Here is a 288,358-nt window from a genome sequence, read left to right on the forward strand (position 1 = left end):
CAATTGTAATTTAAAATGGGAACTAGAAGAGGTATTTGGCTATTAGAAAAAGTGCCTATTGGACATTTTTTAGGAGCTCGTCTCCCTTCAAAAGAACAAGTACTTTTAGTGTTTATTTATCATCACAAGGACAACAACGAAACACTTTCAGAAGCAGCTAAATCCACCAGTGCTAAACTACGCGAAGTGTGGAGGAAAGCAAATATTCCAATTAAACAGGAAGAGAATATCCGATCTGGTATAAAAAAATTGTATCAAGAGTATCAAAATTTAGGCAAGGAGAAGTCAAGAAATTTAGACACCGCAAATATGAAACGAAATATGTGGAAAGACGACCTCGTCGAATTGTTTGATATTTCTCGGCCAGATGTGATGGATCTTCCAGATGTCTACCAAGAAGATAAAATGTTTCTTATGTCGCAAAGAGAAGACCGTACAAGCTCGTCAATGAGTGGAGTAGATCAGATTTTGGAAAAAAGAACAAAAACTAGGATTGCGAAAGAACAGCAAAAACAGTCTTATAAAAATAAACACTATAAAGATATTGCCAAAACAAATATGACTGGTAAACTGGAAAACTCATCTCCATCATCATCTGAACCACCTACTGATGATAGTGATGATGAAGTCTTACCTTTGCCCTTACCAAAGAAGCCACGTTACCTTCGCCCTAAAATAATAAAACCCATTGATCAATCACTCACATCTACATGGGATCGAGAAAATCTCTCAGTTCGACAAGCAAGCACATCATTTATAGCGACGGCAAAGAGCCTTGGTCATGACGTTTCACAAATTTCTGTGTCTCCATCTACAATTCACCGTGCTCGGGCCGAAAACAGAAGCCAAATGGCTAAGAAAATTGAAGATTCAATCAACAAAAACGCTCAATTTTTAGTATTACACTGGGATAGTAAGCTGTTGCCTTCCATTGCCCAAGGAAATGTTAAGACTTTGGAAGATAGAGTTGCGATCATAGTAACCGGAAAAGATTTTGAAAACTTACTTGGGGTACCTGTTGCCCTTAAAGGTACAGGTGAAAAAATGTCTGAAGCAGTTATCAAAGAAGTTGACCGGATCGGACTGCGAAATAAAATCATCGGAATATCATTTGACACTACAGCGTCAAACACAGGTTTAATTCAGGGAGCTTGCATAAGAATCGAAAAAGAGTTTAACCGAACACTGTTGTGGTTGGCTTGTCGCCATCACACCCACGAACTAATATTGAAAGGAGTGTTTGAAGAGTGTTGTAAATCACCATCAAGTGGTCCTGACATTCAGATTTTCCGTAAGTTCCAAAGCGTGTGGAATATACTGGACAAGAAGGTGTATACTACAATGCTAGATGAAGAGACTCCCGTGGATGGGTTTCAAGAACAACAACGAGTGACAGTAGTTACCTACATCCAAAATGTCCTAAAACAAGGAAGCCACCCACGAGAAGATTACAAAGAATTACTACAACTCTCACTCCTTTATCTAGGAGGTTGGAATGAAAACGACTTCAGATTCAGGATCCCAGGTGCCTTACATCAAGCAAGATGGATGGCAAAAGCAATATATGCACTGAAAATGGCTCTTTTCACAAGTCAATTAAATGTGCCTCAAATACCTCAACGAGATTTGAAGGGAATTCAACGAGTTGCACGTTTTGTCAGTCTCATATACGTTCGCTTTTGGCATGAAGCAACTGTTAGTCGATGGGCTCCTAAGAATGATTTGGATATGCTTCAGCTTTTAAACATTTACCTTGATGCCAACGTCAAAAGAGTGCCCTTGCAGTTGCCAAAAGGCACCTTTGGTATTTGTCAGAAACAAATGTAGGATTGGCATTTTTGGATGAACGTATTACTCAGGATGTTAAGGACAATATGTTCAAAAACTTGGAGACTAAACCTGCACATAAAAAGGATCTGAAACGATTAGAGGGTAAAAATCTAACTTTTGAAGGAAAAGACCTGAGTGATTTCGTTACTATCAAAACAAAGACGTTTTTGAATTGTTTGGGGTTTACGATGCGACTGAATACTGTAGTGAATCTCTGAAAAGCTATGTAGACGCTGTTAAGGTAGTCAATGATACAGCTGAAAGAGGTATCGCGTTGATTAAAAAGTTTAATGAATCAGTTAGAGATGAAAAACAAAATGAAACACCCTAGGGACTATGGTATTAATATTATTGATAGATACATAGATACACCGTGTTTCACTTAACACTAAAAACCTGAAAACAGTTTGTTCAGAATCGAGAGTAGAATCGATTGAGCTATATCTTGATGGGGGTAATATTTTTATTTAAATTTGTATTATTAGTTATTTTTTAAGTGCCTATTCTATTGTACTCGTAAGACAACATTGTGTATATCGAATTGCTAGAGGTTGTTTACCTTTTTCAGTATTTAGGGGTATTAATACTGGCTGGTTACTTGAACGATTATTTTTTCCGCTACGAGTTTGATGTTGTTTGTCAGTTTAAACTTAATGTTTATCATAAGTCATAACAAATTGAACTCGTACCTAATTACAACCTTGTCATTTTGAATATTGGGTTTAAATTTGCTTACCTGTCCAATTTGAAGTTTACTGTGACAAAGCTTTAAAGTGTTTTACAATGACATCTTAGCTGTCTATTGGTAAACCTTATGTCGTTGCAGTAACGTACACAAATAAATAGTTTTATGGTTTATGGTGGAAGTTAGCAATTATTTTATTGAGTGTAGAGCTAAAAGTCAAGTAGAGCTGTACAGAAAATTAAAAATTCAATTTAAAAAAAAGTAACCATCAGATTAAAAGATGAATACTCTAGATGAGTTTAAAAAAATAAAAATCTGTTGGGGTGTCTGAGGTTTTGAGTGTTACCGGAAACACGGTGTATAAGTTATCTAATTCTTAGTTTACATCGTCATCGCTGGTTCGATTAGTCATATCATATTAAAATAGTATAGTGGATTAATTGTTATTAGGAAATATTAATTAAAAATAGATTAAAACTAAATACTTCCATTGTGTTATTAGGTAAGTCACGTATATTCTTTTTGTAATATTACCTAATCCACATTTCGGAATAGTTGCTTATTGTACATAATTATAATTATGTAGTTAGAAGAATCTTTGATGTGATTTTGTGTAAGAAATTGTTTTGATTTCGATTTGTAAATACTAGAGTTTGGAGATTTTATACATTATTATGAATTCGAAATAAATGCAGTTTCATTTGTCAATATTTTTAGCCCACTAATTTTACCCGGCCTGTGTAATACCCATATACAAATCGTCACTACTTTAAAAAAATCTCGCATCTCACGCTGCTCCTCAAAGTTAAAACGCAGTAAGTCTATATGCATTCCATACATACTTACTACAATTTTCTTTTCATTGACAGACAAGTATACAAGTTTTTTTAAAGTAGTGACGAAATGTACCTACCTAATAAATATCTAAGCATGCATGACTAAACCTTTAGCATGCTTAATAGTTCTATTAAGCTTTGGTCTGAAATGAAATGAAATGAATTTTTTTATTCGTAATAATTATACAGTTATAAGTCAGGAAAACATAAGGGTTGATTGTATAAGTGAAAAACAAAATTATTTAATAACTTATTATTTATTCACTTTATTTCGATGCGATATAAAATACTAACATAACTTACATAGGTAACTTAAACCTAGGTGATGTCTAGATACAGCTAAGTATAATACATTTCTTTAGTCCAGTCCTTACAAACTAATAGTCTTCATTCACTTGTCCTTTAATTTATTTGTCTGTGGTTTTCCTGTAAGAAATAAAAGACAAATTAAGAACATATCCACTTTTTAACCCCCGACGCAAAAACGACGGGGTGTTATAAGTTTGACGTGTCTGTCTGTCTGTGTGTGTGATCGTAGCTCCCGAACGGATGAATCGATTTAGATTTAGTTTCTTTTGTTTGAGAGCTGAATTAGTCGGGAGTGATCTTAGCCATGTTTCATGAAAATCGGTCCACTATGTTGTTTTTTTTTTCTATTTTAATGTTGTGGTTAGGTAATTTGCAGAAAATATGTTTTTGCTAAACTATTAAATTTAAAGATTCTGACTCGCGATAGACCGGGCCGGGGCCGGCCGGGTTCTGAAACTTTCATGTTTTTTACAATATATACAACTAGTTTTTGCCCGCGGCTTCGCTTCGCACACAAAATGTAGCCTATGTCACTTTCCATCCCTTCAACTATCTCCAGTATCTCCACTTAAAAAATCACGTCAATTCGTCGCTCCGTTTTGCCGTGAAAGGCGGACTAACAAACAGACACACACACTTTCTCATTTATAATATTAGTATGGGTGCATTTGAAATAAACTTACCGAAATATATCCTATAAACTTTGTTGAAGGGCATCTCAATAGCTACCGTGGCGATTATAGATACCACAAGTACCGCCAGCATCTCAGGCACGTGGACCTGAAAAATATAAACCACTTTGTAATTTGTACATCCGAAAAACTGCAGGTCACAACTGGATGAGACTAGCCCAGGTTCGAGAGAAGTGGCGTACTGGAAGAGAGGCCTATGCTCAGCAGTGGGCGATAAAGGGCTGATATGATGATGATGATGATGATGTCCCTCTCAAACTTTTGTACCGACGGTTACAAAGGTAAAGACGCAGGAACATCTCAAGTTCAAAACAATTTTCCTAGCCATTACATATTTTTTAAAAATTTTGTTAGGAGATTAGGTCCAAAAATATATCAAGGCGCAATCGCATTCTGCTTTCGAAAAATGTCCCTCTCAAACTTTTGTACCGACGGTTAAAAAAAAAATCGGGAAGTAAAGTATACACTAACAGCACAGACTACTATAATAAGTTACTAACGTAACAGATCCTTCACTTGCCCGCAAAACGACAAATACCTACGCTTTATTTAACTAATATTAATGAGTTACCACGTAAAACTCAGAAGAATAGTAGTTACGTACCACGCGACTACACAGGCGGGCGCTTGGCGCCCCTCGACCACTTGTTCATTCGAATGAACGGCTAGCGTGTAGGTACTTAACGCGCGACCGCGAGCGTGTGACGTAGCCCTGCTGACGGACGGAGGAAATACTAATAACGGAACCAAATAGGTACTGAACACGGTCGAAGGTGCTGGTTCAAACCTAGGCTGGGTAAATGACATGTGTTTAGTTTAAATAATAAGTTTTAATAAAAAAAAATTAAACTAAGAAACATTCAACCCATGCCAGCACAGAGCTCCTAAGTGAGCCAAATAACAAATGTTAGCCATTTCGCTACGGCCGCTGACGTCACATCTCGACCTTTTAAGTTCAAGGTCAGTCCTCTCACCCTACCCGTCAAATATTTGTGAAAAATGTTTGCAGATTACTTATTTTTGGAAGCGACACACAGCTTACTTCCGATTTTAACATACGTCAAATATTCAGAAAAACGCCCGTCGCTTACAAATCATAACCATAATTTTGGCCCGCCTAGCATTTTAGGGCATAAGTACCTACTTAAAATGTTAACAGGAACAGGGTCAAAACTTTATCATGGCGGGCGCTTTTCGGACTTTGGTAATTTGTTGGTATGGAAAGGTGAAATTCGGCCAAGGTTGCTGCGTAGGTACATCTTAACCACAGTTTAATAAAGAGTACTATCGTACGGTATGGCCACTCCCGCTCCCCGCTGAAAGTGCCGCCCACCCCTCTTGGTTACCTCACAGTTACCGCCTGTCAAAAATGCGAACAGTCGACATGTCATATTTTACTCATACGTATAGCATACAAAAAGTTAAAAAAAAAATTACGCGTTCACCCACACGAGCTTAGACTGGTGTGCAATTAGAAATAAAAAAACGCGCCTGCAACGTCATACTTCGCTGCCAATTTTAACATATACCATGTTTGAGAAAAAGTATATTTGATCGCCAGTGTCCGAGGTGTGTCTTAACCTTTGTTTACAATATTTGAGATTCAAAGTCTTACCAGTAATAAAGGAGTGTAGTGCTCCGAATGCCTCTGGATGCCAACGTTGTAAAAGAATATCGGGAACTGCGTCAAGTAGACGCCGTACGCGATCTTATTGAAGAACTTAAACACTCGCCATTCGACGAATGCGGTTCCTATGCCTGGAACAGAAATACATAGTAGTAAATTTATTAGACTCATTTTCAAGGAACGTGAGCAGCTTTGTGTGGAGCCTGGTCCAAACACCAACATAGACGACAGTAAGGTCCTTATAATAGGATAGGTAATATCTACTTCATTTTGTTACATTTATTTAGCGTATGGCTTACAGGTTGTTCTCTACTTAAATTTTTAAAATACTTAGATTTCGTCTGTCAATGAAAAGAAAATTTGTAGAAAGTATGGAATCATATAGATCAGCCATTTTTCCGTTTAAACTTGGTGATGGAGGAACATCCCCGTGAGAGACGAGAGTTTCCGATGCCTGTCCTGATCCGGGTACTGTACATGGGTACTAAAGACATATGTAACTCCGTATAGAAAGCTACAGTCTAACAAAAAAACGTACCTCAGAACCATATAGGAAAAGGTACGGTGGCCTAGATGGCGTTATACCTTTGGGGGACGCTCATCTAGATGGCGCTAATATTAATATTTGACATTTTAACACATATCAAGCTAAGAATATGGGCCAAATTGTCAAAACTGAGGTTTAAAAGTTTTAAGCTTGTGACGAGAGATGGCAGTCTATACACTGATAGTAGATACACTGTGATTACATATTTTACTTTGACAGTAACTCTCTATAATACTTGATCCTCTTTGATGGGTACTAAGTGGAATCCCTTTGAAAAACTGAGATATTGGCATCCTTATTACTTTTACAATAGAACACAAGTAAACGAATCGCTTTAGAGTAAGGGACTCTCCTGTGTTACTTACCTACCTACATTTGATTAGTGCACTGGGTAATTATAATTAACTCTGCTGATTTGAATACAGATTGTTAGAAAGAGAGGTGAACGGATAACCTTTAACTTGTAACGAAATTCAGGGTTCTTAAGTTATGATAACCTTACATAATAATGTACAGGGTTATCCTAATACAAGTCACCTGAGGCCCATTTCTCGAAAGGTATTACTCGTGGACTAATATTATTAAGCCGCCTGTCAAGTCTTATCGGTTACCATGGCACACACTAATTATATTCGACTAATACTGTTCGAGAAATGGGTCCCTGGCCAGCAGGCCAGCAGGCTGGCAGGCTGCTAGCCGAATGGCATTTCTGCAACGCCAGACGCCGTTAGAAATGCAGTCTAGCTCTGTCGCGCGGGTGGCGCCAATACGCAACAGCGATAGAGATACATAGGCAGTTACTAAAGAGGTCTTATCGTGAGCGTTTGTGTATTCGGCTACGCACCCTGATCGTTTCTATCCAATTTAAGATTTGATTTCTCTCAAATATATTGAGAATGGGTGAATCAACTTTTTCTTGTTTGTTATTGCCATGGTTACGGTTTCCTGCCATGGTTTTGTGCAAAATTATGCTACTTAAACTATGCAAGCATGCATTTTTCTGGTGTTAACAAGCCCTTTCCTTAATTTTCCACCTACAAACATGGACCATGCATGCTTGCATAATTTCAGTAGCATAATTTTGCACAAAACCAGCGTGACTCAGGGGACCGTAACCATGGCAATAACAGACAAGAAAAAGTTGATTCATCCAAATACATATAGAGAATAACATTTAAAACTAACCTGCATAGTCATTACAGATCGCCCAATGCATGATACACATGAAGATCCCCCAAAGTATCGGAGAGAAGGCCGCGAAGACTGCAGCAGGGGCATGTTCGTACTCGTACCCCTCCATACCCATCCGGTATGGGCTGACGATGGTCGCCGCGGCCAGCGCGAAGCAGGACAGCCAGAGCAGACGGACTTGCGTCTGAAAACAATATGCTTAAATTCGAAAATTGCGAAATGCTTCACACAAACTTTCACCCCCCCATTTTAGTGAAGTGGAGGGTTAGAAAGAGACAAAAAGTAGCCTATGTCACACTCGATCTCTTCAACTATATCCACCTAAAAATCACGTCAATACGTCGCTCCGTTTTACCGTGAAAGATGGACAAACAATCAGACACACACTCTTTCCCATTTATAATACTAGTATAGATTACTCAATTTAAACTGCACAGGGTCCGGGTCGCAGCATCTGGTACTTCCATTTCCATGGCGGGCTGGTCTTCTATATAGAAAATCAGGCGCTACAAAAGCGCGCGAATCAGTCTTAGCACGATGGTGGTAGATTAGAATAGGCTTCATCTATTTAAAGGAATGTTCCTCATATTATCAGAAACAGTGCATTCTATACTTTGAGATTGCTACGAATATAGTGGCTTACACCTGCAGGGCTACGACGGCTGTCTATCATTTGTCACAATTTCTGTCACGTTATAACAAGTACGTAAGTGGGAAAGTGACGCATGATATGAAAAGTGACACAAACACGACCATGGACATGCTTGATACGGCTATATGTAAGAAGCGGACACATTGAATGTTTAAAAAGCTAGGTATAGAACATTTTACAAGTCAGTTCTTACTGTGTTTCTGCTTTTCTATAAGTAGAACAGTTGAATCGGTCAAATGAATGTTCTACTGCCGCCGCGAACAACCGACCCACATCCAAAACACTTGGATTTGTTTTCTTCCCACCATGACAGCTAATAAATAATGCGAGTGAAACGGACGCAGAAAGCTAGTTCCCAGTAGGTATTATTAAGGATTTGTTTCGCCTTCTCGTCTTACTTGCGTATCTAATTATTTATTAAAAGGGTTTTCGTTGGGTTCACTGAACGCTGTCCTTCAGAAACGGCTTTAGGCTATGTATTATGTTTCCCTTTTGTAAAAGTATGCCATCGTGGAGAAAACAATTTTTATTTTTTTATTTTTTTATTGTAAACATACAGAGACGCGAGCGAACAAACAGAGAAATTTCTTAAAAACACGATAACAAGACCCGGCTGGCCGGATGCCAACGCTCTATGGAACGAATTCCACTCCTACTGCATAAAAACGGCTAAGAAATGTTTAGGCACTACTAAAGGGAAGCTGATGAAGATCGAGAAAGATCCTACATGGTGGAATGAGGAAGTAAAAGCCACGCTGAGAAACAAAAAAGTAACATTTAAAAAGTGGCAAGCTTCGGGACTGGACGCTGACAGAGATGACTATAAGTTCGCCTTTGTACACCATAACTATACTGTATTTCTATGTCCTAACTTGTCTTATGTACAATAAAGTGTTTACATACATACATACATACTATAAGCGAGCAAAAAAAGTGGCTAAGTCCTGTGTGGCGGTGGCAAGAGCTCAAAGTAGAGACACTTTCTATAAGAACTTAGAGGCAGCTCAATCGGAACATGAAGTATTTAAACTTGCTCAAGTGCGCCAAAATCAGACAAAAGACATAAAACGCAATAAATACATTAAAGATGTATCGGGAAAACTTTTAACCCGAAACAACGAGATAAATAAGCGATGGCAGGAGTACTATCAAAATTTACTAAACGAAGAGTATCCGCACGAACCGTTAAACGCGATACCACCAGCACAAGGCCCAATTGAAGATATCACAATCTCGGAAGTAAGAACAGCCCTAAGTAAAATGAAAAACGGGAAAGGAATAGGACCCGATGAGATACCAGCTGAAGTGTGGAAAGAAGCTGGACATACAGGAGTGGCTTGGCTGCATAACCTCTTCACCGAAATTGTGGTAACCGACAAGATACCAGACATGTGGAGAACTAGCAAATTAGTACCTTTTTATAAAAATAAAGGGGACATGGCAAACTGCAGTAACTACCGAGGCATTAAATTAACCTCCCATGCATTGACAATTTGGGAAATTGTTCTTGCCAATCGCTTAAACAAGATTGTCAAACTCACGCCAAATCAATGTGGTTTCACTAGCGGAATAGGCACGATAGATGCAATAATGTGAAGCAATAATAGTGTGAAGATTCTTATGGAAAAATACAAATTGCTAAAAAAAGATCTGCACCTTGTATTTATTGATCTTGAAAAAGCTTTTGACCGCGTTCCAAGAGCTCTGATTTGGCAAGCTTTGAGATCACAACTCGTCCCTGAGCAATACATCTCATTGATAAAAGACCTATATCAGGGGATAACTACACGAGTTAGCGGTCCCTCGGGGCAATCCGACGAGTTCGAGGTAAAAGTCGGAGTCCACCAGGGTTCCACTATAAGCCCGCTATTATTTAATCTAGTGATGAACTATATAACGGAACACCTGCAGCGCCCGCCACCTTGGACATTACTCTACGCTGACGACATAGTTCTTATCTCAGAAACCTTAACGGATATGCAGGAACAGCTCAACGTATGGCAACAGGCTTTGGAAAGACATGGGCTTCGAGTGAACAGGGACAAAACCGAATACATGAGATGCAATCTGTCTGGAGGCGACACCAATAGTGACGGATCGGTAATGATTGAAGATTTTTGTTTAAAACAAGTACAACAATTTAAATATCTCGGCTCAATCGTTGCCCCGAACCAAGCAACTGAAAAAGATATCCAGCATAGAATAACAACCGCCTGGCTCAAATGGAGGTCACTATCGGGCGTGCTATGTGACACCAGAATGCCCATCAAGCTTAAGGGTCAAATTTATAAACAGGCAGTCCGACCAGCGCTGATTTACGGATCGGAATGTTGGCCTATGAGAAAGGAAGATGAGCAACGGATGCACGTTACTGAAATGAAAATGTTGCGATGGGCCGGCGGAGTTACGACACTGGACAGAATAAGAAACGAATATGTAAGAGGAACGTTCAAAGTCACAAAAATTGAGCACAAACTGCGAGAGCAACGCTTGCGTTGGTATGGGCATGTCATGAGACGAGACCCGGGTCATATGACTAGAGCAGTGATGCAAATTGAGGAAGTAAAGCGAGGCAGGGGCCGGCCACCATCCACCTGGAAGAGCACCATTGAAAAAGACCTTAAAGCCAATAACGTAGACGAAGTGACAACACAAAATAGACTGTTGTGGCGAAAACGTACGAGGAGGGCTGACCCCAAGTGATATGGGAATATAGCCAGGAGAAAGAAGAAAGATTGTAAACATAATTTACAACATTACAGTCGAAACCAAAGCACTGTACAATTCAGTTTAGATATTATTAGGTGATTAACAAAAGAAACAAACATATATAAAATACGATCACCTTTCGTCCATCACCTCACAATACCGCAGACACATTTGATACACAATCATCCATCTGCTTGCAAACACATCACATTCTGGTGCCCATGACAGAAACAATGCGTACTCGTACTCGTAGTCATACTGTCATTGTTACATAACATTTTTCTCAAAACATACAGATGTAGTGCGAAAAGGGTTTCCTTCAGAAAAGTTAGTATTTGTCATGCTAGTTCATTCAATAGTTGTACTGACACTAACTGAAATAGCATGACACGTTCGTACGTTTCCGTAACAATTCGAAGGCAAATCTCAAACCTATACTGAGGTCCCAATCCGACTGACGGCAGATTAATGGATCGGGTCGAATAAAGGCAACGATATTGTTGCCGGTGACTTACACACAACTGTCAATGTCAAAATTTGTGGATGATGGAATCACATTTTTGTCTTATTAAATTTTCAATCTGTAATTTTCACCCATGGTTTAAATCGTTTCTAAGCAGAAAGTCTCACCTTGTCGCGAGCCACAATGTTCTTATAAAACAAAATTCGATTTTTGATTAGACATGTCGAACGGAGATAGTTTTTAATCCATTTACAAATATTTCTTAAATACAAAGGTTATCGACCTCATTTTCGTGAAACTCAAATTTAGCTTTTTCATGTAAATTACGCAGATATTTCAGTATGTTTGATATTCGCCGGTTACTTGTTGCAGCAGGAAGAATTAATTAATTTAAGATTGTAGGCATGTACTACTAACTGCAGTCGGATTGTATGTTTTAAACAGAAAAACCGGCCAAGCGCGAGTTGGACTCGCCCACCGAGGGTTCCGTACAAACTTTCAATGGTTAAAATAATCATACTACTTATACTCATATTCATTTATTCATATTTGTAACGCCATTTTACACGTCAAGATTTGATTTAAAAAGTAATATTTATACAGCAATAATACTTAGAGAATAAATAGACAGAAGATTGAAATTACAAAAAGTTAGGCAATATTCACATAAAAAATGCACAAAAATATTTTTCTAATTAGGTAATAAAAAAATTGTCATTAGTGTAGAACGGGTGCTCGACCAGCCAATTTTTTAAGCGATAGGTACTTAAAGTTCGACACACTAGGCGCTTCAACCACATATTGCGGCAATTTATTATAGACGGCAGGGTCCATCACATGTGTTAATTTGACCGTAAATTGGATTTCGCCAATTTACGGTCGATACCTACTAACTTTCCGGCATTTCGAATGTTGTACTTGGAACACATGTTGTTAGTTTTGTCACAGAATATATTATGTATAATAGTACAAGTACAGAAGGCTCCTTTGATGTTCACAAAATGACGCCATTCTAAATTCTTACCTACATTAACAAACGGACCGCACGCGAGCAGCCAACATTGAATTTTTCCCCTCACTAGCTCGGAAACACGTGTTTTGTCCTTTAATACCAGCGGGTAAAAACGCATTTTACCCACTAGTGAGTGGGTAAAGTAATTTGACCTTGAATAAATTCAAATGAACTGCTTTAAAATTGATAAAAGTAGGTGAATCTAGTAATAAAGATCATTTACCACCTGTGGAACTACTGGAAGCAGTGATAAACGCATTTCTTGCGTTGTAGTTTCCTCGCTACAGTGAGGGGAAAAGTTTTGTGTTACACTCGGGTGCAAATGTATTTTACTTCTCGTGTGTTAAAAAACTCGCAAGTTCAGGATTCTATTATAATTCGCAAGTTCATGATTCTTCAAATAACTATTATACAAATAACTATTATTGCGCCGCGCGAAGGTCGTCGCCAATGAATGGGCCGCGAACTCGCGGCCGCTGACATGTACTTGTAGCGCGGCGATAGAATCGCGGAGTGAGCCGCCCCTGGTTTTGTATGCTGCCAAGTTCTCTCTTACATAAATGGCTACCTGCATGATAACTTTTGCAGGCAGTGTAATGAGTGTAAAGCTAGGAACATACTACGCGGACGTCCGTCGTAAATCGACCGCGACCGCGACCGCGACCGAACAGTGTGCACGGAACAAAACATCCAGCGAGCCAGATTTCGAACGGACGTCCATGCGCTCAAGGCCACGTCCACGTCCGTCGACCGATAGTTTGCACGGTTAAGTGTATATTCATTGTCCAGATCCCCGTCCGCGGTCGATTTACGACGGACGTCCGCGTAGTGTGTTCCTAGCTTAAGGATTCTTATTTTTTAAAGAGTTCTTTGGCCGGAGTGTCTACTGTCTACAGGTACCTGAGCAACGATCCTGACAGCTCGTTTCTGAAAGCGAAAGACCCTCTCCCATTCAGGACAACATCCCCAGACCAGACCTCCGCAACGTACTGTATTAATGAATGGACAGTGGCGAAATAGCATGTCCGGGCTAGTTCTGGAGCCACAGACTTTGCAACTCGACCTAAGGCAAAGCACGCACTGCCCCGACTACCACACGGTTTATCTACTTGCTGGTCCCATTTTAAGCCCTGATCAATCTTTAAACCTAGGAAAGTAGTCGTGGATGCCTGTTCAAGTATTTTCCCATTAATTATGAACTATCAACGGCGTGGTCATGCGGCCCGAAAGATTAAAATGCACAAAGTGTAATTAAAATGTTGGCAGCCTGTATCGCAACTGGAGGACCTACGGAAGTAATTAGGACAATAGATCCTTCCTCCTTCCTCCTTCCTTCCTTCCTCCTCCTTCCTTCGGTCCTTTGAGTCGTCGGCACCCAGGCCCCTTCTAAGTACAGGTTTGTACAAGTTTCTAATGAGTCGACTCGGCAACGCACATGTGCCACTCCTTGAGTGGCAGGCGTCCATATGTAACAGTGACCGCTTTCCATCAGGCGGACCGTATGCATGTTTGCCACCTACGTGGTACAAAAAAAAATCTCGACGAATTCACCTTAAACATTAAAAACTAAATCAAAATCGATTGATTCGTTCGGGAGCTATGATGCCAGACAGACATGTCAAGCGTCAAACCTATTATTATTATAACACTCCTTCGTTTTTGCGTTGGTGGTTAAAAACAAGAAACCTCCTTCAAAACTATAATAAAACACAACTTTCTATGAAAATCGGTAGTGCGAGTCGGATTTCGACATTTCCATACAAAAAGGTCATGAGCCCCTGACGACATGTGATAGCAACGTACACTAGATTTGTACTTTAAAGATTTTGCGTATATTTTGGAAACTATAAGAGATAGAGCAAATAGACTTCAGATTTTGGTTGTCGGTGGCACAATTTTTTTGTTTTCGTATATATACACCATTTTTTGGACCTATTAGGGCAATATTATGGTCAGTGCAGTTCTAAACAGTCTTAAGCGCCTCTTTTTTAGTAGGAACTTAAGTCATTTTGGCAAATGATTAAAATTTTTAACAATTTCTAAACAGAAATGAATTTCTTTCTACCTGTCCATGGCGCTCACAAAATTTCAAAACATTTAGTAAGTACTTGCAGCGGCAGTGAGTGAAAATCTCAATTTGAGTTTTTTCTCTTAAGTCCGACTTACGCTTGACTGTAGATTTCTAATAGGTTTTCCTGTAATCTACAGGTAGAGGGCTACCTCGTGTATTTTTTTGAAAATTTTACGCTAAGTAGTTTCGGAGATAAGGGGGGGGGAATGGTCATTTTTCTTAAATAACTTCTAAATTACCAAAATAAAAACTATAAAAAAATATATATTTGAAATGCTTATAAAATGCTCTTTCATTTGATATGTATCACAATATAGTTCTAATAACTTTGATTTTTAATTTTCTATTTTACCCCCCAAAAGTGCCCCTTATGATTAAATTTCGTTTAATTTAATTTAATTATACTACATGTCCGTCTTTGGGCCACAGGTTTACATACGTGTGCCAAATTTCAAGTAAATCGGTCCAGTAGTTTCGGAGAAATCGGCTGTGACAGAGGGACAGACAGACACGCGAGTGATCCTATAAGGGTTCCGTTTTTCCTCTTTGAGGTACGGAACCCTAATAAAAGAACTTAAGACATCTTATTGACATCTTAAAAGCATTGTCCGAATACGGCAGTAAAAGCAATCGCTGTGAAATACCGAACATACTTTTAAACTTACTTCAGCTGAATCATTCGAAATGAATGAATTCATTTAAAGTTTCACTTGAAAAGGTAAAATTAAACTAGTTGAGAACTGAGTGCATGATACGAAGTGTAAAGTCTGGAACTGAAAACTTACATTTGAAAGGTTAAAGTTGAACTTCTTTGTTCTCAAGCAGTATGCCATACACACTCCGATGAGGTAGATAGTGGCCCGGTGCGTGGGCAGGATGTAGGAGTACCGGGCCGCGTCTAGTAACTTCTGGACCCTGAAAATAAACCCGCAAAATTAAATATTGCTAGAGCCGATTTGTATGGAACGCAAACTCGAATGCGATTTTACATTGCGGACTGTTTATTTTACATCTAATCTAGCCGGTTGATCAAATACAGCATTGTAATGAAACTCGCTTGCGAGTTGCGAGTTCTCGTACCGCCTAAATCGGCTATTAGCAGTATTAGCAAATTTGAATTTTGGGGTCGGTAGTAAGTAACTAATACCAAAGAGAATAGAGACTTATACATATTATCAATGTTTTTGTATATTTATTGTTACCATTTTTCAACACAGGACAAAAACTTAGAATTTCGATTAGCAATTTGACCTAAAGCCGTCATATCATCATTTGAGCTAAGTGTTGCCATCTAACTGAGAAGTTTTTTTAATGCCTATTCTTTATTTTAGCATTTTAGTCAATAGGTAGATATTTGTTTATTATTAGCCTGCGTTGCGGATTTGAGAATATGGTCTCTGAATAAATTATTTATTTAGTTATTAGGCAATAACTTAATATGTATGTTGGACATATAGATTAGCTATGGTATTAAAAAGTAAAGCGAGACATTTCTCTTTCTCTGTAGCTCGCACGCCAAGCAGCATGTAACATTTTTTGTGTCGTCCCCGTATATTTTATTTTAATTATTATTTTACAACTTATACAAACCTTTTCTATTAATTTTATAATTATGTATAGTGTGTCCATTTAACTGCGGTAAATAGACCCTATATCACAAATGTGGAGTATCATTTAATCATCCCGTAATCTCAGTGTCAGTGCCTAGCTTCCCTGTGTGCCCTGTACCTCTGCTGATTTCTAACAATGTACCATATATTCAAGGGTTACATTAAGATGTATATTAAGTACATTACACATTGTACAAACACTGCACGGTTGACCGGGCCCGCGTTTCAGACGTCGTCCTTAATCCCAGTCAAGGTCGCACGCACAAGCATAATTTTATTTGCTCAAACTTTGTAACAACTTACAGTAGTATTTAATAGAGCCAGATTACCTCTTACACTGTTCAAGTTTGCCGAGAAAATGAAATGTAAATTTGTATTGCCCTACGGCTTAAATAAATATAATTTTGTTTTATCTTCGGAGCTACAGAAGTCTAAGATTGGATGTTGACCGCTGCTCTCAGGATTTTTGTAGGATTTAAGTAAAGGAAAAATATTGAATGATATTCATTAAAAACATGAGTAAATTTGCATGCTAGGTTTCAATATATGCGCTGTATGATGCATCTGTCAAATGAACATAATATTTAGAGGGAGTTACTTAGAGATCCATACATTTTGACAATTTGCAAGTTTTAGATTTGATGGGGTTACACATATTTGATAGCACTAGCGATCGAGGAAGTAGGGAGTCATCATGATAATGTTGATTCGTTTTTGACTTTAAAAAATGTGCTCTATTTATAAATCTACAGATATCAAGCTGAATGTATGTGGTAACAATAGATAGCGAGCCAGTGGAGCGTTTGACTGATCCGCAAGTTTTGAGCAATTCCCGAAAAGTTGGTACATTTGGATCACGCCTTTGATTTTGATAAAAATTGGCAGGCTGACAGAGTCCATGATGCTGAGCAAGATCCACTTAGGTTTCCCAAAATGTCCTAGGTAGTTTGTATGAAACTTTCCTTTTTTGTTATCGAAAATGTATAAAAATCTGATAACAAAAAAGGAAGGTTTCATACAAACTAGGTACCTACCTGATCATCGACGGTCGACGTGATCCAAATGTACAAACTTTTCGGGAATTGCTGTTTTAGAATTTTTACCCTATTTTTAACATCTATTGAATAAAAATATGAATGAAACTTACGAGATCCCAAAGTACACGAACATGCTGATGTCGTACCAGTAGATGGCGAGCCAGCGGAGCGCTGTGGAGGCGACGGCGACGGCGGCGATGAGCGTCCAGCCCAGCCGGCGGTGTCGCCATAGCAACAGCAGGAGCGGCAGCGTGGCCACGTATAACTGCATGTCCATGCCGATTTGGTGCGTGTGTGTTAAACACTGTAAATAATATTCGATTGTATAACAGGTACCGATTTAGAAGACTTATATTGACCGGGATATAAACCGTGATTACCTTTTTGATTTTTATTAACGTCCCGATATTTCGTCGCAGTTGCATGCATCATGATTATGGGTAACTGAAGAACTGGGTGGGCTGGCGCGCAGTCTACGCAACTTTGACATCCACCCGCTGTCTTCAGTTTCCCGTGATCATGATGCATGCAACTGCGTCGAAGTATACGGACCTCAATAATAATCAAAAAGGTAATCACAGTTTATATCCCGGTCAATATAAGTCTTATGAAACTAACCGTGAATCATTTAATACTCTTATTGTAAACAGGTACCGATTTATATAAGTCGCAGCATGACGACTGCGTATGATCGAATGTCAAGTATGGCAATGCTTGAGTGTTTGACTGCGATACAGCGTCTGTTATTTATATGACACGAATAGCTGTTAAATGGATTGGTTCCTGGCTGGTTATGACGACATTGATGACAGTCGAGGTGTTGGCATCCTGAGAGGAACCGTCAGTCAGATTCGAATTGGAAAGTATCGCAGTCAACTGCACTGCATTCCTTTAAATATTTTAAATGAATGAGGCTCCAGTCTGAGCCTCCAACATATATATAGGCGGAGCAATCTGTACTGGAGTAATATGAATTAATTTCAGGGAATATTTTAGAGTAAAGCGGGCGGGTCCGTGCGGACTACAATTTCAGTGTCATACAAATTGGTCGTGCGGATCGCTCTGCGTATCTGCATGACAATGACACTAAACAGATTTAAACTAAGGGGCAAACGATTAATCTGTAGTATATTTTCATTAAATGTCAACAAATGTGAATGCAGTGCACACCGAATGCAGTCCAAATTGTTTAGCAGAAGTTTGTACATTTTAAAAAACGTCGAGATTTTTTTTTACATAAAGTACATATCTATACGGATGTTCAGGTTTCATGTATTACTATGGAGGTGCATCGATAATTTAATTATAGACTTCTTAAGAATTTTATTCATTTATCAAAATTCGGCACGACTATTCCTAAAAGAACTTTTAATTTCTCTCGATTCTTTGAGTTTTTTTGGCAAGTCTGAGTGGCAAAACTAGGTTCTTCAATTAACACCTAAATATAGGTGACACGGTAATAGAGATATTATGTAATACCCGTGAGAACTGGGGGAGTGCATTTCATTGTGCCTGGCATCCAGCAGATCGGCACGAGTCTTATAGTTCAAGATATTCCTCTGTGATTGAAATCTAAGGTGGCCCGGTTCTTAAGCTTTCCCAGTTAAAATGTCATACTTTTGTAAATGTGAATGTGCTTACATCGAGTGTCCACTTTAGAGTTCGTTTTAATTCAATTTGTAAATAAGCAAAGTAACCTACCAGGCTCCTAAAAAAAATTCAAACATTTCTGCTTTTCTTGTGTTTTATGACAGATAAGTATTATATTTTAATATAAAATTAGGCGTTAGTTTTAGCGTAGGATTTTGATCAATTTTTTAAACTGATACTAGTCTAAAAAGCGTATATACATTTTTTCTGTAAAAAATGTCAAATACTTCATTTAAGCCTAGTATCGCTCGATTGTTTTACAACACAATATTAGTCTATAAAAACGAATACGTGTTATACGTTCTTCTTATTTTGTATGGGTGTCATATTAAACGTAAAAAAACTTTTAAAATGGGTGAAAGTGCTGCAAACTAGCCTATAAAACAGTATATGCTCCAACCTTTGTCAATCCACCCGCCAGCCGAAAGATACTTTATGCTATAGAAAAGCCATCAGTGACGAGCTGCGAGCACCGGCGCAGCTTGTGGCTGACAGTACAAGAGCGCAGCGGGCTTTTTTCGCGCGAAATATTGATCGAAACCAAACGAAGTTAGGAAAAATACTGAATGATTGCATTTTTGATACGTTTTAACCATAATAACTATTGTTTACATTTCCTACATCATTTCTATTGTCATTTTTATTCAAGATACAAACATTTAACTCGATTTTCAGATATTATTGCTCGAAAGCAAATACGTCTTTTTAGCGTAGTTTGCGGTGGGAAAGTTGTTCGTATGTAGTTTTTTTTGCAGCAAACACTATATGAGGTATATTAATATTCCACGGTTTAAGTAGAGTCTGGCTAGCCAAATATTGTTGACAGATATTTCCTTGTGGTATCACCAATTGTCTATGGTTTAAAAAAAAGGCTAAAAGTCGGCTGTCAATTTATGTCACTTATTCAAATTGTTCGCGGGTTATTAAGGGTAAATCTTAAATATTATAACAATGACGATACCAACCGAGGTCCGCAATTTGCTGTTTAAGCTAATAAATAATTACAACCAAGAGCGAAGTCGACGTGAAGCGGCATATAATGAAAAACTGCAATGTTTACAAGTCGTAAACAATATAGTAGGTTGGTGCTCTATTAATATTTTGATACTTTATGTACTAGTTCTAACATTTGCCTATAACTTTGATTAAGTATGTGAATATAATATAAGAAATCAGTGAAGTGACTGGTCAGTAGTAATTTGATATAAAAATATAAAAAATAAAATAAATAATATAATTTAGCCTATATACGTTCCATTGCTGAGCACAGGCCTCCTCTCAAGTCTGAGAGGGCTCGGGCTATATAGTCTCCACGCTAGCCCAATGCGGGTTGGAGACTTCACATAAATCTTTGAATTTCTTCGCTGATGTATGCAGGTTTCCTCACGAGGTTTTCCTTCACCGTAAAGCTAGTGGTACATATTAAATGATATTTCGTACGTAAGTTCCGAAAAACTCATTGGTACGAGCCAGGATTTGAACCCGCGACCTCCGGATTGAAAGTCGGGCGTCATATACACTCGGCCACCACTGCTTATATGGCAATAAAAATATAAAATATATAAAAATATCTTGGTGAAACATGTCTACGAGTATATATGAGCGGCAAAAATGTCGATAGTGCATTTTCTTTACCTACCTACTTAACATATTAAACAGACATTTGAAATAAAACTCTTTTAAACGGATTAATCGCGTATATTAACATCATGACCTACGTTTCGAGCCCTTTACAGCAGTCGTCTTCACAGGGTCTACCCCTAAGACAGACATTTGAACCATAAAAAATGTCAATTACCACCATTAATTGGAAATTTGTGAAACTACTTTTTTTTATACATTACTACTACTTGTAATACACGTTAATTATTAATATTTAAATGCCAATAACCATCGTAAAACTTTTAGGTTAATACGTCAAATGCTAACAGATTTTGTCAAATTTCTGTACATATATTAGCAATTTCTATTGATTTTCAATATAAGTGTGCACAGAAAACAAAAATATTTTCTAGTATCAAAACTATATCTCGTACTATACCAAATGTGACCAGCCCTAGATTTTTTGAATTTCCCGCCAAAAGTTGGGGCAATATTTCATTAGCCACACTCTATTTAACGTTATCCTTTTTGGTTTAATTTACAGTAAAACAAGTAAATAATTTGCAATTAATGAATGAGAACGTTAGAGATGAATGTTGATATAGAGAGGGAGGGGTAAATCCAAACAACGATGAATGGATTATGTGAAATAGGATATTAGAGAGAAAGATATGAGTGTTGAGATGACGAAAGAGGAGAATGAAAGAGGAAGACCTGTTCTACCTACCCCACATAAAATGAGATAAGGGTATGAGGAATAAGAAGGAGAAGTATTGGCAGTAGTCTACATTTTCAACTATGTTTTATTTTACAAACATGGAATATTAATATGAATATAATAGGCAATTGAATATGAAAATAACCATATTTTTGATAACCAGTATCAAAAAGCATAGGAATGTGCGTGTGAAAGTTAGGCCTATATAATAAACTTACGGGGTCATCTGCCACTGTTTCCAGAAAATCCATTAAATGACTATTTTGTTGTAGTCGAATTCAATTTATAACTAATTATTTTGAGTGACTTTGATTTTGATACTCTCTATAAACTTTTGGATCGCAATTTTTGTATTGTAACATTGTTGAAGATTTTTATGGTTACTAATCCAGTCATTTCTGAATTGCTCGATGTTATCTGTTTCTTAGCTTAATTCATTTCAGGGTAGTTCGACGGATTTAATGTTTTCGCAACAAACTCGACATCATTCTCTTGATACCAGACCGGTACTTGGCGAGCGTAGTGAAAAGAATATTTGATGAATACCGGAAGAATATGACCAGAAGAATATTTGATCCCTGTACTTTCATATACTTAAGCAGAACCTGCTTATGAAGGCATTCCTTCTTGTAAATCTAGGAATGTAAGTTTCCTTAAAAAACCGGCCAAGTGCGAGTCGGGCTCGCGCACAAAGGGTTCCGTAGCAGCAAATATAATAAACTTATTATGTCAATTTATACACCTGCCAAAATTACAGTTAAATCAACCTATCATAAAAAAACCAGTCGCTGTACAAACACACAAATAATGTCTAAAATAAGTAAACACTTATACCTACTATATACAAAAAGAAATAATGAAAAAAGTTAATCCGTTTTGTAGATATTCAAAAAAGAAGGTTTTTTGCGATTATCTCAAAACTAGCTTTTGTCGAATAGCTGCCTTTTACCTTAGGACGGCAGTATTGACCCCTACCGTATCGTCTTAAAAAATACCGTACTGCGGTTAAGTTAAATATAAGTCCTTGAAAACCATAATATTAGCAGCGCAGCATTTGTTTTTAATATAAAAGCAGCAGCAAAAATCGTCTTGTCCCCAAAACGAGGCAAAGAATTTTTAATTTAATAATTATAATTTTAAATTACAATTTGAATTGCAAGTGCCATACTCGTTTCTTGGAAATTAAAGAGAATATTCGTTTAATTTCGGGATGGCCGGAGTTTAGCGAGGTTCTCGAAATGGGGAATCTGGGGAATTCTGGAAATGGGGATGGGGCATCCACATGCATTATGGGCTTACGGTTAAAGCTTTATGACGCGATTCCCTATTTATTACTACAGGGTGTTTCAATGAGCTTAATACAATATATTAATAAATACATTATATTCCGGCTCTATTAACGACGAAAAATATAATGCACGTATTGAGGTCTTAAAATTCTACGTAAGTAATTCAATTTTGATAATTTTCTAACAAAATAAGTAAATGAAATTCTCGAAGTGTGGTCACTCATTGAGAAGTCATGGCATGTCTTGCTATACGTCAGTAACGTCAGTTGGGTTGTGACAAGTAACACGTCAGAACGCATTTTATTCATAAAATATCAACCTAAGATAAACAAAAAGGTGAGTTTATACTAAACTAGGTTCGAACTATTTTCTCTTAACAACCTAGATAGGGTAACCATGCTGTGACCAAAATAACAGGATTTAGGAGAACAATGATACTAATGATTATTAACTAGTTTAACAACACGCGACCTAACATAGTGTGTTAGCAATAGGAAGACGATTTTGAAAAACATATTTTGTATTACGTTCATTGAAACACCCTGTAGTGTGGAATAGCAAACATGAAGATTCCCTGGAATATTAGTAAAGTTGATTATCCCTAGTAAATCCGGTAATGCGAAGTTTCCGGCAATTTGAAGTGACCTGGAAAAGTTTCTAGCAATTTTCATTAAGTAACTACTTAACATGAACATATCTTATCGAATTAAATATTTCAATCAATTTTATATTCTAATAATCATGATTAGTCAAAAATAATGGGATATCAAAATGTTTACGGATTGGTGACCACTTTTATAATAAAGAAGCGTTAGATGGATGACATTTAAAATGGCCTATGCTCAGCAGTGAGCAAGTGAAGGCTATAATGATGATAAATGTGATTTAATCGATGGAATCATGCGTTACTTTTGCGGAAGGAAATACTTGTTAATCAAAAACCAGAAGATGTCTTTGCTAATTCGTGAATAGATAACGTGCTCGTTAATCATCATTCATTATCCTCAGAAACAGGGCTCGGATACCGGTAAAATCTTACTTTACTTGCGGCAAAACCTTTAAATTTAGTTTTCGCTCCAAAAAACGCTATTTTTAACCCGGTTGTTAGGGGAACGCTTTCATAAAGGTTTCGTTAGATTAACCGGTTTAGAACAAAGTAAACCAAACAAAAAAATCGCTGCGTGAACGTAGGTATTTGTGTCTCGCCGCTCGTCGAATACACCGGTTTATTTCAAGTTCTCATAACGTTCGCGTTCTTTACAAAGTTCGGAGTAAAATCGAAATAAACCGGTTTTAACCGGTAAAAAATAAACCGGTTCCGAGACTTGCTCAGAAACATGTATCGAGTTTAGTATTTTTGATGGTGGTATTTGCGTATTTATTTTTACGGAAAAGGGGAACTTTAACTCCACGTATAAATACCTGGTTAACACTGATTGACACGTTATCTATTCGCGGATTAGCAAAGTAATCTTCTAGATTTTGAATGTGATTTGTTATATTCAACACACACAAGTAGGTAAGGTAGAGGTATAGTGTAAAGCTCGCGGCAAGAGCACTACTTGCAGGGGTGTACAGACTAGGCCAACACGCGAAAAATAACTTATTAAACATCAAAATACATACCATTTCCTCAAATCCAAAGTAATTGTGTATGAACAGGAAGCTCTTCCACATATTCTTCTCGCAGATTCGGCTGTGCTCTTCCACGACTAAGTTCCACTGTGGGCCGTTGTTAACATCGGGCAACACGTAGGTGCAGAATAGCATTAGCGACAGGAACAGGGGGAATAATCTGGAAATAGTTATTTGTTTTCCGCTCGTGCCAATATTGATACCCGAGCAAGCGTAAGGCAGCGTTCCCACTTAAGCGTCGCGTGTCTCGGGGCGCGCAACGGACGTCTGCGCCACGCCGCCTGAATGTAATTCAAAAAACGTCTCCTCAGTACATTTTGTATAGGAAGGACGTAAGACGCGCCCCCAGGCGGCGCGGCGCGCGCCACGCCACCGCCACGCCGCCTGGGGCGCGTCTTACGTCCTTCCTATACAAACTGTACTGAGGAGACGTTTTTTGAATTACATTCAGGCGGCGTGGCGCGGACGTCCGTTCCGCACCTCAGGACATGCGTCTCTTAGATGTGGCTGGTCCCTAAGATTCCAATATTCCGCGAGCGTAGCGAGTTAGCCTGTTGGTCTACAGAGTAGTCTATTGGTCTACATTGTAAACCTTGTGAAATGGACATGAATGAAATATCCATGGTAATATACAATATAATATACAGGCCCAAAAAATATTTTCGGTAACTTCGATAATTATTTTGGTTTATTTCAACATTTCCCTGTTCTTCGTCAACGTAATTTTTAATTCCATCCTGGCCATGTATTTTGGCCAGGCTTTATCTACCTAAATGAAATTACTAAATACTAATGATAATTGATTATGCACGTGCACGTGTGACCCGAAACGAGAGGCCAATAATATCTATATTAGTAATAGATTTTTAATTGATATATCCGATCCGTTTAACGATCATAACCGCTTTAAAATTCTTAGGTATTCTCAAATACTATACGATGTTACGGTAAACGCGTACCTACTGTGATTTGTATTATAGAATTTATCACCACACCGATTGGTAAAGTTCTTTTTGATTTTTCACACACTGATTAGAAAATTCCTTTTTATTTAAATGTGTGGCAAACTAATTTGATGCAAATTTAAAGTTAAGCCCGCTAAGCTGACTGGTATCCCTGTTGATTTTTCATTGATGAGTTTTGTTTGCGACTCAATTAAAAACTATTTGGTAAAATATATTCTGACCTAGTCCTTGTCGGTTTCGACAAGGTTTAAAAATTTAAAATGAACTGACACATAAATAAGTCAAAGTCTATTAAAAACTGATCAAGTACATATGGAGAAGAGTATAATTCAATCAAAATCAAATAAGTTAAACCAAACTTGCAAAGACACTCTGTCAGGGAGGGAACCAGTGCACCTTATTCGGTAAGTTATTCCGCATCCTAAATTTTAAATGAGAAATATTTTACAACTCTCGTTTGAACTTGGTTTGATTATTATACCAACAATTTAATACATATTTATTTTCCACGGGTCGGTGTGGATATGTGGTGAACATTTTTGTCTTTTACAAGGGGACTTAGTTTTTGTTTAACCGCTCTTATACCCAAGCAAGCGAACGATTTACTCGAGAAGCGAGTACATAGTTCGAAAGGTGGATATTGAGCAATGCGAGGGTTTTAACTGATTCCAAGTCACGAAGGTTAAACACATTTTGGCCTGGATTGAAAGACTATTTGGATTTGTTTATTCTTTGGCTTCTGATTTATCTGATGATATTATCAAATATTAATTGGTAATTAAATAAGCCACGCAACATACCTGAACCATCTTGAAATAAGTCTGTTTTTGATATCAATGGTCCCTTTCCTCTCCAATTCAGACAACAGGTTGTTGGCGTTCAAGAAGCCGCTAATGTATAAGAAGCTATCCGTGTAGACTATGGCCGAGCGTCCTATTACTGCCCACGGCATCCCAAATACCTGAAAAAAAGAAGTTTTATAAACATATTTCTTAAAGGATGACTCACGTAAAACCGAGAATCTGCCTGTGGAGCATTGTGCATTTATGGAAATTGGACAGTGTTATGGAATAAGCGATCAAGCGACAGTTAGTTGAAATCGAGAAAATGAGCTAGAAAGATTTGAAATTTGAATCAGTTGTTGTAAGTTCATTTATAAAGCAAAAAAGTTAATTTTGACATTGAACCTATAAAAGTGTTCATAATTTAAATAGAAAAAAAAAATAACACCATACCTATTCTAGTTTCGAAGTTATTAACGTTTTTCCGCTTGATTCTTTATTGAACTAATACTGTGATGAGGTTAATTTATTTCGCCGTAGCGTACTATGAGACATATTTTGTCGCTTGATTCTTTAATGCAAATTGTTAGAGGTAAAGTGAATACTGGAATAAAATAAAACTCCATATATTTGAGTAAATAGTGCTATTATAAATAAATCAACAACAATGTTTTCCTCCACAATGATTAGGACTAATCCGTCTAAGAATTTAGTTTTGTTGTGCAATCAACTTTTTTTAATAAATGTCAAAAAAATCAGCATATATGGCAAAATTGCCATTGTAACTAATAATAATTCATTAGTACTAGCCAGGATTACACACATAAGCTATTATGATATAACAAAACCGCTTGATACTTAGTTCTCATTAAGCGAAATATCCTGCAATTTCAAATATGTAACAACGAATTAAACGACACCATTAGGGCGGTTAAATCGATATTGCGTTTATAAATCATCAAAACTTTAAACCAAAACGAATTAATAACATCTTTATGGCGTTTAACTCGATTTTGCGATTTAGAATATACGCTTATTATAATTTGTAAAAGTAAATTTGGCGTTCAATTCGTTTTTACGTAACGACTTAGTACACAGGGCCATACAAATTTTAACGTGTCGCTTGATTCTACCCCTTAAAATAAGGCTGTAAGCATGATTTTTCAACAAAGAAAGAGTCAATACTATAGATTATCACATTTATATCCGAACTGCATTCATAACTTTTTTTTCGGATTTTGGCGCTTAGTTCGCTATTCCATAACACCGTCCAATTATCACGTGACCATCAGTGATCGGGGATTTGGATGCCACACTGCGGGATGTCAAGTAGATACAATCATATGGATATGCCGTCCAGCCCGTGATAATTTTTCTTTTATCATAGTAAACAAATGATCAGACGGATTGCCCGATGGTTGCTTACCGTAGCTCATAAACAATGAGGTTAATATAAGTAACTGGTCGAAAAATAAGCGGAATTCCCGTGTAGGTAATACACATATTTATATCGGTCCGACATCCAATATCGGATCGGATAATGTGAAAACGCATTAAGCCTATAGCGCCCTGGTACGCCCATTCCAATCTACATACTAATGGTGGCCGAGCCGGGAAAAGAACAAATCGAAAAATATTCAATAAAATAATTTGATTTGTTCCCTAGTTGTTAAATAAAGTAAGTTTAGATAATATTCTTAGTAAGTATTTAATGCGTTTCAGAACACCATTTTTTAATTGTACATTTGTATTCGCGTACACTCCATTTACTTAATCCCAGTTTCTCCCCTTTACCCCACGCCCTTCTCGTTTAATAATTAATTTATCGGTACTGATTACAATTCCAAAGAGAGTGTTAATGAATGAGTCAGTCAAGGTACTTGCGCCCTAGATAGTAAAGAAACAAGTATAACAATGAACTCTCAAATCGATTGTTAACTAGGTAGATCACGCCATTTACGATGGCGGGCGAATTTGGGAAATCTAACCTTTAAACGTATGATAATACGAACCCACGGCACGCGTCATCTCGAATGGCACTGCCTGTAGGTATTCCTACAATATCCACGCCGAAAGTAAACACATTTATCTTAATTGCTTTATAGGTTTTTAATTCAATAGGGATCGGCTTTTCAATTAAGTTTTAAAAAGATATCGATTAATTTAATTTACTGCGCCTTAATTCTAGGTAACGTTATTATTGAACTCTTTTTGAGGTAGACTCATGCCATTACGCATTTATTTCTTCCCTGAATAGTAGTAAAGTACCTACTTATTGGCTTACCAGTTACATGATTAGGTATTTATTTAATTGCCCTAGATCATTGCAATTTTGTTGAACTCGCACTTTGTGAAGTGCACAAATATGACAAAAAACTAGCCATGTACAGTCAACCAATTGGAACCCTAGGCCACTCTACAACCATGTCAAAATGACGAGCAGTAAGAGATTTCTTACAATCTGATTTATAACGTCACTATGACATAGTTCTACACTGGAGTTCCAATTGGTTGACTGTATAAGTTGCAGAAAAAATTCCCATGCAAGATGCCATTTGAGAACATTATCTTAAAGATTTGGATTTATTACAAAATCAGTTGACGATCGCTTCATTTGATGTTTTAGTTACAATAGTTACACACTGAACTTTATTATCAACTCAACACGTGTCATAGAAATCGACTCAAAAACTAAAAAGTCAATAAATGAGCGAAGAATAATACCGATTTGAAATTCAGTGCATTGCTATACAAAACACGAAATAAACTCACCGCTGAAAACTGCGTCTTGTTGACATAGGGGTTATGCGCCATCGCCATAGACTTATGAGCCATAAGAAGTGCCAACGCGTTGACCCCTCTAAACGCGTCGACCCCTTTCACCCTCGTCTCGTCCGACACTTCGAACACCTTCCTCAGATTGCGTCTCAGTGAAAACGCATTCAGGAGTTTTTCGAAGTTCGTAGCGCCCTCTGTACCGTCGTCGAGGATCGTCCCCAGACTTAGCAGTAATAAGATCGCCAGGAAAAATGTTCTGAAACAATAACTTTGATTTAAGTACATTCCGTAATAAATATCAAGTAGACTAATTTAAGCGTTACCAATAAATCTTACAAAATAATTTTCAATGTAAATTTAACTAGGATTAATTAGGATTATTGAGATAATATTTCACAGCTAAATAGAGTATTAGGCTTGCAGCAATGGTTATGACTGTATTTCGTGTTAATTTCGAAAATTATGGTCACGCAGGTAAGCACGGTCGCAAAATAAACAATATAACGTCGAGCCGTCCTTTTCGCACTATTTGTAAGTGCGATAGGGACTAGCTTTTGCCTGCGACTTCGCTCGCGTTAGAAAGAGACAAAAAGCAGCCATTCAACTATCTCCACTTAAAAAAACACGTCATTCGACACTCCGTTTTGCCGTGAAAGACGGACAAACAAACAAACACACACACTTTCTCATTTATAATATTACCTATAGTACGGATAAACAAGTTTTCTACCATGTTAAATACCTATCTAATTTCAACTTCTTACCTATTTTTAGGTAAGTGTAAAGTTTAAACTTGATACTTTTGGCGTTAAACTTATCTAAGTTAAAACTACCCCCTAAACCAAAAAATATTAAGGACTTTTTTCTTGCCTTCTTACTGCGGAATAAGGCACATAATCTAAATTATCTTTCGACGACTACAGTACCTTATAATGCGGTGTAATGTAATGTTGTAGACGTCTTGATCGTATTCTTTATGTGCATGTTTTAGTTCTTTATAAGGGGATCTAACGCTGTTATGGGAGTTCTATTGTTTTAACAGGCATAGAATACTTTGATGAATCTACAGTTGCTAAATTAGATACTCAATAGGTCTAGAACATACCAGACATACTGTTTTACAAGTTGACAATAGTACAGATCATATAAGTAATACCAGCGTAAAATGCGGTTATTATTTTGATTACTTACATTTAAATTTTGTAATATTTCGGTGACAAACTTAAGGTAAATGTTCATATCCACACCCCAGCTGCAGTACCTCCAAAAGTTTAAAATTGTAGGCAGCAGCATGAACTGTGACATTTGCGTGATTTGTTAGGTATATCTTTTTTCAGCAGCAATGTCGCACTGCGATACCGCGGCAGTAGTGTTTCAGTGATCGAGAATCCGAACGTTACGGTTAAGTAAGTCAGTATCAGCACTTACATCGAAAGAGTCTTCCCAAATGAATAAGGTCGTTTGAAATCCTTGACAGTGCACATAGTGTTCTGAACTCTGACTGAGATGCCGAGGCCTGAGAGCCGGTGGGACAGCTCCTCCTCAAGGTCGAAGCTGCTGCAGGAGCTGGGGATACAGACGCCCCAGAGGATGCTGGAGTAACGAGGCACACGGTGACCCATCTGCAATATGAACACACTTTAGTTTGTTATCAGTGAGGTTATAGACAGATTAAAGTGGGCTGGTCACATAGCAGGATAAAATATTTCGTGGAGTACATGACTCGAGTAGAGGTGACCATGGGGAGAAGAGTGTCCTCAAAGAAGACTCCGGATGCTCTGGGACGACATCATAAAGATTGCTGGATGAAGTGGCTCCAGGTAGCTCAGAACTGTGGCGAGTGGCGTACAAGATATATTACTGTATAAACCGAGTTTTATGATCTACGACTATGTTCAAAGTCTTGGACGAAGTAGTAGTAGTAGCTCCCTGGTCTCGAAGCAGAAGAACGTACTGTTAGATGGCTTAGATACCGTTGAAGTGCAAAGTCCAAGTCAATTATTGGCGAGAAGTACCTCAGGATCGAGAAAAGTCGGCCTGTAGGTCGGAGGCCAAGTCTCATTTTGGGTCACTGAGCCAACGGAGTAGGCAAGTAAGTAAATACCTAAGTTTTATTACGTGCTTAATAGATATCTGAGCTATAGACTCAGCTGAGGCAGTGATACAGGGTTCAACTAGGCGATGGTAAACTTTAACCAAGTAAAGGAACGTGGTCTGAATTTTCTGCACGGGTTCGTAGCATGCGGTCAAGGGCCGCTCTTGCACAAGACAATTGTGATTCAAAATCCGATCGGCGACCAAATATGTTCACAAAGTAGCCAAAGGTGCTGCTCGAATATTAAATACAGCCTTGGTCTCTGTGTACGCATGATGTTTACAATGAAACGGTGATTTAATTCAGCATGCGTAGACTACGGCTAACGTTGACGAAGAAAAATGTGTCCACAAAAGTCTAGATTGTATGCATAGTGTAACTTTGTAGGCAACTAATAAAGTGGAGATATACTACCCATGATAAACCTCAGCGTTAATATATAGTGAATTCTATCAAAGGAAATGTTTATTTCCTCGGATAGAATTCATTTTCCCTTTGAGGAGACCGCGTAGGGTGCCTAGCCAACGTCACGATCGCTTATGCTTCTTAGCGAACGTTACGCATTTGTCACTGTTCCGCTATAAAGAAGAGAGATAAAAGGAAAAACAAAGTGTGTAGAAACATTGTCTAGGCACCTAGGGCAGCATGCAGCAACACAGTCAAGCAAGAGGGCAAATAACTACCTGACCGAATTAAGAACCAACTCCTTTCGAATGTTGGAATGTTTTGAATCAATACATTAAAAAAAACCGCATCAAAATCAGTTGCGTATTTCACTCAAACCAGAGTTTCCAGGTTTCAAGTAGGTGTAATATCCCTCATTATAATTGTATTAATAGCATATCAGCGTTGTATAAATATTGGTATAATTTGTATAATTGTTTCGCAAATTTAATTGCGTTATGATAGGCAACGCGATTTTAAATAATCAAGTCCGAAATAAATAAATTTTATTTATTTTTGCTGTCGACCACTTCGAGGTAAGTACTTGAGGGTCAAAAACTCATCATCCTCCTTGCGTTATTCCGGCATTTGCCACGGCTTATGAGAGCCTGGGGTCCGCTTTGACAACTAATCCCAAGATTTGGCGTAGGCTGTAGTCTTTACGAAAGCGACTTTTGTGATTTTTTTCACATTTTTTGAACATATGGTTCAAAAGTTAGGGGGGACGCATTGGAATTTTTTCCTTCAGGAGCGATTATTTCCGAAAATACTAATATTATCAAAAAACGATCTTTGTAAACCCTTATTCATTTTTAAAGACCTATCCAACAATATATCACACGTTGGGGTTGGAATAAAAAAAAAATCAGCCCCCACTTTACGTGTAGGGGGGGGGGGGTACCCTAATAAAACATCCATTTTTTATTTTTGCACTTTGTTCCATATTGGTACTAAAAACTCATTGGTACGACGGACCGGGGGTTCGACGGACTTGAAGGTCGAAAATAACTAGTGACTACGGAAAAAAAAGACTAATGTAGAAAATTGCATGCGCCATGCCAGCAATCTGATGACTTAATAATTTAAGAATATTTTTATTGCAATGACGCATGCTTAATAGCGAATAAATCAAAATTTTATGGTGTTGTGATCTCACATAAAACGTGTGTGGCATAGCAATAGATATACAACACTACATGAAATGACTATGTGTATGGTCTGTACGAATGTTTTATGTTATGTTTGCTTGCATTTTCCGTGACTCTCTCGTTATTTGAATAAGTACCTATCATATTAAAATCTCGCTAACTACTCCAACTATGAGTTGTCTTAGCCGTGAGATCATGACTGCCGAGGAAATCCGCGAAATATAAAATTTCCTTATCTGCTTCTCTTTCGATCAAGAAGAAGACAACCCCGGGCCGGGGTGAGGTAACCGTCACGGCGGATTTTCCCTGAGCTGAGCGAGCGCTTTCCATTAAGTTCGCCTTTTGTACATTTTTTTACTGTGCAATAAAGTTTAAATAAATAAATAAGATGGAAGCTCCGGGCACCGACTCGGCCATCTTTGATTTCTTTCTAGGTACTTACATCAGAAATATTGCTCCTGAGATAATGTCCGCTGTGTATCATCTTGTCGAGGTGCAAATATCCTGGTCGCGCCAAACTGACTTCCAACGAGGCAAGGCAGTACTTCCCCCGGACTGGCCCGTCGATGGCGAGGCATTCGTCGAAGTCGCCATATTGGTTCACGTTCCCACTCAAAATCCCAGAAGGAGGTTTTGCTGTGGCGTCGAACACTGGAACAAACATTTTAATTTATATTCCTTGGGAAGAACGCGAACTGTACCCTACAGTCACCAAAAATGGTACTAGCACAGATGTGCTGACTTTGCGAGCAAAGCGTGCAGTGTAGCGTTCCACCAAGGTACAGTCAACCAATTGGAACCCTAGGCCACTGTAGAACTATGTCACAGTGACGTTATAAATCAGATTGTAGAGAAATTTCTTACTGCTTGTCATTTTGACATGGTTGTAGCGTGGCCCAGTGTTCCAATTGGTTGACTGTACATCAAACAAGAATGTGTGAATTGCCTTATCCTTACTTATGAAATCTTTTGGAACAAACTATTTTTAAACGACTGATTTGTGTCCTGTCATCATTTAATTTTGATTTATTTGGGCTATGTAAATAATTGCATACATGAGTGTGATAATTAAATCTTAATCACATTGTTGTAAAATGTGAGAAGGTTATTTGTCTAAGATATACGATTAGGTTAGTACCGATGGTAATTTACGTCATTACTCATTAGGAATCGTGTAACAAGATTAAAGAAAAATGAGTAAACAGTAGACAGTCACCCGTTGTTATTAAGCAAGAAATAAAACACCCGAAGAACGAGTTACAACAATAACAATGAGCTTGAAATATAAGGAAAACTCAATTAGTCTTATCAATTATCTAACAGAGAGGGGTAATTAAATTAGTATTAGATTACATAAAAAATAAAAATTGTACCTACACATTAAAGAAGATAATATTATTTTGGGCATTGGACATAGTAAATATATTTAGATTCGTGTTTCAATAGTTTAGTTTATTTATTTAATAATGATTAATTACAGTATAAATTATTCTATGTTAACTTATACGAATTTACATTATGATCGTCAATAAATTGCGTTATTTGATTGGCTGAATTTGTGTCACCAAGCAATGTATCTACTTAAAATCGTGTGCGAGCGCGCCGTCTCGTCTAAATGAGCCTTTAGGTAGACGATTTACGTTACGAATAAAACTGGGCGTAGCAAATTGCTCTTTATACTCAAAAGCCGATCTTTAACTAAACGCCAATCTGTTAAGTAACGTGTTCACCCTTAGGTACATTATAAGTACTAAATTAATTTGTGGGTTCTAGTAATTAGTTGGGTTCAGATTCCAGGGCTTCGATTCATCAGTTGGACAATTCCTGCCCGCCTAGCCGACTGGTAATCGTTAACGCCGGACGCCGACAGAAATACAGTCTGGCTCTTTTGCGCCAATACGCAAGAGCGATAGAGATAGATAGCTACGAAACAGATATTATTGTAAGCGTTTGTGCATTTGGCTAGGCATCCTGGTTGTTAACACGTATTTGAGGACAAATACCTACTTAATCTTTCTGGTTTAGCCCATTGGTTACTAGTAGAGAATGCCTTGAGGCATTAAGTCCGCCATTTGTACCTTATTTTGTTGTGCAATAAAGATTAAATAAATAAATTCATGCGTAGACATGACACTTTGGAAAGTGAACCGACAATACATTCGAAGGAAAGCAATTATGGATGACGGTCGTGTGGTCATCCAAGTTTTTGATCTGAGGAACACTTATATACCCACCCTGTATTCGGATCTTTAGGGTGCCCTTTCCACCAGAGATGCGCTACGTGGATGTGTTTGATATCCACTAATCAGCTTAGTTGAACCGCTTTGCTTAGCACTGGTTAGAACGGGTTCGACTAATTTTTAATTTCAATATCTGGGCAACCGAGCTTCGCTCGGTTCTGTTTCGTATCCTTGACATGTGTCGCCATCTAGTTCAAAAATGAATAGTACCTACATCGAGCGAAAGAATTCTCAGCCTTAACAACACAACTACTCTACACGAGATGGCGCGCATTTCGCCACAAAAACTCAAATAGTGTATTTTCTATTCGTTTTAGCCTTGACCTGTGTCGCCATCTAGTGTTTGCAATAAATAGTACTTACATCGACCGAAAGAATTCTGTCTTAACAGTACAACTACTGCACACGAGATGGCGCGCGAAGAAAAACGCATGAAAACTCGAAAATTCGCGTTTTCCGGGACCTAAGGATAAGTTAGACCGATTTTTCACCCCCAAAAACCCCCACATAACAAATTTCTGCGAAATCGTTAGAGCGGTTTCCGAGATCGTCAGTGTAAATAAATATATATATAAATAAATAAATAAATAAATATAAAAGAATTGCTCGTTTAAAAGTATAAGAAAGATTTATTTAGGATTACCAACAGATAACACATCTTACATGCTCTTAAATCTAGTTACAATAGTCTTAACTGATGCTTATCAAATTATAGGTAACCACAACTTACATAGGTGTCTCTTACCAGTGAACTACAAACATGCAATAAACTTATTATTACCTAAGTACATAAGTTAATACCGGACTAAGCTTATTGGTGGATACCAGACGCATCCATAGCAACGTAGCGTAGCACATAACTCTGGTGGAAAGGCACCTTTTCCCCTCACTAGCTCGGAAACACGTGTTTTGTCCTTTAATACCAGCGGGTAAAAACGCATTTTATCCACTAGTGGGTAAAGTAATTTGACCTTGAATAAAGTCAAATTAACTGCTTTAAAATTGATAAAAGTAGGTGAATCTAGTAATAAAGATGATTTACCACCTGTGGAACTACTGGAAGCAGTGATAAACGCATTTTTTGCGTTGTAGTTTCCTTGCTAAATATAGTAAGGGCAAAAGTTTTGTGTTACACTCGGGTGCAAATGTATTTTACTTCTCGTGTGTTAAAAAACTCGCAAGTTCAAGATTCTATTCTCGAACCACTCGCTTCACTCGTGGTTCAACTATAGAATCCTTTCACTTGCTCGTTTCAATTCCACACTCGGTGTTAAAATACAACTTTGCCCCCTTTTATAAGAAATAACTATTAAGGCGCTATGTCGCTAGTGTGTGTCCGTCAGGATCGCGTGAACGATGTCTGAATCGTCACAAAATTTGCACCAAATAACTGTACCTAAACTGTACTAAACTGTACCTATAGCGAAAAAAACTGTACCTCAAGCAATCACGCATTAAATAGATAGCTACATGGACACGCCATTCTGACGTCAGGTTGGCGCGCATAGCCGTGTATCGCCCCAACGTGTGGGAACTATGTTCTGGATCATATATCAATAAACTGTACCTAAACTGTACCTCATAAAACTGCCAAAAATAATATTTAAATCACACGTGATATCGGTCAAAACAACGACAAAAATTTTTACTGCTCATTATGTTATTATGTATGTTTTGCCTATCAATTTGCAACAGGCGCTTGTTTTCTCGTAATACATGTTTAAAATGTTTTATGGGGACCTAGGTTTCTTTAGACATATGAACATGAAACTTCGTGTTTAGGGTAATAAATTAAAATGGAAGAAAAATAATTTCAACGTTGGGGTGTGGGCGATGGGCTGGCTACTTGTCACATCAATATCACAGTAACGTTTTCTTTCATGTCATTAATGGCTAAGAAGAATGGCACTTACCCTTGAGCAGTTTCATGTGCTCTGCCTACCACGTTTGGGAATACACGCACAAAAAGATGCATAAATTAAGAATTACAGTATTTTTCTGCACGTGCGAAGCCGCGGGCAAAAGCTTGTAATATTATACATATGTATTGCCACAGAATATTATAATTATGTATACCTACCAAGTGTATTACTTACGAGATAACAAGCACCTGGTGCAAATTGATCGGCAAACATGCAATACATGACATGTCATTCATGTTAATAAATGTGCAGTAAAAAATGTGGTGATTTGACCGATGTCACGTGTGATTTATATAATTTTATTTTGACAATGACCCAAAAAAAAAACAAATACTGCTTAACGATGTCTTCTGTGACCTTCTATGACTGATTGAACCTCCGAGTTCAAATCCTACCTGGGTTGTCCACCTGGGACGCTGCGCCGTCCTACTGGCCATCATAAATATCTTTGGGCATATAGTGTGGATGCAAACCTCCGTGAACTCGGCGTCAGCAAGAACTGGCGAGATGTCGCTCTGGACCGCGTAAACAGGCGTGCTCTTGTATTGGAGGCCAAGACTCACTTTGGATCGTCGCGCCAACAAAGTAAGTATAGGTAAGTTCAAATCCTAACATATAATCCGAGAATTAATTTTTATTAAGCAGAAACGTCTGCTAACGATTCTAAACATTTTTATATTAAAGGAAAAAATGGAAAAAATTTACGCTTCCGGCGGGACTTGAACCCGCACCATTTTTGCAATCCGTGCAATGCTCTTACCAATTGAGCTACGGAAGCCACGCCGGACTTCGCAAATCTTTCCATGCCTTTCCTTTTGTACACACGTCTTGGGGTGACGTCTAGCGCCATCTACCGACAGACTATTACATCTTGTAACGGCACTGGAGTCTCAAGTTATATTGAGAATTCACCAGTAACAATGTGCTAACCCATACTAAATTAATTTTTATTAAGCAGAAACGTCTGCTAACGATTCTAAACATTTTTATATTAAAGGAAAAAATGGAAAAAATTTACGCTTCCGGCGGGACTTGAACCCGCACCATTTTTGCAATCCGTGCAATGCTCTTATCAATTGAGCTACGGAAGCCACGCCGGACTTCGCAAATCTTTCCATGCCTTTCCTTTTGTACACACGTCTTGGGGTGACGTCTAGCGCCATCTACCGACAGACTATTACATCTTGTAACGGCACTGGAGTCTCAAGTTATATTGAGAATTCACCAGTAACAATGTGCTAACCCATACTAAATTAATTTTTATTAAGCAGAAACGTCTGCTAACGATTCTAAACATTTTTATATTAAAGGAAAAAATGGAAAAAATTTACGCTTCCGGCGGGACTTGAACCCGCACCATTTTTGCAATCCGTGCAATGCTCTTACCAATTGAGCTACGGAAGCCACGCCGGACTTCGCAAATCTTTCCATGCCTTTCCTTTTGTACACATGTCTTGGGGTGACGTCTAGCGCCATCTACCGACAGACTATTACATCTTGTAACGACCTTAATTGATTTGTTTATAATTTGGATGTTTAGATTATTGCAATACGATAAGAAATCTGAATTCAAAGGTTTATTATTTTTTGCTTTTTAGTTTCTCCGTGTTTTGTAACGCGCTTATTTTTGAAGGCGGTTTTATTTTATGTTCATGTTTGGAGAGAGTTAGCTAATTACACACAAATGTGATGTTTGATAAGAATTTAACTATTACCGCCAAATGCTTTTACTCTGCTCAAAAAATAAATAAATAAATATGTATTGTGGACACCGTACACAGATCAACTTAGCCCCAAACGCAGCAAAGCTTGTACTATGGGTGCTAAGCGACGATATACATACTTACATATGTACAGAAATAGTGATTTATAGCTGAAAAACCGTTTATAATTAGCTATTAATAATGGAGGTCACTGTCCTATTTCCCAAGGCTTCGATTTGGACACCTATTTTGAATAGAAGGCTGGGTAAGCAAAGTTGCAGCATTTGACGATACTTATTATTTTTAATGCGTAGGTAAGTGCGTTTTCACATTATCCGATCCGATATCGGATGTCGGAAGGATTTCAATAGAAAAAATCCAATATGATGCCTGTAATGTATGGGATAACGGTCCGACATCCGATATCGGATCGGATAATGTGAAAACGCACTAAGGCAGAAGTAATGAATAATTTATGTGCATTTATTACGTCATGTATTACGAGAAAACAAGCGCCTGTTGCAAATTGATAGGCAAAACATACATAATAACATAATGAGCAGTAAAATTTTTTGTCGTTGATTTGACCGATATCACGTGTGATTTAAATATTATTTTTGGCAGTTTTATGAGGTACAGTTTAGGTACAGTTTATTGATATATGATCCAGAACATAGTTCCCACACGTTCGGGCGATACACGGCTATGCGCGCCAACCTGACGTCAGAATGGCGTGTCCATGTAGCTATCTATTTAATGCGTGATTGCTTGAGGTACAGTTTTTTTCGCTATAGGTACAGTTTAGTACAGTTTAGGTACAGTTATTTGGTGCAAATTTTGTGACGATTCAGACATCGTTCACGCGATCCTGACGGACACGCTAGTGTGTATGCCACTAGGTAATTGCCTTTTTCATTAAATACTATGATGTGTACTTTCGCTGCACAACTGCACATTATTAGATATAATTGCACCATTTAAAGTAACAATTTATATTTTTCCATGGACGTCAATCTTTTTCAGTGGCGTATTTACGCCCTATCTTCATAGGTCTTTACTGACATGACAAAGTGAAAAGTGACAGTCTGTAAATCGACTCAAATGAAGATCAGATTCTGTGGCTTCTCACAGCAATTTAAAAATAAGAAGATATGCCTACATTTCTGCATAACCAGTATGTTGTCAATTAAAAAAAAAAGAACATAATGTCATTGATGCTCTATATTTCTTTAAAGGTTTTTAAAAATAACAGGCGAAAAAAGTTACTATTGATCGGAAAGTCTTAGTTCGACGGAAATTCCTTACAAATCGAGCTAAATAGGTTTTCCATTAACACAAATAGTTTATGTCATTTATGAATTGCGATTAATACTCATACAAAGATACAAAATTAATGAAATGAAATGAAATGACACACTGACTCGGTGCGTTTTCATATACAGATATTTTATTTAGGGATTCTTACTAAATTTATAAATAGTTAATTACTTATAATAAGTACCATACAATTATAAAATTAAAAAACAATTATTACTACATATATATAAAAAAAGGTAGGATACCTAAAGGAACCCGTTCTGTGCCATGCCGGGTCCAAAGGTCCCCATCACGCTAGCAGCGTTACCCCGCTGTATGGCGATGGAGACCTGTTGGACAAGCCATGACTCAGAAATTATCTTTTGTTTTCTCCCTGAGGTGCTTTCCGATCTCTCGGAAGAGTTCACGCGCATATTATGGGATCTGATATCGGATGTAGGACCGTAATCTTATAAATAATTATAGTTATTAAAGACATCATCTTAGATTTTTGACTTTTGCTTTTGACATCATCCTACATCCGATATGGGATGGTATCGGATGGGATGTCTATGTCTTTGTCTATGTAACGTAGACAATGTCTATGCAGCCTAGATAACAATTAAATGGTTTATTCTGTGAATTACTCGTTTAAATATAGCCGTATTCATTGTACGGCAAACAACTTTACAAGGCAATTTGATAGAAATATAAGTATTAGGTACATGTAAAGTCAGCATCAGTAGTAGCAAAAGAAACAATGCGCTTATAGTATTTGACATCATGAATAACTTTTCTAAATAAATCTGTACAGTTTCTCGGTGAGAAATGTCTTGTCACTTTAAAAACTTGTCACCGAAGTGAAAATGTCGCTCCGTAAAAATCAACATAGGTACAATTTTATTGTCTTACAATTAATTTTCTGCAGTAGCGCAATGGCGGCATCCGACAGCGGAGCAGCCAGGACGCTATCGCAGTCCCCAACGTCAAACATAAACATAGTATAATTTGAAAATGTCATAGTTGAAGTAGGTATGCAGGCCGGCATCTCTTTTTGTTTAGCGGTTACAGAATGATTATTACTTCTGGAGCGATGTTTGATCCGCTACTTTTGATGCAGACTGAGACGTTTGTCTCTATGAAAATGACAATAAGGTGTTATATACGTCTTTGGAATATTGTTCTGTTAAAAATATTTGGATGCTGATAAGCAACAATGTGTCAACCCACACGCCAACCATTTTGAGAAAATGGCGTCTAAAGATTTTTTCTCATTTTTTTGTGTTTCTCTTAAAAAAAAATGTTTTTATATAGATTGTTTTGTTTTTCAGCTATAATACGTTCAGTAGTAGTGATTATTGTAGCTTAATTTCAAAACAAACTTCAATTTGACGAAATAATGCCCTTTTCTTTTATTGCGAATTGTTCGACGACGTCAAACTTTTTCAAGACTGTGTTATGATACTTAACCCACTTTTGCTAATTGTTTAAAAATATCTATGAGTCTTAAATAAACATGTTAAAGCACATAAATTGTTGTTGTAAAATACTCTACCTGTGCATATTTTTAACTTTATAAGTGTTAAGTAACATATCAGTCATGGTCACTTATGTTATTAGGTATGTAGGAATCAATACATTATTTATTAATCAAACCTTTTAATGATTTTTCTACTCCCGAACTGTTATTCGTCATTTACAGGATTGTGCGTATCGAAAAAACTGAAAACGCATTGTTTGGTTCTGTAATCATGGCAACGCATTGCATTAACGATACTCGTGTGTGCGCGGGAAGGCTTTGGGCAGCTGAGCTGACAGTGCAAACCTTTGCAATACAGGAAACAGTGTGAATTTCGCGAGAATTATTAAAAAAAACTATTAAAAACTAAATGCATGGTCGTTGTAAAAGTATTGTATGCAATGGTGTTTAACTGACTCCAAAATACTCGTGGAAAGTACGCCACTGATATTTCTTGACCTCCTTTAAACGCCTGTTGAATAAAATACTATAAATTAACTATTAGAGTAATGATCATTTCTAGACACATATTTAAATTATCTGTGCTTTTTCAACAAAAAATCGTTACAAAAACCAAATAATCATCTTTAAAAAAAATAAACTACTTATCTAAAATATACAACAAAATATTTTTTTACGCTAAGAAATAGACTAAGTCATTTAAATTATGAATAACTCATGACTTGTACAAGAACAAAACATAAAATATCTTTAACAAAATAATAAACTACCATTCAGTAAGTATTCAAAAATCAAACAATATTTTTATGCATACATTAACACGTCTTAATGTAATTAGTAATTATAAAAAAATAGTAGCTTATATTAGATTTTTATATAAAAACATACTTGTAAAAAATGTTTGCAAATTATAATAACGAATATGTATATTCATGACTTAAAATGTTCAATTTCGTACTGAATTTACCATTCATGTGCAAAAATATACTAATGGACTAAGTCATAACTTATTCAAACATAAATTAATATGAACAGTTATATTTTACAATATAGTGTCATGGTACTTACACCAAAAACGAACAATTTATGACCCGAATATAATTTAACAATAATGACTTATGTTTTATAACACGGGTCGTAGCATAAAACAACGAATAAAATATCATTTTGCAATAATCATTCAAGTCTCATAGTGGGTAACTATGTCATTTTTTGCGTTTTGCAAGAATGAGTCAAGTGTAAAAAAATCGTTGAGTCAACCCTCTTAACACATTATTGTAATTTAAATATGTCTTCTGCCAATTACTATAATAAGTTAAGGTTCTTGACACATTAATGCAAAACAGGCAACACACGATAAAGGATTTGTGTTAACCTATTTTTTTACTTTTGGGATAGTGAAAATTTTCAAAATGAAAAGGTCATTTTTGCAAATAGAAGTTTAAAAATCCAGCTATAACATGGCATTAAAATCTCATTTTTTTAGTTTTTGTGGGTTGACACATTATTGCTTATCAGCATCCATTTGTGAACTCGACAGTACCAAGATAAAGATTTGATTATAAGCTACATTATTGTTTAAGATTACATTTGCTCGCGTTTTCAGGGACGTAACCCATGCATGCGCTCTCATTTTCTCCTTCTAAGCATTTAAAATTGTTACATTTTATTGATGTAATCAAAATGTTGCAGATATACCCAACCCAGGTATAAAATTGCCTACCTACCTATAGATTACACAGAGGAATAGATATTTGGATTATCTTGAAATCTGCCTTATATTAATCGTGAGGAAATCGGACTACTTAATGACAAATTCACAACCAATCAAATAATAATCCGGACTAGGTCTAGTTACCCTTTGGGTTGGAAGGTCAGATCGTGGTCATTTTCATTAAACTAGTGACTACGCTAAATCTTGAGATTAGTTGTCAAAGCAGATCCCATGTTCCCATGAGCCGTTACGAAAGCCATAAGTATGTACCTAAATCAGTAATGGGGATAAATTAGTTATATAGGTAGGAAGGAAATCTTTACCTACAATTAGAGTTATTGGTAGACATCCAGAAAGAATTTACATTTACGCCAAAGGAGCCACCTCGTTTAATATTTAAGAATAAGAAATACATTGTTACATATATTTAATTAAAATATGCTTATGCTGTAAAAGTTAGAAGATTTTTAGATACACTGGCAACCTACCTAAGGTTTTCAAGAATTTAAAACGAAGGCAAGTTGAATTTTGTGTAAGGCTGTTTATTTATTTAAATTCTCGTCCTAATTATTACAATTGTTACAAAATCCTCATCTCAGGCCCTGTTATCGTGCTTGTTAGGCCGAGTTTTATCCAAAAAGCGGCGTAATTCGGGAAAAGCCCTTCCGACCTTATTTGATTAAACATTTGCATCCACGTCAGATTCCGCCGAGAATATATCTTATTAAAGTAGGCAAACAGCCCTTCGCCGGGAGATAATGTGTTTGACCTATTTAACGGTATTGCTCTTGGTTGTACGTAATTGACAGTATTTTTGGGTGCAGTATTAGTGGGATGAGAAGAGGAAATTGACATAGATATTCTGTTGTTGGTTTTTCACGAGATTAAATAGAATATAATAGAATAAACATTTATTCGTGAACACAGGCAAGACAAAATACACATAATAACAACAAGACAGAAAATAATGAAGTGCCACGAAATGGCCTCATCTCAGCGTGTTGCTGGTGACTTCCAGCGCTGATCTTCCGATGAGACCATCAAGTGAGAAAGATTCACGGAGAAATTAGAGGATTAATGAGAGAGCAGTAAACTTTTTTCATTTTAGAGGTCAAGTTCAATCAAGTTAGTCAATTAGTAAGGCATAGGATTATTCGTTTACTATTTTGACTGCATGCTTGATTATTATTACGTATTCAATACATACAGCACGTAATAATAGAACGAGATATGGACTGTGTCTACTAGTACCAATTACCTATATATCTTTGCATATAATTTGAAAATTAGCTCGATTCGATTTTATATACGCCTGTAAAATGATCTCCAGATACGGTCGGATACGTAAACGTCAAAGTGCGATTTTGGTATATTTGAAGAAACGTCATTTTGACTCTTGACACATTCGATCCATACCGTATCTGCACATTTTTGACGTATTGGCAGCGTGCGTGCAAGTGCGTGAGTGAAGGAGTAGGAGCAGCATGCGTAGCCGAATGGCACAAACGCTCACGAAACGAAACCCTCGTAGATATCTATCTCTATCGCTCTTGCGTATTGGCGCGACAGAGCCAGACTACCTTTCGCGGCGTTTCGTTTTCGTTTCGCGTCGCAGAAATGCCATTCGGCTACGGCACCTGAGTGTCACAAATAAGAGTAATCTTATGGACATATCTAACTTCCATGCTAGCGGCGGCCGTAGGAAGTAATTCAATTTGACTCCATAAGATTTTAAGCCGGATCGACCATACTAATATTATAAATGGGAAAGTGTGTATCTGTTTGTCTGTCCGTCTTTCACGGCAAAACGGAGCGACGAATTGACGTGATTTTTTAAGTGGAGATAGTTGAAGGGATAGAGAGTGACATAGGCTACTTTTTGTCTCTTTCTAACGCGAGCGCAGCCGCGGGCAAAATCTAGTAACCTATAGATTGAGGGCAGCACAAATCGTACACAAAGAGAATATTAATAAGTAACGTTCAAAATTATGACAAGCTTTGTCGTTCGTTAATGTTAATGAGATTTTGATTGAACATCAAGTGTCAAATCATTGTTTACGAAAGCGAATATTGCGCGTATCAGCACGAGCGTTGTAATGGTACAATGCTAATAATTATTACTTACTCAAACAGTTTTTAATTGATTATTTGCAGTTTTGCACTAAACACATGCAGTATATAACCGCAAATTGATATTTATTATTTACACCAATTGCAGTCGTTGACACATGCGTGATAATGATAATAGGCTCAATTGAAACTTTAAGATAATCCAAAAATTTACTCTAGATACGATAGTGACCGGATTTGTCAGTGTAAAATGTTTTTTTTTATTCGAATAACGTTAGTCCGTATCGTATTTAGAGCTTATTTTTGACGAGTCAAACTTTAAACCACTTATTGGCGTGGTGGATGACAATAGTCTACGATAGCTGCTTATACATATATACTGTATGTAATAAATAAATAAATATTATAGGACATTTTTTTTACACAGATTGACTGAACCCCACGGTAAGCTTGTAAGGCTTGTATTGTGGGTACTCAGACAACGATATATATACAAATACATAATATATACATAGAAAACATCCATGACCCAGGAATAATTATCTGTGCTCATCACACAAATAAATGCCCTTACCGGGATTCGAACCCGGGACCGCGGCTTAGCAGGCAGGGTCACTACCCGCTAGGCCAGACCGGTCGTCTATATACAGAGAGACGAGCATGTGGTTATTTAAGCTATTTTTATAAAGGCTTGTGTATTTAAATCGCAATTTCTTGTCGAACGGCATCGTGAACCCCCAAAAGTATGTTTTTTAAAACATGTGTGTAAAGTGTGTGCCTAGACAGAATATATTAGCGACGTAAAATCCAGTGCACGTTGATACAGAAAGTCCCGACGTCAATGACCTTTGAATAACATTATGTCAAATGTCATTCAAAAAGTGATAAGTAGAATGCCTGGCGCGTACGCTCTTCGGAGGCGTGTTTTGAATACTGAGACTGGATCCCTGGCCCTATAGCTGAAGGCGTTTCTGCGACACCAAACGCCGCTGAACTGCAGTCAACAGTCTGGCTCTGTCGCGCCAATATGCAAGAGCGATAGAGATAGATAGCTACGAAAGAGATATTATCGTGAGCGTTTGTGCATTCGGCTACGCACACCAGCGGTAACGGTAAGGGCTGTTTAGACTGTGAGAACTTGTACGTGGTTTTCCTTTTTGCTTCAATTCTATATTTTGTAGACCTAGCCGTAAGAATAAATATATGTAAGTAGGGACATAAATATATTAAGAAAAAATTAAAGTAATTGCTTACGAAATTAAAAGTAATAGTCTAAGGAACCCGAAAATAATATAAGGAACCCGAAAGATTTTGACCACGAGTTTCTGAGGACAAAACAAGTAAAAAGTGTTATATGTTTTAAAAAAAAGGGGTTGATAAAAAAATTCTTAAATTATGATATTTTTCTAATTACACATTGTAGTTGGAATTTAATGAACTAATGTGAAAGTAAATAATAAACAAATTTGAAAGCCTATCATCCCTATAAATGGGCAATATTATGTGTTCTAAATAAATACAATAAAATAAAAATAAATAATAATTGGGTGAATCAACTTTTTCTTGTTTGTTATTGACATGGTTACGGTCCCCTGAGTCACGCTGGTTTTATGCAAAATTATGCTACTTAAACTATGCATTTTTCTAGTGTTACCAAGCCCTTTCCTTACAAACATGGACTAAATATATAAACATGGATAAAACCAGCGTGATTCAGGGGACCGTAACCATGGGAATAACAGACAAGAAAAAGTTGATTCACCCATATGAAGGATGCTGAAATCGATAGCTGGAAAAATATTGAAAATAATCATATTACTTTCCTTATGCTTATAACTAAAGAGTTTAGGGGGGCTGAAATTTTGAAAAATTCTTAATTACAAATTATGGTGCCACATCTATTCATAAAAAAAAACCGGCCGGCGTGTCGGGTCACGCTCAGTGTAGGGTTCCGTAGTTTTCTGTATTTTTCTCAAAAACTATTGAACCTACCAAGTTCAAAACAATTTTCCTAGAAAGTCTTTATAAAGTTCTACTTTTGTGATTTTTTTCATATTTTTAAAGATATGTTTCAAAAGTTAGAGGGGGGGGGACACACTTTTTTTTCCTTTCGGAGCGATTATTTCTGAAAATATTAATATTATCAAAAAACGATTTTAGTAAACCCTTATTCATTTTGAAATACCTATCCAACAATATATCACACATTGGGGTTGGAATGAAAAAAAATATCAGTCCCCACTTTACATCCCCCTACATGTAAAGTGGGGACTGATATTTTTTTTCATAAAACCCTAACAAAACATTTTTTTATTTTTGCACTTTATCGGCGTAATTGATATACATATCTGTACCAAATTTCAGCTTTCTAGTGCTAACGGTTACTGAGATTATCCGCGGACGGACGGACGGACGGACAGACAGACATGGCGAAACTATAAGGGTTCCTAGTTGACTACGGAACCCTAAAAGTTGAAGTCGAAACTCGCTGCTTATCAGGCACGGCTTTATAAACTTTACCATACTATGTTAGTCCTGATAAGTAGGAAAAAACTACAATTTTATTGAGCACTTAAAGTACTTAAGTGTAATTAATTACATCTTAATAATAGACCTGATCAGGAGCAACATTGCACGCTCATATCAATTACGTGGAAAAAACTTCATTAATGTTGAATCAGAACCTTGTCCTTGTTTTGTTTTTATTTGGAGTAAAGTGAACTAGACTACTTTTGCAGCCACAATACTGGTTCAGCCTGGAGGTAGGTATTGACTAATTACTAGATGCCTAATGCCTACGAGTGACATACGGAACTGAGGGGGAGGCACCTTGATAAGACTGGCGGCTGAGCTCCATCGTAGGCCTCAGTGGCGGCTGGTGAAAATTTCTGCTAGGCAACACTGAGCAAAAAGAAACCTACCTTAACATTAGGTACTTTACTAGTAATCAATTTTAGGCAAGCCGGTGGGAATCGGCTTGTATGGACCAGCCGCTGCTGGTAGGCCTTCGCTTCAGTAAGTCTGTGGCCATGAGCCAGGTACACATAGATCGTTTGTCAAAAAAAAAGATTGACATCTGTATGGAATAAACATTTTTTGGGTGCGTATCGATCGATATAACTTTTTTTGATATATTTTTAGTCGTTATAACGATCATTTGATATAATTATTGAATCATATAACAACAAATAATATACTAACAAATTGTATAATTCTTATTTAATATAATGATCATTTTTTCGAATAACATTTATTATAACATACTTTGAGTATAATGCTTATTTCCGATAATAAATAAATTGTATAATACAAATTCTTTCTAAAGCACAGTTAGAATAAAAAACAATTGTACAATAAATTAGATCCATCACCATTTACCGGAAAAGTAGATAAGTTAGAACTGTGACCCCTACACACAACGCGCTGCTACCAGAAAAATAGGTTAGGTTAGGTTAGAACTGTGACCCTTAAACATATGTACTGCTATCAGAAAAGTAGGTTAGGTTAGGTTAGAACTGTGATCCCTTCAAAAAAGAATAAAATTAATTCATGAAATGTTTTATACTGTTTGCTAGTTATATTATACTAGTCGTATATCAATAGATAGTTATACCATATAACGGTTATTATAAATAATTATTATACGAAATAATGATTATACAAAATAAAAGTAGATATTTTGTGGTTATACCAAATGTTAATTATGTCAAATGAGTGATTAAATCCGTTAAATATATACGAAATGTTGTAATATCAAATGTTATTATAACAAAAAAAGTTATACCAATCATTACACACCCACATTTTTTTAGGTAATATTTTCATACTAAAAGTTGCTCTGTATGGTATTTATAGGTACCTATTCACCCTGTAAATTATTGCAGCCATAGCCAAAGGCACAAACGCTTACGATAATATCGTTATCGTAGCTATCTATCTCTATCGCTCTTCCGTATTGGCGCGACAGAGTCAGACTGCGTTTCGGTCAGCGTCACAGAATACATATTAGTACAGTCGACTACAAAGAGATGTATCCACTTTTTCACCTTATTGCATTGTAATAAGGTGAAAACGTGGATACATCTCTTTGTAGTCCTGTACAAGTCGGCGTCTAGCGTCAACGATTTTCATTTCAGCTAGGCCAGCTAATGACTAAATCAAACAGTTTCTATTATGGAGATTAGAAATATAAGGAGCGAAAGCTTTAAGTATCAGATGTGCATATATAAAATCATAAATAGGTGGCGCTGCAATCGCTGCTGCATAAGGGTTTGACAATCTCTTAGCCTTCTCGGTAGTGACCCCGCCTACGGAGCAAGAGGTCCCGGGTTCAAATCCTGATGGACCTTTTTTATTTTTTTCTACTAATATTTTCTTGAATTTTTTTTTGTCCAATAATATTTTGTTTCTCCCTGGTTTCTATAATGAAAAAGTCACAAGACTAACAAGTATTTAAAAAAAAAAAAGAAAAAGAATTCAAAATAAGTATGTAGGTAAATACAGGGTATTCTAAAGAAGCTTGTACCTACTGATTGCAATCCAGATTCATTTTGTTTACATCCTTGTATTCATGAAACGTGCGTGCTTGTAATGTTAGATTTGAATGATTTCATTAAAAACAAAAATTTGTATGCAATGCGCACACAATCATAATATTTTTTTGCTGCACCAAGGGAATTCCTTAATGTGTTATATTAGGACACTACTCACACTACACATTTCCTTAAGAAGTACATACATTTTTGGGAATTAAAATAGTGTTATGTAACTAACTACCTACTCGTATACTAATAAATAAAACCGGCCAAGAGCGTGTCGGGCCACGCTCAGTGTAGGGTTCCGTAGTTTTCCGTATTTTTCTCAAAAAGTACTGAACCTATCAAGTTCAAAACAATTTTCCTAGAAAGTCTTTATAAAGTTCTACTTTTGTGATTTTTTTCATATTTTTTAAACTTATGGTTCAAAAGTTAGAGGGGGGGGGACGCACTTTATTTTCTTTTAGGAGCGATTATTTCCGAGAATATTAATATTATCAAAAAACGATCTTAGTAAACCCTTACTCATTTTTAAATACCTATCCAACAATATATCACACGTTGGGGTTGGAATGAAAAAAAATATCAGCCCCCACTTTACATGTAGGGGGTACCCTAATAAAACATTTTTTTCCATTTTTTATTTTTGCACTTTGTTGGCGTGATTGATATACATATTGGTACCAAATTTCAGCTTTCTAGTGCTAACGGTTACTGAGATTATCCGCGGACGGACGGACGGACGGACGGACGGACGGACGGACAGACAGACATGGCGAAACTATAAGGGTTCCTAGTTGACTACGGAACCCTAAAAATTAGTAAATAAATCCAACAACTTTTTTCAAATGATCTGTAAAATAAAATGCTAATCTACGTAAGTAGTATGTTTAAAGAATATCAATGCATTTAATAGGTAGTCTTCTTGGCCGAATTGGGGCGGCGGCTCAGGAAGAGACCCTCGTACCAGGTTTTCTGATGCAGAGGTTGTCTGTCCCAATTCAGCGTGGGAACGCTTCGAGCGTGTTGGGCACCTTTGCATCTGGAACGGCCTGGGACGAGTTTTTTGAATAGATTTCAGTTAGTTTTAGTAAGTTAAGTAATTAGTAAAATTTTAATTAAAATGATTTTACTACATTTAAATGTTTTTTATTTATTTTAGATGTAGTTTTAGGTGTCGAAGTTAATTTATTTATTTATGTACAATATACTTGTATTTTTTGTCTCAATTTTTAACATACCAAAATAACCGCAGCCAAATAACACATCCTAATTAGTGTATTCGTGCATTTATGTTGTACCTTGATCAATAGAAATGAAGGGAAAAGTAAATAAAATATTGTAAAACAGGATTATTTTTTAGAGAAAGCTGTCACAAATATGCAAACTAATTTACTAATCACGCGGTATAGGTGCTAAATTCAATTTGGTTCAATTAAAATGAATAATACGTCACACTGCTACTTGAATAAGATGATTAAATTAATCTTAAAAGCTTTGCAAAAATTCTGTAATTGAAAATTGAAAAAAAAGTCAGCCGAAATAGCCAATTATGAAACAGATAATTTTAATCGTGATTTTCGAGCCTGATCCTATATTGTAAGTTGCTCTGTAAGATTTATAAATTAACTTATTTGTTTATTGAATTATTTCAGATGACGATATAAACATGGTGACGACCGGACTGGCGCAGTCGGTAGTGACCCTACCTGAATCCCGGTAAGGGCATTTATTTGTGTGATGAGCACAGATATTTGTTCCTGAGTCATGGATGTTTTCTATGTATATATATATATATTTATATATTATATATATCGTTGTCCGAGTACCCACAATACAAGCCTTCTTGAGCTTACCGTGACCCTCAGTCAATCTGTGTAAGAATGTCCTATAATATTTATTAATTATTTGTAAGAATGTCCGGACCCTATAATATTTATTGAAATGTAAGGGGTACACCGAGCGGAACTGGTAAAACCAATGGGCGATTCACATTATTATTTATTTATTATTAAAACATTGATGGAACTAGGCTAAAATTAATTTAAAAGTGGCAAATGGCCTTGGGTGAGACCAACTCACGGCCTCTGAATCGGTACTCCAGCGCTCTGCCAACTGAGCTACCAAGACTTCAACCAAGCCAGCGAAATTTTCCACCACTTTGGTCAAATTGTACAAAAGACAAATTTAAGTCATGTGTGAATATCAGTCTGGCATGCCAGAAGATATTCTATACCAGTACCTCTAAATATTAGAGGAAAAAGCAGAGGTGAAAAGGAATATAATTTATTTTACAGAAAATAACACGACCACATCGTTCTGGTTTAGGAAGAGAAGTGAAGGAAGATAATATGACAGATATAAAAAACATGTTAGAGTGTTCGAAATACAAATAGTATAAAATAGTAAAAAGGTTTAACAGTACCTAGGTAGTAGCAAATCTTTAGGCCAAACAGAGAGATCAAGAAGAGAATAATTAAGAGTTTTGAATGATTCACGGTTATTTTCATTAGACTTAACGACGACCGGTCTGGCTCAATCGGTAGTGACCCTGACTGCTAAGACGCGGTCTTGGGTTCGAATCCCGGTAAGGGCATTTACTTGTGTGATGAGCACAGATATTTTGTTCCCGAGTCATGGATGTTGTCTATATAAGTACTATATTTTTCCCGCGGCTTCGCCTGCGTACTAATCTAATCTTGTTTTCCCATACAAACTTTGGACCCCCATTTTACCCCTTTAGGAGGTGAATTTTGACAAATCCCTTCTTAGTACTCCTCTACACCTTCTAAGGAACCTACGTGCCAAATTTGGAATCTGTAGGACCAGCGGTTTCGGTTGTGCGTTGATGTCAGTCAGTCAGTCAGTCAGTTTTTTCTTTTATAAAAAAAATGCTACAATTACGCGCAAGCGTTCTGCATAGATATTGTATGGGCATTATTTACGTATGCATTAATTTTGCAATTAGGTAACATAATGTCATTCAACCTATTGCATACATTTACAACTCATCAGCATATTAACACGGGTAGCCTATCATCTATGTGTATTATTATTTAATACATAGGTAAAATTAAATAACTGAATAAGGTGTTCACAGTGTGTAAAATTTTAACGGGCGATAAATTAAACCATACGTATATAATTCATTGGTGTTGTTATTAATTAAGAGGTGTTTTTGACTTAATTTTCATCCCATTATTATTTTTTGAAAAATTTCTCAGCAGCAATGTACTGTAAACATGGTTGCGATGACAGTCAATGATAATTGTCAACGTACGTTTAACGTACAGTCAACCAATTAGAACCCCAGGCCACTGTAGAACTATGTCATAGTGACGTTACAAATCAGATTGTAAGAAATCTCTTACGTCATGGTTCTAAGAGTAGCCTAGGGTTCCAATTGGTTGACTGTACCTGGTCTAAGTATGTTTGCATTACATTGCGGTCCGATTTTTTTTTATAGGTAAAATTATTTCAATTTTAAGGAAACGTTATCTAATTCTTATGTCCTATACTCACCACCGTTAAGAGATTTGCCCGTATTAGACTTTACACGCTGTAGGACCGTGTACAAACATGAACGTTTTGTTCGTCTACATTGTATGAGTAGGCCAATGTTAAAAGGCCAGCATGACTTTGAAATAAATATCGTTGGAACACAATACTTTAACCGTATTTTTGGGATAACGGCGTTGATATTAATTATGCTTGTCGCCAGTATTGATCTGTTTAGAATCAGCAGTTAGCCATATTAACCCTTAATATAATCCACGTTTCGTAGTGTATCTCTCTCTATCGCTCTTTGGTATTGGACAGAGCCAGTTGAGTTTTGTTACCGAGTGTGAAGTGTGAACGATTGTCACTTTGGCTAGGCTGGGTTTACACTTTTACACACAACATGCCAACAGTAGCGCCAAAATGACGGCCGGTCTGTCGTAGTTGTTAGTGACCCTGCCTGCTAAGCCGCGGACCCGGGTTCGAATCCCGATAAGGGCATTTATTTGTGTGATGAGCACAGATATTTGTTCCCGAGTCATTGATGTTTTCTATGTACCTATATAAGTATATATTTATCAATATAAGTATGTATATCGTCGCCTAGCACCCATAGTACAAACTTTGCTTTGCTTAGTTTGGGGCTAGGCTGTGTAAGGTAAGTTAAAAAAAAACCTTAGTCTTCAGAGTTCTCAGAAGGCTTGTTTCCCTTCCGCCAATAGTACATTACATCAGAGGCCGGGAAAATGAGGATTTCCGGCCGGGAAAGTGGGATATACGGCCGAGTGAGCGTGCGATATACGGATAGGGATATGAGGCCGGGAATCCGTTTTCACGCCGAGGCATGTATAGTGCTTTTCTCAAACATACAATGAAATAAAAAAAAATGCTCTAAAGGACAATATTTTATAAAAAAAAGTTACTTTGCAGGCCTAGGCCTGAAAAATAATATGAAATCCCTTTACAGTCCTCTCGAGTTGTTGCGCCCAAAAACCGATATTTCCCAGCCCATTTTAAGGAACGTAAAGACAATATTTCATTGCATGTTTGAGAAAAGTTTTATTTCATTCACAAGTAGTTTTAAAATTAGAACGACACGGGTAAAAAAAAACCTAAAGGGATATTTTCTATTTTGAATACTTTAAGACGCTACAGGAGCGAAAATGCTAAAATGGAAAGGAGCCCCCTTTCATTTTCGGAATCCTAGTTTAATATACTAGTGTTATTAACTAGATTAATAAAAAAAAAATTACCATTCAGAACAACTCAGTTAAAAGATACTGCGAATCATTAAAATCGAGGTTCCGCTCTCGACTGTTTCCTCCTTCAAAACTTAATCAATCGTAACGAAATTTGAGAATCAGAATAACAATGACATTATCTGTGTCGGACCGTTTAGTTTTTTTGGCCAATTGTTATCAAATTTGAATAACACACCTTTTTTTGCGCCATAATCAATAAGGCCCTTTTTGGAAATTTTTGATAGGCTCTAGTGTCTTAAAAATAAGAATATAAAAAAAAAGCAAAACGGTCCGACACAGATAAAAATAATAATAATGTGTGTTGAAAAATCAGTGCTCTGTCTTCAAAATCCAGGGAGGAAATAGTCGAGAGCGTTTGTATGGAGAATTAACCCCTCCTGTATCGTCTTAAGTCTGCTCTAAGGCATTATAATTAAAATAATTGTTTGGTCTGTGTATTATTTGTGTCTCTCGCAGTTGGGACTCATTCAGATATGTATTAGGGTAAAAACACTTTTGTCGTCGTACCTTTCTGTCACAACTCCATCTATGCTGTCTCATGAATCTCATGATGTTTCAGCTTTTAAATCGCATCTTTAGCCTCGGAAAGCATTTTGTTTGAAGATGATTATGTTCATAATGATCTATAAAATACTGACAAAGAAATTCAACTTTTATATAAAAATGTTTTTTACTAGTATGTACAATAAACAAATTATTGATACAAATTATTAAAAGAAACTACCAAAAATTTGCGATAAAACTAAATTAAAAATATAAACTAATCAAAAAGTATTTCCGCGGGCTGTTTTGGTGAATGTGCCCATGAATACTTATCAATTTTTGGTTCCGATTCTTGAACCCTATAGTTTCGCAATGTTTTGTCCGTCCGTTTCCGTCCGTCCGTCCGTCCGTCCGTCCGTCCGCGGATAATCTCAGTAACGTTAGCACTAGAAAGCTGATATTTGGTACCAATTTATAAATCACGCCAACAAGTTGCAAAAATTTTTAGGTTTGTAAAAGATGTTTTCAAAATTTCAACCTAAAGCGGAGGCTGATATGTTGATTCCAAAACGTGTGATAATTTTTGGATAGGTATTAAAATATGAATAAGGGTTTACTAAGATCGTTTTTTGATAATATTAATGTTTTGAAATAATTCCTAAAGGTAAAAAAAGTGCGTCCCCCCTAATTTTGAACCATATGCTACCCTTTTTTGTCGTCGTACCTTTCTATCACGACTCCATCTATGCTGTCTCATGAATCTCATGATGTTCACATGGCTGGTTTCCGCACTTAGCCTCGGAAAGAGAGGCCGTTGTGAAGATGATTATGTTCATAATGATTATAAAATACTGACAAAGAAATTTATTCAATAAATAAAAAGTTACTAGTATGTACAATCTTAAACATATAAAATATATAAATTAAAACTAAAGTACCTTAAAAAAATTAAATAAAACTAAATTAAAATATATAAACTAATCAAAAAGACCTCCGCGGGCTGTACCGGGTGCAAAGGTGCCCATCAAAATACTTATCATGATTTTTTATACATAGGTATTTATTGTCTTCACCTGGTTTCAACCTGACTCCGTCCCTACTACATTGTCATATAAATCGGTTCATCAATTTTACCTCCTCAATCTCCCCCTCACTCAATTTTTTGTACATCATCATCATCCTCCTTGCGATATCCCGGCATTTGCCACGTCTCATGGGAGCCTGGGTCCGCTTTGACAACTAATTTTTTGTACATATGTATTCCAATAAATTTGAACTTTTATTGAGTAACCAAAAGTACTATATTCAATAACAAAACAATTTAATATCAAGTTGTTGTTCCATTTATTTTAATTTTAACATTGTTGATTTGATATTAAATAAAGCCTTTCTATGTCTACCTATGTCTAATGTCTAAATGCTTACAGGACTCAGGAGGTTGCGTGTAGACGAAATAGACAGAGAGACACACAGGCAGACAAGGTCCTATTAATTAATTAAAAATACATTAAATGTATTGCATAAATTGCAGATGTAATTGCAAATGCAGGAAATACCTATTGTTTACTACCATTGTGTTTTTTTAGGACTTATTATTTAATTAACTATGTTAGATTTATCATGGCCAATTAGATACACCATAGACCATACCTATAATACAAGAAAATACCTCCACTCTCATTACTTAAGTAGCCAAGTACAAAGGCTGTAATTAATATCCTATGATCTAATGACATGTAAATTTTCGTACTTAAAGATCCGGGGAGAAACGAAGATCAAACATATCGTTTGTTACACCCACTTCTGTACAATGTTGTCAGATTTATGTTAAAATAATGCGATTACCTATTATTTATATGGTTCGAAAAGTTTTAGGAAACATAATAGCTCATATAATGATGCAAGTAGGTATGTACTACGTATATCTGCACCAGAAATTAAATAACAAAAACTACCCTTATTATCTTGAATTGTTGTTATACCTACTAAAGAAAAATAAATTAATGGGGTAGTTTAGAAGTAAAGTTGACAACTAGTGTTATCAATGAATGGAATACCCAACATTATGAGAATGTAAATTGATATAGAGATTATCACTGCTAATTTGTCAACAATGCGGATTCCATCAATGTATCAATTAGTTTGGTACTCTTTTAATTTCACAAGAGGTTTTATGTTAGATACCTTGGCCCATTTGACTGAAGCATGAAATTATCTTTTAGATGCATTGTTTAAGATTATTCTCACAATCAGCATTTTTAACTTCACTCAAAAAATAATAAAAATTGACGTACTTTTCAAAGCCCATAATTCCAGGCGCTCCAAGCCCTCTAGGTACAGTTGGCTGTCCCTGCGGCAGAATTCGCTTGTTCCATTGGTGGGCACCACAACCCTCGGGAACCGATCCCACAGATCCAGTACCCCCACACTATCAACTTGTCGCTTGACATTGAAAAACGTCCTGTTCAGAATACTGTCGTTAAACTCGGGTAGGGTAAGTTCTATGCAGTCGCGCGCGCAGGTTATAGTTACGATTAAAATTAGTGCTACAAGCACGCTCCCGCGAGCGGCCATGGCGATGTCGGTATCAACAGTGATCGCAGCGGCGGTGCGCGCGAGTTTAACTAATGAACCATTTATTTTGATGCGACAATGACATCTATAGCCCTTATTCACTAACGACGCAACCGACTATAGTATCCTTCTATTGATTGGCCTTTTATAAGATAGTGTAACATTGTTGTGTAATTAAATAGTTAGCTCGCAAGTCACGGCTGGGGTGGTATGGTAATGGCTATTATAATTTTGGTAATAAACGATTGTTTTTAAGTTTCGGTCAAGATCGCGCGCAAGGCACGGGCTGTAATGTAAGATGTTTATAAATAGTTTGCCTTTATTAAAAAAAATAATTTTTAAGAAAAAAAACCGCCTTTCTTTGGGGTTTTGGTGATAAATACTTTCAAATGTTGGATTATGTTATGGCATATAATTAACCGGGCAACTAAAATATTAAACGGGAAGTTAAGTCGGGCAAACAATAATATAATTTGGCTGTGTTTTAATATTGTGGCGACAAAAAAAAAAATATGAGCCTCAAATATTAAGCATCATTATTATTGAAAAAACGGCAGCAAATTTCAAGCGACAAAAATATTTCCGAGGAACATTAAACAATACTTTGGCGACTAAAATAATAATTGGCACCTAGTATTGTAAAGCGTAAGATTTTTAATATTTGTAGTCATATAGATGTTAGCACCTAAATAATTATACTTAGCTCATCGTTTAAAGTAGTATTTAAATTGCGGAGGCAACTAAAAAAATTAATGGGAAGTATGTTTTTTTAAAAACACATATAAAATCGTTTTTTTTATGAAAACGGGTTGATGGTAGCTACCTAGCTACTAGCTACGTACCGATGGTCTCATCGGACGATCAGCGCTGGAAGTCACCAGCAACACGCTGAGGTGAGGCCATTTCGTGGCACTTCATTCCTTTCTGTCTTGTTGTAATTATGTGTATTTTGTCTTGCCTGTGTTCACGAATATATGTTTAATCTATTCTATTCAAACATCGTATTTGCGACCCGTAAACCACGAGTAGTGTTTAAATATCTCTATAAGGGAACGCGTAACATATCATTTTATAATAAGTACACAGCAACAAGGAGTGTATAACCTTCTAATGGGTCGGTAACGCGCATATGATACCCCTTGAGTTGCAAGCGTCCATAGGTTACGGTGACCACTTTCCATCAGGCCGATCGTATGCTTGTTTACCACCGACATGGTATTTAAAAAAAAATACCGTCATAATCGTATAGTATAAATATTAGAGATACAAGAGCAGAATTATTTTCTGCTAGCAGAAAAGTGGGTTAGGGTTAGATTATTTTTTTAGTAGAATATATTATAAGTCCTACCAAATTTGCTATGGCATAATTCTTAGGTACTTTGTATGAACAAAACAACGATAGCAAAAAGGAAATGAAATACAGTCCAAGAGGCACCGTTAGGTACGACGACGAGCGAAGCGAGGAGGAGTGTTAGGTATCTTGCATCCCCAACACACAAGACTCATTATCAAAACAGAAATAGGAAGAAGATGGACAACTTTTTACTGCCTAAATATTATGCAAACAAAAATCTACGGAAATACTCTTAATTTAGAAGATTATTTTGCTCATTTAACATTGTGCCAGCATAAGATTCGATATTATAAAATTTGCGGAACGATTTATGGAAAGGCATATTCTGAATAAGGTTTTCCTGCCAAAAAAATGAATCTTTCAGAGTGATGTTAAGACTGCGTAAGACCGGCCTTAGATTTGATACAGTAAACGTCATGAAAAGTTAAAAAAATCATTGTATAGAGTCGAAGTTAGCCGCCAGCACTCCCAAACACCTAATTTCTTACCCATAAGTATAATATTTTGTCGACCGTTATATTTTATAAGAATTCTTTTTTTTTTATTAAAATGACAGCTCAGGTGATGAGTGCCGATGTATAAATTTTAAATGTACTTTTTATGTTAATTTGCTATACAAATATTTTAAAAGAACTGTATATTTTATATTAATAGATAGCCGTTTTCCAATTAAACTGTATCTCTTAAATTGTTTCCAATATAATAATTCAGTTGCCAAATAAATAGTTGGTACTCGCGTCTGAATAAACCGTAGCCGTAATGACATTAAAATGCTACCTCATATTGAAATAATTTGAGGCCCCATTTTAGTCGCCAAACTATTATTTTTGGATACCCATTTCTATGGTTATTTAGTCGCCCGGTTAAATACGTGCCTTATGTTATCAATTCGTCTGTATATTTTTTAATGTTTGTTATTCGATATCTACGTCATTTCTGAAGATTTTTGAAGATTTGAGGAGTTCCATTCTGACCATCATCAGGAGTACCACTGCACCAAATGTCACTGTTCCGTACGTAAATGCATGCTGTTCCTTTAAAAACACAAAAATCACCATACTTTCAGATTTGAGGAGTTCCCTCGATTTCTCCAGGATCCCATCATCAGAACTGGGTTCTGAGAAAAATGGGAAAAGATGATAGGACTAATCAATCTGTATGTAAAAAATAAAAAAATATATACATTCAATCAAAAAAAAAAAATTCAAAATCGGTCCAGTAACGACGGAGATATCGAGGAACAAACATTAAAAAAAAAACAAAAAAAAATACAGACGAATTGAGAACCCCTTCCTTTGAGATTTGGAAGGCGGTTAAAAATACCCATTTAAATAAAATATTTTTTTATTCAACAATTCATATACGTACTCGTAGAATAATAATGTAATGTACAAGATTTATTAAGCATGTCTAAGCGGGGATAGTCAGGGGTGATTTTGGTTTGCTAATAAATTAATTTAATTCGTGAATTAACCTGCACAATAATAATAATGAATATGTTTAAACTAGATCATCAACCAACGGTATAATTCTACATTTCGGCCAATAAATCAATTAAAATAGTCATTTGTTTTTGATTTGTCCCAGATAATGAAACACAGACATTTTAATGGCAAAACCCATTTGTAGGACTATTGTATTTTAAATATGATATAAGTAGAAGGTTAAGATGTAGTTGTTGACAGATCGCCTGATGGTAAGCAATCACTGTCGCCCATGGCTACAGGTACAGGCTACAGCTTGGCAATTGGGTTGCCGGCCCTTTAGATGGCGCAACAGTTCATTCCAGAATTTAGCCTACAATATATTTTTTTATACTACGTCGGTGGCAAACAAGCATACAGCCCGCCTGATGGAAAGCGGTCATCGTAGCCTATGGACACCTGCAACTCAAGGAGTGTCACATGCGCGTTGCCAACCCATTACTACACTCCCTTTCACTGTGTTAAGTACATAGCAAAAAGGAGTGTACAAGTTCCAAGGAGGGTTCGGGTTGCCGACAACCCAGAGGACAATAGACGGAACAAATTATTTCCTTAGGTCCTTCCGTCATCAGCACACCGCACCCTCGTTGAGCTCTGGAAGCCTTCCTCACCGGCAGAAACACAATACCACGAGTAGGAATGTTTGATATTGTTACAAATAGCTAAAATGATATCATCTCGTTTATCATAATAATAACGTTACGGGTAAGTCATAGGCAAGTAATACCTAATATATATTGAATTTGTGACATTCTCAAGCAAAAGGTACGACATTGTCTATAAACTAGAGGTCGAAATTGGTTGTACGAATATCCTGGTGGTATAATTTGCTTGAGATCGTCGCATGTTTTCGAATTTTCTGTATTATGTCAATTCTTACTTTGATAAACTACCATAATATTTAACCACAAAATTAAAATTTTGAAAAAACTCCAGACCGCGACATTGTAGACCGATTTTCATGAAACGTGGTTAAGAACACTCCCGATTAACTCAGCTTTCAGACAAAAAAAACGTAATCTAAATCGGTTCATCGGTTCGGAAGCTACGATGCCACACACAGACACACACACAGACAGACAGACAAACAGACAGACAGACACACGCACAGTAAAACTTATAACACCCCATCGTTTTTGCGTCCGGGGTTAAAAATAGTAACAAAAAATTGTATGTGTTGCATTAATGGCATAAATTATAAATAAAATTCATAAATTCATAATCAAGTAAGTATACTAATTTCATTATTAGCTCGTTCTAAATTATTTTTAATTTAAATACATATTTAAATTAAAAATAATAACGTTAACGTTAACGTTATCGTTAAAATCTCATACTGGCTTTATAATCTTGTGCACCAAACTAACTATCTCTGTTTTGCCCAATGGTTGACTGGTAGAGAATGCCTTAAGGCGTTAAGTTCGCCATTTGTACTTTTTATTGATAATTTGTGCAATAAAGTTTAAATAAATAAATAAATATTTATACCCCTTCGTTTATAAATGAATAACGCCGTGTCTTGCGTGGGCGACGGTCGCGCGACAGCCGCGCGACCGTCGCCGTCGCGTCTCATACTTCCATATCGATAAGGTTTGATTTCGTATGCGTCGCATCGCCGTCGCGCGACCATCGCGCGACCGTCGCCCACGCAAACCACGGCGTAAGTTTATTTGTGCAGTCAGCTTGTATGTATTAAATTAAAAACAAATAATAATTAAGTTATTTGAGATTATACTATCACATCTTTCACAGCGATAATATTTTATAGCGATAATATTGTATTCAATGGGTCAAACATTTTTTTTTCCTTATTTGCTTTTAATATGTTACTTAATTACTTTTTCTTTAACGACAGCCAAAGTCCATTTTGTCAAATGTCTAGTCAGTATGACTGTTAAAAGTAATTAGGTAACCTTTGGTATTGTGCTTACTGGTTTTTGAAGACGAGAGGGGCACTTAATAAACCGAAAAAGGTCGAGTTCACAAACATCTTTAGGTACTTTACTCAACCAATCTGAATCCTAGGCCACTGTACAACCCTTTTACATTAAAAGTCAAACTGACTTCTATAGCAAGTAAAGCTCGGTGTCAATACGATAGTCTAGGATTCTAATTGGTTGACTGTACAAGCCATTCATCATCATCATCATCCTCCTTGCGTTCCTAGGAGCCTGGGCTCCGCTTTGACAACTAATCCCAAGATTTGGCGTTGGCACTAGTTTTACGAAAGCGGCTGCCATCTGACCTTGCAACCCGAAGGGTAACTAGGCCTGATTGGAATTAGTCGGTTTCGTCACGATGTTTTCCTTCACCGAAAAGCAACTGGCAAATATCAAATGACATTTCGCACATAAGTTCCGAAAAACTCATTGGTACAAGCCGGGGTTCGAACCCGCGACCTTCGGATCGAAAGTCGCACGCTCTTACCGCTAGGCCACCAGTGCTTTTAGGTACAAGCCTTCATGGCAAAAATATAATATTAACATGTACAGTCAACCAATTGGAACCCTAGGCCACTGTAGAACTGTGTCATGTCATAGTGACGTTATAAATCAGATTGTAAGAAATCTCTTACTGTTTGTTATTTTGACATGGTTGTAGAGCGAAATAAATATTAGCAAGTGTGAATACAAAAATAGCGTATATAAATAGAGGAATAGAAAGAGAAGTAGCCTATTATTATGACCGGTTCTGCAACCGACCCTTAGGATGGACTCCCGCGGCCTTCAAACGGTCAATCCACCCAGTAACTACATAGAACCTAGTAAAAGAGAAACCAATAAAGGTAGGTGGTTCCTTATCACTAATACCTCTTTTTCTGTTGCTTAAGCTTAAGTTAGTATCAGCACTTTATCTGTAAGCAAAGAGGATCAAGTATTAAATAAATAAATAAATAAATATTATAGGACATTCTTACACAGATTGACTAAGGCCCACGGTAAGCTCAAGAAGGCTTGTGTTGTGGGTACTCAGACAATGATATATATAATATATAAATACTTATATACATAGAAAACATCCATGAATCAGGAACAAATATCTGTGCTCATCACACAAATAAATGCCCTTACCAGGATTCGAACCCGGGACCGCGGCGCAGTATTAAAGAGAGTTATTGCCAAAGTAAAATATGTAATCACAGTGCATAGACAGCCATCTCTACACAGGTTTAACCCTTCGTCTGTGTTTGATAAGGATCCTAACATAAGGCGTTGGACTTTAAGTAAGTAAGTAATCATTTAAAAATTTATATCAAAGTTAGTTATTTTATGACAGACGGGGGGTTAAAAACAGACAACGGCGGTTCAGAAAAACTTTTAGGAACGTTTTCAACCGGTATTTTAGTGACAGTGAGACTCTCGGCCCCCACGATTTTTAATCTCGCATTACGGGATTTTCTCACTAAAATACCGGTTGAAAACGGTGACTTGCCTATTATTTTCAGTGCTAATTTTCTGAATTCGAACGCGTGAGACTCAAAAATCGTCGCGCAGTTTTGACAATTTGGCCCATATTCTTAGCTTGATACCTATGTATTCAAATGTCAGATATTATTAATATTAGCGCCGTCTAGCTGAGTGTACCCCAAAGGTGTAACGCCATCTAGGGGTACGTTTTTTTCTTAGACTGTAGCTGTCTATACGGAGTTACATATGTCTTTGCTGTAAGTAAATAAAATAAAATTACAGAGAGCGAGACACCCATTCGTTGCTTCGATTATCGAGACAAACCTTATTGGTTTAACGATACTATGTAAATTAATTAGAGATTTATGTTTGTAATTACCTAAAATAAATAAAAATAAAATAAAAATTCGCTCAGGCCATTATGCATATTAGCCGACTTGTACTTACTAGCTTGTTTCTATGATATTGGTAGCAAACGAGCAGACAAGCCTTCTGGTGGAAGGCAGTCATCGCATTCGCATCGCATCGCATTGAAGTATAGTTCAAACGTGGTGTCAGTTCGCCATCAGAACCATAAAAAGTATATTGAATAGTATGGTATAGAGTTATACATACATATATACATACAATCACGCCTGTATCCCACAAAGGGGCAAGCAGAACATATGAAACTACTAAAGCTTCAGTGCCACTCTTGGCTCGCTTGGCTTGGTATAGAGTTATCAGTCAAGATTTTCGAATGCAGCTCCATCTATTATTCAGTTATGCTTTAATTTTATAAAGATACAATTATTTTATTATTATTAATAATAATATAAAATTTATTTAGTTAAGCTTTTCATGTGACTTTCCATGCCTAAAGGTTCCTAACAGCACATAACACATTTTGGACCCTTTAGACATGGACCGCCACATGTTTATGGCGGGATTTTTAAATAGGTTTGATGTTTTCATTCTGAATCTGAGCTAAAATAACGAACTTATTTGCCAAATTACAAAAACAATTGTAAAATTTACAATTTAATTACATAAAATTAACTACATAGAATGTCGTTCGCTAATTTGCAGGTGGTACAGCGTCATCTAGCGAAAAATTTGGATATCAAAAAATACTTATATATTTTACGACGCCAAGTCGTTAGCCAGTTTGCAGTGGTAATAGTGACATCTAGTGACTACTTACACTACGGTATATTTGTACGCGTCAGTTTGCGTTAAATTGTTTTTCACGCCCTCTATCTTTCACTTTCCTAAACATATCCTAAGTAGTATCAACTGCAAAAGTGCATGGTGAATTTATCAATGAATTCATTTATAATTTCTCCATGCACTTCTGCAGCTGATAGTACATAGGATTTACTATTTCCTTTAATTGAAGACACCGTCTTCAGAACGATGTGTGAAAGATGTCATTCATTGATCACTCAACTCGACAACGCTAACACAGCTCAGGCTTAATGGTATACTATACTAGTAGTACTTATGTCCCAATGATGGTAAAACATCAATTGCATATTTTTTATCGAAGGTACTGGCAGAATATCAGTGAGTGATGTGGCATCACAATGCTAAGCCAGTATTTTTTTTGTGCCACGACATATAGCTTTATAATGTACTCTAGTTATTACTTCTTTTGTAAATAAGTAAGTCATGAATGTTGTGGGTGAGAATAAAGATTGGCTTGTTATTCAAGTTATAGAGTGAATAGATGCATGCTCGTTAGTCTACAGATTATCTAGGAAATCCCTAGATTATTAGGTAAATTAATGTACAAACTGAAAACCGATCCATTTAGTGTGCTCTTCATTAGTAGGTAGAATTAGATACAGTAGTACTAACTGTACATGGTTCTTAATAACTATGCACATTAGTTAACTAGGTTATGTGAATAATCTGTAAGTTAATGTAGTTAGTGTTATATTTAACTGGGCCCGTCCGTCCGTGAACTTCATCACGCCCTTTCTTTCACCTGGGTGTCGTAGAAATCGACTTTGAGATTTGTGTTAAATTGTGGTGTATGCGAGAGGCTGGCTACCTGACACGTCACCTTTTTCGTTTTCTTTCAACTCGCCATATAATAACTTTTTACCAAGCGCGTCAGTTAAACGGTAGAACTTAGCTGAACAATACCAAGAATGAATAAGCAGAAACAATGATACAACGTATTTCTAGACTGTACTTTAAGTTCTAAATGATAACATACTTTTATGACAGCTTCGTTGTGTGTTATAATTTATTATAGCAATGCTGACGGAGGATTAAAGAATACGATTTTATAAATGATCAAAAATACGGTCTGATTAAGACGATACAAACGCTCTCGACTATTTTCTCCCTGGTTTTTGAAGATAGAGCAACGATTTTTTCAACACAGATTATTATTATTTTTATCTGTGTCGGACCGTTTTGATTTTTTTGATATTTTTATTTTTAAATATGCTAGAGCCCATCAAAAATTTTCAAAAACGGCCTTTTCATGATGCCACAAAAAAAGGTGTGATACTCAAGATTGGTAACAACCGACACAGATTATTTCATTGTTAATCAGATTCTCAAATTTCGTTGTGATTGATTAAGTTTTGAAGGAGGAAACAGTCGAGAGCGGAACCTCGATTTTAAAGATTTTTTCGCAATGTCTTTTAACTGAGTTGTTCTTAATGGACAATTTTTTTTCGATAAATTTAGTTAATAATACTAGTATATTTAACTGAAATTCCCAAATCGAAAGGGCCTTTCCATTATAGCATTTTCACTCCTGTAGCGTCTTAAGCTAAGTTGTCAGCTACTAGTATTTTCATAGGGCAGATTTTTCACGTGTTAAGTAAAATTCATAACTTTATACAAGTTTGGGGATTATTCAAGCGCGGATCCAGCTTCGTGCCCAGGGGGGGTCACGTGGTAAAGGCCCAGGCCCCAGAGGGGGGGTCACGTGGTCTATTTGTATGGCCAACCTAGGCTCCAGGGGGGTCATGACCCCCATGACCCCCCCCTGGATCCGCGCATGGGATTATTACAACCCTGTCGCATCCTGTGATATCATTCGTTGTTAATTGGTCTGATCTGACGTGACTTTAGCCGACGTTTTGTAACTTTCTTACTGTTATACCATGTCATTAAGAGGAAATATAATATCAGGTCCTAAACTGGGTACGTAGCCGAATGGCACAAACGCTCACGGAACGCTCACGAAACGAAACGGTCGTAGATATCTATCTCTATCGCTCTTGCGTATTGGCGTGACAGAGCCAGACTACCTTTCGCGGCGTTTCGTTTTCGATTTGCGTCGCAGAAATAACATTCGGCTACGGCACCTGAAGCCTAAAGTGTTTACCGGCAAGTTCAGGTACTTGATAGTTAATTTGTTTTTGATTGTTCCAAATTTCATGAGCACGATTTTCGTTTTTTGTCGGCGTCGGCGATACGAGTATTATCTAATGTAGGACTTAAATCAAAAGGCAAACAATGAAGCGCAGTGCGTGACGTTTTTTCTTAGACCTATACTTAGGGCTGTAATTATATTCTTACCGACTACAGGCGAGTTGGAAGTACCATCATAGGTAGGTCTCTGATCACTCATACTTGCTAGGGTTCTCGAGGTCAGATGAGAGTGGATTTACGTACTCGTTTACCAATAAGAAATACGAAGCGAGCATCCATCCGGCCTTGTGCACTACGTCCATAATGAGTAACTACGCAATGTTCTGTTATAAAGTCAACATTATATGTATTGTTTAAAACCTAGGGTCACGGATGTCTAACATTTATTGGGAAATTAAGTATGAATAAGGTGTTTAGTTTTATTATGTTTACAAGAAACAAACAACAAAACACAATAATCGGGAATATTTCGCCAATAGGTGCAGTGCAAAAGTATTATTTAGAAATGATTTTATTTTAACTACAAAATTGTGGAGCTCTAAATTAAGTGATAGGTAGGTAGATATAGATATATGTATCAACGCTAACATATCACCCTCATTAAGTAAAATTTATAACCAGGGCATCGTCCTCCAAAATTTCAGTAGATACTTACTTTAAACTTCTTCTTTTATTTACTATGTACCTACTTAATACAGCAAGCAGGACTGTTACAAGTTTCTAATGGGTTGGCAACGCGCACGTGACACTCCTTGAGTTGCAGGCGTCCATAAGTTACGGTGACCGATTTCCATCAGGCGGACCGTATGCTTGCCACCGACATAAGTAGTGTAAAAAAAAATCTCAGCTTTTGATCACAACAATTTTATCTTTGCTACTTAAATCGCGTGTTGCCAAGCTGGACAACTTATCTAGACACAACTGCCGACCTAGCCAAAGTGATAATACTGTGTAATCGTTGACACTACGCGCGGCTCAATCTCGCCTCTACAGAAGAGCGGTAGGGAGCTACGATTGGCTTACTAAATAATGTGAGCTACTAACTTTGGCTAGATACCCTGGCTGCCAAGGACAAACACCGAACACGTTACGCCTGGGGGCAGTGAGGAGCTAAGTTATAGGACCGGGATACGGGTCTTGAATTTTTATTTTTACCAGTACCTTTCAATGTTGCTAAAATGCTGGACAATTCACGTGTCTATATAAAATAAACGATTAAAAGGAGATGGACAATTGGATTGACAAATTGTTTTAAAATTGTTAATACTGCATCAAAAGTAATATAACAAAATCCTCAATATCCATGTTTTATATGAACATAAAAACCCAATTTTTTTTCTAAAGAAAAAAAGCGCTGGTGGGCCGTGCGACTTTCAATCGTCGCGGGTTCGAAGTCGAACCCCGGCTCGTACCAATGAGTTTTTTGGAACTTAGGAGCGAAATGTGATTTGATATTGATAGTCGCTTTTCGGTGAAGGAAAACATCGTGAGGAAACCGGACTAATCCCAATAAGACCTAGTTACCCTTCGGGTTGGAAGGCCAGATGGCAGTTGCTTTCGTAAAACTAGTGCCTTCGCCAAATCTTGGGGTTAGTTGTCAAAGCAGACAAGAGTCAAGGCTCCCATGAGCCATAGCAAAATGCCGGGATAACGCAAGGAGGATGATGATTGATGATGTTTTTTTTTTCTTGCGGGATTGGCCTTGGTACTGAGAGCCGAAGAGTCTGTGTGAATGAAAATGAAGAGACTGGGTAGGTCAAAATCCTCTGTTCTAAATAAACTGCATGACTTCTTTGGAATGTAAACCAGATAAAATAAGTCGGTTGGGGTAAAAGATAAGTTTTTACTTTTATTTTCTCATTACTAGAACATGTTGCACAGCTTCAACGATATCAACCTCGCTAATTGAAATATATTTTCCACTTTTATACTCGTGCAAACTTTTATTATCTCACTATTTATTTTAGTTCTATCTAGTCTCTTTGTAACGTTAAATTGTATATTAAACATTCCAGTGTTGATGTTTTAGGTAATTACGGAGAACATGAGATTTTGAAGTTTCTGAATATACGTTATTTTATTGCGAAATTATCACGGAACATTGACAAAAAACAACCAGTTTTTATGTTCGTTCAACAAGTTTTTTGGTTAAAATAGCGTCTACGTGCTCTTTGGTTCAAACAACAAGTTAAATTTTGTTAAATGTAACTAGTACATTCTACAAGTTACTTGTCATTTGACACATATTGTTTTAAACATAAACGTTTGGCTGATACAATCAAATATCTTTAACAAGTTTGATCTTGTTGTTCGTACAAAATCGACTTGTATCATCAATATTGTGATTTATTCCGTTTACTAAAATACTTACTTTTGTTTCAAATGGATAAACCCGCAACAAGTCGAACTTGTTAAATTCACAATGCAAGTTTCTCTCAGTGAAAATATATGCAACGTTTACTATCGCGTAACGTATTTTAAAAACATCAAAAAGTGATGTAGGGGCTCAGTTTACTATACTTGGTGCAATTATTGATAATCCGTGGAGTAACTGTAAATGGACGGTTTTGGATTTTTTGGTACCCAGTATAACCACAGATCGTCACTACTTTGAAAAAATCTCGTATCTCACACTGCTCCTCAAAGTTAAAACGCAGTAAGTCTATATGCATTGCATACATACTTATTACATTTTTCTTTTCATTGACAGAAGAAAATACAAGTTTTTTTCAAAGTAGTGACGAGATATAGGAAGGAGGGAGATCGGACATGACGGGCGATTTGTACCTACTGAATACGGCTGTCGCAAGTTCTTAAACCCACACAAAGCAAATTTACTTGTAGATGGTCGTTCCATGATATTAGTGACGAACTCTCGCGCGTGCATCACCGCTCGCCCGTGAGGCCCTACTGATTCGCCCCTCGCGAGGGGTACTTACAGTTCGATACTTACACGCGCGAGTGGGACAGGCCTGTCCATGCTAACGACATAGTGGAGTAAAAGTAAGGTACCCTGGACATAATTCAATAACTCGTCCTTTTTGATATTTTATTGGGTATTATTATTAAGCATCAAATAGTAATTATGTACATAGATAAAAAAAAAGACGATCGTATTCATATCTTATAAAAATCATGAGATAAAGTACATTATCCCACTTTTCGCTAACAGCAAAATAGTTAACCGAAAACTTTGTTAGATTAACTTTGTGGTGCACTCAGATGCGATCAGTTATTAGCGATATTACACAGAAAATAAATCTGATTGTGTACTTTTTTTACCGTTTTCATTTAATGTGAATATCTAGGTAGGTAAAAATGGTGACCATGATATATATATCAATTTGCATTGTATTAAGTATATATAGACATTTAACACCGATCTTAAACATATATTTTTAACGCTTAAATAAACATGAATTTCTCAGTAGGTATAAATTGTAACTGAGATTTTTTTGCTTAAGACCAGGTTTTTGTGTACTATAATCATGATTTTATCAAAATTAATACTGTGAAGGTCGCGCTTAAGAAACTGTAAATGTCAGTAATTTAAAAGGGTGCAAAGTTGTCGTAGAGCGGCTGTCGCGGGGCGGGGGAGCGCGCGGGGCGCGGGCCTGGGAGAGCGCGCCGCGCACCGGCCGCGTCACCGCGGTGGATCGGTTAATAGGTTAGGGACGTAAGGTACCGGCCACACCAGAGCGTCGCGTGTCTCGGGGCGCGGACGGACGTCCGCGCCACGCCACCTGAGTGTAATTCAAAAATCGTCTCCTCAGTACATTTTGTATAGGAAGGACGTAAGACGCGCCCCAGGCGGCGTGGCGGCGGCGTGGCGCGCGCCGCGCCGCCTGGGACTTGGTGCCAATAGGACCATCTCGGGGTTATACCCGTTCGATTAAAAAAATAATTTGAAAATCGGTCCACGATTCTCGGAGATATCGAGTAACAAAAAAACCGACCAAGAGCGTGTCGGTCCACGCTCAGTGTAGGGTTCCGTAGTTTATCGTATTTTTCTCAAAACAATTTTCCTAGAAAGTCTTTATAAAGTTCTACTTTTTTGATCTTTTTTCATATTTTTTTAAACATAAGGTTCAAAATATAGAGGGGGGGGACGCATTTTTTTTCCTTTAGGAGCGATTATTTCCGAAAATATTAATATGATCAAAAACCGGCCAAGAGCGTGTCGGGCCACGCTCAGTGTAGGGTTCCGTAGTTTTCAGTATTTTTCTCAAAAACTACTGAACCTATCAAGTTCAAAACAATTTTCCTAGAAAGTCTTTATAAAGTTCTACTTTTGTGATTTTTTTCATATTTTTTAAACATATGGTTCAAAAGTTAGAGGGGTGGGGACGCACTTTTTTTTCTTTAGGAGCGATTATTTCCGAAAATATTAATATTATCAAAAAACGATCTTAGTAAACCCTTATTCATTTTTAAATACCTATCCAACAATATATCATACGTTGGGGTTGGAATGAAAAAAAAAATCAGCCCCCACTTTACATGTAGGGGGTACCCTAATAAAACATTTTTTTCCATTTTTTATTTTTGCACTTTGTTGGCGTGATTGATACATTGGTACCAAATTTCAGCTTTCTAGTGCTTACGGTTACTGAGATTATCCGCGGACGGACGGACAGACAGACAGACAGGGGGAAACTATAAGGATTCCTAGTTGACTACGGAACCCTAAAAAACATTCAGTCGAATTGAGAACCTCCTACTTTTTTTGAAGTCGGTTAAAAAAACAACCTTTATTGCCGGCCGGCATACGGCTAACCGATTGAAACAGAAACATAAATGAAAAGAGAGGGCGAACGGCGACACCTGTGTGTCGGCGATTTCAAAGGTAAGCGCACGTGCACCCGATCTCGCTACCTACGCCCAGGTGCGGGCGCGGCTTTCGACCTTCGCGCCGTGCAATAGAATTTAATGTCGGCTGCTCGTGTGCGGTCTGTTTGTTTTATAGAGTGGCGGCATTTTCAACATCAAAGGGCAAAATTCTGCAAAATTTTGTGCAAAATTCTGTTATATCAATAACTTCTCACGTCACTAGATTATCGACTTTGAATGTCGAGTATATTTATAGTATCATCACTTTATTTCAGTGTACGAATTTCGTATGTGTTAAAAATCATTGTTCTAGCTTCATAAACCAGGGAGGAAATAATGGAGAGCGTTTATATGTCTTGTTTTGCCTTAATTCAATATCATCACATATTTTTGTTGCTGATAAAATAATACATCCTATATATCAAGGCCTTGTAGCTCGGCGAAAGAATCGTGATCGCGGAGTGCGCCGGCACTGATTATAATTATTTTGTCCAGTTATTATAATAACCTATACAAAAAGTACCGATAGAATAGGTATTCTAATCTATATCTGCATAGAACTATTTAAAACAAACCACAAAAGTTCATAGTTGATCGTTATTGGTACAGTCAGCAACTCAGCTGTGAATAAAGATAAAGTGCCAAATATATGTATACACATACCTTAATGTACCAAGTACCAACACTTGTACAGGAAATAAAATACTCTATACATATTTTTGGCACTTTGTCTTGCCAGCTGTGTTGTTGACTGTACACGATCTAAAAAGGAGCCGAACGGTTATTATAATTACGCGGCGACTTGCGTAGTCGGCGGCCGCGCGATACATAGTGCTGTCTCTGTTCAGGCCCCGTAGCCGAATGCCATTTCTCCGACGCGAAACGAAAACGAAACGCAGTCTGGCTCTGTCGCGCCAATACGCAAGAGCGATAGAGATAGATATCTACTAGCGTTTCGTTTCGTGAGCGTTTGTGCCATTCGGCTACGCACCCTGTTCTCACTACCACGAATTTGAAGAACAATATTGCTGTCTCTCTCAATCTTTAGGCGTCATTCATATATTACGTCATACTAAATGTGACAATCCATGTTAAAGGATTAAAAAAGCGTGACATTGGGGGGTCCAAATAGTAGTCCATAAACCACGTCTTTGACCAACGTGAGTGATATCTCTGTCACTCTTTACGTCTTTACTAACAGAAATTTAAATAACAATAGTGCTATCTCTGTCACTCTTTACTAACAGAAATTTAAATAACAAAAATGCTATCTCTGTCACTCTTTACTACCAGGAACTTAAATTATTATAGTGCTATCTCTATTCTCTGTCACTCTTTACTATCAGGAACTTAAATTGTTATAGTGCTATCTCTGTCACTCTTTACTACCAGGACCTTAAATTATTATAGTGCTATCTCTGTCACTCTTTACTGTGTGCGGGAAGTGCACATACCACGAGTTTGACTAACATGAGTGCTATCTCTATCACTCTTTACTACCAGGAACTTTAATTATGATAGTGCTATCTCTGTCACTCTTTACTACCAGGAACATAAATTTTATTATTACAGTGCTATCTCTGTCACTCTTTACTACCAGGAACTTAAATGATTATAGTGCTATCTCTGTCACTCTTTACTGTGTACGGGAAGTGCACATACCACGAGTTTGACTAACATGAGTGCTATCTCTGTCACTCTTTACTACCAGGAACTTAAATGATTATAGTGCTATCTCTGTCACTCTTTACTTCTAGGAACTTAAATATTTTTTTCGGTTTCGGTTTTGGTCTTGGTTTCGGTTTCGATTTCGGTTTTCGTTTCCATTCCCGTTTCGGTTTCCGTTTTCGTTTTCAGTTTTGTTTTTGTTTAAACTAACAGAACTAAAACTAAAACCAAAACCAAACCAGAAACGGGAAACCGAACACGGGAAACCGGATATCGGATACCGTATATCGGATGCTGGTTACCGGTTACTGTCTACCGTTTACCGGATACCGGTTACCGTCTACCGGTTACCGGTCACCGTTTACCGGATACCGGTTAACGGTCATTGGTTACTGGTTACCGGTTACCGGTCACCGAATACCGGAGACCCGTCACCGGTTACCGGTTACCGGATACCGGTTACCGGATACCGGATACCGGTTACCGGATACCGGTTACCGGATACCGGTTACCGGATACCGGTTACCGGATACCGGTTACCGGATACCGGTTACCGGATACCGGTTACCGGTTACCGGATACCGGTTACCGGATACCGGATACCGGTTACCGGATACCGGTTACCGGATACCGGATACAGGATACAGGATACCGGATACCGGTTACCGGTTATCGGTTACCGGTTACCGGTTACCGGGTACTAGATACCAGAAACCAGGTTTTGATTTCTGGTTTCTCATGTTACAACGTGTATAGATTAGTCGATACCAAGTCGGACACTTCCGATTAGGCGATTTCGGCTCGCATTGTTACGCAGCATTCGAGTGTTGAGTTTCTCACACATGAGGCCCCCTAATAAAATTTGTACCACTCATATTATTGATTTGACTCTCGCAACACAAACACCTCATGCCCACACAAATACACACAAAATAAAATCATTCACAAACTTCAAATCATTCAAAAACTCAACAGTCACACGCGCTCCTCGCGGTCCTCTAAGAACTCCCTCGCGAGAGTCGACACTTCAAAATGAAGCGACATCGCATCGGCTCATCATCCACAAATCCGAAAAGATCCACCGATAAATTTGTACCGGAAAGACCTCACCGCGACAATGTCATATTACCCAAATTACTTCAAAAATCCTCTGAAAGTGAAACAGTTCATTAGGTTTACCGTAAGAGTGAGTGAGACAGACACGCACTGTGCTTCAAATTTGCCTCGCCAAAATACGTTACACACGACTCGAAAGAATACAGTCTTAAGCGCCGCAAGCTTTCATACATATTACGTTGTTGTGATCCAAGCATCTCGTCAAGCTCGATAGGTACTATTATTGAGCTAACGACTTGACCAGTTTAACGTGACCTATCGGACTAATTGATTTGTATGACTTTTGTCACTTGTAATAAGGGAGCTCTCTTATACTGGACGGTGAAATATTTGTTATCGAAGCGTTTTGAAAACGCGGCGCCCTTGATATGAAACACGTGTTGACGACTCGCCGCCCGTTCCCGCTACTAACTATACTAGCTATACCTACTCTGTGCACGACCTTATTCTGCAGGTAATAACGTTCATATTAAAGCGCAAGTAAGAAAAATATCAATTAAGTAATGAATCTTACATATTTGTTGTTTAATTGATTTCGTATAGTACTAAGAATATATTAACGGCAAAATTTACCATCTTTCAATTTAGTTAGGTATTTTTCCTTTCCTAAAATTATCAATATTTAAGATTTTGAACAAGCGCCAAAAGTATTGGTATAAGTTTTAATAATTTATCAACACACGTAATATTATATTCATAATAAATTGCAGGATTACGGTTAACAATATTTTCTAGTGAAATACGCCTGAAAATGTGTAACTTACTAAACCTTCTTTATAAATGATAGTTCTGTATGAATTATTTATAAAAATTAGATGTTTTTATATGAAATGCAGGTGTCACAACATAATACAAGCACTTTTTCCGGATTACATTTAATAAAAGTATTAAATGTAATCCGGAACTAACTAAAGAGTTATAAAATCAAAAAATATTCAAAGTTCGTTTTTATTTTTTTTTAAATTGAATCAGAACCCTAATTTGATTAATAATTTGTATTTTAACTATCACTAATGATACTTTATACGACAGAAAAAGAAAATTACGGTTATCGAATTATGTCCAGGTCAAGCTATTTTTCCTGGTCTAACAAGCGAGTCCGTGTCTTCACCACACAACTTCAACTGTATGCTGATCGACCTGACAACTGTGACATGTTCGCCGGCGGCTTGTCCGCTCTATATGCTCCGAGAATAATACTATTATAATATGCTCCGAGAATACACCCCTTTTTATAATTTTATAATTATAATCAAATAACTGATCTGGTAAATCCAATAAAATAGATACTGGTAAGTCTTTATCAATCCATATACTAATATTACAAATGGGAAAGTGTGTGTGTCTGTTTGTTTTCCGTCCTTCACGGCAAAATGGAGCGACGCATCGACGTGATTTTATAAGTGGAGATAGTTGAAGGGATGGAGAGGGACATATGCTACTTTTTGTCTCTTTCTAAACCCGCACTTTCCTAAAATGGGGTGTGGAAGTTTGTATGGAGCATTCCGTAATTTTCGAAATTAACGCGAGCGAAGCCGCGGACAAAAGCTAGTATATAAATACATACAATCACGCCTGTATCCCAAAAATGGGTAGGCAGAACACAAAAAACTTTCAGTCGGGACGATTTTTTCTGTGAGTTTAGGGTTGTTTCGGTAAAAGTAGCTCAATAGGTAGGTACTTACCTATGAACTTTATAATATTCGGCCCCTAAATTATTTAAGAAAGCTACAGAAAAAAAAACACACACACACACAATGTAAAAATCATCACATAACTTTTTATTAACTAACTGTCAAACAGAAAAAATCAAATGCCAGCTTATGTTTCTGACAATGTGAATTATCTCGTCGTTTGAAGTAATTGAGATTTTTCCCCTCACTAGCTCGGAAACACGTGTTTTGTCCTTTAATACCAGCGGGTTAAAACGTAATTTATCCGCTAGTGGTAAAGTAATTTGACCTTGAATATAGTCAAATTTTCTGCTTTAAAACTGATAAAAGTGGATGTATTTAGTGATGAAGATGATTTACCACCTGTAGAATTACTGGAAGCAGTGATAAACGCGTTTTTATGCGTTCTAATTTCCTCGCTATAGTGAGGGAAAAAGTTTTGGCAAATGTATTTTACTTCTCGTGTGTTGAAAAGCTCGCCAAGTTCAGGATTCTATTCTCGAACCACTCGCTTCGCTCGTGGTTCAACTATAGAATCCTTTCGCTTGCTCGATTTTCAATTCCACACTCGGCGTTAAAATACAACTTTGCCCCCTTGTATAAAAAAAATAACTATTTAGGCTATTCATTTAATTTACTCTATTTTTTCATGCAGCTAGCTGCGCTCTAAGGGCCGATGTCATATAGATTGCAACCTTAGTTTCCATACGTTAGCAGCGTGCAATCGCCTTATAGTTCCCGAACAAGTTTGCATACGAGTATATCGAGTACAAGTACCTATAATAAAAACATCAGCCTTTTAGGACTACATAATAATTGCGTAATCGTCTTCGTGTCATCAATGATTAAATGGTTAGGCAGATTACATACCATCCTCGTAAGAATAATTTGCATGGACAGATTACTATCTAGTAGATCATGCAGTTTTCACTTTTCACCTTCATTCACCAAAAACCATCTTATGTGTTGTCTTATTCTAAGAGAGATATCTTCACGACGGACATACAAACCAATTCTTACATACACTGATATAAACTGAAAATAGATATCATACATGCAAGAAAAAACGACTAAGCCTACTGGTAGCCAAGCCGGGGGTCGAACTTGGGAACCTCGGTGCCCGCACTCGACGTGTTCGCGTTAACACAAAAGAAAAACACAAACAACTCATCGGAGTGACATTTTTTAAATATCTTTGACACATCGGTGATATCTTAAAGATATTTAAAAACCGGCCAAGAGCGTGTCGGGCCACGCTCAGTGTAGGGTTCCGTAGTTTTCCGTATTTTTCTCAAAAACTACTGAACCTATCAAGTTCAAAACAATTTTCCTAGAAAGTCTTTATAAAGTTCTACTTTTGTGATTTTTTTTCATATTTTTTAAACATACGGTTCAAAAGTTAGAGGGGGGGGGACGCACTTTTTTTTCCTTTAGGAGCGATTATTTCCGAAAATACTAATATTATCAAAAAACCATCTTATTAAACCCTTATTCATTTTTAAATACCTATCCAACAATATATCACACGTTGGGGTTGGAATGAAAAAAAATATCAGCCCCCACTTTACATGTAGGGGGGGTACCCTAATAAAACATTTTTTTCCATTTTTTATTTTTGCACTTTGTCGGCGTGATTGAAATACATATTGGTACCAAATTTCAGCTTTCTAGTGCTAACGGTTACTGAGATTATCCGCGGACGGACGGACGGACGGACGGACGGACGGACGGACAGACAGACATGGCGAAACTATAAGGGTTCCTAGTTGACTACGGAACCCTAAAAATGCGCGAGCCGCCATATACAAAATCTAGTGGAAGGTATGTATCGCATGCGTTTGTATGGAATCCGATCCATGTAATTTCGATGGAAACGAGGTAATAGCAGATAATAGTTCGTTTTACAAAGGTAAAATTATGGGAAATACACAGAATAAATAAGTGAAATACCATTTCAAATATGCAACGCAACATATTATCCCTAAAATGCTGTACTCATATTACTTGTAATAATACTCGTAGTTCACTACAACACAATGTTGAATATAGTACATTATGTACATAAAATTACAGTGAATTACTTTTCCATGTGTCGAATATTTAATTTAAATCTAGCACTATAGAGTTCTGTCTACATATAATCATTTTCAATTTCAAATATTGTTACAACAGCGCTCTATTTTAAATGACACAGAATCATGACAAAAATATTCTTACATGGTATGCCAAATACCTACAAACACACAAAAGACACACAAGACATTGTAAGCACATAAGAGAGAAATGCTACTACTAGTATAAGTTATAGCGAATTTTAGATGGTAAAATGGTATCTAGTTAGGCAAACGAAGGGGCGTAACGTAAGAGTGATGAGCTTATCCTTGTATTTTCTATTATGAACAGTACAGGCCCCGTAGCCGAATGGCATTTCTCCGACGCCAAACGAAAGCGATACGCCGCTGGCTCTGTCGCGCCAATACGCAAGCGCAATAGAGATAGATATCTACTAGCGCTTCGTTTCGTGAGCGTTTCGTGAGCGTTTGTGCCATTCGGCTAGCCACCCAGGCCCCGTAGCCGAATGGCATTTCTGCGACGCGAAACGGAAACGAAACGCAGCGAAAGGTAGTCTGGCTCTGTCGCGCCAATACGCAAGAGCGATAGAGATAGACACTCGTATCTATGAGCGTTTTGTTTCGTGTGCGTTTGTGCATTCGGCTACGCACGCAGGATGTCATATACTGTCGCCATCAGACATATCGGAGCGTCCAAGGTGCTCACAAATATCTGAACACGATTTTATTGCCGTGGCATTACAGTGCTGTTACACGGGCAACACATACAATTGCCGTGTTAGTTCAATACGCACCAACTAATTATGAAGCAGCAAGGTCAAAAATGGAAGTGGGCAGGTCACGTGGCTAGGTATCAAGATGACAGGTGGACAAAAAGAGCGACCACATGGAACGGGCCAGACGGAAGCCGCAGATCTGGAAGACCCAACAGGAAGATGGAGAGATGAAATTGTAAAGATAGCCGGAGAAAACTGGACTGAAGTAGCGCCTGATAGAGACAACTGGAAATGCCTGGAGGAGGCCTTTACCCGAGGGGTCCATGAATAAAGAAAAATAAAATGTGTTCTAAAAAAAAAAAAAGAAAATAAAAGTTAGAGTTACAACTTAGTCTTACACCAATAATTATAATTTATCTTATTTTAATGTAATTTGAATATTTTTTCTATGAAAAATGCAATGAAATTAATTAATATATAATTCAAAACAATAATAAACAATAATACACATAATATAAATAAGAACACAATAATGTATATGCATGCAAGTAATAATAAAGCATGAAGAACAAAAAATGTCACTAAACTAAATGAATAAATGGCATGTAGTTCAAAGCTGGAGTAATGAAGGCTTTTTTATTTTATTTATTTTAACTATGAAGCAAATGCGGCAATGGTATGTGAATTGCTGGCAATAAGGAACTTGACTGTAGTAACTTAAAATAAAATATTCTATATTATGCACGAAAGAAAGCATAAGATTATAAGGAGAACATGGACAGAAGTTATTTTTAAATCCAATTTCTATTTATTAAGTCAGGTAGAAATATATAAAGTAACTGAGTTGACCGTGACGTCACTCAACTCGATATCATATTAATATCCGATCCATATAAGCAGTCGTTTTTAGGGTTCCGTAGTCAACTAGGAACCCTTATAGTTTCGCCATGTCTGTCTGTCCGTCCGTCCGTCCGTCCGTCCGTCCGTCCGTCCGTCCGCGGATAATCTCAGTAACCATAAGCACTAGAAAGCTGAAATTTGGTACCAATATGTATATCAATCACGCCAACAAAGTGCAAAAATAAAAAATGGAAAAAAAATATTTATTAGGGTACCCCCCCTACATGGAAAGTGGGGGCTGATATTTTTTTTCATTCTAACCCCAACGTGTGATATATTGTCGGATAGGTATTAAAAAATGAATTAGGGTTTACTAAAATCGTTTTTTGATAATATTAATATTTTCGGAAATAATCGCTCCTAAAGGAAAAAAAAGTGCGTCCCCCCCCCCTCTAACTTTTGAATCATATGTTTAAAAAATATGAAAAAAATCAAAAAAGTAGAACTTTATAAACACTTTCTAGGAAAATTGTTTTGAACTTGATAGGTTCAGTAGTTTTTGAGAAAAATACGGAAAACTACGGAACCCTACACTGAGCGTGGCCCGACACGCTCTTGGCCGGTTTTTTGCAATGACAGTTTTTAAAAAGAAGCTATTTAACTAGGAGGCAAGTGGCCTATTTTGTTGCTCGTGTAATAGCACCTTTAGACGCGTGTTCAGATATTTTGAACACCTCAGGCGCTCCGATATATGTATCTGATGGGTGACTATACAGTAGGTATACCTAAGTTAACATCGACATCTACCTGTGACCGAATACTAACAATCTAATAATTTGACCTTCAAAGCGAACTATGCTTTTATGGACGACATGTGTAACTATGGTGACAATATAATAGAATTAATTTATTGTAACGGCATTCCCAATCGCTAAAATAGCTATTAATGAGATGCCCTTACGTTACCGGTTTGGCCAAATCGCGCGCTGGTGTTTACACGTGTTTTCTAGCTTGTCTGTGAGTGTATATGTGTGTAACTTAAAGGCCTGGGGCCCCGGGGGGGGAGGTCACGTGGTCTATTTGTATGGCCATCTTAGTAACTCATGACCCCCCGTGGATCCGCGCATGGGTTTATAACTTTTTAGGATGTAGTGTAAATTCGTTGATATCACAGACACCTCCTATAGACATCCATTATAAGACGACTCGCGGTCACCAGCCTTACTATTATTTGCACTGATATAAGCGCGGGCGCTCGCCGTGCCCGTTCAGTTGTTTTTCGCAATAAAAAAATTGAAAAAAGGGTATTTTGATGCCTTAGAGATGTCCACTTGTAGTGTGAAATGGTGTGGAAAGGCAACAAGAAGCTCAAATTTTAACAACAGATTAAATTACATTCCACAAATATACAAATAAGTCATATTAATTAATATTAATGTATGGGTACTACCCGTTTTTATATCCCACCAAATTCTTGCTGGGTCTGCTGGGTTTTCTCTCTCTGGAGATAAGACGTAATCATGCACTTCTCACTACTGCCTGTAGCGTCCTGTGTGGGGAGTCGGACTGCCCCGAACTGGTGGAGCAAATGGTGCGTCTGTACGTCCCCTCAAAGACCAGAATTGATTTCAGACCTAGGGACCGTTGCCTACTGGCAGTCCCGGCTTCACGTACTGTAGCGCGCAGGAATTCCCCTCTGGTGCGTTCCTTGGTCCTCCTGAATGCGCTTCTCGCATCAGCCCCTCAGTGCGACTTTGCAAGCAGACAGGTTGTTGTGCGTGATGAGTGTTTAAGATTCTGTGAGAGGATGGATGCAAGGCCTACTACAGTTAAAATGTAAGATAAATTGTGTTTAGATATCTTTTGTTGTTATTTACTGTTACTGTGTTGTATGTTTTATTCTATGTAGTTAGCAGTGATTTAGTTTCGACTGTTATGCTGTTAACATGTTTTTTAAATAAATAAATAAATATTTATAATTTATTCAGAGCCGGCACAGGTCAGCTTACACTGGACACTGAGAAGTAGTGGACGCGCCTGCCCCTCTACAGTCATACTTCTCTGTCCCTTTTCATCAAATTAAAAATGCAATGTGCTATTCCTTTCTTACGAACCGTTAGTGTTGTGACAATGTTGATTTTGTTTATTACCGTGACCACGTGATTTGTTTTAACCACATTTTACCGGATTTACGAAATAGAGATGATAATAAGAATTTCTGCCAATATCTGGGGGCACGGCAGTGCCCCCGCCAAGTCGAGCAAAAAGAGGCACGGCCGTACCATCCTTTTCTCGAAGCATTTCAGACCATTTTCAACCCCCTGTTACTCCGTTCTGGATAAAACTAGAAGCCTCAATTTTAAGCACCCAAGTAGTCATTGTATAAACACGGTATATTCCAAATTTCATTAAATTTGAACCAATAGTTTAGGAATAATTACTAGCCAAAGTTTCTTAGTTTTGTCACTCACTGGCTGACTGACACACGATCATCAATGATAATAAGACACTTCTAGTACACTTGGAAGCTTCAAATTTAGAATACAGTAAGTGTGTAGTGTATAGATCACACAAAAATTAAGAAATGTTGCAATTTCATTCCAGGTTTTTAGATACATCAACTGCATAAATAACTTTGTAATCTCATATCAATATATGGGATTACCAAGATATATTTGCAGTTGATTTGCAGTGAGTACCTAAATCAGTGTACCTGTCTATGTAAAATAAAAAAAAATATACAGATGCCCGGTGTGGTGATGGGTTAAAAATCTCACAACCCCATTTTCTCACATGGAAGTCGTAGAAGTCAACTATGGGATATGGATTCCATTGTGGTGTGTGCGAATAGGCTGACAACCCTTTAATAATTTGCCAACGGTGGCACTGAAAAGTGTAGTTTCGTGTGCTCTGCCTACCCTGTTTGGGAATACATATCTGTGTAAACGAAACTTTCAAACAATCAGTTTTCCTACATAATATTTTCCGATGTTTGTTAGAGAAGTAAGTACTAAGTAGTAATTTTGTAGAATTTGTAGTTTTTATTTCATTTCGTTTTCATTCAACCCCTTATTTGCCAAGAGTGGCACTGAAACTTTAATTTCATGTGCTTTGCCTACCTCTTTAGGGATACAGGGGTGATTCTATGTATTAGAGATGCAACGAATAGTTGTTTGGCCGGATACCGGTTACCGAATATTCGGCCCAACCATCGGCCGAATATTCGGTATCCGGCCGCCGAATATTCGGACAGCAGAATTTTACCTACAATACCTACAATATATTTAAGCAGGGAGCACAGAATATATAATAGTACAAGTACAGAAGGCCCACTGCTTTGATGTTCACGAAATGCCGCCTTTTTAAATGCCTACAAAAATTTTACAAAGAAACCAGCCGCACGTGTGCAGCATCGGATGATAGGGTTGCCTATGGATTAAAACCAATTAATTACTCAGATAAAATTTTATACTTGGGTAAGTCTTGGGTACTTTCTAGGTATATATACAGTACTTTGGTTTAAGTTCCAACATCACAAGCCTTATTGAACTGTAGATCTGTGTAAGAATGTCCTATGGTACATATTTTATTCATGCTGTCTATTTAACTTAGCATTATAAGCCATACCACACGCGGACATCGCATATGAACCTTAAAAAAAAATTCGCGACGTAAAATAAAAATAGAAAGTGCGAACGTGCGTTCCGTGAGAACGCGCGCCACCCCTGATTAGGCCGCAAAATCGCGGCCGCCGGCATGTACTTGTAGCACGGCGATAGAATCGCGGAGTGAGCCGCCCCTGCAGGGAGCGGGCGCGTCGTGCAGGTTTTGACTTTCGTAGCGAACTTCGCGCGGAGTCCATTTTTGTTTAATGTTTATTTTTTAATAATAAAGTTTTGTAAATGTTTTTTTTTTTACATTTAATTTGTTTACCCCAAAATCATTCAATCAAAAATAACACATCCGGTATCCGGCCGGATAGTACGTCACTATCCGGTATCCGGCCGAATATTAAAATAAGGGCCGAATAGGCCGGATACCGAATAGTAACCGAATATTCGGTGCATCTCTAGTATGTAATGTAGGTATGTATTGTTCAGAAGTATTCGTTTTTACTAAAAATGTTACGAACTTGATGGCTGATTCCAGTATTAAAGTTCTAATTACTTTTATTTTTAAAAGATTTCATATGAAATACCAAGTAAAATGTATGTACCTATTTATAGTATGCAGTGTTATGAATAAATAAAAAATAACAGTAATTTATGGTAAATAATTCAATTAGAACCGGTAACATAAATTATGGTAATATACGTGTCCCATCCCTATGCAACAGTGCGACTGCCTGCCGTCTTTGAAACGACCAATCGCAGCGCGCTAACACATTCCCCGCCCGCACCTCGCTCTTTAAGTTTTGGTGATTCGTACCACGAACAAAATTAACAATATTGGTACTCTATAGGAGGTTCTCTGTGATTACAGTACTTACTTAATAGGTCGTAAGTAGGTACGTAATTATTTTTCACATAAAAATTGTTAGGTATTGTAAAGCGGATAATGAAATTAATGATCCTATAACAAGCGTGAATATGCAGTCATTCTGAATCCTATTAGGCCACCGTAAAACCCTTTCACAGTATAAGTCAAACTGACTTCTACAGCAAATAAAACACGGTGTCAATACGACAGGGTTCTAGAGTGGCATAGGATTCTAATTGGTTGACTGTACTTACCAAGATACTCAGTTGCATCTTGTTAGGAAGATAACCTGTTAGATAACCTTGAGAAGTCCCGTGGTCATACACGTACAGAATATAAGAACAATTCCAGGTAGGTACATAATTGCCTTTAGGCGGAGTACGTCATTTTGCTTTACTAGTCACTTTCTGGTTAGGTCATGTTCTGAAGACGCCACTTTCTGTGGACGTCACGTTCTAAGGAGGCCACTTTCTGAGAGCGTCACGTTCCGAGAATGTCACTTTCTTAGATTGCCACTTTCTGAGTTCGTCACTTTCCGAGTTCGCCACTTTCTGAGTTTGCCACTTTCGGATTTCGCCACTTTCTGACTTTGTCACGTTCTGGGTTCGTCACTTTATGAGTTTGCCTCTTTCTGACTTTGTCACTTTCTGATTTCGTCACTTTTAGGTACCTACAAGAAGTGTATTTAATTTTTCTTAAGACTGCGTCAACCTTTTATGGTGTTTATAAAAAGTTGCTAAGATATTTGGAATTGCACATAATTATTTGGAACAGAAATACCAAATACTAAGTACAAATACCTTTATTCTGTCAACTCGAAAACGTATTGATTTTTTTGGCAACCTAACCACTGACGTGCCACCAATCAGCCCGCTGTAGTGCGACGTATGCTTATTACGTTGTAGTATCTTGGCATTGTAATTGACCAACGCCTTTCATGGTACTCACACATTGAATACGTAAATAATAGAATTAGAAAATTGAACTGGATTTTTAAAACTCTTAGGCACATAGCGTTAAAGCCTCTTCTTAATCAACTGTATACTGCTCTAGCCCAATCTGTAATTTCTTATTGTATTACCGCTTGGGGTGGGGCAGCTAAAACCAAATTTCTTGAAGTAGAGAGGGGACAGAGAAGCTTGATTAAGGTCATGTATTTTAAACCTTTCAGATATTCGACGGAAGAGCTTTACAAATATTCTGAATTACTCTCAATCAGAAAGTTGTTTGTACTGCAGACAATTCTTAGAACACATAAATCCTTACCATACAAGCCTAATCTTATTAAGGCTGCTTTCAAAAAAAAACGTCAAAATAATGTAAAATTGGTAGTTTTAGTCGGTGAAATACTACACTTTCCGTTATCCAATAGATTTAAATAATTCAAATTTCAGTTAGAGCATCTTATTATCTTGATTTTTATAAGACTGGATTTTTGAAAACCAAGTCACTAAATTAATTATGATTTTTTCTCTAAAGCACGTTTAGAAAAATTCACGCGTAGAGCTGGATTAGTCGATCTTATTTGTAAAATTTGGACAATTTTGATAACTAAAACTGGTAAATTTATAATTCGTATACCCTGTACTACAATCTTCTCAGACTACATTTTTATTATAAGGTTTTAAAAAAGAGTAAACGAGGCTAAGTCGAAATCAATTTTTTTCAGAAATTACCTAAAATTAAGTGACAATTTCTTTAAAAATCTACATCACATCGAAATAATGTTTGTATTTAATGAATCTTCAACGTTTACTTAAATTGCTGATATGCCTTAGTGATTATAAATTGGTATTATTTATTTTTGGCAATTTTTTGAAAACGAGCCTTCACCGTGTAAGAGTAATTATTTATTAATGCCTTATATTTTGATTTATCTTACTGTTATTTATGATGAAAGTATTAAAGAATATCAATTGACTCATACTAGTCACTGGTTTCCGCCATGTTGGATTGTTATAAAAATGGCGGACATACAGTGACGGTAGCCAGTTCGAGTACAGACGAGTTGTAGTGAAGAAGTCTTGAATTATTTATTGTAAATTGGTTGTTAATATGTTTGTTATAAGCGAATAAAGTAAAGTGATGGTACAAGTAATAGTTTTCATCATCAACCCGGTAATGTCCCCAACAACCGGTACAATTATTACCACTTTTGGACATCTTCTTATATTTTGTTTGACCAAGTAGAAACAGTCGTATAATGTGATATATATTTGTAAACTACTCGCAAAGCCCTTTAATTTGATACCACACACGGTATGATCAAGCGCTCCGTTGCGATTTCAATGTTTTTCACACGAAAGCCCTCTTAATACAGGAAGGCGAAAACCAAATGTTGCACTGGTACCCCCCACTAAATCACGATTTGCAAGGATACAGTACAGCAAAGTCTCACCTCGTCTGTATAATAAAATTAATAATAAATTAGATATTTACCCCCTTCGATTATTTAAAATGTAAAAAAGTTGTGGCAGAATGGTTAAAGTCACAAAGCTATGATCAAGTGGAGACGCTCATTTTATAATACACAACAAATAGAGAATACATGCATACTCGTACATCCACAAAAATACGTATCACACACGCACCCACTCATACAATACACCCCCCCTACACACACACACACACCACACGCACGCACACACGCACACACGCACGCACACACACACACACACACACACACACGCACGCACGCACGCACGCACGCACGCACGCACGCACGCACGCACGCACGCACGCACGCACGCACGCACGCACGCACGCACGCACGCACGCACGCACGCACGCACGCACGCACGCACGCACGCACGCACGCACGCACGCACGCACGCACGCACGCACGCACGCACGCACGCACGCACGCACGCACGCACGCACGCGCACGCACGCACGCACGCACGCACGCACGCACGCACGCACGCACGCACGCACGCACGCACGCACGCACGCACGCACGCACGCACGCACGCACGCACGCACGCACGCACGCACGCACGCACGCACGCACGCACGCACGCACGCACGCACGCACGCACACACACACACACACACACACACACACACACACACACACACACACACACACACACACACACACACACACACACACGCACGCACATGCAAATTATATTAAACATGATTTTACTTTCTTTGATTATATTTTCGTTAGATTTATTTTTGTCAAAAGCATTGCATTTCTAAATTGTTAATTAAAATAATGTATACAAGTTGTTATGGGAGAGCGGGGTCTTCTGACACAGGTATTTTATACTTAATAGAGGACTCCAACCTATATAAATTGTTACCCCTACATTGTTTTACCAATAAAATATTTTTCATTTTCATTTCAGTAATTTCATTACATCTGGAAACATTGGGACCGATTCTGAAACCTAAGAGCCTGAGGTCCTGAGATAACAAATATTAAAAAAAAACAAACACGAATTGAAAAAACCTCTTCTTTCACATATTTTGAAGCCGGTTAAAAATAATGAGGTTGTAATAATAGTAATAATTAAGCACATACATTCAACCTACAATGTGAAGATAATAAAATAATGCGTAATATTTTTAGTTAGTAACATTTAGGAAGCGATCGCACGACGTACTCGTAGTAGTGTGCGTGTCTATTACGCATACATACAGCGAGCCAAGCCACGCCGCTCTAAATATCTAATCTGTACAAGCTAAAAGGTTGACACAGCCTTAAGAAAAATAAAATAAACTTCTTGTAGGTAGGTACCTAAAAGTGACGAAATCAGAAAGTGACAAAGTCAGAAAGTGGCAAACTCATGAAGTGACGAACCCAGAACGTGACAAAGTCAGAAAGTGGCGAACTCAGAAAGTGGCGAACTCAGAAAGTGACGAACTCAGAAAGTGGCGAACTCAGAAAGTGACGAACTCAGAAAGTGGCAATCTAAGAAAGTGACATTCTCAGAACGTGACGCTCTAAGAAAGTGGCATCCTCAGAACGTGGCATCCACAGAAAGTGGCGTCTTCAGAACGTGACCTAACCAGAAAGTGACTAGTAAAGAAAATGATGTACTCCGCCTAAAGGCATAATTGTAAAGTCAGTGACCACTTCATTGCATGTTTATTCGTTTATGATGAAAGTGTTAATTTATTATCTATACGCTTACTCCTAATCCTAACTAATTATGTCTGATACCTAGATATTTTTTGCACCATTAATAAATTAACATGCAAAAAATTGGTAACTTTTATATTAGGTACAGTCACAATCAATAGCACCCGATGAAATAACGCACCAAAAGTATCCGACATTCTGATTACTGTAATGTAGATAAATATCTATAGTTCACGGTTAGAAATGTCCTATGTTTACAGGATGGGCTTCTGAAGCTTTTGATACTGACTATACTCAGTTATATATTTTTTTATACCACGTCGCTGGCAAACAGGTACATGTACGGTTCGCCTAATGGAAAGCGGTCACCGTGCGTAACCCCTATGGATGCCTGTAACTCAAGGGGTATCACATGTCAAATTACTCATATAAAAAGAAAATAAATACATACACATACCTACAACAGCCGCTGGAGATCAATGGAACTTGTTTTGTGTTATGTACTGATATAGGGATTACCCTATTCGTTATAATAAAATATGGCATATAATTAACCGGGCAACTAAAATATTAAACGGGAAGTTAAGTCGGGCATACAATAATATAATTTGGCTGTGTTTTAATATTGTGGCGACAAAAAAAATATATGAGCCTCAAATATTAAGCATCATTATTATTGAAAAAACGGCAGCAAGTTTCAAGCAACAAAAATATTGCCGAGGAACATTAAACAATACTTTGGCGACTAAAATAATAATTGGCACCTAGTATTGTAAAGCGTAAGATTTTTAATATTTGTAGTCATCTAGATGTTAGCACCTAAATAATTATACCTGGCTCATCGTTTAAAGTAGTATTTAAATTGCGGAGGCAACTAAAAAAAATAATGGGAAGTAGGTTTTTTTTAAAACACATATAAAATCGTTTCTTTATGAAAACGGGTTGAAGGTTGCTAAGTACCGATGGTCTCATCGGAAGATCAGCACTGGAAGTCACCAGCAACACGCTGAGATGAGGCCATTTCGTGGCACTTCATTCCTTTCTGTCTTGTTGTTATTATGTGTATTTTGTCTTGCCTGTGTTCACGAATAAATGTTTATTCTATTCTATTCAAACATCGTATTTGCGACCCGTAAACCACGAGTAGTATTTAAATATCTCTATAAGGTAACGCGTACCAAATCATATTATAATGTTATAATAAGTACACAGCAAAAAGGAGTGTATAAGCTTCTAATGGGTCGGTAACGCGCATATTATACCCCTTGAGTTGCAGGCGTCCATAGGTTACGGTGACCACTTTCCATCAGGCCGATCGTATGCTTGTTTGCCACCGACGTGGTATTTAAAAAAATTACCATGATAATCGTATACTATAATATTACAAGAGCAGAATTATTTTCTGCTAGCAGAAAAGTGGGTTAGGGTTAGGTTATTTTTTTAGTAGAATATAAGTCCTACCAAATTTGCTATGGCATAATTCTTAGGTACTTTGTTTGAACAAAACAACGATAGCAAAGAGGAAATGAAATACAGTCCCAGATGCACCGTTAGGTACGACGACGAGCGAAGCGAGGAGGAGTGTTAGGTATCTTGCGTAAAAATCTACGGAAGTACTCTTAATTTAGAAGATTAGTTTGCTCATTAACATTATGCCAGCATAAGATTCGATAAAATTTGCGGAACGATTTATGCCAAAGCATATTCTGAGTAAGGTTTTCCTGCCAAAAAAATTAATCTTTCAGAGTGATGTTAAGACTGCGTAAGGCCGGCCTTAGATTCGATAGAGTAAACGTCATGAAAAGTTAAATTCATTGTATAGAGACGAAGTTGCCTGCACCCCCAAACACCTAATTTCTTACCCATAAGTATAATATTTTGTCGACCATTATATTTTATTAGAATCCTTTTTTTTTATTAAAATGATAGCTCAGGTGATGAGTGCCGATGTATAAATTTTAAATGTACTTTTTATGTTAATTTGCTATATAAATATTTAAAAAGAACTGTATATTTTATATTAATAGACAGCCGTTTTCCTATTAAACTGTATCTCTTAAGAGGCCGTCAATATCAAAAAGTAGAAAATCGTAAAATTGGTAGTTTTCTACGTCCGGTTTTAGTTTCAGTATATACTTATTGATAAGAAAAGCACTTGTTTTAAATAGCGCGTATTCTTATCTACAAAATCAGTAGTTAACATCAAGGAAAAGTTACTCCCTGAATTAATTATGATTTTTTTCCTGACGCTAGTTTAAGAAAACCCGCAAATAGTGCTCACGTCTGAGTGAGCTGAGCTCAATTTTGTATACTTTAGGTTGCTAAAATTGATGCTGTCGCATTACTTATATCCTAAACTAAAAATTCAGTAGTTTACATGTGTGTTATCATGCTACTAAAATACAGTAAATGGAAGTTAAACGACATCAATATTTGTCTAAAAATACTTCGAATCAAATGGCAATTACTTCGAAAAGCTTTTAGGCAAACAAAAGGCTTTCTTGATAATTATAAACTTTAAGTATGTGTATGCAAAATAGTGTGTAATACAAATCAGGAAACACTTCCAATTTTAGATACATACTTACTTAAAGTTGTAACTAAAATGCGATCGGCCCCTGTCGGCATCTTCATAAATTTGAATATGTACGACCGTGTTTTAGTTTTAAAATAATGTTATTTTATAAGATAGATAACTGGACTACAGAATTATTACCTTTTCATATTTTTCCTTACAAAGAGAACGAATAAAATCAATGTTGAATATAAACTTTCGTAAATTTTCCATACAAACGTCAAAACTGCGAACAGATTCTATTGAGTCAGACGCCCGATCGGGCTCGTTCGGAGCGGACGTGTCGCCAAATTTGCTCCAATGACATTGGTTTTTGACACTGGAAATCATATACGGATACAAAAAGATTGCCAGTGCTATGAATGTATTCAAAAGTAATAAGGTAAATAAATATCGTCACCTCTAAAAGAGTCTCAGTTTAAAATCGGTTTTTTTTGTGTTGTTTACTACTTATTATTGTTGAGAAATAAAAAAATATATGTAACTTTAATACAATGATAAGAAATGTAGGTATTTTTTGTCTTCTAAACTTTATTAAAATGAAAGAGTTTTAAAATTAATTTTAACTCGTTGGACTTTATTTTCATTATACTGGTCACATTATTTAGTGTGTCAGTGTCAGTGTGTGTAACATTCTCTTTCGCGAAGAGACATTCAGTGTGGCGTATGAAAAAACTAACAGAACTAATCATTATAATTATATTCTATAAACGATTATTTACGTAAATGGCGAAATTATTAATTGTAATAATATATTATCTTATCACAAAATTGTTCTGTATGACTTACCTTCTTACGTTCAATATAATTTTTAAATGGTGTTTGCACACGGGGCACGTAACCTTAGATTCAGACAACTTTAACTAAATTTTGAAAATTATTATTTTAATGAAGAATTCTATATATGGCAACAATTTTACATGTAAACTGACTGTCAACCTTCATACATAACCTCAACCTTTGTCTCAGTGCATTTATAACGGATGTTATAATGGCTAAACCGATCAGGAACAGTGAATTATTTTAATTCATTCGGAAAAGGGTTTAACCATTTATAATTAGAATAAACGAAGCACTGTTTTTTACACCAGAGTTGTTTTGATTTTATATGGTGTTTGCACAAATTTATTTTGAAAAATAATCGGAGTCAATTCGTGTGAGATGGTAACACTAAATTGACACTGTCCGCAATCTAAACACGCGGCAGCGTGTCAAGCCAAGTTCAAGTAACCGAACTGGCAGACAACATCGTGTGTTATATTACACGAACTATTTGGAGCCTCTATGGGCGTCCTCACAACAAAAACTATTTCACATAAACGTCTTAAATTTGGCTCTTATATTGATATTTGTGACATACATATTATGCGCCTGTCGTGATTGTTTCACCGGATGGTCTGATCGGAAGATTAGACCATTTCGTTGGATCTCCTTCTTGTTTATGTCTTATTATTTGTAACGTTTATTTTGTGTGTGTGTTAACGAATAAATTAATTATATTCTATTCTATTCTATTATAAAAGTTATAAGAAATGATATTTTATGTCATCAATTGTCATAAAACATTTTGAGGACTGCCATTGAACTTGGCACCCGTTTAGATCTCACTGCTTTTGTCCTTGACGCCAACAACCAAGGCATATATAATATTGAACTTGGCTCATATTTGCCTTTTTTGGTTTTGATGGGATTTTAACGTTACAACTGATCTTCAGTGAAACTATAGACCTGTCTTAAGTTCCTCTCACTTAGGTCACTGACCTCTTCCAGTAAATTGCGGTAGTGTGCGAAAAGTATGTTGGTGAGTGTGACGTGCGTTAGTGTGTGTTAATGGGGTAATTTGACAGATACTGAATTTTTACCCATCGTGACGGGCTCTTAAATTGTTTCCAATATAATAATTCAGTTGCCAAATAAATAGTTGGTACTCGCGTCTGAATAAACCGTAGCCGTAATGACATTAAAATGCTACCTCATATTGAAATAATTTGAGGCCCCATTTTAGTCGCCAAACTATTATTTTTGATACCCATTTCTATGGTTATTTAGTCGCCCGGTTAAATACGTGCCATAAAATATTCACTTCCCGCAGGAGTTCATCCCTATTTCAATTTCCTGTTTTCCACACGTTCTATAATTGCTATTTCGGTCTCTTGATATATGTACCTACCTTTAAAACCTGCTTGATAGAAATGAAAAGGGCTAGGCAAAATGATGAATATTAATAATCCTGACGAAAACACTCATGTTACAATGAATAGAGCTATGAATACGGTACGGTGTTATAGGACCCGGATTTGATTGTCCTTGAGGCGAAACCACGGGCGTTTGACATGTTTATTGTGTCTGGGTTCATGTGACATCATATACTCTGGTACGATGCTTAAGATGCTTTAAATAATTGATGGTTAAAGACAAAGTTTGTTTAAAATTCTATGATTTCGATATAGTATTTTATGCACGAGTATTTTTTGACTCAGTTAAACACCGTTGCATACAAAATTCTTTTTAGGTTTAGGTTTAAAGATCTTTATTTCTCAAAAGAATATTAAAATATTCACTAACATGAGACATGCATTTTAATAATATTGATTTTGTGGCGAGCGTTCACTTAACAACTTAACTATATAAGTACATACTTACAAAACTTAAATATTAAAAAACTTAAAAATAACAACTAAACAAATTAATTTTCTACTCCCGTGTTGTTATTCGTCATTTACAGTGTCGTGCATAAATCGTTAAAACTCTACATAAAAGATGCCCGCCCCCACCCGGCGCCCCGCGCACCCACGCATACGATATTGCTCTTAAAGTATTGTTAGGAAGCCTTTAAGGGATATAGCGGGGTTCGCGGGGCGCCGGGGGCTGGCGGCGGCGCGGGGGAGTGCGAGCGACAATGAGTGCAGGAACATTACAGAGGGGAGGCCGACAAGTAAAAATACAGGAAATAGTGCGATTTTTTTTTTATACATCGTCGGTGGCAAACAAGTATACGGTCCGCCTGATGTAAAGCGGTCACCGTAACCTATGGACGCCTGCAACTCAAACAGTGTCACATGCGCGTTGCCACAGAACTTAATTTAGATAGAAGAAACAAATTCATATATTTGTATAGGGGCCGAGCGTGTCAAATTTTGTACTGAAGTTGATTCTTGCCTGTAATTTTAAATATGTCTCAGGCTCTTGATTGTTCATAATTTTTGTGTTGTTACAATTGAATATCACGTAACGAGGCATTTTTTATGTTTTGGTTGACTTCAACTTACAAAAATTGACGCCCGAAAGCTGCAAGCTGCGAGTAAAGACGGACAACTCAGTGGATTTCACTGAGTTCATTTGACACGCTAAGTAGATACGTTTGCTTGATCTATGGTATATATGACATCTGTGCGCGTTGCCACCCCATTAGAAACTTGTACACTCCCTTTTGCTGTGTTAAGTACAATGTGTGTTGTGTTAAGTACACAGCAAAAAGGAGTGTACAAGTTCCAAGGAGGGTTCGGGTTGCCGACGACTCAAAGGACAATAGACGGAACAAGTTAGTTCCGTAAGTCCTCCCGTCATCAGCACACCGCACCCTCGTTGAGCTCTGGCAGCCTTACTCACCGGCAGGAACACAACACTATGAGTAGGGTCTAGTGCTATTTGGCTGCGGTCTTCTGTAAGGCGGAGGTACTTCCCCAGTTGGGCTCTGCTCTAGATTCGAGCGAGACGATATCCGCTGTGCTGTGCCCTACCACACAAAGCGGAATATCATTCGCTATGCCCTACCCCCTACTAATTTCACGATAGTTATTATAGAAAACTATTAAGAAGTAAGTGCATGGTCGTAGAAAAAGTATTGTATGCAACGGTGTTTAACTGAGTCAAAAAATACTCGTGGCGTCTTTATTAACAATTTTCGGCTTCGCCTCAAATTGTTACTCACACCACTCGTCTTTTTTGACCTCACTTAAACGCCAGTTGCATAAAATACTATTAAAATTTAGGTATTCCACAAATATGTATTATTGAAAACTCTTCTATTTTTGAATCACAACTTTCTTATGTTATTGTGACCCTAAGAGTTTTATTATCTGACAATATTTAACAACTTTGCGATGCATTGGAAAATTTTATCCAAAATGCAGTTAGTAGCATGCAGTTTTCATAGGAAAGTGCGCCAGATTCCTCGCTTTCTCATCCTATAACTGCTAAAAAATATACGCACTAAGGGCCGGTTGCACCAAACCTTCTGTCACCGTTAAAGCGTTCGTTAAATTTTATGGTATGGGAAGTTCCATAGACGTTTTCTGCGTGACGATGATGTGTCTGTCAAATGTGGTTGATGCAACTGGCCCTTAGTCTGTTAAATATTTATGCGTTTGAAGTGCAATTCTGTCCGTCTATCTGTTTTAGTTATAGAGAAAAAATAACAATTTAAAATAACAATTTAAAATAGGCCATTATAAAACCATTAAATTCTTACCTACTTAAAAACTCACTATAGCATCAGACCTCATGTTTTTAACCCCACCTCATGTTTTTGATGTAAAAACGACGGGGTGTTATAAGTTTGACGTGTTTGTCTGTCTGTCTGTCTGTGTGTGTCTGTCTGTGGCATCGTAGCTCCCGAACGGATGAACCCATTTAGATTTAGTTTTTTTTTGTTTGAAGCTGAGTTAGTCGGGAGTGCTCTTAGCCATGTTTCATGAAAATCGGTCCACTACGTCGAGGTTTTTCAAAATTTAAATTTAAATACATCTACTTTATAACCACACCTGTTGGGCGACCATTAGTTATGTAATGTCACACTCGTGTTAGCGCTATCAAAGTGATAAGCATCGTTCCCACCGCAAACATTATGGAGGATCCCCGAGACAATAAAATTATATTTAATAATGCAATTAACCGCTTAAAGCACTACAATGAAAAGTGTGACTTTTATTGATGTCTAACTATTCTAAATTGCTTTCGTTAACAAGGCCGTGAGTGGTTTTCGGTATAGTTTTTTTAATAGCTCGCGATAAAACAAATGTTTTAGAGTTTTTAAAACAATTAATATTGTTTGAAATCTGTCAGTATTATGCACTTAAAGTTGATAATATGGTAACTGTGGCAACCTAGGATTTCGGTAGGGGTTTTAAATTATCAAGTCAATTAAATCGAGGTTTCACTTAATTAACTGTTATAAAGCTAAAATAAATACTGCCCATGAAATTATTTTTACGTCTTCCGACAATGATCTTTTTCCAAAAAAACGTTACATATTTTAAAAAATCGTAACTAGTTTCCACAGAGGTTTCCCTTTAGCACATGTATATTAGCTTATTTATATCGTAATGAAAGTACCCTTGACGTTGATGCCTAGGTCGTTACGCACTTGGTCAGTTTTAAGTTTGACTCTAGTTCTGTAATACAAGTAAATAACTTGTCATTCTTCTAACATCTATAACCTTATATTGAATAATGAGAATTTATTTTCTCAGACCTATTTTTTGTATTTGAGCACGCAACGAATTAAAATGATAGCAGTTGATTACAGTTAAGCAATAGACAATGTCGCTGCAGTCGATCTATCCGTCGCGACCGGACAATCGCCTCTGCAACACTATTTTTACGCCAATCTTGGACTGTTGCCACCGCGCGTGCCCTCGCGCTATTAGACGCACCAAATCCCAACTCAAAAAAGTCATTTCCATTAAATATAATTACGAATTGACTAAATATTCCTCCAAAATCAATATAGCGGAATTCAACAAGTCTTTATTTTAGATAAACCGCGTTTAGTTCAGAGCGTGTGATACAAATAAACTGTAGTGTTTCTCGCTGAAACTTTCTCAGTCGGTTCGATGATGGCGCGGTGAGCGTCTCACGCGTCGGTCATGGCGCGTAACAGATGGACGCTAGCTCTAATTATAGTCTGCTTACCTATCCTAGCGACAGTGATAACCGCATTCCGTGTACGCGATTTACCTAGAAGTGGCGTTGATAGTGCAGACAAGGTTGCTAAACATAGTGTTAAAGATAGTGCCAAAAGTTACGAGGAACTGAAGAAAGCTGTAAGGGAGAAACAACAACTTATCAATCAAAAGGCCAACGCGAAATCGGGTACTGTATCAAAAATAGTCAGTGATAGTGCCGAGGATGATGATGATGACGACGACGATTTTGATATTATCAGAAGTGTTAATGCTGATAAATCTAAAGTGAGTTCTAAATTAAGTGCAGCAAAACATTCTAAAATAGATGATGATGTAGACAAAAATAAAGCTCAAAAAGGAAAAGTAGAAGAATTAACCAAGAAAGTTGAAACAAACATCAGAGAGGAGACAAAAAAGCTTATGAAAAGTCAAAACTCTCCATCAAAAATAATGATGACGACGATGACGAAGACGACGATGACGACGACGATGATGACGATGACGATGATGATGATGACGATGATGAAGGTAAAATTTCCTCCAGATTTGTAAAGAAAAAGCCAAAATCTGTTGAATTGGTTAAAAAAGAAGATCCAAAGAAAGACATAAAAGACAAAGTCAAATCGAGCATTAAGGTTGCCTATAGTGACAATGACGATGACGACGACGACGATGATGACGACGACGATGACGAAGAAGACGATGACGATGATGACGACGGTGATGGGAAAATGTCTAAAAAGAAAATATTAAAAGCTATTGATACTAAGAAAAAAGATGACTCAAAGCAAAGTTTAAAGAAAATTGACCTTAAAGATAAATCAAAACAAACTACATCTAAAAAAGACGTTAAGGGTGATGATGACGACGATGATGACGACGACGATGACGACGACGACGATGACGACGATGATGATAACGACGATAATATAAAGTTGAAGAAAGACCTCAATCAGAAGAGTTCAAGCGTAGCTCAAAAAAAAGATGTTGAAAAGTCAGCTCCGAAAAAAGATGCTGTAGCTCACAGTGTGAAACTTGATGAAAAAAAAGTAAAAGTAGATTCTACTAAACAAAGTGAGCCTAAAGTAAAGTCGGCAGATATCAAGAAGTCAGAACCACAGAAAGATAAAACACCCCCGCCAGCTAAAAAGGAAGATATCAAATCTAAAGTTGAACTTCCTAAAAAAGAGGGACACAAAGAAGAATCCAAAAAGCAAAAGGAATCTGTAACAGACACTGCCAAGCCCAAGTCACCTCCAAAACCAGAAGAAGGGAAAAAAGTTGACAAGAAATCAGAATCAAAGAAACCTGAGACTCCCAAACATAAAGGCTCTGAAGAGGATACTTCCCATAAAAAGGAAAAAGATGGCAAAAAGAAACCGAAGGAAATGGACAGTGAACCTAAAACTGTTCATATTATTGATCAATTAACAGATATGTTGTATCGAAGAAATATGTTAGCTAGTGAATTTGAAGATTTTTACGCTTTTCTACCGACTTTTGCTCCCAATTTTTCAAGGATTCATAATCCAGAGTGCAGACGGCATGGGCAAATCCTGTTACGGCAATTGCGCGGGACGAAACTATGGGCTTTGAATAGTAAGTAGTAAGTACGTAATTAAATAACTAACTTTTGCTCGGGCTTACTGTAAAATAAATTAGATGATCACAGCACAATTTAAAACAATAGGTACTAACATTCTTTATAATATAGTTTTAAATGATTCACGGTATTTTCATTAGACTTATATTGACCGGGATATAGTATATTCTTCTTAATTATTATTCTTTATAAGTTTTAATACTGCATGATTTATCAAAGTACATACCTACCTATCCACTTGTACTAAAGTTTAAACGAACGTGAATATTTCTTGAGAAGTTGTTAAGAAGACGCATACAATATTATATGACTCAAGTGGCAGAGTTGCACCAAAGTTGCATTGTTTTGATAAAAAGATTACATTTTGAGTAGTACCTACCTTTTTATTCAATAGTGATATAATACAAAGCTTTTCAGTCGAGTGCCATGTTTAGGCTATGAAGCTTGCTGAGTGGCCTAATATTTCGGTACGAGAGTGAAAAGCATAATTATATCACTATTTTATACAATACTTTTTCTATGAGTCATATTCATCATCAATGGACGAAAAATATCATCATTCAAGTTAAAATTAATGTTAATGGTGTCGTTCACCGTTGTATCAACATCGAATTACTTGGCAACCAATTGTTTGTAATAACCGTCTGTGATTGGTTGATAACGCGATAGATAAAAAAAAATGTGTTTCAGATGCTGAAAAAATTGCCAGGTATCGCAAATTAGTATAGAACTTGTGTGAAGTTCTATTTTTGAATTTTTTTCAGTTAACTAAAGTGAAGTGTAATGAAATATTATAGTTGACTAAGTGTCAAAGACTATCCAACACTGAAAAATCAGCACTTATAGTTTAGTCTGTGGTGTCCTAATTGACAGATTAAAGTCGACGAGTAGAAAAATTATATTATGTACTCATAAATAATATGCATTACGTTCTGTAATTAAGTACAACTTGATTTCATAAAATTGAAATATTAATTTTATGTTTAAACAATACAGTTCGATTTAAAAAATAATGAATTCAAAGTAATAAAATTGTTAACCGCGGCTATTAGCTTTAAATAAGTAAGTACAAAATACATATGCGTCATTACTATGTGACATCATTGTTAGATTTTTATTTTCGCCTGTGCCACTATTATATTATGTATGAATAAAACAGTATTATGATTTAGGTTGTGAATTAGCTAATACACTGAGTTTTGAGATGCTTGGAGTGAGCAGTCCGACAATTACAATCTACTTAGGCCGATAGTCCACTATCATATGTTTGTCATAGAAATAGTTTAGTAGTTTGATCTTGACATCTTGTATGAGTGAGATCACAGATGTCATATATACCATAGATCAAGCAAATGTATCTACTTAGCGTGTCAAATGAACTCAGTAAAATCCACTGAATTGTCCGTCTTAAATCGCGTTTTGCAACTTTCGAACGTCAATTTTTGTAAGTTGAAGTAAACAAAAATATTAAAAATGCCTCGTTACGTGATATTTTATAGCAACAACAAATTAATTATGAACACTCAAGGGCCTGAGACATATTTCAAATCACAGGCAAGTAAAAACTTCAGTACTAAATCTGACACACTCGGCCCCTATAGAAATAGATGAACTTGTTTCTTCTATCTAAATCTAGTTCTGTGAGAGATATTGTGACTAAATAAACATCTTGTTTTTTAACTAAATTAATATCACCAATGACATGCCTCTGCTATATTCTGCAAAAAATCGGGATAGAATCAAGACTATACAAGTTGCCAGCGTTTCTTCGGCATGCCTGCATTACAACGGCTATTTATTTATAGTGGCACTGTTTCGACCGTTTCGGCAACAGATGTTGCGCGGGGAAAAATCATAAATAACCATACTACGGTTAGTTTCAAGGCCTGCCCTAGCTTATAAATTTGCTCACGACCGCAGGCCTCGAATAATATACAGGGTGATCCAAGAAACGTAGCAAGAATATCTTACGAATGCGATTTTTTTGAATGCGGAAAACTGAATATTTTATGTTGTTTGTTATTTGGGTGAATCAACTTTTTTTGCCAGTTATTGCTATGGTTACGGTCCCCTGAGTCACGTTGGTTTTGGCAAACATGCATTTTTCCGGTGTCAACAAACCCTTTCCCTAATTTGCCACCTACAACATGGACTACATGCATGCTTGCATAATTTCAGTAGCATAATTTTGCATAAAACAAGCGTGACTCAGGGGACCGTAACCATGGCCATAACAGGCAAGAAAATGTTGATTCACCCATTTACGATATGAATGCTGCATGGACTTAAAAATACAATATTGCCATTATACTCTTTGAATTATCCTGAATGATGGGTAAAGTAGATATAAATGAAAAGAATATATCAGCAATTCCCGTCAACTTTGTACAAAAATTAAGGGAAAAGTTAAATTTGTTTTTATTAATTCCTATTTTGTTACCAAGATTTTGTTGATTAATTGAGATTTTATTAAGTTTTATTTCGTCATTAAGGTTCTCTAGTATCTATATTTTCTTAATTATAACAATTATCCTGTATATATCTTACGAAAGTCGAATTATATTACTAAATGTTGCTAACAAAATAGGATCAATTAAAATTTGCTGACGTGGCATTGTACAAAGTTGACGGGAATTGCTGACGTAAGGTAACTAGATAGCAATTTAGGTTGCCGTACAACTTTAAAAAGTTTGTGTTGAACACAAGATGTTCTTGTATTTGTACAGTTAGCATTATTTATTTTTAACCCCCGACACAAAAACGACGGGCTGTTATAAGTTTGACGTGTCTGACTGTCTGTCTGTGGCCTCGTAGCTCTCGAACGGATGAACCGATTTTGATTTAGTTTTTTTTTGTTTGAAAGCTGAATGTTCGGGAGTGTTCTTAGCCATGTTTCATGACAATCTGTCCACTATGTATGGGGCTTTTTCAAATATTTTTTTTTTAACTTAAGCAACTAATAAAACATAGAAAAAGTAATTTGCAAACATTTTAAACTTCGCTTACTACGTTCAATTCAACGCGCTAATAGCATTAAGCACGTGTTGTCAATTCGTTACATGTTTTTTGCATGCGTATTTTTTTATTTGTAGATAAATAAAATTGTATTTACTCAGCTTGATGAATTCAACTAATTTTATTAGTGACGGTATTTTTAACCCCCGACGCAAAAACGACGCGGTGTTATAAGTTTGACGTATCTGTCTGTCTGTCAGTTTGTCTTTCTGTGTGTATGTGTCTGTCTGTGGCATCGTAGCTCCCGAACGGATGAACCGATTTATATTTAGTTTTTTTTTTGTATGAAAACTGAGGTAGTCGAGAGTGTTCTTAGCCATGTTTCCTGAAAATCGGTCCACTAACTGTCGGGGTTTTTTTCAAAATTTTAATTTTGTGGTTAGGTCTACTAGTGGAAATCATGACCCGATAACGTGGTTTACCTGTTTGTTTTTTCTATAGTACATCCGCCATCAGATACATATATCGTAACGCCCGAGGAGCTCAAAATATATGAACACTCACTATAACTACAATAGAAGCGTGTCCACTGTCCAGGTAGCACCAGGGGCGGCTCACTCCGCGATTCTATCGCCGCGCTACAAGTACATGCTGGCGGCCGCGAGTTCGCGGCCTACTCAGGGGTGGCGCGCGTTCTCACGGAACGCATGTTCACATTTTCTATTGTTACTTTACGTCGCGAGTTTTTTTTAAGGTTCATATGCGATGTCCGCGTGTGGAATGGCTAATAATGCTTAGTTAATCGTAAATTATAAATGCAGACATCAATCGCAATGAAAAAATCAACAGTGATCGACTCTGGCCAACGTGGGACTCGAACCCACATCCTTGGATTGCCGGTCCAATGCGTTACCAATTGCGCCAGCCGACCATCCGTCCATGACTGCGAATTTAACCATTGCGACTGTAATGTAATGGTCGGGAGGTTAGTCTTGCGCCGATGCAAGTCCTCAGGGTTGGCTAGGGTTGTAAACCTTGGAATGTAGATGTCGCTGGTGATGCATGACTACGTCACGGTGACGTAGTCGTGCATTACAGTCGCAATGGTTAAATTTGCAGCACAGAACACCCCACTAGAAGCCAAATGCAAGCGATATTGTTCGAGACGCAAATCACCAATCCTTGCGGGGTGAGGCGGGCGCGCACGGTGCTGCCATTGGTCGTTTCAAATAATGGCGCGCCTTTATGATTAGCAGTAGGGATGGGAATGGGACATGTCTATTATAGACATGGTACCGGTACCAGTACTGTGGTGAATTTGTTTTGCAACAAATTATAATATTATAATTAAATTATAATAAGGCCTAGTTACCCTTCGGGTTGGAAGGTCAGATGGCAGTCGCTTTCATAAAACTAGTGCCTACGCCAAATCTTGGTAGTAGTTTCCAAAGCGGACCCCAGGCTCCCATGAGCCGTGGCGAATGCCGATGCCGGGATAACGCAAGGAGGATGATAATTGTGATAGCATCTCAATAAAAATCATTCTAGTAACTAATAACTAAACTGTGCATTTTTACTTACGTTTACTAAGTTAAATAACCAACTAAATATTCTAAACTAATCAATGAACTAAATACCACTACAGACTCTACAGATTCTAGATAATTATTCACTATTACAAATCTGCTTTCTTTATATTTCATAAAATGGTAGCACATGGTACGAACGGCAGTACGAAGTTCCCGCAACAGACATAAACTAACATGGCCCCATGCCTAGTCGTTTACGTGAAAGGGATAGCATATCACATTGTTAACTCGGTAAAGAGGGATGGACGCGCCTCGGCGCCGCTCAGCACAACCATATTGACCAGTATAAATGAACTCCGCGGACAATAAACAATATTCAACAAAATAATTAATTTGACTTAACTGTGGAATGTTGTTCCATCTTTTTTACATGTAGAAGTGTTAGAAGACTTGCCACACCACTTTATGCTGTAAGAGACCATTGTTTGCAACCAAAATTGATTATTTAAGATTTTTTCCCGAGCGGACACGGACACTGTTAGCGGGTCGTATACTTGGGCGCTACTGATCGGTGTCGCACGCGTTCAAACTTTTATAAACCTGATTTGTCGTATGCTTGGTGACCGCGAGTCGCCCTGTAAGGGCCATCTTGTTGTATTGATCTGTGATTTGCAGTCATGGACGGATGGTCGGCTGGCGCAATTGGTAACGCATTGGACCGGCAATCCAAGGATGTGGGTTCGAGTCCCACGTTGGCCAGAGTCGATCACTGTTGATTTTTTCATTGCGATTGATGTCTGCATTTATAATTTTCGATTTATAAAGTGGTACGTTCCACAAGAAAAAAGGAAAAATCCATATGTTTATATTTAAAAAACATATGGATTATTAACAATGCTTAGTTCAATAGACATCATCAATAAAATAAATACCATAAGACAATCTTACACAGAACAGACCTACTATTGATTACGTCCCACGGAAAAGTTCAAGGCTTATGATGTTGGTATTTAAACAAAAAGATATAAATACTGTATATATACCTAGAAAGTACCCAAGACTTGAATATAATATATAACATTTTATCTGAGTATTAATTCGTTTTAATCCATAGGCAACCCTATCGCTGGACGCCGCGCATGTTCGGCTCGTTTCATTGTAATAATTTTGTAGGCATTTAAAAGGGCGGCATTTCGTGAACATCAGAGCAGTGGGCCTTCTGTACTTGTACTATTATAATTATATTCTGTGGTAGATAAGCAAACGGATGGACTAATATACTGTACTAGCTTTTGCCCGCAGCTTCGCTCGCGTTAAATTCAAATACTGCTGAATGCGAACAACCCCCCCTCCCCCTCCAATTTTAGGGAAGTGGGGGTTAGAAAGAGACAAAAAGTAACCTATGTCTCTCTCTATCCCTTCAACTATCTCCACTTAAAAGATCACGTCAATTCGTCGCTCCGTTTTGCCGTGAAAGATGTACAAACAAACAGACACACACACTTCCCCATATTTTAATATTAGTATGGATTATAAACGAAACGAAATCCAGTCATACAGTGTCAATTCACTTTTTTTTTAGGACACACTGTTTAGTCTTCCAATCATTTGAATTAATTTATTATCTAAGACTAACGATTTTAAACGCTTCAACAAAAATCTTGGCATCGTTAAAACATCTTACACTTCATAAAAAATAAATACCGATGTCCACCGTATGTCACCTTTCTAATAGCTCATTCACCTCTGCACATGTGTTAGCTAGGTTATGGCTGCAAAGAATAAACTAACAGCACCTACTTTTTTTTAATTTTAATATAAACTTGCAGTTTTATTTATGGTAACGAACATGGGTACATCATTTAAACTTATTCACACTTACAAAAGTATAATGTTGAAAGAGGGAACGTTTAAGGGCTGTCTTTGGAGTTAGGCTTCGCTCGCGATAAATTCGAAAACTTCCACCCCCATTTATGGAAGTGAAGGATTTTAGGGAAGTGGGGGAGTAGAAAAAGACAAAAAGTAGTCTAAGTCACTCTCCATTCCTTTAACTACCTCCACTTAAAAATCAGGACAATTCGTCGCTCCGTTTTGCCGTGAGAGGCGGACAAACAAACAGACACACACACTTTCCCATTTATAATATTAGTATGGATTACCGACGTTTTACGTCAGATAATAACTGCGCTAATCTAAAGAGCCTTGTCACCATTGAGTGGAGGAAATTATACTCCATTTCAGCTTTACAACAAATAGTTACACAAACTTAACACCTTTGCGTGCAATGGCTCCCAGAGGACCGAAAACTGAGTAGTGTCTAAACACATTTCGTAACTAGACCTTACGCTTTATTACATAAGGTTTATAATAGTAAATATCTCTAAAGAAATAAAAGCTTTAGTGTCAGAATACGTTGGTTTAGCTAGAGTAGCCTATCGTATGTTTTAAACTAAAATGTTCAAAAGGCAAAGGACGACATATGATATAGAATCAAAGCTAACGTTCATTGTTTTGTTGTTTGTTGTAATATCTTATACTTTTAAACGAGCAATTCTTGTATATTTATTTATTTATTTATTTATATATTTATTTACACTGACGATCTCGGAAACCGCTCTAACGATTTCGCAGAAATTTGTTGTGGGGGTTTTTGGGGGTGAAAAATCGGTCTAACTTATCCTTAGGTCCCGGAAAACGCGAATTTTCGAGTTTTCATGCGTTTTTCTTCGCGCGCCATCTCGTGTGCAGTAGTTGTACTGTTAAGACAGAATTCTTTCGGTCGATGTAAGTACTATTTATTGCAAACACTAGATGGCGACACAGGTCAAGGCTAAAACGAATAGAAAAATACACTATTTGAGTTTTTGTGGCGAAATGCGCGCCATCTCGTGTGGAGTAGTTGTGTTGTTAAGGCTGAGAATTCTTTCGCTCGATGTAGGTACTATTCATTTTTGAACTAGATGGCGACACATGTCAAGGATACGAAACAGAACCGAGCGAAGCTCGGTTGCCCAGATATTATATATATATATATATCGTTGTGTGAGTACCCACAACACGAGCCTTCTTGAGGTTACCGTGGAACTCTGTCAATCTGTGTAACAAGTCCTGTAATGAATTTTTTATGAATATAACCGAAGTATTTACCATCAGATTTTGACGTTTCACCTAGCGTAAACGCCACGGAAACTGTACGTAATTTTTGGCTTTAGTCAATATCTGTTTGAGGCTTTGAGGGCGCTGTTCACTTTCTCCATAATAGAATGTCATTTTCCATAATTTTTATCAAGTCACGTTTTTAAAACCTCAAAAACAAGGTAGTCGGTCAGCAGTCCGTAATTTCAAAATCGTACGTGGAAATTTAAAACAAAAACTTTGCAGATTACTGTTTAATGTATTTCTACTCTGTAAGTGTACTCAACTAGCATTTATAATTCCAGTGCTAGACGCGTCAGCGAAGATTCCCTCGGGCATCCTCCAAGGCAACGGCATTCAGCTGGGCGACTTCGACCAGTGCCTAGGAAGCCGGGCTCGAGTCCAACTGGAGACGGGAAGCGTGGTCAAGGTCCAGGGGAAGTACTGCTTGGCCCGCCTGGACGTGAAAGCTGAACACGAAGAGCTGGAGGTGCCGGTCCATCTGGCGCAGGCCAAGAACCTGATCAGGAGCCGGATTGATGATGTGAGTTTTAGTATTAGTGGTGGAGGTCAATTGAAGAACCCCTTGTTACCCGTCGGGTTGGAAGGTCAGGTGGTAGTCGCTTTTGAAAAACTAGAGCCTACATCAAACCTTGGGGTTAGTTATCAAAAGCGGACCATAGGCTCCCATGAGAAAATACCGGGATAACGCAAAGAGGATGATGAGGTCAATTGATGAATCGTTTCGAATTATTAGCGGATGAAACAACGCACCAAAAGTATGCCAGACATCCCGAATAACTTTTCTAATAAGTATATGTAGATAAATCTGTACCGTTCGTGGTCAGAAATGTCAAAGTATAACATTCTATGTAAGTATGACAGAATTCACAGAATGGTACATAGTTGCTTCTAAGACGTTATTTGATCCACTTCTTTGATGCTGGCTGTAGCTACTCCTTAAGTTTAAAGAACAGGGGCGGAACCTGTATTCTTGTAACCTACGTTCCCGTTTTGGGATAATTCAATAAACGATTCCATACAGAACTTGAACCTCGTGGGCCCAGAGTGGGTGGGTTAAGAATTTCACCACACCCTTTCTTCGTGCGGGAGTTGTGGAAATCGATTGTGTGATATAGGTTCAATTGTGGCTTGTGGCATGGGATATGGGCTAGCAACCTGTTACTGTAATGTCACAAGTTCATTTTCCTTCAACCCTCTAATTACTAAGAGTTTCATTGAAACTTGAGCAGTTTCATGTGCTTATGGGTATGGGCGTAAGTTTATGTACCTATGTAATGTCTACAAAACTTTAAACAAACATTGCTTACCCTAAATGCATAATATACGCTTTGCGCCTATGTTTGCTAAGGACCCCTTGTGGGAAATAAATACTTATTTCCTGAAAATGAATTACGTCATGGCTACTGGTTGAAGAAATAAATCTCTCTCAAGGGCTGAAAGAATTTAAACCGACAAGGAAGTTTTGTGAAATAAGTCTTGATAATTAGATTTGATCAGACCTCAGGTGCTGTTTGAGAGCCAAGGTGATTATGCTGGAACTACAGCAGTAAAGTGAATAATTTTGCTTTAATTTCGTTTTGAGACCATAAAAGAAGCCAAAGAATATTTTTATTGCATACACAAAGATTTGACATTTTGTGGGTGCAAAACAATTTAATGTCGAGTTAAATATTTGGGTGGCATTTAACTTTTCCATATTAATTACTTATTATGTTTAGTTTATACGCTCAAGTTGGCACTTTGGTAAAGTGGGGTGATAGGTACCTATGATAGAGTGTTCGGAATGTTCGAATCGATTAGGACCAATTTATTCGACTTTTATATTTTTTTCCGCTTTCAGCGGCATTCTTCATTAAGTTATTAATTTTAGTCCCATTGTACGGGACCCGTACAATAGTCGAAGGGGCGAATGTAAAGTATAGTAAACAAAATTCAGGTACAATAAGAACCTCGGAACCTCTAAAAAAAATTGGCTGTATTTAAGCTGTTTGACGTGGACATTTTCCACCGGTAACTTTTGCTGTTTCGGGTTCGGCCTAGACATGGGCGCTGACGGGTAAATACCGGGAAAATACCCATATCTACCCAATCTACCCGGTATTTACCCGTATCTACCCAAATGAGCGGGTATAAAAAATAATCTATGAAATTAAAGATTATTCTTAATTTACATGACTGAAATATATTTTTCTACTAAAATGAATATATATATTTGACAAACTAATATTAAAATGTTAACAGAAATTCCAAATATGCCAATATATCATGTGTAATTTACCACATTCAATTAAAAAGTTGTATTCCCCAGATGTTTTAGGCCCACTAAGTATTCAAATAACTTACGTAACTTAAACACGGTGGACAGACAAATGCAAATTCATTAGCCAATAAGGTCACAGCTTTGCAAAACGCCAGGTAGGTGCATCCGTATTGAAAGGGTGCAATAAGTCACTTGACCGGTCAGTTACTTTTTTTTATTTTTATTTATGGGATACTTATACTTTAGTTTGTACTTAGCTAAACAAGCGCCACGTCCATGTGTGATTTTAATTAACACTTGCTTTGAATTCGGACTGTAATAATGCCTTCTATGTGACTTCGGCTAGATACTGGACTTCGGCTAGATAGTAGGCTTTACCAAACAACCGTACGCCAAGTAACATTTTAGTGTTATAATTTTTGTTTTCGACGCTAAAAGCTACTATAGATGTCGTATAAAGGTTTTTGGCGTGACCGCCTGTCGTATAAAAGCCTCCAGTAACACCTTTTAGCTCTATAAGCTTATACCGCTAAAAGGTGTTATTAGGAAGTGATGTAAACGTTTAAACAGGATCAAATATTACTATAGGTCTATATTATTGTATAATAGTGTTAGGAATCACTGCTATGCAATCAATTTGCGCTATTAAGGTTCCCGACAAGCCGCTATAGTTGTTGAGTTATACAGCTAAAAGGTGTTATTAGGAAGTGATGTAAACGTTTATATTACCATTTTATAGAGCCTCTATAGGCCTGGTCTATAACAGGATCAAATATGACTATTATAGAACAATATTACTGTATAATGGTGTTTGAAATCGCTGTTATGCAATCAATTTGCGCTACTAAGGTTCCCGACGAGCCGCTATAGTTGTTGTATTATACAGCTAAAAGGTGTTATTAGGAAGTGATGTAAACGTTTATATCACCATTTTATAGAGCCGCTATAGGCCTGGTCTATAACAGGATCAAATAACCTACTAAAGAACAATATTATTGTATAATAGTGTTAGGAATCACTGTTATGCTATCAATTTGCGCTATTAAGGTTCCCAACAAGCCGCTTATAGTATTTTTAGTAGTTGTGTTTTAACAGATTTAAAAGCTAACTATACCACTATTTTGGGATATAGTGGCTTTGGAAAACACTGCTATAGTATTTAACACTGTAGTAGTGATATGAATACCATTATAGAGCTATTTTGCTGTATAATGAAGTTTTCAGGATACGTTTATATAGCTTTCAAAAGGTTATCGCGATATATAGTTACTCATGAAATAAAACTATGGAAACGGATTAAATCGCGTATAATGAATTTAAAATGGGATGTATTTTAAATTCATTTTACGCGATTTAATCCGTTTCCATAGTTTTATTTCATTAGCTTTGAAAAGGTTATAGTCGTTTTCCAATGCCTTTTATATCTCATCTCATCGCCGTATACGCCACAAATACTCTTTTATATCACAGACCTGTTGAATAATGGTTTCGGTATCTCTTTTAAAACACAATAGCGTTATAGCTGAGTTTACTATATGTTTTATAAACCAAATCAGATACATAAGAGTAGAAAACGATTACTTTTAAATGATAATTTTGACCTTAAAAGGCTGTTTTATGGTGTTTATACATCGTTATTATGAAATCAGGCCAAAGATGCGGTATCTGGTTCCGTACAGTGTTTTTCTAGAAATTAACTTTAAAAATACACATAGTGACCAATTGTAGTTTAGATTTGTCATACTAAAAAGAAAACAACATTTGTTAATACTGTTTAAAAGATCTTTCTATAGTAAAACATTGAAAACAAGTGTTGTTTTCTATATAAAGAACTTTATAAGTTAAACTGGATCATAGTTAAATTCTCATGCAACCCTAATTGAATCCACGATGGCGGGCTTATGGCAGTGAATGCGTATGATAAGTGATATAGTCGAACTATAAAAGCGTATGTTTTACTTCTTGGATCCATAGTAGAAACTATGGTGCCAATAATTTTATTGTATTAAATTATATTTATTTATTTTATTCAAAACATGTATAAATCGAGGGCGCATTTAAAATACTCCATTAAACTAATATTCTTTTAACGGTAAAATTTCCATCGCATACCTTTTTGCGGTAATGATGGAAGTATACGAAATCCAAATTATGTTAATTGACACTAAACTTCACAACTTCACACGCCACTTTTCATTAAGTTCCTCGTTTAGAACAGTTTTTGTTAAATATTACACACATTAAATTATTTTAGAAATTTCGCATTAAAAGGGACGGCAACTGCTATTATAGAACAAAATAACCTGTATAACGGAATCTCAAATGCTACTATAGCATAAATTGATACTATAATAGCGGTACTGTGTCCTCTATGTCAACAAATTAGCACAATAGTCATCATTACATCACCATTATAGACCTTAAACGTCACGGATGATACTGCTATAGGCCTATTATATCACTAAATGGCTGCATAATTGCGCCAAATCGGCTCTACAGTACCAATATAGACTATTTATAGGACCATTTAGTGTGATTTAATTTGGTGTCCTCGACCACTATAGGACCAGAAATTGTTACTTGAGAGGAACTATAACAAGCACACAAAATTTCATCCCCATCGGTTCAGCCGTTGGTAACAAACACACAAGCATGTCAATGATATTTAAGAAATTCCTTATTCAATACGAATACTTCGATATATGTTTATAGAACTATATTAATAAAATATAAATATATTATACAATACCAAGAAAACATTTTTTCACGATTAAATTCAATTTATGACCCATTTTATTACAATATTTATTTATACCCACCCATTAGGGTAGAAAAGGTAAATATCGGGTAGATTGGGTAAATACCCGGTAAATACCCGATATCTACCCCGGGTATTTTCCCGCCGCCCATCTCTAGTTCGGCCCGTCAGTTGTTCAGTACCTATACATATAAATCAGTGACCCGGTAAATTATATGAGGTTGGAGATGAAACCTGTATTAGGTACTAAGTCATATAATCATTCGTTCAGCCAGGTCACTTCGTGCCGCGTTTCTCGACGCTGAGCTGGGGTGTGTGCGTGCCCTCGCCCTGCAACCCCGAAGATGCGGAAGTGGTCATCAAGGACTCGCTCAAGCATTACCAGCACACCAGCGGTCTGGTCATCAGGGTCAAGATCGATGAGAGGGACTGTCACGTCTATGAGTCGTCGTGGGATGAGTGGTTTGAGCTTCCGACTGTTTTGACGCTGTAAGTTCTTAGTACATCACGATTTTTTAACTACTCACGTGCTTTCAGTAGCTGTGGCTACATAGCGGAGTTGAATTAATTTTATGTCACAGCAACTTAGAGCGCCTTTTATGTACCTATGAAAAACCAAATCGAGTGAGTGGCTAATCATTAAATGCTACCTATTCAGTTGTAAATCTTTGGACAAAAAGTGCAAGTTCTAAGGGATAATATTTGTTAGATAATTAATTACCAGTCTGGATCGTTTTTGTCTGGACTTTTATTGTGAACTAATAACGAAATTAGTCAATGGAAATCAATTTGTCACTGTTATCATGTTAAACTATCAGAGAGCCCTGATTTATTTAATATTCGGTGGTTACCAATTGCTACCTTATTTGCACTATTGTATAAAATAAAATAGTTCCACGTAGGAATTAAGTTTCCTAGAAAATAATATGGATATGGCGTATTTTGTGGTTTAGTAACGAAATGTTAATATCTTCAATTGCCAAAAAAACGTGTGTCACACGGAATCTCGAAATCGCATGATATATAGGTAGCTCACGTAACAGTTTTGAATGATTCATGGTTAGTTCCGTTTCACTAAAGTCATATTGACCGGGATGTTCCCGTGACCGTGATGCATGTAACTGCACCGAAATATCGGGAATACAAAAACGGTGCTACATCTACATATCCCGATTCCCGAGCCAATAGTGGCTCATAGGTGTACATTGGAAAACGAATCGAGGCGTTGTAATTTGTTTAGGTAAAATACCCGCTTGGCACGTTGTTCATAATCCCATACCTAAAGGTACAATGAGGCTCTAAAACATTTACTTTATTTTATCAGCTGCAAAAGTGCATGGCGAATTTATCAATTCATTCATAATTTCTTCATGTACTTTTGCAGCTGATAGTACCGGCGTGGTACAGATCAATACACCGTGTTTTTTTTGTTTTCCGTTAAATTCATGTTAGTCGTTAGATTCGTTATCAGGAACCATCCTGTATATATATTAACTTTTAGTTAAATACGCAAAAAACTTTTTCTCGTCGTTTTAATACGTAATAAATAAATTAATTAGTGTGAGACCCTTAATAATAATATTCAAATTAGTGTCAAGTGATTGACGGCACATGTCAAATTCAATTCAATTCAATTCAAAATATCTTTATTCATGTAGGCCTAGTTACAAGCTCTTATGAATAGCTCAAAACAAATAACATTGGGAAATGGTAAAGGCACACACTTGTTCAGTAATTATTTTTATTTTTTTAATAACTCGATGACCGTAAGAGTTAGGCAGCGGTGAGCTATCAATATCGCAGTGTATCTTTTATTTGCACGGGAGTTCTTATCTTTTGTTCGTTTCTATAGCCCATAGCTCATAGCTTACTAGCTCGCGGTGGGACCAGTGCCTTAAGAAGCTAGTTTCTTAGAGAAATTGATTGTATTTGGTCTAAAGAACCATACCTTAAAGTTAACGGAATTCAATAAAAACAGGGTGTATAATATGTCTAGTACTAGTAGTACAATAGCGTAAGAGCTCACAAATATCTCAACACAGTAGGTAGCTTTAAAATGTATCTTCCAATATTTGTGAGCAGTTTGTTTTAGCCCACAGTTTACATTTAGGTAATACGAGTTTTCTAGTTTATATACCTACATTTGATGTTATATCTATGCGCATGCTTCTTCCCAGATCGTTCTACGCTGTCATCATTCTCCTGGTCCTCATAGCCACGGTTCAGGACTATCTGTCCAGTGGAAGTTCTGAGGAGCCGCCAAGTGAAGATGCAGACGACAAGGCAGAGTGCGACCAGGAGGCCGAAGAAGGAGAGAAAGAGAAAGAAGATGCTCCTAAAACAGGTAGGTGTTTCTAGGGTTACGAAAGTTATAAATACGGAATGAGAATAATACACACGGTGCATCGGTGTGAGAACTCGTATACAATCTGTAATAGGTACTTCTTTGACGAGAAAAAAGTTTTTTTTAAGTCTATCTAGGTCTTGATGCGAATATCGTATAGCATTAAATTGTTGCGAAAAGAATACCGATATTACCTACTTGCAAAATTGTGTATCTAGTACTAGCCAAATAAATATTCGCATAACATTTTAATGACGTATTAAAACACATTGGTATCGTATCGGTTAAAAAGTTAAATTTTCTCAAAAATTAAGCCATGTTTTTGTTAGGTTTCCTTCTTCAAAAATAATTAAGGAAATTGAGCCCGACTAAAAAAAACATTGGTATCGTATCGGTTAAAAAGTAAAATTTTCTCAAAAATTAAGCCATGTCTTTGTTAGGTTTCCTTCTCCAAAAATAATTAAGGAAATTGAGCCCGACTAAATGCCGGGAAAGATTGTAAAAACGAACTTGTATTTTTTACCTAAATATATACACGTGCAATCAAAACAAGGGATGTCGAAATAGTTCAATGCTACCCTAGGTCAAGTTTACACTTCAAGAATGTATTGACAGAAAACAATAAGACTTGACCCTCTGATAGTTGCAACAGCCCATACACTACACTACGCATAGGTAATTTATGTTAAATAACTACTCGTCGTTGCTCTGTCAGCTGAATAACCTTGTGAACATAGCTTAGGTAAACCTAAACTTGCTGATAATAACAAAACCATATCTGTTATTTAGGTACATCTTTAAAGGTAATCTACGTGTAATAAATCAATCAATCAATCAATCAAATGGCCCCAGCTCCACGCAAGACTCTGATCTAATCTGAAGACTGCGATCTGGAATACTAATATTCCTTGACGGGAAAAACATTGTTTTTAAATATTTACAGTTTAAAAAAACCGGCCAAGAGCGTGTCGGGCCACGCTAACCCTACAAGGGTTTCGTAGTTTCCCGTAATTTTTTAAAAACTGTTCAACCTATCAAGCTCAAAATAATTTTCCTAGAAAGTCTTTATAAAGTTCCACTTTTGTGATTTTTTCATATTTTTTAAACTTATGATTCAAAAGTTAGAGGGGACACACACACATTTTTTTTACTTATGAGCATTATCAAAAAAATATTTTAGTAAACCCATATTCATCTTTAAATACCTATCCATCAATATTTTTAATTTATATCAGTGTTTGACGGTGTATGATTAGTACCAATAAATGTATCTGTCTATCTATCTATCTATCCCTTAAATGCATAGTGATGTATATATGCATCATGCATTTTTGACTTTATTGACAGCATGTCAAAATTCAAATTTGAATAAATCTTTGTCAAGGTCATGCATTTAAGGGATATATCACACGTTAGGGTTGAAATGAAAAAAAAAACACACCCCACTTTACGTCTAGGGGGGTACCCTAATAAAACATTTTTTCCACTTTTTAATTTTGCACTTTGTCGGCGTGATTGATATACGTATTGATTGACACCAAATTTTAGCTTTTTGGTGCTAACGGTCACTGACATTATCCGCGGACGGACGGACGGACAGACAGACATGGCGAAACTTTAAGGTTTTTTAGTTGACTACGGAACCCTAAAAAGTATACTTAGTGAATAATAAATATTTAGCTTGACTTCCCGTCGTTGTTTCTATTGTTTTAGAGGGTATGTGTGTTAAAGACGTTACTGTTTCATGTTTGTAAAATAAGTGAAACAGTAAAGATTAAATTTCAACTAAACATGCGATGTCAATCAAAGGTTGATATAATATAGCTTATGATGACCGTTTAGTAAATTAAATATCTTGAGCTCGTTAGAATAAGAATGTGAGAAATTAAGTTACGTAGATGTGTAGATGAGAACATGCTGACATACTTGATAATTTTTTTTGGCTCATTTAACATCTCGTCACTACTTTTAAAAAAACTTGTATCTTCGTCTGTCAATGAAAAGAAAATTGTAGTAAGTATGTATGAAATGCACATAGACTTACTGCGTTTTAACTTTGAGGAACAGCGTGAGATACGAGATTTTTTTAATGTAGTGACGATCTACTGTCCATTTCTGATGACGTGAATCCTGCGGTATACGATTATCAAATGAATGGAGAAGCTCTCTGTACTTCTTGATCAAATGCAGTGTCTGTCCCGAACGGATGAGCCGATTTAGATTTAGTTTTTTTTTGTCTGAAAGCTGAGTTAGTCGGGAGTGTTCTTAGCCATGTTTCATGAAAATCGGTCCACTATGTCGCGGTTGGGGGTTTATTAAAAAAAAAACTCTTTTCTTTCCAGACAGTTTCCTCAGTTCCTTCTCCCTGTACAGTACGCTAATGAAGCTCACCGCGCCAGGCACCAACGACGAAATATCTTGCATCCACGGAGTCAGAGGGCTGGCAACCATCGCACTGCTGGTGGCCCATAAGTTTCTGCCGGTCGCTGTTACGCCGTACAACAACCGGTTGAAGATAACGGAGGTGAGCGAAATTGGAATAACAACAAGATATCCTGCATAGACGGCGTGAGAGAGCTGGCAACCATTTCACTACTGGCTGGTTGCCTAGTAGTTCCTGGCGGTTGCTGTTACGCCGCACAGCTGAGCAACCGGTTGAAGATAACTGAGGTGAGCCAAATTGGAATAACAACAAGATATCCTGCATAGACGGCGTGAGAGGGCTGGCAACCATTTCACTACTGGCTGGTTGCCTAGTAGTTCCTGGCGGTTGCTGTTACGCCGCACAGCTGAGCAACCGGTTGAAGATTACTGAGGTGAGTCAAATTGGAATAACAACGAGATATCCTGCATAAACAGCGTGAAATAGCTGGTAACCATCGCTCTACTGGTTGCCGATAAGTTTCTGCCGGTTGCTATTACGCCGTACAACAATCGGTTGAAGACGGCGTGAGAGGGCTGGCAACCATTTCACTACTGGCTGGTTGCCTAGTAGTTCCTGGCGGTTGCTGTTACGCCGCACAGCTGAGCAACCGGTTGAAGATTACTGAGGTGAGTCAAATTGGAATAACAACGAGATATCCTGCATAAACAGCGTGAAATAGCTGGTAACCATCGCTCTACTGGTTGCCGATAAGTTTCTGCCGGTTGCTATTACGCCGTACAACAATCGGTTGAAGATTACTGCGAGATGAACAAAATTCGGTTGAAAGTGCTACAAAACGGCGATAAAGAATGCACATCGGTCTTTGGAAAGAGACAATTAACATCACATAAGCAAGAAAGAGACAACGCTCTACGAAGACGAAGAACCGATGAGCAATCATTATCGCCGGGTACTGTAGGTACACCTTCTAACATATGTGTTTGCAGTGAACGTGATAATTAGATGGGTGATGCAGATGGAATGAACGTTAGAAGTAGGAGGTTGTCACTCATTTTACAGTCATGTCAACAACATTGCCGCAAAAGGATTGCAACTGTAGTTGATATCCGATCGAAGTTGTTAGCATAAAGTTCCAAGGCACAATTCGAACTTCAAAAATGTCAAATTTTAGTTTTAAATACGATTTGAATCGGATATTATCTCAGTCAAAAGTTACGTTATTGTAGACTCATCGGTTGAGTTGGCCTGTTCCTAATCTGCAGTCCTGACCTCACTCTTACTTTCAAGCGTGCTTAACCTAAAGAATTGGGTTCATTAAATCCCCGATGTCGCCTAATACGCTTGGCATGTTGCCAAGCTTGTTCTAGCGTATGACGCATCCGCGACACATTTTTAATTGCTATTCCATTGTAAACATACGGAGGAATTGTATTCTAAATATTAATTGTTATAGTTTACTGTTCATGCATACGTAATTATCTTAATGCAGAAGCAGGCGAATACCAGAACAGTTTATAGGATATTTTTTATGGTTAAAAGAACTTACCTTAAGTGAATTTCAACCAAAATTTTACGAAATATTGCATCCGAGAGATTTAATTACTATGTAGTCCGTTTTTCGACGTACTGCATCGTCACACACTTTTAGATATTAAAAAAAAGTAGAAATATTGACTATCCAGTCATTCACCCGGTCCCGATCCGGTCATCTGAACCAATCATATTCATTCGTTTTAGAGCATTATTCGTTAACCCTTTTATTCTGCAACATGGGGGCTTTTATCATTCAAGATTGTACAATGATACATAGGGTAGGGTGGGAGATTAAATCTCTCGGATGCAATATTTCGTAAAATTTTGGTTGAAATTCACTTAAGGTAAGTTCTTTTAACCATAAATTTTACTTCAATATTGCATCCTCCAGATTTAATTACTATGTAGATGTTTAGAGTCCGTTGCAGAATGAAATCCAAACTAACAATCAGCATTGATGTTTTTATTACATGATCACATACAATTAGAATCATTTTTTCATAATTATTTTGGTATTTACCTACCAAATTATTTAGGAACTGAGTATACCTCATAATGGATTTTGAACATAGTTTGGAAAAGGTACAATCAGCATAAATACCTAGCTTAGCTGTTTATTACTGCCCGAGCAAAATCGCTTTCGTCCTCGGTATTAACCAGGGGTTGATTATAAAAGCGGGCAAAACATAAAGAATTTCCCGTCCAGCCCGCTGTTCTTTTAATAATTTCTGTGGATACGCCAGACCTACTTGCCGAGGATGTCGAGGCGTGCCGAGTACTGTGGGCAGTGAAACTGCTAACATCTACTCCACTGCTACTTAAAGTCTGCTTTATCCATCGGCTAATTGTTTGCGAAGTAGCGTTGTGTATAGGTTTTTTAATTGTTAGGAACAATTTGCTCGAATTTTTATTTGTTCTAAGGACACGAGTTCTTTCTATATAGCAGGACAATGCCAAAGACGGGCAAATAGACGTTTTTTCTTTGAAAAAAGGAAGTATTAGTCTTGGATTCTTCCTGTTTGGCGCTGAAGTTTTAATAATGTCACTAATATGAATAACAATTCGTGATTCTTCCACGTGAATATCTGCAACATCAATCAGCGATAACGTCTGCACACGTTGTCCTGTAGACAACGCGAGAAGAGTTACCAATTTCTTTGTCAAATTTTCTATAGATACCGAATCATTCGGAATTATACCGGACAGGTAATCCAAGACTAAATTAGGATCCCATATAGAATTATATTTGGGAAAGCATGGCTTACTTCTAAAAACCCCTTTTAAAAACCTCGAAATGCAATCATTATTGACTCGATCTTTTCCCATAATTAAGGATAAGCTAGACCGAAAGGAATTTAACGTGCCATAGCTAGCATTATCATTAAACTTTTGTGTCAGAAATCTCAAAATATCAGCAATTGAGCCATTATACACATCGATGTTATTAATCTGACAAAAGGTAAACCATTGTTTTAAAGCAACGTTATACTGATTAAGAGTATTCTTTGATAAGGATCGTAACATTATATCTATACATTCATCCGGTATGCCGCGCTTCAAGTAGGCTTGCCGGATAACACTGCACACGCCAGGGTAAGGTTGCGCCAGAGGGGTGGCACTCTCTGGAAGGAGACAGTAAAAGATTCCTATTAGGTTTAAGGTACAAAATCTCTGAATTTGCTAAAGACAGAAATAAGGGAAACCAGGGTTGTCCAGGCCAATCTGGGACAACCATAATACCCGTTGCCCTATCATCTATTATTTTTCTCAAACATTTAAGTATGAGCGCAAATGGAGGGAAAGCATAAAAATAGTAATTACGCCATGAAAAGGTAAAGGCGTCAATTTCATAGGCACCCGGGTCTGGTTTCCAGGACACATATTTTTTACATTTTTTGTTTAGACGAGAGGCGAATAGGTCTATATTCGGCTCACCTAACTTATTAGTTATGAATCGAAAGCTTTTAGAACTCAGATCCCATTCTGTGTCAATATTGTTATGTCGAGATGCTTGGTCAGCGTCAGTATTATCGCGTGACTTAATGTAGGACGCAAAAATAAATATATTTCTCAGTTCGCACCAGTCCCATATCTCTCTGGTGATCCTATTTAAATGGGGGTATTGTATACCACCCATTCTATTGATATAGGATATGGCGGTCGTATTATCAATTCTAAGTAACACATTAATGCCCTGAGAATGTTTACAAAATGCCTGTAAGCCTAAAAAGGCTGCCAAAAGTTCAAGAAAATTAATATGATTTTGAACTTCATCGGCCGACCAGTGCCCCCTAGTTACTACACCGTTGCACGCAGCTCCCCAGCCAGTGAGAGATGAGTCGGTAAATATTTCAAACTCATAATTTCCCTTTTGAATATTATTTTTAGCTTTAGTCTTAATATTCGACCACCACATGAAGTCATCATTTAAATGCGCTTTAAGGGTCATTTTTGAGTCATAATTCTCGTTAGAATTTTTTAGGGCTAAAAACTTTTCTCGCTCAAAAAGCTTAGTGTGCGCCCAACCATACGCCACTGCAGGGCAAGCGGCTGTTAGCGTACCTATGAACTTGGCAAATTCACGGATACTTGTACAAGTTTTACTCTGCATACTTTTTGTCATTTCAGACAGTTTTCTTATTTTTTCAAATGGCAATTGTAATTGCATAGTTTGTGTATTTATTTCTAGTCCTAAAAATTTACAGAGTTGAGAAGGAATAAGACTACTTTTTTCAGTATTGATTACAAAACCTAACTTTTCTAAGTTTTTTATTAAAATTTCTACCGTGTATTTGCAATCTTCATAGGTATTTCCTATACACAGGATATCATCAAGGTAAGCTACTAATGTGTGCCCCTGACCTCTTAATAGTGACAAAAGTGGTTTTAGTAACTTTGTAAAAACAAAGGGGGCACAGGTCAGTCCATTCGGCAAACAAGTAAACTCAAAGAGATTGTCATCATATCTGAATCTTAAAAGCTTTCTATTCGAAGGGTGAATAGGGACCAAAAAGTAGGCATCTTGCAAATCGATAGTAGCCATGTAGTTATTTTTCGATACCAACTTAACAGCGGTACGAATATCTTCCATTTTGAAATGGTGTGAATCAACCGACTTATTTAAGGTTTTTAGATTCAATATGAACCTAAATCCACCATTAGTTTTAGGTGTTAAAAATATAGGTGAAACAAACTGACCAGGGACATCTTCACTACATTGCGTAATAGCTCCAAAATTGACTAGTTTGGCTATCGCAGTATCCATCTCTCTTTTTGAAAAGGGAGGGTTGTTAGGTTCAGTATATTGTGTAATTGATTTTGCAACTGGAATCTTATAACCTTGGACAATAGATAATATTGTGGGATCATCGGTAATCGATACCCAATTATCATAATAAAATCGTATGCGACCAGCATGAGGTACCTCTAACGGCGACTCCGCTCGTTCCTGCTGGTCGAGTAGTGACGCCCGCGACGATAGTTCGTCCTCCTCGCCGATGTCGCAGAGTGCTGCTCGTGGTACCTGCCCGACGTCGCTGTCGATGTCGCCTTCGGCTTGTTCTGGCGAGGGGGAGCTCTGGCGTTTCCCGGCTGCGCTGTTTGCTTGCGATGCTGAAACGCCGGGTTGAACTGAAAGGCTTTTTTAATCTGCTGGCCCGATTTCTCGATGTCCTTAGAGCTCTTAATTGTCTCGCCAAGTTTCTCTCCGAATAGATACTCGTCTCGTTTGACAACTTTTATTGTGTTCCAAAACTTCTTATCCAGCAGCGGCACAATCAGCTTACTTCTATTGATCGACTCCTCGTAGTGAAGGTCTAACAAGATCTGGGTCACTTCCGAAATTTGCTTGATAATATCAAGTTTATTTAAATCTGATTTTATAAGTTCTTTCGTTAAATTGGCCAGACCCGCAATGCCGTGACCCAGCTGGTTCTGAGCCTTTTCTAAACGGGAATCCCGATTCTTTGCGGCGTCATTAATGACTGCAGCAACCTCTGGATTCAGCTTGGGTGCGCGAGCTAATAAAAAATTGCTCGGTATAAGCATTTTTTCTACGAGAGATTGCTTGACCTCCTTGGCCAACCCGTCCCTTAAGATTTTTCCCCAACGTTCAGAGAGCTCATTAGGAATATCTTCACCCAGCGGTTCATCTATCATTTTTGCTTCTCCCAACATATTTAAAATTTCCTGAGGGAGAGCAGATGTAGATGGTTGGTTTACATCCATCAATCGTGGTGATTGGACAGGGTCTGATCGAACCGAAGCGATCGGTTCGGCCGCTTGTACCTGAGGTACCGCTTGTACTTGCGGTACGGCGGGCGCTGGTGCCGCTGCGGCTAAACACGAGGAACCCGCTGCTGTATTTACCACTGACTGCAACTGAGGTGCCAAGCTGGGAGCACTGTCGTATAACTCATCTTCCATCAAAGCTTCTTCCTGCAGAACATAATCTTCACCCGACTCGTCATAGTTGTCTTCGGAGGCGTCGCCGCGATAAGGACTTTGTGATGAATTTGACGTCGAAGTTTCAGATCTTCGGTCCAAATCTAAAAAGATAATTTAACATTGTTACTTTCAGGATGATATCGCAGTATCACCACGTTAAGAAAGTACAATTTTTGATTCAGGGCAATATCCCGTATTACCACGTCAAGAATCAACAAATAGTCATCCCAGGGCAATATCTCGTATTACCACATCAAGGAATAACAATAATGACTGTCAGGATAACATCTCGTGTTACCACGTCAAGACAGTGCTCATCTTACGAAACATACTTACAACATCACAGTAAAATTATAAGGCGGTCATGCCACACCTAAAATAAAAAAGTTAAAATAGGGGTAGTTTTACCTTTGCGCCTATTATGCCGCAATTTCTCCTCCAAACGTCGAATCTTTCGACGAATATCCTTATCATCACGTTTGTGTTTACGTTTTCCCATGTTTCGTGCACTTTATAACATAAAACTGTAATTCACGATGAAAATAACCGGGAACGATGTTGACGATGCCGCACAAGAAAAACGAATGAATATGATTGGTTCAGATGACCGGATCGGGACCGGGTGAATGACTGGATAGTCAATATTTCTACTTTTTTTTAATATCTAAAAGTGTGTGACGATGCAGTACGTCGAAAAACGGACTACATAGTAATTAAATCTGGAGGATGCAATATTGAAGTAAAATAGTCGTCATATACAACCAGTGGCCCATTTCTCAAAGCTGAAAGTTACAAGCGGAAGTCTCTTTTTAACTTGTCATATTAGACATTGACAACCATTTCCCCTGCCCCCTGGGGCCCATTTCTCGAAGCTACAAGTTACAACTTACAAGTGGTTGTCAATGTCTAATATGACAAGTTGGCGGTAATTCTCAATCGTCTAGTCAGTGAAATTTGAATTCGGATAAATTAGAATTAAACTGAAATTCCACTGAAATCAAATGAGGCGCCAGTAATTAGAATCGCCCTTATGTCTTGAGAATGACCGTTTTATTATGCAGAAACGTCTGCGAACGATATTACATATTTTTAAATTAAATCAAATGAGTCGCCAGTAATTAGAATCGCCCTTATGTCTTGAGAATGACCGTTGGAAAGAGACTTCCTCTTCTAACTTGTAACTTTTGTAACTTTCAGTTTTGGGAAATAGGCCCCAGGAACTGACATTTTCCAGATTCAATGTGAAACACCGTTTAGTATTCATAAATATATATTTATACAAGCAAATTAATGCAAATTCTCTTTTTATTTTCAAAGAGAAAGAATAATGATTTGGTAATGGATACTTGTCATGCTCGTATCATTGATAATGAGATATTTCAGGAGCTTTTTCCCGTTTATTATATATCTCTTATTTTTTCCAACATTACCACCATTTTTGCGTTGTTTAACTGAAACCTCCCATAAAGCTTTTCTAGCATGAATGTTTTTGTTTATTTATTTATTATTTATTAAACCAACTTTTTGTGTCCAAATGTGATTCTATAAGTCGAATAGTGCGATCGTTATGTCAATATTGAATCAGACTAGACAATATTAAATATACCTTGCAAATTTGACGACTGGTCTGGCTCAGTCGGTAGTAAGGTAGTAACCCTGCCTGCTAAGCCGCGGTCCTGGGTTCGAAACCCGGTAAGGGCATTTATTTGTGTGATGAGCACAGGTATTTGTTCCTGAGTCATGGATGTTTTCTATGTATATAAGTATGTATTTATCTATTTAAGTATGTATATCGTCGCTTAGCACCCATAGTACAAGCTTTGCTTAGTTTGGGGCTAAGTTGATCTGTGTAAGGTGTCACCAATATTTATTTATTTATTAATTTTATTTACTATAAAATACGGCATTTGGCAGCGATCTATTTGTTGCCGGGTTAGGTAGTATGCTAGTTATTTAATAATTTAATTAAGTATTAGATTTAAGTGTTTTGGTTAGGGACTGAAAATCAGCGGTCTCGCTGAGTCTCATCAATTTTACTGCACAAGCTTCTGTAATTTTACTCCCTATAAGGGCATTTTCAAAATTTGGGACCCAAAATTAGCGTAAGTCGTTAACAAAAATTAACTCAATGTTGTGACGTTACAAAACTGACATCGAGTTAATTTTTGTTAACGATTTACGCTAATTTTGAGTCCAAAATTTTGAAAATGCCCATAATCATTTCGTGTTGTGTTAGTAAACATATATCATTAAATTTTAATTTATTTTAATATGAAAGTATGGTTTTTCAACGTTTAGGAACATAATTTTAGTCCTACTGTACGACACAAGTTCGGAGAAGGGGAAGTTCGAACCTAGTGGCGATAAATTAAAACACGACCGAAGTGTTTTAAATCGACACCAATTACGAATTTCCTCTTCGCACGTGTATCGTAAAACGTTTTTCAGTTCATATGACCCTTTGTCGTTTCGGCCTGACAATTAAGAAATGTAGGTACCTAGGGTAAACTCGCCTCATTCGGTGACACGCTTAATTCGGTGAAACAACCAAAAATGTCTTTCGGAATAGTGCTTCAAAGCTTGTATCACCGAATTAGGCGTGTCACCGAATGAGGCGCGTTAACCTTCCAGGTTCCCGACCTAGTGCGGAATAAAAAATATCATGTGTACTGAAAATAAATTGTTTTCCTTATTTTTTTTATTTTTTTATTATGGTTCACCAACAGTGGCAACAATAACTTAATTGTGATTGCGCCACCAATTGTAGGTGAACACAGCATGCATTAAAAAAAATCTACTCTATAAACGTTTTAATAAGATGAGCTTAGAAATCTATACTAAAACTATAATCACGATCATAATATTTATTCGTAAATAGTGCTCAATAATTGACGTTGTATTTTAATGTCATAATAAAAAAAAAAAAAAAAAAAATATTGGGGGACACCTTACACAGATCAACTTAGCCCCAAACTAAGCAAAGCTTGTACTATGGGTGCTAAGCGACGATATACATACTTAAATAGATAAATACATACTTATATACATAGAAAACATCCATGACTCAGGAACAAATATCTGTGCTCATCACACAAATAAATGCCCTTACCGGGATAATAATAATGAAATCTTATCAAAATCTATTCCATAATCTGTCAGTCTCTGAGTCTCAGTCTGGGACAAGAAAGGGTCGGAAACGAGCTTGTGCTTGACACTTAGGCTGGGAAGTTCCAAAAGTCCTAGGTTCTGAAGCAAGCCTTATTTAGGTTATACAAATATACATACATACATACATACATACATACATATAATCACGCCTGTATCCCATAAAGGGGTAGGCAGAGCACTTGAACTACCAACTAAGTTTCAGTGCCACCCTTGGCAAAAATGGGTTTAAAGAAATCCAAATTGTGACATTGCAGTGACAGGTTGCCAGCCTCTCGCATACGCCACAGTTTAACCCATATCCCACAGTCGACTTCTACGACACCCACGGGAAGAAAGGGGGTGGTGAAATTCTTAACCCGTCACCACACGGGGTGACGGGTTAAGAATTTTTATTATTAAGAATTAATTTTATTATTAAGAATTAGGTTAGGTATGTAGTTCATAATTAATATATGGGTATGTGCGTGTGCACGGGAAAACGTCCCACTTTGTCCATTGCTAATGCTATAAACCCGCTTTGTCAGTTCATTCATATAAACATACGTACAAGTAAAACTGACCTTAATGGTAACCGACAGAGTGGGACGTTTTACTAAACACACTCACATAATGTAAATGTTGAATATAACTTTTATACTAACTACGGGACGCCTTGCTGATTTAACACACTGCAAATGATTGATTAAACCATTGCTGTCACTTTTACTGCAGGATCTAATTTAAAGAGAACATTGTAGTAAACATTCGAGTAAATAAAAGATTAAAACGTAAATATTACCTTTTGTGTTTTGAATTAGCATTTATCGTTGATATCTCACATTGATTAACTGTCATAATAGTCATAAATAATATAGACAATCATAATCCCATTGACACCGATTCTGAATTGGATTTCGCTCATGAACTACCTAGGAACTTGTTATTTACATACTACTGAAAAGAAGTAAATGCCGTCAGCATCCTTGGTACAATACTTCAAGGGCATATTTTAGATTTAAGCTAGCTATTAAGTTGTTAGTCTTAATTACAATTAGCACATTGGTTTACACAAACTATTTTTCTAGGTGGTAAGCTCGCCACTATGGTCATGGTGCCGCGCTGGCTGGATATACACGGATTGCTTCCTACTGCTGAGCGGGACTTTGACTGCCCATCGTATGTCAGCCGACGGTTCAGGCGTGAAGAGGCTGTTCTCGCGATACCTAAGGTACCTACTTACACAGATTACTGTATAATGGGGTAGAGTGATATTTTCCAGTTACTAACGGTTTTTTTTAGGCTTGAAAAAAAAAAACAGTTTTTTTTCTGGATTTTTTTTTTAAATACGAAATCTCTAAATTTGCAAAGCAGTTAATACTTTACTACGGTTGTTTAAACTTAATGTTAACTATTAAACGAATTTAATCAAATAACTTTAATTTCTGGTCTTTAATTTTTTACGAAATCTGTATTTGGTAGTTATGGTTATGGTTATGGGCTCCGGTTTCCGCACTTAGCCTCAAAGATAGAGGCCATTGTGCGTGCTGTATTTGCCAGCTAGGGGTCTAGCCAGCCTAACTCCGCCCAGAAGCGCAGGATCCTCCTGGTGTCTCCATAGGCTTCTCGGAGTGACCTCGTCGTTTTGAGGATTTGAGCCCGTTGTGTGTTCACTCCCTCGCGTTCCAGGATGACGTGGGCGACCGTTTCTTCGGCCGACAGGCATCCTCGGCATAGAGGGCTGTCGGTCTTACCTATAACATGTAAATGTTTGTTAAGTGGGCAGTGTCCAGTAATGTTGCCTACGATTATTCGTAGCGATACTCTATTCAGAGTTAGTAGGCGCTTTGTTAAGCGCGCATCCGGGTGTGGCACTACTTCCCGGGAATGTCTACAGGTACTGGTGTTTGCCCATTGCTCAGCGTGTTGTGTTCTGGTTTTTTGACGCATCCATGACCTGAGTTGACCAAACGGTAAGGGAAGCATCGGGATTGGCCCAGTCGCTTTCCGGTCCGAATCTTTTCTGGCCAGCTCGTCTGCTGCGTCGTTCCCTAGAGAGCCGCTGTGCCCCTTTATCCATTGTAGCGTGACTAGGTTGTTTGACCCTATCACCTCCAATGCTCGGTGGCACTCTAGTATGAGCCCGGACTGGCTAGTTGGTAGTATCATTATTTACTGTTGGCAACACCACCGCCTCTCCATGCTGCACGCCGCATCGGGGATTCCCCAATAAAAGTTTGTATACTGAATGTTAATCGAATTAAAATGTATGTTATTGTTATTGAAACACGTTACAACTCACGAAAAACCGTTATTGTCGAATTATTTGTTCATCTGAAAAAAAAAACATATTTAGAAAAAAAAACAATGGTGCTCGGTTTTTTTTACAACTCTGAAAAAAAAAAACATTTGTTTTTTTTTCTATTTGCAACCCTAAATAAGCTCGCCTATGGTCATGGTGCCGCGCTGGCTGGATCTACACGGATTTCTTCTTACTGCTGAGCGGAACCATGACTGCCCACCCCATGTCGGCTGACGGGTCAGGAGTGACGGGGCTAGGAGATATATGAGGTACTTATATACCAAATGTTATCATCCTTACTTTTTCAATTCAATTCTATTTCAATGAAAAATTAACTTCGCTACAAAGTTTATTTAACCTTGCAACATCTTATTAGGCACATAATCTCAAATATGGGGCGGCCCTTAACTTATATTTATAGTGCCTTCTAATAATTCTCAAGTATGCTAGATATCATGCGTGGCTGAACTCAATAGTATTTACCAGACTTATTTATTATCTACTCATAATTCTCCTTGCGTTATTCCGGCATTGCCATGGCTCATGGGAGCCTGGGGTCCGCTTTGACAACTATATTTATTACCTCTACTAATAGTGCAAAAGGTACGACCAAAACTGCAATCGCAGCCGTCTCAGTATTATACTGACCCGGAAGTCAGCGCTGATCTTCCGAAAAGACAATTATTTTGTTTGTGAGACCAGTTACTAATTTATTTTCCTTGTAACCAAGCCTAAATTCAGACATGACGATCAAAACAATACATCAAAGAAACTTTATGAAACTACGGGCCAAGTTTATTTGAAATTAAATACAGCTTTGTTAAATTTCGGGACATTTTGTGTCGACTCTTACCTAAATTGGAAGCAAGAACTGGTAGTTATAGAACATCGATCCATCTGCCTGTTAGTCATACCTAGAAATCTCGGAGAAGTTATAAGTCTTGAACAAATCATAACTGATTGTTATGGAAAAAGAGTTTTGCTCGGAAAACTTATAAAAAGTAAAAAATGCGCGTTTTTCCAGTTATAAGACATGACGTTTCGAACTAGAAGTTGGATCGGCTATTATAACGAGGATGGATAAACTGTTCTTTAATAATTACTTGCTTATTATTTCTGAACTAAACGCTTCGAAGTTCGATTTTTCGCACCCGAAATTTCTCCTAAAGGAGTTTCAGATGTCAGATATATGCGAGTGCATATAAATAGACCTACTTTACTTACCTACTAGTAGTTATTTAGGTATGTAAGAAGGTCGGGTGGGTGTAAATATTTTGCGTTCCATGCCTATTGGTTTCACTTGCAACAAATACCAAATTATCGGAATTTCTGTAGAAAAATCTGATGGAAAGAACCTTATTATCAAGTATAGTCCATCTGATATTTCAAGGTTATCCTTCTGCGATAATAAGCCGCAAATTAAATTATAATAAAACTAAGTGGTACTACGAGAATATTAGTTTCACATAATTCTCCCGACCAATTGCTGTTTAGAAAAGCGCAGGCGTTTAATAAACAAAAATTTTGACGGACAATGACATCGTCCTTGGTCATATATCATACACATACCTTCACAGAATTCTTTACTCAATACCGTAAATGATACTTAGAAAAATCATATAATTTAGGGTTTTAGTAAGTTAGATACCGTTAGGGAACGCTGTTCATTTTCTATATACAATATTATTTTCCATGACGTGTACTGTATCGAGTTACGTATTAAAAACGTGGTAGCCACACTTACTTATGAATCCATACGCCCAGTGGATCTGTACAATAACTTCCACGCCAAAGTTAATTTTTATTCCCAACTCATGTCAGTTTCAGGCATGAAAAAGGACGGCGTCCGGCGCCGAAGTGAATTGGTGCTGAATTTTTGACAATGCATTTAGGTTTTATGGAGGTACTGGCGCGGAAGGCTTGATTCTATAAAAAAATAGTATACGAAAAATACATGGTCCAGTGTTTGCATCTATATTTATGTTTATTAAAAGTTTAAAAATATTTTTAGCTATACAAAAAATTAAAAAGGGAATGACAGAAACGATTTTCCGTATTTTCGGGAGAGTCCAAATGACAGAGTTGAGTGTAGGATAAGAGGGTCTCAGCATACTGACATTATCACGTCCATACGAATTTATCCACTCTGTCAAATTCATCAAATACCCTGTTTTTCAATACCAAAGTATCTAAGTACATTTTACACTCAGCCAATATAAATTTATGCGACGAAGTAGGATATGGGCGCAACGAGATTAAGTAGGCTGCCGGCCTAGTCAAATTGAAAATCGGTGACGCTAACGTGGCGATAGCAACGCAGTCTGGCTCTGTCGTGCCACTACATAAGAGCGATAGGAGATGGCTAAGATACGCTTACGAAGCGGAAGCGATTGTGACGTTGGCTAGGTACTCTGGCGTGCAGCCAACAAATGGGAATAAGGTCTAATTTAGTACCTAATTTCAATTATCCCATCTTGATCCGATACGATGTTACGAATCTTGGATACTTTAACATGGGCTTGTATGTTCGGAGTTTAAAGATAAAACAATCTTGTGAGATGCTGATGTAGGTTTATACGGTCTGGTAAAATTAAATACTGCATATGTTTTTGGTTTAATATATAAACAATACTATCTGAAATCCTTTAGGGCTCGATTTTGCCCGCAGTTCTTGGTACCGTTCCATTCTTGGAAATCTAAGTACCCCTATTATTAAGTACTTTACTAGCGATACGTCCCGGCTTTTTATGTGAAGTGGAGCGAAGCATAAAAATTAGTATAAATAAAATAAATAATATTATAGGACATTCTTACACAGATTGACTGAGTATAGCAACCTAAATATGTCATCGCGGACGTTTTCATAGACTAGGGATTGCAATCCGGTCTGATATCCAATCCGGCCGGATCCGGTCGGATTGGCCTTGAGGATTAAAAGTACCTACATAGTAACTTTTTTTGTATGTTTTCAGATATGAGAAATATGATGGTATTTTGCTTCACGATTAATAAACCAAAAGTTGAAAGCTTAGAAATCAACATTTTTACCAGGTAACAAGTAAATTTTACTAAAATAATCAGTCGCAAATCAAATTCTTTCGTTCTTTTTAAACTTTCATAGGATAACAAAATTATTTTTACTGTATTGTGTTACAGTAATACCTATAGAGCGTTTAAGATACAATTAAGAACGGACATTATAACATTACCTACATGCATTATGAGATAACTATTAAAAAAAAGATAATTATGTTTTGTGTTATTTTACAGTTAACTTTTCTCACACGAAAAAAAGAATTAAAAACTACAGTAGCTAAATTAAAGCCATCATCTTAGTATTATTTGCTATTTCTGAAACCACAATCTTACTGGATACCTTTTAAAAATGTTAATATTTAAGCTTTGAATTGTTTTTGTGATTCTTGTAGCAATGTGTCCTCATACTTCTTATATCATGCTGAAAATGTTGTTGTTCTTGTAGTCCTACGTCACCACAGAAATGCAAAGGGCCTTCTCAAGCTCGCGCCATGCCTTCCTATCTTCAGCTACCCTCGTGGCCTCGCTCCAGCTCGACCCGGTCGCTCGTAAATAGTTTATCTTCAACGGACCGCTCCCATGAGTGTACAGCCAAGGCTCCTTCCAGCGGCAGGCGATTTCCAGCCGAAAGAAATGGTTGCGTTATTTCGTTAGAGGGAACTCTTGGAATTGTGTGCTACCAATGTACTTTATGTGTCGCGATTTCCTCACTAATGGATGTTTTCTGGCATATACTCAATAGGTCTTGATTTCGGATAGTGTTTGGCCAGAAAACGCGAAGGATCGACTCGACCTCAGTGACATGTTAACGAAAAGTTTTGTCGTATGGCCCTTTGTCACACTCCACTATTCCACATTTTGCATCCAAGCAAACAATTGCACAGATTTCACTACAGATTCAAAGAAGATAAGTTTGACGCGTCACTTGAGCACATTATTTTACTTCCAAACGGCCTAGTAATGCAAAAAACGTACGTATTAAATTATTTTTTGATTGGAAATCAGACCGGACTGCAATCCCCTGTTGAGCTACGTTCAAATGTTAGCGTAAATGTTATTTTTTAGCACTATTCTAACATATTAAATTACATTACCGGATCCGGTACCGGATTCGGCGAATTTCACCGGATCCGGTAGCATGAAAAAAGCACCGGATCCGGCCGGATTACCGGATCCGCCGGACCGGATTGCAATCCCTATCATAGACCTATAAGATAGTTACAATTACGACATACATCGTTTTAGTATTGCTCATACCGTTTGGGCAGCATTTTTGCTTAAAGTTCTTAGCCAGCGGGATTTATCCGACTCGATTAGCAATTCGTCATATTTCGACTAGTTCACACTAAAGCCTCACAAATGATACACCCAAATCCTGAACAATCACTCTATTCATAGGTGAAACCTGCATGCAAATCCGTCAAATAGTTTTTGAGTTTATCGCGAACATACATACATACAGGCACAGGCAATTTATTTATTTATTTAACTTTCAGATTGACTCCTGCCCTGTTAGCCGTGGTCCTATTCTATGCATACATCTGGGACAACATCTCCACTGGTCCCATGTGGGGTACTCTGGTCACCAAAAACGCCGAGATCTGCCAGGAGGGCTGGTGGTGGAACCTTCTATATATCCAGAACTGGTTCGGTTTCGAAGACATGGTGAGGATTTTGTCAGTGTCAATGATACATGATCTAATTTTTATAACCGGTAAGGAGGTGACATAGCCTACATAGAAACAATAAAAGACCGTACCTTAATTTTGGCCAAAAATTTTCTAAATTGCCATGAATTGTGAGTGTGTTTAGTAAAACGTCCCACTTTGTCGGTTATTTAGGTACCTACTTGTATCTTTATATGAATAAAATGACAAAGCGGCTTTATAGCAATCGACGAGTGGGACGTTTTCCCGTGCAAACTCACAATTATGGACACTAAGCCTGGTATACCCGATCAAGTGACCCCGCGTGAAGTCGCCGCTGTACGCACATAAATAATGAGCACATCAAAATTATTAAAAAATAGTGCCGGTTATAAAGATTACATCCAGTATACTAGTTTGCTATTGACGCAGATTCGGATTCCTTAAGTATGTAGGTAATAAATTAAATACTTGCTTTATCAGCCCATCCATATAGCGTTACCTATTCTACGCCGAAAAAATAAACACTGAAAATTGGACTTGACGTCAGTCTTATAATATTAGACGTCAATAGTATTTTTATCCACTTGTAGGTAGGCACTTTCTAATTTTAGATACCAATTTAGCAAGGTCAGACGTCACGTTTTAATATTATTTTTGAGTCACATTTTTCATTAATAAAAATATTTTTTAGGGTTTGTCAGGGTAACTAATTCATATATTTTACATAGGTACATAAACTCGCGTATGTATTTCCTATAGGGGTAGGCAGAGCATATGAAACTGCTCAAGTTTCAGTGTCACACTTTGCTATTAAGGGAGTGAACAAAAAAAAACGAAATTGCTATATAGCAGTGACAAGTTGCTCTGTCCATCAGCCACACCGTAATGGAACCCATATCCCACTGTCGACTTCTACGACACCCATGGGAAGAAAGAGGGTGATCTCACTCTCTTAAAGGAAAGACGTTAACAATTAAGAACGAAGACCAGCGCTGACCCTCGGGTTAGCATTTTATGCTGAGTCGGGACCATTTCGTGGTAACATATATGTTTCATTTATTTTATTTGCTGTTTCTGTTTTCTTACTTGTGTATTTTGTAGTTATCACGAATAAATAATTGATTGATTGATTGAATTATTTACTCGTACTGTCGTCATAAATACGTGGTTTAAATCTTTTGGGTTATTAGCGCCAAAGATGTATATAATACATTAAAATGTAAATATCCTGCCCTGCATAATCTGATCAAATCCCTTAGAGATTTCCGTACGATGGACTTTGTACAATCATCATCCTCCTTGCGTTATCCCGGCATTGCCACGGCTCATTGGAGCCTGGGGTCCGCTTTGACAACTAATCCCAAGATTTGGCGTAGGCACTAGTTTTTACGAAAGCGACTGCCATCTGACCTTCCAACCCGAATGGTAAACTAGATCTTATTCGAATTCTTCCGGTTTCCTCACGATGTTTTCCTTCACCGAAAAGCGACTGGCAAATATCAAATGTACAATATAAAGAAAATTAGAATAGGTACCTAAATAAGGAAGTGTAAATGTAAACAGAAAACAGTAGGTCCATTTAAGAAGCTTCCCGTAAGGGTCATAATCATAAAGGCATAAAGAATAGATGACGGCCATGACATCGGTAAGTATGTATTCTTCGTGAATCATTTCATATGCACTTATCATTCCTTTGCTTCAAGTGTTGCAAATTGTGGCTTGAGAATGATGTGGCAGACATTCGCATATTTTCCTTATAAGATTTTAAATGAATAAACATCATATCAAAGCAGGGTGCTTGCGCTCTTTCGCAGTTTTCTTACATATGTGCAAGTAGCTCGATGTTATGTTAGGTCAAATTGGTATCACATTAATCAGCATATTATATTTCTGAATAAGTTTTAATGGCGGTAAACAGTAAAATATTGTACATAGATGGGCCATTGTTGTCAGCAAGTAGTGTTTACAATATTTAAGACGGGCAAATTAAGCAAATCTCAATGCAGAGCTATTTGAGCGATGGTATTTTGATCTTTGTTAACATAGGTAGGTACCTCTTTTATACTCAAACGTAACAGTCATATTTAATCTACGGCATATAAATAGGGCTATGAACTTAATCACAATGATGTGACGACCCCATCGTCACTTTCATCTAATCCAATAGCCCAGTTCATTTTAGATTCTTTCAACTCCCAAATTTAATAGTCTTTTGCACCCTGGCGGGTGCTGCCTCTGCGTGTGTCCCATGATACGGATGCGTGTGTCCCGCCCGGTGTACACCTTACATTTCATTAACGTAGTCATCACGTTGGCTTTGGCTCCACGCACGCCTCCCAAAGGTCCGGAACACCATTGTGCCATGATGGAAAAGACATTGTAATTCTCCCTTTTGCCTTATGCAAGTCCATCTATTTAATCCTAATCCATCACCCGGTATATAAACAATATATGATATATTTTTAATTCCAGTGTGCCCCTCAAACTCACCAACTGGCTCTGGACATGCAACTTACTATCGTAGGCGGTTTGATAGTCTGGCTGATGCAGATCAAGCCAAGCGTCTTCAAGTTTCTCCTGCCCACCGTTATAGGCCTGGCTGCATTCTCCAGATATTCGACCGTCATCGAACATCGCTTGACTATGCTGGCCTATCATGGCGTAAGGTAAGCAGTACAACGTTGGTTTTCTCTTAAGTACCAATAGCCTGGGGTTGCTTAGATCTGTGGGCGCATATTGCTTAGATATCGATTTTTAAGAACAGTTTTGGACGCGACAATATTTTAGGATGTGATTGACATGTTTAACAGAAATATCAAAATTGCGGGTCACAACTGGATGAGACTAGCTCAGGACCGGGATACATGGCGTACTGGACGAGAGGCCTATGCTCAGCAGTGGGCGATAAAGGGCTGACATGATGATGATGATAAACAGAAACAGAGACATTTAAAACCCAATTCTTTATAGTTTTAAAATCGGTCATCAGTGTTAACCCCATCGATCAAGGTAACCCCAGTTTACACAGTTAGTTTTGTGTCAGACAGATGGAGATCAAGACAAGATCCCACTGCCACTTTTACCATCACTTACAAAATTCGCATTAAACAGGTGGAATTAAACATTTTATTATCAATCCGCTACCAATAACCTTACGAAGGTTGAACTGGCCTGACATCACGTGTTAGATGATGTTGGCAGACAGGTCCGGACATAAATTTGCCCCCATATTAAAATGTTAAATAAGAAGAATCCGGTTATTGTACATGCCCCTACGAAACGTTAAAAATTCCCAGGTGTCCGTAAAATTTTAATACATTTACGATCAAAGATCATGTGGAAAAGTTAAAACTGGTATTTTAAATTAATTCTAATGGTTTCTCGGACTAATTTAAGTACTTGTTCACTGCATTTGATTACCATAGATCAGCGGTTCTCAAACTTATTTTCCCATGGAACCCTTTTAGAAAGCAAAATATCTGATGGAACCCTTAAATAAAAAAAAATTGTTGCAATCTTTATTTTAATATTAGGTAGCCAAAATTCACACGGAGCCCCCTGAGAGGCTTTGCGGAGCCCTAGGGATCCGCGGAGCACACTTTGAGTATGGCTGCCATAGATAATGAAAAAGTGTTAATCTTAATCTTACTTAATCCATGGAAAAATGTATGGACTTTGGATGCAAAATGAATTATAAATAGTAAGTTCCGTGGCTGTTTTATAACGAAACGCATTAAGGATTAATGAAAGTAATTATGGGGTAAGAGCCTCGTCTCGCTTGAGCCAGCACGGATAGCATGGTCGCGTGATAGACGATAAAATATCAGGCCGTCCTTATCGCACATAATATAAACACTAGAAATAAGCATAAGCTTCCAGTGCTCTTCACTCGGCTCCATAAAATTAAAAAATCATTCATGGGTAATTGTGTAAGATTTTATAACAAACTTTCTAATGCCATCACTGAACTGTCTTTTAATCGATTTAAACATTATGTAAATCATATACTGATCTCTAAAGCCTACTATAGCACACAAGACTACATGAACGATGAAACACCGTGGGATACAAGTATTGCTGAAAACAATTAATTTTATAGGTTATTAATGATGATATTGATAATTCAATGTATTTTTATACAATATATTTTTTGACATTTAGAATATATTCTAGAAGTTTTTAGCTAGTATTTTTTTTTCATACAATTTAGATTAATATTATTTTATTAATTCAATGTAATTTTAAAACAATATTGTTTATTGCACCAATAAATTGCTCTGATATTTAGAATAAGATGAATATTGTACATTGTTGACAATTTAAAAGTGCTTATTGTAAGCCTATTTGAATAAAAAATATTTTGATTGATTGATTGATTGAACTATTAGTAAGTGCGATAGGGACGGCCAGATGTTTTATCATTTATCGCGCGACCATAATTGCCCTGCTGGTGAAACAAAAAACTGCTGCTCTCATAAATGATAAAATTATGTAGTATCAATACGATACTATGCCGAGGACGAACCATAATTAAAAATTTGTTTAAGGGTGATTAGAAAGAATTAACCCATTTTTTTCTCATTATTGACATATTTTTTGTAGTGTCAGCCAACTCTACAGGACGGCCCGTTTAAGCTACACATCAGTGTATCACCGATGCACCCCATATCTCATCGGAATCAGCTTAGGAATTGCTTTGCAGAAACCTTCTCAACTTAATAAGGTATGTAACAGTAAATTAATACTGTAATTAATCTGTGAGTGATTCATGTGTGATTTTTAACTATGAGATAATAGTGAGATAACACCACGGTGTTTTCAGTCAAAGGAAATTGTAAATCCGATGTACTTAGGATATGTTTAGGAAAGTCAACGATAGAGGGCGTGAAAAAGAATTATATGCCGTAGTGCAAGTTGTTCGCTAGATGTCGTTGTTACACCCGCAAACTAGCGAACGATATTCTATGGTTATTTATGTATGTAATTAAATTGTAAATTTAGTTATTGACATCATATGTTAATAGTTATTTAAAAGACCCCTCCATAAATATGTGGCGTTCCATGTTTAAAGGGTCCACATGCTTTATGTGCTACAAGGAACCTTTAGGCATGGAAATTCACATGAAAAGTTGTCGTAACTTAATAATAGATGGCGCTGCATTCGAAAACCTGATAAAAAAAACCGGCCAAGAGCGTGTCGGGCCACGCTCAGTGTAGGGTTCCGTAGTTTTCCGTATTTTTCTCAAAAACTACTGAACGTATCAAGTTGAAAACAATTTTCCTAAAAAGTCTTTATAAATTTCTACTTTTGTGATTTTTTTCATATTTTTTAAACATACGGTTCAAAAGTTAGAGGGGGGGGGACGCACTTTTTTTTCCTTTAGGAACGATTATTTCCGAAAATACTAATATTATCAAAAAACTATTTTAGTAAACCCTTATTCATTTTTAAATACCTATCCAACAATATATCACACGTTTGGGTTGGAATGAAAAAAAATATCAGCCCCCACTTTACATGTAGGGGGGGTTACCCTAATAAAACATTTTTTTCCATTTTTTATTTCTGCACTTTGTCGGCGTGATTGAAATACATATTGGTACCAAATTTCAGCTTTCTAGTGCTAACGGTTACTGAGATTATCCGCGGACGGACGGACGGACGGACGGACGGACGGACGGACGGACAGACAGACATGGCGAAACTATAAGGGTTCCTAGTTGACTACGGAACCCTAAAAAATTGATAACTCTACACCATACTATTCAAAATAACACTACGAAGATCTAGGTCAAAATTTTAATTATAATTGATAACTTCCGTAGATAGCTTAGTAGTACCACAGAATATATAATAGTGGTAGTACCTACTACGCATTACGTAATGTCGTCAAAGGAAGTTGATTGAGTCAGTTCAGCTGCCCTTTACCAGACTATTTAATAACCTAACCACAAAATTAAAATTTTGTAAAAACCCCCGACTGCGACATAGTAGACCGATTTTCATGAAACATGGCTAAGAACACTCCCGACTTTCAGACAGCTTTCAGACAAAAAAAACTAACTCTAAATCGGTTCATCCGTTCGGGAGCTACGATGCCACAGACAGGCACACACACAGACAGGCAGACAAACAGACAGACAGACAGACAGACAGACGAACAGACAGACAGACACGTCAAACTTATAACACCCCTTCGTTTTTGCGTCGGGGGTTAAAAAATAAAATGAAAATGTTATTTTAATGTTAGCTATAATCATCGGTCATACTTTTATATGAAATTAGTATTAAGTTGCTATTTACATCAGGATTGCTCATAGAACCAGCTCACTCCATCGTACGAGTAGGCCACGTCGATTGCCTTTGGCTAGTCTGTAGCCAAGGGTAAGCCTAAGCCCAGTTATAAAAATAATAAAAAGGAAGCTCTTCGTTGAAATGCTTCTCAATTCATTTTATCATCGCAACATATTGCCACAAGTGTGGAGATTTAAGCAGGGAAGTAGTTAAATTCGTGTGAAAATTTAAGGCTAATATAAAATTGCACCCCATCCACTCACTTCATGTTCATTTAACGACCGGGTGAAGTTATATGACGTCGTCGAGGCGCCGTGAAATGTGGAGTCGAATAATGAGGCGATTTCGATAGGATTTAAATTAATAACCTAACCACAAAATTATAATTAAAAAAACCCGACATAGTGGACCGATTTTCATGAAATATGGCTATGAACACTCCCGACTGACTCAGCTTTCAAACAAAGAAACTAAATCTAAATCGGTTCATCCGTGCGGGAGCTAAATGCCACAGACAGACACACACACAGACAGACACAAACAAACAGACAAACAGACAGACAGACACGTCAAACTTATAACACCCCGTCGTTTTTGTGTTGGGGGTTAAAATATATATGTAGTAATAACTAATAACGTTGATTTTAATAAAAAAAAATCAGTAACATAACAATAAACCACTTACAAGTAAAAAAAAATGTTATAACATAAATGCTAGCGGCGGCCGTTAGAACTAATTTGACACCATACAATTTAATATGGAAAAGCCGACAAAATGGAGGCAGCACCAGTCGTGCATATAGTGAATAGAAATACTTGCTAAAAGGAATTCTCTGCAAATCAGTTACCTACACGTTGTTATGTATTTAAATATCTACGACGAAATAGTTAGTGAAAGGCTGGAAAGGGGAAGGAAACTTAAAATAAAATATTGTGTTAGTTTGGGAACTAGGTACAGGCAGGCAACTATAAAGTCGCATTAACGGAACTTTTGTTGGTGGTTTAAGACTCAACATTTTTCATCAAAGCCCACAGTTAATATAGCATTAGCTTTTTTCAAGTTATTAATATAAACTAGTATATTAGGTTAGGACCTATAAATTGTGTCACTTAACTTTAAACTCAGGTAAATCTATTCTGCTATAAGGTTGACAATTTCAGATCACAATACATATTTTTTATGGGTGTGTAATGATTGGTATAACTTTTTTTGGTATAGTAACATTTGATATAACAACATTTGGTATATATTTAAAGGATATAATCACTCATTTGACATAATTAACATTTGGTATAACCACAAAATATTTACTTTTATTTTGTATAATCATTATTTCGTATAACATTTATTTATAATAACATTAATAACCACGATAGTTACTCATGAAATAAAACTATGGAAACGGATTAAATCGCGTATAATGAATTTAAAATACATCCCGTATTTTGGTTGCAACTTCCAGTCCGTACTGGTGTACATAATATTGTCTTCGGTTACCGCGATAGTTACTCATGAAATAAAACTATGGAAACGGATTAAATCGCGTATAATGAATTTAAAATACATCCCGTATTTTGGTTGCAACTTCCAGTCCGTACTGGTGTACATAATATTGTCTTCGGTTACCGCGATAGTTACTCATGAAATAAAACTATGGAAACGGATTAAATCGCGTATAATGAATTTAAAATACATCCCGTATTTTGGTTGCAACTTCCAGTCCGTACTGGTGTACATAATATTGTCTTCGGTTACCGCGATAGTTACTCATGAAATAAAACTACACATAATGAATTTAAAAAACATCCCGTATTTTGCAACCAAAATACGGGATGTATTTTAAATTCATTATACGCGATTTAATCCGTTTCCATAGTTTTATTTCATGAGTAACTATCGCGGTAACCGAAGACAATATTATGTACACCAGTACGGACTGGAAGTTGCAACCAAAATACGGGATGTATTTTAAATTCATTATACGCGATTTAATCCGTTTCCATAGTTTTATTTCAACATTAATAACCGTTATATGGTATAACTATCTATTGATATACGACTAGTATAATATAACTAGCAAACAGTATAAAACATTTCATGAATTAATTTTATTCTTTTTTGAAGGGATCACAGTTCTAACCTAACCTACTTTTTTGATAGCAGTACATATATGTTTAAGGGTCACAGTTCTAACCTAACCTAACCTACTTTTCTTGGTAGCAGCGCGTTGTGTGAAGGGGTCACAGTTGACACAGTTAACCGAATCTACTTTTCTGGTAAATGATGGATCTAATTTATTTTACAATTTTTTTTATACTAACTGTGCTTTAGAAATTTGTGTTATACAATATATTTATTATCGGAAATAAGCATTATACTCAAAGTATGTTATAATAAATGTTACAATTTGTTAGTATGTTATTTGTACAGTAAATTATACAATTTGTTAGTATGTTATTTGTTATTATTTATGATTCAATAATTATATCAAATGATCATTATAACGACTAAAAATATATCAAAAAAAGTTATATCGATCAATACGCACCCATTTTTTATATAATCAACCTTAAAGCAGAATGGATTTACCCAGGTTTGAAGTTAAGTGACACAATTAGGAAGTATGAGTAACATTACATTAAACCCTACATATGTGGCAACCCATCACAATTCCCTTTTCTTTCTACCCCTTAATTTCCAAGAGTGGCACTGAAACTTGAGATGTGCTATGCTTACCCCGTTTGGAAATTCACGGCAGAGTTTATGTAAGTATGTGGGGGCGAAAATTCTGAGTATTTTGGTGTCACTTGTGGTGTTAAGAAAGGGTGCGTTCTGGCACTAATTCTTTTCGCACTTAACTTTGCTGAGGTCATCAGAAATGTCCTACAAATGTTAGTGGACGGTATCCGTAGGTCTTCGCACTGATGGCATTGTGTTTAATTTAGTTGCTCGAGTTATCGCGTAACGTAGTTTTTTTTTTATAAATGGGCTTACTCTTGGCCACAGACTAGCCGAAGGCAAAGACGTGGCCTACGAACCTACGATGGAGTGAGCTCGCCCAGAAGATGCCTGGGTGGCTAGCCGAATGGCACAATCGCTCACGAAACGCTCACGAAACGAAGCGCTAGTAGATATCTATCTCTATCGCGCTTGCGTATTGGCGCGACAGAGCCAGCGGCGTATCGCTTTCGTTTGGCGTCGGAGAAATGCCATTCGGCTACGGGGCCTGTTCACTCTTGATTTGAAGGTTGCCGGATTATCGCTTTGGTCAATAATAATGTTCATTACCAAGAAGTTTGAAATGTAGATCTGTTATCTTTTCTTTTGCAGATCCTGCTAGCTTTGGGTTGGTTGACAAGCGGCGCCCTCTGGGGCCTAGTGTGGTGGGCAGGGCTGGATTCTGGCAACACTCAGTATCGGTACAACGCCTTGTTTGCCGCAAACTACGCCGCTATCGCGCCGATAGCCGCTTCTCTGGCCATCGCGTGGGTGATATACGCCGTGCATAATGGATATTGCGGTAAATTATTACTTTATTTCGCTGAACACCTCGGACGCCATGTTCCATGTCTGCCCCAGACAATTTAAACTGTAATTAACAAATTGAAGGTTATTAGTTCAGTTGCAAATTTTTGACCACGGCGTTCCAGGGGTAAAACATAAGGGGGACACCACACACATCACATAATTCTCTAACAGGTTATTCGTGTAACGATACGCAGATTTAGTCCTTTTATAGTAAGAAATAATGTGGTACCTTTTGTGACGTTCCCAATACATTTACCTATTTATTTAAATTTTATTGCACAATACATAAATAGTAAAAATGGCTGACTTAATGAAAATAGTACATTGTGCAACAAGGGGAGGAAGTTGAATATTACTAACGAGAGTAAGTTACATCGCGACGGCTTGCTCCCCGAGGCTTGCTATATTCATACTCCCCGAGTTACACTTGGTTACACACAATGTTTTTCATCACACTCGCAATGTAAAAAATATGTAAATACTTAGATGTAAAAAAGATAAATATGGTACAAGAAATTTCATTATTCCCTTGGGAGAACGATTTTTCTATAACTCACACTCCGCCTGCGTGCAATAGCACATTTAAAGTGCGGGTGTGTTGAAAAAGTTGTTTCGTCCGCAAGGAACTACAATAGTACATTGTGCAACTAGGGAGGTAAGGGGGTCATTAAATACGAGTGTCGTGATATTTAATATCCTTACCTCCTGAGTTACACACAATGTTTTTCATCACATTTGAGAGAAAAATACACAGGAAAAAGTCATAAGGCAAAACCTTCAACGCAACGGTGGCGTTGCGGGCAGTAGTGTATCTTCTTCTATATCAGATTATTCATATTAAATCCATTGTTATTGATAACAAACACTTTTTGAACGAAAACAAACACGAAAATCCTGCATATAACTTAAATGCAATTTTCAAAAAAGCATATAAATCATATAATTTAACTAAAATTTTAGTGAGCGTCAGAATGGCGGGTGTACATCAAGCAATCCTGGTGTGGTATACGTCAGGAGTTAGTGCTAGCAATGTGCCAAATGTGCGCCAAAATTCGAGCAATGTGCTCTTTGAACTCCAGAGATATTTAAGAAATTAATGACACCCGCCATTCTGACGTCAGGTTGGCGGGTGCACTTCCAGTTCTAGCTAATGGCTGCCTACTCAAGGGTAAAAGTACTGCCTAAGGTTAGTGCTCGCAATGTGCTTCCACATGTATGAAACACACACTAATTCATAGAGCCGTTGAAGAGTAATATGGGATTGAATAAATATATCTATAACGCCTGCTGAAATAAAATAGCAATGTTCATTGCCTGCAATGCAGCATTAACATGCAGGCGCTTTTCACAAAAAAGTGATACTTATAGATATATTTATTCAATCCCATAAAACTCTTCAATGACTCTCTGAATTAGTTTGTGTTTCATACATGTGGAAGCACATTGCGAGCACTAACCTTAGGCAGTACTTTCACCCTTGAGTAGGCAGCCATTAGCTAGAACTGGAAGTGCACCCGCCAACCTGACGTCAGAATGGCGGGTGTCATTAATTTCTTAAATATCTCTGGAGTTCAAAGAGCACATTGCTCGAATTTTGGCGCACATTTGGCACATTGCTAGCACTAACTCCTGACGTATACCACACCAGGATTGCTTGATGTACACCCGCCATTCTGACGCTCACAAATTTTAGGTACTTATTTTTCATTCACTTAAATATTTTGATCTGTTGTAGTCTCCGTTGCTAGGCAACGGTGGGTGCCTCGCGTATTATGCACGCGGTCAAGCGCGAGTAGAGTAGCATATTGTCAGATTGTAAATTATAACGATTTATCTGAGTTTTTACGAAATAAATGCAAAACACACTGAAATAATTGTAAAACATAAATTTGTGCAACAAAAATTTTTGGCTGATTGAAATATCCATTGCCTGAAGTATTGTACGGATTGTATTAATTTTTAAAACTATATCCATTACTCCCTTGGGAATAAAATAGTACATTATGCTTCAGTATACGTAGACGCAATGAGACCTTTAAACAGCAAATGTGATGAAAAAATATTATTAAAGGAGTACAGAACAGACTGATCACATTAATATTGATCCATCAATTTATTTGAGCAAAATGCGTAGACAATATATTATATTGATAACGCTCCGCAGCATTTTAAATGCAAATCTGTCTCAGTAATACGGAAGAGCGATAATAAGATATAACGGTGATCTCTACAGACCGAAGTCGATTGGCGTCTTATCTACGCACCCTAAAGTAAAATCCATAATCCTACGGACCAAATTGACAAATAAGTGTGAAAAATTTTGCCACAGTTTGGTTAGTGTCGTTCTGATCGATATTAAAATTACATCGTAGATTTAAGGTGCAACCAGACGAGACAATCAAATTGGCAATTTGATCGGCTAATCAATATACCAACTTTTTCTGTGATTTCGACAGATCAAGAGGTCTGTAGACCCCTAATTAGAGATATTTTTTTCATTTCAAAGCAGCAATAATATGAAAATTATATAGATATTTATGATGTACTTGCCATAGCGTGACGGACACTTTATCCCCATAGATATGTGATAAAATTGAAAGCATTATACACCGGCTGGGAATGAATAATATTTTATAATAAAGACTAGTAAAATTATCGTCGGACATGGTATTTTATTTTTACCTACCGGCTCGGAAACCTTTTTATATTTTAAAACTAGTGGGTAAAAACGCATGGTATCCATCCACTACCTCGAAAATAGAACAAACCAAAATGTGTACCTCTTATTTGAAACTAATATAATATATACTTATTCTTGATTTAAACTTGTCTGTTATATGTACTTTACAACTGGTAGATATATTGTTATCGACGTATACCCTTCACTATTTTTATTTTGCTGTTCCTGGTAATACTTTACCTGTCAGTCATTTGTTAATTTAGTCCGTAGGATTGTGAATTTTACTTTAGAAAACATTCAAAGTAAAAAAAACATGTAAATAGGTACATACAGATGACGTACGAGTAAATACACACTTGATGACTTTACCCATATGTGTTTAGTGTTTAGGTTAATAATAAGCAATTCCAAATACTTTGAGTATTACATGTTAATAAAAATATTTGTGTAATAAATTTATAAGGCACAGCCAAAATTTAAACCAACTGTTTACATCCGCATCCGCCTTAAACTCACCACCACACAATTGCCGGAAAAATACTTAAAGTTGTTAATTTTCTAGAACTCCTTTATTTTCCATTAACTGCGGCCTTTGACGTCATAATTTGTGAGTTAGTTACTAATTAACTCCTTTTATCGTTGTATAATAATACAGATTATAAATTAGGGGAGACTGGGGAAATAAAGCATATAAACATTTACAACACTTTGTAACATAGCATAGCATAGTGGTTCACTATTATCTGGCAGAAACTTTTTACGCATATATTTGATTCGTATAGTTCTTGGCAGAAACACCTTACGCAGAATATGCTTTGGACAAAAAATTTCGTAGATTTTTATACTTCCGAATCGTCTGTTGTCATAATGTTGATGAGCATAATAGTCTTCTAGTCGAACAATACATTTGCAGATAATATTTGTGCATAATATTTAGGCGGCATAAAGTTGCAATTTGCTATTTGATAGCGAGTTGGATGTGTTGGGGAAGCAAGATACCTAACACTCCTCCTCGCTTCGCTCGTCGTCGTACCTAAAGGTGACTCTGGGGCAGTTTTTCTTTTTTGATAGCGAGTAATAATTCTGCTAATGTAATATTATGCTATAATATTATTATGGTACATACAATTATACTAAATCAAAGTCGACCAAAGTAATGTTCTGTAAAACAATATTCTGCCAAATGAGTCTTATGCGTGGTAGTAATAATGCCATCTAAGTTTTCTGCAAAATTACCATTCGACCGAAAGTGTTTCTGCGAAATATGTTACGTGAAGTGTGTTTCGAACTAAAATTATTCTGCCAGATGAGGGTAACCCTAGCATAGTTCATACTAAGAACCGTAACTCGATTTTTTAGTGCCATATAATTGACGTGATATCGTGATTTTAAAATATAGAAATATGTCATTTGTTCTTATAAAAAATAAAAACACGCAAAAATATTTTATTTATAAATATTTGGGGAAACTAAGATTTTGGCCACTTCCAGGCTACGAACACACACCATCTAGTTTTAAGCTTAAATGGCCCATACATTTCAGGGGTATGCTTTTTTGTATGGGCTTTGTCAGTCCAGTATTAAACCGTTTTTGGTAACTTTATTTTTTTAGGAGGAGACATGGGTAAAATAGTTCTCCAACTTAGCTTTATTATGTTTTAGTATGTATTCTCATATGCAAACTCAAAAATACCAAAACTCATTAATTAGGTGAATTTTTTTGTACAGAATCGCTGGCCAATTTTCTGTGCTGCCGTCCATTGGTCCTCATCAGTCGACTTTCCTACGCGCTGTATCTTTGCCAGTTCATCGTGTTCCTCACCGAGGCTGCTACTGTTCGAACTACTAGTGAATTCAGCTTATTGTCTTTGGTAAGCAAAATAATATTGATTGTTATGAACATTATTTTTCTCATGAAATAGCTCGTATTTTTATTGCATGGAACTTGCACCGTATACTGTAGGTTACTATAATATAAGGTGTAACCAAATTAGTCACGGATATTTTTACGACTGATAGTACTCCGCTCCTGGAGTATATTTATGTATGAGACATCATAGGTTTTCTTGTGTTTTTTTGGAGAAAACTAGGAAATAAATGTGCGGTGTTAAAATACCCTGTTAATAAAATCATTAAATGAGATCACTTTCTAGATACTTGTAATGTGACAAGAGAGACGGTGTTAAAAATCCTGACAGGCAATTACATTATAAAATGGTTATATAGAAAATCAATTAAAATATTATTTTATGTTAAGGAAATGAAAAAAAAAAAAAACAAAAATATTGTTTTAATTTCTAATGAAAGCTAATTGTTTTGATGTTAATTAACGTCCCTTAAAATATCCGTGACTATTTTGGTAACACCCTATATTTAGTAGCGTAATTTTTTATATAATAGTGTTGTTTTGTCTTGTTTTAGATTGATCTTCACGAAATATCGTTGATAATACTTTCGTCTACGTTGTTAACTCTGACGTTTGTAATACCAATGCAATCTTTGCACAAAGTCTTCACATTCTCATCAAATTCAGAGAAAGAAGATAACAAAGAAGAATCTGAAGATAAGCCAGATGAGAATCATATAGAAGCAACAGCTGAAAGCACAGAAGATCACGAGGAAGAAATAGATGTCCCACAAATAAAGACAAGACAGCTTCTCGTCGCTCATAGAGAAGTGTTAGAAGAAATTCCTGAAGCTGATATCGAATATGAAATCCAGAGAGATAAACTTGAAGGACTAGAAGAAATTTTGGAGGAGGAAGAAGAGGAAGGAGCAGACGATGATGTTAGAGAAAATCATTTAGATGATGAAGATTTGGAAGTTATTGAAGAGGAACAAGGCGGCGAGGATGATTTCTGGGGAGATAGAGATGAAGACTACGTTCCAAGAAGGGCATCATACGTACAAGATGATGATGAGGACATCGATGAGTGGGAATGGACAGCGAATGGCAGTCAAAACGGAGCTCAACACTACCGATACACCAGATAATGTTATCCTATTATGTCAAATAAATCTTACCTTTTCATATAGTTTTTTTTTGTGGGTATTTGAATCCATACACGGTGTAACATGAGGAAACCGAATAATTTTAACAGCGTACCTATTCATCATATTAGAAGAGTAATATTTCATACTCGTATAAACTTTTCTGTATTTCGCCTACTTCCAGAGTTTTGTGAACATTTAAAAAAATTACAATTATTGTTTCTCAGAGCAAAACGCTATTTTGATGGCGATGATGCATATATCGGACTCATTGGAAAAAAGTATTATTAAAAAAAAATGTTAATTGCAAAAAATTTTTGATTTTGTACATTTTAGAATATCTTTATAACATGACTTGAAAAAAAAACGCGATTTACTACAAAAGGGTACTATCCCATACTTGTTTGCACGCATGAAATCTAAGCTCGAGGGCGACACTCTAAAAGCGTCGAATACGCTCTCTTTTCAGAATACGAAATTATCAAAGAATAGAATAGAATACTATTTCCCGTTACAAATAAACAAGACACTGCTACGTTTTTTCGAGTCCAATCGAAATGAAATACGCTTAAACTGTTCTGCAAACAGCGATGGTAATGATCTAAACCAACACTCAAATTTTATAATACTACATCAAAACATTGCGAGCGTGTTACAAAAACGTGAGCTATTAGATATAACCATGGCTGAATTGCAAGAGGAGGGAAGAGATCCTGATGTAATTTGTTTTTCAGAAACTTTTGTTAAGAAAGGCTCGGAATCGAACATTAAAATTAAGGGGTATAAACTAGCTTCTTCATTTTCAAGGGATAAAAATAGAGGGGGGGTATGCATTATGACTAAACTAGGATTAGAATATAGGGAACTGACATCTATAAATAAATATGCTCGTCCAAAGGTTTTTGAGTGCTGTGCAGTTGAAATTACACAGTACAAAATGGTAATAGTTGCTCTATATCGCACACCAAATTCTGATGCTAACGTGATATCATTTCATGATTTAATTTGCTTATTTTATGAACTATGTTTTCCGTACATAAGGTGTAGAGTTTCGAGTAATTGTAAAAAACATAAATGGATTACAAAGGGACTGAAACGAAGCTGTCTAAGTAGAGCATGCTGGGAAATTATCAAAGATAATTAAGGCACTGGCTCTTCGTTCTTTATTATCACGAGACTGCTACACTGCACAATAAAAAGCAGTGACACTGCACATTTGATTTTGTGTCACATGATCTGCTTATTGCTAAACTTGAGAATCTTGGGATAAGAGGGCCAGCACTTAACAAAAGTTACTTAGTTAGACTTATATTGAGAGGGATATAGACATTGATTACCTTTTTTTGCTACTCCCAAACTGTAATTCGTCATTTACGCCACTCCACTCTACTTAAAAGTCTATATTCAACAAAGACAGCGCCCACGCGCTACCCGCGCACGCGCGCAGTAACGAAAAAATTCAAAACGCATTGTTTGGCTCTGTAACCATGGCAACCATGGCAACGCAACGCAACGAAAGTTATTCTAGAAAACTGTTAAAAACTAAGTGCATGGTCGTAGAAAAAGAATTGTATGCAACGGTGTTTAAATGGGTAAAAAAATACTCGTGGCGTCTTTATTACAATTTTCGGCTTCGCCTCAAAAACGACCCATGTCACTCGTCTTTTTGACTTCCTTTAACCACCTGTTGTATAAAGTACTATAACCGACTTCAAGAAAAGGAGGTTTTCAATTGATCGGGATAATATCGTTTATTTTTGTCGATCTCTTGATATTTCGACGCAGTTACATGTTTTATTATATACCGGTCAATATATGTCTAAATCTACTCAAGTAGCAAATTTTATACGTATCGACACGTGTTTACTCTAATATTCATACACGTGTAAGCTACTAAGGATCTCTACGGAGTACCTACCTATAATGAATGGCACGTTTACTACGTACCCGCTACTACGCGAAGAACGCGTTTTTGCGAAATGTCTAAAACCTCTTCACATTAGCTGAGAGATCACATTAACGAGAATGTCGCCTTCAATGCAAATCTTCTAATACTTCTGAAGACGCAAAGAAAGCGAAGTTGTGTCTGACAACATTTCATGACTTGCTTAACAAATTGACAGTATTTTCTCAAGCTTTACGGATTTCATTGAAATAGCAGCTGCCAAGAGTAATTCTCAATTGTCTAGTCCATATTCTAATTACCGCGACGCTTCTATTTCCAGTGGAATTTGAATTCGGATAAATTAGAATTAGAACTGAAATTCCACTGAAAACAAATGAGTCGTGGTAATTAGAATTCGCCCTTATGTCTTGAGAATGATCGAAACAAGGAAAAAGCATGTCGTAAATAATTATATTCTCGTAGAATGTCTCATTTTTGTTTTTTGCCAAAATTTTACCACTACCTATTTGACTAATCGGTATAATGCATTTACTTCTAATTACATATATCCATGTCAAATTACGGCCCTTATGATTCCGGAGCAGAATATGCCGAACTATAATTGACTTCGAAACCCAGAACCAAGGGTATCTTATCTAATCCATACTAATATTATAAATGGGAAAGTGTGTGTGTCTGTTTGTTTGTCCGTCTTTCACGGCAAAACGGAGCGACGAATTGGCGTGATTTTTTAAGTAGAGATAGTTGAAGGGATGGAGAGTGACATAGGTTACTTTTTGTATCTTTCTAACGCGAGCGAAGCCGCGGGCAAAAGCTAGTAAAATATAAATACTACATGTAAATTAAATCTCTCTGTATTAATAAATATAAGCCGGGGTAAAGAGGTTTGACATTTTAAATAAATTTAATTAAAATAATCAAATTAAACCATGGATTTGTAGAAACTGAGGTTCCACACAGGTCAATGACTTTAATCCGTTCTTAAGAAACAAGATACTTATCGCTAAGAAGGGAAGCAAAATGTAATCGGAATTATAATCAAAACGAAGGCTCTATCTGAGTGGACAAAGGCTGTCAGTGATATTTGTGCGACCGGCGCGGGCGCTCGTTTCCGCCATGTTGCTCGCCCTCCTCGCGATCGCGTGCGCGTGCGCCGCGGCCGACAACTACACGGACCTCAAACTTAACGCCACCATCGACCAAAGACTCCTCAACAGACTGTCAACCCTGTTTGACACCAACCGGACTTTAGATAGGCGCGACCTCGCTCTTCTTAACAGGACTGCTCAAACTTTAGGAATTGAAAAAGAAGTAGTTGAGAAGATAAGTGATTTGATTAAGAAGAATGGGACGGTTGAGTCAGGGATTTTGAGTAGGCTGTCAGAAGAAGCTAAGGGCAGCCATAGTCCCTACAAGGAAGAAGCAGGGAAGGAAAAGCTGGTGCCGATCGATGAGTCTCCTGATTATGCGTCGTCGGTGGTATTGGCTAGCGACCTTTTGTCGCTGACTAGCGCCGTGGCCAGCGTGCAGGAAAAGGTCTGCAGGGAGCAAGGGTACCGGTTTCTGGATGGTCTGCTGTTGAACAAAAGATGGGCTTTACGAAGTAAGTATTTGCACATTGTCAGTTGTTATAAAGTACCTTTACAAAAAAATATAGTCATATGAATAGGGATTCATATGATGAGGGAGTCATATGATTATGATTATATGAATAGGGATGTGTGAATAGAGATGCCGGGGTGAATAGAGACTAGATTTAAAATGTCCCTATTCACCTCGGCATCCCTATTCACCCCATTTGACGGTGCTAGCATCTAAAATTATACAATTGCCCTTTCAATAATGTGACCGCCAGGAATCACTAAACTAATTTTTAGGGCATATTATAGCGATAATTATTGTCCGCAACAATTTAATTTCAATATAATGAATGTGGATGCAATATGAACGATTTATTTCCTACGATCATATTTATTATGTAAACAGCAGGTACTGTAAGATGCAAAAGTGCATAGCTAATTTATCAATGAATTCATTCATAATTTTTCCATGCACTTTTGCAGCTGATAGTACCTATTTCTAGGTACTAAATTTACGTTATAAAATTAGATTCGTAAAAATAAAATTTAGTAAGTTTTTTTTTATTCAAGATACCGAAGTCTCACGTAAAATAAACGGAACAATAATTAATTACAAGTAATAATTGAATATATCATACGTTTCTATACAAAGCGAAGCGCAAACTTGCAATGCAACCAAAAGGTGTCAAGACGTGACATGCACTGTAAACAAACCCGTACCTACACATACATATCATGTACCTATTCTAAGGATTATTGACTAAAGGTCAATTTGAACCATATTGCGGACTTGCGGAGTGAATTTCTTCTTTGCCAAGTGCATAAAAAGGTCTAAGTTTCATGCATGACTGTCCCGTATGTTAGTATTTTAGTTTGCACCAAGTCAATTGACACTTGGTTATTTGCACATAATTATTTACTGACACGGGGTTATTATTTAATGTTTGATTGAGACCAGCCGGCGTATCATGCTTCTAATTTTATCACTTATCCACGTGGATAAGGCATCTGTCACGCTTTAGCAAGTATGTCAGTGTGAGAGTGACAGATGTCTTATCCACGTGGATAAGTGATAAAATTGGAAGCATGGTACGCCGGCTGCATGGGAAGCATGGTCGCGCGATAGACGATAAAATAGCAGGCCGTTCCTATCGCACTATTTGTAAGTGCGATAGGGACGGCCTGATATTTTATCGTCTATCTCGCGACCATGCTTCCCGTGCAGCGCTTATTAGCGAACAAGTGCATTAAAGTTCATAAATCATAATAATTGGGAAGGAAATCACTATCACATTGGGAGTACACTTAACATTTAAGACGCCGTATTCATATATGAGATAAGGTACAACGGGGCAAATCTCGACAGGGAGGCAATTGTAACTAATATTTTTTTCCATTATTACACAATGATGTTGAGTTCTACATGGATCCACTGAACACGCCTACCATACATAACCGGGGGACACTCTATTTAATAATGCAAACATTGTAAAACCAGGGGCGGCTCACTCCGAGATTCTATCGCCGCGCTACAAGTACATGCAGGGGGCCGCGGGTTCGCGGCCCATTCAGTGGTGACGACCTTCGCGCGGCGCAATAGAATTCAATGTCGGCTGCTCGCGTTCGGTCCGTTTGTTAATGCAGGTACACTACCGTCAAAAAGTTTAAGACCAAACACAATATATGCAAATAATCAACATTTCATGAAGTTCCTATGAGAATATTACTTTTCAGTACCCACAACCGACAAAATAAAGCGTATAACAATTTTTAAAAAGGGATCATAATAAGAAATAAAAGCTAAACGTTTTTCTCATCGAAAAATCCTCCTCGACGCTTTTTCACTTCCGAGCAGATTCTTGGCATTTTTGCTATAAGTTTGTGTAGCGTTTCTTGGCTAATGGATTTTCTACTCGTACTGCAGTATCTCCCATAGAGCTGTTGCAGATGTCGGACATTGTCTTCGGACTCTACGGTCGAGTTCATCCCATAAAAGTTCGATCGGGTTAAGGTCTGGGGATTGCGGTGGCCAAATCATATTTTTAACACACCTTGGCGTTCTTTATTGACTGTGTAGCTTCTACAGATCTTTGCTGTGTTTGGGATCATTGTCTTCTTGCAGAACAAATGGGTTGCCGATCAATATAATAAGATTACGTTGTTTTCTATTGATTACAAATTTAGTTTGATGATTTTTAGAAGGGTTTATAACAATGACACTGAACATTGTGTTTGGTCTTAAACTTTTTGACGGTAGTGTATGAATTTAGAATGGCGGCATTGTGTGAATATTTTGATATTCAGGGGCGAGTCTCCACTCCTCCGCCTTCTGTACTTGTACTATTACGTATTCTGAGGTAAAACATGAAAAAAATTGAACAGTCACATTTGCCCCCAGTCGGAATTTGCCTCACTGTACCTTACATACATCAACTCATACTTGCTGTATTCCCAAAAAGAGTACGCAGAGCAAATGAAACTGCTCAAGTTTAAGTGATTCCAACGAGAAACTACTTAGCTAATAAGGGGTTGAAACTCTATCTAGCCCATCGCCTATACCAGAATTGAACCCATTTTCCAAAGTCGACTTCGCTAAGAAAAAGGGATGATGATATTTTTAGTCATATGAATTGTTATAAAACTCGAGAGAGAAAGAGACAGACATATATATTTAAGCTCGCAAGATCTTCATATTTTGTGTTAGGTTTCCTGGTAGAGAATGCCTTATGCTATGCATGACAGAGTTGAAAATTATTTCCGTAATGACAAGGCATGGTTGAAAATTAATTCCGCATTTTTCCTCTCTGTGTATACACCGTGTTTCACTTAACACTAAAAACCTGAAAACAGTTTGTTCAGAATCGAGAGTAGAATCGATTGAGCTATATCTTGATGGGGGTAATATTTTTATTTAATTTAGTATTATTAATTATTTTTTACGTGCCCATTCTATTGTACTCGTAATACAACATTGTGTATATCGCATTGCTAAGAGGTTGTTTACCTTTTTTCAGTATTTAGGGGTATTAATACTGGCCGGTTACTTTGACTATTATTTTTTCCGCTACTAGTTTGACGTTGTTTGTCAGTTTAATTTTAATGTTTATCATAAGTCATAACAAATTGAACTCGTACCTAATTACAACCTTGTCATTTTGAATATTGAGTTTATTTGCTTACTGCGATTACCTGTCCAATTTGAAGTTTACTGTGACAAAGCTTTAAAGTGTTTTTACAGTGACATCTTAGCTGTCTATTGGTAAACCTTATGTCGTTGCAGTAACGTACACAAATAAATAGTGTTATGGTTTATGATGGTAGTTAGCAATTACTTTATTGAGTGTAGAGCTAAAAGTCAAGTAGAGCTGAACAGAAAATTAAAAATTCAATTTAAAAAAAAGTAACGATCAGATTAAAAGATGAATACTCTAGATGAGTTTAAAAAAATAAAAATCAGTTGGGGTGTCTGAGGTTTTGAGTGATACCGGAAACACCGTGTATTATTGTAGGTCTTTACTTCTTTGCCAACGAATTTGAATAGCAAGAATACATTACTTTAAAGCACATGATTGACGCGAGAATCGCTAGATAGACTGCCCTTCCTTTTGTCATTAGTACAATCAGAAAACACGTGAGATGTATATCGCGGTGAGATTATGATAGCGATAATTATATATTTAGCCCTGCAGCATTATCCTGTTAGTGTTTATAGACTTCTTCAATTATTATGTAAATCTACTACACACGGAGTGTACCTAAGCACTGCAGTAAATATTACAGGATTAAATACCTTGTTGAAGGACCAGCGTAAAATAAAAAATGAAAATGAAATATTTATTTTTCAAGTAGGCATATTACAATGCGCAACTAACGTCAAATAAAGCTACGCCGGCTCTAAACCTACGCCTCAGCCTCGAGAAGATTCCAAAACGAGCTATTGCAAAAAATAAAGTAAAGAAGAAAATAAAATTATGGTTCGAAATGATCCGAGCTTACCGTGGTATATTGTCTTGGTAGTGGCAGCTGCACCTATGAACATTTGGTTCTCTGTTCCTTGATCCGTAGCACGTTAAATATATTGCCATATTTTTCGGATTGACAGACAACTGTCTTGACTTTGGCGGATTGACGTATTTAAGACGATACAGGAGGGGTCAATTCTCCATACAAACGCTCTCTACTATTTCCTCCCTGGTTTTTGAAGATAGAGGACTGATTTTTTCAACACAGACTATTATTATTTATATCTGTGTCGGACCGTTTTGATTTTTTTGATATTTTTATTTTTAAAGACGCTAGAGCCCACGAAAAATTTCCAAAACCGGCTTTTTTCATTATCGCGCAAAAAAAGGTGTGATACTCAAAATTGGTAACAATTAGCCAAAAAAGCTAAACGGTCCAACACAGACTATTTCATTGTTATTTAGATTCTCAAATTTCGTTCCGATTAATTAATGTTTGCAGGAGGAAACAGTCGAGAGCGGAACCTCGATTTTAAAGATTTTTTCGCAATATCTTTTAACTGAGTTCTTCCTAATGGACAAATTTATTTTCGATAATCTAGTTAACAACACACTAGTAGCACAATATACTAATATTTAACTAAAATTCCCAAATCGGAAGGAACCCCTCTTTCGATTTTAACATTTTCGCTCCTGTATCGTCTTAAGTGTTTTTTTACGAAGGTCGGAAAAAAGGCGGTGACATGACAAAAAATGAAGTTGAATCTATCATAAAGGAAGAGCGAGCGGGATGGATGATATGAATGAAAAGGGCGCGAAAATACCTAGCCGGTGTTAATTTATAATTATTACTAAAATACTTCTCCACGAACTTCAAACCGGATGATAAAAATATTAAAAAAGAAAACTAAATATGAATTTGTGATAAACAGATTGGCATGCGGACTTTAGTAATAATATAAAAACCGCAAAATAATATTAATTTGCATATATAGTTCTAGAAATAAACAAACTTACGTAGAATATAGCAATAAATTAGTAGTTTTCAGCTTCGTCACTTGGGATTTTACATATTTAGCAATATACAGGGTGGCGTTTAGTAATAGAGCAAAGTGCGTTATACAATACGTCATTCCTTATGAGGCAGAAGTGTTGATTAATTCGATCATACATTTTGTATGAACGTTGAACTTGTTGACTTGTTGTTCTAGTTTTAGTGGGAAACACATTTTTTTTGTAACATAGTTTAATAAACAATTTAGCGGAACAAAAAAACAATAAACAACCTATCCCAATAAAATTGTCAATGTAAGCTCTTCCATCTAGTGATGATTACAAAATAATCTTAATTTTCTTGAAAAATTCACGAAACTTTCACGAAAAATAAAGGGAATTAAAATTTATGAAATGGAAAGTTCCCGTCCATACAATTGTCCATACAAAGTATGGAAAGTTTCCGAAGTTATCGTATGTGAAAATTTCAGAATTTTGGAAACTTTCCGTAGGCGCATCAGTACTTCCATCTATGTAATGGGCTCCCCCGTTCCTCAACCATTGACCCAATTTCCATTAACTCCAAAGACGTGATCTTTTGCAAATGGCACAAAATTTTACATGGTCTCCAGAGCAGAGTAGGTGGTGAAGTTTCATGTTTGCTGCATACTCTTCAATCCTCATAAATATAATAGTGAAAGCCGACTGAATGAAAGGATTACTGACTATAAATCTTTTGCATTTGCATTTATAGACTACGTGATACTAAACCAGTTTTAATCAAATCTGATGCATTTCGAATTATCTAATCCAATATATATTTAAATAATATTGATGATACGCTTATTGGCTTCTCTGGCACCAAAACATAATTTGAATAGTTTAAACAACACGTTTAGTAAATATTGAATAATCGTCTCGCAAACAACGTTACTATGACATTGAGCCTTGGAAGTCGCTTTAAGCGAATTGCTGATCGGAAGCTATTTTATCACTCACACAGGAAGTGATATTCAAGGTATATCCAGTGCGATGTCACGTAAGTCATATACGGAGTAGATTGCGTTTTCGCGTATTGATTTTGCGCTGCAAAATGTTGATCTAATGATATAAATAAGACTGACCTCACACTAAAATTGAACAAATATACATATTCGGTTTTAGATCATCACATAAGGTTTTTTTATGCAGCCGTGGTGTTTTGCGGCAGCATCGAAGTGGTCAACTGAACTTTATCCATTTATTCAGTATCCTACAATAAACGCGATGAATTAGGTTGCACTGAGCACCTTTTATTAGCATATTCATTTTTGGCGGTTTGTCCTTGCATTTTGTATAAAAGAGTAAGTTTTTCGTGATTTTGGGGTTCGTGCCATAGTAAAAGTTCTGTGTGCGTAGCCGAATGCATAAACGCTCACGATAATATCTCTTTCGTAGCGACATATCTATCTTTATCGCTCTTGCGTATTGGCGCGACAGAGCCTGACAGCATTTCTGCGGCGTTTGGGGTCTCAGAAATGCCATTCGGCTACGGGGTCAGACCTCTATTGTTATTATTCGCTTGATGCCCTTATAACTGGGTTATTTGGGGTTGGAGCATAATTATCTCCTCTACCATACCTTGTCTCGCCCGTCATCTTAAAATTAAATTAAAAATCATTTATTGCCATAATTCACATGCAATACACGAACTAGGTAGGTACATTATATTTTACATTTTAAATAAGTTACAATTAAAATAAACTTAAACTTATCTAATCTAATTATAATAAATTCGGTATAACATAAGCATGGCAACGGGTACCAAACTCAGCATGTGCTGAACAGGTGTCCAGCGCTGATTTTCAGTTTGGCCCCTTTGTGGCGATTTGTCGTTGGATTAAAATACGGCGCGCATCACAACTCTTTCATTTGTAATTTTTTTCCGTACAAGTATTAATTATTTATGTTCTCTTTTCATTCCCTTGCTTTCGTTTCTCATCTCTCACATAGTATGACCTGTATATTCACCCGTAAATGATTTTCAGTAAATAAACACCTTGAGTTTTAAGAGTTGTTATTGAGTAAAAGGACTGGTTTTATTAGTTGCGAAATTGTCTCCACATTGCGCGGACATTGCTCCAATCCCTAGGCATTGCACAGATAGCTGTCTAGGAATTCGAAACCTGATTATGGCCTCCGCGTGTTATGTAACCGGAGTAAAGCGATAAATTGGTTTATAAAGACACACATAGCTTAATGCCCATATAGCAAAGTATATAAGCATTTATGAGTTTAGTACTTTTATAAATGTAACACATATAGCCAAACATGAAATAGGGTACGCTGTGGTTTTCGCCGTCTACTAATCATTTCATTAAGTGACACTCTTTTAATGTAAATGCTGCTGTAAAAAAAAACACTTTACAAGACCTGCGAAATTATCTTTATTTTAAATTGGACGAAACTAATAAATTAGTTAATCGTTGGTGATAACCTATACCGAACACAAACATTGTAAAAAAAAACGTAACAGCACCTATTCATTTTGTAATTATAGAGCTGGTTGAAAATGTGGAAAATCCTCTGACGGCTCAATCGTTGATCTGACTCATCAAGTTTGATAAATGGGACCCCTTTCTTTCCCATAAACTTTTTGGTCAGAATTTCGTTAGTCATAAGTTGTTATTCATATATTTTGTGGTCATAAACATCACTAGTCATAATTTTTGTTACGAATAATGCTTAATGGTACTAACATTAACAACCCATAATATTGGATGCCATAACCTTAAAAGTCATAAAGTTAATGAGTATAAAATTGAAAGGCATAACAATAATTATCCAGAAATATTACTAGGCATATTTTTTGAAGCCCTACTGATTGTTCTGCATACAGTTTTAAGGCATAAACCTCATAAGTCATAATCTTTGTTACGAATAACGTTTAATAGTTCTAACGTTAACAACCCATATTATAGATTACTATAATCTTAGAATCAAGAAAGTTGATGAATATAACATTTAAAACGGATCCCTTTGTTAGCCAGATTATCATTAGTCATAATTCTGAAACGGTTTCAAGGGTCACCTATAGATAGGTTAGGTTAGGTTTGTTTTATGGCAATCCTGAAAAGTTACGCGTTTTTGAGAAAAAACAAATATAACCAAACTGAAAAATTGGCTTATAGAGCAGACGTTCTATGATTATAGGGAATTCTTTCTTTACAATAATAGTTTCTAGTCTTGTACTAATAATTTTTATTTATTACGATTGTATTTGAAATATTGACATGTAATTTATTTATTACCAATAAAATTATTATGATTATGATTATGATTATTATGACTAACGAAAATGTGGACAATCGATACATTATACCTTATGACTTTATTGGTAGTCCGCATTTACCTCGCGTCCATTAGAACGGAAATAGGACCCCTGCCCCCCTTCTACTCGTTGACGAAGCCGAATACTACAAAAATCAGCATGCAACGGAAGAAATGGCGGGAAAATCAGTGAGCTCATTGAGTATTTTAATCCTCATTTCTCAGCTAGGTTCGCTAATCGCTAGTTACCTTGTGTCATTCAGAGCAAAAATAGGAGCCCCGCATAGCGAGGCTCCGTCGAATCGCTGGCGGGGCCAAATACTTTTAAAAGCAACATGAAAAAATAAAACACATAACATGTAAAAGACGAAATGGCGGGAAAATCAGTGAGCCCAACGAGAAAATTTTCATTTCTCGGGGAAGTTCGTTAGTTACCTTGTGTTCCTTAGAGCGGAAATAGGAGCCCCGCGTATTTAAAATGCCCCGAATATTTAAAAATCAACATGCAATTATGTGCTATTACTTAAATGCTATTTGCGCTCAGTGCAATGTCGGCGGTTTCTTGTTTTGGTTATAATAGGTATAATAAATTTCTATTTACCTACATAATAATTTATGATTGTTGTATTGTATAACATCTACCGCGGAAAGGAATAGGTATCGAGACAAACCTTATTGGTTTAACTATGTAAATTAATTAGAGATTTATGTTTGTAATTACCTAAATAAATAAATAAAATAAAAAATAAAACTCTCTAAAATATTTGGGGAAAAATATGATTTTCGTCATTTCCAAATAAACAGCGAAACAGCGCCATCTGGTTTTAACCCTAACAGGCCCATATACATTTCAGGGCTACGCTTTTTTGTATGGGCTTTGACTGTCCCGGTATTATTTGTATGTATGTAAAACACTTTATTGTACATATAAGACGAGTTAGGACATAGAAATACAGTATAGTTATGGTGTACAAAGGCGAACTTATCCCTATAAGGGATCTCTTCCAGTCAACCTTTGAGCGAATTGAGAGGAAAACTAATTAAAACATGATAGACAAACGAACACTATGTTTATCCTGATTCAAAAAAAACCGGCCAATAGCATGTCGAGCCACGCTCTGTGTGGTTCCGTAGTTTTCCGTATTTTTCTCAGAAACTACTGAACCTATCAAGTTCAAAACAATTTTTCTAGAAAGTCTTTATAAAGTTCGACTTATGTGATTTTTTTCATATTTTTTAAACATATGGTTCAAAAGTTAGAGGCGATTATTTTCGAAAATATTAATATTATCAAAAAAAGATTTTAAATACCTATCCTATTTTTTCCACTTTTTATTATTTTACCACTTTGAGATTATCCGCAGACCGACGGGTGGACAGACAGACAGACAGACAGACAGTTGACTACGGAACCCCAAAAAAGTATTGACCTCCAATAAATATGTGTTAGTATCTAACAACGAGACTTCTAAAAAAATTATGGGAACCAATAGAGATTTTATATGTTTACTGCCGGTTCGGTGAGACAATGATACGGTAACATATTTCGGAAGTAGGATGTCGGCAATCAAGGCTGCGCGGAGGCAACTGGTAATTTAATGATCCTCAACTCAGGCGCCGCGCCGTGAGTAGGTAGCAACAGACATTGGAATTCAGATTCAAGTTTCAACTGTATGGTCGCGCAGCAAATCTGACATTGACGTGGCCGGTAAAACTTAAACCTTGTGCATGTTGTTACTATTTATAAGCATTCTAAAAATAGAATAGACTGAATGGAAAATAACTTTTAGTACTATTTTTTTTTGTTTAACTTGTCATAAATTTGTATCTGATGTAGCCCTTAAAATTAAAAGACTGTGAAATACATCTTTATATTTTAGACTGCTTAAAAATATTTGAATTTATACAACTTTACCCTGAAGGTTATTCTAGAAAAATGACAGTGAGTTGACGAAGATAAAATGTGGTAACGAATCGTATAGGTAGGCATATGTATAAACACATATAACTAAAGCTTTTGACCTAGGATTTTATATCTAAATATACTAAAAGAATACATACACTGCTACATTAAAGGTGCGCTTATTTTTTTAAATATGTATGTATTTAAATAGGTAGGTAACAGGTTTAGTATACATGTATCATGGCCGTTTTTTTTGCTAAGTTATGAATAACAAAAATAAAAGCTATTGCAAATACTTGTTTTTAGATAATTATTAAGCTCAACTTCACTAAAGGCTAACATGTAATTATACTCGTAGTTATTGATTGAGATACTGACTTCTAAAAGGGAAAACATGTGGTCCGAATCACATGTTCTGATTCGGATAGAATCTATCCAAATCACATGTATCCGATAGATGCAGACGCGCATTGAACAATCAGCTCTACGGACGGTGCGTAACGCATTCCCCACTCCGACAAAAAAAAGGGTATAACGGTATGCGTCAAAAGTACGAGTATATGACTAAAATATCCAGAGTATTTTAAAGTACTACTTAGATATATCATTTATATGTATGTAACAATTGGATTATAATGGCCACTTTTATACGCTGTAAAGTCTATTTAGTTGCAAAAAAGTTGATAAAACGTTTCCAGTATGGCAGATACTTTTAGTGCGTTGTTTTATCAGATAACTATATGCGAGTAATATGATTTTGATAACAGCGACCTCATCAGTGGTTTATTTATTTATTAAGTAAATTAATAGCATGTAAGTCAAATAACCATGTTAAATTAGGTATGCTCCTTTAAATAAAGGCCACTTGCCCGTAACACCCTGTAGCCTATGTCACTGTCCATCCTTGGTAGCCTATGTCACTGTCCATCCTTGAACTATCGATACTTAAGACGATACAGGTCAATTTTCCATACAAACGATCTCGACTATTTCCTCCCTGGTTTTTAAAGATAGAACAATGATTTTTTTCAGCATAGATTATTATTATTTTTATCTGTGTCGGACCGTTTTGATTTTTTGCTATTTTTATTTTAAAAGACGCTAGAGCCAATCAAACATTTCTAAAAACGGCCTTTTTCAATATGGCTCAAAAAAAGGTGTGATACTCAAGATCGGTAACAATTAGCCAAAAAATCTAAACGGTCCGACACAGATTATTTAATTGTTATTCAGATTCTCAAATTTCGTTCCGTTTAAATAAGTTTTGAAGGAGGAAACAGTCGAGAGCGGAACCTCGATTTTAAAGATTTTTTCGCAATATCTTTTAACTGAGCTGTTTTTTTTTCGATAAATGTACTTAATAACACTAGTTATTCCACTGAAATTCCCAGATTGAAAGGGGGACTCCTTTCCATTTAAGCATTTTCGCTCCCGTAGCGTCTTAAAAAACAATTCAATTCGTCGCTCCGTTTAGCCGTGAAAGACGGACAAACAAACAGACACACACACTTTCCCATTTTATAATATTAAAATAGTATTATTCTATGGATTATAATGTTAGTACTGCATGGCAATTTATTAGTAACGTGTATTTTATTCAAGAACTTTTTCGATAGATTGAGCATCTAAATATGTTAAACAGTGTGTAAGAGGCATAAGGGCGAAAAAGTGAATCAAAAATACAATTCATTACTGTATTTTTTAATTGCACCGATGCTGAAGGGCATAGGCACATCTCGGATACTGGCGATCAAATATATGAAAGAGGCGCGTTCCTAGCACACATTCTAAGCTCGTGTAGGTGAACGCGTACCATGCTTGTATGAGTGAGATATGACGGGTTGACTGTCCGCGTTTTTGACAGGCGGTAACTGTGAGGTAGCCGAGAGGGTGTGGGCGGCGTTTTCAGCGGGGAGCGGAAGTGGCCATACTGTACGATAGTACTCTTTATTATACTGTGGCATAGGTTTTCACAATGACATTAATAGCGATAAGTGGAAAATCATATTTACCTAATCCTAGGTATCCTATTACTACTTACTAGTCTCGTTTGCAAAATTTTCCAACAATTAGCACTTGTTCACTGCAAACAAAGACATTCCTAGAAAGCTGATTCTTGGAACCCGTGAATAGAAGTAAGTTGTCTTCAATGTCAGGAAAAACGAGTTAGGCACAATACTGTGTTTCTAATAGCCTGGATATACATTATAAGGATTACAAATCACCATTAGCTGTTGTTGTTGTTCATCGTCACTTTAAAATACCTTTTCATCACACTCGCAGACTAAATGTGATTTTGCACGCAGGCGGAGCGTGATTTATAGAAAAATCGTTCTCCCAAGGGAGTTATGAAATTTCTAGTACCGCATTTAACTTTTTTATTTTTTACGTATTTTTATATTGCAAGTGTGATGAAAAACATTATGTGTAACTCGGGGAGTATGAATATTACAAACTCGAGTCTTTAAATCGCTCCGGAAACCCGTCGCGATTTAACTTATTCTCGTTAGTAATATTCAAGTTCATCCCCTTGTTGCACAATGTACTATAAATTATGAATGCCCAAAATGAGCATTAGCAAGAGGTTTATTCGTTTCTGGTAGAAATCCGCGACTTCTACTTAAAGGGACAAAATGTTACGGGATGTTATGGGACTATTACGGGACTCAATAAAAATGTTGCTACAGAAGTCGATGCGGTTCAAACGCTTGGAGAAATGCCCATCTAGGTAGTTAGAGCGTATGTGCCATACTTAGTGGTTTACTTCTTAATTAATTTTCCTTTTACCTAAAACGGTAGTTTCATTTCGATAGCTTGTCACACAGAACTTAGAACGCAATCAACCTTATTATGCAAGCAGATGATATTCAACTAGGCTCTTTTCCCGGGAATTCAAAGGATTGGTTTAAGTAATTATTTATTTTATCCGACCATATCTAACCTACCCTACACCATCGTCTCAGTGTTATTATAAAATTATTGAGCAAATTTGTAAATTACGTCAATGATGTAGGTGTTAACAAATAACCTCTAACAAAAATAAACCGATATGTTAGAAAATGTCATAGGTACTAATTTCAAAATAAATATAGCTTAATTTTCACAATAATACGAGTATTATGCTATGTATTTAGACAACTTTGATTGAATTAGTGAGTAAGTGGAAATGACTTCTGTAAAGAATGAATTGGATAAGTAAATTTTACGTAGGTACTTATGTTTAGTTTTGTCAACATTTTGTCGTTATGCGCTTTATGCAGAATATCACTATTACTGACTCTGCTGCAGTTCAGTCTAAACATTAGATTTTTTTTATACCACGTCGGTGGCAAACAGGTATACGGTCCGCCTGATGGAAAGCGGTCACCGTAACCTATGGACGCCTGCAACTCAAGGGGTATCACATGCGCGTTGTCTACCCATTAGAAACTTGTACACTCCTTTTTTGAAGAACCCCATACTGTAAGTTCATTGGGAATACCTCAGCATTCTCATTCCACAGCCGAAGCGTCCAACCGCACGGTACGCGACCATTTAGGTTGCAAGGTGTGTGAATGAGTGCCCTGTCGATGGCGAGCGGTGCGATGATGAAAAGTGGGCGTTGGCATCATGTCAAACAGATACTCTTACAGCACCGTCATTGGCGTCGCCATATATTATTTCCCTATCAAAATATACTTGCTATACGTTTGTCCTACCTTGTTTGTGAGGGTTATTAAACATATAATTTTAAAATGTGAATGACAGATAAAGCTGTGGCTTGTAGTACTCAATCTATTATTGCTCACTTCCCCCGCTTCTGTGAGGCAAGTATGTGGCACTAAAGGACTGTGAACCACATTCGACGTAAGAAGAAGTGCGACAGAGACGTAACATGTCGAACGTGGCTTGCGGGAAAGGGATGAATGATAGAGACACATTTGCAGTCGCAATCCGATGTGATTGCATCTAAAGATAGATGTTAGTGGCCGCGTAAATACGGCCAGATGCCACGTGACGTAAGTAGACGTCAGCGTTCGTCATTGTACCATGTTATCATCTTTAAACTTACGTCAGTGCCAACAGTTAGGAGTTGTCAACTTCCAAAAGTGTATGGAATTTTTTGCTTCAAACTCTATACTGGAAAATCAAACTAAGTCAAACGAGCCACCAAAGCCTGGGTTAAAACTAAAATAATCGAGGACCTGATTTTCACAAGATGCTGATACTTTTGACTTCTTTTAGATCAAAACCAGGAGCAGATTCGCTTCTGATAATAGTACATTATAACAATAGATAAAAGGTGCACTACAGACAATTGGAGCAAGCGATCTTCAATGACGTCTGTAGATCTGAGTCAACGCAATAGCAAAATGCAAGGAGTGATTTACAATGACACGCAATCAGTGCACTTGATAGTGAAATGGCCAAGTTATTAATGAAGAACAAAATATTAATTTTTCCCCTCACTAGCTCGGAAACACGTGTTTCGTCCTTTAATACCAGCGGGTAAAAACGCATTTTATCCACTAGTGGGTAAAGTAATTTGACCTTGAATAAAGTCAAATTAACTGCTTTAAAATTGATAAAAGTAGGTGAATCTAGTAATAAAGATGATTTACCACCTGTGGAACTACTGGAAGCAGTGATAAATGCATTTTTTGCGTCGTAGTTTCCTCGCTATAGTGAGGGGAAAAGTTTTGTGTTACACTCGGGTGCAAATGTATTTTACTTCTCGCGTGTTAAAAAACTCGCAAGTTCAGGATTCTATTTTCAAACCACTCGCTTCGTTCGTGGTTCAATTATAGAATCCTTTCACTTGCTCGTTTTTCAATTCCACACTCGGCGTTAAAATACAACTTTGCCCCCTTGTATAACAAATAACTATTAAGATGAGGGAATTAGCTTTATACATAAAACAAAGGTATACGGTCATACGTCGGCATTTGAGATACGTTTTGTCAAAATCGGACGATCCGAAAAAAATATAGCTTTTTTTTTTCATTTTCATAGAATACCTACCTCGCTACGCTCGGCTTCCTAAGGGATGAAATTTCACACATCCTCGGAAAAAAAATCGTTTAATAATTATGATGTCTACTCTCACCATGCAAAGCGGCTTGCTTCCATCTAAAGGTGCAGCTTTTTTCATAACTAAGTATAACTATACATACACAAGAACAAGAACTATAAATATATACTGAATACTGGACTGACAAAGCCCACACAAAAAAGCGTAGGTACCCTTGAAATGTATGGGCCTTTTAGGCATAAAACTAGACGGCGCTGTTCTCAGCCTGCCGGCGTATCATGCTTCCAATTTTATCACTTGTCCACGTGGATAAGACAACTGTCACTCTCACACTGACATACTTGCCAAAGCGTGACGGATGCTTTATCCACGTGGATAAATGATAAAATTGGAATCATAATACGCCGGCTGGAAGTAGCCAAAATCATATTTTCCCCAAATATTTTTGAATGTTTTTATTTTTTATAAGAACAAATGACATAGGTATTATTTCTTTATTTTAAAATCATGATCACGTCAATACACATTATGAAAAAAATAAAGTAGGCATCATCAGTCTAGTTATGATAGTATTTAATAGGTGGCGATAAAAAATCGAGGTACGATTCTTAGTATGAAGTATGTTAATCCTATATAAATAACATATAGCAAGGGCTATGCACTATGATCTACAGCGTGTGGATTCCATACGGGCGAATAATGTAACCAGTTATAGTATCTGATCGCACGAATCGTATAATTATGATAATCATTTTGTTAAAAAGTGTTATTATTTAAGAGTAATTATTTTTTAAATCTGAAGCAGCAATGTACGCCGTCCAACTTCGTGTCAAATGACATAAACGTCATGTCGTAATGACGGTTAAGTAGGTACGGTAATTGATGTGGACGTAATACACTGCGTTCTGAATTATTATGTATGAAAAAAAAATCTCTTCTATTCAAAAAAATAATAATGTAATTAGGCTCCTTAGGTCCGATACTAACGATTATCAAAATATTCGCCCGTATGGAATACACACGCTGTATATCACGCATTTACGCAATAACAAAGCAAGTTCAACCTAGCCCGCTATGGCGTGAGACTGTTACGTACTATTATGCACTCATTGTATTTATTGCGTGATACAGTTAATTAATGGAAGATTCTGATTCCATGGTTGATGAACCATGACACGCCATCGAAGGAACTTGACCTACCTCTGTACAATAAAAGTATAACCTCGTTGAATGACAATGTTCTCAATTCTTATTTATTCCGACTTTTACACATTTTTATTTTAGACGCGACCTTGCGCCCGTGATTCCAGAGAGAATAACGAATTACTTACCCCCTTATTCATAAACGTAACTCTAAAGTTATCAAGCCGATAATGTTCTACACGTTAAACTTCCGTGAGACATATTCAAATAATTAATTGAAATACGGTTGTACTCACGTTATTATATCGCTATTGCTGCGACATGTTTCGGGCCAATTCGGAGGCCCCTCTTCAGGCGTATAGGAGTTCACGCGACGGCTAGACTCCGCAAACTGAACGCGCCGCTCGCCGCTCCGCCCGCTGCGCGCGCGCTGATAGGACGGGGGAGGGGGGCGCAGAGCAGTCTGCTGCTGTAGTTGTTGTGTAGAGTTCTGGTAGCGCGGCTGTGTCGACCGATGGAGGTAAGCACACTGCACTCACTGTGTCCACACGATTGTCAAAACACATTTTCCGCTTCACATTAGGTATTACCGGTTTCCATGCTGGTGGCAACATCCAGCCTCCGTCCCGATTGAAATTAGGGCGGCGTCCGATTTCAATGGCCTCGAGAACTTTGCGTGGTACAAAACATTTCTCCCGTACCAACAACCTTGCTCTATCGAAGCGTATAAAATGGGACGCGCCGGTATCGTACGCGTGCTCTGCCACTGCGGAATTCCTGGTGTCCATGTTCTTCACGCTTCGTATGTGTTCCGACAACCTCGCGGAGACATTCCTTCCAGTCTCGCCGACATACGCTCTACCACAGTCACAAGGTATCTCGTATACCCCGGGCTACCCAGTGGGTCCTTATCTTTAGGAGAGCGCAGCACCTGCCTTACCTTTGTGTGGGGGCGGAAAATTGTCCTCATGCTAAACCTACGGCGTAATAGGCGTCCAATGGTATCCGTTACCCCTTTAATGAAAGGCAAGAAAACAGGCGCTCTCTCGACCGTATGTGTTCGCCGTAACGTGCTCGCACTTGCCGCCCGCTGACTCTGTCTCCAACTGTACCCATTCTTCTCTAACACCTGCCTTACATGCTGCAGCTCGCCTTGCACGTACTGCGGGTCACAGAGCCGTAAAGCCCTGTTGATGAGAGCGCGTGGCACCGAAGACAAATGCGCAGGGTGATGGTGCGAGTCAGCTTGCAGGTACCTGTCGGTGTGTGTAGCCTTTCTATGCACCTTATGAGTCAAAAGGCCACGTTCGTCCCGCTGCACTAAGACGTCTAGAAAAGGTAGAGCCCCATTACACTCTTTCTCTATAGTGAACGTAATCTTGGGATGCTGCGCGTTCAGGTGGGCAAGTAACGGGTCTAGATCTCTGCCTGTCACTACGGCAAACACGTCGTCGACATATCGCCACCATAGCCTAGGCTTATGTGGGCAGCTCTCCAACGCTCTCTGCTCAAAATTTTCCATAAAAAGGTTAGCCACCACTGGAGCTATCGGAGAACCCATTGCGACTCCTTCTATCTGCAAGTAGTATTCACCCCGCCACACAAAATATCCACTAGTGAGGCAAAACTCTATCATCTTCATGTACTCGGTGAGAGAGTCGTCGTGTTCGGCCATTCGTTTTATCAACTCTATAGTTTCCGCTACCGGTACATTAGTAAATAAGGAGGTTACATCAAAGCTCACCATTACCTCATCTTCCTGCAACATAACTCCCTCAAGTAATTGCACAAAGTGCGTAGAGTCTCGTACGAAGCTAAACGTATTACTAGTTAGAGGTTGCAGGAGACTCGACAAAAAACGGGACGCCTTGTAGGTGGGTGAGTCTATCTGGCTAACAATGGGTCTCAGGGGCCAGTCATTTTTATGGATCTTGGGCAGCCCATAAATCTTAGGGGTAGTGGGATTCAACTGACGCAACTTCTTAGCCTGGTCTTTTGCAGATAGCGCGCCGATTAAGCCGTTTAACTTCGATGTTACGCGCGCCGTAGGGTTGTAAGACACTTTCTTATACGTGCTTGTATCTCCTACCAGCTGCGTAACCTTCTCCTCGTAGAGCGCCGTGTCCACAACTACAGTAGCATTACCCTTATCCGCCGGCAACACCAGGATGTCTTCATTTTTCCGTAGTGCCGAGAGCGCTAGTCTCTCTTGTTTGCTGATGTTGGGCTTAGGTAACTTACTCCGGCGCAACAGCGAGGATACATCCTGTCGAAGGCATTCCGCTTCCCTGTGCGGCACTCTATTGCGCACAATGGCGTCCTCTACATTCGCAACGATTGTCTCTACTGGGAGAGACGATGGGGTCAGAGCGAAATTGAGACCTTTAATGGGAATGGGGCTCTACCTTTTCTAGACGTCTTAGTGCAGCGGGACGAACGTGGCCTTTTGACTCATAAGGTGCATAGAAAGGCTACACACACCGACAGGTACCTGCAAGCTGACTCGCACCATCACCCTGCGCATTTGTCTTCGGTGCCACGCGCTCTCATCAACAGGGCTTTACGGCTCTGTGACCCGCAGTACGTGCAAGGCGAGCTGCAGCATGTAAGGCAGGTGTTAGAGAAGAATGGGTACAGTTGGAGACAGAGTCAGCGGGCGGCAAGTGCGAGCACGTTACGGCGAACACATACGGTCGAGAGAGCGCCTGTTTTCTTGCCTTTCATTAAAGGGGTAACGGATACCATTGGACGCCTATTACGCCGTAGGTTTAGCATGAGGACAATTTTCCGCCCCCACACAAAGGTAAGGCAGGTGCTGCGCTCTCCTAAAGATAAGGACCCACTGGGTAGCCCGGGGGTATACGAGATACCTTGTGACTGTGGTAGAGCGTATGTCGGCGAGACTGGAAGGAATGTCTCCGCGAGGTTGTCGGAACACATACGAAGCGTGAAGAACATGGACACCAGGAATTCCGCAGTGGCAGAGCACGCGTACGATACCGGCGCGTCCCATTTTATACGCTTCGATAGAGCAAGGTTGTTGGTACGGGAGAAATGTTTTGTACCACGCAAAGTTCTCGAGGCCATTGAAATCGGACGCCGCCCTAATTTCAATCGGGACGGAGGCTGGATGTTGCCACCAGCATGGAAACCGGTAATACCTAATGTGAAGCGGAAAATGTGTTTTGACAATCGTGTGGACACAGTGAGTGCAGTGTGCTTACCTCCATCGGTCGACACAGCCGCGCTACCAGAACTCTACACAACAACTACAGCAGCAGACTGCTCTGCGCCCCCCTCCCCCGTCCTATCAGCGCGCGCGCAGCGGGCGGAGCGGCGAGCGGCGCGTTCAGTTTGCGGAGTCTAGCCGTCGCGTGAACTCCTATACGCCTGAAGAGGGGCCTCCGAATTGGCCCGAAACATGTCGCAGCAATAGCGATATAATAACGTGAGTACAACCGTATTTCAATTAATTATCCGATAATGTTCGTTTGTACCTTTCTATCACATTAATACGTAGGAAAGGGACAAACGAACTTTATCGGCGTGATAACTTTAGTGAACGTTTATGAATAAGGGGGTTAGTGTAACATCGTCACGTCACATCGTAACGGTTTCTCTAAAGCTTATGTTTCCTAGGTTGGTGGTATCGTTTTCCTAGGAAAACAGGTGCCGTAGCCGAATGGCATTTCTGCGACGCGAAACGAAAACAAAACGCAGCGATGCTTTCGCTGGCTCTGTCGCGCTAATACGCAAGAGCGGCAGAGATAGATATCTACGAGCGTTACGTTTCATGAGCGTTTATGCCAATCGGCTACGTAGGTACCCTGAGGTCCCTCAGTTTTGGCCTCATTTGCTATGGGAATTTGAACAGTTCAAATTCCCATACAAACGACATTACGAAATATTTCCACACTAAAGCTAAGCTAGGAGTCACAAAATTGTTTGGGACTTAGGAGTTTTTTTTTCAACTTTCAACCAGTGAAGTGAACCGTGATTGACCATAACAACTCCTCAAGCTATGTCAGCTGGAAGGGGCGGGGCGTGAAGTAAATTACAACAAACATTTTAAACAAAACATGTAAAAAAATTATACTTAAGTTTTTTTCACTTTAATTAACACCTGCTTATGTCTCGTACCGAATCCAGTTAATAATATTGTCGTCTGATCCTTTAGTTCGGAAATTGATTAAGACGGTTAATACCCGGATGTTAAAATTTTGAACGCAATATTGTATATAGGTACTTTACCCCAATAAATAAGACCTATATTTGGTTCCCTATGGTACCTACACCATGGCCTCGCGTCTACCTACTCGAAACCGGTTTTAAAAAATGTGCGAGTTCGCTTAATAAATGTACGTCCAAACGATCTACTTTAAATAACCTGTTTTACTACAAACATCACGTTTCATGTTGTCAGCATGATATTATAAAGTTCAAATTTGGGCCAAAACTGGTAGTCCAGAGAAGGTGCACGTGATGTCCATGGACAACAGTGCAAACACGTGATAGGCGCGATAGTATCTCGGTATACTACCTCTCCTTTTCTAACTGTATTATTTGGAGTGGGACGGGTAGTCAATCTCGCGGGCGAGATGCCTAACTGCCGTCCTCATCAGGCTTACCTTGCTGGAGTGGCAAACTTCCGTAGTTGCAAACAGTTACGGCGCTAAATTGACCATTTGCCGTCACGCGAAGTGTACAATGTTGTCTATAACAAAGTAACACGTATATCTTTCCTTTTCTCATTAAACGACTGATCGGAACGGGCTTTCTCCGTACTTAGCAAGGAGCTATCTTAGGCCTAGAGTAAGGTCCTAGTTAGGAGCAGACTGGGATGTCAACTGATTTGGGATGTGTCCCGGCGGGCTTTTATACCACCCGACGGCGTGGGTGAAAGCGACGCTTCCTTCCTGAGTAACGGGACGCTGGACCCGCGCATCTGCAGTGGCCGGCCATCGCAATGTAGAAAAAATGGTGCGGTACCGTTGGAATCGGAAGGGCCGGCGGAACCTTCTACCTGCGTTACGCGTGGGAAACTTGGTCGTGCTACAGTCTCCCCCTCTGGATCCGACGACGTCCCGGCGAGGAGCCAGCACGAGGTAGCACTTCTTCTTTTCCATCGATTTTGCTTTTACATGCCCCTTGGGCTTCTTAGTCTTCTTCTTGAAGTTTTTGAGTGGCTGGGGTGGTGGTTCCGTAGGGGCCACCACCTCTTCATGATATAGCGCAAACGCTGCATCTTGGGGAGGTTTCATCTTCTCCGGACAGTCACTATTTCGAGTGACTATGCATGATGCGAGCTGACGTTGTGACTTTACGTCAGAGCTATCTTGTTTGGGTGCAAGTTTAGTACACTCAGCATGAGCTGGAATAACCACTACTGGATCACGTGGCTGCAACTTCAAAGCTTCCTGACGATTCTTTTCTAATGCTTCTTTTCTTTCTTCCGTTGAGGGAGTTAGCGTGCAGCCTAATTCAACTTTTGTAGGGCTTGGCCCTATTTCACCAGGGACGCTTGGGGCCCAAGAATAGAGGCCGACGCTCTGGTCTCCTGGATTTGTATCTCTGCAGCAATTAGGACACTTGCTGCGAACGACGCCGGGTCTGCCGCATCCGTAGCAACTGATGCCAACCGGTGCTGATGGAGCAACCTTGCTCACATCTCCCCCTGCAGTTGAGCTCATCTCTTGTTGTTGCCGCTTCTTTGTGCGACAATCTTCTTCGGCGTGCCCGTTCTTTTCGCAGTACTCGCAGCGTTGTCGGCCTGAAGTGTTCCGTTCATTGTTTGAAGGTACTGAGGCAACATTTTCTTCCCAGCTCGTCTTCTTTTCCAATAGGATTTCTTCAGCGCTCCTTGCGAGTTTCAGAAGTTCATCCACTGTCTTGAACGCGCTTCTCGGCACCATTTCCCGTATGCTTAAGTGGAGCTGACCATAAATCATATGTAACTGATGGGTCTCCGACGGGATTGGTGCCGGTAGTTGGGCTATGAGCGCCCTCTTCTTTGCGACGAATTTCTCCGTAGGGGTCGTCGCATCCTGCTTCAGTTCTATTATCTTCTGATACAGGATGTCCGCTGGTATCTTCGGTGCGAACGCGTGCCGAAGCCGATCTTCAAAATCCGTCCAGGATTTGACGTCTGACTTAGCGCCTTCCCACCAGACAGCGGCGTCTCCTTTTAATAGGAGGGTAAGCCCTTCGAGAGCGTTCTCGTCGTCAATGTTCTCGATTTTCTTGTACACCTTGATGGCTGAGAGAAACGTCTCTACAGCCTCGTTGTCGCCGGTTCCGTCGTATACTGCGTTGCATCGTGCGAATGAACCTTGTCTGCTTGCCGGTGCTAGAGCTGCGATGATGCGCTGGAGCTGTTCTTCGGTCATGCTGAGGGCCATCTTCGCTCTGTGTTGTGCTCGTGTTCTAGGTTCTGAAGCCAGGGCCACTTAGTTGGGCGCCAGTTGTGAAAGGTGGTAAAAGGGGTGATGGTGTTCCCTTTACCGAGCGCAGACTAATTGGGTTGAGGGTCCCAATAAGTCGACACTCTTATAAGATGGTGAGGGTACAGGCCTGGCTTAACAGAACAACAACAACGATTCCAATTGGATTTATTTAGACAACACAAGAGTTACACGCGAGTTTACACAAATAGTCTTATTCTTGTACAATGTTGTCTAGTAACACTAAGTAACACGAATTCCGTGAGTGGTATATCTAGCACTGTACACTGTTGCTTTCACTGAACTTCACTTTGACTATGGACGCGACGGTAGCGGGTGTACCGAAAAGAGGTGACGTGACGAGACGTACTCCGAACCGGGCTCACGCCTTGCTAGTAGAAGACTCTCCGTGTGTGATCGGAATTGCGACCTTACGCCAAACGCAGGGGTTTACGCAATGTGTGATCGGAACGGGCTTTCTCCGTACTTAGCAAGGAGCTATCTTAGGCCTAGAGTAAGGTCCTAGTTAGGAGCAGACTGGGATGTCAACTGATTTGGGATGTGTCCCGGCGGGCTTTTATACCACCCGACGGCGTGGGTGAAAGTGACGCTTCCTTCCTGAGTAACGGGACGCTGGACCCGCGCATCTGCAGTGGCCGGCCATCGCAATGTAGAAAAAATGGTGCGGTACCGTTGGAATCGGAAGGGCCGGCGGAACCTTCTACCTGCGTTACGCGTGGGAAACTTGGTCGTGCTACAAAACTCATTTATGTTACAGTCAGCATCAATATTAGCACATGAACCAAAAGCTTCTAAACATATGGTCCTTTTTCCGCACTAGTTCGCAAAGTGGTCCCATATAACCATAATCGGTCGCCGTTCCTACGCAAATCCTCCTATTTTGTGTACACACAGGTCTTCGGGTCTCAATGCTTAGTCGCAGTACGGTCGACGTTTAGTCGCGGCGACCCAAATGGGGACGATTGGTAACACCTAGAAAACCAATAAAGTTGTTAAAATATGGATTAAGACGGTAATATTCCATGTAAAAAACAGTCGCCAAACGGTCACCAAACGGTCGACAAACGGTCGCAAAATGGTCGCAGCGTACACGCGTGGCCGAAAGCAAAATGGCTTCTTGTATTAATTTTTTCCAGGTATCCTCAAACTTTATAAACAATTAAATATGCCGTCGTACTCAGTTGCCCTCACTAAAGAAAATTAAAAAAAATTGTAACGTGCGTACCGAGCTGCTGGGTTGTAAAGGATCGGGGATCATATTATTATGGTCTTCTATAGAGCAACTAGTATTTTGCGGCATTTCACAATTGACACTTGTTGAAGTAGTCGTCATTAATATTACTATCAACATTAATTTCAGCGATCTGTACTTCTTTTGTCAAGATTTTTGTATAGATAAGTGTCTACAAATTTGTAATGTTAAAGAGACATAAATAAAACGTAGTAGAGTAAATAATGTGTTTTTTTTTGTAACCCAAACAAAATACTTGTAGATACGAGTGCGGAAAAGAGGAAAATCGATACGAGTAGCGATAAATTAATACACGAACGAAGGGAGTGTTTTAAATCGACACGAGTTGTGAATGTCCTTTTCGCACGTGTATCGTACGACGATTTTCAGTACCTAAATCTAAGCTAAGAGTTTCGACCAGACAAGAAAAGAATCATTGCTTGATTTGCTCGCACTACTGCGTTAAAAAAAGCAGCATCTGTACTGAAAAAACTATCATTGCGCAACAGAAATTCTATTAATATCACAGTAAATACTCTATTTCATTTGATTCCTACTTTTATTGTGTAAAGCAACACTACACTTCATTTTTATCAATAAGAATTAAAAATTATATATTTAATACATTAAGTAACTATAAAGTGCTTATCTATTTGTATTATCATTCTGCACTTTTCTTAACTTTCCCACATTTCTATAAAATGTCGAAGAGTGCTTAAATGGTCGTCGTCGTTTATTATGGTACTTAAAATTTACTTCAAAGGCCATATTTACTTAAAATGTTGTACGGTACTAGAGCGTCTACCTTAGGTCTTTTAAATTCGCCATTCGTTTTGAATTTCCTCTTTTTTCGTAAAACTACTTACTAGGTTAGATCCATATTATTTTTGATGCCAACTGTAGTAAATAAGTGATGATTTCTATACCTTGTCATAGTAACGTCTTGTTTGAAATGTCGCAGAAATGGAAAAATCGAAATCGAGAGAATTGATTTCAATTGAATCATCATTTCTCATCATCACATGAGTAAATTAAATAATAAACTTACCTTTTTTTTTTTTATTTTTTTTGGTATTAATACCAGCGGGTAAAAACTCATTTTATCCACTAGTGGGTAAAGTAATTTGACCTTGAATAAAGTCAAATTAACTGCTTTAAAATCGATAAAAGTAGATGAATCTAGTAATAAAGATGATTTACCACCCGTGGAACTACTGGAAGCAGTGTTAAACGCATTTTTTGCGTTGTAGTTTCCTCGCTATAGTGAGGGGAAAAGTTTTGTGTTACACTCGGGTGCAAATGTATTTTACTTCTCGTGTGTTAAAAAACTCGCAAGTTCAGGATTCTATTCTCGAACCACTCGCTTCGCTCGTGGTTCAACTATAGAATCCTTTCACTTGCTCGTTTTTCAATTCCACACTCGGCGTTAAAATACAACTTTGCCCCCTTGTATAACAAATAACTATTAACATATCTTTGGTCGAAGGAAAAACAAATAATCATGTTCCGCGCAATTTTTTTTTTTCATAGAATAGATCTAATGCTTCTACCTAGTTGTACCAAAAAATAAACGGATGGTACAAAACAACTTGACCAACCTTAACGTGCTATAAGTACTTAATGTAGGCAAACGCGCTTTTAACATGCATGGTTAGCACATGATGGGAATGACAGTATACCCTATCAGATGGAATTCATGTCTTTTTACTCATACTCAATACTTTATTGCGTTTCATGTGTAAGTACATAAGTATAACTGTATCAGTTAGAGCAGGATGGGTAGTATTAAATCGCAGGCTAGATACAGTCGTCTGTCGCCTATCACGCTCCACTGCTGCTAAGACAAGTAATAAATTAGTTTCATATGACATATTATGCGACTTTCCATCGCAAAGGGGTCCTTTGCATGCGGCAGGTCCATGAAATTCCAAGAGAAATGCCGACAATGATGGTACTTTTTGAGCTAGAAACGTAAATAATTTAGGACCCTTCTGTAATGGAAACACTGATATCGTCACTACTTTGAAAAATACTTGTATCTTGATTAAACGTCGGCTGAATTTTGAGCCTAGTTCTTAGTGCGTCAGTAATTTAGCTGAGTAGCGAATATTTGTGACTTTGCATGCGTAAAGGTCCTCATGCTTTATGCGCAATACATACGCTTGCAGAATCACAAATAGTAGCCACTCAACTAAATTACAAGCGTAGTCCGACCTAGCCTTTGAACAAAGCACTACACCAACTTGATGTAACTTTATTAAATGCTTATGACTTATAATTATTTAAAGCAAGCAAAGGGGCAAAGTTGATGATTAACTGCACGTGCCAGTATTGATACCCGAGCAAGGAAAAGATTCCAATATTATGTCTGTACTATATGTGAAATCTTGAGCGTTGTGAGGATTTCATTTAAGGCACGTAGAAACTAATAAAGTAAGTAACTAATTTTAACACTGAGTAAAACCAAAAAATTATTCACCACATTAATACCTACGAGGAAAACAAAAGTAAAGAAAACAAAAGGAAATCTTCATTTTTTTAAACATTTATTAATATGATTCAAAATCTGTATTTAAACGATAATTCCACCAGCTATCAGCTTTGGCCATCAAGTTAAAATTTTGTATGAAATTACTTTGTACTCTTGTAGATAAAATGCAGTCCTTCGTTTTTGAAATATAAAGCAATAAAGCTTTTAAGAGTAAGGTGAAAAATATGTAGAACCTTTATTGCAAGAGCTCTGCCCTCTTACGTCACACGTTCCAGAACAATCCAACTTAAACAATGACGCAGTGGGACGCGTTTAGCATTTGAATAAAACTGCACACTACCAAGGAATGATATTAGTTACAATCGCTTGCAGAGTGCTGGTGAGCTGGTCACCAAAAGTGAACTGCTGGCATAGACAAGACACAGGACAAGATCACAATTGTTTACGCTCTATAGTGCTTTTTTTGTGGTGGTGGCGTGAACAGGCTCCGTAGCCGAATGGTATTGGTATTTCTGCGACGCGAAACGCCACCGAAACGCCGCAGAAAGGTAGTCTGGCTCTGTCGTGCCAACACACAAGAGCGAGAGAGATAGATAGCTACGAAAGAGATATTATCGTGAGCGTTTATGCATTCGGCTATACGCAAACAGGTCTCTTGAACAATGATTCCGTGGATATGGGTGAGCCTTGCATCAGCAAGATTCACACACAGTGCATAGATCTGCTGTCAACAGATTTCCCCTTAGTCGCCTCATACAACACCCATTTTCTGTTTTCCGCACCACACTCTTTTATCCGATTAATATGGAATAGTGGTAGAGATCGAGACACAGTCTTTCATCATCTCAGCGCAAGCGATCATCGCGTTGGCTAGGCATCAACGAAAATAAAAACAATCTAGTTTTAAAATAAAAGTTATTTAATATAGTTGTTCACGTGTCTTGCTTCGTGTCATGTTAAAGGCCAGATTTGAATTTGCGAGTCATCATAAATTTTATGATATCACTAATGATTATGTTTATTAATTAGCGTATAATTCTATTCCGATTGAACTAGAATTAGTAGTATTATCTAGCAACATTGCTACCGATCTTACATTAAAATTGAATTCAAACGGTACCTTAAGTTGAAGGATGATGCGACACTCGACACCTTACGTCGGCCGGTGAGAATATTGTACATAATGAGTCAGTGCTCAGCCGCGGCTTGTATAAAGCAAAATTTTACGTAATATTACCCACCTTTAGCAGTCTTAGCTATATTTTACAAGAAAACCATCGACCTGAGATAAGTGGTTGGACTCAACAGCTCAAGTCGCCAGTGCTCACGCATTGTGAATAGATTTTGCAAGTTCTTGATCAAAGACTTTGAAATTCAATTAATTCCGATGAGTTAAACTCGTAGAAATAAAGGAAGTCGGTGCAGCCTGCTGCAATCTCATTATGGATGGATAAAGTGGTTCGTTCGTGTAGCTAGAAAATTTCATTTTTCGTTGAGATTGTAAAGTATCTAAAGGCGTGCTTACGAAACTACTATAGACATAACTATAATGTAACTATAATGTGTATATTTTGTTGTTACAAAATATTAAAAAAAACAGTGCGTGGAGTACCTCCGCATTTTGTCAAGTGACCATCACGTTTTAGCGTTTAGTTACGTCGATCTTTTTACAGTTTTAAATATTTTACATTGCTAACTATTTGCTCAAATTATTGAAAAACAAACATAAACTTATTTTGCACTCGATCTAAATATAACACAATTCTGGGCTATCTGTTCTGTCGCAGACTGAGTTAATAAGTGAATGAATGGAATGAGTGAGTCGCGTTGGGGCAGAATGTTACGCGCTGACAGAATTTTACGCGCTGAGTGAGCGGCATTCCACGCAAAGAAACAATGACTGAGTGTTACGCCACATCTCGGACACTGGCGATCAAATATATGAAAGAGGCGCATTCGTAGCACTCCTTCGAAGCTCGTGTAGGTGAACGCGTACCATGCTTGTATGAGTGAGATATGACAGGTCGACTGTTCGCGTTTTTGACAGGCGGTAAATGTGAGGTAACCGAGCGGGGGTGGGCGGCACTTTCAGCGGGGAGCGGGAGTGGCCATACTGTACGATAGTAATCTTTATTATATACGGTGGTTACGCGCTGTCAGTTGGAAATCGCATTAGAAGTTTCACACCAATTGGTAATACGACAAAATGGAAATATAAGATACGGTCCAATGGAAATATGATCAAAAATAGATTATGTTTATTAAAAATCTTCAACAACTTCCTATAGTCATGTCTCAATCTTCCTATTCCCATGTCAAACTTCGGGTAGTAATAGTAATAGTTGCACAGTTTGACCTACTTATTCACCCCATAAATGATTGCAGGTGATTAAATTAACATTAAACACCCTGTATGAAACTTTAAATTGGTTTCTTATTGTTATTAGATTTGGCAGAGTCCGAAGTTTGAAATAACAAAAGTTGAAAATGTTGGATTCATTTTTTCGTTTTTTATGTAAAAAAACCATTTATCCATTTTAAATCGCAAATTACAATAAACAAAACAGCTCAGGCTTCGTCGACTGGACATAACAAATCAGCTAGGCTTTGTCGTCAATATAATTACAAATGAAGTACTCCGCAACAGGCTTTTTCAAACTTAAACACTAAATAACTTGCCTAAGTCCAAGTGGTAACCGCAGCCTGGCCCAAATGTCCCCATTCATTTTTTTTTTCAATTCAATTTTATTATGGTACTCGTACTGCTGTGTACTCTCACGATATTTTTTTTCCTTTCGTTACTGGTCTACATACTTTCAGCTATGGAAGAGACAAATAAACAATTTGTAAAATTATGTAAACAACAGATCAAGTCATATTGCGGAATAAACTTATGCAAAGACCATTTAGTAATTATTTGTAATGCGCGTCAGCCAATCAGATTAGGAAAAGATCGAAAAGTTATATGTATAACAACCAGGGTACGTAGCCGAATGGCACAAACGCTCACGAAACGAAACGCTCGTAGATATCTATCTCTATCGCTCTTGCGTATTGGCGCGACAGAGCCAGACTACCTTTCGCGGCGTTTCGTTTTCGTTTCACGTCGTAGAAATGCCATTCGGCTATGGCACCAGGAAGTGTCTGCTTCAGACAATTTATGCGGTAACGTATGCGGAATGAAATCTGGACAAAATTCAATGTCTTATAAAATTAATATAACATAGTTTATTTTTGATATCTTTCGTGATTTTAATGATGTATTGAATATCGATAAATAAAAGAGTTAGTTTTCGCCAATGTGAGGCTTCTAACAGAACTTGTGATACTTTATGTCCATCGGTGTCGACAAAACCAATGTTAGCATTTTTTAAGGTCCAAATTTATCTTCCATGTGATAACTTTTTAAAGAAGCTTCGTATGCTCGACTTTTTCACATTCTTGTCCGTAGGATCATTAGTGTTCTCAAAATAATAGTTTTCTTGTCGTGAAATTCCATTTACTCGACATAATATTATTAGTCATTCATAAACCCAGAAATGCAAAAACAGCTGTTTTTTACATTTTTTGACTTAACGGCGTAGCAGCATTTTCAAAGTTGTTTATTTTATTTTTGAAGACTATAGGTCTAACTTTTTTTGAATGTGTATCGATACTCATGTCTTCAAGATAATTTTTATCACTTTCGCTGCCCCATTCGAATGCTGTCTCGAGTTCTCTGTGAGATTTTGTGCCTTAGGGGGCCGACATTTCTTTTAATCAAATCTCTCCCAGAAAACTTGCCAATGCTGTAATGTTTTCTTGGACCACGCTTTGTTGCGGTAGTTTTTGTAAAGAAAAAGGACGCAAAAATATTATAAATTGACTGTTAGCTTCTAACCCTTCCTACAAAACTTTCCTCGGGCTTTGCATTCGGTTACAGAAAATTGGTAAGGTAACGGCGGCTATCAACGCGGGTATCGAAATTGACGTCCATTACCGCCGCATTTGCAAATACGCATTTTATAGGCAAACCGACCAATTTCTTAAAAAAAGTTACTCACACAAAGGAGGCCTGTTTAGTTGACTAACGCACATATAGGCGATAGAGAGTGTGAATGAAAGAAGACGCTCGCTATTTGACAGTTTTTGCCACGGGGCCGCGAGAAGAGATTGTGTCATACTGACGTGTGACGCTAAACCTAAGTGAACTCCAATCTCATTTAGTAGTTTACGTAATAATTATGGCAAACAGGTGAAAGTTATGCATTTCAAATTATTGTTTATAGTTTTCTACATGACTTCTGAGTACTTTTTACGTATTGTTTAGCCTGGAAATGTGTTTAAAGTGGAAATTAAAAGACAGCGGTGAAAGGCGCCATTTTGTTAGTAGATTCTATTACTGTGGTATACCACAGTAATAGTTAAAGTAGTGTTATTAGTTCTTTTTGCTTTATTTTAAGTATATGTGATCAGTTATATAATGTCTTACAGTTGTTTCAATCTTGATCTATTCACGCTATCAAAGAACTATTTACGCGGTATGAAAATTATTCAACAAAACCTTAATTTTTAGCAAAAACTTCATGACTGATTTCGTAGTTTCTATGAAAACCGTTAATTTGTCAATTTTTTAAACATTGACATAAAGTCTGATGCTTACTTACCAGTTATGTAAACTTGGTTTTAATATAAGGTTGCAATATTTTATTTTGATTTGTAATGAAAATACATCTGTATGACTTTGTTTTTATGGGTCGGAATTAGATTTTATAATACTCCAATTTATGCCTATTACCGATGGTACGATCAGATAACCCTCGGTAATAGAATATATAAGAATCTATTACCGATCCATGCAATATTTGTTTGGGTCGGTAATTGGTTCCTATAGAAGTATCTATTACCGAGTGACATATTAGTCTTGTATCAAAAATATGACATTTAGTGTACCGTAAGTACAGATTTCTTAGGTGAAACTGAGTCTTCTGTTGGTATTCATAAAGGAGGATAGTATTGGTATATGTATTTGTCATAATACTATAGCGATCGCTGTCGTGGGCGGTCGTGTCATTTAATATTCTGAACTTAATTAATAACAAAAATTGAGTAAACTGTGTCAAGTCTAAATCAGCACTTTTCAATACATAATTGTGAGTGTGGCACGTTTTAGCTATCTAAAAGTGAACCTAATGGGGACGAGTTTACGGAAATATGGGAGACGCATTTAACAGAAGTTCGCGCACTGTAAGGACTCCTCCTCCTGAAAAAGGACCTACGAATATGGACCACACTTCAGCACAGCCCTCTCCAGCACAGTCAGCACAACCTTCGCCAGCACAGTCATCGCAGCCCGCACCGGTTGATGTGGTGTCCACCAGTGGAATCCAAAGTTGGTTATCCTCAATTGAACAATGTTTGAGTGAAATATGTAATATTTCGACTGAAGGGAAACTGAACTCGGACCAGAAAATAAGGATTAACAAACTGAGCAGGAATATATCAAGTGGGGTGTCCCAGCTTGCAGTGCAGTACCAGGCGGTCAAGCAGCAAGTGTTAGTCAACAGTGCCTATCTAAAAGCTGTATCTGAACAAAATAACATCGTAGAACAAATCAAAGAGCTCCAAAATAGCTTACAAGTTGCCCCCAAAATAGAACCGACTGTATCCTTCGCCGACAAAGTGAGAACAGGTAACAACTCATCTATAGTACCTACTAAGACCAACTCTATAGTAATTTACCCTAAGGAGAAGGACAAATCAAGTGAAGATACCAAAAAACTTGTACAGGACCTGATAAAACCAGAAGCTCTCAAGCTACATGTTCGTGGAATGAGAAAAACGAAAAACGGAGGCGTTATTATAAATACCGATCGCAAGGACGACCTGGAAAAACTAAGAGCATCCCAGCAGCTTCAAAAATCAGGACTGAAATTAGAAGAAACTACCAAAAGAAGACCTAAAATCATCTTGTTGGGCGTGCCTTCAAATATAACAGAGAACGAAGTTTTCGACTGCATTTATGAACAAAATATTGTGGATCAACAGCCAAATATTTCTAAGGACACATTTAAGAGCTCTATAAACCTAAGTCATAAATCTGGCAAGAAGGACCAAGCCACATGCAATTATATATTAGAGTGCTCTGGCGACATAAGACGGATACTCATTCAGCAACAGCGCGTTTTTATCAATTGGACTTCCTGCCCAGCACGAGATTATACTATGTTAACGAGATGCTACAAATGTCAGCAATATTGTCATTCTGCTAAATACTGCAGAGAAGCTGAATCCACATGCAGCCACTGCGGATTATCGGGACACACCAACAAAGAATGCCCCAAGATACTAGAACTACCAAAATGCGCTACATGTATGCGATTCAAAAAACCAGCTGACCACCAAACTGGAGATGATTCGTGCCCAGGAAAGAAAAGTGCCCTTATAAGGTATTTAAATACCATAGATTATGACGGCACCTGCTAAAACCTTACCCTGTTATTTATACTATGTCTAAGGAGAAACGTTTTATTATCACTTATTTAAGTTAATGTAAACCTACTTACTTACAATTTTTATAACCTTTATTGTTTTGCTCAATAAGCACCTAACTACATTATACTGACCTACTAACACGAAATGCCTAAGATACAAGTATTAAGTTACTTAGTTTAGGTATTGGCGTAAAATAATATTATGTTGACCTGCTTAAATTTTTTGCATACAAGACTTTTTTTGTTATTTATGTCTTTCTAAACCATGTTTGTACCTATATTTATAATTTTTAAGCATTATTTAAGAGAATTGTGATTGTTTTAATTTAAGGGAGTGTACAAGTTTCTAATGGGGTGGCAACGCGCATGTGACATTGTTTGAGTTGCAGGCGTCCATAGGTTACGGTGACCGCTTTACATCAGGCGGACCGTATACTTGTTTGCCACCGACGTAGTATAAAAAAAAGATATTTTTCTATGAAATAAATTTTATCTTACCTTTATCTTATCTTATAATTTGTATATTCAACCGTCGGTATTAAGCTCCGAATTTTGAGATGGGTTTCTATTTACCGATGGCAGAAAAACACTGTCATTCATACCCTCGGTAATGAAATCTCAATTCGCGTTAATAGAACTGCAGCCTGTTCATTACCACGGTAATAGAAAATTTTGGTATGTTGGCTTCAATAATCATTTTATGACATATAATAAACTAAAATGATCCTAAAACTCTTCAAAACTAATAGTTCAATAAATACTCTTCCATAAAAAAAATATTTGTGGTCGTTAATGAGCTTTGATACCCTTAATTTTTTGGTATCTTTTGAAATCTTCCTTAAGTACCACGTTAATAAGCGCCATTACCTTATGTAGAAATTACAAACAGTTTCGCTAGGTCGTCCTTCTCGATTGACCATCATTTCGAGAAAAGGAATCCAATACTCATGAAACTTACCAGTTTAAATGACAAATATGTAAACTTTAATCTGGCATTTATACATTATTTTAGTTTATTTATTTACTTACTCTGACGATATCAAAACTTTGTCCAGATTTCATTCCGCATACGTTAAACGACCAACTGTACCTACTCGTATTAGATAAGACCCCTGAAACTAGCAAGTGGGCGTCCTTTATGTTCGCGTGAGGTCATGTAGAGATAAGTTTCGTCAAGTATCATGTTTCCTTTTTCTCGGTCGTTGAGGAAGGTTTGTCAAAATATTCATATCAGACTGGTTGTTTATTCAGCCACTTGCGAAAAATTACAAGATGAATACGTAAGCAATATCGTGCAACTTTTACTATGGGATCAACCCCGAAATCGGAAAAAATAGCCATTTAATAAGACTAACATATTGACCATCCCGGTCAAGTAAGACCGTGATTACCTTTTTCCAACAGGCTCCAGATATTTTGACGCAGTTATATGCTCCTCAAGATGACCTGTATCACGGTTAATCTCAGTTTGATAAAAGAAATCGTGAATCATTCAAATCTCTTCGCTATTTCATTCATTTTGGTAGTATGACCAAGAACTTTTCGAACGAAAGTATTTTTTTTGCAATTTCGGGTTTTGGTATGTGCAAATTAATATTGTTTCTAATTAGAGCAACGTTTTCAATAAACTGCGTAAAATTACACAATTTGGGTCATTACCACGCGGCCCGGCGAGCGTTGGCGATTTGAATTCATTGTTCGATCGGTTGCCAGTCTCCATGTTGGTAGCTCCCGAATGTCTGCTTAGGCATTCGCGACGGGCGCCAAGGCCGAGCAAGCGGGGACTACTAATGTGGACAGCTTAGTGCAAAAGACAGCGTGTTCGAAGTCATCTGCTTACTTAAAACGATACAATAATTTGTTGGCAAATAACAATATGTAATAACATCGTACACACATGAACATAAATAAACTCGAGCCTGTATTCCCAAAAGGGGTTGGAAGAGCACATGGAACTATTCAAGTTGCAGGGCTACTATTAGCAAGCCATCGCCCACACCACACCACAATTGAATACGACACCCACGAGAGGAAAAGGGCTGGCCAAATTCTTAACCCTGCCATAGCATATCTTTAGGTAATGAATTTCAATAATGGGTCAAACAGATTTTAATGTATGGGTAATTGGTTATATCTCTCCTGTGGACATTACAAAAGTTAAGAAAATCTAGTGCTAATTTTTAGACGACATTCTAATGACGGGAAACATTTTTTTAGTTCTTGACACTCAAATAGGAAAAACGGGATACGAATGTACCAGAGTCGTTAACTTTTATAATATTGTCCACAGAAGTGACGTTTTTACTAAATCTTTTTGACCCTAATATATTATTTTTTGTATTTGTTAGAATTCAACAAGGGACACATCCTTAATTTTAAAAAATGCAACATATTATTGAAGCTGTTTCTCCTTCATTAAATGTACCCACACTATTTGTAAGAAAAAAAAAAGAAAATTGTTCCCTTAGTCTAAGCCCCGTGTTCTTTTAAAGATGATAACAAAGTACGACATGACTATTTTATTAGGTTAAAATTTTTACAGGCTAGCGAAATATTTAGTGCGTTACAGGATAACGCTAGTTGAAAGCATGCGAGTCAATATAGACAAAGCTTACCACCTTACTACAGAGGTGTATTATGTTCCTTCATACGCGCTTCTCAGCGATGTCATTAAGAGTCTTATAAGGCAATCGGCCGATGACGATTTTCCGCATCTGCTTCTAACATAAAATGTATGCACCTGCTTGATGTAATCTTATCGTGCTTTCCGAGTTACTAAAGATCATATTTTGGGTAAAATACTTACTACTTTTTACTCAACGTAGTCGGAGAAACTTTTAGGTTCAAGGTAGTTAGTTCCAGGTGTTTTCAGACGTATTCGGATTTTTTATCAAAAGTCATGAATCGGATCTGTGTCTAAAGTGAAGGTTTTGGTAGAAGGCATAGTAGAAGGTATAGCATTTGACACTGACAGATCAAATTCGCATCTATGTCGCTTAACTTCAAACTGCAGGGTTAGCACATGATTGCCGCGAGAGTATGTCGCCGCGAGATAGACGTGTCATCTATCTCGCGGCGACATACTCTCGCGGCCATCATGTGTTAGGCCTACTGGGTATAAATCCATTCTGCTGTAAGGTTGATTATTTTCCGATTATATACATTTATAAATATGTTTCGTCGAAATCACGGTGTCAGCGTGCATACGCTGACGTCACCGCCGGCCAGTCTAATGCAACTAGCCGGGTTAATGCACCAACTAGAAAGGGAAGTGAAGTACGGGCACCTGCCAAGGAAAATACTTCCCGCACCAATGTGGATGAAGAGGGGTTCACATTGGTGGAAAAGAAAAGCAAGGCGCGCAGAGCGGCTCGCAAGACTATGTGTGGCTCTGCGGAACCGGTGAATTCGGGTCTACGGATTGCCACACCGAGTAGGGCGCTCTACGTGTCTCGCCTGCATTACTCCGCCATGGCCGACGAGGTGGTGGACTACGTTCGTCGGAAGACTGGCTACACGCTGAGGGTGCAACAGCTGCAGTCGCGTCACTACGTGCACTTCAGCTCGTACGTTGTGCGCGTGCCGCGGCCGCTGCAGGACACCATCGCGAGCGCAGACTTCTGGCCGAAAGGTGTGGTTTTTCGGCGGTTCCGGGGCAACCTGCCAAATCCCACACCGGGGCAAACGACGCAACGGAGCCACGCTGTGACGTCATCGCCCAAATCAATTGTTTAATTTTATTTTTAATTTTGTTCTTTTTATTTTCTCTCTTTTTTGTTATCTAAGTTTCGTGACGCATTGGTTTTACTGTAATGTCATGTAAACATGTTTTTACTAATAAATAAATAAATAAATATTCAACCTTATAGCAGAATCAATGGATTTACCCGAGTTTGAAGTTAAGCGACATTTCTAATTTATAACCAATAATGAAGATCTGAATAGGTACGCCTGTGAGGCTATAATATTTATGAAATTTGTCACTTCGTAAAGTTTTCATTATAATGTTAGTACATTTACGTTGTAGTACGTTTATTTAATACTACATTAGGTAATTAGCAAAGCTCCTTATTTTAGCTTACAGTGTGCGCACACTCCGTTTTTGTGAGATAATGATTTTTGCATTTACAGTTTTTCTCACCCTCAAACTATGTTTGCCTTATTCTAAATTGGAAAATTTAAAAATTCGAAACAAATAAGTACGTATTTAATATGTTTTTAGTTCGAAGTCACCATGACGTAAAAAAAATATGCAACCTTTTTTGTATAAAACCAGGGGCGGGTCACCCCGCGATTCTATCGCCGCGCTACAAGTCCGCGAGTTCGCGGCCCATTCGGTGGTGGCGACCTTCGCTCGGCGCAATAAAATTCAATGTCGACTGCTCGCGTGCAGTCCGTTTGTCAATGTAGGGAAGAATAATGACAGGCGGCATTCTGTGAACATCAAAGGAGTGAGCCTTCTGTACTTGTACTATTATATATTCTGTGATAAAACGAGCGATTGGAGTAACTTTTGGGATGCATTTTTTGTCACCTTAATATTGGGATTCACAAAGGGTGAAACATGTAAGTTCGAGAAGTTTGAGCAGCTCAGAAAGGAAATATTTAGTTTCGGTAGAAGTACCAGTGCTCGACATTGTACTAGTACCTAGATGCCACATTCAATTTTGTCATTGTCAATAAATGTTGCAGAAGAGTGTCACCTCATCTGTTGAGCATTAGCGTGTCGAACACTAGTACTACCTTTCAATATTCTCAGAAAACACGTGTATGTATGTATGTTGCCCTTGACATATTATTTATGCAAACGACGACAATTTTTATTTGCGATTTAGTTTCAAAATTGGCGGATTTAACCACACGTGTATTGATTACCTTGCTTTTTGTATAATTTACATTCCTAGTTTAAGATAATGATTACTGTTAATCGATTTATTTGTTGTATATTGTGACTATATTTTGATCGTTATAATATAACGTTAAAAAAATATTTTAAGTTACTTGCAGTAGGTATAATTCAGTTAGAATAGTTCCTATGTTTGTTCCAAAATCTGTAAATGCCATTTTTCATCAATTTGTAATCGATGGATGGTCTAAGTGTAAACTCGTATATATATTCGCCCAAATAATAGTAAAGGCAACATGTTGTCCAAATAGTTCGGCAAAGTGACTGAATCATCATCATCATCCTCCTTGCGTTATCCCGGCATTTTGCCACGGCTCATGGGAGCCTGGAGTCCGCTTTGACAACTAATCCCAAGGTTTGGCGTAGGCACTAGTTTTTACGAAAGCGACTGCCTGACCTTCCAATCCAAAGGGTAAACTAAACCTTATTGGAATTAGTCCGGTTTCCTCACGATGTTTTCCTTCACCGAAAAGCGACTGGCAAGTATCAAATGACATTTCGCACATAAATTCCGAAAAGCTCATTGGTGCGAGCCGGGGTTCGAACCCGCGACCTCCGGAACGAAAGTCGCACGTACGTACCGCTAGGCTACCAGCGCTTATGGCAAAGTGACTGAATAACTACCGAATATTCGCGTTATATTGAATGGAGATTGCCACACTGCTTCTCTCCCATCACAGAACAGTTCCGGAACTATCCTAGACGTTCGCGGAGTCGAAGCCAACACGTTAAGACCAAATATGAAACTTTCATGAATCAGACGCTATTCTTGTTTGGGTCATGTGCGCACGCAGAAGCAGCACCCGCCAGAGTGTAAGGACCATAGAGGAATGTGTGCGTGTGGATTGAGTGAGCACCTTCCGAAAATAAAAATAAAATATGCTGATCATTTAGTAAAAGTTCTAAAACAATTGTAAAACGAATCTCCGAATTTGTAAAAAGATAAATCAAAAGATACAGTCATTAACATGTTCTCACTCAGTTCTCACAAACTACCAACGAAAACAGTGAATGTATTCATTAAACATATAATATTTATATACTAACATTTAGTAAAAAGTGTGCCAACTTACCTCTATAAATTTTAGATCACCTAGTGACTTATTTATTTTTTTACAAATAGTTTCTTATGCTCACTCAATCCTCACACTTTTGAAAAGCCGAATTTTGATGAAAAACATAAGATTTAGACCGCTATTATATGTGTATAATTTAGTAAAAGTGAATTTAGGCAGCATATTTTTTTTTATTTTCGAAGGTGCTCACTCAATCCACACGCACAATAAGTAAGGAAAGAGTTGTAATTCATACATTAGTAAATGCGGGTTATTTCTAATTCTATAGACATAGTTAAGTGACATTTAGCGAAAATAATTCCATCATATCAAGGTTCCCATTTCGAAATTACCCGAGCATTTCTGTTCTTCGATATTACCCCAATGCACCCTACATAGTATTATTTTACATTTCCTCACGTATCAGCGCACTAGCTAGAAAAGAATCCTTTTAAAGCGCGAGAATAGTTTGTTATAAAAATATCCAGAAAATGAAAAATAAAGGTATCAGGAGTGCGTATTCGAAAAGCGGATTTATTCCCATCTATCGGATTAGTCCATAGAATAAATAGAATGGACACGTTTTGTCCGCAGGCTTTAGTCACTCACTGGTTTTAGAAGGTATCTATATATTCTGTTATTGATTTAATATGATATGATATCGTTCTCTGTCAAGGCGGACCCCAGGGTCTCACGGGCCGTGGCAAATACCGGGATAACGTAAGGAGGAGGATGATGATATTTTATTATCTGTAAATCATACTTGCACCAATTAATGAGGGCGAGCCAGATTTACCTATGCATACTCTTAAGAACAGTTATCCATTATTAATTCAATCATAATTTAAATGTTAAATCAAAGTGATATTAATCTACAATATGCTTGTTTGAACAAAAACTAAAAAGAGGAAATATTGTAATTGTTACATATTTTCGAATGAAATGAAATGAAATATTTTATATCAGACAGATGTCCATATTTAAAAAAAATATTAGTGAAAAAACAATGAAAATAAAAATTAAAAATAATAAAATAAAATATCTGACGCTAATGTTAATGGAAAACATAATTCTCATTGGATCGAACAATTGAAACTAGTACTCTAAGATGTAACAAAAAAAGAGTGCTTTTCCGCACGTGTTTTAATATTTCTTGCGAAGTTTTGAGTATCTTTGAAACATACTGGTATTGTTAGACGTTCATATTGACCGGGATATAGATAGACCGCGTGATTACCTTTTTATTTTTATTGAGGTTCCGATATTTGGACGCAGACTGGTATTGGTTTTTGAACATTATAATTTAGCTACCCCTGCCTCACGGTTCAGTACCCCTCGAAGACATCGGCGCTATATCTGAAACAATCATTATAAAAATTATTATCAAATAACATTCCATGTAAACAAATATTTTAAGCAAGCCTCTGTGCGTAGTACTGCAATGCAGTTATCCTTGATATTTGACACATGGGTGCACACGAGCAACCTAAACCTTCCAATCTCTTTAATGAACATAACTACATAGCTGCTGGTAAATTACTTCATAACCAAGGAGCACATAGCAAAAACTAGTAAATGATCGCTGTCCGGGAATTTCACACGAGATATATGACCAGGGAACTTTCGCTCGGCTGCCCTACGCAGAAATCAAGTATCTCAAAATTTTCCAAAAAATGGTTTTTTACATCATTCGATTCATTTTTTCAAAATACGTCTTTCAGTATTTTTTTGAAATTTTTATAATGTATATTTTTCAAAATACAGAACTTTAAAAAATTCAAGTATCTTTTTTTAACGGGGTATTCTACGCTAAAGTCAAGTATCTACCCTATTTCTATCTTGAAATCGAGTATCTTACGAAAGATACTTGCAATTCATATTAGATGGCTAAGTTACTTGACTTCAGAGTTGAAATATTGATACTGATTGCGAAGTTACTTGACTTCAGCGTAGAAATATTGATATTTATTGATAAGTTACTTGACTTCAGCGTAGAACTATTGATATTGATTATGAAGTTACTTGACTTCGGCGTCTATCATTATGTTATGATGTCAAAAGCTTGTAATTGCTTATACATGTATTAACTTGGGTTTTCAGGTAGAAATTGCCTTAGTATTAAAACAACCAGATGTAAACAGTAAAAGCACGAGGATCTTGTCTTATTTAATATGAAACTTATTTTATCCAAAATACGAAAATACATATAACGATCATACTTACATAATTATTGCATGTTGGTTAGTTGATCAATAGGCTACTTGCCTCCTAATCAAATCAGCTTCGTTTTAAGAACTGTCAAAACGAATTTGAACGGCTTGCTAATATGGAATTTATATGAAATTGAATTGAGTGACGTCACGGTCAACTCAGTTACTTTATATATTTCTACCTGACTTATTAAGTAGAAATTGGATTTAAAAATAACTGCTGTCCATGTTTTCTCATACTTATTTGCTCATAATGCTTTATTTCGTACATGGTACAAAATATTTTACTTTAACTACAGTTCCCTATTATTATAATTAAGGAAGACTATATGTAACTTTCATTATTTTTTTCTGTCTTCGAGTATTTAGGCACCTACCTACTGTACTTAATTAATATTGTGCGTTCCACGGGAAATCCCTTTCGAGGATTTTTTTATTATTTAAATAGTCTCCTACAACGTGAGTAATTGATTAAGTTTAATGAGTATTTTTGAACTCTTCGTGACAGAAAAACCTCTTAAACCCATAATCTTAAGACAACTTGCATTCAAACACAACTAGAGCTTCTTTTCCGTGGATTACTCCAATATTGCATTTATATTAAAACCTAATTTACACAAGCATGACATACACTACATTGAAGGCATCTATCTAAAATGTATACATTGTAAACATATACTAGCGGTCCGCCCCAGCTGCGCACGGGGGCTATCATAAAAATGGTTATAGTAATTTATCCTGAAAAGATAAACATATGCTATTACGGACTTTTTTGTATGTCTATGAAAGATACACAATTTCGCCATACATTGTTTTAATATATCTCAAACAGTTTGGGCAGCGTTTTCGATTAAAGCTCTCAGCCAGCAGAATTTTGACCGACTTGATTAGCAAAAATTGACGTATTTCAACCAATTCAAACAAGATCTCAACAAATTATATACCAAAACCTTTCCCAAGAATCATTATATTCATTGGTGAAAACCACATGAAAATCCGTTCTGTAGTTTGTGTTTTAGATACAGTTAAAAATAACAAGCATACCAAAACTAAATGAAAACAGTTCAAGATACTTGCTTTCTTGTAGAAAAGCTTTAAAATTTTCTTATCGCATTCTACGCAGAAAGCTGTTTTTGTATTTTAAAATGATTGTGTTAATAATTTTGAAAAAATAATTATAGTACACTATTAATGATATCTAGTATAATAAAGTTCGACTGTTTTAAAGGCTATCAATTAATTAATAAGCATATAATCAGGAAAAATAAAAAAAAAATCGTTTTTTCGCTCTACTGTAAAATTTGACAAAACCCAGATACTTGATTTCTGCTTAGGGCAGCCGAGCTGATTGAGCTATATCTTGATGGGGGTAATATTTTTTGTTTTAATTTGTATTATTAGTTATTTTTTACGTGCCTATTCTACAAATTCGTAATACAACATTTTGCATATCACATTGCTAGAGGTTGTATACCTTTTTCAGTATTTAGGGGTATTAATAATGGCTGGTTACTTGGACGATTATTTTTTCCGCTACCAGTTTGACGTTGTTTGTCAGTTTAATTTTAAAGTTACCTAATTACAACCTTGTCATTTTGAAAGTTGGGTTTAAATTTGATTATACGTACTGCGTCACCAGTCCAATTTGAAGTTTACTGTGACAAAGCTTTAAATTGCTTTACAGTGACATAGTTGTCCATTGGTAAACCTTATGTCGTTGCAGTAACGTACACAAATAAATAGTTTTGAGGTTTATGACGGTAGCTGGCAATTATTTTATCGAGTGTAGAGTTAAAAGTCGAGTAGAGCTGCATCGGATTAAAAGATTAATATTCTAGATACGTTTAGAAAAATAATAATCAGTTGGGGTGTCTGAGGTTTTGAGTGATACCGGAAACACGGTGTAGGGTTTAGAAGCTAGGAAAACTGGAATATAAACGAATTATTTAGGAGCTTGGGGAAGAACAGACGGGACATTTCATTTCTCCCAAACACAGGGTCAGGCTACAATATTGTTGAAACTTGCAAAATTACGGGTCGGCGCCTTTGTCCGGAGCCCTATAATGGCTTGCTTTTTATTTCTAACAAAATTTAAAATATTGTATCGTTTGCTGTATTTAAACCGTGTTTTTTTTGTGTTATCCGTTAAATTCGACACGACGTTAGGTCCATTAACTCATTTTAACAAATAGCGATATGGTAGTATCGCTATTTGCTAAATGAGTATCTATAATTTTTTTCTAAATTAATTGTATTTGACCGAAATAACCTCCTCACAAATAGGATCGTGTTAGATATTTTTGCAGTATTTGATCGATAAACTTAAGAGTGGTTTGCACATTTTGGTCTGTTAACTTATTTATGAGTGAAGTGAAGAGTGCCATAAAATACCGATGACATGGCATAACAAGTAGGAATGTACCGACTAGTCGGGAAAGCCGACTATCCGGTCACTTTTGTAGTCGGCGATTAGTCGGCGACTAGTCGGCAAAAAAGACCGATTAGTCGGCACTTCATAAGTGATAGAAAAACAGCACAAAAGTAAATCAACAGCTGATGTGGTTGTAATGGTTGTATTATGTACCTATTTGTTATGCCTTTCTTAGTTAAAACAACAAATATCAGTCATCACAGAAATAAATGTCCTACTTAGGACTATCAACTTCATAGGCAGGATCACTAATTCACTACCTACTATGCCAAACCGGTTGTTAAAAATGAAAAATGTAGTCGGCCTAGTCGGTACATCCCTAATAACAAGTTATGACGTCGATCCGGTGTGACTCTTATAAAGACACTCGAACGTAGTCCAACACATTTAGGCGGAGTACGTTATTTTCTTTACCAGTCACTTTCTGGTTAGGTCACGTTCTGAAGACGCCACTTTCTGTGGACGTCACGTTCTAAGGAGGCCACTTTCTGAGAGCGTCACGTTCCGAGAATGTCACTTTACTAGATTGCCACTTTCTGAGTTCGTCACTTTCCGTGTTCGCCACTTTCCGTGTTCGCCACTTTCTGAGTTTGCCACTTTCGGATTTCACCACTTTCTGACTTTGTCACGTTCTGGGTTCATCACTTTATGAGTTTGCCTCTTTCTGACTTTGCCACTTTGTGACATTGTCACTTTCTGATTTCGTCACTTTTAGGTACTTTCAAGAAGTTTATTTTATTTTTCTTAAGTCTGCGTCAATCTTTTATGGTGTTTTTTTTATACTACGTCGGTGGCAAACAAGCATACGGCCCGCCTGATGTAAAGCGGTCACCGTAACCTACGGACGCCTGCAACTCAAACAGTGTCACATGCGCGTTGCCACCCCATTAGAAACTTGTACATTCCCTTTTATAAAAAGTTTGGTGTTTATAAAAAGTTGCTAAGATATTTGGAATTGCACATAATTATTTGAAACAGAAATACCAAATACTAAGTACATACTTTTATTCTGTCAACTCGAAAATGTACTGATTTTTTTGGCAACCTAACCACTGACGTGCCACCAATCCGCCCGCTGTAGTGCGACGTATGCTTATGATGAATAAATAAAAACTGTTATAAATTGGAAAATTATGCGTTTATATTTTTTGTTAATTAGGTTGTAATAATAGTAATAATTAAGCACATAAATTCAACCTACAATGTGAAGATAATAAAATAATGCGTAATATTTTTAGTTAGTAACATTTAGGACGCGATCGCACGACGTACTCGTAGTAGTGTGCGTGTCTATTACGCATACATACAGCGAGCCAAGCCACGCCGCTCTAAATATCTAATCTGAACAAGCTAAAAGGTTGACGCAGCCTTAAGAAAAATAAAATAAACTTCTTGTAGGTACCTAAACGAAATCAGAAAGTGACAAAGTCAGAAAGTGGCGAAGTCAGAAAGTGGCAAACTCATAAAGTGACGAACCCAGAACGTGACAAAGTCAGAAAGTGACGAACTCAGAAAGTGGCGAACTCAGAAAGTGACGAACTCAGAAAGTGGCGAACTCAGAAAGTGACGAACTCAGAAAGTGGCAATCTAAGAAAGTGACATTCTCAGAACGTAACGCTCTAAGAAAGTGGCGTCCTCAGAACGTGGCATCCACAGAAAGTGGCGTCTTCAGAACGTGACCTAACCAGAAAGTGACTAGTAAAGAAAATGACGTACTCCGCCTAAAGGGTCCAACACCATAATCCTTAAGCAGCACTTGTAGGCAAATATTTGAACGTCAAACACAGTATTTAGGAAATCTGCAGCCGCTTATATAAAATAGGTTCCGTAAACTCAGGAAGATAACGATTTGATTGTATGCACCTCTTGTACCTTGTTGAGCTTTGGGGTAGTGCCGTTAAAACAAAAATAAACGAACTACAGGTTTTGCAAAATAAAATTATCAAATCGCTTTTCAATTATCATTACTTAACGCCAACAGCTCAAATTTACTCGGAAACACAATTGATGAACATCAAGCAACTATACATATACAACACTTGTATTTTCATTAGAAAAACAATAAATAAGGACATTCACACAACCTTACAATTTACTAAACGGAAAAATGTTCCCAACCTCTGCATTCGACCACGCCGCGCTAGTTTCCTTGCCTTGCCTAAAATACGCACTAATTATGGTAAAAAAACAGTAACTTTTGAAGGTGCGCTCCTGTACAATAAAATACCGCCTGAAATTAAAAATGTGAACTCACTTAAGGAATTCAAAGAGGGGCTCGCTGAATATGTTGTAGCAAACTATTAAAACTGAAAGTCAGAATAATATTATTTTCACCACACCAACTGGTAAAGGCTTACTTTGCTATTCGAAAACCGATAGCAAAATTGCATTTCATCCACAAGAGTGCAAAGTAATTTCATATAAATTTTAACTTGATGTCTTAAGCTGGCTGGTAGAATTTATCTATAAATAATGATTATAAATCATAAAAAACATTGAATAAATTGATGGATTTGATTTAGTGTGATGTTTTGTAGTTAGTATTTTGTTCGTGTTAGTGTGGTGAAAAATTTTGTGCTTCACTCGGGGGCAAAGTTTGTTTAACCTTCGGGCCTGGAAGCCCTCACAATGCTCAGGATTCCACTTTCTGGACCACTCGCTACGCTCGCGGTTCAATATTTGGAGTCTTTCGCTTGCTCGGGCATCAATATTGACACGTACGTTTGAACTACAGCTTTGCCCCCTTGTAAAACAAATAACTATTAGTCATAATAAGCAAAAAAACGAAGACTGTAAAATCAATCAATCTATTTAAATATTATTTATTTAAATAGGCTTTTAAATAGTTAACAATGTAAAATTATCATCTTGTTTTAAATATCAGAGCAATTTATGTGTGCAATGAACAATATTGTTTTAAAACTACATTGAATTAATTCAATAAAATGTCAAATTGTATAAATACTAGTCTAGAAACTTCTAGAACAAATTCTAAATGTCAAAAAATTGCTAATTAGTACTTGTATTGGTATTATTTTTTGCATGTTATTGAAAATTATTGTTTATCATAAGTATTTTTTTCTTGTCTTAATGCAGGTATGTGTTGTCTACCTACCTACTTAACAATTACGGTGACAATAACCTAGTTAAATGCATGATGTATTTATGTAACAACAATGTTCTCATGGAAGTGATGTATATCTTAAATGGGAATAAATGTCTTTAAACCTAAACCTACTACCTATAACTAGGACTTAATAATTAAAATTGATTATTACTTACGTATTAGTGACGCTAGTATTAAATTACCATAACTATTTATCCATTTTCCTTATTAACAATCATAAGTTGCATAGCCAGGCATAGTTCTACTTTTAATTTCTTGTTTGTGACGTAAATTACACATGGCCATGTCGTAATTCCTGCATTAAAATAGGTACGTGTTTATGTTCTTATATGTACGATCAAAAAGTCTAAAATTTTTATGCAAAGGTTATCTCACGTCTTTCTGCATTGACCGTGCTATCTGTGTGAGGACACTTTACCCAAATATTTTTTTTTTTACATTTTTTATTTCCATCTCCAGTGTTCGACGCGTCAGCAAAGTCCCCCCAAGGCCTGCTATTCGGCTCGTCGTATCACTTGGGCAACTTCGACGAGTGCGTCGCGATCGACGACTCCACAGATGGCGGGATCACGGTCGAGGGACAGTACTGTATGGCGACCATCAAGTGGCCGAAGAAACGCAAAACGAAAATGGTAAGAATGCGATATACTTAATACAGACCCAGATATAGACCGTGTTCGGCCCGTCCTACCACTTAGGAAACTTCGACGAGTGTACATAAATACCTACAATTTTACTTATTTATTTATTTGTTAGCCTGTTGTGTTCCACTACTGGGCAAAAGCCTCCCTATCTTTCTTACACGCGTCTCGGTTTAAGGTAATGTTTGGCCAACCTTTTCGAAAGACGTCAAAACCTACAATGACATTACTTTTTTTTTTTTTTTAATTTAGTATACTCTTTATTTACATGAACATATTTACATAATTATATAAGAAACTAAGACTAAACTTAAAAGCTAGCTATTACATTACTTATTTAAATTATTCATATAATACCTACTGACTTTAGAAAGAAAGTTATGGTAACAACGGCAAGTAATATTATTAAAGCTTCAAATATTCCATAGCGCAGTCTCTAAAAGCTTCAATGTAAAAAGCTCTTTGTACAAAGGTTCTATATTTTCTTATACCCAGTTAGCTGACTACTTACTCGTATAACGTAATTTAACATCATTTAAATAAAAAAATACAAAAGTTTACGGATATTTATAATAAATAATTTGTGAAGGTCGAGCAGGTAGAAGGCACATAAACACAAACATTTTTGAATTGTATATACTAAAATATACTTTTGTATATCTACGCATCTTAAAATATCTTTGATGTAGTAGTTTGGTCAGTTTTAGGATTAAAAAGTACAACAGTATATAGAAATCGGACTAATCCCAATAGGGTCTACTAGTATACCCTCCTCGTTGGAAGTTCTGATGGACTTTGCTTTCGTAAAAACTGATCCTGGACTAAGCGGACTCGGGCTTCTTTCATGAGCAGTAAAAGAAGTGCCGGGATAACGCTAAGAAGATTTTGTGATTAGTTAATTAACACTGTGATGTTTCCCAGGTCCGAACCGGTCGTGGCGAGACCCTCCGCTGGGCGGTATGCGTGCCCAGTGCTTGCAGCGCCAAATCCGTCAATAGCTTCGTGTCCAGCGTCCTTGCACACACTGTCGGAAACAGGACCACTGTGCAAGTTACAGAGAACGATTGCTACACTCGAAGACCGTTGACTGTCACTACTTTGGACGTCGGATTTTTGTAAGTATTTTAGTCTAATGGAAATGTGAGCGAATAGCATACTGAAAGCAGCAAATCAGGACAGGACCTTCAAACAATGGTTGAAGAGAGCTTTCAATGAAATACGTGCCATATATTACCCTCAACAGAATTTACTAGATAAAACAGATTACACATAACTCTGCACGTTAAAGTTATGTTACAAGTAGCGGCATGAAACTTTAGCGCTGAGTGAAATGTGGATATGATAGCTGCGCATGGGGACGCATACCCTTCGCCCGCTGTAATCCCCTGAGATAATTGTTTTTGACTTCTGCGCAATAACGGCACAGTATAATAAAGAGTATTATCATACAGTATGGCCACTTCCGCTCCCCACTGAAAGTGCCGCCCACCCTCTCGGTTACCTGACAGTTACCGCCTGTCAAAAACGCGAACAGTCGTCCTGTCATATGTCACTCATACAAGCATAGTACGCGTTCACCTACACGAGCTTAGACTGTGTGCTAGGAACGCGCCTCTTTCATATATTTGATCGCCAGTGTCCGAGGTGTGATAACGGTCAGCGCTAAACATACGTGCCGCTATTTGTACTTATCTTAAGACGATACGATACAGGTCAATTCTCCATAGAAACGCTCTCGACTATTTCCTCCCTGGTTTTTGAAGATAGAGCAATGACTTTTTGAACACAGATTATTATAATTTTTATCTGTGTCGGACCATTTTGATTTTTTTGCTATTTTTATTTTAAAAGACGCTAGAGCCGATCAAAAATTTCTAAAAACGGCCTTTTTCAATATGGCTCAAAAAAAGGTGTAATACTCAAGATCGGTAACAATTAGCCAAAAAAATCTAAACGGTTCGACACAGATTATTTTATTGTTATTCAGATTCTCAAATTTAAATAAGGTTTGAAGGAGGAAACAGTCGAGAGCGGATTTTAAAGATTTTTTCGCAATATCTTTTAACTGAGTTGTTCTTAATGGACATATTTTTTCGATAAATCTAGTTAATAATACTAGTATATTTAACTGAAATTCCTAAATTGAAAGGGGGGCTCCTTTCCATTTTAGCATTTTCGTTCCCGTAGCGTCTTAAACAAATATGTAACAGGATATTAGAGTCAGGAGACGTAGACGCTAATAGGGATGTCCTCCAACCCTGTTCGTTCTCTCTCCTAAATATTGATTGACAGCATGATTTACCTGTTCCTCATAAAAAAAATCTTTCATCTGTTTCGGATAACGCAAAGTATTTTGTTTTTCAAAGTAAAAGTGCTATCATCGTCGTATTTATAAGTAGATATTTCATATATATAGAATTCATGCTATAAAAAAAGGACTTTTATAAGGAAGTTTAAATACGAAGTTCCGTTAAGCAATCGATTGAGTTGTCAATCATACAAATCATGAAATAATAAAACAATATACCATTGTCATTTTCAAAGTCTACTGAGATAAACTTAAACACGAAAAAAAGTCTAGACACATTTATTTTTTAAATGCAAATAGCACTACACATATTCAAACCTAGTCATTAACATAATATATAATTTTTCACCACACCAACTAATAAAGGCTTACTTTGCTATTCGAAAACAGATAGCAAAATTGCATTTTATTCACAAGAGTGCAAAATAATTTCATACAGATTTTAACTTTGATGTCTTAAGCTGGCTTGTAGAATTTACCTATAAATGATGATTTTGAATCATAAAAATCTAATAAATTTATGAATTTGATTTAATTTGATGTTTTCGAGTCAGTATTTTGTTCGTGTTGGTGTGGTGAAAAATTTTGTGTTTCACTCGGTGGCAAAGTTTGTTTAACCTTCGTGCCTTGAAACCCTCGCAACGCTCAAGATTCCACTTTTTGAACCACTCGCTGCGCTCGCGGGTCAATATTGGAACCTTTCGCTTGCTCGGGTATCAATATTGGCACGTACGGTTAAACAACCACTTTGCTCCCTTGTAAAACAAATAACTAAAAATACTGCAACTAATATGTTCTTTCATTTTCGGTCTCATTTAAATATAATTCCAGTATAACTGCTCCAGATTCAAGCGCTTTAACTTGTCGCTATACGTACTTGTAGCAAACTGAAATAATAATTTCCATTTACAGGGCAGTGATCCTATTCTTCGCAGCCATCTTGCTCTTCAGCACAATCTACGAGTTCTACAAGATCAAATGGGGTGTTACCAAGACATCGGTAGTCCACGATTTGATCATATCCTTCTCTGTCATTCACAATGTGAAGAAGATGATATCCTGCAAGCAGAATCATACTCTTGGCCTTGAGTGCGTGGCAGGCATCAAGACGCTAGCTATGGTGTTCATTATAGCTGGACATGCGTGTTTGTTTATCGCTAGCGGACCTGTGATGGATGCTGAGGCGTGGGATCGGGTAAGTTAAGTCCTATTGTTATTGCAGTCCTAAGGCACCCCAGAGGTGCAAACGGCCTTCACAAGCTCGCGCCACGCCTTCTTATCTTCAGACACGCATCGCTCCAGCTCAAACCGGCCGCTCGAAGATTGTTTTCGACGGACCGCCTTTATTAAGTCCTATTACTTTTAAATTATTTAAAAAATGATACTTGTATCTTGCTCTGCCATCATGTTTATGAGTTGATGGTAAACTAAGCGAATCATAAAAAAATAAAACTCATGTTTTGCCTTGTACAAAGCATGGAGTCGGAAATACGGCCTCGCTCGAACGCCCACCAACACGTTTGTGTTACCACACTTTATGCACATTTACGGCAAAGCTTTGCTTAATAGGTATAGGACTGTAGAAACCACAGAATAGCATAATACAAATAATGATTTCATTGTAAATTGGAATTCTGATGTATATAGTTTTAGTATCGTGTGGGACTTCATTATTTGGAAACTATGGCAATAGTGCGTGGTATTACTATTTAAGAAGTGTAATTAGGCAAAATTACACATTATGTGTTAATCCCTATAACGGATATGTCTGTCTGTTATCTTTCAATATTTAGAACTTTATCAAACTCTATAACGACGACAAACAAGTAGATATCAAAAAAGTTTGCCACATTTAAACTTTTCTACGGAGTTTACCTTTTGTTTTCCATCGCAGGCCTTCTCTTCCAATTTCTTTGTAGACCTGACACACAATCTGGCCAAATGCGCCGTTTTCATAAATGTAAAAATGGATTTCTATATTTTTTGGCATAAGTATTATTTATGTAAATAGAATAATCCAGTAAGTGAGTTCAAATGTGACATGAGACGCGAATACCAAGTGTTACACATTTTTATACTAAGTATTACAGATTTCTTGAGAACCGTAAAATGTAATATACGATTTTACATTAGGCTCTTACAATAACATGAGCTAAGTTGAAGCACTTAAATAACTAAACGTGTAGGTACCTACCATACAGTATGTCCTTTATTACGCCCTGGACCCGGGTCAATGACCCAGATTAGTGATTTAGCTGCTAGCCGGTCAAACTGGTTGGCGAAGAATTCGTGGAAAATTATTTTGATATTAAATTTAAGTATATACAGAGTGTTTGTATTGTGACCTGAAATAATTCAGGGTTTTGACGACCGGTCGGGCCTAGTTGGTAGTGACGCTGCCTGCTAAGCCGATAGTCCTGGGTGGAATCACGGTTAGGGCATTTATTTGCGTGATATATAAGGATGTTTGTTCCTGAAAAATGGTTGCTTTCTTTACGTGTTGTAAAAATGTATGCTTAGTTTGAGGCTAGGTCGATCTACGTAAGATGACCAAAAATCTGTTCATAGATTTTTACTGCCTATTATTTTCTGCAGTGTTTTTTATTGCAATCTGTACTGTACACGAGTATTCACCCCGTGAGTTATTGCAGTTTAATAAAATTTATTAAATTTAATTATTCTTTTAGTATGCAGCACTGTGACTCTAAAAATATCATATCCTAAAAACAACGTTTTGCTACAACTACACGAGACTATAGCTAGAATAAGTATATTAAAGGTTTTCCTGTTAGCGATCAAGGCGATAGCAACGTAACAATTACATTACGGACTGTTGAAGTTATATTCAATTAAGTAAGTAAGTAAATTCCCTAAGAAGGATCTCTTCCAGTTAACCTATATTAATTTTAAGAAGTGATGTAAATTATAGAAAACACCAAATTAAGCATACCATCCAACACGGCAATGTAATGCGTTCTTGTACCGTCTAAATGGATCCTTATTATCATCAATATCTACACACAATCTCTTCAATTATAATCTTAATAATAAATTATATTTTCAGTTGGTGCGTCATCCAGCGGACGCGTTCATGTTGAACAATTCCCTGCTTGTGGACACTTTCCTATTCCTGAGTGCGTTCCTGTTCTGCCGGCTCCTGCTGATCGAGCTCGACAAGAGGAAGGGCAAGCTCAACGTCATACCGATATTGGTCTTCCGGTACATTAGGTAGGTAGTTGTTAACAAATTATTTGGTGGGTTTCCCAGCGGACGTTCATGCTGAAAAATTCCTTGCTTGTGGACACTTTCCTGTTCCTGAGCGCGTTCCTGTTTTGCCGGCTCCTGCTGATGGAGCTCGATAAGAGGAAGGGCAAGCTCAACGTCGTACCGAAGTTGGTCTTCCGATACATCAGGTAGGTAATTGTTAACTAATTATCTGGTATATGTGCCATTATCTGGGTAAAGGGACCTTACTGTCGGTGGCGCTTACGTACCGCGGCGTTGTATTTGTACACGAACATCGCTCATAACGCCGTAAGCGCCGTCCACAATAAGGTACCTTTACGTCACATATGTTTCCCCAGTGTTAATCGGTTTTCAATATGTTTTCCTTCGTGTATGACATCAAGATTGCCTTATATAATTCAGTACGTTCGATAAGCTCTCGATTATTGTTGACATAATTGCCTGATATTGAATATATTTCTCTTTGTACAGCAGCAGGCAATTGAAGCATTTCACAAGAGAAAGTACAAAGGGTGTGATTACAAGCGCTAGTTGTTCCACGCACAACAAACGTTCCTTAACCATAATCCCAAAAACATGATTCAGAATTATTACCGAACTGGTAAGTAGGCGAGGTGCGCGTCAAATAAATGTAAACAAAAATTGCCTTGTTTCGAAGAGTATAAGGTGCAGAAGTGTATATATATATTTGGTGCGGACCGCCTACATAAACAATGGGAGTCCTTTGTGGCGAACCCTCAGTGGCGCGTGCTCGTGGCCTTTGATGTCGCTCACGCGGCCAATTAACTACTAGTACATAGTTGTCCAATGTTGTTCCATTTACGAGTTTAGTGCACAAGCTGAAAACCAATCAACGGGCCTACAGTGTTTGTTTACATACTTTGTTTCGTTTTCTCGTTTGTTGAGCTTGCTTGAACATCTTTAGCTAATATTGGTTGGTGTAACAGGTGGCCAAACAGCTGGCGACTTCCTCGCGAGACGTTTGAGCATTGCTATACAGCAAAGTATTGTCACTAGCACGGACCATATTTATTTTATAATACAATACTAGAGAGCGGACAAGCCGCCGGCGGATATGACGCAGTTGTTAGCTCATTGAGCATACAGTTTTCGTTGCGTGCGTACGTGATGACGCGCCTCACTGGTTCGCATGTACACAGACATGGAAATGATGCGCGTCATGCACGTGTATTGCGCAAAGCCTAGTAGGAGCGTTCATCTACAAGTTTGTGCGGGTTAACCCCTAGTATGCTTGGACACAGATCCGTGCGTGGGAATTTTAATCTATTATTTTTAATGTCAAGGTCACTATTTCAATGATTAAAAATTGACAGGCCGTATACGAGGGGTTAAAGAACTTGCAGCAGGCATATTCAGTATAAATCGCATCTCTGATTTCATTCCTTCCTAGATCTGTCGTCACCAGTATTTTTACACAACATACAACGCCCAAGAGACTATTACATTATAACATTTTTTTCCAGAGTAACTCCTGCGTATATGGTAGTGATTCTGTTCTACATGACGTGGCTGCCGAAGATCGGAGAAGGGCCTCTGTGGGAAGACAGGATGCAACTGGAACAGGAGCGATGCATGACTTCTTGGTGGGCGAACATCCTGTATATCAACAACTACGTCAACACTGATCATTTGGTAAGATAATAATTGTTTTTTTTAAATACCTACTATAGTGACTCTGTATCTGTTGGGTATTTACCTTCAAAAGGCTCTTTAAACCAGTTAAGGATATGTTAATGACAAATGAAACTAAAATACCGTCCATCTGATTGTACGACTTGTACGAAGTCATCGTAGGACGCACCAAAAGCGTAGCACCTATAGGGTATGGGGACAGATTGGAGTCAATCCCTCATTTTGTATGTTTTTCCATGTTAAATCTTATGGAGTCAATTTAGTTCCAACGGCCGCCCCTAGCATTCCAGTTTGTCATGCGCATAATATTACTTATTGTATTTCTGATATTCAGCGCGACTCTGTCATGCAAGTTTCTAATATGTATCCATTTAGAAAAAGTCTTAAAGAAAATGTTCTGAATGCTGACTTTAAAGTTCTACGAGTATAGTTGCCATTTCCATTGCAGTGCATGTTCCAATCATGGTACCTCTCCGTGGACACTCAGCTATTCTTCGTGGCGCCCATCTTCATCTTCAGCCTGTGGCGGTGGCGCCGAGTGGGCCCCATCCTGCTCTCCATCAGTATCCTGGTTTCTGTCGTGATTCCTGCTGTTATCACGTATAAGGACAACCTGGACCCGACTTTATTGTTTTATGCCAAGTGAGTGTGCAGATATCTAGTAAGCTTGAGACTGGACAAAAATATAAGAGCTTTGGAACACTTTCAGCGCACACGATATGAAAATTTCTTTGTTGCAATATCTTCCTACTATGGAAAAGTGATAGAAAGTTTAAGTACCGTTTCTTTTGCTAATGTGAGTAAACTAATGTAAGTTGTGGATAGCTTGTTTTTAATTATTTAGATAATTTCTCGATCGCGACATTCCTGATAAGGAGAAAGCCAAAAGCGCCCCTAAACAGTTACTACAAGAACTTAAAATCAATTTTCTGTAAGTTATCGGGTAACGTTTTCTTAAACATTAAAAACTCATAATAGAGTCTCAGTACGAAATTCCAAATTATCACTTTATCTTTAACATACTTCGGTAACCAGCTTATTGGTCAACGTATATTATCTTTTGTTTTTATATGAAACGTATGACTCATGGCATCTTTGAAATCTTTTCCAGAGAGTTTACTGACATAGTATCTAACTTCTACTTCAAGACAGAGTATATCAAGACGCACATGAAACTGACTACGTACTTCATGGGTTTGCTTACTGGTTATATTCTCCACAGGATACAGGAAAAAGAGTAAGTTCCCTAAATTCATTTTGATTTGACAAAGTTGTAAATAATCATACCTACGAATTAGAGTTTAACATTAAGGGCCAGTTGCATCAAAAACAGTTAACAGATACATCAATTAAATTCACGCTTAAAAAATATAGCGAACGTTAAGTTCGGTGACAGACGGTTTACGACGGTGACGACCCTCTAAAGGCCCATTTAGACGATACGAGAACTCGCATACGAGTTTTATTACATTGTGGTATTTGATGGCTGTGCAAAATTGTATTGTAACCTCAACAGCCCGCAATGTAACTAAAAGCGCATGCGAGTTCACACGCCGTCTAAATGAGGCTTAAAGTCCTTGAACGCCGCGCCACCCACATTTAGGTCTCTAGGCCGACATTAAGGTCTTAAGGTGTTCTTAACTCTCAATACTCTCATGCATAAATAAGTTAGTTGATTAGGAATCAATTGGACGTTTTTGAATCACTGTTTAGTTAGTTACCTATCATTCCTATCAATGTAAATAAACGAAGCGTTATTTTATTATGTAAATATTTTCGAAATTTTGATGGAATTACTTTTTCGGTAACATTTATGCAAAACCGTATTATTGCGAAGCAAATTAGGTGAATAATATGATGTGACACCCGTGTCAGTGAGGTGTAACATGACGTAGTAATCTCTTAAAATTACTCTTTATTTTTTGTTTCAGTAGGCACATAAAAATTAAATAACATTAAAAAGTATAACACTAAACACACAGTAAAGATAAAAAATATTTTATATGTAAGTACCTACCTACAACTTAATAATAGTTTCTCTATGAGATGTAGAATTCATTATCACATCACAGCCAAGTAGTCACGCTGGTCATAAGCACCATACATAGTTTAGGCGCTTAAGTCGACTTCCTTATTATCAATATTTTCCTAAATCTGAAATATAATAATGATCATAGAATTCGGTTACAAAATTTTACGAGAATCGGTTGAGAATTGCGACCTGTAGAGGAGTACATCCGGACATACAAAAAGCAAATCGAGTTATACCTATGCATTCGAGCCGGTCATCTAATCAACTAAAAATATATTTACTGTTTCAGTTACAAATTCTCTCGCATTTTTAAAGTGTTCGCGTGGACGACTAGCATAATTCTCGGGACGGTGACCACGTTCGCCGTGTCCGTATTCTACCAGGATTGGTACGAGTACAACACCATCGAGGCTGCGGCGTACATCTCCTTGCATAAGGTCGCGTGGGGCATCGCTAACGGGTGGCTGGTTACTGCCTGCGCTACTGGCAATGGAGGTAATCCTTACTTTATTTATTTATTTGACTTACCGAATAAGGTGCACTGGTTATCCTTGGCCGAGTGTCTTCACTGTTGTTTGGTCTTAATTAATTTAATTTTCATTGGGTTCCCTTTACTTATTTTCCTTATTTTGAATTATAATCTTCTGAAATATGTACTTGATCAGTTTTTCTTTTTTATGACTTTGACTTATGTGTCACTTCATTTTTAATTTTTTAACCTTGTCGAGACCATCCGACAAGGAGTTTAGTATATTTTAGTTTTTAATTGAGGCGCAAATATTTAAAAACCGTACGGTAATGATAGCGTTGAAAAATAAAATTGGCTAGATATCACTCGCGAAGGAAAAATATATTTGATATGAATAATTTTCAAAATGTTAATAAGTAGCCTAACCATGAATTAGTGTCAACATTAAACTGTTGTCTACCTTTTTAAGCGCTTAGCACACTCTGATGTTTGAAAAACCTACGCGCGCCTAACTTACATTCTTCGTTAACTTGCGTGTATCATAGCAAACCTTAGATTATTTATTATAAACAAAACATTTTCTAATTTTTCACAGGTTATCTCGGAAAATTGCTGTCATGGAAGTTCCTCGTACCGCTCTCTCGGCTAACGTTCTGTGCTTACCTCGTCAATGGAGTCGTCGAATTGTACTATGTTGGGCAGCTGAGGCATCCACTACATATTACATTCTTCACAGTGGTAAGATTTTGTTTATGTTTTATCACAGTCATGCATAAATGTGTCTGTCTGTGTATGTGTCTGCCTGTGGCATCGTAGCTGCCGAACGGATGAACCGATTAAAAAAAAATGAAAGTTCTGTTGTATCAGTCGAGACTGTCGGGAGTGTTCTTAGCCATGTTTGGTTTGATGGAAATCGGTCCACTGAGTCGGACGTTTTTATCAAAATTTAAATTGTGTGGTTAGGTTATTTGCAGTAAGAAATCTGTTCAAGAACCAGAGGGCAAATAGTACGTAATTAAATAGGAAGGATATGTACTATTATATAATAGTTACCACAATTGTTTAGTTTGGTATGACAATTATTCACAATAGGTACTAGAATGCACAAAAACGAACCAAAGAACCACAAACAAATTGCAAAAAGGTGACTTATACTGGATTCGAATTAAACAATTTGTTAAAAACGCTTATGTGATAATAATAAAGTTATCCATTGACCCCATATGACGCCATTTTTAGGCATTACTTATAATGTGGTAACATATGTGGTAATAATTTAGAATGTTACCAAAGTACATTTATATGAAGGATGTATAGCAAACATTTATTATTAGGTCGGTAACCCCTAATCAACATGGTTATGTTTGGTTGGTCAGTTCTCAAACTCGTTTTCTCTCTCATCTCGAAATACAAAACTTTTACGTGCCTAATAAATCTCCTGAATCGATAAGAGCGACATTTCATTAGATATATACAAGTTGAATCAAAGTTTGGGCAAGATACGGAAATCATGAAACTTAGGGACTTTTTCTTTATAAGTACTTGAGTAGATTGAAAGCACTTGAATATACTTGAAGTGATCGTTTAGGCGCTTTTCTTCATGCCAAACATTTTTTGCTAGACAGCCAAGTTTGAACCATTGTTATTCGATCGATAATTTGGTTACTCAAGTACGAGTAACCATCTTATCATTACCTATAAATATTAGGTTCGATAGTCATGTTTAAGTGTTGTTTGGTGATTAGTAAATCGCGGATATCAATTTTATATTCATATTTCTAAAATGGCAAGAATCCAGAGAGAATTATCGCCACAAAATAAAACCTAACTTATGGTACTGCGTAGGAAGGCTCCCGATAGGCTAGTATTAGCGTAGACACTTAAGATCGAAAGTCGAAACGCAGTCGCAGAAACGCGCCAATACAGAAGAGCGATAGAGATAGCCCATCATCATCATCATTTCAGCCATTAGTCGCCCACTGCTGAGCATAGGCCTCCCTTCGTGTACGCCACTTATCCCGGTCCTGGGCTAATCTCATCCAGAAGTGCCCCGCAGTTTTTCGAATGTCGTCCAGCCAACGAGCCAACGGATGCCAGGCGCTTCTTACATCTGATAGCGGCCACCATTCGGTCAACATTTTGGTCCATCTGCCATCACTGTGCCTGGCAACATGTGCCCCCAATTCCATTCGAGTTTGGAAATGACGTCACCCACGTCCCACGTCGCGCACCTTGGTGCGGCGTCGAGAGATAGCTACTAACGTCATTTGTGCATTTGGCTACGTACCCTGCGGTGAAAGTTACGGATAACGGCAATTAAAACAGCGAGGGTTGACGTGGGAAAGGCAGCTTTACAGCTTGACAACATCTGATTTGATTAAACTTGGAAATCAGAGATATTAGAATTCAAATTGCAATTTATTTTCATGCGATGGTACAGATGTAGTGCGAAAGGATTTGCCTTGACTGATTTGCTGTGATACGAACGTGTCATGCTATTTCTGTCAGTCTCAGCGCAAGATGTACTGACATTGACTGAACGAGCATGACAAATACGAACGTTTCCGGAAAAATACAAAAGAAACCCTTTTCGCACTACCTACATCTGTACAATTTTTAACCGTCGCCTCATATCTCAAGAAGGACGGTTATCAAGTCGTCTGTATGTTTTTTTATTTTTTTTATTTTTTATGTTTGTTCCTCGATATCTCCGTCGTTCCTGGACCGATTTTGAAAATTTTTTTTTTGATTGAATGTATATACATACAGATTGGTCCCATTTTTCTCAGAACCCAGTTCTGATGATGGGATCCTGGAGAAATCGAGGGAACTCCTCAAATCTGAAAGGCATACATATGGTGATTTTTGTGTTAATAAAGGAACAGCATGCATTTAGGTACGGAACAGTGACATTTGGTGCAGTGGAACTGCTGATGATGGCCAGAACGGAACTCTTCAAATTTGAACGGCACGCTTATAGTGACTTGGGTATTTTTATACGAACAGCATGCACTGAGTCAATACTCAAGAGGCCCATGAGCCAGAGCCTATGACCACATAGAAAAATTAGATTTGAATGTTAAACAGTTGGTTATATTATTTATTTATTTAAACTTTATTGCACTGTTTGAGTTGCAGGCGTCCATAGGTTACGGTGACCGCTTTACATCAGGCGGGCCGTATGCTTGTTTGCCACCGACGTAGTATAAAAAAAACAATAAAAAGTACAAATGGCGGACTTAACGCCTTAAGGTATTCTCTACCAGTCAACCATTGGGCAAAACAGAGATATTTAGTTTGGTGCACAAGATTATAAAGCCAGTATGAGATTGTAACGATTAAATACATGTCGATACCTACTATTATAAAATAAAAATACACAAATACAATAAGTAAACTTACATATAAATATTAGTATAATACAATGATAACATTATGATATTATTGTTGCAGGTGGCAAATGCCATATCCCACATTATTTTGACGTTCTTCTTGGCTACCCTTCTCTGCCTGAGCTTTGAGTCACCCATTCATGGAATCGAGAAAATTCTTCTCAGAATGTTTGGTAAGTAAGATTATGGGAATATACCTTTAGATTTAAGTATGAGATGGAATGTTTTGTGTATTCTGTAGCGGCCTATGAAAGCATGCGCGGATCCAGGGGGGGGGGAGGGGTCATGGGGGTCTTGACCCCCCCCTGGAACCTAAGTTGGCCATACAAATAGACTACGTGACCTACCCCTGGGGCCCCGGGCCTTTACCACGTAACCCCCCCCCCCCCTGGGCACGAAGCTGGATCCGCGCTTGTATGAAAGAGGGAAAATTGGAGTTTTTAATGAAAAAAAGGAAAAAAACAATATCTTCAATATTTATATGGCAATCAAATTTGACAAAAGTAGTACTCACAACTGTGCCCAAATGAGGAGGCACACTGACATTTTGTTCTACCAGGTGGCACCTGTGCAAGTGCCTAGGCATGTCACTGTCATTCATATGTGAGAGAGAGAAAAAACATATCATCTTCTCACTCTCACGTATGGACTAATAGCGCAGTATAATAAAGAGTACTATCGTATAGTATGGCCACCCGCTCCCCGCTAAAAGCGCCGCCCACCCCCTCTCGGTTTCCTCACAGTTACCGCCTGTCAAAAACGCGAACAGTCGGCCTGTCATATTTCACTCATACAAGCATAGTACGCGTTCACCTACACGAGCTTAGACTGTGTGCTGGGAACGCGCCTCTTTCGTATACAATTTGATCGCCAGTGTCCGAAGTGTGCTAATAGGGTGGCGCCATCTATCATAACCTTTGAGTGTGCCACCTCATTAACATCGATTGTTTGTCTCGCATGAATTTATGTTACAAATGTGTTCCTTTTCAAACCAACACATTTTCCTGGGTATTTTAATAATTTAATATTTTCCTTAACATCTGTTTCTTTATTTTTCAGCTCGACCAGTTTTAAGCGATAACGCAATCAGGAACCAACAGGACGAGATATCGAGAAATACTAGTCAAAGCAAATTAGAAACGTAGTAGTAATTAATGTTTAAATAAATTAAATTTATAATCTAATGACTGAAGGGTATGATGCGCCTAGAAAAAGATTGCAAGCAAAGTGTCTGTGCAGCCGACTGGCAATCGTCGACGCCAGACGCTGACGGCTCTGTCGCGCCAATACGCAAGAGCGATAGAGATAGATAGCTACGAAACAGATATTATCGTGAGCGTTTGTGCATTTGGCTACGTACTCTGTATTGTGACACTTTGCGGTATTCATGTAGATACTACTATAGTTAGGTAGACATAGTAACAGCATTGAACTATTATTACTGCGTATAGAAAGAGCCGGCACGCCATTAGCTGTTGTTGGTTTGACAACAAACCACGGTGCTATATGTGTAAACGCCAAATATTTTGCCCCTCACTAGCTCGGAAACACGTGTTTTATCCTTTAATACCAGCCGGTAAAAACGCATTTTATCCACTAGTGGATAAACAAAATTGACCTTGAACATGGTGACATGACCTTCACTCGTGGTTCAACTATAGAATCCTTTCACTTGCTCGTTTTTCAATTCCACACTCGGCGTTCAAATACAACTTTGCACCTTTGTATAACAAAATAAGTAACTATAATATTACACCGCCCACGGCGTTTTTGTCGTATGCTGATACCAAATAATGGCATTCCAAAATAATGTGATTATTTCACATGACATTAATGTGACATTCCAAAATAATATATTTAGTAAAAATAGCTCAATGAAGAGAGTAGCAAATAATGCTATAATTCGACTGGCACGATGCATCAATGAAGTCAAAGAAAAATGTTACTGTGAAAGATACCTCATAATGAGTTTGTGTTCAACTTACAAATAAAATATGGTAAGCATAGAGAAATAAGTAAGGAAACAGTTTGTAACTCCATATATCAGTAAATGCAAGTTATTCGTAAATTATCAGTACCACTACTCGACACTAGGTGTCAACAGTGTGGCGCCTGCCAAAAATATAATATTAAAACAGTTTACAACTTACATTACAAGCAGAAGGAATTAAAAACAGAGTACTGATTAATACTATTGTAATATTAGCTAAAAATTTTGAGTTGACTTATCGTTCGTCGCGACATCTATTGGCATGTAGCAGTACTAATAATTTACTTGTTGACGCGTGGATGACGCTAGATGTCACTACAAATAACTTGCATTTACTGGGTGGCTAGCCGAATGGCACAAACGCTCACGAAACGCTCACGAAACGAAGCGCTAGTAGATATCTATCTCTATCGCGCTTGCGTATTGGCGCGACAGAGCCAGCGGCGTATCGCTTTCGTTTGGCGTCGGAGAAATGCCATTCGGCTACGGGGCCTGGTGACTTTATGGAGTTACAACTCTATCCTTATTTACATATTCCTCTGTGATAGTAAATTATTATGTTGAGGGTTGCTTCATGTTAATACGCTTTTAACACCTGGAAACGTTTAGTAGTAATGAGTAAAATGCTTAGTAAAGCTCTTGTTATATGTATGGCATGCAGTGAGTGAGTTAAATTTTTAAAAATCTATTTGGAAAATAGTAATAATATTCCTTAGCCAAGTAAATAAATGCCTCATCAAATATGAAACACTTCACATACAAAGAAGGGCTTTAGAACCATATTTACGAATTATGTAACAAATAGGTAGTATTTTATATTTTTATACTGTGATTGGATGTGAACCAATCAAAAACTCATTTTATGAAAATGATTATTAGTAGTATATTTCCTTGGGCAATGAAACGGTAATATTTATACATAGTCTGTACAGAAATTCTACGAATTTTCTGCTACTTGTGCCCCCAATATTGCTTTTATTGTAACCTGCAGCCTTACCACGATCTTTTTAAAAACGATTCAAACGCAGAGCAGTTCAGTTTAGGTGCCTAAACTGAGCGTCTCAATTTGCTACCATGACCTCCAATGTTCAGAGTCGAAACTGAACCGCGTACAAGTGAATGAAAGACCGATATTGTCTCTGGTCCGCAACTGAATCGTTTTGACAAGAAAAGGATGACGCTATAGGAATCATCGACCTACAATAGGGACTGAGCTCACACTTTTTTTGCCATACTAAATTGAACCTTATCACCTGCGCATAAAGGCGTTCTTGACAGACTAGCAAAAGTGTGTCCACATGAGAGGGTCAAAGTTGGGGCTGGTGTCCCTCTCGCACGTGTGACCAGTGTTAAAAAATTACTATAGTAGTAGTATTTTTACCTGTATGATAACTAAGTTTATAAACTTCTTAAATTATTTTCGTATTATATCGAGGCAAGGGTATTAATACTTTGTAACGAATTGGTAAGTCATTATTATGAAGCCATAAAACCAAAAAATTGCGCAATTATTAAAAACCTTTAATTGGGTATTAGTAGATTTGGTAGTAACTTTGAATATTGACTGGTATCCCCAAATGATGACAGTGATGACGTCATTCAAATGATTTTGATAGTGGTAATAAGTGCGAGAGGGACACCAGCCCCAACTTTAACCTCTCATGTGGACACACTTTTTGGCCTAACAACTCATTCTGGTTTAATTATAATTCTGTGATAGGAATCGTATAAATCTATCTCGTTTTCCCCTTGTGACGTTTGATCGTTCGAAAACCAGGAACGATTACTAATTTTTAATTTTATTTTATTCTTAAAACTGGAAAAAGAAACATTTAAAATATTTAAATGTAAAATTCACAATAATTACAATGATTTTGTGTAAAATATCGTGTCTTTTTGAACAAAACTATAAATAAATGATAAATATATATATATAATGACAGTTCGTTAAAGCTTATGTTTAGAACATCGCGCCCTTGACTAGTAGGTAAGTAATTAATAATAAAGTTTTTATTTATGTATTTGAAGTGCTGTGCTCGGCTATAGAACTCGCAGTGTTTGGATGATATTTTAACAAATACGTAAGTCATTAGTATTTGTAGGTAGCTCACTCGTGTCTAAATTTAATGTATATCGCTAAGTTATGCTAGACCTAGTTGATTCCTTAGCCATCCTAGGCATAGTTTGTCGCAAGTGTTAACATGACTCCTTGCATATCGACTAAAAAAGGATCAGACTTTTTCTCGCTCTTTTGATTTGCGTTTTTGCGAAAGTTGCGAGATCATAGGGCACTCTAAAAATGTAAAAACGTGTAGTTATTGGAATAGTTGGTCCGTAAATATTACTAAACAAAATCATAAAACTTTATATTTTATTATCGAATCGGTAAGGATCGAAAAACCAAAATAATAAATTAATCAGGTGATGAAACTAGCTTTAGTTATATTTTCCATCTCCTACTCCTTATAAAAACACAAAACTATTTAGTATCGCTAGTGTTACAACAAAGCGATTCAGAATAATGCGGTAAGTGAGTAACTTTTTATGAATCGCTAAATTTGACATTCCTGCGATTCAGTTTAGGCTCAAGTGGCATGTCATGGTACGAAATACACTTGAGATGAGTGAATGAAACGGCTGGGACGCTTATCGCTCGCTCGGTCGAAATTTGATCGCAATAACAACGTCGTGGTAGGAAATAGCGACGCAGTTCAGTTTAGGTCCTAAACTGAATCGCGTTAAGAGATCATGGTAAGGCCCCTGAACTAATATCACGAGTTTTTAATGATTTCGAATAAGTCGTATACGTTTTATATTTTTGCGTTCTAGTAATTGACCGTGTGGCGCAATTCACTTTTTTCATGCAATATTTCATGACGTTTACTCTATAGAGTAACGCTTATCATAAATTAAAATATAAGAAGTTTATACCATCCCATAAATTAAAATGCGACCGCCTAAGAACGCATATACACTACACCACACATAGATGGCGCCACAAAAAAATGCCTTGTTCCCATCGATTATTTGTAATTTGGCGTTAAGTGCCAAGCCATAGATCTATGTCAAAGTGACACTTAACGCCATCTACAAGTATAATCGAAAGTTACAAGACATTTTTTTGTGGCGCCATCTATGTGTGGCGTAGTGTACCTGTATGCGCGTTCTTAGGCGGTCGCATTTTAATGTATGGGATGGTATGATCTTTTTATATTTAATCTATGGTTTTATAAATGTCAATACGTCGTGGTACAGACGCTCTGTTCGCTACTTTTATTTTCTATTATAAATGGCTTACTTGGCCACATTCTAGCCAAAGGCAAAGGCATGGCCTACGATGGAGTGAGCTCGCCCAGAAGATGCCTGTTCACTCTTGATTTGAAGATTGCCGGGTTATATGAGCTCGAAAATATACCCGCCGTCAAGGAATTCCACACCTTGGCAGTGCGCAGAAGCAAAGGGCTGCGTGCGAATTCGCGGAATATCTACCAAGTAAGGATGGAAACCTTTCAAAATGACTAGATCGTGATAGTTATTTTATGAATATTGTTTCCAAAGAATGGAACAATTAAAATGCTCTAAGCAAAAGTATTTCTACAGAATAAAACTCGTAAATATTAATTAAGAATAGAGGTGTAGGCTTTATAAACATAGAAATGGTATGTTTAGTCAGCTTTAGTGTCAAACTAGTACGTAAAGCCTTTTTGTGTTCTCTAAAAATTGGAATTCAATACGTTCAGACGCGGACGACATTTTTATGGACGTATTTCTATTTTTTATACCAATTTATTTAGTTACCTATCTACTTGTATATAGAATTGAAGGAAAATTGGAACATTCTGGAACACAGATTCAGCTGACTCTATTCCAACAGAAATAAATATGTTCTAGTGAAACATGTCAATACATAATTTTGCAATATTTTTCCGTTTCTGCAAGGATATCATTAAATTGTCATGGATCTCATAATGCAAACTATGTAAAGCTAGTTCTACCTGTAAGAACGAAACACAAGCCAGTATTGATTTGTACTATAACTAGGGTAAACTCGCCTCATTCGGTGACACGCCTAATTCGGTGAAACAACCAAAAATCGTCTTTCGGAATAGTGCTTCAAAGCTTATATCTCCGAATTAGACGTGTCACCGAATGAGGTGAGTTTACCCTACGTAGACTATTTTCAAAGGAATCCAGTTCGATAGTTATTGTTAAAAACAAATTTTCAAAGTATTCACATTATAAATTAGTCTTGTAAGCGAGTCTGCTAATCTATAAATACTTTATCTAAATCTGAATTAACTGAAACGAATTATGTTGCCATTATCCATACTTAATCAACGGCTGAACAGTATAGTGACTGGGTTAAGAATATCTGTCGTAAATCACCCTCTAATTCCCATTACGTTGACAATTTCTTACGAAATCCCTCCTAGGGTTCTCATGAATATTCATTATTTCCTCATACACGACCGCAAAAGTCGATTTAAGGCCGCCCGTTGCGCTAAACTATGTTTTTCCACATAAAGTTTGTTTGGGATGTTTTATTACATAAAATAACAAAGGATTATATAGTTTTTGTTTTAATGAGACATTTAGAACATTCTACATGGATTAAAAATAGGCAGGTTTTTGAAAGTAGACAAAAATGCTTTTTAAACCAAATCCCACGCGCTGAAATTGTTTTGACTGCTGGCAGCATACTCTTGCAAATTCCAAATTTATTCGAGGTATCGATATAAAAAAAAAAAAATTGCTATCAAATCAATGTGTGTGTTGAAGCATAACAGAAAATGCAAAATTTTACAATATTCAGCCATTTTTTTTGATGATGAAAATTCCTGCATGTGAAAATTATGTTTATAAAATACTAGCGACCCGCCCCGGCTTCGCACGGGTACTATACCTACATGTAAACCTTCCTCTAGAATCACTCTATCTATTAAAAAAAACCGCATCAAACTGCGTAGTTTTAAAGATTTAAGCATACATAGGGACATAGGGACAGAGAAAGCGACTTTGTTTTATACTATGTAGTGATATAGGGACCTATGTATGTATAGTCGGCTAGTGTAGATATAGTCAAGACCTGTGAGAGCATGATGTTTTATCATGGTAATAAGGGTATTTTATGATGGTAATCATTTAAACAAACTCATACAGATTTGTAAAGATCAGCATAGGTACACTATTGTCAAGACTTCATTCAAAAGTCTACGTATTCATGAAACTGTGTTCCAACCATTTTGTATGTGCATAAAAATACATACCTACGTTAATAGTGATAATATTATCTTGTAGTAATTATGCTTGCTCAAATTAATATTCTGTGCTAGGTGTATTTTCAAGTATAAATAAGTAGTTTATTTTCAAGACAAATGCTGTATCTAAATGCTACGAGTATGACTAGACTACATAGTTACCAGACTACAATTATTTTAATGTATTTATGTGACCTCCTTTAATACCTCAGCATCAACAGTAACTGATCAGAAGTTAATGAGAAAAGTTGATTCATCTGTTACTGTTGGTGCTGACTGTAATAATTTGTTTATTAGGTATGTACTTAAAATAGGCACTGTACTTAGGTATGTGCAAAAAAAAATCATCTGTTAAAGATGCTGTGGCCTATGATGACTTAAAATAGTACATCACGATACAAGTGTGAAATAAAGACACTCGTAACTCGTGTCGATTTGAAACACTCCCTTCGGTAGTGTTTTAATTTATCGCCACTCGTTTCGAACTTTCTGTTCGCGCGTGTATCGTACGACGTTTTTCAGTAGGGTACAGATGGCCTTCCGAAGTTTGTTGTCCTGAAAAACGTCATACGATACACGCGCGAAAAGGAGATTCGTAACTCTTTTGGTCGTTTTTAATTTATCGCCACTCGATTAGAACTTCCTTTTTTAACGCACTTGTATCGTAATCTATTCTTACTGTACAAAGAAAATATGAGTTTTATTTCAAATAAATTTCCACTTCTTCAGTTTCAAACTATTTTAATAGAAAAATATAGTTGTTGAATAATAAAACTACTGCCGTTTTATTTAAACCCAATTTTTTCACAAATCATTTTAGGAAGGGTAACTTGATCAATATCACACAAGTACAAACTGTATGACGCCTGTCACCGTAATTGTCGTGTAAATACATAATTTATATTATAATCATATTGGTTAGTATTTGTTGATGTTAATCGACAGAAACAGGAATTAGGTAGGTACTATGCGGAAATAATGATTATCAAAATCATAGATTATTTTACTTAAATTATACACGAGAAGATAACGATGTTAGTAAATCAGTGCTAAGTTGCTAACCCGTTATACTTGCGTATGTATACAATTATACATGCAATTAATATTTCCACCCTCCCACCACAAAAATAAATAACCTAATAAATATTACAAACCACCACCAGAATAGTACCTACTAATATGGCACGAGTTGCGCCTTTCTAAGGCATCCTCAGGGTGCGTAGCCGAATGGCACAAACGCTCACTAAACGAAACTCCTAAATATCTATCTCTATCGCTCTTGGGTATTGGCGCGACAGAGCCAGACTACCTTTCGCGCCATTTCGTTTTCGTTTCGCGTCGCATAAATGCCATTCGGCTACTGTACAGGGCACCAGATCTTTATGGCGCGGCGCGAGGTCCGACAAACGAAGTAAGCCGTCGAGAATATTTATACAAATTCAAAGAAAAAAACAAAATAAAAAAAGTTTGAAGGATAAATAAGAATTAGTTATTTAAATAACATGAAGTTTATCTACGCCAAACAGCGACTAGCAAATATCAAGTAATACTTATAGGATAAAAACACTGGCTCTTATCGCTAATAGGGCCAGGCCCCGCAGCCGAATGGCATTTCTAGACGGAGAGCTGGCAGGATTTTGGAGTAGGTCCTTGAGGCAACCTGGAAAGGTGCTCAGATGCTTCTCTGATCATAGCCAACATCAGGTCTGCAAGTCTGGCAGCTGGGGAGCGGGGCTTTATCGAGCTATAAATTTTTAAAGATTTAATTTTTTGAGGCCCAAAAAAGGTGTTTGAGGCAACCTGGAATTATTAAAAAGTGAAAATAGAGTTCCTCAGAAGTCGCATAGTATTTATGCCAGACCATTTGGCCGGGTCCTTCACCGTGCCAGAACGGTACAAAGTGGTAAAAAAAAAATTCCAAAAAAGGTTCTTGAGGCAGACTGTCATTTTTACCAGTGAAAGATGAGGGTCTAAATAGCCATGGAAAAATAATGCCATGACATGAGGTGGGGTCCGTACCCTGCCATTCGATCTTGAAAGTCATTTTTTTAGTTTTTCGTAAATAACTCGTAAACGGTGGCCCACAGCAAAAAAATATGTTAAACAGAAAATATCTACACAAAATTTCCTACAAGAAAGGTTATGTACGTTTTTTCGATAGGATCAATATATAAACGGATAATTTAGTAAGAAAGTTTTTTTTAATCGATTACATGCTCCGTTTTTCGTCAATACCTCGTAAACGGTGGCCCACAGCAAAAAATTATGTTAAACAGAAAATATTTACATAAAATTTCCTATAAGAAAGGTTATATAACTTTTTTCGCTAGGATCAATTTTTTAGTTGGAAAGTATTTTTAAATAAATATTTGAGCCGTTTTTTGTTGATAACTCAAAAACGGTGGCTCACAGGCAAAAATAATGTTAGACAGAATTAATCTACATAATATTTTCTACAAGAAAGGTTCTATAAGATTTTTCACTAGGATCAATATTTTAGTTGGAAAGTATTTTTGAATAGATTTCATGGGCCGTTTTTTGTTAATAACTCGAAATCGGTGGCTTACAGCCAAAACTAATGTTTCACAGAATTAATCTTCATAATATTTCCTACAAGAAAGATTCTATAATATTTTTCGCTAGGATCAATATTTTAGTTGGAAAGTATTTTTCCAACTTCCCGGACCGCCGGCGAGTCGATCAGGGACGCTCCGGGCCTTAGGCCCTACGCGGAGCTCGGCCTTCGGCCTTCGCTCGGCTCCGAAGCTCCACCGTCGGGCCTTCGGCCCGCCGGTTACGCTTGTTTAAGACACTTTTGTAAGGAAATTGTATGGGAGAACTTTATGCCCGCAGTGAAATTACTTGGATTTGGCCCGGGTGGGAGCCTAAAGGTGAGCTCCGTTCCTGCGGCCCTCCGCGGGGTCGGCCTTCGGCCTCCCACCCTGAAGCTCGCCCTTCGGGCTCGCGAAAATACTAGAAAAATTTATTTTGCCATAACGGCGGCCATCTTGGATTTTCGATAAAATTTTTTTGACATTTGTATTCTAGGGGCCCATACCTCTCCGCATGCAAAATTTCAGCGCGCTCGGACCAACTTGAAAAAAATGTCGGCCATTTTGAATTTTTTTGATGCAACTTTTTTCTACTCGGGCTCCTGTATGACATTTGATCGAGCACCCCCCGGCTATCTCTTACGGTTTAAAAGTTGCCATACAAAAAAAGTGGAAATTTTTTTCACATTTGTAGCATTTTTCAAAAAAATTTTATATCATTTTATTCTAGACCCTAGAGAGATTCTATGACCAAAATCTGAGCACTCTAGGATAAACTTAAAAAATCGACAAAAAAAAAGTCGGCCATTTTGAAATAAAAATGGCGGCTTCAAAAACTACCCAGGGTCTTCTATGACATTTGGTCGAGCACCTCCCCAATATCTCCCCCCGTTTAGCCAGGCTGTCCAACATTTTTTGACCCAAGAGTCGCAGACCAGATTCCATATTTTTCCCACACGTCTCCCCGCTCCCTCTATACAAAGACACTTCGACCGTCGAAATCGGTTTAGCCGTTATCCAGATATAGGGAGAGGTTAGAAATCAGTGGGGTTGCAGCTATATATAAGACCGTATGCCTGTTTGCCACCCACGGGATCAAGATTTGTTAAGTCGCAGTATACAGCATTTCTCGGAACTATCTAGCTACTTACGAAAGCAAGGAGCGCCGGACGATCGAACGCAAGCTCGGCGCGACTGAGCGAGCCCGTATCAACAGTGTATTTTATTCGAATTTTAGGTGCTTTAAAAAAATGTCTGTCGACAGAAAGGTATGTCCTATATGTATAATTTTTTTCTTATATGTCAACAAGAAGTTCTAGTTTAGGATAATATTATTTAAGAGTTACAATAAATGCAGGAATCGCAGGAAAAATACATAATGTAAACCTCTTTTTATCGAAAAAATGGGGAAGATACGGAAGGTTATTTATCCACCATTTCAAATAAATCTTAAAATGTCAAACTATGATTACCTCGTCGCACAGCACGGGGAGCATGGTCGCGCGATAGACGATAAAATAGCAGGCCGTCCATCGCACTATTTGTAAGTGCGATATCCGGACGGCCTGATATTTTTTCGTCTATCGCGCGACCATGCTTCCCGTGCTGGATATAACAAATAGGATTGTGATTTGTGATCATTTATTACCCCAAATAACATATTTAACAGCACAATCACGATTCTAAACGAGTGATCCCACTACGAAATTTGAAAACGTCTACCGAAAAAACTGATTTGTTTTAAGTATAAAAAAACATATTTTAAAATATTATTATTATGATTAACTAGCTTAAGATATGTTCTTTTAAAAACATTATCAGTTTTTTAATAATCACTTAAGTATAGTTTCATTATAGTTTTGAATGAAAAATGTTACATTTTGCAAAAAACGCTCTTCTTTAGGAATAAGGCCTCTTAACCTTGGTTGATTCCGTTTCGCGCTACTTAGATAGAGGGATGCAGGTGGACGTGCTGTACTTTGATTTCAATAAAGCCTTTGATCGCGTAGATAACGACGTACTCTTAAGCAAATTATGCAGCATTGGTTTCTCGCCTAAACTGCTTTGCCTTTTTGCTAGTTATCTACGTGATAGACGGCAATATGTGCAGCACGGATGCTTTGTGTCGAGTGCCTACCCCACCCGTTCCGGGGTCAGTCAGGGCTCTATTCTGGGTCCTCTGCTCTTTGGTGTTATGGTCAATGATCTTGCCTTGGTGCCTAAGCATGCGCAATGCCTACTCTATGCTGACGACCTGAAACTAATTTACAGGGTCCAGGAAGATTCTGACTTACAATCTTTACAAAGTGATATTGATCGGGTTTATGAATTGAGTCTTGTAAACAAACTTCTGAAACTTCAGTTCAATGTTGACAACTGTGCGGTTATGTTTTAGATTCCCACCTTAACTTTCATGAGCACATGACAATGCTTGCTGCAGACTGTTACCGCAGGCTTGGGTTTGTTGTCCGCAACGCCAAAGAATTTGACAATCCCAGGGACATAAAGCTTCTTTATACTGCCCTGGTGAGAAGTAAGCTTGAGACAGCCTCAGCCGTTTGGAATCCCCATGAAGCGCCCTACATCCTGCTGCTCGAAAAGGTCCAAAAAACATTTTTGCGTTTCTTTTATAAAAAAATGTACGGGTATTACCGATTCTTGTACCCAACAAAATTCCTTTTGGGGACGTTGGGTTTCTTCTCGTTAGAAGTTAGGCGTAATGTCGTGCTGATGTCTGTTGCATGTGGTATTTTGAAGGGGAGTCAGATTGCCCGGTTTTAGTATCCCAGCTGGTCCGTCTATTTGTTCTCTCTGTGACGAAATATGCTTTTCGTGAATGTAGGCACCCCCTACTGGCGGTGCCGGCCGCTCGAACCGTGTTTTGCCGCAAGTAACCGCTAGTTCGTGCACTGCAAATAGTGAATGAGTTTTTAGACGTGGCACCTAATGTTGATATTCTTGCGAGCAGATGGGCGTTTATACGCGTTTATATCGCATTATACTCTAATTTGCTTCTGACATACGCATTATACAATAGTAGGGCAATTTTCACGTCACTGAATTGTGCGGCTGTTCTCATGATAAAAGCTAACGTCTTGTTAGCCTTCTTGCAAATGCTTATGATGTGATCGTGCATGTTGAGCTTAGTATCCAACCCAATACCAAGATCTTGGATGGCGGAAACGTGCTCCAGCGGAACGCCAGAAAGATGGTAGCTCGCTGTGATCGGGTTTTTTGACCTAGTAAATGTGATGGCTTTACATTTCTTAGCGTTAAGCTCCAGCTTGTTCTTAGCGCTCCGCCGTGACACTGTATCCACCATCTGCTGGAGAAAGTCGCAGTCCAAGGAACTATCTATTGGCAACATTAACTTGAGATCGTCAGCAAAGAGGAGAAAATGCGCCCCAACAATACTACTGCAAAGGTCGTTTACCATAATAAGAAACTGTGTCGGACCCAAGTTGCTCCCCTGGCTAACTCCCGAACGCGTATAATATTCTCTAGACCGGAAGTTCGACATTTGCACGTATTGGCTACGATCTTTCAAGTAATTAGCAAAAAACGACAAGAGCTTTGGGGTGAAACCGAGTGCTGCAAATTTCTGCAGTAGTACGTCATTGTCGACCAAGTTGAATGCCTTTTTGAAATCGAAGTATATCGCATCTACTTGGTGGTGCGAGTCCATCTTTTCCAACATGTAATCAAAAAAACAGATATGGTTCGTGGCAGTAGACCGGGCTATACGAGCGTCATGTTTTGATTTTGCTGTTTATTTAATATTTAATTTTGTGTTACTTGTTGTAATGTTTATTTAAAATTCACGGTGCTTTAGTTTTGTATACTGTCATACTGTGTAATTTTCTTTGTGTAAATAAATAAATAAATCTATTTAAATATTATTGATCCTAGCGAAAAAACGTACAAAACTTTTATTGTAGCAAATTTTATGTTTGTTATTCCCGTTGAAGATTGATTTAGCTGTGGACCACCGTTTTCGAGTTATTTGCAAAAAACGGCTCGTGTAATCTATTTAAAATACTGTCCTACTAAAATATTGATCCTAACGAAAAATCTTACATAACGTTTCTTGTAGCAAATATTATATAGATTATTTCTGTTTAATATTATTTCTGGTAATGGGGCACCGTTTTTGATGTTATTAACAAAAAGCGGCCCATGTAATCTATTTCAAAATATGTACTTTCCAACTAAAATATTGATCCTAGCGAAAAAACGTATAGAACCTTTCTTAAAGGAAATTTTATGTAGATTTTATTCTCGTGAACATTTTATTTAGCTGTGGGCCACCGTTTACGAGGTATTTACAAAAAACAGCTAATGAAATCTATTTAAAAATATTTTCCAACTAAAATATTGATCCTAGCGAAAAATCTTATAGAACCTTTCTTGTAGGAAATATTATGACGATTAATTCTGTATATCGTTATTTTTTGCTGTGAGCCACCGTTTTTGAGTTATCAACAAAAAGCGGCCCATTTTAAAATACTTTCCAACTAAAATATTGATTCTAGCGAAAAAACGTATACTTAGAACCTTTCTTGTAGGAAATCTTATGTAGATTTTTTCTCGTGAACATTTTATTTAGCTGTAGGCCACCTTTTACGAGGTATTTACAAAAAACGGCCCATGAAATCTATTTAAAAATACTTCCCAACTAAAATATTGATCCTAGCGAAAAATATTATAGAACCTTTCTTGTAGGAAATATTATGAAGATTAATTCTGTGTAACATTAGTTTTGGCTGTGAGCCACCGATTTCGAGTTATTAACAAAAAACGGCCCATGAAATTTATTTAAAAATAATTTCCAACTAAAATATTGATTCTAGCGAAAAATGTTATAGAACCCTTCTTGTATGAAATATTATGTAGATTAATTTTGTGTAACATTAGTTTTGGCTGTGAGCCACCGATTTCGAGTTATTAACAAAAAACGGCCCATGTAATCTATTTAAAAATACTTTCCAACTAAAATATTGATTCTAGCGAAAAATGTTATAGAACGTTTCTTGTAGGAAATATTATGTAGATTAATTCTGTATAACATTATTTTTGGCTGTGGGCCACCGATTTCGAGTTATTAACAAAAAACTGCCCATGAAATGTATTTAAAAATACTTTTCAACTAAAATATTGATTCTAGCGAAAAAACGTATAGAACCTTTCTTGTAGGAAATATTATGTAGATTAATTCTGTCTAACATTATTTTTGGCTGTGAGCCACCGTTTTTGAGTTATCAACAAAAAACGGCCCAAATATCTATTTAAAAATACTTTCCAACTAAAAAATTGATCCTAGCGAATAAAGTTATATAACCTTTCTTATAGGAAATTTTATGTAGATATTTTCTGTTTAACATAATTTTTTGCTGTGGGCCACCGTTTACGAGGTATTGACGAAAAACGGAGCATGTAATCGATTAAAAAAAACTTTCTTACTAAATTATCCATTTATATATTGATCCTATCGAAAAAACGTACATAACCTTTCTTGTAGGAAATTTTATGTAAATATTTTCTGTTTAACATATTTTTTTGCTGTGGGCCACCGTTTACGAGTTATTTATGAAAAACTAAAAAATTGACTTTCAAGATCGAATGGCAGGGTACGGACCCCACCTCATGTCATGGAATTATTTTTCCATGGCTATTTAGACCCTCATCTTTTACTGGTAAAAATGACAGACTGCCTCAAGAACCTTTTTTGGATTTTTTTTTTTACCACTTTGTACCGTTCTGGCACGGTGAAGGACCCGGCCAAATGATCTGGCATAAATACTATGCGACTTCTGAGGAACTCTATTTTCACTTTTTAATAATTCCAGGTTGCCTCAAACACCTTTTTTGGGCCTCAAAAAATTAAATCTTTAAAAATTCATAGCTCGATAAAGCCCCGCTCCCCAGCTGCCAGACTTGCAGACCTGATGTTGGCTATGATCAGAGAAGCATCTGAGCACCTTTCCAGGTTGCCTCAAGGACCTACTCCAAAATCCTGCCAGCTCTTGGACCATTCTGCGACGCGAAAGCGGTAGCGGTAGTCTGGCTCTGTCGCGCCACTACGCAAGAGCGATAGAGATAGATAGCTAAGGAGATATTATCGTGAGCGTTTGTGCATTCAGCTACGCACACAGGCTACATGCGCTGTTCTAAAAACTGGACCTGTCCAAACACATACCAGACAGATTGTGTTGATGGCCTAGATTATTGGGTCAAGGTCAGTTGAGGTACTACTAAGATAAAAGATAAAGATAAAGATAAAAATTCGTTTATTGCACATAAACACAAATACAATTGTTGAGGGATAAGGTTACATCCATTTGTGCATATCCTAATTATTATTAACACAAGTTTCCAGGGGTCCCTGCACTAGGCTAGGCCTGTACCGCGGGAGACCAGTATTGCATTTATATGTCATGAAAATTAGAGAAACATATTAGATATATAATTCACCCTAATTAAAGTACCTACAGTGTGAACAATTATTAAACATTGATTATGTTGCCTAAAATATTACAGTTTACAGAAGTTATTTTAAACTATGGTTATATTTAGATTACTATAAAATTACCTATTGAGATAAGTTTCTAGTTTCATGGTAGTCTAAACTATAGATGTCACTAAAAAAGGCGTGTACCTAATTAAAATTTTACATAGAACGATAAACATTCGCCCCTACATTTTTCTAATTTAGCGCATTTTTTAGTGACAAAATTTGCTTGTAGTTTATTTTACTCTAAACAACAGCAAGTGTTATAAGTATTAAGTATCTCCCCCATAATGTTACTTTTGCTCCAGTCTGCGTCTTAAGACCCCTTACTCCTTAGAGCGCTCATCAATTTCACGAAACGGCCATCGATAGATGGCGTTGGCGCTCGGTACGCGAGCACCGGCAACTCAACGCGCGTTTCAACGCAGACACGAATAATCTTGATAGTTTTGAATTAAATTGCTAATAACATAATTTTCAATTTTATATGGGGACTCTTTATTTAATTTCATATTCATGGTATGGTAGTAGTAAATAAGGTATATGAATGTAGTAAAAGTATAGTATTAGTCTACATGTACGTATATAAATTCAGGTTTCCTAATTGATTGATTCAACAACCAACACCGCTGAGCCGAAACTACGAAAGCTAGAAAGTCGAAATTTGTATAGATTGCATTAACAAAATTTCGAAGAGATAAGAATCGATTATGAAAATTTACACCCCTAGTAGAGGGAAAAAGGGGGTGAAAGTTTGTAGCGGGATCAATTTGTTTTTTTTTATTAGGAAAATTTTAGTAAGGAACTTGAAATTAGAGAATAGTTTAATAGTGATTTCTGTTTTTTAGGGTTCCGTAGTCAACTAGGAACTCTTATAGTTTCGCCATGTCTGTCTGTCCATCCGTCCGTCCGTCCGTCCGTCCGTCCGTCCGTCCGTCCGTCCGTCCGTCCGCGGATAATCTCAGTAACCGTAAGCACTAGAAAGCTGAAATTTAGTAACAATATGTATATCAATCACGTCAACAAAGTGCAAAAATGAAAAATGGAAAAAATGTTTTATTAGTGTCAAAAAATCAAAATCAAAATCAAAATAATTTATTCAGCAAATAGGCCACAGGGGCACTTTTACACGTCACATGTACATAGGTATTTAAAAAAATGTGTAAAGTGTAAAGTGGGGGCTGATTTTTTTTTTCATTCCAACCCCAACGTGTGATATATTTTTGGATAGGTATTTAAAAATGAATAAGGGTTTACTAAGATCGTTTTTTGATAATATTAATATTTTCGGAAATTATCACAGTTATAGTGACTTTCATATTTTTATAAGAACAGCATGCACTTACGTCCAGAACAGTGACATTTGGTGCATTGGAACTGCTCATGATGTGTCACTTTTTAACCGTCGCCTCAAATCTGAGAGATTTGAGGCGAGGTTCTCAATTCGTCTGTATGTTTATTTATTTTTTTAATTTTTTTATGTTTGTTCCTCGATATCTCCGTTGTTACTGGACCGATTAAAAAAAAAATATTGAATGTATATGAATACAGATTGGTCCCATTTTTCTCAGAACCCAGTTCTGATGATGGGATCCTGGAGTAATCGAGGGAACTCCTCGAATCTGAAAGGCATACGTATGGTGATTTTTGTGTTTTTAAAGGAACAGCATGCATTTAGGTACGGAACAGTGACATTTGGTGCAGTGGAACTGCTGATGATGGCCGGAACGGATCTTCTCAAATCTGAATGGCACGCTTATAGTGACTTTGGTATTTTTATAAGAACAGCATGCACTTTCGTCCAGAACAGTGACATTTGGTGCAGTGGAACTGCTGATGATGGTCAGATCAGAACCGATCTTCTCAAATCTGAACGGAACACTTATAGTGACTTTGGTATTCTTATAAGAACATCATGCACTTACGTCCAGTCCAGAACAGTGATATTTGGTGCAGTGGAACTGCTGATGATGGTCAGAACACTCAGAACCAAACTCTTCAAATCTGAACGGCACGCTTATAGTGACTTTGGTATTTTTATAAGAACAGCATGAACACCTTAGCGTTATACGTATATTGATTTGTGTTGCCATCAAATAATTAAAGCATTAAAAGCAGTTTTAAAAAATACCTACACATTTCTACATAATCCAACATTCGCAAGTAGCTTTCACCACAACCCGAAAGGCGGCGGTTTTTTTTTTCTTAAAAAATATTAAACGTTTTTTTATGGGATAGGAGGCAAACGAGCAGATAGGCTGCCTGATGGTAAGCGATCACTGCCGCCCATGGACACCAGAAGCACCAGAAGTGTTGGAGGTGCGTTGCCGGCCTTTAAGATGGATGTACGCTCTTTTCTTGAAGGTTTGATGGTCGCATTGGTCCGGAAATACCGCTGGCGACAATTCATTCCACAGTTTAACTGTGCATGACGTGACCAAATTTGCAAAACGTTGCGTCTTAGAAACATTTTAAAGGGTGAAAATCAAAATATGTACACCGTGTCCAATAAGTTTGAATACAGCACAAATAGCCAATAAAACAAAATGAACAAATAGTTACTACATTATTATTATATTTTGTGAATGGCACTCTTATTTACTACATTCACAACAAATGTTTTGGAATAACTCCAGCATTAACTTGTTTACCAGCCTCAAACGCTTCTCAAACGGATCACACGCGGCACGCACCGTTTTCTTCACATTTCATCCCAAATACTCTCAATAATCTTTTTGAAATGATCTAGGTTTATGATTTTATAAAAATTTAGTCTTCAAAGCATGTCTTCAAGCATGTCTTCATACAAAGTAGTCTAATACGCCTAAACCTGGAGGCCTGGGTGGCCACTCATGTTTCGGATAAAAAACTGCCAAATTAGTCTGAAACTACGCTAGAATACCATTTGCCGAATGTGCTGGAGGTGCGTCTTGTTAGGACACATGATACTCATTCCCAAGCATCCTTTTTAACTTTAAGGCATTTTTTTCTCCAAAACCTTGGTTTTAAAGAAAAAAACGTTGATTTTAACGCTTTTATCTGTAAGTACTGAAGGTAGTTTACCTCGCTTACATACTGCATCCCACACCTGGGCCGATGGTGAGCTCTGGAACCTAGGCACATTTTTCTAGTTGCCCGGAACGTTATCTATCCTCGGTACCCATAATAGTTTATTTTGGACACGTGGCGTCTGTTTTATCACATACAGATTCTGCTTATAAAAAATAACTCGTCACCTGCGTGCCGAGCAAGTATTTTGTTGGCACTTTACCTCTTCGTTTTTCTTAGACACTTCGGAAATTTCATGAACTTTGTGCTTGTATTTTATTAAAAGGAATATACTCTTCAGTTTAAATAAGAATTTGATGGCCTGTGATCCCTATATCTTTAGAACTGAGGTAAAATGTGAGTATTCGGACTTATTGGACACGGTGTACATGTTCGTTCTAAAAGTAGCTGATCAAGCATCGTCGGTTTGGAAAGCCTGCGGTAAAATTTTTGCTCATTACTATACATATTCGATTTAAAGGGTTTTGAGATTTAGGAAATAAAACAACGCTTCATTAGATTTAATTTAATAGCATTATGTAATTATAATCTCAATGTAAGTGCAAGCAGTCTTATTTACAATAAACTTAAAAGCGGAAACAAATATATGCAGAAAGAAAAAAAGAAGCTGTCAATACTGAATCCCCTAGGGTGGCTATGTATGAATAGCACAGAAAAGTATTAAAATAAAATAAAAACCGGCCAAAAGCGTGTCGGGCCACGCTCAGTGTAGGGTTCCGTAGTTTTCCGTATTTTTCTCAAAAACTAACCTATAAAGTTCAAAACAAATTTTCAAAGAAAGTCTTTGTAAAGTTCTACTTTTGTGATTTTTTTCATATTTTTAAACATATGGTTCAAAAGTTATAGCGATTATTTCCGAAAATATGAAAATTATCAAAAATCGATCTTAGTAAAACCTAATTCATTTTTAAATACCTATCTAACAATATATCACACGTTGGGGTTGAAATGAAAAAAAAATATCTGCCCCCTCTTTACATGTAGGGGTACCCTAATAAAACATTTATTATTATTAACGACCTTCCACATATTTATAATGAGCCCAAACATGATGGGGTTATGATGAGGAGAATAGCAGTTCTGTTGACCACCTCCTGACTCCATCATGAGAACTTGGACCTCGTCTAGTTCGATGGTGCTCGTCAGCCCAAATCTAATGAGCCCGAACATGATGGGATTATGATGAGGAGAATAGCAGTTCTGTTGGCCACCTCCTGACTCCATCATGAGACCCTGGACCTAATCTAGTTCGATGGTGCTCGTCAGCCCAAATCTAATGAGCCCAAACATGATGGGGTTATGATGAGGAGAATAGCAGTTCTGTTGACCACCTCCTGACTCCATCATGAGACCTTGGACCTCATCTAGTTCGATGGTGCTCGTCAGCCCAAATCTAATGAGCCCGAACATGATGGGGTTATGATGAGGAGAATAGCAGTTCTGTTGGCCACCTCCTGACCCCGTCATAAGACCTTGGACCTCATCTAGTTCGGTGGTGCTCGTCAGCCCAAATCTAATGAGCCCAAACATGATGGGGTTATGATGAGGAGAATATCAGTTCTGTTGACCACCTCCTGACTCCATCATGAGACCCTGGACCTCATCTAGTTCGATGGTGCTCGTCAGCCCAAATCTAATGAGCCCAAACATGATGGGGTTATGATGAGGAGAATAGCAGTTCTGTTGACCACCTCCTGACTCCATCATGAGACCTTGGACCTCATCTAGTTCGATGGTGCTCGTCAGCCCAAATCTAATGAGCCCGAACATGATGGGGTTATGATGAGGAGAATAGCAGTTCTGTTGGCCACCTCCTGACCCTGTCATGAGACCTTGGACCTCATCTAGTTCGATGGTGCTCGTCAGCCCAAATCTAATGAGCCCAAACATGATGGGGTTATGATGAGGAGAATAGCAGTTCTGTTGACCACCTCCTGACTCCATCATGAGACCTTGGACCTCATCTAGATCGATGGTGCTCATCAGCCCAAATCTAATGAGCCCAAACATGGTGGAGTTATGATAAGTAGAATAGCAGTTCTGTTGAACATCTCCTGCCTGACTCCATCATCATGAGAACCAGAACCTCATCCTGGTCCCAAAATATAATAATAATTCAAACTCTCAACAAACTTCACGTATAACTTAAAATCCAAAATCATATGAAAAGCATGTCGAATGCTAAAATTGCATAAGGTGTAATAAGGATCAAGATTTGTTTAGTCGCAGTTTACGGCACTTCTCGGAACTATCGAGCTGCTTACGAAAGCTAGGTGCGCCGGACGATCAAACGCAGGTCCGTTGTCTTCGAGCGCTCGGCGCAGACTGAGCGGGCTCGCGTTAGCACAGTGTCTTTTATTCGAATTTTAGGTGTTTTAAAAACATATCTATCGACAGAAAGGTATGTCTTATATGTATGATTTTTTTCTTATAGGTCAATAAGAAGTTCTAGTTTAGGATAATATTATTTAAGAGTTACAAAAAATGCAGGAATCGCAGGAAAACTACATAATGTAAACCTCTTTTTATCGAAAAAATGGGGAGGATACGGAAGGTTATTTATCCACCATTTCAAGCAAATTTTAAAATGTCAAAGTATTAGCTAACTCGTACAGGATATAACAAATAGGATTGTGATCATTTATTACCCCAAATAACATTTTTAACAGCACAATCACGATTCTAAACGAGCTATCCCACTATGAAAATTGAAAACGTCTTCCGAAAAAACTGATTTTTCGGAAGTATAAAAAGACATATTTTAAAGTAGTACCAATTGACTTTCTAGCTTAAGATATGTACTTTTAGGAACATTATCATTTTTTTAATAATCATTTATAGTTTCTTTATAATTTTGAATGAAAAAGGTTCTATTTTGCAAAAAACGCTCGTCTTTAGGAATAAGGCCTCTTAACTTCATCGAAACATATTCCTAATGTATTGCTACAGTAAGATATTTATCTCCATAATTAATATTTTCACACACTTTTCACTGTGAAAACTAAACATTTCACAAGTATCCCAAGGTACTTCCCAGTAAACCCGGAGAACACAAAAAAATATGACATCATTCTTTGTGTCAAAATCAAAATCAAAATCAAAATAATTTATTCAGCAAATAGGCCACAGGGGCACTTTTACACGTCACATGTACATACTCGTAGGTATTTAAAAAAATATTTAAAATTGAGTTGAAATTACAATTGATACTATTATATACTAATTCTAAGTTCTAACTAAAGTTAACTCTATACAATTAATTAGAGATGTAGAAGGTCTCTAAATGTCGAATTACAACCAAGAACTACACTAAATTTTAATATAAAAAGTACAAATACAAAAATCGGCCAAGAGCGTGTCGGGCCACGCTCAGTGTAGGGTTCCGTAGTTTTCCTTATTTTTCTCAAAAACTACTGAACTTATCAAGTTCAAAACAATTTTCCTAGAAAGTCTTTATAAAGTTCTACTTTTGTGATTTTTTTCATATTTTTTAAACATATGGTTCAAAAGTTAGAGGGGGGGGGACGCACTTTTTTTTCCTTTAGGAGCGATTATTTCCGAAAATATCAATATTATCAAAAAACTATCTTAGTAAACCCTTATTCATTTTTAAATACCTATCCAAAAATATATCACACGTTGGGGTTGGAATGAAAAAAAATATCAGCCCCCACTTTACATGTAGGGGGGGTACCCTAACAAAACATTTTTTTCCATTTTTTATTTTTGCACTTTGTTGGCGTGATTGATATACATATTTGTACCAAATTTCAGCTTTCTAATGCTTACGGTTACTGAGATTATCCGCGGACGGACGGACGGACGGACGGACGGACGGACGGACGGACGGACGGACGGACGGACGGACGGACGGACAGACAGACATGGCGAAACTATAAGGGTTCCTAGTTGACTTCGGAACCCTAAAAAAAAGTCTAAAATTACTTTAGAGGTGCAAATGACTCTAAATGTCACAACTAAAAATAAAATGTATATCTACTTAATCTAATTCTCCTTAGAGATGTATATGGTCTCCATGAGTCAAAATCATATATTTAAAATATTCACTAAAAGAAATATTCACTTGTATTAACGGGAGGGACTTTACCGCGGCACTATCTGCCTGCAAATTTAAATGTGCGCTTAATTTTATTAACAAGCCATAGATTTAAACGGAAACTTCAGACTAATAGTCTCATCTCAATGAACAAATACTGCAAATAAAAGTTTGCAGCGCGTGGTTACAGGTTTGCTTATAAGACGAATCAGCGCCACATCTGCAGCAACATTCCGAGCTAATACCATCCGGTGAAGAGAGAGTGTCAAATAGGAATTTTGTAATAAAAATAAAATGAAGGGATACTTGCTTTTCTTTTTCATCATCGCGGCATTTTTGGCAATGTCTGGTGAGTAAAATATTTGTAATATTTTAGATTTTTTTTAGAAACAACAGAAAACTTCTGAGATGGCTTTTTTATTTTTGTACTTTTTGTTTGAAATTTTTTTCACTATCTTATTATTGACCGCAGAACCTTTAACACTTTATCAAGTTTTAAAAGTTAGAGTATTCTAAATTTGAATATTATTGCTATATTATATTTACCTAATTGAATTCATACTATTTTGATTAATGTTCAGAACTCTCGTTATTATACTTAATTAAAAAATCTATAATGAAAACAATCAAAAATATAAACAAAACCCATTAGTGCCAAAATCAAAGGAGATATATATTTTTTTTTATAAATGGGCTTACTCTTGACCACAGTCTAGCCAAAGGCAAAGACGTGGCCTACGATGGATTGAGCTCGCCCAGAAGATGCCTGTTCACTCTTGATTTGAAGGTTGCCGGGTTATATGAGCTCGGAAATATAGCCGCCGGCAAGGGATTCCACTCCTCATCTGTATACTTTAGCAAGATATTTTGACTTCCAGCCGCCGCCTGTAGCAACTCGGACTGTTCAAGCGACTGCCGCGGCTCCGGACGCCACGGAGGGCAGTGCATCCAGGGCCAGTGCTACTGTACTGGACAGGAAGTCCGATTTTAAACACCTTCAATACCTTCATCATCATTATCATGTATTGTCAGCATTTTATCGCCCGCTGCTGAGCATAGGTGTCTCTTTCAGTACGCCATGTATCCCGGCCCTGAGCTATTCTCATCCAGTTGTGACCCGCAATTTTGCGGATGTCGTCCACCAAACACCTTACCAGCACCTTACACCACGCGCTTTGGACAATCTGCTTCTATCACATCATTGGCTTCTGCATTTCTGACGGATGATTTTTGCAGCGATTGAGACGACCAACACATTTCCGCCTATGACTGTACAAGCGTATCGATATCACACTCAGTATATATCAACATCTACATACACGTGACGTCTTTCGTATCTCATTATAAAACGTAATTTATATTAGTTACCACTGTTGTTAAACTCTATCCCCCTTATTCATAAACGTTGACTATAAGTTATCAAGCCGATAAAGTTCGTTTGTCCCTTTCCGACGTATTTGTGTGATGGAAAGGGACAAACGAATTTTATGTTGGCAGTTAAGGAGGGTTTATTATTTATGATTGTGTAAATAATGGAAAATGTAGAAAAGGAAATTTGTGAGAAGCTTGCCTTTTGTAACTAATGGAAATATTTTGGCACAAACGTTTATTTCAGTAAATCATTTAAATGTCTTAGAGCGCAATCATGTATATACTACTAATATTATAAATATATTTGTAAAGCGAATTTCCGTTTTATTTTATTTACGTTCTTAATAGTTTGGTTAATCACCCTTTTTTTATTACCTATTTTAAAAGTGAAGGTTGAGGTTTTGTGTCGCATCCATGTCGTATTTTATTTAAAAAGATTCAAAAGGTATGATCATAAGAAGATATCAGTGGGGCGATTTCTGAATTTCGAACACTGCATTTTATTTTTAACAGTATTTCTACTCTCTATAAATTTTAATTCTATCGATAAAATTAAATAACAATCTCGAGTTACCGAAATAAAATGAAATCGCTAGTTTTTTTTTTAATACAGCATTTCTAATTTTTTTCGAGTGAGGAAATCAAGCGATCAAAATAAAAATAAAATGTTCCCTTCTGGTAGGTAACTGGACTTGGACTGAAATATTTTAACATATTACTACAGATATTTGTTCCTGAGTCATGGATGTTTTCTATGTATATAAGTATTTATATATTAAATATATCGTTGTCTGAGTACCCACAACACAAGCCTTCTTGAGCTTACCGTGGGCCTCAGTCAATCTGTGTAAGAATGTCCTATAATATTTATTATTATTATTATTATTTATTTATTACTTCGCAGTAATATGTTAAAATATTTCAGTCCAAGTTGCAAAAGTGCATGGCGAATTAATCAATAAATTCATTCATAATTTCTCCATGCATGATTTTCAATATTTACTCCATGCCAAAGGGTATAGAGTATGTTTGATGTACAAGAAAAATTTTTTTTATCAGAAAAGAACCTTATTGAAGAATTGGTACCCTTCTATGTAGAAAGCCACATATAATAAAGTTCCCACGTTGCGGTAAATACCGCGCCGAACTATTCCAACGTTTTCTGGCAATAACGTGGTTTAACAAAACAATGTGAGCAGCATCTCAATTTCGCAGACCTTTGTATTTTGAAGCATATGAATATGATAACGGAGATATTGATGTGTGTCAAATAGCGAAATCATAAATGGTAGACAACTTTGAATTGAGAATTAACTACATAATATTTGATAAAATATTTAGAATATAATTGTGTGAAGGTGCACGCACAGTCGCACTTACTGCTTATCTCAACCGTCACATAGTCTTATCGAGATGACTCAGATGACATATTATAATTATGTAGTCCAGAAATCTTGAGCATATTGTCTTTAAGGCGTTAGCCTAGCTTACTTACGATGCCGGTTCGACTCCGGCCTTAATCACTGGTGACTTCAGTCAATATTTATTTAACTTATATCATCTATATTAAAATATAGCACTTCAGTATTATAATATCTTTAGGGTCTGAACTTAGAGTCGGTTGCACCAAACCGTCTGTCACCGCTTTAGCGGTCGCATTTTTTTTTGTATGGGAATTTCCATAGACTTCTACTGACTGACGTGTAAGTGACCTGTGGTTGAATTGATGCAACTGGCCGTTAATAAAAAGACAAACAGATTGAATCTAAGTCTAATTTTTACCGTAAAGTAGTAATTTTCAAAAACAACAATCCATTAACAGACAAATATTCTCTGTCAACGTAGCTAACCCCAGTATTATGCCTCATTTATGTGTGCATTTTAATCATTAGCAATTAGGTAACCTCAAATGAGAGAAGTTCCAACCTGAAACTAGCGAATAATTTCCCAAGTTAGAAATTTGAACTAGTTAAATTTCTGCAGCTATTAACTCTAGGAGTGGCATCTGAACTTTAAAATAATATTTGGTGTTTCATACCGAAGAGGTCACAATGAGCACTTGCAATGGAAAAGCATATGACATTTATGTCTAGACCTTGGTACCAACGATTCTTATATTACAAACGTTAAACTTTTGTGAGACATAGTAGTAGTAGTAATCACTTCGTTGTGTACAACAGTTTATATATACAATTTGTAGGAATAGAGATACAAAGGCCAGGACAGGGGAGGATTCTTATATTTTGAGTACTCGATTTTGATAAACACTCGAAATTCTGTGGCTACGGCGCAATACTATTGTGTTGTAGGGAATAATGATTCCCAAGTGCATACTTTCAATTCTGTTAGTAGAATTTAAACGGATAATTATCTCTATAGGTATCTATAGCCTGTCAACCAAATTTTGGCAGTAGCAATGTACATCAAACTAAAGTATGGTATCCCTATGAAATGAACAAAAACCAGCAATGTACGTCGAACAGCCACAGATATTTTTTTTTCAAGGGGCTATCCTTCCTTACGAATTAGATAATGTATTAAAAAGGGACGGATATGTGCTAGTCATTTCTCTTTTTGGTAGGTTGGAGATTTCCACAGATAAGATACAAATGACACGCGAATTTCTACCGATTTTCAAAACTATTAGTGTTGCTAGCCCGCGATTTTCAAATTAACCGCCTTTTCCTAGTGACAAGATTTGGTTGACGGTCTATATTTAGGTATGCAATTTAAATTGGAATGCTTTCAATTCTTTGAGCGTAATACTCAAAATATAGTGGTCGAATTTTAAATAGGTACCGGGCCTTCCTTAGCTATTTCATCATCATCAGCCTCCTTTCCGACGAAACAGTAATACGACGAATCAGGAATCCGACGAAACTGGAATACGACGAAAAAGGAATACGACGAACCTGGAACAAACCGCGTTATCCCGGCATTCGCCGCGGCTCATGGGAGCCTGGCGTCCGCTTTGACAACTAATCCCAAGATTTGGCATAGGAGTTTTACGTAAGCGACTGCCATCTGACCTTCCAACCCGAAGGGTAACTAGGTCTTATTGGAATTAGTCCGGTTTCCTCACGACGTTTTCCTTCACCGAAAAGCGACTGGCCTTCCTTAGCTATTTACAGGGCGATTATTGCTTGGAAATTATTTTTTCCGATTAAAAAAAGCTATAATACCAGTTAGACTCTGTTAATAAGCCTAAAGTCTCTGTTGAATTTAACATCCTGTTAATGACCCTAACGTCTTATCGAAAGCGGAGGTTGGTCCAATAGTATGTTAAATAAACACCTTGTTTAGAATGTTTAGTATACTGAGATTTTTAGAGAGAAGATGTTCGTGTCAAAATAGGTACTGTTCAAACACTCGATCCCTTAGCTCTCTTAGCCTAGGTCATTGAAAACAGCTCAAGTTGGCTTAGCAGCAGTTAGTTAACTTAGAAGTCTCAGGACTTTAGTTTAAGCTTAGACAAGTAGCGGACCTGGGTAGAATTATATTACACGTACAAGTAAGATCACTAGTGTATGGAAGCGATTTACCTAAAAGGACAAGTTATTTATAAGGTAAGGTACACGGGTAAATTCCAACGGTTAATTTGATCGAAATATTTGATTAACTAGAGTGCCACGTGTCTCCATTTCTCCACTTAACACGCGTGCGTCCAGTGGACATAATAATACACGACACTCTAGTTGCCCCTTATTTTCTTATATTAAGCTTTTTAACCTTTATTTGGAAAGGTATAAAATATAAAATAACTCAAAGCGAATTGTAAAGTTTTATAGGAATCTCAAGGGAAATGCCAACAACTTCGTGTTAACGAGGTCTCATCTTGTACAGGGCATCGGCTGGGTGGTTCTTATAGATTTTTGTTACTTTTAGGAGCAAAATCATGAAAAAACTTACAACACATGTAAATGACGAGGTATTTAATTATAGAAAGCTAAACAGGCATCTTCTGGGCGAGCTCACTCCATCGGAGGCCACGTATTTGCCTTTGGCTAGTCTGTGGCCAAGAGTAAGCCCATTTATAATTAAAAAAAACCGGTCAAGTGCGAGTCGGACTCGCCCACCGAGGGTTCCGTACAAACTTTCAATATTTGAATTATCAAAATGTTATTCATAGAACTCTACAGATTTGACTAAATCCCTCAAGACTCAATTTCCCGCATAACAAGTAATATTTTAATATACAATTTTATTGTTAGACAACGTCCAAATAAAATCAAGACTATTCGACTTCAATAGTTTACGACTTACGACATGTCGCAAGGACGCTCCTGAACCGACCTCAATATGACAGGAAAAACGCGATGTAGGAAATGAGCGTTCAACGTACAGCGACATCTATCGGCAAATTGAGTAAAGTAATGCGCGCGAGCTAGTATGGAAGATGATTTTTATGGAATAATTGTTTATTGCGTAAACCGATTTTAACCATTTTGCCTCTATTTGAAAGCAGCTAATTTCATTGTTATTTTGTTAAAAATACAGGTACAATAAACACCCGCAAGGATGTTGAAATTGAAAATGTAAATCAGAACGGTTTTTTTATAAATAAAAAAAAAAGTTTTCAAGATACGTGTACGTTTTTATTTTTCCTGTAATATTCATTATAATGGCCATGTTTGGTGAAAATTTCATAAATTTATGTTAGTAAACTTCGGAGATAAGGGGGGAACGGTATTTTTTACATTTTCCTTCAAAAAACAGTTTTTTTTCATAACCAAAAAAATATAAAAAATAGTTTTGATATGTACAATTTGAGCTCTTTCTAACGATACCCCACTTGACCTAGTTACTTAAAATTTTCAGTTTACCCCCCTTTCATTTTGGCCATTTTCTATCATTTATATTAATTAATTAAAAAAAAAATACTTTCAACTTGTAGAGGTTCACAATGTTTATAACTATTCCAAATTTCATATCGATAGCATAAGTAGTTCTCGAGATATTTAACAATGTGACAGACGGACAGACAGACAGACAGAGTCGCACCATAAGGGTTCCTGTTGTACCTTTTTGGTACGGAACCCTAAAAATCGGGCCACGCTTAGTGTAGGGTTCCGTAGTTTTCCGTATTTTTCTCAAAAACTACTGAACCTATCAAGTTCAAAACAATTTTCCTAGAAAGTCTTTATAAAGTTCTACTTTTGTGATTTTTTCCATATTTTTTAAACATATGGTTCAAAAGTTAGAGGGGGGACGCACTTTTTTTCCCTTTAGGAGCGATTATTTCCCAAAATATTAATATTATCAAAAAACGATCTTAGTAAACCCTTATTCATTTTTAAATACCTATCCAACAATATATCACACGTTGGGGTTTCAATGAAAAATAATATCAGCCCCCACTTTACATGTAGGGGGGGTACCCCAATATAACATTTTTTTACATTTTTTATTTTTGCACTTTGTTGGCGTGATTGATATACATATTGGTACCAAATTTCAGCTTTCTAGTGCTAACGGTTACTGAGATTAACCGCGGACGGACGGACGGACGGACGGACAGACAGACATGGCGAAACTATAAGGGTTCCTAGTTGTGTGAAACACACCTAATTATTAAGTCCTAGCGTGTAAAAACTGCTTAAACAGAATTCGCCTCCTGCGTGTGGCAACATTGAACTCTCTCTCTGAACGCCGCTCTGTGGCATAACACACAAAAATGTAAGATCGTCATTATAAAATATTTTAATACAAAATTTAATTAAACATAAAGGTTTATTATTCCGAAACCTTTACATGGTGCCGAAATCCGAAAATACTTCAGTTTTATAATTCCACGGGCTACGCCGGCTACAGCTTTGGGACTACGTGCGCGTTGCGCACACGCCATCATGGCGACCGAAGCAATTAAAAAGCTCGTCGCGTCGAGGGCTCAGTGCAAGGCGTCGCTGACCAAACTAGAAAAATTCATTCAGCAGGATAGTCGTGTCTTCACTTCAGAGAACCTGCAGACAAGGAAGGCGTCACTCATCACAGCGTTTGAAAGGTACCAAGACATATGCGTGCAATTATCGGTCATGAGCACGGAGCACGCGATCGCAGAGGACGCCGAGGACGAAACAGAAGAGCGTTACTATAACATCTTGGCCGCCTTCGAAAGCGCAATTACCACAATTGATGGTAAACCGAGAGTGCATGCGCATGCATCAGAGGGTTCTTGGAAAACTGCACACCTGCCAAACCTAGACATACCTACATTTGATGGCCGTGATATATCGGCTTACAAGCCGTTTGTAGAGATGTTTGAGGCTGTAGTTCACAATGATGCGAGACTGTCCGCGGTGCAAAAGTTGTGTTTTTTGAAGAAATATCTGAAAGGAGAGCCACTTCACCTCATTGACACGCTGCCAATAGTAGGAGCTTCCTACCCAGCGGCTGTGGAGCTTCTAAAAAAGCGCTATGACAATGCAGCGCTTATTGTCAATGGACATGTGAACACGCTGTTGGACTTACCATCGCTACATCGAGGTACTGCGCTGCAGCTGCGAGACATGGTGGCGAAGGTTCGCCAGCACCTCACCGCGCTACAAAATCTGGAGCAACCTGTAACATCATGGGACAGCCTGCTCTCCTGCATCCTGCTAAGGAAATTGGATTCCTTCACTGTGAGACTCTACCACACGGAGAGGGACAACAGCGAGCAACACACTGTAAGTAGTTTACTTAACTTTTTGGAAAAAAGAGCAGCTGTGTTGGAAGCGAGCCCCTCCAGTAGTGAAAGTGCTAGTGTAAAAAGTAGGGTGTCGGTTCATACAGTGTCGGCTTCGCCTGCCCCGGCAGCTTCTGCGGTAACCATCACCACAGAAAAATGTATTGTATGTAGTGAACAACACAGGCTTTACAAATGTCCAAAATTTAATGCTATGACAGTCAGCAACAGAGTGGACCTTGTCAACAAAAACAATTTATGCAAGATATGCCTTGGGGCGCATTTAAAAAAATGTAGATACACTTTTAAATGTGCAGAATGTAATTCCAGGGCTCACAATACATTAATTCATGAAAGGTCCAAACCAAAAGTTGACGAGGAGACGGGCCAGAGCAAATCAGGTACTGTCAATTTACACATTAGTCAAAAAAATAATACAAGGGTGCTATTACCTACTGTCAAGGTATTAGTTTCAGATGCACACAACAATAAACGTCTTGTTAGGGCCCTCTTAGATTGTGCCGCACAGAACAGTTTTTGTACAGCGGAGCTAGCTAACAAGTTAGGCTTACCGCAATATGATGATCCACTCAACATTAACATGCTTATGGACAAGAGTGGTGAGGTTAACAAAGGCATCAAGCTGACCGTCCATTCCAGGGTTCAGGATTATAAGATTGATGTAGAATGCTCCATAGTATCCAAAATAACCTCACCGCAACCTCAGCAAGTCATAGATTTGAGCAAGCTCATTTTACCTAACGCTATTACCTTAGCTGATGATGAATTTAATATTCCAGGCGAAGTTCCCCTCCTTCTGGCTGCAGACATCTTCTGCAGAGTTATGCAAGACGGAAAGATTGAAGCAGGCCCTGAGGATCCAGTGCTGCTGAACACGCGTTTTGGGTACATCGTCTCGGGCAGAACAACTGTAAGTCCTTCATGCAATTATAATACAGTCGCTTTGCATACAGTGGTGAATCCTGATCTTGATTCTTGTGTAAAGCAATTTTGGGAAGCTGAGAAGGTCCCTGAAGTGTACCCTGAGAGCTTGCCCGAGCATCAATATAGCGAACAGGTTTTTCAGACACAACCTCATTAGTTGAGGATCGTTTTGAGGTTAGTTTCCCTTTAAAGGTTGATATTAGTGAAATAGATCCTTCCAATTCATTTGTGATTGCTTTGCAAAGGTTAAATAGCCTTCAAAAAAGATTTACAAGGGAACCCGAGTTTCATAACTTATACAAACAATTTATACAGGAATACCTTGATCTAGGTCACGCCAAAATAATTGACTTAAAGGACTGTGATCCTGCAGAGCAACCCATATTTTACCTGTCACATCATGGAATTCTCAGACCCGATAAAGCCACAAATAAGCTGCGGGCTGTCTTTGATGGTAGTTTCAAAACCAAGGAAGGCCATAGTCTCAATGACTACTTATGCAACGGGCCTGTAGTACAAAATTCACTGTTTGATAACATGATGCTTTTTCGTACATACAAATACACGGTGCAATGTGACATACGTCACATGTACCGAATGATAGCTATGCACCCTGAGCATAGGCGCCTACAAAACATTCTGTGGCGGGCCGATGACACTTTGCAGTGTTTACAATTACAAACCATAACATATGGATTAAAAAGCAGTGCCTACCTTGCCACTAAATGTCTTGTAGAGCTAGCAAAAAAATATAAAGCTCAATTTCCATTGGCCAGTGAAGCTATCATTAAGAACAGTTATGTTGATGATGTGCAGGGCGGCTCAGATACACTTCAGGGAGCTTTACAACTAAAAAGTGAACTTATTTCTCTCATGAGTAAAGGTAGCTTTCAATTACATAAATGGATTTCCAATAATACAGAAATATTGCAAGACATACCTCAGGAAAAAATTGGCCTTACCAAGCGAGACATTGATCAGGATAAATCAATTGTTAAGATCTTAGGACTATCTTATGATGCCCGAGAGGATGCATACAAAATGAGTGGCCGTGTACTCACCTCTCCTGAGGTTCCCACTAAGAGAAATGTACTTAGTTCTGTCAGCAGACTCTATGATCCAATGGGTTTTGTCGGACCTCTTACCGTCAAAGCAAAACTTATTTTACAACAGATTTGGCAATATGATTTAGAATGGGACTCTCCCCTGCCACCTGAATTGGTAAAAATCTGGCAAACATTCTATAATAATTTAATTAGCATGCCTAATATGACCATACCACGATACATAAACTTGTCTGAAGCCAGCAGCGTACAGCTCATAGGATATTGTGATGCATCTGTTGCAGCTTATGGCTGTTGTATATACATCAAGGCAGTAGTAAATGGCAAACCTTACATACATTTACTTTGTTCCAAGTCGAGAATAGCTCCACTTTCATCTAAATTGACAATTCCAAAGCTTGAGTTGAACGGGGCCCTCCTACTGGCCAAGTTGGTAAACCATGTAGCCGCTCTACTAAGTATATCAGATGTTCATTTGTTCAGTGACTCAAAAATTGTATTGGCCTGGCTCGACTCCTCTTCGCTTAAGGTACCAGCCTATATAGGCAACCGTGTAAAAGAAATAAATAAGCTGACAGACACAATGTCATGGAAATATACTCCTGGCCTCCTTAACCCTAGTGACATCTTATCACGAGGCGCAGATCCTCAAGAAATAATTAATTGCAGGCTGTGGCGTCATGGCCCAGACTATTTGACAGAAGGCAATGAGTACAATTTTCATGTGTCAGAAATAAGTCCACCTCTGTGTAGCATAGAACTTCCAAGCTCAGATGAGCACGTAGCATTAAGTGCCACTGTAAATGACAATGTTATTGATCCATTTTTTGAACGATTTTCAAGCCTTTTCAGAATGATCAGAGTAACTGTATACACATTGAGATTTATAAATAAATGTAAAGGAAAATCAGGTTCATCAAACCTAATTTCTGTAAAAGAGTATAGAGATGCCTTGACTTTAATAATAAAATGCGTGCAAAGGCACTACTTTCATAACGAACTTTCATGTATTGAGAAGGATAAAGCTATAACCTCCAATTTGAAATCACTCACCCCTTTCATTGACTCGGCAGGCCTTCTTCGCGTGGGTGGAAGGTTGGACAATGCCACACACTTAGATTTTTCAAAAAAACATAATATAATTTTGCCGAAGCACTGCCATGTAACTAAATTGATCATTACTCAAGAGCATTTAATGCTCAAACATGCAGGGTTAAAGCTTGTCCTTAGTGGCCTCTGTCAAAAATATTGTATCATCAATTCTATAAGAGAAGTAAAATCTGTAATAAATAAATGTATAACATGTTGTAGGATGAAGGCCACTGCTAGTCAGCAATTAATGGGATCTCTTCCCAAGGAGCGAATCACTCCAGCTCGGGTATTCGAAAACACAGGTCTTGATTATTGTGGACCTTTTGATATCAAACAATCAGCTCTTAGAAGCAGTGTAATAGGTAAAGGATATGTAGCCGTATTTGTTTGCTTCGCCTCCAAAGCTGTGCACTTAGAGGTAGTCACCGACATGACCACTGACACCTTCATAGCTGCATTAAAGCGTTTCATAGGTAGAAGAGGCTGTCCACAAAGCATATTCTGTGATAATGGCTCAACATTTCATGGCGCAAATAACAAATTAAAAGAGCTCCATGACTTACATAAAAAAGACTATTTTCAGAATGCGGTCAATGATTATGCAGTCCAGAAGGGCATACAGTTCCATTTCATTCCTAAATACAGTCCAAATCACGGGGGCCTCTGGGAGGCCGCCGTAAAATCTGCCAAATTTCATTTCAAAAGGATTGCTTCAAATAAAATATTTACATATGAGCAGTTTAATACAATAATTATAGAGATTGAAGCAATACTTAACTCGAGACCATTGACTCCGCTGTCTCATGACACCTCAGACTTTTCATATTTAACTCCGGGACACTTCTTGATTGGTACTGAATTAACATCTGTTCCTCAACCTGACTTGACAGCAGTCCCCAGTAATCGACTTAGATTTTGGAGGTGTTGCGAACAAATACGACAGCATTTTTGGAGTGTCTGGTCCAAGGAATACCTATCATCGCTAAACCAAAGAACTAAATGGCAAAAAACAGAACCTAATTTAAAGGTTGGCATGATGGTATTGCTACAGGTTCCAAACACTCCGCCCCTAACCTGGCCCTTAGGTAGGGTCAGCAAAGTGTTTTATGGTAATGATGGTAATGTAAGAGTTGTGGAGGTACAGACCTCAGATAAAAAATTGCATTCCCGTGCTGTGTCAAAAATTGTGGTCTTGCCAATAGAGGCATAGCCATATGTAATGTCAAATTGTAAGACAATTATGTAACGCTAATTAAATAATAAAAATGATTGTTATTTTAGTTATAGCACAAGCAGTGCACCCCTTCTTGTAATGAAAATAAGGGCTTTATATTTCTTTAGCTTATGGCTATAAACTTAATTATAAAGTCAACAGTTTAATAATGTTTCATTGTAACATGTGTATAATGTGATTTTGTTGTTGCTTGTATTTCATGTAGAGTTTTAAAAGAAAATTGCTAAGCATTATTGTCTGTTATAATTCATTATAGTAAGAGTTATTTCTGTTTCACATAATTGTTAGATACTAAAAATAGACTGATTTGTTGACAATAAGACTGATGTCTGACTCATTAAATAATTAAATTCATCATAGATGTAACTTGATCTCATAAGATACCTAAAGTTGTAGAACATAAGTGTTAGTTTCAATAGTATTATTATTCATATTCAACCCTTGCATTTAAAGTTGCACTGTTGTTAATTATTGCTTAATGCCTTGCTAGTGTCATGTTTCTCTTTCAAATCTCTGTTTAAATTTGTTTCGCCTACTTAATATTAGTAATCTGTTGGTCTCAAATAAGCATTTGTGCCCCGCCCCCCCAGTTTATGTGTGAAACACACCTAATTATTAAGTCCTAGCGTGTAAAAACTGCTTAAACAGAATTCGCCTCCTGCGTGTGGCAACATTGAACTCTCTCTCTGAACGCCGCTCTGTGGCATAACACACAAAAATGTAAGATCGTCATTATAAAATATTTTAATACAAAATTTAATTAAACATAAAGGTTTATTATTCCGAAACCTTTACACTAGTTGACTACGGAACCCTAAAAAGAGTGATATTTTAAACTTTATTATTAATAATCTCCTTAAGACATAAAAATCTCGATCCTTTCGCATCACAGCGCGACACCACTGATGCGTAAGATTAACAAAATCGTTTTAAGCGAGCATCGAATTAAATTGAAGTGATGAAGCGAACATTTCACCCTTTTAGAGGTCCTCTCAACACCTGCGTTGCCTGAATTATGTAAATATTTTTTTACTCCGTCCCTTGTGACCTAATCCCCTACCGTGAGCTTTCCACGATTTGAAATACTTACGATAACGTTATGGTATGGCCAAGTCATGGAAAATGTATGTAGGTAATTATTGTTTCTAGTAAGTAACCATTTGGTGGCAATGTTCACTTTCTCCATACAATTAATTTCATTGACATTTATGTTAAACTACAGCAGGGCAAATCTCGGCTGGGGGGCAAATTTAACTGGTCCATTTTTTCATGTTTTACAATGTTTGCATTATTAAATAGAGTGTCCACCGATTATATACGGTAGGCGTGTTCAGTGGATACATGTAGAACTCAACATCATAGCGTAATAATGGAAAGAATGGATCAGTTACAATTGTCCCTCAGTCGAGATTTGCCCCGCTGTACCTTATAGTGTAATGTTTTGTAGTGTAATAGCCTATAACGGTGGCTAAACCAGAGGGAACTGCTGGGCAAAGGCCTCTCCCCTAAACCTCCATGACTCCCGGCTTAGTGCCTGTTCCGGCCAGTTAGTAAAGAAGGTGTATCGGTCATCTTTCCACCTCCTTCTGGGCCTGCCGCGACCGCACTCTAATGTATCTTAAATCTTTAAAAACATATGGTAGGCGCTCGGTTTATATTTACGTCACTTTTAGCGGCCGTGGCCGTAAAGGAGGCTTTTTGGCGCTTCTCGAAACTCGGACGAGTTTGCGACATTAGAAGTTTTGTGTTTACTGGGGCGTTGAGTTATGGCCGGTCTTTTTATTAAGGTCTAGATGATTTGATCTTCAGGTAATATTAGTACAAAGATGATTTTCAAATGTAGCATAAATATCATTACTTACTTATTTTTTTTTATAATTCCACATTGATAATATGTTCGTTTCTAAGGATTAGCTAACTATTTTAATTACCTATATATTATTTGAACGACAATAGTTATTTGTTATACAAGGGGGCAAAGTTGTATTTTAACGCCGAGTGTGGAATTGAAAAACGAGCAAGTGAAAGGATTCTATAGTTGAACCACGAGCGAAGCGAGTGGTTCGAGAATAGAATCCTGAACTTGCGAGTTTTTCAACACACGAGAAGTAAAATACATTTGCACCCGAGTGTAACACAAAACTTTTCGCCTCACTATAGCGAGGAAACTACAATGCAAAAAAATGCGTTTATCACTGCTTCCAGTAGTTCCACAGGTGGTAAATCATCTTTTTTAGTAGATTCACCTACTTTTATCAATTTTAAAGCAGTTAATTTGATTATATTCAAGGTCAAATTACTTTACCCACTAGTGGATAAAATGCGTTTTTACCCGCTGGTATTAAAGGACAAAACACGTGTTTCCGAGCTAGTGAGGGGAAAAAACTATTTAGACATCCACAACAGTCTAATAGTCTCGTAAATGCTTGTTCCTACTTATAAAATGTTAAGGATATCGTATCCTCAACTTTTTATAGGTATCCTTAACAAATTATCTGAAACTTTACCAAACACACTACGTAGTTACTGTAAAACCTTTTACCTCGAGTCACAGACAGTGTGAACACCTGGAATAAACTTTAACGTCTACTTAAATTGATTTCTACGAGCGAGATGTATAGAATTAAGTTGAGCATTTCTTTTTTTTTTGCCACTTTTATGAAGTGTGATATTTTTGAAAAAAAAATATGCTATTTCTATTCAGAATTACTAGCCTTTTCAATCCTAGTAGTTAAAAAAATTGTCCCATACGATTTTTTTCTTATTTTGTTACCATTTTCCGTACATTTTGTATGGGGTAACCATCGATTTAAACTTCCACACGTCTAATATGTAGTTTAGATCGATGGGGGTAACAAAAGAGGAAAGTAACAAAAATGTATGGAAATTCTGGGACACTTTTTGTCTCCTAGTGCGATTGAAAGTACTCGTGATTCTGAGTACAATTGACCTAAGATTCCCTAAAACAATAAAAAAAAATTATTGGCAAAAAAAAAAGAAATGCTCAGTTACGTCGACACTGCCAGTACCTCATTAACTCATTATACGAGTATAGGTGCTATAGTTTGCTACCAAGGAGTTCAGAAATATAGGTACTTACTTACCTGTTGTTTTCAAGTACACATTGAATAAAAATAATACGCAAATGAAATTAAAACATTTATATTGAAAATATTAGTAGACAGAATTAAAAGCTCTAGGACAATTGACAGGAGGGCCCTTCGAGTACACTGCGTCTATTACTCCGGCTATATACTCGACGAGTGGTGTTGGAAGTACCTATAACACAGAGATGGGCCGAATATTTGGCAAATATTCGGCATTCGGCAATTTTTTTAATGATAAGATAAATGGGTACAGATGTAGCGCGAAAAGTGTTTCCTTTGTATTTTTCTGGAAACTTTCGTATTTGTCATGCTAGTTCAGTCAATGTCAGTGAGATTGACTGAAATAGTTCGTACGTTGCCGTAATCATTGAAACGTTTTTAACTCTAAGCCAGGATTTAAAAAATATGGCTCAACTGAATATTCGGTTCGGTAACAGCTGAACCGCATGTTCGGCCGAATATTCGTATACGGCCCATCTCTACTATAACATCTCTGCCTATTTACCTCGGTACTTCCCACGCTATTCGCCGAGTATGTAACTATAAAATATAGCATTGCTGCCATTGTTATGCTGGTTATAATGCCCATGCTTGTAGACCTCTAGAACCTGGCAGATCCTGTCAGCCACCGTAGTCCTGTGTCCTAGTTGTAGCATTCGCAAGTGTCACCGACGCACCGGCCATGCCAATAGCCGAGGACCAGACACACGGCCTGGCAGCCGCCGATGTTGCAAGTCATCAGACGAGCCATCGGGATGTACAGCTTCTCTGATAGCATAGCTGCCTGCGCCAAGTGTGCATCTGTCAACAAAAAGTAAAATGTGATACGACTGCTGCAAATCATTTTACAATACCGTATACCTGTTTGCCACCGACGTGGTATAAAAAAAAACAATAATCTGGCTTTGACTTAGAATAATCTATAGGACCTCCTGAAATTATGTATCCTGAAATTAGTTTACAAAATACATATACATATCCACATCGGACTGATTAAAACAGTACTTTTTCGAGATTTCCGTGAAGTAAAAGTTGTTCTTATCGATTCCTGGATTTCCAGATAAAGAGTTGTTATTCGTTTATTTCTAATCTCAATACCTATCTGTAGTGTTCTTTAAACATTTTGGTGTTGTAGGAATTATATACAATGTTGTTTATTAACAACAAGGATTATCTAGGATTTACATACTTCATACTAAGAATCGTAGATCGATTTCTTAGCACCACCTATTAAATACTATCATAACTACACTGATGATGCCTACAAATTAATTATTATTTTTTCGTAAGAAAAATATTGCATGTCATTAAAAATATATTTTATGTCATAGATCAAGTAAAAGTATCTACTTAGCGTGTCAAATGAACTCAATAAAATCCACTGAGTTGTCCGTCTTTAATCGCAGCTTGCAGCTTTCGTGCGTGAGATTTTGTAAGTTGAAGTCAACAAAAACATTAAAAATGCCTCGTTACGTGATATTTAATTACAACAACACAAAAATTATGAACACTTAGAGGCTTGAGACATATTTAAAAACAGAGGCAAGTAACAACTTCAGTACAAAATCTGACACGCTCGGCCGCCATACAAATATGTAGATGAACTTGTTTCTTCTATCTAAATCTAGTTCTGTGTTTTACATGTAGACGAAGTAATTTTGTAACAGGAATGGTACAGTAATCTGCAATAATGATATATGTTACTTTTCGACGAAGGCTGTAAAAATATGTGACACGATGTCAAGATCAATAATTAATACTGCTATGTGCTGTAAAGATGTGAGAGGTGAAGACGAATCATGGATACATTATATACTTCATTAAAATGAATGAAATCATATTTTATTTACATGTAGGCACCGCATTACCTACACGTAGGCTGAGCAATGAGGAAATTTAATGCCGATTCTTTTGATGAATATCAAGGAAAACATCTTTGTAATAACAAAATACCTCATATATTCAGCGACATAAAAAAATATATAGGTACCTACTTACTAATTTAAAAGTGTAAATATGATTTTTATAATATAGAATGCTTGCAGCTAAGATTATTATTTTTTTATTTATTTAACTTTTCCATAATATTCAACATCATTTTATTGTTATTAAAAAATGCTGCCTTATCGTATCTAATTATTAACCCCCGACGCAAAAACGACGGGATGTTATAAGTTTGACGTATCTGTCTGTCTGTGTCATCGTAGCTCACAAACGGATGAACCGATTTAGATTTAGTTTTTTCTTTGTTTGAGAGCCGAGTTAGTCGGGAGTGTTCTTAGCCATGTTTCATGAAACACGGTCTACTGTGTCGGAGTTTTTTTCAAAATTTTAATTTTGTGGTTATGTTATTAATTTTTTTAACCTTGACCTCTTTGAATGTAAAAATTTATAAATTCCAATTTACTTAGGTTTCAGTTTTACAGTAAGAAAACTTAATACTTACTTTCAATGTCATTTCTTTCCATTGCAGCAGAAATGCTATTGGGTGACATGAGGATCTTCGCCTGGGTGACCGCCACCACCACAATCATAAAAATTAAAAATTTCATTTTATTTTTAAATAAAAGGAACTTGTCACGGGACTTATTGGTTCAGAGACGAGTCGGGAACTGGTGCCAGGCGCAATCTATATGCGTTTTTATACAATTATTTAAGGTGAGTTCACACTGCACACTGTAATATTTAGTTAGCTTTTCTGACAACTTTTTGAACAATAAAATTAAAAATAACCTACCTACAAGGGATCTGAATTTTGGTAAAATACAAAAGTTTACTTATTAACGTTATTACCTTAAGGCTTCACATCTTACCCGTGAGTAAATTACTATACAGGATAGAAATAACCATTAGTACTAAATTTTCAAAACCGCTCTATTGCCGTAAAATCCAACGGCAATAAAATACTTGCTTTCTGCGATTACCTACCTGTAGGTATTACTGGCACTCTAAGTAACGTCGATATACTTTTGCTTATATAAGTAGATGAATTAGAGAAACATTTCAGATTATAACAGAAAGAATTAGGGAAAATAAGGCTTAGGTACATGTCTCATGGAAGTTTGTTCTTACTTTTATTGTAGGTAAGTTAAAAAATTGGTCAGTGTATTTGCAGCTTTATAAAATAGAGGGTTAGTCAGCATGTCAGCAAGAGTCAAGGAAGCATATTTAGATTTTAATAATACTATATCAACATGATATCAATTCAGGAGCATCGATTTCGCGTCGCAAGTGAGTAATCATTATGTAGCACTCACTACTTACGTGTGTGCTAACTAAAGACTGTATCGTTAAGTATGAAGACAACTTTGAGTAGCCGTATTTATTTGCTATTATATATTTTTTCTTATAACAAGACATGGGCTTAATAAGGCATATAATAAGGTACACATTTTGTCCTAGAAACTCGACGTAAAGCATATGGTTTAGACAGCATTGACTTAATCCTCCCGAGTACTAATTACGATTCCGGACAAATGCTACTAGAAAATTAACAAAGTGCGTACAAGACGATACGATTGCGAAAAAAATTGTACGGTGCGAACCTCAACGACACATGATCCACAAAGCAGAATATCTGGACATAGTCTAGCCACTGTTATTTAAAAAAAATAAAGTTCAGGATCTGTGTATGGCGGTGATTTAGAGAATGTGGCATGGTGCTTATTCTAACTCCGACTTTGATGTCGAATTTGATTATCATACACTGTTTATATCGATCTGGTTTAGGCACTGTTCAAACACCACGACTGTCAATTAGACTTTGGCTTATGGCTAATTTTTTTATCTGTTTCTCTCAACCTGCTCGCATCAAAAGTTTACGGCAATCCGGAACGTTGCTCAAAAATGCGTTTTTTTTAAATTATATAAATTCACCGCATTCATTCTGCAAGTACCCGATTGAAAAACCACGAAGAGGACTCTTAAAGAATGTACTTTGGCAGCATATTCACCTTTGTTTGTTGAAATCGTACAAAGAGTCATTGAAATATCCTCAAATTAAGCCAGATAGGGGTTGTCCGAAATTTATTTGCTAGACCTTAATGAAAGTACCATAAAGTCCCTAAAATAAAAAAAAAAATAGCAGACCTTCTTATATCAAATAGTGCTTACCAATACTAAGACTGCTAAGCACCTATACATGTTAGATTAATATTTTTAGAATTCGAATACGCCCTACAGGTTGTTTGAAAGTTAACCAACAGACGCGACTTCTTATCGATTCCTGGACTTCTAGATAAAGACTTGTTGTTCGTTTATTTCTAATCTTAATAATCTGTAGTGTTCTTTAAACATTTTGGTGTTATAGGAATTGTATACAATGTTGTTGATTAACACCAAGGATTATTTATACATCCTGTTTTTATTGAATTCCGTTAACTTTGAGGCAAGATTCATTACATCAAATACATACAATTAATTTCTCTAAGAAACTAGCGTCTTAACTCTTGCGGTTATCGGGTTATTAAAAAAAAATAAAGATTATTACTGAACTTACAGCATTTACCAATTCCTAATGATATTTGTTTTGACATGTGCCGTCAATCACTTGACACTAACTTGAATGTAGTTCTTAGTGTCAAGTGATTGACGGCACATGTCGTACTTACCGTACAAAAATTACTAATATTAATTAGCTCATATCACCTTGACACTGGCGAAATAGTCCCAATGGACTGAAGCCATTTAATTTTAAAAACTGAACTGAATGTAGTTCTTAAAGGTCTCTCACACTAATAAATACATTTATTATGTATGAAACCTATGATTTTTTTTCTGCGAATTTAACTAAAAGTGATATACAGGATGGTTAACGAGCCTAACGACGTGTCGAATTTAACGAAAAACAAAAAAATACGGTGTATAGGATTTACATACTTCATACTAAGAATCGTAGATCAATTTCTTAGCGCCACTTATTAAATACTATCATAACTACACTGATGATGCCTACATTTTTTTTTAATGTGTAGGTATTGTCAAAATGTGTGGACGTTGATATCATGATTTTAAAATAAAGAAATATGTCATTTGTTCTTATAAAAAATATTTGGGGAAAAGCCACTTCCGGGCTGCGAACAGCGCCATCTAGCTTTAAGCCTAAAAGGGCCATACATTTCCGGGGTACGATTTTTTTGTATGGACTTTGTCAGTCCAGTATTAAACTGTTCTTGGTTAACACTATTGCCAAATTATCATTTGTAACCCTTATTGCACGGACTGCCACGAATAAAATGTGTTCCTTTTATCACAATCCATATTTAGAACACAGACAGTGAGTCACTTAATACTGCGGTTGCGGGAATTCGAGAAGTGTCTTTTATTCTGTGTCTATTTTGTTATTTAAATGTTATACGTAATGATTCTAAGTATGGTAAAAAATTAGAGAAAAAATACACTTATTTGATATCCTTACGGAGCACACTTAAATCCTTTTAATCCTTTACCGCATGAATAAAAAATATTGCAAATTTTTTTGTATTTCATATCGGCCATAAATTGCCACGAAGCCAGCAGCAAAGGGTTAAGATTAAGTCAGATACAGTTTTGACAGTTTTCGTATGGTTTTAAGGTTGGAAACGTGCATGTAACATCTATTATTGTCAAGCTGGTCGCCTCCTTGTCTGCAACTGAAGTAGGTATTGAAAAAAATCACCACCAGTTTGATCATGATCAGACATCGGATTCCGTGGGGCGAAACTTCTTGACAGCTAGGTACTTCCTATATCGATAAACTCATTTATCGATACTAGTTCTAAATACTAGTGATCACACAAAGGTTTGCTTAGAAAATATTTTTTTATTAAAAGAGTATGCGCATGTGACACTGTTTGAGTTGCAGGCGTCCATAGGTTATGGTAACCGCTTTCCACCGCACCGGACCGTATGCTTGGTTGCCACCGACGTAGTATAAAAAAAACATTATATAATAAAATAAAAACTCAATTTTCTTCTTCTTTTTTGAAAACGTTTTTAAAAGTTTAGTCGTCACAATTTATTTCGACGCTATTTATTTTAGACGCTATGTATGAATTTCATACTGGTCTTCAGAACAATAGTTACAAAAAACACACACAATGTTGAGGGCGGTCACTAGTATATAGAACTAGTATCGATAAATGAGTTTATCGATATAGGAAGTCCCTAGCTGTCAAGAAGTTTCGCCCCACGGAATCCGATGTCTGATCATGACATACAAGTTACCTATAGGTACTATTAGAGTTAACAGGAGGAAGTTAGTCAGCGATTCGTAGCTATGCCATAAGATCACACATAAAATCGTGCACCAAACTAACTGTTTCTGTTTATCCCGATGGTTGACTGGTAGAGAATACCTCAACGCGTTAAGTCCGCCATTTGTACTCTTTTTTTTGTAAATTTGTGCGATAAAGTTTAAATAAATAAATAAATAAACCAAGGATACTGATAAAATATTCAAAGTATACCTAAGTAGGGATGTACCGAGTGTACCGACACTACAGGCAATATTTACTGAATTCCGTTAACTTAAGCATATAGTTAGTTTATAGGAAACAGAATGGCATAGTTAGTTTTCTTAAATTCGTATTTTTTCAAAAAAAAACATACACCTGCGATAGATGTTACTTTAATTGCTAAAGAAACGGGCTTTACAATTAACTCACACTAAGTGTCAAAACTATGACATGTAAATCGCATATCGAACACACAAAACCCGTTTCTTAACAGCATTTGATGTAACTATCGCAGTGTATGGTGTTTTTCAGAAAAAAAGTGACAAATTAAAAAAACGAACTATGCCACCATGCTTTTCTGTTTACTATAATAGACCGGGACTACATGCCGAAATTGCCGAAGTTAATGGAATTCAATAAAAACACGGTGTATATAAACTTCTTTTTCTGATAATATTAGGAATTAAGTGTGGCATTTTCTAGCAAAACGCTCTCACTTGCATTGAGGATGTTTTGACCGGTTATCTCGTCCATATCGTAACCGACAAAGTGGGACGTTTAACTAGAAAGAAAGAAAGAAAGAAAGAAAGAAATATTTATTAGCGCAAAGGTAAGTACATAGTAAGGACGATCAATATTTACAACACAACAGTTAATTGAGCTAATAGGTCCTCACTCAGCTTGATGTCCCGATGTGAGTCCTAGGACACACAACGTGACGCTGATTTTCAGTGAGGCCTGCTAAAACTAAAACTACAACTAAAACTAAATCTAAAGCTAGACAACACTAACATCCAAGATAACATAGCTAAATCTTTTTGTAATAAATAACTAAGTATTGGTACTTTATATAAATAATGGCAAACTTAACTTTATATATGTAGAACGTACTCTGTGTATTATTTTGTGTGTGTAGGATATTAGATTTAGGGCAATTAATTAAAAGACACATGGCGATTTATAAGAGTTGAAATATATTATCGCAATATAGTAAGGCAAGGTGTGCTCCTATGAATAGCTACCAAGAGACTGAAGTACAAACGAAGTCCTTAAGATTAGGAACTATGGGCTGTTGTTTTTTATTCAATAGTTTACATGTATGAGAGAGAAAGTATAACAATATACTTGTTAGAATAAGATAGATTTAGTTTTGTTAATTCCAACACGCCCCCTCAAAAGTAAATCTATGATGAAAATCATTATCGTAAACTAGAACTTTCCTTTGCTAATCCGCGAATAGATAACGTGCAAGTCAATCAGTGCTAACCTGTTATAATTACTTGCGTATTTTTTACATGCAATTAATTTTCCCACCCTCCCACCGCAAAAATAAAAATAAATACGCAAATAAATATAACAACCCACCACCAAAAATACAAAACTCGACACGTGTTTCGCCTCTCTACGAGGCATCCTCAGGAGCTGATGTTGACGGTCCGAAGTCCCGCAACTGACTGATCGTCCCCAGAATGGTCGGCCATATTTATACTTTGTCCACCCCCCTACCAAGCAAGTTAGATGGAAAAATTCGTAATAACGGCGATGACGCAACATTCAACTGCTCATTAAGGATTAACCCCCTATTGTTGTACCTAATTATCTCCAACTGTTCCAGAACCCCCAAACGTAGCCCTTTCTCACATACATGTAAAACATCAAAAGAATGATTCTCTGATACAGTATGGTCACTCTCTATCAAATGCTTTGCAAAATTGGATCTCTCTGGATGGTTGTGCCTGTATGATGCCATATGCTCCTTATACCTAGTAGTGAAATTGCGGCCCGTTTGGCCCACGTACACTTTGTTACAAACATCGCAGCTCAACTTATAAACCCCAGATTTTTTCCCTTTCTCGATCCTATCTTTGCCGTTACAAAGCATGGAGTGCAAAGTGTTATTCGTCCTAAAGGCCACAGGAATGCCGTTTGACTTCAAAATCTTATAAATGTCCTCTATATATATTAATGTCCTCTATTTATATTTATTTGCGTATTTATTTTTATTTTTGCGGTGGGAGGGTGGGAAAATTAATTGCATGTAAAAAATACGCAAGTAATTATAACAGGTTAGCACTGATTGACTTGCACGTTATCTATTCGCGGATTAGCAAAGGAAAGTTCTAGTTTACGATTAACATGGATTTCCGCAAAGTAACGCCTGATTCCATCGAAAATCATTATACAAAACAATAACAGCATCACCCGCCTTTTTCTGGGAAACATTATGGCCAACATTTGTTCAAAGGTAAGGGAAACCCAGTAAAACCTTACCAGCCATGTTATTAACTTATTTCTAAAATACAATCCAATTTATTTGACATTTCCTATCTATATGGTACCATATTTTACAATCATATTCAACACATATGCATATGTAGTTCAACACACCAGAATCGATTGATCAGATCGATTCAAGTTAATTATAAGTCAACACATAGTCGTACAAATACAAAACATTTATAACCACATAAAAACACACATAAATATAAATTACACCGACATAACCTTTAAGTCTTAATATTAACGCTGACATTTTATACGCTTACATTTATGTCAACAGGTATATGACATGTATTCATATTGTAATGTTTCATAGGTATAACATTCATACAAACTGTACGTCATGAACAAATTGAAAGTACAAATTCAGTTGTTCTAAGGTGAGTTGGAAGAGAGCTCGCCTTTGTACATAACCATTAAAATTATTTACTGTACTTCACATAAGACGGACCGTATACCTGTTCGCCACCGACGTGGTATAAAAAAATGTTCTGTACAATAGTTCTACTACTACTACTACTACTACTACTACTACACAGTTTCTTATATTTAACTGTACCTCATGAAACATATTACTTTCACAATAAATCAATCATACATTTATCATTACATAATGATCAAGTATTAGTTAAATACGTATCAATTATAATTCGTAGTTTCAGCTTACACTATTTTCAATTGATTATAGGTATATAAACCACAATCTGTATATTATTTTCATAACCATTCAGTAAAATTCTACTGGAATACATAATAATATTAAGGTTCACTTTTCTATACATTTCTCATATACCATTATCTCTGACAGGTTCATAGATATATTTTAGAACTAACCTGTCGGTGCTTGTAGGTACATGCACATTGTATTAATGACCACCAATTATATAATAGAATTAGAAACAATCTTTTTGATCCTTTATCAATGAACTTAAAAGTTCAGCTTTATCAATGTCACTTTGCTGTTTGACAATTACCGAAAACCACTTCATAGAAGTTTGTCACCCCTATAGAATGTCCACTGTTCGGCTCACTTATGATTTCCTTATCCGTGAGAATCAACTTGACACTCTTTAGCATAACGAAACGTATCGCCTTGTTTACGTTAGCTTAATTTGGCTAAGAACACCCCACACTTCATTTCTACAAAGTCCTTTGTTCTTCAATTGGAATTCTTTGCATTATTTTACTTCACATTCCAAATGCAAAGATTTGTTTAGCTAAGTATAGTTATTTAAAATGCTACAGCAATACGAGTATTGCTTTATTTTACTTATTATTGTGTGTTGTTATTTATGATTAATAATTTTTAATGTATCTACATCATTTAAAATGAAATTTATTTAATATATCACTGTCTGTACCTACTAGACAATGGTTAAAATAGAATTAGGTTTTTATATTTATTTATAACCAAATGTTAGGTATTAGTTGTCTTCTGAGAGGAGGTCATATTTAGCTAACCAAATAAAATAAAATTGAAAGACTTATTTTCGACGACTCTTTCATTTGCAATTTTCGAGTATAAAATTTGTAGGTAAGTATCTTTCAATCATCATAATAAGAAAAACATCATTTTCAATTTCAATGAGTATTAGACAGAGTTGTAAATCTTTAAGATAAATAATATTATGTATTGTTGCCTAGTTGGACTAATAAAAAAAATAAGAGAGCGGCTACAAGAATTATATACCTGCGTCTGTAATAAAACAATGCAACATTATTTTATTTTCTTACAATCTTTGTGTGAATGACTAGATATTAAAAGAAAATTAGAGTTATGATTTTTATCAACAAAGATACCGATTTATACAATTTAGGTCTAGGTACTCGTATAATATTATGTGTTCTGAAAATCTTTTTGCTTTGGAAACAAATAACTTTAACTAGTAATGTAACTGCACATGTATTTCACAAAGAAATATAATTTGTTTATACAACTACATGTACTACAACGAATAATGTACTTATTATTTTTGCTCTAAACTGTTTTGTTTTTATTAAATAGGTATTTAAGTTTCGTTGGTCTATCTCCTCTCAAACACCTATAATTATAAATATTTTAATTAAAAACGGGGCTTGAATATTTTATCTCAAATCTTGCATAAAAGCAGTCGGTCAAACAAACATTCCGGATCGTTTCCGATGCGACGCAAAGGTACCATCACACTGGCTGCGTTTCCACGCTGAACCACGATGGACAAATACAAACACACACAAGTGTTTAACCATAAAACAAAAAAAAAATCCTGAAGACATTCAAATTTCCATTGCCCTCAAACTCGTGTGGCCCAAAATCAGACTTCTCGGAAAAATCCCGAATGTCAGTTACATTTTCATTTCCATCAAGCTCATGTGGCACAAAATCAGACTTTTCGGAAAACTCCCGAATGTCAGTTACATTTTAATTTCCCTCAAACTCATGTGGCTCAAAATCAGACTTTTCGGATTACTCCCGAATGTCATTTACTTTTCATTTCCCTCAAGCTCATATGGCCGATAAATCAGACTTTTCAGAAAAACTGAATGTCCATGTTGAAATTTCCAACTCCCTCAAGCTCATATGGCCGATTAATCAGACTTTTCAGAAAAAACTGAATGCCCATATTGAAATCTCCAATTCCCTCAAGCTCATACGGCCGATTAATCAGACTTTTCAGAAAAACTGAATGTCCACATTGAAATTTCCAATTCCCTCAAGCTCATATGGCCGATTAATCAGACTTTTCAGAAAAACTGAATGTCCATATTGAAATCTCCAATTCCCTCAAGCTCATACGGCCGATTAATCAGACTTTTCAGAAAAACTGAATGTCCACATTGAAATTTCCAATTCCCTCAAGCTCAGATGGCCGATAAATCAGACTTTTCAGAAAAACTCTGAATGTCCATTTTGGAATTTCCTCCTAGCTCACATGGTCGATAATCAGACTTTTCAGAAAAACTCTGAATGTCATTTTGGAATTTCCTCCTAGCTCACATGCAATTTTATTATGTGGCCAAATTTCTCATGAGTCATGACATACTGCACTATAATTTTTCTCACACCTTTGTCATATGGCTCAAAACATAACTAAATTATGTTTATAAACACAGAACCAAATACCTCGAGGATTTTTATATGACCACAAAGATGTATTACAATTATTATACCAGTGCCAATCTAATTATTCATGAAGTAACACAACATTAAAGTGTTATTTCGTTCTTAGATCATCAACAATCATATGTATAGGTATATATAATGCTATTTAAGACAACATCACTGTCAAATAATATACTTTTTAAAATATATAAATATACATACATACATACAATCACGCCTGTATCCCATAAAGGGGTAGGCAGAGCACATGAAACTGTAAATGTATATGTGCCACTTTAAATACGTATCTCATCATTCGCAGACACATACTTTCTTTAGACAATCTGACAAATATAAAAAAAAAAACTGAGCTCCTTTAGCAATAAAACAAAAAACTAATTTATGAGCTTTCAAGAATCTTTCGGGCGCACCAGTGGGCCAATTTAACAAAAACATGTGTTTTGTTTTGCCCTTACAAGTCAAATGAAGCGTCACTATTCACAACACGTCAAAAATGGAACTTCAACAGTAACAAATTTCAACGGAAATAAAATATTTGACGTGCGTATTTTAACTCCACTGTTGTACTTAATGCTTGTGTATTTAAATTTTATAGCATTAGATGTTTCGTACTTGTGTAGTGACCCAAAAATAAAGTACAAATACTAATTAATGGCTACTTTCTGTTCAAAAGTTACAATTCTATAATATTAATTGTATTGTTAATTAAAGTGACGACAAGTATTCCAAAACATGACTCAGGGAATGTAAAACAATAATAAATATAATTATACCATACGTACCACACCTTACACTTACTAATGTGTAAGTCAATGCCATGATACCATCATTGGATATTACGCTAACAAGTGTCAGCATAGGAAGGTGCTGTAAATTCAGATTTGCTGATTACTTCGACTGTCAGGAAACATGTGATAGACGTAGCCCACGTAGCACTCACGTCGATCAATTATATTACAGTTGTCTCTCGTCGTTACCATTTTAGCGCATTAACTTTGAGCGCTGCGCTGCATAGTTAACTCTCTTTCCTGGTCACAAAAATATTCCTTACTCCTTCTCAGATAATGAAACAACTTTCATGTCGTTGTAGTTACTAAGTATATCAAATTGCTCGTACTCTGATAATATGCCCCTTTTTATGAGATAAGAGGCAAACGAGCGGACGGATCAGTAAGCAGTCACTGATGTTAAGCAATTAATATCACAGACAGATATATCCGTAATATCACAAATGTTGTAAATGCGTTGCTGGCAGTGAAAAGAGGAGTACGCGTTATTACTGAAGGTCCGAAGCTTTGGTCCTTAAATACGGCAAACGTCAGTTGAGTCAGAATGTATTATGTTTCATTTAACAATAGGTATCATATTGCATCCGTTTTTGTCAGTTCGCACACGTTCGTTGAAAACTTGAAGATGTAGGTACAGTTATCCCACCTCTTCAAATACTGTTATTTACATAAAAACCAGCAACAAAAAAAATCATTTTTCTTTTTCTAATTTGCTTCTCGTATGTAGGACTGTAGATAGGTATGTTTTTTCAAATTGTAAATCAAATACTAAACAATGGCTGCCTTAGCTTTCTTGACTTTCAAATCCACCATTAAACGTATATAGATTTTGTCCATTAGGTAACTATTGAACTTGTAAGTTCCGCTTAACTTTTCTTATCATCAATTCACCACTGAAGGGTTAATGTTCCATTTAATATTTAAATGTTCACAATCACATAAATTTCACTTCCATTGTTCACAAACAAATCTCACAACATTATTTACAAAAACCTAATTAAATGTGTCTGGGCCCATAACCTATTAGATTTAGGGCAATTAATTAAAAGACACATGGCGATTTATAAGAGTTGAAATATATTATCGCAATATAGTAAGGCAAGGTGTGCTCCTATGAATAGCTACCAAGAGACTGAAGTACAAACGAAGTCCTTAAGATTAGGAACTATGGGCTGTTGTTTTTTATTCAATAGTTTACATGTATGAGAGAGAAAGTATAACAATATACTTGTTAGAATAAGATAGATTTAGTTTTGTTAATTCCAACATAGGAGTGTGTGTGTATGACGTGTGTGTGCGTTGGCACGGTTGCCTAAGTGCTACGCTTTTTGTTTATCCAGCAGAAAAATTTTAAGTTTGGCTTTGAAAGAGACGACCGACAACTAAACCTAAACCTTTAATAGTTATTTGTTATACAAGGGGGCAAAGTTGTATTTTAACGTCGAGTGTGGAATTGAAAAACGAGCAAGTGAAAGGATTCTATAGTTGAACCACGAGCGAAGCGAGTGGTTCGAGAATAGAATCCTGAACTTGCGAGTTTTTAACACACGAGAAGTAAAATACATTTGCACCCGAGTGTAACACAAAACTTTTCCCCTCACTTTAGCGAGGAAACTATACAACGCAAAAAATGCGTTTATCACTGCTTCCAGTAGTTCCACAGGTGGTAAATCATCTTTAAAACTAGATTCACCTACTTTTATCAATTTTAAAGCAGTTAATTTGACTTTATTCAAGGTCAAATTACTTTACCCACTAGTGGATAAAATGCGTTTTTACCCGCTGGTATTAAAGGACAAAACACGTGTTTCCGAGCTAGTGAGGGGAAAAAAAATAACTATAAATTTTGTCTCTCTGTAAAACGCACAATTGTCAACTATTTGTTTGATTAGAAACATATAATTTACAAATACTTTAATGTTATAATTTTGTTAAATATATCAAGTGAATAATAAATATAAACAAAACAGTGAGAGAAAAACATACAATATTTTATTTAATCATTCTAACACCATATCTAATACATTTAGGTAATAAATAAAATATTCAGTCTTTAATAGAAATAAGACTAATTATTAGATTAAACGAACTTACCTTAAGTGAAGTTCTATCTTAATAACATGATTCTCTCTCCCTGTTAACTTAACCATTGTATAACCTTTATTGTATCCAACATTTATCACAATTTTCAAAGCTTTTAAAAAAGAAGCTCGAACAGCTCCAGTTGTCTAGTCTATGGCATCCGGTACGACAAGTCATTTCGTTTAAAGTATATTTCAGTAGATTATTAGAGCAACCCTGTAAATGGGAAAAGTATATTAGCATATATACACAAGGGAAGGGATGGGACTCTCTTAACAGGGAGAGAGAATCATGTTATTAAGATAGAACTTCACTTAAGGTAAGTTCGTTTAATCTAATAATAACATTTATCTCTCTCCCTGTTAACTTAACCATTGTAGATGTTCAAAGATAGGGTTGCGAGTACATAATCATACAATCTGATTAAGAAATAAAGCTGTTTATTAAATCAGTAACATTTAAGATAACAATGTAATTATAATCAACATGACATTCAGTCTGATATCAAGTTACATATCGTACTACAAAACTGGTCAGGTTCTGAAGAAATTGGTCTGTTATAATGCTTAGCAAAGCAAATAGAGTTTTCTGACCAACCAGCTGTTTTTTGGATAATATCTATGGATATACCAGATCTGCTTGCAGCTGATGTGCTGGCGTGTCTAGTGCTATGGGCTGTAAAGATGTTAACGTCTATGCCTGCCTCCTTAAGTACATTTTTTATCCAGCGACTTATAGTCTGGGTAGAAACAGCATGGTGAGGTTTTTTATGCGTAATTAAAAGACTGTTAGTATCTCTAATAGACTGTGTTCTTTTGATATAAGAATTTAAAGTAGTGACTGGGCAGACTTCAATCTTATTACTGAATATTTTTAAATTTAATAATGGTTGTTTACTGTTTTTTCCTGAAGTTTTAATTAAATCTGGTATAAAAATTTGAACTCCCTCATGAGTAAATTGAATATTATTAATCTTAATTAAGGATAATGTTTGGACTCTGTGTCCTGTCGTTAAGGCAAGTAACATCACCACTTTATGGGTAAGCTGTTCCAAGCTTAATAACTTCGTTAGGGTACAAACCTTTTAAATAATTGAGGACAATGCTAGGGTCCCATGTTATATTATATTTTGGAGTAGGAGGTTTTAATCGAAATACTCCTTTAACAAACCGTTTTATCCTATCATCATTTCCTATTCTAGGTCCAATAAGAAGAGATAGAGCGGATCTAGTACTATTAATTGTGCCATAAGAGGCTCCATTTTCAAAACGCTCTGTTAAAAACTTAAGTACGAATGGTATAGACGCCTGATAAACATCAATCTTATTTTGCTTACAGAATAGCCACCATTGTTTGAAAGAAGTATCATACTGTTTCAGCGTGTTATTTGAAAGAGAATTTAACATTATCTGAATTGCTGATTTTGGCGTTCCGCGCCTACTGTACGCCTCGCCGATAGCAGCCCGGCAGCCAGGGTAAGATGACGATGTAGGGGATGGACATCTCTGAAAGGAGACGACAGTAAATTTTTATTAGGCTTGAATATTAAAGGGTCTGTAATTAACAATGATTTTAGAAGAGGGAACCATGACTGAGAGGGCCAATATGGGAACACTAGTATACCTTCCGCTTTTTCCCTTTTAATTTTGTTTAGACATTTTAACAATAAGGAAAAAGGAGGAAAGGCGTAAAAGAAAATATCACTCCAATTGACAGTGAAGGCATCTACGGTGAAAGCATATGGATCAGGTTTCCAGGAAATGAACTTCAGGCATTTATTATTAATCCTTGACGCAAATAAGTCTATATCAGGGTGGCCAAATGTTTGTATGATTTTATCAAAATATTTCTGGGAAATTTCCCATTCAATATTAATTTTTCTGGATTGTTCATCTGCTTCAAAATTATCGTTAGTGTTTATATAGGAAGCAAATATCCAAATATTTCTTTCCTCACACCACTTCCACATTTCCCTTGTAATTTGATTGAGATGAGGAAACTGAATGCCACCCATCTTGTTTATATAAGCTACTGCAGTTGTATTATCAACTCTTAAAAGAATCTCACAGTCATGTAAATTATTAGCAAAACATTGTAGACCTAAAAAAGCTGCTTTTATCTCTAGATAGTTTATATGACTTTCTTGTTCAAGTTTTGACCATGATCCAGATGTTCTATTTGATGCACATACTGCCCCCAGCCCGTTTTCGACGAATCGGTGTTAATTTCAATGCAAAAATCGTGATTTTTAATTATGTTGAATTTGTGTAAATTTTGACTCCACCAATGAAGTTCAGAAAAAATAATATTAGGAAGAATCATGTTGGCTTCATAGTTCTCCTTGGATTTTAATAATGCAAGATATTTTTCTCTTTCTAGTAGTTTAGTATAAACCCAGCCATATGGAACAGCTGGACAAACAGAGTTAAGTTTTCCCAGTAATTGGGAGAATTCCCTTATTGAACAGGATCTTTTACATTTGAATTGCTGAATAATTTCCAGAATACTAAGTTGTTTCTTCTGTGGAACTGATAAGGAGAGGTTAGTAGAATCGAGATTAAATCCCAGATACTTGCATGTTTTGCTAGGGGTCAAAGAACTTTTTTCAAAATTAATTACAAACCCTAGGTCCTGAAATAGTTTACATGCTACTTTGATATCATTTAAACATCCATTATATGATTGGTTAAAATAAATACTGTCGTCTAGGTAGCATGTCAAAATTATATTTTGTTCTCTGAGGTAGGTACTAACTGGTTTAACTAATTTAGTGAAAACATAGGGAGCTGAGCATAGGCCATACGGTAAAGCGTTAAACTGAAATAATTGTCCATCAAATTGGAACCTTAGAAACTTCCTGTGTGTCTCCGCAATTGGCACGGAAAGATATGCCTCTGACAAATCAATGGAACCCATAAAACAGTTTTCTGATATCAATTTGCAAGCAGTTCTAATATCCTCTAGTTTAAAATGATGTGTTATTACATATTCATTCAACTTTTTTAGATTTAATATAAATCTAAATGAACCATTGGGTTTTGGTACTAAAAAAATTGGAGATGTAAACTGATTGGGGTCTGGAGAACACTGTGAAATTGCACCAAGTTTAAATAATTTCTGGATTTCACAGGTCATACTTTCTTTTTCCTTTCCATGCCACACTTTTTGTATTGCCTCATGAGGCGGAGGAATAGTATGAAATGGAATTTCGTACCCTTCCAGCCATTTCAAAATTATTGGATCATCAGTAATCTCAAGCCAATTGTCAATAAAATGTTTAAGTCTACCTGCATGTACCTCAGGTTCTATCGGTGATATCTGGACCTCTGCTTGTGGGAGCTGTGTCTCTCTTTCCGGTGAGGCTGGTTGTAGTGCTTCCGGGGTTGATGGTATTGTTGCCCACCACGCATCCGATGATACTGCTGACTGTATTGTGGTGGGCTCTTCCAGTTTAACTGCTTGAACTGTTTGTTATTTGCTGCTTGTTTCTGCTGCTTCTTTTCTTTCTCTGGATGGTTCTTAATAGTATTTGAAGTTTTCTGGATTGTTTGTGCAGCTCTGATCTTGTCAGCACAATCTGTACCAAATAAAAACTTATCGGTCTTTTGATGACGAATAGCATCTTGGATGGTTTTATTCGCTCCAGCCAAACAAAAGAATTTTCTCGAATTTGAATCATGGTGGTGGATTTCCCCAGCCAACTTCGCAGCGTCATTGATTTCTTCAATTAACTTTTTAGAGTTAATATTTCCTAGTAAAACGTCAGTTAAGCATTTTCCTAGGCAAGACAATAATGTGCCTGTTAAGCCCTGTCTTATCATAATCCTTTTATCTCTTTTGACCGAGGGATCTGAGAGTGTAGACGCAATCTCTGGATTAATTATCGGTGCTATTGCAGCAGAAAAATTGGCTGGTGGAGGGTATTTTTTCACAATTGCTTCTCTAGCCTCTTTACCCAAGCCGTCATTCATAATTTTTGTCCAGCGGGAGGCCAATTCAGGTCTGATAGGGTTTCCAACTTTTGCCTGTTCCTGACCTTCAGTCCCCAGAGCAAGTAGGAACTCCTCAGGGAGTTCATCGTCCACAATTTCTGTAATAATAGGTAATATTATGACAAAGTTGTACATGAATGTAGGCTCGTCTATCCTCAAGTGATAGCGCAAAATGTGTATTTTGTATTAAACTGTCTATCCGCAAGTGATAGCGCAAAGTTGTATATTGTATTAGCATTGTCTATCCGCATTGTGATAGCGCCTGCTATAAAACAAGATATAATAGTCAATGGCATGTCTTATATCCACTCTGCCTAGCCAGTATTTGCTACATCTTATATTGGTCGGTTTAATATGTATGAGATGTTGACAAGAAGAAGCCTCAGTATAAATCTGAACTATGTATATTTAACCATAAACGCACCTGCATTTATATCAGGGTCATCGTGTGGCCTAGTATGCAACGGTGAAGACGCCGGTGATGGTGAAGAGTCTTCTGTCGGCGGCTGCTGCGGAGTCTTCGACTGCGGTTGTACAGGAGGAGTAGAACTGCGATCTGGTTCGACGGAATGTCTTTGCAGCTTTTCTTGAAGTTTTTTTATCTTTTTCTTAATATAAACTTCATCTTTTTCTTTATCTCTCTTCCTTTTTCCCATTTTAACAGCACTCGCGAAAAAATAAGAGTAATTTCGACGCACTTGTTAACGATAGTTTTACTTCGAGACCAGTATTCAAACGAGAGAAAAAACGAACATAGTTTATGGGCAACCGGAAAGTGCCAGCATAGAAAAAAAAATATATATATAAACAATTCAAACGTTTTGGTCATAAAGTCTGGCACACATAAAGCGTCAGTCAGTATTACTAGTACGGTAAAGTATAACCCACTCTTTCTAAAGTATGGTTAATAACAGCGAAAGAAAGAGACGGTATGATACTCTGTCCATGAGACGGTGTTGATCCAAACAATAGAGTTTGACAGTAAAACAAAACGGAAGTTGTACTCTTCCGCCATTTCGATATATGAATGTATGACACTGAGATTTGTCTAAATAATCTTGTTTGGTTATTATATAACAATAAACGCAACATACCTGAGGTTCTTGTTACCTTACTTGTTTAAAACATAAGTCTCAAAACTGAATACGAGTCGCTGTGGAGTGAGCGCCGGACCGCCGCCGGCGCATTGTTTACATTAGGCGGATCACCGCTAAGAACATGATTTTGCCTGTCAATCACACTCATTTTCACTGTAATCACTTGTCTACATAACTTTGACATAGTTATTCACTGCATATTTATTTAAACAATTTAATAAAACAATATTTTCTGATGATTTTCTGAGAGTAACGTGACAATGTTGGTGCACAAAAAAGTTAATGACTTGTCGTACCGGATGCCATAGACTAGACAACTGGAGCTGTTCGAGCTTCTTTTTTAAAAGCTTTGAAAATTGTGATAAATGTTGGATACAATAAAGGTTATACAATGGTTAAGTTAACAGGGAGAGAGATAAATGTTATATATACGATATGGGCACATTGGGCACAATCTTAGTTTTTATTGGCTTTCTATATGTTCTTAATATGTTGTTACGTAATACCGAAGAACGTCACGGAAAATGTACTTATGTAGTTTTTGCTTTTAGACTGTGCGTTTTCATATTATCTGATCCGATATCGGATGTAGGACCGATATCCAATGTATGGGACAGGCGCCATCTTGGATTTTTTCCATTGTAATCCTTCCGACATCCGATATCGGATCGGATAATGTGAAAACGCACTTGGGGGAGCGGGGGGGGGGGGGGGGGACGACGACGACATGTTTTACTCCATACAATTGCCATTTTCTTTGACGTTCTCGATATGGAGATAAAATATTAGTGATATGTAGGTGTCATTATTTCTGTGATGTACCTAGAAGAAATAAGGTCGCCCTGCGCACACGCACTGGTGAGGATTTACGCAGACTCCCGTAAAGCCCACGGCGCCACAGAAGCTTTGACAACTCCTGACAGTGCATGGGGTCCTGGTAGCTGTAATATAATAATAATTTTTAAGAAAAAAAAAACCGCCTTCCTTTGGGGTTTTGGTGATAAATACTTTCAAATGTTGGATTATGTTATCAATTCGTCTGTATATTTTTTAATGTTTGTTATTAGATATCTCCGTCATTTCTGAACCAATTTTGAAATTTGGATGATTCTGAAGTACTTACAGATGAGAATGATTATCAGAACGGAACTCTAACCAAGGGCGGCTCACTCTTCATCAGCAGTTCCACTTCACCAAATGTCACTATTCTGGACGTAAGTGCATGCTGTTCTTATAAAAATACCAAAGTCACTATAAGTGTGCCGTTCAGATTTGGGGAGTTCCGTTCTGACCATCATCAGCAGTTCCACTGCACCAAATGTCACTGTTCTGGACGTAAGGGCACGCTGTTCTTATAAAACTACCAAAGTCACTATAAGCGTGCCGTTCAGATTTGAGGAGTTACGTTCTGACCATCATCAGCAGTTCCACTGCACCAAATGTCACTGTTCCGTACGTAAATGCATGCTGTTCCTTCAAAAACACAAAAATCACCATATGTATGCCTTTCAGATTTGAGGAGTTCCCTCGATTTCTCCAGGATCCCATCATCAGAACTGGGTTCTGAGAAAAATGGGACCAATCTGTATGCATATACATTCAAGCAAAAAAAAAATTTCAAAATCGGTCCAGTAACGACGGAGATATCGAGGAACAAACATTAAAAAAAATAAAAAATACAGACGAATTGAGAACCCCTTCCCTTGAGATTTGGAAGGCGGTTAAAAATTACGATTATACAAAACTGTTCTTACAGCGAAAAAGAAAGACTACTATCGTACAGTATGGTCGCTCCCTGTTTCCCGCTGAAAGTGTCGCCTATTCGCTCTCAGTTACCAGTCGACTAGTCTAATCTCACTCATATAAGCACGGTACGCGTTCGCCTACACGAGCATAGACTGTGTGCATACGTTCCTATACAGGAACGTTCTTACATATACACCGTGTTGTTCAGAATCGAGAGTAGAATCGATTGAGCTATATCTTGATGGGGGTAATATTTTTATTTAAATTAGTATTATTAGTTATTTTTTATGTGCCTATTCTATTGTATTCGTAATACAACATTGTGTATATCGCATTGCTAGAGGTTGTTTACCTTTTTCAGTATTTAGGGGTAATAATACTGGCTGGTTACTAAACTTGAACGATTATTTTTTCCGCTACGAGTTTGACGTTGTTTGTCAGTTTAATCTTAATGTTTATCATAAGTCATAACAAATTGAACTCATACCTAATTACAACCTTGTCATTTTGAATGTTGGGTTTAAATTTGCTTTACTTGTCTAATTTGAAGTTTACTATATACAAAGCTTTAAAGTGTTTTACAGTGACATCTTAGCTGTCTATTGGTAAACCTTATGTTGTTATGTTGTACACAAATAAATAGTTTTATGGTTTATGATGGTAGTTAGCAATTATTTTATTGAGTGTAGAGCTAAAAGTCAAATAGAGCTGTATAGAAAATTAAAAATTCAATTTAAAAAAAAGTAACCATCAGATTAAAAGATGAATACTCTAGATGGGTTTGAAAAAATAAAAATCAGTTGGGGTATCTGAGGTTTTGAGTGATACCGGAAACACGTATATTATATTTGATCGCCATAGCCCGAGGTGTGCTAATAAATAGGTAGATTTTCTTGTTCTAAGAACTTCAAGATATAATTTTCATACGTAATCAGTCAAATAAATATTGACGTACCCATATTTAAGTAAACTCTGACAATGTAAACGACCTTTCTAAAATAAGAAGTATCTACTTATTTACATGTTACGTTACTTATTCCACTTACCTGAAGATGGTGGGACACCGCTAACTGAAATTAATAATAATAACACAAGGCCTATAATGATAAAAAACCTCATTTTGCTAAGAACTCTGGAACACTAAATAAATCAGCACGAATCTTCTTATCAGATGTTTCTCTTTATGAACTGAGGCGTTTATTATGCATTATTAGTCGCTATCATAATAGTTGATATCTATCAAGAGCTAAGATGACGTACATACTATTTAGGCTTGATGTGACTGAAGTAAATTGTCTTCAATCGCTTTAACGAATTCGGTAGGTATTATTTATAACTAATAACTATTTCGGGCAGCGCCTTATGAAGAACAAATTATAAACAAAAAATAAATAAATTATTTTATTTATTTATAAAACATTCACCAGCATAACAGTCGAAACTATTTAAATCACTGCTAACTATATAAAACAAAACATACAACACAACAACAGTAAATACCAACAAAAGACAACTAAAAACATATTACATTTTAACTAAAGTAGGCCTTGCATCCACCCTCTCACAGAACCTCAGACTCTCATCACGCATAATTTAACATTTTGGATATATAATGAAACGTCTTTATTTTATGTTTGTATGAGAGATCATATCAATTTAATTATGCGACCGAGTATGTTAAAGGGGTATAATAAGCAGCCTTTTTGTCCAAAATAATAATCAGCGTTTTTACTTCAAGAAAGGTAACTAACTTCCAAGGAACAAATTAGCTTTACTCAAATGTCATATGACCTGAAGTGACAAATATGATAAAATAATTGTAAACATATATTTGTGTTACAATTCGAGCAATTCTCCGTTTAAGCGATCCCGATTAAATTTGTTTTTGGGATAATTTTAAATATGTAATTCAATTGGCAAATATGGGACATAATAAAACTGCGTTGGTTATAAAGAAATGACACCAATTATATATTTACTTGTTGGAAACACATCAAATACTCGACAAGGGAGTAAAATCATAAACATGGTTACTATTAAGTTACGTATAATGAAATAGTAAAATATACTTATTTTTAATTACAATTTCATTAGTCAATTTCATCAATTTATTCAGGTAGTTTTCATTAATTCATTTTCATAGTTAAATACGGGTACCTAATTATTATTAAATAATCAGACATAAACAGCGTTGTAGAGTTATTTATAAAGAAACACTAAAACATTAACTTTTTAATTACATTTTCATTAATCCATTTCATAAATTAATTCAGACAATTTTCATTGAATAATTTCATAAATTAATTCAGGTATTTATTAAATAATCATATTAAGGTACTTCAAATAATTTCATAAATTAATTCAGGCAATTATTATTATTATATAATCAGATTAAGGTACTTATCTCTGTTCGTGGCGCTGGTAGAACTAAAAGTGACTGGTCGCCGACGAGCAGTCCCTTTTATAACCAGTCCAGGTAAACTTGCCAGACCGACCCGGTTTCTTTGTCTACAGACATTATTGCCATAAATTTAAATGTTTGAGAGAAACGTACCTTAAAATGTAACAATTATTAAATATTATAATGGCAAATCCAACACACAATAACCTGTCTGCTTGCTTACATCAAATTGGTAAATGATAATAAGTCTCAATTTCGGGGAATGTTTGTGATTTTTTTAATATTGAATAGATTTCAGACGGTTAATTACATAATAAAATTTTAGGTTTAACGTTGTACGAGTAGAAAATACACAGACAGAGTGTGTATAGGATTATATTGTACAACGTGTGTGGGGTGTTTTTTTATGATTGAGTTGCTGTAGTTTTTTTAGTGTGTAAGTAGTTTTGAAATATTTATAATTTAAGTTAGTTTTAGTTTATTATTTATTATGTTTAATGTACTATGTACAAAAAGGAGAGATGGCGGGACGACCTGGACGCATTCTACCCAAAATGGAGGGAAAATGCCGACAACAGGGTCGAGTGGAGAAAGCCTTTGCCCAGCAGTGGGCTAAACTAAAAGAAGCAAATTAAAAAAAATGTACAATCATTAACAATGGACTAGAATTATAATTGAGAACATTGATATGAATGTACATTTTTTGTCTTCTATCTTAAATAATTTCTACTCAAACTTTTGGCCCTAAAATTATGAATAAGTATTATAAATCACCTTCATAATAATAGGTATATTTTATTTTTATTAATTGAATGGTTTGTATTTTTTTACTTTTCGGAAATCGGAATATAATAAAATAAACTTTTTCACAAATAAACCATAAAGAAAGGGAAGTCACTTTTAATTATGAGACGAAATTCCATGGATATTAAAAAAATATTACAATAGAAATAAATATACAGTAACAAGTCAGAAATAAAACGTTTAGTATTCGAGTAAACAGACAATATAAATAGGTATAATAAAGTACGAGATAAAATTGTACCTCTTATCTTCGGGGTCGTTGATTACATTTACTTAAAGCAAGTTATTGCTCTAGTCTAGATATTATTTTAAGTACCTACATAATGATACTCATACATATAATAATAGTAACATTTTATAAATGAGTAGAAATAAAGAAAAACCTACCAATCGTGAGTTGGTAAAATAATTGTACAAAATTCAATTTACCTAAGGGAACAAAAATGAAGTAACTAACAGGGAACTTGCCTGTCTTTTAAATAATATTTAGTAAATTTCAATACAAGTGCGGAAAAGAGGAAAATACGATTTCTCTCTTCGCCCGTGTATTTATTTATTCGTATGGCGCATTTACATAACTTTCAAACAATATGTAGCTAGAATAATAAGTCCACATTCAGGGTCCCAAGCCACGAGATTGCGTCAGGTGTTAATTTAAACAGGTCTTCCGGAGGGCCTGGGAAAGCATGCAGAGGGCAGCGCTGTATAATGTGCTCAATGGTTTGAGCCTCTTTAGTAAGTATCATACGACGGTTTTCAGTACATATGGCCCTTTAAAATTTCGACCTGACAAGAAATTTCCGACTTTGCGAACCAGTGCGGAAAAAACTCCATATGTAATTATGTATTTCGTAGTTTGTGTCGATTCGAAAATCGTTCAAGGGCATTTTCGAAAAAAAAATTCAAAAGCTTTTTATTTCTAAATTAGGTAAATTTAATGTTTTCCTACTCAGAATTGCGAGCCCTTTTCATCCTACTAGGTGGAAAAAAGCGTGCCAAATTATTTTTTTCCACTTCGTTACCATTTTTCAAACACTTTGTGCAGCGGTTACAAAGTGGAAAGTGTAGTGTATTGATGTTCCTAAAACCTGTCTCAAGCGCAGACGTCAGGACCTGAGGAGTGGGAGGCGGCAGTTGCCGATAGACCACCACACGGAGTGCAAGGCTTGATGGTGCGTTGCTGAGCCAGTTTTGTGTTTATAGTGACGAATAGAGGAATCTTACATGTGGCGACGAGGATGGGATAGAAACATAAGTAACATAACCTATAAAATCGAGTAACGATGCGCCATGATGCACCGTTATCTTTTTGTAAACAGGTTTGGTTACCTGCCGTTTTAAATTACTGGCATTCTTAGTAGTTTCGGAAACGTGATGGAGCTAAATGAAAGTGTTCATTAAATACTACAAAACGAAATGATTATAACGGCAGTTTTTCAAGAATTAAGTCAAAACCAAATAAAAATAAATGAAATGTTATTCCTTTCAACCGTGCGAATATAAACCTTAAGCAGGTAACCGAACGATGCAATTAATAAAACGTTTGAGGTAATTGTCAACGTGGCCAGCCTTCCTAGATTGTCATGCCTATACAGGTGTTGGTGTGTGACTCTTACCTACCTAGTAAACGGTTTGGTTACCTACCTAGATTGCAAAATGTTTTAGGTACCAAAATGTTATTTGAGTTTATGTGTAGTGGGTTTATAAAATTAACTTATTACATAAATCACAGCCCGGAATCATTACAATAATTTCCGTCCAACCAAAAGAAATGATATTTATTCGTAATTAGTGAAGTTACCATCTACCTGTTGGTTGGTTTAATACACAAAATTATGTGATGTTGCTAAATTTATGAATGGTTAAGCTATTTACCTAAATAAGGTATTTACTTGAATGATAAAATGTTGATAATACCAACCTACTTTAAGTTTGCTTGTTATAACAAATAAACAAAGATGTTGAACTGGCATTCCAACAAAACAATTTAGTTAATCTTGACTTTGTTAATGCGTAATCTAATGAAGTGGGGTTATGCAACTTTGTAAACAAATGGTAGGTGGGCACATCCTTTTTTGAACGTAATGTAGACGATGCAATGTTTGCATTACTTACATGTTTAAGTAATAAACATGCAAGATAAGCTGGTATAACATTTAATAAGGTACCCGCGGATCAGCGAGTTTTAACTATCATTGTGCAAAATCGTACCTACCACACTACGCATTGCGTTATATTATAAACAGCAGATTACAGAATCTGGACATTTAATTGTCATGTGTGTGAATTAGTTTTAACTATCATTGAGCAAAATCGTACCTACCACACTACGCATTGCGTTATATTATAAACAGCAGATTACAGAATCTGGACATTTAATTGTCATGTGTGGGAATTAGTTTTAACTATCATTGAGCAAAATCGTACCTACCACACTACGCATTGCGTTATATTATAAACAGCAGATTACAGAATCTGGACATTTAATTGTCATGTGTGTGAATTAGTTTTAACTATCATTGAGCAAAATCGTACCTACCACACTACGCATTGCGTTATATTATAAACAGCAGATTACAGAATCTGGACATTTAATTGTCATGTGTGTGAATTGGATAACAAAAATTCTGGTTATTAAGCTAGTTAATACAGCAGATTACCGAATCTGGACATTAAATTGTCATGGAAAAAAAAAACCTACTGGTAACAGAATAACAACGAACTGACCTGTACAGTGTGCACGGCTCATTCAAAGCAGATAAAATGTATCTGGTCATTAAATTGACATGACTTTAGCCTTACGAGGATAAATATAGATATATGTGGACCCAGCAGATTACTGAATCTGGACATTTAATTGTCATGTAAAATAAATGAAAAAAAAAACATACTTACCTTGGTTAAAGCAGATATATTTATCTGGTCATTAAATTGACATGACTTTAGCCTTACGAGGATAAATATAGATATATGTGGAACCAGCAGATTACTGAATCTGGACATTTAATTGTCATGTAAAATAAATGAAAAGAAAAAAAAAACATACTTACCTTGGTTAAAGCAGATATATTTATCTGGTCATTAAATTGTTATAAACATAGTTAAATAGCAAAAAAAAAAACTGAACATTGAATTGTTGCAAATATGAGCTTAATGATAATAACCTAAACACGAAGTAAATTACGGTTATACTGGTTGAACGTGCGCTTAAATGACGCTTAGATCAGACGATGAATACTATCTGAGCCTTCAATTGTCATAATAGTTGATTGACGTCGGTCAATAAATATCATTAAATTGAAACCGAAATAAATTACACATATGAAAGAAAAAAATACCAAGGCCTCCAGTGCCTGAGAGTCTGAGACAACTACCCCAGTAAAACACTCAAGTACAATGACTGAGTACTTTGAGATAGCATAAGTTGAAATATTTTCAATAGAATATGACTTGTGTTAGTTAGAATCATTAAATTGATTGGGTAGGTACAGGTTGCCCCAAGAAAGTCCAGTATGGCTTCTTAATTGTCGTTGGAGGCATTTGACAGCGAAGGTGATCCTACATCAGTAGGAGTTCGGTGGGAGCGCTGGAAAAGAGCACTCTTTATATACCTAGATGCCGCTAACGTCAATCAGAGTGAAAAAAGTGAAAAAAATAATTAAATAAAGACAGTGCATTGGTTTGACATTGCATTGTATATATAAAAAAAAAAAACACGTAGTGGTGCAGTTGAATTGAATAAAATTAAGCGAACGCTTGATACATTTCAACAACGCGAAAACTCTGCTTACCGTCAACAAGGCTTTGTTAGGTATGGGTGACCTCAAGAGAAAGACATGCCTATTTAAGTTGATCTATGATAGATTTTCAAAGACAATCTACGTCAGTTGAAAATCATTACAAAAATATCCTGAAGGTCCTGGTCCCGATTGGTACTGAAGGTACTCGTTATCAGTTAGGGTAATAGAGGTACATACTGCAGAGATTCATGTAGGTGAATCTCATATAAGTCAGGTGTCCAGTTAAAACAAATAAACTAATGGATCTGTGAGCCTCTATTGAACTAACTCACTGTTGGAATTAACAAAACTAAATCTATCTTACTCTAACAAGTATATTGTTATACTTTCTCTTTCATAAATGTAAACTATTGAATAAAAAACAACAGCCCATAGTTCCTAATCTTAAGGACTTCGTTTGTACTTTAGTCCCTTGGTAGCTATTAATAGGAGCACACCTTGCCTTACTATATTGCGATAATATATTTCAACTCTTATAAATCGCCATGTGTCTTTTAATTAATTGCCCTAAATCTAATAGGTTATGGGCCCAGACACATTTAATTAGATTTTTGTAAATAGTGTTGTGAGATTCATTTGTGGACAATGTTGTGTAAATATTAAATGGAACATTAACCCTTCAGTGGTGAATTGGTGATAAGAAGAGTATGCGGAACTTACAAGTTCAATAGTTAATAAACTATCTACGTTTTTTAATGGTGTTTGATGGAAAAGGAGTCGTAAACCTAAAATAATGGTGGATTTGAAAAGCAATAAAACTGAGGCAGCCATTGTTCAGTATTTGATGTACTATTTGAAAACATATACCGACTTAGGAGAAGAAAATTATATTGCCGCGGGTTTAAAATCTGAAGAGAAATAACAGTACATCATCAAGTTTTCAACGAACGTGTGCGAACTGATAAAAACGGATGCAATATTATACCTATTGTTAAATTAAAACAAAATACATGCTGACTCAACTGACGTTTGCCGTGTTTAAGGACCAAAGCTTCGAACCTTCAATAATAACAGAGTATTTCTCTTTTCGCTGCCAGCAACGCACTTACAACATTTGTGATATTACAGATATATCTGTCTGTGACAATAATTACTTAACATTAGTGACTGCTTACTGATCCGTCCGCTAGTTTGCTTCTTATCCCATAAAAAGGGGCATATTATCAGAGTACGAGTTAAAATAGCAATTGGATACAGTAACTACAACGACATGAAAGTTGTTCCATTATCTGAGAAGGAGTAAGGAATATGTTTGTGACCAAGAAAGAGAGTTAACTATGCAACGCAGCGCTCAACGTTAATGCGCTAATGGTAATGACGAGAGACAACTGTAATATAATTGATCGACGTGAGTGCTACGTGGGCTACGTCTACCATATGTTTCCTGACAGTCAAAGTAATCAGCAAACCTGAATTTACAGCACCTTCCTATGCTGACATACTTGTCAGCGTATATCCAATGATGGAATCATGGTATTGACTTACACACCAGTAAGTGTAAGGTGTGGTACGTATGGTATAATTATATTTATTATTCTTTTACATTCCCTGAGTATGTTTTGGAATACTTGTCGTCACTTTAATTAACAATACAATTAATATTATAGAATTGTGACTTTTGAACAGGAAGTACGTATTAATTAGTATTTGTACTTTATTTTTGGGTCACTACACAAATACGAAACATCTAATGCTATAAAATTTAAATATACAAGCATTAAGTACAACAGTGGTGTTAAAATACGCACGTCAAATATCTTATTTCCTTTATTATTGTTGAAGTCCCATTTTTGACGTGTTGTGAATAGTGACGCTTCATTTGACTTGTAAGGGCAAAACACATGTTTTGTTGAATTGGCCCACTGGTGCGCCCGATAGATACTTGAAATCTCATAAATTAGTATTTTTTTTATTTTATTATTAAAGGAGCTCAGTTTTTTATATTTGTCAGATTGTCTAAAGAAAGTATCTGAGAATGATGACATACGTATTTAAAGTGGCACATATTTTATTTTTATTTTTATTTTTTTAAATGGCATTATGCTTAAATATAAGTACCTTTATGATATTAATGATGTAAGAACGAAATAACATTTTATTGTTGTGTTACTTCATGACTGAAAACTCGTTCTTTTGAATTAAATTAGCACTGGTATAATAATTGTAATACATCTTTGTGGTCATATAAAATCCTCGAGGTATATGGTTCTGTGTTTGTAAACATAATTTAGTTATGTCTTGAGCCATATGAAAAAGGTGTAAAAAAAAAAAAATAAAAAATGATAGCGCAGTATGTCATTGATTGAATTCCATAATGACATTCAGAGTGTTTCTGAAAAGTCTGTTTATCGACCATGTGAGTCTGATTATCAACCATGTGAGTCTGTATGAATTCCATAATGACATTCAGAGTGTTTCTGAAAAGTCTGTTTATCGACCATGTGAGTCTGATTATCAACCATGTGAGTCTGTATGAATTCCATAATGACATTCAGAGTGTTTCTGAAAAGTCTGTTTATCGACCATGTGAGTCTGTATGAATTCCATATGGACATTCAGTTTTTCTGAAAAGTCTGACTATCGGCCATCTGGTCTTGAGGGAAATGGAAATTCGTTAGACATTCGGGAGTTTTCCGAAAAGTCTGTTTTTGGGCCACATGAGTTTGAGGGAAATGGAAATTCGTTAGACATTCGGGGTTTTCCGAAAAGTCTGTTTTTGGGCCACATGAGTTTGAGGGAAATGGAATTTCGTTAGACATTCGGAGTTTTCCGAAAAGTCTGTTTTTGGGCCACATGAGTTTGAGGGAAATGGAAATTCGAAAAATGTCTTCAGGATTTGTTGTGTTATGATTAAAACTATTGTGTGTGTGTTTGTATAATTGACATGTCCATCGTGGTTCAGCGTGGAAACGCGGCCACTGTGTGATGGTCCATCGTGGTTCAGCGTGGAAACGCGGCCAATGTGTGATGGGTATCTTTGCGTCGCGTCGGAAACGACGCGGGATGGTTTGTTTTACCGACAGCTTTTATACAAGTTTTGAGATAAAATATCCAAGCACAAATTTTAAATTTAAATATTTATAATTATAATTTTAGGTGGTTGAGAGTAGATAGATCAATCGAAACTCAACAGTTAAAACAAAAATTAAACAAATAAAAACTAAATAGTTTAGATCAAAAATAATATATAAATTAGTCTAAACATATAAAGTCCATTTTTCGTTGCACTTGTAGTTAAATATAACAAAATTAAACAAATTATATTTCTTTGTGAAATACATGTGCAGTTACACTAGTAGGTATATAGTTTTTTTTTCAAAGCAAAAAGATTTCCAGAACACATAATATAAGTAGATACCTTCCTAAATTGCATAAATAGGTACCATTGTTTATAAAAATCATAACTCTACTTTTCTTTTAATATCTAGTCATTCACACAAAGATAGTAAGAAAATAATAGCACGATGTTGCATCATAGAAGGTATATAATTCTTGTAGCCGTCTCTCTTATTTTTTATTAGACCAACTGGGAATGCAACAATGCATAATATTATTTATCTTTAAAATTTACAACTTTGTCTAATACTCATTAAAAAATGGGTTCCGTATTATAATGATTAAATACTTACCTACAAATTTTATACTCGAAAATTGCAAGTGAAAGAGTCTTATAAGTCTTTCAATTATATTTTATTTGGTTAGCTAAATATGACCTCCTCTCAGAACACAGCAAAACTAATACCTAACACTTGGTTATAAATAAATATAAAAACCTAATTCTATTTTAACCATTATCTAGTAGGTACAGACAGTGATAATATTAAATAAATTTCATTTTAAATGATATACATACATTAAGAACTATTAACCATAAATAAAGAGTCAAATTAAAAGAATTGTATTTAAAATATAGCAACACACAATAATAAGTAAAATAAAGCAATACTCGTATTGTTGTAGCATTTTAAATAACTATACTTAGCTAAACAAATCTTTGCATTTGGAATGTGAAGTAAAATAATGCAAAGAGTTCCAATTGAAGAACAAAGGACTTTGTAGAAATAAAGTGGTGTTCTTAGCCAACTTAAGCTAATGTAAACAAGGCGATACGTTTCGTTATGCTAAAGAGTGTCAAGTTGATTCTCACGGATAAGGAAATCATAAGTGAGCCGAACAGTGGACACTCTATAGGGGTGACAAACTTCTATGAAGTGGTTTTCGGTAATTGTCAAACAGCAAAGTGGCATTGATAAAGCTGAACTTTTAAGTTCATTGATAAAGGATCAAATAGATTGTTTCTAATTCTATTATACATATATAATTGGTGGTAGTTAATACAATGTGCATGTACAAGCACAGACAGGTTAGTTCTAAAATATATCTACATATGATATGAACCTGTCAGAGAAAATGGTACATGAGTAATGTATAGAAATGTGAACCTTATGTATTCCAGTACAATCTTACAGAATGATTATGAAAATAATATACAGCTTGTGGTTTATATAACTATAGTTAATTGACAATAGTGAAAGCTGAAACTACGTATTATAATTGATACGTATTTAACTAATAAGTTTTATGTCATGATTTATGAATGGTTGTTTTATTGTGAAAGTAATATGTTTCATTATGTATAGTTGTAAGAAACTGTGGTAATGTAGTAGTAGGAGTAAACACTTTATTGCACAGAATAAATTATGTGAAGTACAGACAGTACAGTAAATAATTTTAATGGTTATGTACAGAGGCGAGCTTATTCCCTTTAAGGGATCTCTTCCAACTAACCGTAGAACAACTGTATTTTTAATTTGTTCATGATGTACAGTTTGTATGAATGTTATACCTATGAAACATTACAATATGAATACATGTCATATACCTGTTGACATAAATTAAAGCGTATAAAATGTCAGCGTTAATATTAAGACTTAAACGTTATAAGTGTCTGTGAAATTTATATTTATGTGTGGTTTTATGTGGTTATAAATGTGTTGTATTTAAACGACTATGTTTTGACTTATAATAGTTATAATTTACTTGAATCGATCTGATCAATCGATTCTGGTGTGTTAAATCACATATGCATATGTGTTCTATGTTCTTAGATATGGTACCATATAGGTAGGAAATGTCAAACAAGTTGGATTGTATTTTAGAAATAAGTTGATGACATGGCTGGTAAGGTTTTACTGGGTTTCCCTTACCTTTGAACAAATGTTGGCCATAATGTTTCCCAGAAAAAGGCGGGTGATGCTGTTATTGTTTTGTATAATGATTTTAATCATAGATTTATTTTTGAGGGGGCGTGTTGGAATTAACAAAACTAAATCTATCTTACTCTAACAAGTATATTGTTATACTTTCTCTTTCATAAATGTAAACTATTGAATAAAAAACAACAGCCCATAGTTCCTAATCTTAAGGACTTCGTTTGTACTTTAGTCCCTTGGTAGCTATTAATAGGAGCACACCTTGCCTTACTATATTGCGATAATATATTTCAACTCTTATAAATCGCCATGTGTCTTTTAATTAATTGCCCTAAATCTAATACTCACTCTCTCTCAAATGCTCAAAGGTTAACTGGAAGAGATCCCTTAAAGGGATAAGTTCGCCTTTGTACTGAAACTTTTTATTTTAAATATTATGTGCTGTATTCTTTTCCTGTACAATAAAGTGTTTACTTACTTACTTACTTAACTAATATTGAAAAAAATAAGAAATAAAAATGCTGAACTTGTTTGCGAGATTTCACGGGAGGATATTGAAATGTGGTCCCTCTTTCGCGAATACATATTAAAGATTTTCCAAGCGAACTAGTAACCTAAGTTCGTAAATTTATAAAATAAATCTCACTAGTGACCTTATTTCGTCTGGTCAAGAAAATGAACAAAAGGACAACAATCAGCGGCTGAATCAGCTTTGTCTGTAGTGATTGTAAAATGTTAAATAATCACAGATTTCAATGCTTCACGTCAATTATCTAGGTACCTAACTACCTACAATGCACATTATTTAGAGGTTAGGGAACATGATTTTATATATAAATGGATTGATTGATGAATGTGAAGTTAAGGGTACAACTGAGAGAAATTTGCCTTGTGAATCTAACAAACTCGTCTTGTTGCGTGTTTATCTGTTTGAAACAATAGTATTTTAGTAAAGGGAATAAATCACAATATTGATGATACAAGTCGAATTTGTACGAACCAAACAACAAGGTCAAACTTGTTAAAATATATTTTATTGAATCAGCTAAACATATGTTTAAAACAATATGTGACATGTGCTTTTACAAAATCGACTTGTTGGTTTAAATAAAACATTGGTTCAAAAAAAAAAGTGTCTTTGTAATTTCTTTAATACTTAATCATATTATAAAATAACCTAGCCTAAGAGTTAAGATCTTAAGATAAATAAAGAGATAATAATAATAATAGAAAAAAAAGATGTTGATAAAATACTTTAAAAGAAAAGTGTTATCTAAAATATATACATACTGTGTAGATATAAATCGGATGTTAGTATCAATCAATCAATCAATCAATGTCAATTGGGTCAATTGGATAAGCACATCTTAAATAGTATATGAACAGCTATCTATTTTAGAAAATTAATCGTTGATTACTTTGTATTAAAGTATCTACGGGAGAGAAAGCTGATCATGATGAAACAAAATCAATAAAACGATAAAGTGGATACGTGACCCTGAATCGGATTCTAATGCATATTCTATATAGTATCTCTATGTATTACAATGAAATGAATCACGAGCCCTTTCTATCCAGAAAAAAAAACAGGAGACAGTAAAAGTTTTAATAACTATGCACTGCAATTTATAATTAAATTTATGAGTAGATCTAACTAAACATTATAATATCCGTAAGTATTATGAATTGCATTAGATGAAATGAAAAATGAAATAAAATGAAATAAATGTTTATTCAAACACTAAACTTACAACTAAATTTATCTTCTGCCAAACCAGAGTATGGTTTGTTGGCAGACGAGGCTCCAGATATATTAGGTTCTATAACTAAATACTTATATGTACTATTTACTAGTTACTAGCAATAATAGGTGCATATAATGAAGTATAGGGCCGATACAATCAGTTATCATCAATAATTACTGTTAGCTACAATGTCTGCAAACTGCTGACGAGGCAACGCGACCACCCGACGGGACCCCTTCCTCAGCCTGCGAGGACCGAAACTCTGCCTATTTGGCCGTAGCGTAGACGCTCGCTCGATTTACATCTTACAAACTTAAATACTAGCTCTCAGATTTTTAATCATAAATTTAATTCAAATATTGAAAATGTACTTGTATTCGTATTTTCTTTAATTAAATTGTATTTAATTTTGGTTTCATATTTCATTTTAATGAATAATCGACTGATTTAACTAAAGTTCCTCCCTAAGAACTAATATCAGAAGCAGGGATAGAACGCCAATATGAAACCGCTTTTTGCCATTTCTGATTAGACTGAGCATTGTGAATTCATGGGAAATGAAAAACGATTATCGCGAGAGCGTGCGTCTTCGCCAGCTTCTTTCCCTAATATAGATGGATTGGAAGCAACTTCGGCGGTGATCCTGAGCTACCCTGGCACTGACGTAGGAGAGGCGTGCTACTACCCCAGCCTGTGTGACCTGGTTCCTGGCGTGCACCTGGACGGCGCAGCCGCAGGACCAGACAGCAGTATCCTGAGCGATTCCGCTGCGAGTGGCTTCAGCGGACATGATGGAGCGTCTTACTGAACACCCGGTGAGATCAAATCATTATTATCTTTATGTTGATCTCAGTGTTAATGGGATGCTATTGCGAGGTGTGATTATTAATTATATTTTGGTATTCGCAAAATCAGTGACAGATGTAACGATGCATTAAATAGTCATGTGAGATTATCAGATTACTCTTAAAATGTAATGAGTGCATTAGAAATTGCATTGATAAATTAAAAGTAAGATCTCGTAATAGTTGTAACATCAGTTAACTCTATAAATTACGAGTATAACTTCTAGTTGCGATGGATTAATTAATTTGAAAAGGGCGTCACATTAGTATGAAATCAGTGCTGAAATCTAGATTACGGTTATTTACTTAGTATGTTGAAAAGCTCAAGTTAGTATTTTGTCATTGAATGAGATTATTGCGCCTTAAAGTATTCTCAATGTAATACGACGAGCCGTCACTTAAAACGTTATGTTGATTTCCACAACAATGTAGAGTTTTTGTCAAGTTCAAGTGCAACTGAATCTAATAATAGAATTGAGTACTTAGTGTGAGCTTTTGATTTGAATAGCAACTTTCTAGTGCTAAATACAGATTGGATTGTAGTTATAAATACATCCGGTATTTAAAACACAGAGTTACAGAAATTATATTGATGCAAAAAAAGGTAACTCTTTAACCATTTGGCATTCCTTGTTAGTCTTTTGATTTCGAACCGTAATTTTTACGAAAGAGACGAGTTTTTGTTATAAGAATAATGTCACGTATGTTGCCGCTATGGACTACTACGAAAGGGTTTGAGAGATTTGTGATTATTTAAATATTACTTTGATTTCATTACTTTCAAGTCTACTAAAGTTTGACAATGAAATTGTGAGCTGTTCCTAAAACATAAAACAATGTCGCTATGATTTTCAATTCATTACATGTTCGACGATCGCGAAATTGTATTGAGTTAAGACAGAGAAATTTGACGATAAAATGGAGATTGCTAACGGTTTGAAACTTTAAAAGTATGCCTATAGTCTTTAATCATAAATGGTGTGTTACCAAACTACAGTAAACTGAAATGTAAGCTGGTTTAAGAGTCTATGATTTTAATATATTTGTGAGAAAGTACAGATGAAAGACGTAGTAAAATGCGTTTCGCTCGTGGAGAAACATTGATTGTCAATGGATTTTGATCTTTGTTGATCTTTAGTACCGTCATGTTTTCTACTTATTTATCTCATTTTCTTCGTATGCGGCCATGCAGCAAGTCCAGTAAAAATTTGGAAAGATTTTATGTATTTATGTGCATACGTACTTGCACAGTCACCAATTACTTTTCAGTGACCATCTACGCACTCTTCTGACAAGTACAGTACACCGTAATTTTAATTACATCACTTTTATCTGCAAGTACATAACGATACATAGAGATGTCTTAAATAATTATGAAGTAGTAGACACTGAGTACATTCATCGCGTTTCTCAGTAAACTTACCTACTTAACTGATTTGGTCTGTGGTTCCCATGTTACTATGTAACACATTGTAACAAATCGACTACGCAGCTCAAACTTAATCAACAAGCTGTTCTTCGGAGACGAACAAAAAAAATGTTTGTTTAAACAAATGCTCAGATTACTTCCTTAGTAGAACAAAGTGTACAAAATATAAATATTGGACTGATTAGAGCTGAGTGCTACAGTGTAGTGCGGTACCTACCGGTTAAAAATAGAATCTTCTAGTAATTTTACGCGGATTTGACACTATTGGGAGAGTTTCTTTCATAAGGTAGCAAGTGTTTGGAATTCAAATTAAATCCTATTCAAGATGGTAGTGTGAGAGTTAACGATTTTATAATAAATCTCATAAAAGCAATTGTCGAGCAACATAGTAAAATTTGAATGCTTATTGAAGTT

The 288,358-nt window shown here is 36.9% G+C and overlaps 7 protein-coding genes and 2 non-coding genes across 11 annotated transcripts; 5 read left to right on the forward strand and 4 right to left on the reverse strand.

Moving 5' to 3' along the window:
* Positions 1–3,589: 3,589 nt before the first annotated feature.
* Positions 3,590–57,267, reverse strand: LOC125228868 (nose resistant to fluoxetine protein 6-like). Its single transcript, XM_048133562.1, has 12 exons — positions 56,875–57,267; positions 32,820–33,028; positions 30,119–30,312; positions 28,685–28,946; positions 25,931–26,091; positions 24,157–24,325; positions 17,382–17,575; positions 15,410–15,539; positions 7,712–7,901; positions 5,968–6,110; positions 4,344–4,440; positions 3,590–3,777 (listed from the first exon to the last, which is right to left on the reverse strand). Exons 1-12 carry the CDS (start codon positions 57,152–57,154, stop codon positions 3,743–3,745), a joined length of 2,064 nt encoding a protein of 687 aa, XP_047989519.1. The 5' UTR covers positions 57,155–57,267; the 3' UTR covers positions 3,590–3,742.
* Positions 57,268–97,465: 40,198 nt separating this feature from the next.
* Positions 97,466–147,381, forward strand: LOC125229164 (nose resistant to fluoxetine protein 6-like). Of its 2 annotated transcripts, none has more exons than XM_048133951.1 (12): positions 97,466–98,341; positions 106,270–106,508; positions 111,278–111,495; positions 113,184–113,350; positions 115,693–115,874; positions 125,948–126,090; positions 131,694–131,862; positions 134,319–134,512; positions 136,449–136,569; positions 141,473–141,662; positions 146,079–146,221; positions 146,772–147,381. In XM_048133951.1, the coding sequence occupies exons 1-12, from the start codon at positions 97,474–97,476 to the stop codon at positions 147,342–147,344; spliced, it is 3,207 nt and encodes a 1,068-aa protein (XP_047989908.1). In that variant the 5' UTR covers positions 97,466–97,473; the 3' UTR covers positions 147,345–147,381. The 2 variants fall into 2 exon arrangements, with proteins under 2 accessions (XP_047989908.1, XP_047989909.1); XM_048133952.1 differs by having other exon boundaries at positions 98,238–98,348.
* On the reverse strand, positions 102,160–102,231 carry Trnaa-ggc. Its single transcript has one exon. It is a non-coding gene; the product is annotated as a tRNA-Ala (tRNA).
* Positions 103,517–103,588, forward strand: Trnaa-ggc. The gene has a single exon. It is a non-coding gene; the product is annotated as a tRNA-Ala (tRNA).
* A 2,965-nt stretch (positions 147,382–150,346) lies between the features above and the next one.
* LOC125229165 (nose resistant to fluoxetine protein 6-like) lies at positions 150,347–213,597 on the forward strand. The gene is made up of 12 exons (XM_048133953.1): positions 150,347–150,850; positions 197,993–198,165; positions 199,096–199,289; positions 201,395–201,677; positions 203,547–203,710; positions 205,213–205,381; positions 205,830–206,023; positions 206,493–206,618; positions 207,703–207,908; positions 208,478–208,620; positions 211,336–211,447; positions 212,334–213,597. The coding sequence occupies exons 1-12, from the start codon at positions 150,364–150,366 to the stop codon at positions 212,417–212,419; spliced, it is 2,337 nt and encodes a 778-aa protein (XP_047989910.1). The 5' UTR covers positions 150,347–150,363; the 3' UTR covers positions 212,420–213,597.
* A 21,303-nt stretch (positions 213,598–234,900) lies between these two features.
* LOC125229166 (putative neurotoxin-A) lies at positions 234,901–236,395 on the forward strand. The gene is made up of 2 exons (XM_048133955.1): positions 234,901–235,057; positions 235,587–236,395. The coding sequence occupies exons 1-2, from the start codon at positions 235,003–235,005 to the stop codon at positions 235,697–235,699; spliced, it is 168 nt and encodes a 55-aa protein (XP_047989912.1). The 5' UTR covers positions 234,901–235,002; the 3' UTR covers positions 235,700–236,395.
* Positions 236,396–243,998: 7,603 nt separating this feature from the next.
* LOC125228970 lies at positions 243,999–247,508 on the forward strand. 2 transcript variants are annotated; one of them, XM_048133715.1, is made up of 2 exons: positions 243,999–246,080; positions 246,935–247,508. In XM_048133715.1, exons 1-2 carry the CDS (start codon positions 244,226–244,228, stop codon positions 246,955–246,957), a joined length of 1,878 nt encoding a protein of 625 aa, XP_047989672.1. In that variant the 5' UTR covers positions 243,999–244,225; the 3' UTR covers positions 246,958–247,508. The 2 variants fall into 2 exon arrangements, with proteins under 2 accessions (XP_047989672.1, XP_047989671.1); XM_048133714.1 differs by having other exon boundaries at positions 243,999–245,872; positions 246,662–247,508.
* A 2,716-nt stretch (positions 247,509–250,224) lies between these two features.
* On the reverse strand, positions 250,225–252,808 carry LOC125228759. Its single transcript, XM_048133431.1, has 2 exons — positions 252,632–252,808; positions 250,225–250,986 (listed from the first exon to the last, which is right to left on the reverse strand). The coding sequence occupies exons 1-2, from the start codon at positions 252,735–252,737 to the stop codon at positions 250,829–250,831; spliced, it is 264 nt and encodes an 87-aa protein (XP_047989388.1). The 5' UTR covers positions 252,738–252,808; the 3' UTR covers positions 250,225–250,828.
* Positions 252,809–266,309: 13,501 nt separating this feature from the next.
* LOC125228700 lies at positions 266,310–270,776 on the reverse strand. The gene is made up of 4 exons (XM_048133357.1): positions 269,289–270,776; positions 268,828–268,962; positions 268,300–268,449; positions 266,310–266,377 (listed from the first exon to the last, which is right to left on the reverse strand). The coding sequence occupies exons 1-4, from the start codon at positions 269,518–269,520 to the stop codon at positions 266,310–266,312; spliced, it is 585 nt and encodes a 194-aa protein (XP_047989314.1). The 5' UTR covers positions 269,521–270,776.
* Between the last annotated feature and the right edge of the window lie 17,582 nt (positions 270,777–288,358).

Source organism: Leguminivora glycinivorella, chromosome 8 (genome assembly GCF_023078275.1).
Source record: "Leguminivora glycinivorella isolate SPB_JAAS2020 chromosome 8, LegGlyc_1.1, whole genome shotgun sequence".
Taxonomy (NCBI): Eukaryota; Metazoa; Arthropoda; class Insecta; order Lepidoptera; family Tortricidae; genus Leguminivora; species Leguminivora glycinivorella.

What these genes read in the sequence shown, in the direction of transcription:
- LOC125228868 (XM_048133562.1), bottom strand. Translation starts at nt 57,154, where the DNA reads ATGGCCGCTCGCGGGAGCGTGCTTGTAGCACTAATTTTAATCGTAACT. An exon ending in CTTATTTCAAGATGGTTCAG is followed by an intron (nt 24,326 to 25,930) that starts GTATGTTGCGTG and finishes AACTATTTCCAG; the next exon opens with ATTATTCCCCCTGTTCCTGT. An exon ending in TCAACTTTAACCTTTCAAAT is followed by an intron (nt 7,902 to 15,409) that starts GTAAGTTTTCAG and finishes TATTGTTTTCAG; the next exon opens with ACGCAAGTCCGTCTGCTCTG.
- LOC125229164 (XM_048133951.1), top strand. Translation starts at nt 97,474, where the DNA reads ATGTCTAAAAAGAAAATATTAAAAGCTATTGATACTAAGAAAAAAGAT. An exon ending in CTGGCCTATCATGGCGTAAG is followed by an intron (nt 134,513 to 136,448) that starts GTAAGCAGTACA and finishes TATTTTTTGTAG; the next exon opens with TGTCAGCCAACTCTACAGGA. An exon ending in AACCTTCTCAACTTAATAAG is followed by an intron (nt 136,570 to 141,472) that starts GTATGTAACAGT and finishes TTTCTTTTGCAG; the next exon opens with ATCCTGCTAGCTTTGGGTTG.
- LOC125229165 (XM_048133953.1), top strand. Translation starts at nt 150,364, where the DNA reads ATGTTGCTCGCCCTCCTCGCGATCGCGTGCGCGTGCGCCGCGGCCGAC. An exon ending in ATGCTGAGGCGTGGGATCGG is followed by an intron (nt 201,678 to 203,546) that starts GTAAGTTAAGTC and finishes TTATATTTTCAG; the next exon opens with TTGGTGCGTCATCCAGCGGA. An exon ending in CACAGGATACAGGAAAAAGA is followed by an intron (nt 206,619 to 207,702) that starts GTAAGTTCCCTA and finishes TTACTGTTTCAG; the next exon opens with TTACAAATTCTCTCGCATTT.
- LOC125229166 (XM_048133955.1), top strand. Translation starts at nt 235,003, where the DNA reads ATGAAGGGATACTTGCTTTTCTTTTTCATCATCGCGGCATTTTTGGCA. An exon ending in GGCATTTTTGGCAATGTCTG is followed by an intron (nt 235,058 to 235,586) that starts GTGAGTAAAATA and finishes TTTGACTTCCAG; the next exon opens with CCGCCGCCTGTAGCAACTCG.
- LOC125228970 (XM_048133714.1), top strand. Translation starts at nt 244,226, where the DNA reads ATGATGCTTTTTCGTACATACAAATACACGGTGCAATGTGACATACGT. An exon ending in ACAATGCCACACACTTAGAT is followed by an intron (nt 245,873 to 246,661) that starts TTTTCAAAAAAA and finishes GACACCTCAGAC; the next exon opens with TTTTCATATTTAACTCCGGG.
- LOC125228759 (XM_048133431.1), bottom strand. Translation starts at nt 252,737, where the DNA reads ATGAAATTTTTAATTTTTATGATTGTGGTGGTGGCGGTCACCCAGGCG. An exon ending in GGAAAGAAATGACATTGAAA is followed by an intron (nt 250,987 to 252,631) that starts GTAAGTATTAAG and finishes TTTTGTTGACAG; the next exon opens with ATGCACACTTGGCGCAGGCA.
- LOC125228700 (XM_048133357.1), bottom strand. Translation starts at nt 269,520, where the DNA reads ATGGGAAAAAGGAAGAGAGATAAAGAAAAAGATGAAGTTTATATTAAG. An exon ending in AATTATGAATGACGGCTTGG is followed by an intron (nt 268,450 to 268,827) that starts GTAAAGAGGCTA and finishes TATTTGGTACAG; the next exon opens with ATTGTGCTGACAAGATCAGA. An exon ending in GAAGAGCCCACCACAATACA is followed by an intron (nt 266,378 to 268,299) that starts GTCAGCAGTATC and finishes GTCTCCTTTCAG; the next exon opens with AGATGTCCATCCCCTACATC.